At 44.1% G+C, this 227,805-nt stretch overlaps 14 protein-coding genes and 3 long non-coding RNA genes across 28 annotated transcripts in view; 5 read left to right on the top strand and 12 right to left on the bottom strand.

Moving 5' to 3' along the window:
* Positions 1–989, top strand: part of arhgef38 (Rho guanine nucleotide exchange factor (GEF) 38) — a 9,987-nt gene extending 8,998 nt beyond the window's left edge. For both annotated transcript variants that reach the window (XM_029160887.3, XM_029160877.3), the window contains exon 15: positions 355–989. In XM_029160887.3, coding sequence (XP_029016720.1) covers positions 355–537 — 183 coding nt within the window. In that variant the 3' untranslated portion in view covers positions 538–989. The remainder of the gene's footprint in view (positions 1–354) is intronic.
* On the bottom strand, positions 782–4,441 carry ints12 (integrator complex subunit 12). Of its 2 annotated transcripts, none has more exons than XM_029160899.3 (7): positions 4,285–4,441; positions 3,641–3,804; positions 3,371–3,535; positions 2,926–3,104; positions 2,616–2,775; positions 2,368–2,511; positions 782–1,870 (listed from the first exon to the last, which is right to left on the bottom strand). In XM_029160899.3, exons 2-7 carry the CDS (start codon positions 3,794–3,796, stop codon positions 1,307–1,309), a joined length of 1,368 nt encoding a protein of 455 aa, XP_029016732.1. In that variant the 5' UTR covers positions 3,797–3,804; positions 4,285–4,441; the 3' UTR covers positions 782–1,306. The 2 variants fall into 2 exon arrangements, with proteins under 2 accessions (XP_029016732.1, XP_029016738.1); XM_029160905.2 differs by having other exon boundaries at positions 4,155–4,291.
* Positions 4,442–4,590: 149 nt separating this feature from the next.
* gstcd (glutathione S-transferase, C-terminal domain containing) lies at positions 4,591–35,794 on the top strand. The gene is made up of 12 exons (XM_029159812.3): positions 4,591–4,684; positions 4,803–5,239; positions 5,785–6,243; positions 7,530–7,790; positions 9,917–10,010; positions 24,419–24,534; positions 24,792–24,836; positions 24,938–25,066; positions 29,478–29,611; positions 31,671–31,701; positions 33,659–33,728; positions 34,425–35,794. The coding sequence occupies exons 2-12, from the start codon at positions 4,820–4,822 to the stop codon at positions 34,568–34,570; spliced, it is 1,905 nt and encodes a 634-aa protein (XP_029015645.2). The 5' UTR covers positions 4,591–4,684; positions 4,803–4,819; the 3' UTR covers positions 34,571–35,794.
* A 1,113-nt stretch (positions 35,795–36,907) lies between these two features.
* On the top strand, positions 36,908–68,171 carry npnta (nephronectin a). Of its 4 annotated transcripts, XM_029148045.3 has the most exons (14): positions 36,908–37,497; positions 42,962–43,062; positions 46,129–46,179; positions 48,354–48,446; positions 51,828–51,923; positions 55,001–55,120; positions 56,382–56,501; positions 58,050–58,184; positions 59,151–59,273; positions 60,305–60,715; positions 64,160–64,249; positions 65,227–65,325; positions 66,548–66,807; positions 66,889–68,171. In XM_029148045.3, the coding sequence occupies exons 1-14, from the start codon at positions 37,427–37,429 to the stop codon at positions 66,997–66,999; spliced, it is 1,881 nt and encodes a 626-aa protein (XP_029003878.1). In that variant the 5' UTR covers positions 36,908–37,426; the 3' UTR covers positions 67,000–68,171. The 4 variants fall into 4 exon arrangements, with proteins under 4 accessions (XP_029003878.1, XP_029003888.1, XP_029003896.1 ...); XM_029148055.3 differs by lacking the exon at positions 46,129–46,179 and having other exon boundaries at positions 36,910–37,497; XM_029148063.3 differs by lacking the exon at positions 51,828–51,923 and having other exon boundaries at positions 36,911–37,497.
* A 5,715-nt stretch (positions 68,172–73,886) lies between these two features.
* LOC114863291 (hydroperoxide isomerase ALOXE3-like) lies at positions 73,887–86,968 on the bottom strand. Of its 3 annotated transcripts, none has more exons than XM_029164267.3 (16): positions 86,457–86,966; positions 79,516–85,978; positions 79,093–79,297; positions 78,386–78,467; positions 78,161–78,283; positions 77,901–78,055; positions 77,354–77,524; positions 77,081–77,247; positions 76,823–76,966; positions 76,521–76,724; positions 76,240–76,326; positions 75,982–76,151; positions 75,510–75,631; positions 75,048–75,148; positions 74,578–74,748; positions 73,887–74,438 (listed from the first exon to the last, which is right to left on the bottom strand). In XM_029164267.3, exons 2-16 carry the CDS (start codon positions 79,666–79,668, stop codon positions 74,259–74,261), a joined length of 2,235 nt encoding a protein of 744 aa, XP_029020100.1. In that variant the 5' UTR covers positions 79,669–85,978; positions 86,457–86,966; the 3' UTR covers positions 73,887–74,258. The 3 variants fall into 3 exon arrangements, 2 of the variants coding, with proteins under 2 accessions (XP_029020100.1, XP_029020092.1); XM_029164259.3 differs by having other exon boundaries at positions 79,516–85,790; XR_008695335.1 differs by lacking the exon at positions 73,887–74,438 and having other exon boundaries at positions 74,611–74,748; positions 75,968–76,151; positions 79,516–85,790; positions 86,457–86,968.
* A 479-nt stretch (positions 86,969–87,447) lies between these two features.
* Positions 87,448–92,405, bottom strand: LOC114863344 (polyunsaturated fatty acid lipoxygenase ALOX15B-like). Its single transcript, XM_029164289.3, has 13 exons — positions 92,253–92,405; positions 91,872–92,076; positions 91,264–91,468; positions 91,052–91,152; positions 90,529–90,695; positions 90,272–90,415; positions 89,970–90,173; positions 89,766–89,852; positions 89,502–89,671; positions 89,141–89,262; positions 88,842–88,942; positions 88,232–88,402; positions 87,448–88,069 (listed from the first exon to the last, which is right to left on the bottom strand). Exons 1-13 carry the CDS (start codon positions 92,403–92,405, stop codon positions 87,890–87,892), a joined length of 2,010 nt encoding a protein of 669 aa, XP_029020122.1. The 3' UTR covers positions 87,448–87,889.
* Positions 92,406–94,223: 1,818 nt separating this feature from the next.
* On the bottom strand, positions 94,224–101,943 carry LOC114863312 (hydroperoxide isomerase ALOXE3-like). The gene is made up of 15 exons (XM_029164287.3): positions 100,930–101,943; positions 100,576–100,753; positions 99,613–99,817; positions 98,746–98,827; positions 98,525–98,647; positions 98,313–98,416; positions 98,005–98,171; positions 97,723–97,866; positions 97,421–97,624; positions 97,217–97,303; positions 96,955–97,124; positions 96,723–96,844; positions 96,433–96,533; positions 95,848–96,018; positions 94,224–95,711 (listed from the first exon to the last, which is right to left on the bottom strand). The coding sequence occupies exons 1-15, from the start codon at positions 100,980–100,982 to the stop codon at positions 95,532–95,534; spliced, it is 2,091 nt and encodes a 696-aa protein (XP_029020120.1). The 5' UTR covers positions 100,983–101,943; the 3' UTR covers positions 94,224–95,531.
* Positions 101,944–102,092: 149 nt separating this feature from the next.
* Positions 102,093–117,401, bottom strand: LOC114863360 (polyunsaturated fatty acid lipoxygenase ALOX15B-like). The gene is made up of 15 exons (XM_029164292.3): positions 117,279–117,401; positions 115,576–115,788; positions 115,259–115,463; positions 114,883–114,964; positions 112,960–113,082; positions 112,744–112,847; positions 112,405–112,571; positions 112,147–112,290; positions 111,845–112,048; positions 111,641–111,727; positions 111,379–111,548; positions 110,801–110,922; positions 110,550–110,650; positions 102,689–102,859; positions 102,093–102,574 (listed from the first exon to the last, which is right to left on the bottom strand). The coding sequence occupies exons 1-15, from the start codon at positions 117,399–117,401 to the stop codon at positions 102,395–102,397; spliced, it is 2,196 nt and encodes a 731-aa protein (XP_029020125.2). The 3' UTR covers positions 102,093–102,394.
* On the bottom strand, positions 104,906–110,532 carry LOC129604423 (uncharacterized). The gene is made up of 2 exons (XR_008695266.1): positions 110,118–110,532; positions 104,906–105,257 (listed from the first exon to the last, which is right to left on the bottom strand). It is a non-coding gene; the product is annotated as an uncharacterized LOC129604423 (long non-coding RNA).
* Positions 117,402–119,018: 1,617 nt separating the features above from the next.
* Positions 119,019–123,714, bottom strand: LOC121202420 (hydroperoxide isomerase ALOXE3-like). Its single transcript, XM_055508172.1, has 6 exons — positions 123,562–123,714; positions 122,741–122,811; positions 121,915–122,036; positions 120,697–120,797; positions 120,139–120,309; positions 119,019–119,997 (listed from the first exon to the last, which is right to left on the bottom strand). Exons 1-6 carry the CDS (start codon positions 123,712–123,714, stop codon positions 119,818–119,820), a joined length of 798 nt encoding a protein of 265 aa, XP_055364147.1. The 3' UTR covers positions 119,019–119,817.
* A 2,031-nt stretch (positions 123,715–125,745) lies between these two features.
* Positions 125,746–132,014, bottom strand: LOC114863402 (hydroperoxide isomerase ALOXE3-like). Its single transcript, XM_029164294.2, has 15 exons — positions 131,913–132,014; positions 131,552–131,764; positions 131,230–131,434; positions 130,789–130,870; positions 129,387–129,509; positions 129,169–129,272; positions 128,831–128,997; positions 128,573–128,716; positions 128,271–128,474; positions 128,069–128,155; positions 127,811–127,980; positions 127,504–127,625; positions 127,245–127,345; positions 126,055–126,225; positions 125,746–125,940 (listed from the first exon to the last, which is right to left on the bottom strand). Exons 2-15 carry the CDS (start codon positions 131,702–131,704, stop codon positions 125,761–125,763), a joined length of 2,013 nt encoding a protein of 670 aa, XP_029020127.1. The 5' UTR covers positions 131,705–131,764; positions 131,913–132,014; the 3' UTR covers positions 125,746–125,760.
* Positions 132,015–137,749: 5,735 nt separating this feature from the next.
* Positions 137,750–144,757, bottom strand: LOC114863328 (hydroperoxide isomerase ALOXE3-like). Of its 2 annotated transcripts, XM_055509070.1 has the most exons (15): positions 144,620–144,757; positions 144,365–144,522; positions 143,420–143,624; positions 143,262–143,343; positions 143,002–143,124; positions 142,807–142,910; positions 142,466–142,632; positions 142,208–142,351; positions 141,909–142,109; positions 141,705–141,791; positions 141,447–141,616; positions 140,634–140,755; positions 139,422–139,522; positions 138,870–139,040; positions 137,750–138,728 (listed from the first exon to the last, which is right to left on the bottom strand). In XM_055509070.1, exons 2-15 carry the CDS (start codon positions 144,515–144,517, stop codon positions 138,549–138,551), a joined length of 2,010 nt encoding a protein of 669 aa, XP_055365045.1. In that variant the 5' UTR covers positions 144,518–144,522; positions 144,620–144,757; the 3' UTR covers positions 137,750–138,548. The 2 variants fall into 2 exon arrangements, with proteins under 2 accessions (XP_055365045.1, XP_029020121.1); XM_029164288.3 differs by having other exon boundaries at positions 144,365–144,663.
* Positions 144,758–144,918: 161 nt separating this feature from the next.
* On the bottom strand, positions 144,919–169,575 carry tbck (TBC1 domain containing kinase). 3 transcript variants are annotated; one of them, XM_029164239.3, is made up of 26 exons: positions 169,416–169,575; positions 168,686–168,898; positions 168,279–168,351; positions 167,899–168,013; positions 167,715–167,788; positions 167,041–167,182; positions 166,876–166,936; positions 166,740–166,801; positions 166,551–166,612; positions 166,297–166,445; positions 165,802–165,943; positions 165,619–165,718; positions 165,154–165,203; positions 164,907–165,036; positions 164,685–164,783; positions 164,538–164,600; positions 164,335–164,461; positions 164,073–164,123; positions 163,103–163,186; positions 162,276–162,361; positions 160,497–160,533; positions 158,164–158,325; positions 152,722–152,894; positions 148,989–149,152; positions 146,866–147,025; positions 144,919–145,295 (listed from the first exon to the last, which is right to left on the bottom strand). In XM_029164239.3, the coding sequence occupies exons 2-26, from the start codon at positions 168,876–168,878 to the stop codon at positions 145,185–145,187; spliced, it is 2,670 nt and encodes an 889-aa protein (XP_029020072.1). In that variant the 5' UTR covers positions 168,879–168,898; positions 169,416–169,575; the 3' UTR covers positions 144,919–145,184. The 3 variants fall into 3 exon arrangements, with proteins under 3 accessions (XP_029020072.1, XP_055365041.1, XP_029020080.1); XM_055509066.1 differs by having other exon boundaries at positions 169,468–169,538; XM_029164247.3 differs by lacking the exons at positions 144,919–145,295; positions 146,866–147,025; positions 148,989–149,152; positions 152,722–152,894 and adding exons at positions 153,151–153,849; positions 154,275–154,341.
* A 209-nt stretch (positions 169,576–169,784) lies between these two features.
* aimp1a (aminoacyl tRNA synthetase complex interacting multifunctional protein 1a) lies at positions 169,785–179,257 on the top strand. The gene is made up of 7 exons (XM_029164293.3): positions 169,785–169,944; positions 172,486–172,616; positions 173,207–173,320; positions 174,581–174,748; positions 176,386–176,594; positions 177,493–177,661; positions 178,963–179,257. Coding segments are annotated over exons 1-7 (960 nt in total). The 5' UTR covers positions 169,785–169,942; the 3' UTR covers positions 179,130–179,257.
* Positions 179,258–184,201: 4,944 nt separating this feature from the next.
* LOC129604262 (uncharacterized) lies at positions 184,202–185,710 on the top strand. Its single transcript, XR_008695003.1, has 2 exons — positions 184,202–185,209; positions 185,324–185,710. It is a non-coding gene; the product is annotated as an uncharacterized LOC129604262 (long non-coding RNA).
* Positions 185,711–194,785: 9,075 nt separating this feature from the next.
* dkk2 (dickkopf WNT signaling pathway inhibitor 2) lies at positions 194,786–205,700 on the bottom strand. Of its 2 annotated transcripts, none has more exons than XM_029159593.3 (4): positions 205,086–205,700; positions 198,433–198,583; positions 197,694–197,825; positions 194,786–196,730 (listed from the first exon to the last, which is right to left on the bottom strand). In XM_029159593.3, the coding sequence occupies exons 1-4, from the start codon at positions 205,287–205,289 to the stop codon at positions 196,480–196,482; spliced, it is 738 nt and encodes a 245-aa protein (XP_029015426.1). In that variant the 5' UTR covers positions 205,290–205,700; the 3' UTR covers positions 194,786–196,479. The 2 variants fall into 2 exon arrangements, with proteins under 2 accessions (XP_029015426.1, XP_029015417.1); XM_029159584.3 differs by having other exon boundaries at positions 198,433–198,586; positions 205,086–205,694.
* Positions 205,701–206,861: 1,161 nt separating this feature from the next.
* On the bottom strand, positions 206,862–208,973 carry LOC129604397 (uncharacterized). Its single transcript, XR_008695221.1, has 3 exons — positions 208,714–208,973; positions 208,559–208,634; positions 206,862–207,244 (listed from the first exon to the last, which is right to left on the bottom strand). It is a non-coding gene; the product is annotated as an uncharacterized LOC129604397 (long non-coding RNA).
* Positions 208,974–227,805: the final 18,832 nt, after the last annotated feature.

The raw sequence follows: 227,805 nt of genomic DNA, 5'->3' as shown, positions 1-227,805 counted from the left end.
ATTAGAGTGGCAGGAAAGGTGACGTATGCTCCTGCTCAACTGGATCAGAGATCACTAGAACTCACTGTGAAAGCATCCGGAAGCCTCCCACTGTCTCCAATATTAAACTGGATCAACTGGGTCAACATGACGTGATGACGCGCTGTCGCTGGGCCTGGCCCTCCTTGTCAGGGTCAGTAAGTTAGGCCTTAACAAACACTGCCACCTTGTGGATTTGGAGGGTGATGCACTTTAATCTAATTTCACGACGCCTGAACTGCTCATAAGTGTCAAACGTTTTACAGGAGCATTTGTTCAGCTTAAAGAATTGACTAAAGCGATGGTCTGTAAATTCCTCGTGTTTCCTTCCTGCAGTTTTACGCCGTGTACGCATTTCAAGCTCGCTGTGACCAGGAGCTGACGCTGCAGGAATCCCAGCACGTACGGATCCTCCAGTTTTGTGACCTGGGGGGCAACAAAGAGTGGTGGTTAGCAGAGGCCAACGGACAGCGGGGCTACGTCCCGGCCAACTACCTGGGCAGAATGTCCTACGCGTGAACATCAGCGGTGTGGACGCAGACAGCAGAGCCTCAAGCAGCCTGTGACGTTGGAAAAGTCTGAAGGATGTTCCATTTCTTTCATTAATGTCTATAGGTAGATATCAGATGTATCAGAAACAAGTGTTGATGCTGAATCTACTCGATCTTCAAAACATGAGCTCACCAATAACATTGGACCAAGGACCTGTGACGAACATGGATGTGCACAGTGGACGGTGCTAAGCACTTTTCATACTTCAGTGTTGTTTATTTTTGGTAATGAAGTGATTTATTAATGAAGTAAAACCGATATGTGAAGTGATTTGTAGATGAAGTAAATTTATAGATGAAGTAAATATTATATATATGAAATGATTTATATGTAGAGTATATATTTTATGTGAAGTTAAAGAAATCTGTCATTTATATTTGCAAAATTATGTCATAATTAAAAATGTCCTGTATAATAACTGTTGGGATCCATTCTCAGTTTGTTCTGTAGTAAAAAAAAAGATTCTCATTTACGGACAACAAATTAGTACAGATGGTTTTCCAGAAGAAAGATTTTTAATGATGTTTGTTGATAAAGATGTTTCAGTGGTTTGATCTGTTAGAACGGGACGAGGCAGCAGCATTGTCACAAAGTTAGATTCAAGTATTCGACTACATCGTGTTAGTCCAAGTACAGATGCTCCTGCAACACAGACGTCATTCTATTCTGGCAATAAAGTCACACTGTTTAGGTGCTACAGTAGCTCCTTTTTCTCGATGTTTCTTCTTGGTTCCATTTATTTTTTCAGTTTCTTTTGTGCTGCTTTCTTCTTCACGAGCTGTAAACGCTTTATTGCATTAAGCTGAGACTCTTGAGACGTCGGCGCTTTGTCTCCTGGCGCCACCTTTGACCCATTGCCATTGTTCCCATTACCTCCTCCATTATTGCCTCCGTTCCCACCTGCACTCCCCTGGGAACCACTTGGGGAGCTGGCCCCTGATGAACTGGAACCTTTCCCTTGAGCTTCACCACTCGATGTGCGGCTCACTGGCTGCTTACCCAGAGCCAGTGGTGGAGGAGGTTTCAGAGGTACCTGGCTGGAGCCATTCCCATTGTTGGCCCCGGGTACCTTGGCACTACCAATTCCTGACTTGGCTCCTGCTAGGCCAGACAGCCCGGGCGGCTTTTGGGCAGAGGACGCGGTTATGGTCTTGCTACTTCCACTTGGACCCGAGGAACCCAGTTTGGAGCTGGCAGGAAGAGAAGGGCTCGTCTTGGCGCCGAATGCTGCCCAGCCTGTAAGACCACTGCCTGCGGAGGTGGAGCTGCTGCTAGTGGGATTGGCTGATGTTGTGGATGCCTGCATAAAATAAGAAATGTCTGTCACACAAGTTACCTGCAACTAGACTATGTCTCCACTTGAGCAATACTCTCACTCCCACTGTGAGTAGGATTAACATAATCAAATCACTACAAAGAAAACATGTTTGCGGTTAAAATAACTTTATGGTGAACTCCATGAAGTAAAAGTACTCTGAAAAGTTTTATGCTCCTTTCCTCTGGGAGATGTGATACAGTACTGAAACCGTATCTGAGCAGTACGAGCAAGCTTTCTGCTCAGCTTCCTCAGGTGGGATTTATGCAGTCTACGTTTTTAAAACAGTTTTACACATCGTCAGTTCCTCATCTGCTCTAACCAACTATAAACAATAATTTGAGTCAGACTTATAATTTCTAATTACCTTAAACACTAGAGAACAAGACGCAACACATGAGTAACAGTTTTGCAAAAGGTGACTTAATCATTTATGACCTGCTCTGTTCTATTACTGGCATTAAAAACCACTATTGACACACCTTCACTTCTGTTCTTTTGAAGGCCTGGAAAGTGCTGGTTGTGTCTGGTTTGGATTTCAGCTCCGTCTTTTTCACCAGAATATCTTTTACAACGGGTACTGATGATGCAGATGCAGGAGATGGCTTCTGTGGAGGTTTCTGTGCCTAGAAGACAAAGACAAACCGTTCATTTTAGGAAGACACTATGTCCTATTTGTATGTAACCTTATGAATAAAGTTGATACAGAAATATATTCAGTATTTCTTACCATGCGCTTCATTTGCCTGGTGCAGCGGGCACAATACCATACAAGTCGCGGGTCGTTAACTTCTTTGTCTGTGACCTGAGGCTTGTGACAGTCCTGGTGGTACAGGTTATGACACTCCTGGCACTCCACCAGCTGGTTTCCCATGGTTACAGTCATTTGTCTTGGATAATAACAAAGCGTGTACACAACAACCCAACAAAAGTTACTGTGTGCAAGTCATACAATAAAGAATTATAATGGTCTGAGACATGCACCACTATCCTGAAGCACATTCATTATAAAAGGTTAGACTTAGTTTACTAACACGCACCTGCAAACCACACAAGCCAGCCCCATTTCCATGGCAAAAATATCAGCGTTAGTCTCATAGTCATTTATGTTTGGCAGAAGGTCTTTGCTTGTTTGAACTGTGATTGGAGAAGAGCGGTTCTCTTGTTTCTCCAAACGAGGCTTTTTTGGAGGGTCCACGTCAACAATGTCAACCCTGAACTGTAAGACAGAAATAAGAATGAGTTGTATAAATAACAAATGAAAAACAAAGAAACATGCATAAACAGGTCATAATACTTCACATGCAAAAGAGCATTATTGACAAAAGAAATGAGAATTAATAATCAAGGTAGCTGCAAATGGACTGATATCCCAGTGTGGATTTAAATTTAATTATCTGCATAGTGACACTAGCTATTTGTCACACTTTGCACATCACATAAACGGTTAGATGTGTACTTTTTAATCTCTTTCTAGACTTGTACCTTCTCAGCTGGTTTCTTCTCTGCCTCTTTCTTGCTCTTCTCTGAACTGGATTTGCTACTGCCACTGCTGCTGCTGCTGCTGCTGGAGGATGAGGAACTTGAAGATGACTTGGATTCCTGTTTTATGTTCAGCTTTGGCACAGAAACCTTGAATACGTCTACATCCTGAAAAGTTACAATATTTAAGCAGAAAACACGTCAGTGAAAACAAGAGAAACAACCCCCCCCAAGAAGCAGAATATATGAACAAACTTATGGTCATGAACGTACTTTTTGTGATGACCGGTAACTTGAGTCACTTCCTCTAGCGAGGGACTCATCTAGTAGAGCTTTGAGTTTGTCAGCGGAGTCTTTACTCTTGGAGTGCAGGTAACTCAGTCCCTTTAAAAAGATAGGATCCAACTCCAGACTGACAGGTCCAGCCATGGCCAACACTGGCATTCAGAAAATAATGTATTAATCGTACAGTAAATTGCAACTTTATCAGGTTGATTGCAGTTGTTCTAATAAAAACCACAGAAATAACAGCTTAACAGTTTATAATTAATTCCAGCCAACTATACAGTTTTCAGGGTTATTTCCAAATGCTTCTATTGTAATGTTCATTTTCCAAGCACATCACCGGAAACGTTCAGGAGGAATTAAACGCTGCAGTAAAGCCTGACTCCAGTTTGTAAAAGCACAATAGAGACATCTGGACCAGATGCTGTGGCGGTGCTTTTATAAGATGTGCTATAGTTTCAGAGGCTAAATACTCTGGGTGATGTTACACACAAGTACCTACGTTAACTCGTTCGTAGCCCGTACGACACCGAGTACTGGGATAACGGCTCAGTGGATAAACGTATGTTTCTCTACGCTGTCACTAACAAAAACCAGATAACATGGTACAACTTTGCGCTTAGTAACATTACCTCGCACACTCCGCCCGGTAAAAACTTATCTGTAAATGGATATATTCTTGTTTGATCCGCAACTGACGGGTAAACGACACTTCCTACAAAAGAGAAACAGCCGGGGAAGACGCTTTTTCCCTCGGTGCAACCGTTAAATCTGTCCGGACTCTACACATGCGGAACTCTCTTACAGGTTACTCAAAGTCTTTATTAGAACAATACATAAAATGTTTAAAATTAATAAAAATTGTCTTAAATTGTTGATTTTACGTTTTGCGGTGTATCTCAACGTTTTGAGCAGTAGTGGTCTGTTTTGTCAGGAGACATCTGGTGGCGCTGTGGAGCCATTTCGGCTTTGGCACAAGCAGAGAAGAAGCAGCAGCACCGGGGAAACAACAACGTGGTTTATTTCTAATCTGTGAGTATCTGACTGTCATGTATGACAATGAATCTTTTATTTGACGTCTCCACTAGCCATACTTCAAATGCCATAGACAAATCTAATAGCGTGTTGATATTCCTCTGCTTTTACTCAGGGTTCACTTTATTTACAATGAAGCACACGGAAGCAAGGCAGCAGCATCCTTCTCTCTATTTAGATGTTTGCTACCGGCGCGAGGAGCCGTGCCTGCCGCTCCACACCTCAGTCGCCCTGTTCCTCCTCTCCTACTGTAAGTGCAAGTCTTTCAACGTTTTCCTGGTCTCCAAACGACCTGGCAGCGCCCTGTCATCGCTCAGGAGCCACATCCCAGCGTCCGTGGACGCGTGTGAGCTCCAGGCGGAGCTTCTGCCGCGTCTGGTGAGATGCTGCCGTCTGCCCGCGGTTCTGGATGAGACGGGCCGCTCGTGCAGGGCAGGACTGGCAGTGGTTCTGAGACATGTCATCAGCCGGACCTTGGAGGAGGATCCTTCACGGAATGACGTGCGAGCACTGCTGGGCTTCAAGAAGACCTGCCTGAAGGCCTGTGCTGAGGTTGGTGGGGATCAAAACAGGAATTTACAGCATTTATGAAGAATTTAATGTAGTCTACAACTGCAAGAGGAAAAACTCTTAAAACTCTTCACTGACTTCATCCTAATTGTTCTGAATGGGCACTACATGATTTTCCTCCTTTAGTTATTTTCACAACGTGAAGCTTCAAAACAAAGCACCACTGTTTCTCGCTGATTATGGGTTAAAGCAGCTCTGCTCTGATTTTTCTTCTCGGCTGATGAGATTTCAACCCCTCGGTGCTCAGCCTGTTCTTGTTTCACACAGTCTTCAGAGGTTTCAAACTTGATTTTCAATTGACTGTAGTGACCACACAGCATGACCAGAGTCGATGGATTTTGTTCTTGCTACAGTAGGTTAACTGGGCCTCTGTCACGGTGTTAAAAGTATTTTATGTCTCTATGTCATTCAGTAACAGACCTCAGTAAATGGTTCAGTGATGCGTTTCAAATTTAAGCTTCATTTACTTGTAGTCTTTAGTACCTGTCATCTTTTCAAACCATTTTCTCGTCTTCACTCGCTTTCAGGTGAGCAAGTGGACCAGGCTGTGTGAAATTGGCATTCCTTCCGCCGTTGAAGAATACCTCCAAAGTCCCACAAATCAATATCCGCCGCCGCCGCTCCCCATCCTCACGCTAGAGCAACGGCTAGCGGAGCCTGTCAAAGTCCACAATGATGATAAAATACGGAGGCAGAAACTCCAAGAGCAGAGAAAGCATGAAAAGATTGAGTCTGCTGAGGGCCGGCGGGACGCGGAGCTCCACTCTAAGCCTGCACAGGCGCCTCAGGTCCCCGACGGACTTGAGCTCAGGGCTGCTTTGGCCAGGCTGTCTGTGGAGCCAGTTCCAGCTCCCACCACTAGAGAGAACTCCGAGATCAGGAAAGTGAGGACCACGGACCTGCCTCCGCTGGAGCATGTATTTGCTGAAGGGCTGTACTTCACTCTGACTGATGTAGTGCTACTGCCGTGCATCCATAAGTACCTGGTAAGAGGCCTTGGACTTGATGATTCTAATTGACAGTACTCTAGAATGAGCCCCTGTTACTAAGATCCCTGGTCTTAACATAACTGCAGTGTTACTGTCTGATTATCAATCACATGCCCCCTCTTGGCTGGGTGAGTATGCTGCATAGATATTGTATCCTATGCTTTATTTGCTTTTTTTGTGCTTTGCCTCTCAACATAATTGGCAGCACACATAACCTAGACGTCGTTTAAGAGCACAGCACTTACACCGCTGCGCGTATTCCTTTTGACTTATTAATGCATTTATTATGTCGGCCTGTCAAATTATGCGTGACTCGCGACTCTGACGCTACGCGGGGCGAGCAGACAGCGCACCCTGCTCCTTTCACATCCATCCAGGCAGAAACTTGAGTCAGAAGAATCCCTGCATCCAACCTGGCACAGCTTTTGCTCTCAAAGGTGGTCCAGAGCCACCTGGCACGGAGTGATAACAGTGTTTGGTGCCTTTCTATTCACATGCAGCAGGTCGAAATGCATTTCAATTACTTTACTTTGCGAGCGTTCTTTTCTCCGACAGATCAAGAGGATTGTTGTGTTTACCTTAAGACTCTTTGCTCCAAAAACACTTTAAAACTCGAGCAGTTGAGCGGTTTCTGAATATTCATTGCACATAACGCATATTTTACCCGTGAAGTTAAATAAATGAAACTGTAATTAGGGCCTGCAGAGGGTACCAGGGCTGTTTAGTTCCGTGGCATATTGTTATTGATCACTGTCAGGCAGTGAAGTGCGTCTCAACCTCCATTTCACCCTTCAGCCGCCTTCTAGCCATTCCTCGACTGTGGGAATGAACCGGAGTTCTCACAATGAGGCTTTTAGTAGTCAGCTGTGCTCCAGTGGTTTCCAGTTTCACACTCAGCCTAGCGTGTCTCCTTTTAACGGCCGCCGCTGTCTGCGACGCAAGCAGCCCCGACGGATCCTTTCCTCCCCGCCCTCTCGCCGCAGCGCAGAGTGCCCCTTCTCGCTCCGTGCCCGTGTCCCCGCGTTTCGCCTTTGTCTTCCACACACAGTCGCGCACAATGACACTGCGCCTCTGATCTCCCCGCTCTCCCACCCGCCTGACGCTGTTTTGATGTTTTCCTCGCCACCCCCTTGTGTACCCCCTGCCTGTCCACCAGTGTAATGAAGGGATTTCTGCTGGAACCTGACATCTCTCTGCACTGGAGACGACACATCATGAGTCACTTGGTCAATACATCCTTGTGTTTTTTTTTTTCTATTCTATTCTTCTCTTGTCTTTTATAGTGTTGCCTTCAAGCGCACAATGCGAGTGGCCTCCACCAGCTCCCCCACCTGCTGCGGTGGTACAGCCGTGTGCAGGAGGTACCTGGGGTCCTTGAGTCAGCCACGGCCTGTGGGATGACACTGTTCGCCCCCCACATTCCCACATCTGGCCCCCCAGAACCATCAGCAGGGAACAGTCCAACTAGTCCAGTGGAGCAGGAAGAAGCTAATGAGACGCTTCCCTTTGTCGGCGGCCCCAGACCCACAATGACCAAACTTAAGGTAACTCCATGCTTATTATTCGTCATCCTTTGCTTCTCTGCACATTTGTTTTAACACACACATACGGACGGCACATTTAAAGAGCTTTCTCTCTGTGGTCCTTCATAGCACAGATTGAGGGCTTCGGAGGCCTCAACTGGTTGTTAACCATTATCCCAGTAATTTTATGCACACATTTTCGGCTGATTGTGCCTTCAAGAGCGCAGCTAATTTAATGTTTTAATGTTTGGGCTTCTGGCAGACTTTCTTAATAGTTGAATATTTCATCTTTCTGTCAGTGCTTCGTTGGTAAGTGCTTTCACTCACAGGATTAACATTTTAAGTGGGCTGTTAAAGGTTTTAGGATTCGTGGTTTCTTTGTCACAGCTGTTTGTTAAACAGGATCAGTTCAGACAAACTAACAAAAGATTCTTTAGTAGTAAAAAAAATAATAGTCTGGTTGTAAGACTCGTATTTTACTGCCCTTGGTGGGTTATAAAACGCTCTCCTCCGTATTCTCAACAAGTCTTGTTGACACTTGTAATAGTGCAGACAACGCATGTTGAACTTTTCTCATTTCAGCAGCAATAAAAATAATGAATTCAGCCTAAAACAAAACTGTGTTTTATGGCCAGGGTAGGAAGTTTATAGCAGTGGCTGAAAGTCTTGTAAAGACAACAGATAGCACACAGTACTAGCATAATGTGTTCTAAACTGCAGCTCCCTCAGGACGCATCGATAGGACACACACACACGCTGACGCCACTTAGCTCTGTAACTGCTAATATTGCACCGGCAACATTCTTGGCCGAGCTTCTCCAGGAGATAAACAGGCCCGGCTGTTTAAAATGAGGCACAGCCCTGACTCACCTCACTGCTGAGCCTTCAGACTGTTCACTTGGCCTTGTCCTGCTCCTCTCAGCAGATACCGCAAAGATATTTCAGTGATTTCCTGCTGGCTCGGTGTCTCTAACAGTTTTATATTAAGAGACTGAAAGAGGGGAATGAAAGCGGAGGAGAAAGAGAAGACCTGTTGTGAGTGAGCTGGGTGGTCAGAGTAGCATCTGCCTTAAGCACCATGTTGCCGGATGAAATGTAGACAAATCTCACACACACACACACACACACACACACACACACACACACACACACACACACACACACACACACACACACACACACACACACACACACACAGTGGCCATCCTCTCTCTGTTTGCCCCTGGAGGGTTTGTAAGTATGGTTGCGTGTCTCCACGATCACGTCTGCACTGCAGCTGTTTAGTTGGCTTGTGAAATGTGTGTGTGTGTGTGTGTGTGTGTGTGTGTGTGTGTGTGTGTGTGTGTGTGTGTGTGTGTGTGTGTGTGTGTGTGTGTGTGTGTGTGTGTGTGTGTGTGTGTGCCCCTATACTTTTTGTGTCCCAAGGCAAGTACAGTGCGTATAGACAGAGACGGCTGCTGCTGACATGGTGACACGTGATCCCTCACCGCTGCTAATCAGGGGCACCAGGCTCATCTCCACTCTATAAACGGCTCATAAACTTTGTCTCTCTCTAACTTCCGTTAATACACACTGATGCGTTCCCAGTCAATGTGCCTGTGCAGTGAGCTGTAGACGCACAAGCTGCGCTTCAAATGAAAACAAACGGGTGACTCTTGCACTAAAATGCAACATTGAAACCTATCTGCTATTATTTGCTAATTGAGTGTGAAGCCCTTTTAAACCAGTCACTAACATCAGACTTAATCTAACTGTGGAGGCAGAATCAGTCCTGACCGAGGAACTCTTAGGTAGCAGACTTTGAATTGTTGAGACTGTTGAGGTTGTCATTATGTTTTTATAATGTGCCTGGTTGGAGGTTAAATATAAAGGGTCTATATCTGCCTTTAAGTGTCTTGGATGGGCAGTAGTTCATCTGTTACTGGTGCCGCATTTACTCCTTTGGAGAGTAATAAGTGCACTAGCCGTGGGTTTTCCTCAGGTGTAGCTTCAGATTAGAGTGGGAAAGGTAACAAAGGGCCTGTTCAAGAGCGGTTTTCTTAAAATCGCCTCATTACAAGCGTTTGGACCACGGAACCTGGAGGCTGTAGAGTGGTTTCTATGGTAACCCGTGTATTTGCGCGTGCTTGTGTGTTTTCCCCCCGTAGGAAAATGGCATCGAAGCAGTCTTCGCTCCTCATCCGCGCCCCGGCTGGACCCTCCCATGGGACAGCTTACCCGCAGCCATCAACCCCAATGAAGGTACAGACAAATGTCTTTCCTCTCGGCTCGCTCCATTTCCTCTTTTGCCCTTTTGCCTTTTCTCTCGGCGTGTTTTTCCTGGTTTCCTGCTACATTCCTCTTATCTACATCAGATTTATCTGTATGCCTTTACATCACTCCCTGCTCCCTTTTCTTTCACCTCATTACTTGGTCAAAGTCACCACACATATTATTGATACTGTATATAGAGCAAGAACAAGGAATGGGCATAAATATTTACATAGAACCCTCCCTCAGCGCTGTGGCCTGCTGAATTCCAACCTCCACTCGCCCCAAAATACATTTGCCACTGAGACACTGCATGGCTTTCTGTTCCACTTCAGATGGATGCGTCTCCCCATGAGCCCCCTAATGAATTCTAAAGTGTTTATTTGGATGCGTTATCCCTCTTACATTGTGGGGTGAGAGTGTGAAATAGGTCTGTGACAAAAACACACAAGCGTGCACACGGGGAAGGTGCAAACAACTAATGTGCAACGTTGAACGCGTGCGTGCGTGGAGAGCGACCGCAGTGAAGGCAGTGTTTAATAAGCAGTGGAAGGGTTGTTGATTGCTGCCTCAGGTGGCACTAGTGAAGCTGAGAGGAGACATTTCTTTATCTCCATTTCTCCTACCTGCAAAGAGTGTCTGTACGTTTTGGAGCTGCTGTAATGTAGTTGTTATTGTTATTGCTACTATATTATATATTAACCATAATTGTTAAAGTAAGTAAGAATATAAAACTCTAAATTGAGGCAGGGTATGTTTACCTGTGGATCTATGCTATAAGGCATAAACGCTGAAGGAGGTGACGCCAGGGCCACATTTTGACATGGATTTGTTGAAAGATGAAAAAAAATTAATCACTGTTTGTTGTTGTTGTTTGCGATGGAGTCAGAGCATCTCCAAACGTCAGGGCTTGGTTGGCACGGCGATGTCACTGTGTCTAGGCTTGTTGCCTAGACGCTTCTGTCACCCAGCTCTGCTATCAGTGTATTTATTTATCTATCCTTTTATCCAATTAACAAATGTTCCAGCTAAATAGTATGTGTGAATGTTACTTAATGACCTTAATTGAAACTGTCAGTTGGTGTATTTGCATCAAGTTTGACATACAAACAATTCAAACCAGTGTGGCGCTGGCTTCCACTAGCTACATCTTCTCTGTACAGATTTGTACAAGCTGTAATATCCGTAATACAATCTAAGATTTTAACAATCTAATATCCCTTTATCCCAAAATCCGCACATGACAAAAGTGCTCCCATTAACGCGGGCTAGTGTTTCTATTATGAGCGTGAGGCTCGCGGAGAGCTGTGCCACTCTGTGGGCACTCTACATGATAAACAGCGCCGCTGGTTTGGGCCGGTGCAGTATTAGTTCGGTGGGCAGGTAGCCCCTGCGCTTCAGCGCTGTGTAATTAAAGGGAAGCCGGGACGAAAGGCAGCCAATTTGTCCTGAGCCCCAGCGCGTGGGCTTTCCCATCCATCTGCTCCTACAGTATACACAAATGGCTGCACACACGCCTACTTGTACAGTACTACAGGGAAAATTGCAGCGCTTTCCCCTTACGCATGCATAAATATTTCCATACCTGCAAAACGAATAGAAGGCGCCGCCTTTGAAGGCTTATTTATGTGTGCTGGCTTATTTCTCTCTATTTGACCGGCTTTGTGCAACAGGAAGTTAAAGTGCTGACTTTTAGCTTTAACGTCGCGAGTTTCGCTGCACATTCAATTAATCGTGCTACAGATCTCAGCTGTTTATCTGCATCCCCGCGGAGTGGAAACGGTTACAATTTACATACTCGTAAGGATAAAAGCCTCTAAGGCAGAAAATCTCTTTAATTCTCCATTTGCCTTTTTTCTATTGTCTCGGCTGATTTGCATTTAATGGTAACAAATCCCACTCATGCGCTCAGGTGCGCACGATGTATGGAGGAACAAAGGGGCCTCTGTGAATGGGAGGTCCATGTGCTTGTCTAAGTGTGGTGAGGGCTGTCTGCACTCAGGTAAACAGAAACATGAACAGGGGCCTTTGTATGTTTTGTCTCCAGCCCTTAATGGAGAGAGAAGGGTTAACGGCGAGCGGGGAGAAGCGGGCTGGAATGATGGAGAGTGTGACAGTGGGAGATGGAGATAGGGGCAAGGCGGCGTGAGGAGAGACAAGGGTTATCAGGAGAAAACAAGGCAGGGGATAAAGGGTGAACGAGACAATGGGGCATAAAAAAAGGAGGCTCCGAGGAAAGCGCATAGTTGTCGTGCTTGAGACATGCTGCTATTAGATCCTCCGGGGTTGTTTTGGTACAAGGAGCGGAGATGAGCTCCCATGTTTCTGTCTTATGTTACAGGAGTGTGACAGTTGAAGCGCTGAAGTGAAAACTGCCACCGTTTTTCTCCGTCTTCCAGCTTTGAATGCGACAGGGATGTGATTGAGATTTCACACGGCGCTTGGCTGGAGGAATAACGTCCCAAAGTATAGGAGCTTTATATTAGTTTTATACATGTCGTTACCAGTGCGCGTCCATCTGCCTCCACCGTTTTGGGTTAATACTGTATGCATCATGGACTCCATAGGCGGCGGTAACTCAACATGGGAACTAGTTGGAGGTGGAATAGTTCGATTTCTCTTAAAATAGTCATCCTTGTCTTGTTTCTCTTGTAAATATCTTCAAAGAGTCTCCGACAGTCTCTGATCATCTGGGCTTGAATGCTTATTAACTCTCTTTCAATCCAATGGGAAATTCTTGGATTTAGAAACAAACGTCTTCATAAACCTGAAACCTTTTGCTGCTTGTGTGAAGATGAACTCGCTGATGACTCGCTTTTGAGCTGCTCATTGTCGGGTGCCACAGATGCCAAACGGCACCAGCAGCATTTATGTGGAGTTGTGTTTCTGGCGACTGGGTGCATTGAGCGTCGAGAAGCCCTCGGGGGAAGTATGCGGCTGGTTTAATTGCTGAGCAGCCAGCTAGTCGCTCACTTTGTGTGTGCCGTCACCAAAGCTGAGCACTTAGTGCATGAAGGCTCTTTAAAGCTTCCTGCCTAAAACAGCTGCCTGCTGCGTCTCAGAATGATTTTGATGAACGTGACTGAAAACAGTGAAGTCGAGGGCTGTTAAACTAAATCGCCGAGCCGAGTGGAGGGACGATTTCATACAGGTCCTTATGGAAGTTAGTGGCGGTATAAAAACCTGCCGTCTGATTGGAAAGGCTTCATCTGCGCAGCACCCAGCGCTCGTGTGGTGTCGAGTGCCTTCACGGCATCCTGAGGCGCCTGGAAGCAGGCTGTGAAGCGCGCTGGAACGTGCCGCCGTTTCCTCGACATCCGCCTCCGTCGCCGTCTTTGTAGCTGGAGTCCCTGCAGACGCGTTGGCTCGCAGACGCCGCGGCCCACGGCCTCCTGCTCCCGGTTTGTTTTCCCTCCTCTGTGCGTAGGTCTAACGAGGAGTTAAACATGTGTCATGTTTGTCTTCCGGAGAAGAGCCTCAGATGTTAAGAAAATTAGTTTGGGAAATTAGAGAGAGGCTCATTGTCAGTCAGACGCAGCAAAGATGAAATTCCAGTGTTTTCATTTGTAGGTAGATTTTTTTATTCTCTTTTGTTTTGGCTTAATGACATTAATATACAGATGGTTTATGCGTTTTGACGCTGTGCTGTTGAATTCATCATCATCTGGTTATTGTGAACTATTTTGGTGGAAGTAATTTCCCTCAGGCATTTCATTTTACTGTTATTGAACGGACAAAGATAATTAGCTCGACTTATAGTCCAGAACCAAATATTACTTGATTTCCTTTTAGACTTATGATGATGAATGGCATACATAACAATCCATTCATTAATTATTACTATAAATATTAATAATAATAATTAAAGCCATTTGAAGAAAGGACACTGATTACAAATCATGAATGTTCAAGGCGTCAGATTTTTATTTCTGCATCTAATTTTGGCAGGAATTCATGTCACATCATTTTACAGTCTAGTCACAGTTAACGCTGCCATGGTAAGTATCCTTATTTATATTAACAATGGCGCAAATGATGTGATCTGCAGTTTCCCTGGCTCCGTGGAGCATTTCAGTGTATGAACATGGACAATTTAGCAGCTTTATAGCCAGTTATTTCCCCCGGGCGCTCATGGAAACCCTATCAGGCCTAAAAGCAGAGTGAATATCGAACCTGCATTTGCAGCGTGGACAAATGCATGAGGTAAAATGAATGGTGTCTGCTGGCTGCGTGACTGGGCCTCGTTCTGGTGTATCAGGTCGTAATAGGGCTTGTAGCTTTGCTGCTAAGTAGATACAAAAATCAATTAACGCACTTGTGAAACCACTAACTACTGTTTGTGCCTTTTTGCTGGAAGATGAACTGAAAATCACTGCTCACGTTATTTACTGTGTTACTGTCGCTGTGATGAGGTTTGTGCTGGTTCTCTGGTCCTCAAAGGCCACAGGTCTCCACCACAACACACCCGGTTGTCTTTTCCTAAAACTCTTAAAGTGGTAAATGCTGCAGGCAGATCTGTATTCCATCCCTCCCCCACCGTTGGGTCACAAGCGTAGTCTTTCACCAAGTAATGGAATAATTAGAAAAGCTTTGATCTCGTACGTTTTATCGTTTTGAATTCAGTGTTAACCTCTCGTAAGATGTTTAATTAAAATGAATCCATTATCTCACTCTAGAATGAAACCCATCAGCTGCAATCAGATATGTAAATCCAACACAGTGAAGCAGTAACTCATCCTTGTACTCTACGCTTCCCTCGTGCAGCTGAATTGGAGTTTGTGGGTGTTTTTTTTTTTTTTTCGTCCAGCTGTCAGACTGAATAGAGCTCCGCTGAGAGATGCACAGCAGGCTTTGTCACAGATCTGTTTAACCGCTTAAAGCGCACCACATCAGCTTAGTCTGGAGCTTATGTTCACACATTCGCGCCACCTTTTTTATCGGCAAACGTGCGGAAGCTTTGTGGGTTCCTCTGAGCGCTAAAGTGTAGGTGACAAACGTCGAGTTGGCTTTTCCGCTTCTTTCTCCGCTCACCTGAATGCTAGTTATTTGGGGGCTGATTACTGGCTGAGCCAGCGGGGCACAGAACCCACGGGTCCTTCGAGCCGGAGCCACTATGAAGCCTGTGTTCCTAATTGTTGATGGAAAGTCATAAAGTGCCCTTAAAAAGTTTCAAAATGGCCACATATGCAAAGCTCCATGATCCACAACCACTGAACAGGCAGAAATAGACACAGGGCGAATTTGAACAATGTGAAGGTGTTTGTCTTGAGTTGCACAGGAAGCAGGGAACTGCAGCTGTTCCTCACTATGTGGACTTTCACCTCCATTTATATGTCCTTGTCTAGGTTTCTATAAAGAGACTAAATGTCTAAAAGGCAAAATAAACAGATAGGAGATTTGACCTTGATGAAAAGTCAAAGGATTCGACCCGTGATTGTAATTTGTTCTGAGTGAGGCGTCGGTGTTTGAAGAAACTTTTACCGCAGTTCTCACAGAAATGAAGCTGGAACCAGCGCTGTTTGTTTGCAGAGCTGTATAAATGAATTCAGTAAATATTTCACAGCATAATTAAAGACTTCGACCTGCAGGTCGTTGCTGCAACTGTACTGATTTTCTGTGCGAGTTTTGTTCATTGGTTGTGTAACTTAAGGTAAATTGCTTGTTATTAAAACTAAAGACCAGTGTTTTTGGAAGCATACGCTAATATAATAAAAAGCACATGGATCTAATTTCAAATGTTATTAGCGGGGATCTGTTTGCGTTGTGGGCAAACGCTGGGTTAACGCCTCATTCCCCTGAGCTTATAGCTGCAAACAGCACGCTGCGACTCAGAAATCACTCTACTCATTCTCAATTAATTGAAGTCATTAGAGCCTTTAAATTGGAGATTTAAAGATACGCCGTAAACATGGGAGCAAGCGCAACAGCCAACCAGCTTTGTTACATCCAATTAGAGGAATAATTGGCACTTTATTTCTACAATTCAAGTTCAAACACATCTCGACTCCCCCAAGGGTTGCTACAGAGTTTCACTGTTTGCACTGATGTTTGGGTTTTGCCCATTTCTGCGCGAAGCCACCGGCTGCATCCGTAATGAGCCCTGTGCAAATGACACCCCATGAATATTCATTCATTTCCTTCCATTTGCTTTGTTGATACATTTCGGTGAAGCATTGCAGCATGCGTATGAAGCCGGAGCCTCAGTCAGCTTCCACTGGGCTTTGGATTACGCTGTTTCTTACCAACCGTTTGACTTGACTTACAATTAATTACCGATGAGTGTTTTCTGCCCTGAGCAGAATGGGAAACCAAGAAACCATTTACTGCACTTTATCCACTTAAACCGTGTGTGTTTGTTCCTGTATTATTATTATTATTATTTGCTATGATAGCATATTTCAGCAAAATGTGTTCTGAAATGTGCAGAAGTCATGTTGTGTTAATGATAGTTGCATAAAATATGTATGAGAATGTTCTTAATTGAATCAGATGCATGGTCTGTTTTGGACTCCTACTAGTTCTTTAGAACATTGTAAAGTAAGTTGCAGAGTTGCACAAGTCAAACAGTAGAAAGGTAAACAAGGCAAACACAAGCACAGATCTGCACTTGCACAATAAAATAATGTAATAATTCAGGAACTCACTCTGATTTGATGATTAACGTTCTCCACCGTGTCTTGAACCAATTACAGTAACCCAAATTATCCACTCAAGCAGAGACATGATCCTTGATTTGAAAGAGGGCTCAGAACATCTGTCGGTTTCATTTGCACAATTTGTGTGTTGGTTCTCTCTTCTATATGTTCAGAGGCTGTTGATATCACAGGAGGTCTGACTTAAAGCGACATTCTTTTGTTTCTGCTTTTTCTCTTCCTCTCTTTCAGTTCTTCTGCCTGACTTGTATCCTCATTAAATTTCTAACCTCTTCACTTTTCTCTTTTACCCAGAACCTTAAGCCGTAAGCACCATTTTGACATGAAGGGCATATATACAATGTATTTTCTCAAACTTCTGACAACAACATTAAAGCATTTCCCTTTATGATATCTACATTTATGGCTTTTTCGTGTATTGGCTCCGGCGCCTGAGCAGAGTGCATTATTCTGGAAGCCCTCATTTATTCAGCAAAGACTCTTGGCTTGGTGTTGTGTTCTGTGTTTGTTGAACACAGTAATAGATGATGTGTCATATTTGGTTTCAGTATGTGCCCTGAGATGTGCTCCTATTGTATCAGAGACCTCCCCCAGTGCCCACATCTAATTTGACTCACAACAGGATCGTGTTTGACTCTGTTGTTTGTGTTCGGCATCTTGTTAGTGGACGTTTTTTCCCTCGTGGTGTGGTCTTACACTGCTGCAAGGGTGGGATGTCGTTTGTGTCATGGTGTGCGTGAAAGTCTGTGCACGTTTGCTCTGTGTCTGCATTAACAGAGCATTGAACAGCAGAATCACTTCATGTTCTGTGCTTTTACATTCTGGCCGGTAAAACTGCACTGTATGTGTCTGTTAAGATGTTATAAATATTTTATATTTTGTAAGAAATGAGAGAAGTAACAAATTAATGAGTAACCGGAGGAAAAACTAGAGAGTAACAATAGTTTGCATGAAGTGTTTTCTAATTTGCAGGTGGCTGAGCGAGACAGAATAATGATTAATCTAAATCTGGCTTTAATTATCCAAAGGGCACGTGTAGTGTTTGTGTCCAATCTGCGGTCCCCTGGTTCTCGTCCTACTTTCTTTAATAAGAATATCTGTGCAGCTCCAAGACATTTGCAGATGTAATAAGCAAAAGGATACATATTGAGGCTAATGTGTTCTTTTTATTACAAACTAATCTGCTTTACACAACATTAAAGGAATAATAATCTGTCCAGAAACACCAGGTTTTGAAACACCCTTTTTTTTATACTAGAGATAAATATGCAAAATCAAAAATGAGGTTTTTGAGTCCCCTGTTTAATATGGATTCACCTCATGGTCGTCAGGTTGCAGTTACAAATACCATCTAGAAAAACGGCTTCTCTGCTAAAACACTGGGATAATGGGGAGTCCCCTTGTTTCTCCCAGTAGAAGGACCCTGGCTTGACATGACCAAACCAGTAGGAGCGGCTGTGCCAGCTGGTCCCAGTCCAACCTTTAGTCTTCCTGGTGCTGGCGCTGCAGAGCTAGAGGTTAAAAGCCAAACTACCACAGCGTCCTGCACAGCAGGAGTACGTCTTACTCCTGACTTTGATAAGAGCCAGAGATGCAGAGGCTGCTCACTTTGAGAAGCTCATATGGTCATAGAGGGCTTTTCTAAAAGACACCGGACAAATGGCTCCCTTTTTAAATATTTCAGAAACCTATATTTCCCCATCCAGTTAATGTTGTACATTTTTGTAAGTCATATAATTTCCTTTTTTATTGTGACCACAGTTTCACAGGCAGGCATGATTGTCATTGAAGCTTCAAACAGAACTCGAGGTCGATTCTGGCATCACTTCTCATTCCCGTCAATGCTGCAGCATAAAGGGATTTTCATTACATTTGGCACAAACAAAAATTGCAAAGAACTGAAACAACTGTGATGCATTGTAGCATATCTCAAAATGTGCAGGACTCTCTGTGGTCTCGTGTTTTTTTTTTTTTTCATGCTGCGATTTCCAAAGGTTAAAGCCAGGATAGCAGGTACAGTAGAGGTCACTCAAGGTCGTTTCCACCAGACGTTCTTTGTCGATTGCAGCTGGGAGAGCAGTTGTCTTTTTGTCACAGGATGATAAATTGAAGCATGAAATGCGATTGCCTCGTGGACGTGGTTTACCATGTCGGCCCGTGATCAGCCCCGGGTCATTTGTTCCGCGCCTGAGCTCGGCTGCGAACGCGTCCGTCGCGATCGACGCAGTTCAATTATCCGAATCCTTTCTGAGAAGCCACAACTCTGCCCGCGGCAAATACAACTTCGCTGACAGGACGGATCAATTCCAAAGTCCTCGACTTTTAAAGCGGAGAAGTCGTTTTGCCACATCTGCGTCAAGCGGCGCCGGGGAGACGACAGGCTGCAAGTCAAGACTTTATCCTGCGTGGAGAAGAGAAGCTAAAGGAAGCGTGGCTGCGAGTCGCCTGTGACTGCTGCCCATGTGCTGCCGCTACCAGCTTCCTGATACTAGTACGAAACAGAAGTTGTGATGGCAGGAATCTTAAATGACATAAATGTCTATTTACTCTATTATGGACATTTTATATAAATGACTTTCTGCTAAAGAACAGACCTCAAAAGATATCTTGATCTTCATTTTCCGGCTCTTATTTGAAGCGACTCATTTGTATTCCTGCCCGTAGACAGGTTTAACATTTGTACCAGACATTCTATGCACCTTCAGTGTTACTACCTGGAATACATTTATTAAGTCCAGTAATTGGGAGCCGACTTCTTTTAATCAGAACAAAATCCTATGGTTCATTACAGGAGCCTTCTCTTTGTGCCATTATCATTTGCAGGAGCTTTGAATAACTACATTTGTCATTTAAATGAATTATAAAAGTGAGAATAATCAAGCAAAGTTTAAGAAGCTGTGATGAGCACGGTGAGATGTTTCCACCCCGCTAATAGAAGAGCACGTTTTCATTGTCACACTGGATGTAAAAGTGCTGCACAAGTGCTCTGTACAACAAAAGGTTAAAGGGGATGTTTCCCTTTTCTACCAAACAGCTACAGCAGTTTGTTTTTCTAAATGAATGACATAATGTTTTCTATTCTTTTTAGCCCTAATTACTATATAATATTAATAATATTATTAATATTAACCAGAATGTGGTTGGTTGCTGGAGGCCTTTTTAGGGCAGTTGTGTTTGTTCCTGCAAAACCCTTCTATGTAATTCACAGCAAAGCTGTTCCCTCCTCTCCAACGGCGGCTGCATTAGTCCAGCTTCTGTTGAGACGCGGCACATTTACGTCTTTATTCCACTGAGCAGTTGCAGCACTTGTGCTTAGCGGGATGTAGGTGTTAACAGGTTAGGTTTGTGCCTGAGTGTTATTTTAGCGTTTTCACTGTGCATTAATGTTTGACTTTCTAAGAGCTTCCTCCCGCAGCCGCTGACAGAACAAAAAAAAAACTAAAACCTTGTTATTGTTCCTCAGAAGGACTGAAGCTCTGAACCTGATCGCGTCTGGGCTGACACGAGGGAACATTCACGAGTAGCTGAGCAGGATCCAGACGTTTCAAACGTGATACAATCAGAGGAGCAGACGATAATGATCCACTGCACCTTCCTGTTTTTATTTCACTTATCGTTCTTGCATACTTGTATTCTATCCAAAATGCCTGTTTATACAGACTTTTTATATATTTTATATATATATATACGGTATATAAATGCATTAGATTTATACAAACTGTCCAACAAAGTTTATTTCTTCTGTGGAAGCTAAACATGAGCCGGCACCGCTCCTGTTAGATACTGGACAGTTTTGAGCTGAGTTAATCTGATGTATTCACTTCAGATGAACAAGTGGAAACTCTACCATCTAACATTGAGGCTGCAAAGAATATACAGCACTATATGCTGGTAAAATAACAGGCTTAGCCCTGGAGCCGCTACTTTCTTTTGCTAAAGATAACCTGAATTTGTCCTCAAACATAATTGAACCTCAATTTTTTCAAATGTATTTTTCATGAAGGCTCTTCTCCCGTAGTTTGGAGAGAGCAGCAATAAATATAGTTCTGACCAGAACCAAGAAAATTGAAGTCATGAATTCAAAACTCGATCTAAACCGAATCTCTGTCTTTATGTTTGCACTTTAAACCAGCATGTCCTCTGACAGATGGTGGCTGTTGGATCCTGCAGAGCCCAAACACAGGACCCCTGCACCATCGTGGCGTGTTTACATTCTAATCTAGACGATAAACCTGCTTGATAAGCCCGTGGGCAGTTTTGCAGCATCAGGGGAAAAAGGAATCGAGCAGGGCTCACTGCCAGAAGCAGCAGCAGCAGCAGCAGTGCTAGGTACCTTTTAGCTGTAGAGGACAAACAAGCTAATGGATGCTCAGTCTACATGATGATGCAGCCACAGCATGTTTTCCCTTCACCAAGCACTGGGAAATGTCAGGGAAGCAGAGGAAGCCTACTGGAAAAACAGACTTGTCTCTGCAGGACTGGCTCTCGGTGGCGCTGGAGCAGTCGTCGTCTATGTGGGAGAGTGTTTGTTGTGCTTATTCATTGGCACCATCAACATCACTTTATTCTGCTTTCAGTTCACGTTAACTTGTCGAGGGAGGTTAAACACACAGGTTTCTCAGAAGAAAACACCTGAGCCCCATCAGACTCCAGCCAGTGGAACATTTCAGTGGACTATTTCAGAGGTCAAGGAAGGAGGAAGTAACCACATTTTCTCCACCTACCAACACACTGAGTTGTGACTGGCCCGTGTGCAGAGAGGGAATAAATATTCTCTCCTCCACCCTCCAGCAAGCAAGTGAATATTGACATTATGTTACTGATGCAGGCGAAAACAAACTGTGCACAACATAAGACACGACAGCTGCTGGAAGTAATTGCAGATGAGCTGAAGCACTATTCAGCGAACGGCACCTGATTTTAGAAAAGCGCTAAAACCTGCATTAATGCTTGGATGGAAACAAGGTACAGTAGAGTTTCCCCGCGAGTCAACGCTCTTGCTTTTGCTTGTTGCATAAGATTTTAAACACGCTCTCTGTTTGTCTAATACAAACAGAATTATAGGTCATGGGCCAAATGACTCCAGCTTTTTATATAGTGTTTAATCTTCTTTGACGCAGTCTCACTTGAGCTCAAGCTTGACTGGATGTTGCCTCAGTTTTGCCTCTGCGGAGGTGACGAGTGCATGTTTATTTGCATTCCCCTGTACAGTGCACTGCACTCGACACCGCGCTAGGATAATAAAATGCCTGACTAATTGTTGAAACACTTGAGCCGATCCCCAGCCTTTCACACACAGGGTGATTAATGGCAGAGCAGCATAGCTGAGCTAATGTCCACCTGTCAGCGGCTCCTCTGTCTGGTGGATCATTTGGACCTGGCTGGATGACAGCTGCAGGCCGCTCCTGTCAAACCTGTGATTCCTGTGGCTGTTTATGAAGTGTCGTGAGCACGCAGATCGAGTCGGGATGCGTGAGGAGAAGAGGAGACCGGCCCGCCTCCTCCCGAGCTCTCGCTGAATCACGTGCCCCTGGGATTGCTTTTCTCTTGTGAACTGTGATAAACCTTTTGAGGTTCCCGTGTGAGTGCAGTTGTGTGTTATTTCCCCGGGCCTCATTCTCATGCATTTGTTGTATTTGTTGTCATTCATACCAATAGTAGTTTCCATATCGTCGCCTTTTCCTCACCTGGCATCCATTACAGCAGCTCTGCTAGAAATGTAACAAGGTTTTAATGTATCACTCTTAGTTTTCATTATTTAGCTGCTGGTGGGTGGTGGAGTCGTCCTGGTCTGCTTTATATTAGGGAGTGTTTCTGATGTTGCTGTCACCTCATGTATGTAAATTGTCCTACAGTAGTAAATACACTTCTTAGCAACGCTTCTGCATAGGAGCGTAGAGGTGTTCCTAATAAAGTGGGCAGTTAGTGAAAGTGGGGAAAGTGTGGAGTAAACTTGCACCATGGGAGCCTCATACATCTGCTGACCTGCGGGTCAAGGCTCTGCTGGCAGCCTCCAGTAGGAGCCATCCACAGCCGTAAACCAATCCTCACTCTGACCCCCCGGTGGTCACACCTGCGCCGGGTTGTAGTGAAATAATTGGGCGCTTTGCCATTGAGGCCATACCAACATGCTAACGGAGCGGGTGGAGCGGCTGCAGACTCCTACTCTTGTTTAATTACTCTCAGTATTCCTTAATTACGCGCAGTGTGATTGACCACAGCTGCAGTCTGGACTCTGACTTGCCGGTCGGTCTGGATGGTTTTGTGTCCGAGTGTTGGCCCAGTGATGGACTGCAGTCTGCCGCTCGTCCAGTGACAGCTGTGATTGGCTTCGGCGCTCCTGCGACCCCGTGGGGCGAAAGGCTCTCGGGATAACGGATGGATGAATTAATCCAGGGCCTCACAGAATCGTGCAGTATCAGCATTCTGCTGTTAAGTGGATTGGGGATTCAGTGCTAGGATTCTCCTGAGAGATGGAGCGTGTATCATGAAGACGCGGGCTGCAAGTCATTATGTGGGTGACCCAAAATAGCCTAGCGTTTAGCCTCCATCTTCCGGTGTGTTATAGTAAATTCTACTAAAAGTTACTGCTTACTACTGTGGGTAAAGACACTAAAAACCCATAAAAACCCTCATTCAGCTTTTATGGAGGTTCTCTGCTTTGTACTCTTCTGTTTTTTAGCCTGTTTGAAATAAAGTTGGATCCAGTTCCAGTGACCAAGGGCACAAACTTTAAAGACCTCTCTCACACTCATTATAGCAATATTTAAAAAAATAACTCTTGTGTCGAGCAGCTGATCGCCTTTCTTCTGCCACCCACTCTGTAGGTAGCTTCATTGAATAGAGAAGCTAAAAGCCATGAAGGTCAAACACACAAAGACTATGGAACTATATGAACAATTGCTCATTGTGTTCTTTTCTCTCACTACATATTAAGCGCTTGGAGGATGTGTCTGGTAAAGTACTGGCACTGCATCAAACAGATGTTAAATGTTATTTCTCATGTCCTGTCAATAACCTCCTGACGTTCCTTCGTAGATGTACATTTCTCCCAGTGCCTTTCTTGTGCTCATCCCACATCTGGGACCAGCTCAGTATCAACCAGTGTAAAAACCTGAAAATGTCCAGTTTGTGTCGCCACAGTGGGGACTCTCCGCCGCCTCTCCTTCCCAAATGCAAAGCAGTTTGAGGAGGGGCGTGCATTTTTCAGATACTCCAGCCGTGTGAATGCGAGCGTGTGACTCAGGCTAATGAAACACTCATCTGTCCAGATTTATGGAGCGGCGATGGCTTCGGGTCAGCACAGCACGCGGGCCTTGGCAGGTTCGGCGTCGGCAGAGGAGGATGCAGGGGAACGAAATGTGCTCTGAGTTGATGGGGGACACGTTGCTCCGACTGCAAGGGGGGAAGCAAGCGTCTGCCTCAGAGACTCGCTTTTGACGACGCTAAAAGATTGTTTGCCTCCCTAGTCGGCGGTTGGCTGGAAACATGCTGATGAGCGAGCGGAGGCCTTTTCGTCTCTGAGCCGCAGCCATTACATGAAATGGCCGGTTGTAAATCACAACTTGAGTAGTTGCTGTTTTTAGCCCACAAAAAAAGCAGACAGGAAGACATTAGAGTGATAGTGTGAGCTTTAACAAATGATCACATGCCTCTTTCACTGATTTAGAGTCGCCCTAATATTGACGGCAACCGGCCGAGATGCAAAGTTGCTGCGATTCAATGAGAACTTTTACTGTTTTGCAGGGAAAATGTCCGACGTGCGTGCAGACAGGAAGAGGCAACAGCTGAACAACCTGGTTGCCGCGGTTACGCAGCTAGCCAGGCCGGGCCACACCGTGGTGGATTTCTGCAGCGGAACGGTACGCGTGCGCATCCGTCAGCATGTATATTTATCAGGTTTCACCGGATCGTGGCTGCATGCGGCCGCGGCTCCATTAACAGAGCTCCCGCTTCCTCTTTAAATGCCTTCCGTCGACCACTGCACGCAGGCACGTCGGCAAATGCCCTCATGAAAATGCATGAGCAGAGGTGGCTGGAGGCTCAGCGCCTGGTTGGACGGGGCAGCGCTAATCACACCGCCTGTCGTGCATTTTCATTCTGATGCTTTTTATTTTAGGGCCACGTGGGGATCGTCCTGGCTCACGCGCTGCCCGATTGCCAGGTAACGCGCTTTGGTCCCGTTATGAACATATATTAGAAGGTGAATGTGTGTTTGAACATCAGAACTAGCAGTCGCACTCAGTTATTCTGTGTTTATTCCAGGTGATTCTCATAGAGAACAAAGAGGAGTCACTGGTCAGGGCACAGAGCCGCTGCACTGAGCTCGGCCTGGAGAACATCGGCTTCATCCAGGCCAACCTGGACTACTTCACCGGGCCGTTCCACGTCGGGGTGAGAAAGCAATGTTTGTTCCTGGCTCGGGGGCAGATTTCATTCAATCTCAGCTGAATGGTGATGAATTTGTCGATTAATAAACACTGACACGGAAGAAATGTGATAGAATTGAGAAAAACTCGCCTTTGCAACCACAGTCTGTATGTGTAGCATGAGCTGAGCCACTTCATCCAGTTACGTCCAGACTGAATGCGGGAGCTGATCGCATTGACTTCCTGCCTTGCACTGCTCCCTGTTACCAGAAATATATAACGAGACGTGGGGACGCTGGAAAAACTCCAAAATCAAAGTTCAGAAAAGCTTTCATTAATTATAATGCATTAAAAATCTAGAAAGGCGCTGACATCAGAGTGATTATCCTGTGCAGCTATAATTTATGTGGCAATAATTGCCAGTATTTTGCTTTTCCAGCAGTTTCCTTTCTGACATTGAGGCACGACGCCACCTTTAATTTAGAGTTCGTATTAATACGTATTAATAATTTAGCCAGTAAACCACAGCTTCCTCTGTGCATCAACACTGCGTCATTGTACTCAGCCACAACCACAACTTGTCGTACACTATTTATGTACTTCAGAGCGTGTCATTCCCTCATCCTCAAACTGAAAATGCCACGGTGCGATTATTTTTGTCAGAGCAGCTAAGAAGGCTTTTCATTTCCTGAAGTGGAGCTTTTAATCAGAACCCTTTTAGTGTTCTGCACTGCAAGTCAAGCAGTGTGTGTCACCGTCCCCTCGCTGATTACTGGAAAGCCAAAAGGTACTTATACTCACTCGGAGCGTGAAGGACAAATATAATGTCAGGGTTAAAGGATTTATTGAATGACGCTTAATAATGGGCCGCTTGCCTTCGTTTGCTCTCGTTTGCCGCTCATGTGTGTTGTCCACAGATGCCTTTAGTTCGCTTTCACAAACATTTTGACACGATCTCGAGAGCTCTGCTCATATTAGAGGCTCGGGATTCATCTTGGGTCTGTAACAGAAGTCAGAGTGACTGGCGGTTGTTGCAGGTTTCATGCAGGCAACTTGCCATGTCACCTTTTCACTTCTTCATTCATCGCGCACTTTCACGCCTACAGCTCTGCCAAGACTGCGGTTCTGCCTGTTTGCTCCTGCTTTGCAAATGGCTTTAATCCTGCTCCGTTATCTGCAACTAGGGAATAAATATTTAACTTTTTTTTTCCCAATTCAAGTAAGACAAGTAAAATATTCAGCACTGGGTGGCGTTTCCAATTACAAGGCTACCACCTTTATCTGATCTTTGCTCTAAGCTGATCGTAATTATAAGAGCAGCAAACGTGTCCTTAACTGCCGTTATTCACAGGCTCTTTGAATTCGGCAGAGTCGTACAAAAATCAGGGTTTGGGCTGAAAACAGGAACGCTCTACCTTCTGTAGTCTCTGGATTCCTGTTCCCACCCCGGAAACATTTTGCTTCCCCACAGAAACTTTCTCATCATCACTCTTGATCACTGTTGTTATTTATTTCTCTCGGGTGAGTGTCTTTCCTAGATCCGTCTTCGTGCCGTGTGTCACAGCCCAGTTCTGGAGCAGCCAGCTGTTCCAGTAGCTGCACTTTAATTCCCTATGGGACAAATAGGAGTATATATACCTTCTGTAATTGGACATAGCTATTGTTCCCGCATCATCACTCCACTGAGACCTGCTCCACTTGGCAAGAAACAAACAGTACAAATTATTCTTGTCTTCGATATGTGGGCGTTTTTTTCTTTTACCTTTAGTCTGGAAGTTTACACAGACACAGGTTTTCTCCCTTGAATGTTGAGTTGTACTGTACGTTTGAGACTGATGCTTAAGTTTGTCCTCTCCTACACCACGGTAGATTTCTCCACGGTTTTGCATCCGCAGCTGTTGCTTCATCGAAGCTTCTTCCTGCACCACACAGATCATTCTACCTGAGGACGCAGCCATCACACTGGTTTTAAGCCCGTTCTGTGTTGTACATGCTCATTTAATCTGGCTAATTGAGCTGTGGTGCCAGTTGCTGCCCTCCTTTTTTTGCTGGACCCAGGCACTGGTACCAGAACCAGTCTTTACATTTTTAATCTTAGTGACATTGAGCTAACAGACCGTGAAGCTCTGTGCGGCTTGAAGGTGATTTGGATTTTATCGTGTCCAGGTCCATTATTGTTTTTCCTTAAAAGGCTGATTGTTTGAAATTGATTCCTTTGGTTGAATTCCTGTAGGTGTGAGGAAAATTGTATTTGCCGGTGTTGCTTTAAGCCTTATGTAAAGTGAGTATTGATCGGTTGTAATAGGGTTTTATCAGGTGTAACTCCAATGATGGTTTCATTTAAAGGCATCAAGCTTGAATGTATTGCACCAACATGTCTATCTTAAAAAAACGATTATGTATTCTGATCAAAGTTCCACTAATCTGGTCTACTGTCTAATCTAATGTGTATGAAGTTGAGCTTCATACACATTAGATGAACCCCTGCAGAGCTTCTCAAACGTGTTGCATCCATTGCCTCTGCATTGAGCTCCATGGCTGGAGGGTGTTGATTAACTGGAGTATTAGGGCTGCAAGAACTCGATTTGTCTCGGGTCCAAACAGGACGGGATACAGATGTAATTACTTGAATTACAGTGAATAATGACACCTTATTAATACAGCCGTGCGATCATTGAAGGAAAGACACAGATAGAAAGCACAATGTTGCTTCTGTGAAGACAGATGAATAAAGAACACGTTCCCTTGGTCCTGTAGTTGTTGCATATCAATTCATGATATATTGTTCTGGTAAAATATATGCGACGAGGTTTAATTCAACAAGGCGTCCATAAAACACTGCACGTCTGTGAGATAGTTTAAAATATGCCTTGCATATGTTTTCACTCTAAATTATGCACTTTAATTAGTAACACCAGCCACATTGATTTGGGGTAATGCATTAGTAGTACTGCTTATAGTAGGAGAGATTATATTAACCAGAGATAAAGCTACTTTTTTTCCAAATGAAGAATTGGAAATTAATAATTAGCTATGAAAACACATCTGAATAGGTTTTAATTTAGTTTTATTCATTTCTATTGTTGAGTGGCTCTATGTTAGTGTTAAATTAAGGCTAAAGGTTATAAAATGTAATTAGGATTTACCACAGCATGACTAATGTACAACATTAAGCAGCTGGGGTAAGAGTGATGGCATTACTCTGCTAATTATTCCAGCTTGAGATGTAGAGGATGCAACATCATGCAACGTCTGATTCTGTCTCCTCCTCCAAATCAGCAGACTGCGACGCGCTGTCAAAGAAAAGTATGTCATGAATAAATGCGGGGTAGAAAACGAGGCGTCGCATACAGTAGTCGCACGCCCATGCAGGTAATAGATGCTAATCTCCCAGGTTCCACTCTATGCGTGTTCTTCCGTCAGCGCAGGCTCCTTGTGTAATTTTGTGTTTCAATCAGTGTATCTGACAAACAGGAATAAATTATTTTATGCTGATGAACAGACAAACACGCCAGCGCTCCTCACACAGACCTTAAAGCTCATTTGCAGCTACAAAAAGTCTGATTACGCGTGAGACGCCCGCCGGCTTCTAGCAAACACCTTTGGCTCCTGGCGCTGGAGAGTTAAGTGGGGTCTGTTCCGTAAGTGTTCCACGGAGAACAGGCTCTGGAACCTGAACCCCAGACACACGCGGCCTGGAGTGTTTGGCCACAGTCGCAGCGTCTGTATCTTCTCTCATCTCTGGCGCTGCGGCCGGCGTTGGCTCGGCTCGGCCCGGTCCGGACTGGCACCGAACCCCTGCGCTGCGGCGCCGCTGCCAAGGCGACGCTGCAGAAGACTCCGACTCGCGGGCGCCAAGCGTGAAACTCTTGCAAAGCGACAGTGGAAGGTCGAAGTGGCTGCTCGGGTCCGACGGGGTTCGTTTCCGCGAGCCGGGGCTGCTAATGTCACATCCAGTTTGGTGGTAATGCGTTTTATTTGGCCCATTAACAGAGAATCTATTTAGCTAATGTACGCATGAGAGAAACCCATCTATTTTACCACTGTACTTGGGATATTAAACTCATTGCTTCTGAGGAGTGTAATGCATTATAGGGGAGAGATGGCTTGAATACAGACGAGCTGTGATAGAAGGTCTTCCAGTTCTTCTCTGTCCTCCAATAACCACCCGATGACTAATTCATAGCTAGGTGTTCATCACCACGCACAGTTTACCCACTCAATAGGAATCCTGATGCGTCCGTGCCTTTTCTCCAAAAGCACAAATCCACACGGTTTGCTCCCTCTCACAAAGTCTGCACCACAGCGAGCATCGATTTATTTAATAGCAGCCGACATTATGAAGTAATCAATGAGATGAAGTGCAGGCTCTCCGGTGCGTTTGCCACAGGACAGAGAAGGTTTCTAAGAAAAGCTTTTGTGTGTTGTCGCCCCAGGTCGGGCTCCATGCATGCGGCGTGGCAACAGACATGGTGATGGAGCACTGCATCCAGGCCGGCGCCGCCTTCGTCGTCAGCCCTTGTTGCTACGGCTTCATTCAGAACGCGGTCAAGTTCACGTTCCCCAAGAGGTTGGTACCTGTTGGCATGACCTCTGCTCAGCATCACCTCTGCTCAGCATCACCTCTGCTCAGCATCTCCTCTGCTCAGCATCACCTCTCCAGACGTCGGCTTTGAAACAGCTGCATCTGACACTGTGCTTCTCTTGTTCTATCCCTGCATCATGTGTTCCTCCCTCCTCCCTCTGATTTTTTTTCACACCCGTTCTGACTCTTTCTCACACATCCACACAATCAACAGTTTATATTTTGTCACCACTTTTTGTTCACCTCCCGTCTCCCATCAACACCACTGACGTGATGTGTCACACCGCCTTCACAGCAGGGTCCGCCTCGCGCCTCGGAACCCTCAGCCTTGTTCTATTAGCAGCAGAGCAGATGATTGCCTTTGTAGAAGTTGTCATGGATATCGCAGAAATCTGAAGGTACTGACAAGAAAGGCTGCAGTGCTGGTTGTGTTACATTACCACACATTATGATATGGCGAATTAAACAACTAATTTACTGTCACGTGGGTGCTTTAGGGGAAAATATGCTTGAACAGACGTGGAAAAGACAAACATCAGAGGGAGAAGAGGAGAGAAAGGCTGTACTTTAATGGTGTTGATGTTGTTGCCATAGCAGCCGTCTGTTGACTGATGGTACAGTAATGACTTAAGAGTCGTTTCACGGTACATGGTCATTAAAACAACTTTTGGAGATTTAGGACGACAAAACAAAGCTGTTGTGTAGGATCGATGCCGTAGCAACTGAGAATCTGAACACTGGCAAAGAAAGGCAGCTGTAAGTCGTAATTATATCTATGGTTTTGGAGTCGAGGCTAATTTGGCTGCGTCTGGTTGTGTGTGGCCTGTTCAGAGGAGGCAGATAACACAGACAGCACAAAAAGTGTAAGTGATTTCCTACAATTAGAACCACTTAAAATTCTGCACCCAAGTGAAGGTAGGTAGGTAAGTACGTTGTACTTATAGTATTACAGTATATGCAGTGTATTTGGGTTTGATGTGACGAAGAGAAGAGACCTCACCACGCAATAGTAAACAAACGGCACAGCTGGTGGTCGACCGATTGACGGGGCTGATCTTTGACGTGTCTAATTAATCAGCATCAGGCCGACGTCTGCACCCGCGTCGGCCCAGTTAATTAAAAACGTCGTCCGTCGCTTCAGCAGCCCACCGCCCCCCCGGAGCATTTCATGCACACGCACGGCTGATAATCACAGCGTATGAATGTGATGAGTGATTTGGGTGCAGCAGTGTGCGAGTGACTCACAGGGACGCGTTCGGGTGTTTCTGCTGCAGCCCGTCGCCTCTGTTGTCTTAATTGGTTTCTTTGGTGCCCACAGATTAGATACAATTTCATGGCTATAGATATTTCCTCTGTACTTCTGGTCAGTGGGTACCACACGTAGCGTGAGGACCCGTCCCTGCAGCAGCAGCGCCGGTGAGGCGTTCAGGGACAGGTTGCAATCATTCAGCTGTAGCCACATGTAACTACTGCAACTCGCTTTCACAGTTCAAGATGCATTTTCCTTTAATGTTTTACTTCTTTTACTTCTTAATTGTCATCCTGCTAAATCAGGGCAGATCTCCTAATTCACAGTGCAAGGTCTGTGTTTTCACACGCTATGTTTCTGCTAACATTATTGCCGGTTCATCCCTCTTGCCTCCTTATAAAATATTAACAAAGATGGAAAAAGGACTTGGCAGCTGAAACACACAAGAAGAGGCTGCGTTTCTGCTGTGTAGCATGTGTGAGGGGCCTTCACACCTGACTGTCAGTCTTCGCCTTGCTACTTTTAGCGTTTTCCCCCCAGGTCATGTTCCAGGTACTGGTGTGTGTATTCTGCAGGTGTAGACATTCCAGGAGCTTCACAGGTTTTTATGAGCTGTGAAACCAAAGCGCCTGTTTGATTCTGAGTTAACCTTCCCTTCATAAAACCCCACTGTGGTCCTGGTTTGGCTGTTATTTGAATGTATAGCCCAGACCTGAGCTGGTAAACATATGATGTATGTGTAAACACACGTCTTTATTGCTACACTTTTAACATTGACTCTTTTTTGTTTTACAGCAAAAGGTTTCAGGAGACTCTGACTTACAAGGTATGATTTTAGCTTTTTACTACTTAACATCACTGACTACATCATTTGTTTGCATCTGAGTTTTGCTTTTTGTTTTTATAGATCTGTAAATCAATTTTAGAGATTACACATAAAGAGCTTCTTAAATGTTGAACGTCTTAAGTAGTAGAATAAATCAAGCGAGTATCGCTGTAAATGGCTCAAATGAAAACATACAGTATTTGGTGCATTATCATTATCAAGCTGCCTTTAAGTGCGCGGTGGCTCAGACTGGCCGTGGTTCATTATCATCCAGCCTCTTCTTGTTTAAGACTGTAAGATAAGATGAGTGTGATCGCTGGGCTCATCGCTGCCGTGGAGCAGAGCTTCCCCGTGCTGCAGGAGGGAGGCTCGCACCCTCCAGTCCCTCGCTGCCTTATCGCTCAGCGCAGGCACCGCGCTCTTCTCTGGGAGGGCCCGTCCTGCGATGATGTATGGGACCTGTCAGTGCCCCTGGGGATAATCTGTGCAAAAGTTGCTGCAGGTTCTAATCATAGCAACCCCGGGCGTTGACATGTCACGGCATCAGACCACCTAACTGCTGGTGGAGGCACAAATTATTTAGCAGACATTGGACAATTATGCCGTTCTGCGATAGTGAGCTGGGATTTTTCAGGGCATCCATATTTTCCTGCTGGGAGAATAAAACAGAGAACACGTAGCCACACAGCTGGAGAAATCAATATCCTGTTTAAACCTGCAAACGCATTATGCGCCACCTTAAAGCTCTTAATCTGCCCGTCTGGCCTTATTGTTTTGATTTCGACCGCCATGTTCGTATCTGTAAAGTCATTCAGGTCGACTTTCCAGAACCCAAGTGTGAGGTTCCCGACCCGCAGTCGGCTTCTGTTCCTCTGAAAGCTGCAAAGCAATGTTTTATAGCAGAATTGCGGTTGTCCTTGCTCAACTGAAGCAGTTAAACACAACGACAGCACATTCATAGCTGGTGTATTGCTATTAAAAGGGGCTAATGGTGTGGGATAAAAGGGGTCAGTGCTGACTCGGAGCGCCTGCTCCGTGGCCTTGCGTGGAGCATCGACCCTGCAGCGTGAGGAATGGGATCGGTTGGAGCAGAAGCGGGTCGGAGATGACGAGCCGCTCTCCTGAGACGCTCATTCCTTGAAACTCTTCGGGGTGAAACGTAACAACGAAGCGTTTCTGAACCTTGTACCCAACTAGAGATAAATAGTTTAAACTGCTTTGTATTGATTTTCCAGGAGCTGTTAGGTATGCGTTCACACACGTTCCGAGTCGGATCATGCTGTTAACAAATCCGTGCGTGCAATGGAAAGACAGCGGCATGCAAATCCTCCCAAATTAGCTCTGAACCCGCAGTAAGTTCCATCCAGCAGATGAGAAGTGGGGGAATCCCCATAGGCATCGCAGTTTATCCAGCAGGAGACTCGAATGCATGAATCAACTCACTTGGCACGGGGATAGTTGCCATCCAGCAACCACAGAACGTCAACTAGCGAAATTAAAAATCCGAAGATCAATATCATTAGGATTCGTCCTCAGGGGAGCGTGAATGTCTGCGCAAGCTTCCATATCAACCCGATCAATAGCTGATGAAGTATTGAGGTTTAGATCAAAGTGTTATTTTGACACTCCTCCCTGGAGCCATGCGGCTAGAGACATTAAACACTGTTTAGTTTGAGTCCCTACACAGAAGTTTGATCCATGTGATCAGCTGGTAATTTAATGAGAACATTTTCCAGCCTCTCTGCCAGTTCACGCTGGTCCCAGCAGTTGTCATGGGAAGAAAAGATCATGAATAACTAGAAGAACAAATTTGGGCTTGCACGTACCTGTTTGTGTTACATCCACCGAATGACTCTCAAATCTCTGACCCCATAGACTCGACTGTCAGACCTTTTCTTTTTTTCTTATTTGCTTTTGCATTGATGAAGTCGGTCATAAAGTGTTTGTCTTTTTCTAGGAACACATGGTCCTCTGCCGCTTCGCCGACCAAACCGCTGTCCAGCTCCCCCCCGAGAGGCGGCTCATAGGTACCCAACACCCCACCCGCTCTGTGACAGTGTTGTTCGGGGAGCGGCGCTCGAGAGAGGCAACTGTGGGAAATGTTAATGCCGGGATTTCATCATCGTGACACAGCAGCTGCAGTGAACAGCTGCCGCGCCGGCATCGTCAGATTGACGGGGGGGGACGTGTCCTCTCAGACAGAGACCTCCGGGCCGGCGTTTCATTATGCTACGGACTCCCTTCACCCTGATAGCGCGCCGGTTTATCAAAGGAGGTTCCCCGACGCCTCGTCAGTCTGAAGCTCTGTTAAACGTGCCCGACGCCACCTGTCACAGTGGTTCTCTGCTGCGTAACGGCTAACAGGGCTCAACCTCCCCTCGCTAGCAGTTTTTAAGCATGTTTGATCTGCTCTCTGCACAGTCGGCTGATGTCACTGGGGCACTTCAAATTAGCATTAGCCACCTGCTTCTTCTATACAATACAATACAAATATGCATGTGTAGAGTATGTGTAGATAATATGTAACTACAATGAGGAGAAGCTCAGTAGTTTCATTATGGTGGTGGGGTAAAGTTAACTTTAACACAATCATATATTTATAGTCTTCAAACTTTCTTGAAACAAATGGGTCATTTGATGGTAAATGTGATGCAGAGCCTATGTGACAGTAAGTGATGTTTGCATGGCTCATCGTCTTCCCTCCTCTGGTTGCATTGCTGCAGGTAAACAGTGCATGGGCCTGGTGGACCTGGACCGCTCGTGGGCAGCAGAGACTCACGGCTACTCGGTGCAGGTGACGACCATGGAGCCAGAAAGCTGTTCACCAAAGAACAACATGCTGGTGGGAAGGCCTGGAAGGCAACACTAGCAAAAAAACGCTCGCAAAGGCCTAAATAGGGCGACGACCACGTTGTGCAGCAAAGGGTTGGGAGCAGCGGGCCAGGTACCGACAGAAGGAGCGGGACTTCAAAGGCGGAACCCTGCCGGATGATCTGTGGATGAACGTGTGTGTTTGTGAGATGCTGCAAAAGCAAAATAACGCATCCGGTAGAGATGTGCCCGGGTTCTACAGAGAACCTGATTATTCCTCACAGGGTGCATGTGAATATGTTATGCATCCTGTAATACGTTGAGCAGCTATGAATATTTGATGCTGCTGGTGAAAAAGGTCAGCGTGCTTGATTAGGAGTGCGGCGTTCGCAGCCCGGCAGCTCGCAGTCGCACACTATGTTCTCCGTTTCCAATCCTGTGCCGCCGCAGACGCTCCGCAGCCCCTAAGCTTTCGGTCCATCAGCTGAAACTGGTCCGTTTCTCTGAATAATGCTTGAGGAATCGGGGGAGGCGTCGTTTCCCTGTTCACGCTCGGCGGAGAGGCGGCGGCGGCTCATCTGAATGCAGGCGGCGCAGTCAATCTGTCCCGGGGTGAATGGCCACAGACACAGCTCCCTCCAAGGACTGGAATTATTTCAAAAGGAGGCGTCTGAGTCGCTGTTCACGCTCGCGGCTCTGCACAAGTGCACATTACAGAAATGCATATAGGCAGAAAGGAGGGAGCGAGAGAGTGGGTGGCGAGTGTGAGTGTGGAGGTGAACAGTGGGTTGATTCAACTCCGACACCCGGGGCCGGAAGGTGACTTGACAAGACCCTTTGTTTAAGCATAGCTGTTAGACCCTTGAGCTTACTTCTATGCAAACAAAGCATTTCTTTGCTAATAATGAGCCTCGTGAAGCCTTGGTGACAGCGAGCCACTGAGCAAAATCTACTTTTAGAGTGAGTGATTTTTCAAATCTGTGAAAACTATTGTCTTTTGTGATCTTGGCAGTCGCTCTTAAGCAGACGCGTCTCGCCTCTGTGCGCTGGCCTGGAGATTCCTCTCCATTACTACAGTTCATTGATGCTCTCTATCCGTGGCCTCCTCCCTGATGCTATGAAACGCTGACCTTGTTTGTGTGTTCTGGGTTACTGTAACAGGCTCCGACGTAAAGGTGGGATGAAATGGGTACCGAAGGCCTGGCTGCTGCCCTTTGTGTTTTGCATACGTTGCTCCTGATGTGATCTCTGATTTTCTAATAAACATTGTTGATTATAATTACGTGGCTCCAGAATCACCAGTTCATTCTGCCTTCTACACAACGTCCCAGCTGCTGGCATTATGCTGCAGTCTATTCCTTGATGATCCGCTGCCGTCACCTCTAAATAACCTCCGCTGAGGAGACCCTTGCTTATTGTTTTATACTTTGCTTTGTTGTTTGGTTTCATAAATAATGACCCTTTTTTTGCTCTGGGGGAAATCACTATATCGCAACGTTTTCATCACAAATGCTTGACAGCGACACCAAGTTGTGTCCTTTTTGTCAGTCTCCGTTTTCCACGTGTCTGTTAGCAGGAGTTAGACCTAATTCATTATTTTGTGTAATAAGTCATAGACACGCTCATTGTTACAGTTTAGTCATGAAAAATATCGTGATTTATGGTGTAATTATGCACAAGCGGTGGCATATTTGTCCGAAGCCTCTTTGTACCGGTGTCAAGCTCCTGTTCCACCGTATAGATTTATGATGGGATCAGTGGCAGGGCCTTAACAAGGTGAACAGTGCCATGCATCACGGAATGGCGGCGAACAAGCCGCGGTAATCACGCCACGCCTCCATCTCATTCATCTCCCGCTCCATTACTGGAAATGACTCTGCCAATTATTTTCTCCTTCCCCGTCCGTTCCTACGCGCCCACTTCTTACAGGGGAATCATTTTATTGACTGACTTTGATTCTGGATGCTGTCACAGCCGAACAGGAGACGGGCCTTTGCAGGAAGTTTGATTCAGCGGTTTCTGAATGTGAAGTGTTGCCCGCGAGTCAAGCACGAGATGATCGCGCTGATAGGAACGGACGCAGCCTCCTGTCGACGGATGGGAATCACAAAAGCGCAGCGCATGCAGTGAAGGACGTAGGTCTCCAGACGTGCGAGGTGCAAAGCATGATGGGAATGTTGTTAAGAAATGGTTGTTTTCAGTTGAAACTGTTTAGCACACAAACATATTGATAGTGTTCCTTATCAAAACGCTCATTTGGTGTTTTGTCCTCCACCTCCGTAGCCCGATTCCCACTGCGCCGCCTTCACGAGCGCAGCGTCTACCTGGGTGGGCGACGCACCTGCGTGCCTCGGCAGGCCGCTCAATTAATTAAAGCATTCCCGAAGCACGCGGGGCGCGGAGCTGCACGCGACGCTTCTTCGAGGCTGCGCAGGTCATGACGCCGCAGCAAAAGGCGCCGCCGCCGCTTCCACATCTGCGCTGGCGCTCCCGCGTCGTCGTTCGGAGGAAGCGCGATAAGGTCTGACTGCAGTGGGAGCTGCCGCGTGGAGCTGCGCGTGGAGCTGCGAACGACTGAACTTGTGAGGGGAGGAGAGACGGAGAGCGGTGCGCTCTCCTCCCGCCAGAGTGCGTCCGGCTCCACACGCGTATACTCGCGCGCGCGCGCGCGCACGCACGCACGCGCGGGGGTCACTCCGCTCGCAGGCAGCGCGCTGGCTTCTCTCCCGCACCTCCTGAATTCCACAGACGAACAGCCGGAGACGCCAGCGGACCTTTCCCATCCGTGCAGCGTGAGCGCGCGCCACCGAAACTCCGCCGCGTCTACGTCTAATTGTTCCGTCGGCTGTTTCCGACGCGGAGCTCCCGCGTTACGAGGGACGACGAGCGGCGTGGCCGCGCAACTCGCCCGATCATGGATTTATGGATAAAGTTGATGCTGTTGTGCAGCTGCTGGTTGCGAGCGAGCGCGGACTTTGACGGCAGGTAAGGCCACATGCTTCACGGACCGCAGCCGATGCTTTTGTGTTATCGCGCTGGCTCGTGGAACCTGCTGCAGTGTGATTACCAGTTTTATGAATTAAAAAAACTCTAAAAGTGAAATCTGCTGCACTTCGCAGGCTTCGTAGCAAAATAGCGAGTCATTTTTTTTTCCAATTTCAACCGTGTAGTGAAAACGTGTTGCTGCTGCGCTGCACTCGAGTGCGCGGCGCGTGCTCCTCTCTGGCACCGCTACGGTCCAAACTTTCCTCTAATTAAAGTAGTGAGCCTAATTATCCGCGGGCACTTAAGTCGTGGGCTCGTGCGATCGGCGGCGCCGGGGCCGGTGCTCGCGTGACGGAAGCCACGCCAGCGGTTCCTCCCGCAGTTTTCGGGCTGATCACAAAGTGATTTGACAGCGCGTCGCCCGGTGCTTCGTGTTCGAACACGAATCCGCTCAGAATGTGGAGATAGAGGCGTGGAGTCGTGCCAGACCCCAAAGAATGCAAGTGTCCGAGATTTCCATCTGCCTATAGGTGCATCTGAGCTGAACATGGAGGATAATACGTGCTTTTCTCCTTCTCTTTTTTTTAACAACCGCGCACAATGAAGCCAAGCTGTAATTAGGTCTAACCTTTGGCATTTAAAAGCTTCTTTCTGCCGTGTTTGACATAATTGCACCGGGAGCATTTGTTCAGATGAGATTTTCCTTTAAGGAAAATAGGGGGAAAAAAAAAGCAACTATTCCCTCGCTTACTGTGTTTCATGTTGAGATGAAAAGAAAACAGCGAGCGGGCTACGCAAACACACACACTGCCAGACTTCCAGCATCCAAGAGAAAAGGCAGCCGAGGACTGTGCTTAATTTCCCCCCGTGAACCTTTGTCACACAGGCGGAGCCCCACAGCAGAATTCCTCCAGAAGAATGAGCATCTTTGTAGACGACGGGGGTAATTGTTATTGAAATGGTGGGCGTGCGGCTCAGAGCGCTGCGCGCTGCCTGCCATCCTACCTGCCTGTTGATAGATTGTGACCTCTGGAGGTATGCGGCGTGCACCCCCCCCCGCCGCACTTTAAATTCGTTTTTTTGAAGTTTTCCAAACAAAGCGATTTGGATTTCAAAGCTTCCGGGAAGGAGTGGAAGTGTTTATTGGAATAACTCAACCCACAGTCGTACAGTTGCGCTGCTTTGTGACCCTCCTCCATCTGACGGCACGCTGTCTACACACAAGGCTTGACTTTTATTGCGCTCTGTGCCTTTGTGTAACGACCATTTGCTTCAACCCAACAGCGGGACGCTGCACATCATTAACGTCCTCGCTGATGGAGCGGCCCGTCGCCGCAGCCGTAATTTGCCAATTTCTATGGGTACAAACTTGCCCGAGCACGCGTCTGCGTTTTAGTATTAATCCGTTGAGGGGGAATGTCCCCCGAGACGGAGCCCGGGCTAAGAAGCCATTTATTACCCAGTCACCCCCACGCGTGTCTTTTGGGCGAGTGTTGCTGAAGTTCTAGTCATCTCGCCCTTCGTGGGCCTCGTTTTTCCAGCCAAATCCGTGCCTGAGTGCTTTTACCTTCGGCTGCAGCCGCAGGCTCAAACGCAGCAAATTTGCTGTCATGTAGCACCAAACAAAAGGATATTCTTCCCTAGTGATGTCACTAAATTGTTAAGCCCAGCGCAGCCAAGCAGCGCATACCAGACCTCCACAGTAATAATCCAGAGCCGTGGAGCGCTGCCAGGTCGCGTTGCTGTAGTAATGTCAGGGCTCAGAGGTTGGGATGAGGCTTAAAAACACGGAGAGTTGCGTTTTCTGACTAACAGGCAGTACGAATAGGAAAATGTACCAATAGTTTTTAATGACATTCAGTGGATCAGTGAAATAACAGACAGCATCTTCATCAGAGGTCAGATGTTTGATTGATCGTCTGACCCTCAGTCTGAAATCGCCTCACTGTTGTTCTGCTCCTCACCGAACCAGACAGACTTGACCCACAACGCGTGTTAATGACGATTCCAGTGGGAAGCTGCATGAACAGAGCGTCTCTGTTCAAGTAACTTGATAAAAATACATATGCGAGCGGGAAGGTCGAGTTCAGGAGTGGCAGAAACCCACTTCCACTTGTGTCCAAGTGCTGCACAAACAAACTTAGACCAACAACAACCTCAGGCCTTCACAGTGAAGTCTATATGTATAATTAATGCGCGCAGGCAGCGAGACTGACGGCTGCTCATGTCCTCTATACAGAGAGGCAGCGTGAGGGAGCAGCAGCCGGCTCATTCAGTAGTATGAATATTAGCCGTTATCCGCTCTCTAATCATCTCACACCCTTTAAATGGTAGAAGCGCTTGTGAGGGGACGCTGCAGACGCGTCGTCATGGCGCCTCGCGTGCTCGAGTGCGGCTCCGTGCTTTAATGGCGGCCCGATTTAAATTAGCACGGCTCCGAGCGAGGGCTTCGCGCCTCCCATCGCGCCGCTGCTGTCGCTGATGGGCCCGCGGTCCGCAGACAACGGGACGAGGCCGGTGTCCCCGGTGAGGGTGCCGGGCTCTCGGGTTCTCCTGGAAGGCCCTTATCTGATCGTCTGTGGTGTCGCAGCATGCGCGAAGGGTAATAATTATCCGCCCCAGTTCCTCGGAGGCTCCGTGCGATCCACGGTTGTTATTCAGAGTCTGCAGGTAATAAATAGAGGGATTGTCCTCAAGTCCATTCGATATGTCAGCTTTGAAAATTGCTGGACGAGATACGTCTGATAGAATGTATTTCTCTCTCTCTCTCTCTCTTGCTCGCTCGCACTCCACATATATACTGTACAAACACAGCATCACTATTGACCAGGAGCTGATGTGATGCATCCACAAGCTCCTGCATTGTCTTAAAGCCTCGGCCGCGTGTCATGATGCGCGACTGCCTGGGGCTAAATGCAGCGTCAACGCGCACGGAGGGAGGACGTGAAACCCGAGTCCATACGCGGCCTGTGCGCGTATTTATACACAAGCGTGTAGGAGAGGGCCTCAGTGGCAGCGCTTGGACCTGTTGCATCTCGTGAAGTTCTGGTCTCGCTGCCGCGCCCGCCGCGCTGAGCGGACCTCGCCCACCTTCCGCTGGGAGCCCGTAGGCGTTCGCACTCTGCTCCGGTGCTTGTAGTTTTGGTAACATGGTTTAGTTGGAGTCAGATGTCGAGCCCTTTTGATCCCGATGCGCCGAGGAAGCTTGAATTGCATGTATATTTATTTTGGTTCACATCCTCTGGGCAAACAGAGAATCGGCTCTACAACATTATCATTTGTAGGAAAAAATCATAAACAAGTGAATGAGCAAGTTCATCATCTGGAAATATGTTAAATCCCCTGAATTAGGGCAAACGTGGAAAAGAGAGGGCGGCAGACAACCACCTCAGAAGTGACCGAAGGGATCAACGCAGCCACAACACTGACTGTCGATTGTTTGAGAGGAGCTCTGAGGCCATGACATCAGAGTGTAAAGACGAGCCCACCTGGATCCGTGGCTCTGACGGACGCTAAAGAGCCTCTGAGGTCCTTTTCAAACCTGACGTGATCCAGGAGATGCCTTCAGCTGCAGCCAGTAGCTGCGCTGCTAACGAGCGTCTGTAGCGCTACAGCAGCAGCAGCTCCTCCTCCAGGACGCCGCCGAACTCCAGCAGGAAAATTAGCCCGCACGTGAAATCGGCTCGAGGTCGGCAGATTTATACGTCAGCAAATGGAGTGAACTTCGCCTCTTCGTGTCTTGTTTGGTTTCATTTTGTTTTATGTGACACTCGTACAGTATGGAGGGACAGCGGCTGCCATCTTTGTGCCAGCAGGTGCTGTCATTGTGCGTGTGAGTGTGTGAGTGTGTGAGTGGGTGGGTGGTGCATGTCACCAGCAGGAATTGTTGCATCTAAACTTGGCAGCTATCCAGACCCTTCCTATGCAGTGACAAATCCAGTGCAGGGGGAGGGAAGGGAAGGGGAGGGAAGGGGGGAAGGGCCAGGTGGGGGAATGGGGCATTGGGAAGAAGGGCTGGAGGTGGGAGGAAATCGGTAGGGGCATGGGCGGGTCCCTTTTTAATGCACTTGGGCGTGTGCCTGCCGGCCGGCACTTTTTTTCCTTTACTGCTCCTGTTTCCGGTTTCCATGTAAGTTCATACTTTACTGTTGTTCACCTCATACCATTCCTTTCCTTTTTTCCTTTCCTCTCCTTTCCTTTTTTCCTTTCCTTTCCTTTCCTTTCTATTTCCTTACCTCCTCCTCTGTGCTCCGAGCTTCTCCCTGCCTGACAGTCTTCCTCCTTTCCAGTCAGCAGACAAACATTTTCCCTGGATCTGCCACTCTCACTTAGCATCCATCGGGGTTCTTTTCCACCGGGGTGATTGGCAGTGGGGGCAAGCATTAGCATTTCCTCATCTTGGCGTGGAGACACTAACAGGCAGGGATAGCAGCGAGGGATGTGCCTTGAATACTGATGAAGGACGACCTCACTCCATCGTCAGGGCACAGTAGAAGTGTATTAAGAGAGCACCTCTATTGTTTTGTAAGCAGATTGAGGTGTTCCCAGTGCAGCTTTAAATATCCGCAGCCAGCTTAGTTCATTCAGATTTGATTTGTTGAATTTATTCATTGATCTATGCAAACCTCTCAGGTGCTGGAGACAGTTTTCTTAAACTGGAGTGAAACTCGCCCAGCTTGATCCGTCCTTGCATCACATCCATTTCTTATTTGCTGGATTGCAGGAAACATCTCGGAGCCAGCCTCTCCAAGTACGCGGCTTGGATTTTCATCATACCCTTAAATGGGCTCATTCTTTCACCCTATTCTCTCCATAAATATGTGGTGAGCCTGGGTACAGATAAAAAGGTAATCCACATGCACTGCCTGCCAAGAAGATATTTCTTGCTTTGAGTTGAACAGAACACGGTGTAATAAAAATATCCAGCTGTAATTTTTCTTAGAGGAACTGTAGAGCTCAGGGAAAGAACCTATATCTGTATGAAAGCTAATAGCTGCCTGTTCCCTGTGAAGCAGGGCTGATATTATCCTGCAGTGTCCCTAGCTTGTCTGATAGGCTCCTTAAACACACAGTTCAGCCGTACACACTCCATTACTCATGCCGTAATGTAATAAATGACGATACAGTGGGAAGCATCCTGTGTTCTCAGAGGCGCCGAGCGGCTTCCGGCGCATTTCACGCGCCGCGTAATGAGCAGAGCAGCAGCGCGGCCTCTGACGGCTGCGTTCACGTCGGCTCTGGCAGGCGTTCAACACAGCTTTTCCCCCTTTGACGCCGCGTGAGCCGACAGGACGTGACGCGCTATCGGGTCTACTTTTCGGGCCGTGGTGCCGCGGGGAAGCGGCGCAGAGCGATGGTTCTGCTCCGCGACGTTCTGTGCGGTTCTGGAGCGGAGCGGTCGACGCGGGCCCCGCCCCCCATCCGTGCGGGCGCTTTAATTGACTCTTGTGTGCTCCCCTCGCAGGTGGCCGCGGCAGATGGCCTCGTCCAACGGCCTGTGCCGGTACGGGGCCAGGGTGGACTGCTGCTGGGGATGGACGCGCCGCTCCTGGGGTCACTGCCAGCGTGAGTGTCACCGTGCCTGCTGCCGCTGGGGGCCAATGGGGCTAACAAGGTTGCAGGGTTTCAAGCTGGGCTCCAAGATGCTAGAGTGCTAGACGCAGGCAGAGGAGGCGGTGTAGCGGTACCACAGTAACGAAACTCTGGGGAAGCGCACGCACGCACGCACGCACGCACACACAGATAATGGAGCTTCGCACCTGGACCAATCTGTGAGGACTGATTGATGGTCGCTGGCTGCTGGGACAGGAGGACCAGCTGACGTTCATGTTCTCACTGAGATGGAGACCGCAGCTGCTGCCGTAGACGTCGCATTACGGCACTGCGGGAAAAAAAAAAGGAAAACGCGGAACAACCTTGACCGCTTACTGTTCGGGCTTCAGCCGACCTGTCATTGCGTCCTATTGTACGGTTGAAGCATTATGACACACGCTTGCCGACGCCTCCCAGGGAGGTGTAAATATATATATATATATATATATATATATACATATATACATATACACACTAATGCCGCCTGATGCCGCACCCTGTGCATGGCTCGGTGCCGCGGTGGCACAGCTGCTGCTTTGGTGGTGATGCTTTAGAAGGGGACGGAACAGGAAGTTTCCACTGCGGGAACGTCGCAACCTGCAACTTAGGAATAGCTTCTGCAGTGAGACTATAAACTAGAGCCACAGCTGTAGAGCCTCAGTCTGTCCGGGTTAATGGAAGCTCCTGGTTGCAGGTTCTTACATTTCTGCAGTGAAAACAGCCTAAAACCAACCAAACCAAACGCTTGCACGTTGTCTCTGGTTTGGTTAATAACACACCACTGTAATGACTTGATTTGTTGGCTTTCATCATCACATGACCTCCCGTTTCATTTCCCGTGTTTTGTGTGTTTTGTGAGAAAACATGTCGCACACTGCTGTCGAGTCCGCACGTCATCAGGCGACAACTCCCCTCCTGAGCCGAAGGGCCGTGACTTTGCTGTTGGAACTCCGTCCTCTGTTGTCCTCCACTCTTGAACTCCCGGCGTTTTACAGCCACAGCTCAGCGGCGTCATTTGATCCTGTTTGTGGGAACGGTGCGCCAGCTCGGCAGCAGTCCTGGCACCGCTCAGCCTCCTCTCTGCCCGGCGCCTCCCAGTGCATCGCTGCTGGGCTCTCTGCCTTCGCACATTCCCACGTTCAGAAAATTCAATTAGGGAGGACAAAATAGACGACTCAGTCACCAGTCACTTTGTTACTGCGTGGTGTAAAATGCAGGACGTGACTGATATGATCCTGTTTTAATCCAGAGGGTTAAAGTTGGAGCGCTCCAGGACGAAGCCATCGCTGTTTTGCCTCTAGAAATCAAGTATGATACTAAATCACAGCTGACGTCAATTAAAAAGAGACACATGAAAATCTGCATCTCTTGTCGGATAAACTAAACAACAGTGTGTGAACATGTTTTCTTTGTTGTTCTGGAGTCGCGCACGCTTCACATTGAGCCAAAATTAACCTGCTGCTTTGAAGTTACGCCGCCATCTTGATTCCCCACCAGCGTTTCCCCGTCTAAAAACGCGTCTCTTAGTTAAATCGCCGGGTGAGTGCTCACTCCAGCGCCGCTAAACGCCTCCTGACAGGCGCTCTCCTCGAATCTATTCACTCAAGTCCACAATCAGGGCTTCACCGAGTCGGCGAGGTGCTGATTTGAACTGTGGTGAAAGGAGGCAGAGGGTTTGTGAAGGCGAAGGGTTGTAATCACGAGCGTGTGCGTGTTTACACCCGCTCGTGTGCGCGGACGCGGGCGCCACAGGTTTCAGGTCCCGGCAGAGTTTTGCGGCGATTGAGGTGATTAGATTGGAGCTACTGTACTGTACATGATCGCAGGTTCTTTATTTTAAAGCTTCCTGAGCCCAAAAGAGCGAAAGGGAGCGAGGGGAACAGGAGGTGACGGGCGTTTCAGGTGAGGCTCGGGTGATTGCTGTTGGAGCGGACGAGAGACGTCCGGCGAGAAATCAGACGGATGAAGAAGGAGAGCAGCCTCAGATGTGTGGCAGCCTGAAGCTCCGCTGACTGTACAGGGATCTGACAAGGCCCAGTCAAAGTAGGAGCGAGAGTCCAACCGGCTGCCGCTGCGAGCGAATCAGCGTTTAGTTGGACTTTGCTTCATGTGTAATGTAGCTACTCTAAATATACAGAAATACGACGTAACGTAAACAGATAAATATTAATTTTATCACGTCTTCCTTAGACTTAAATTGACTGAAGGTGTGAAAGCATCAGGTTTAACTTTAAATGCACGTGAAGGCAGAGTCAGGCAGGAACGTGGACCTGCTCCCAGTTAGATTTGACTTTCATTTTCTCTGCACTACAGAGGAAATGGACTGCATTACATTAAATAATTCAAACATTATAATACCTCCAGAGGTCCAGGTGGATTTCACAAATCCACTGAGCTTGATTGAGTGGATGTGGATTAGGGCCAAACCACTGAATTGGTAATGTGAGCTAACAAGTCGGTGATGAAAGCAGATCCGCTTTTCACTTCGCCCGCGCCACGCGGTCACTGCAAAAGTTTAGCTTTAATGAGGTAAATACTAAATAGATGCAAGTGAGAATAAATATGCAGGAACAAAAAGAACGCGGAGAAACACTTATTCTATGCTACTGTTGATTTAAAAACCAAATTCCTCCCGATAAAGGAAATGGTCACGGAGCTGATTCTACAGTGAAGGACTTCTGTGTTTAATATAAAGAATTATCACTCGACTGCGTCACAGTGTGAGGAAAAACTGGCTCATTCGCTTGATCGAAGACGTGAACGACGTAGTTAACATTTGCAGAAACGGGAACGGTCCCGCAGATGTTCACATCAGCCTGACACGGTCTGAATTATTAAACGGCGGCGGCACCTGCCGCCAGTCCGTGGCTGGTGAGCGCGTGCGACTCCAGAACCGGCGCGTTTCACTGCTTGTTATTTTCCAGGAGTGTTTGCTTGTCAAAGAGAACCAGAGCCGCCTCTAACGTCATGTTTGTTTTTGCCTCACAAAGACTAAACATCGCCTGCGACCTTTTGTTTGTCCGGCTGTTTGTTTTGCAGCTCTCTTCGCCTTAACTCACAGGGTAGCCGGGATAAGGTGCCGGCCCCAAGGTTAGCTCCACACGTTTTATGAAATAATCCTGTTGGACATGTATTGCTGGGGCCACATCCTCACTTATTTATAGAGCCAAGTGCCCCCCCCCCCCCCCCCCATCACCACTAACACCTCACACCACTTGGCAGTGTCCGACTTCTTCCCTCTGGCCTGAGATCTATGCAAACGGCTCAAACCCTGCAGACCCCACTTCACCTGGAGCCATGTCTTACATGAATAATGCTGCAGTTCCTCCATTGATATTCAGCCGCCCCTCTGGCCACGTCGTTGGAATACTGATGAAGCGCTCAAAGCTGAAATCCATAACGTTTTTTAATTATTATACCAGCGATGAAGCTGTGATTTACTGTGGTCTGAGCTGTTCTGTGTGACACCCCCACATACATTCTGTCTAGTTGTGAAGCTGTAAAAACAGTTAATTGAAGATGTCACATTTGATTCTGTAAACCTGAGCTTTTTCAGGCTGTTTCCATGCTTTCTAGGCCAAACTATGAATCGATTCATAATAAAATAGTCAGCAGCAGAAACTGAGCATAACATAATCATTAGAAACAGCTCTGGGTCATTGCTAGTTAATTGCAAGATGATGCAACTACATCATTAACTATGTAACGGTTTTCCATGTTGCTTTACAGTTATGTATTACGTCAGCATAAAAGTTCACACCAGTACAGATTAAAACACTAGTGTCACGCTTTATATATACTAAATCCAAGTCAACTGCATCAGCACCACCCCGCTGATGTAAACTGGAATCGGAACGTGTCCGCGGATCAAGGGTCGCATGCCATGTGTGCCCTTCAGCTGGGACGGCCATTTTTAGTGCTGGGCTGGCCTTTGCAGTGGTTAATGATCACTCTGCCAGGCCAGAGGTTCAAAAATAGCCTCAGAGGCGAAGCCGGGTTGATGACTGCCTCTGATCTCGCTAATCAAATGCGCCGCATGTAGGAGTGTGACAGGAACGCCGCACCTGAGTATCCTGTAACCAGCAGCATCAGGACCAGACGAGCTGTAATAAAGCTCCGCTTCCACCTAAGTGCCGCCCATTTCCTTTCCTCCAACAAATTGGGCCATATTTAATTTCTAATTGACTTTGACTCTTCAGTGTGTTAACACCCCGGCTCATAGCGGAGTCCTCTCCAGGTGGGCTAACAATGCCTTCTTGATTACACCGCCTAATGAAGTGGAATAAGTCGAGAGATGCTATCTACTCCAGTAAAAGGATTCATCTCATACCTTTGTGCCTTTTAATTCAGTGTGAACTGCGTCGCTGGCTGAAACCTGAGGATCTAAACTGCTCTTCCTGTATAATCCCTGCTGCTCCGCGAGACGGGCTCGTGTGAATGTGAAGTGTGTCTTTCAAAAATGAAGCCTAGTTTTCCCTCAGTTCTACCAGGTGTCCCCCAGGGAAGGTTACGGTAGTTCAACTTAATTTAGGATAAAAAAAAACTATTAAACACAGTAAAGTAATGTTTGGTAGATGGTGAAATGGAAGAATATTCACCATCTACAGTACCTGAAACTCTCTCGCTCTTTCTGCTGCGTATTAACATGAACGCTCCCTCTACCGTAGTGATAATAAAGTCCTTTGATTGCACTGTATTATGACAGAATTAATGAAGCTCTTAATGGAAATTAGTAACACTTGGCTGAGGCCCCGTGTATCAAACATGCTTAGCAGCAGGCAGCAGTAGGCGCAGTCAGATAAGCAGGGCAGAGCTCCAAACTCGAACGCAGAGACCCGCTGAAGTTGTGCAGCTCCTGCAACAAGCACGTCTCTGCACGCGCCTTAAATATCACCACTTCACGCAGCCGCTAATTATTCCCTACTATTTCGGTGCTCTAATTGTTTCAGATTCAGTCTACGGGGGGGAATAGTTTCAGGGCTCGGCATTTCAAAATAATTAAAATGTTGCATGTTTAAAGGTAAAAAAAAAGATTGTATGCAATGTGGTTGGCTGAAAATCACCTAATTATAATTAGAACATTTATTCTAAGAAAGAATAGCAAATCATGATGTCTTTTTTCCGCGATGTGGAATAAACAGATAATATATCACCAAGGGCTTGAGGAAGTCAGGAAGCAGTGGGATTAAGTGCTTTGTCGTTGTGATGTGGTGGAAGGAGCGTGCCAGGGCGCTGCACTAATCTGCCTCTTCCTCCATGAACAGCTGTGTGCCAGCCGGGCTGTAAGCACGGCGAGTGCGTGGGACCCAATAAGTGCAAGTGCCAACCCGGATTCACCGGCAAGACCTGCAATCAAGGTGAGTCCTCGCCTGCAGCCGGCAAAGACTTGGGAAACAGCTGGTAGCAGCTGGAGGTGGCCTTTTTGTTGATTTGCCATCGGAGACGGCACAAATGAAATAATAAACGGTTCTGCGAAGGTATCGTGACTCGTCCTGCAGATGGAGACCCCCGCCCCGGGCAGTAATGGCTGTTTAGTGTGCCCGCATCTCCCTTGCACACCGGCAGCATGATAAAGTTGCCACTTACTCATCGTTTTGCCACCGGCCAACGGTATCGAGGCGCTTTAATCACGAGAGAGAGAGAGAGAGCGAGAGATGATTCAGAGCAAATGGAAATGAATGGCGAGGCCACGTTGAATGATCCAGAGAGTGCGTCCTCTCCCGTGGAGATAACATCTCAATTACTGACCTCTTGGATAACTTGGCCTGGCTGAGTGTGTGTGTGTGTGTGTGCGTGCGTGCGTGCGTGCGTGTTTCACACTGTCGGGTCGGACATGTTGAAAAGCGCCAAAGCTTCCCAGTTAGCCGTGAGCTGACGTGCATCCAAGCAGCTTGAAAATACTCGCGTGGAATTCACGCCCTGAGACAGGAATAGAGTAGTGTGTAATTAAAAACAAGAGGGCGGGAGGCGGGGGAGGAGGAGGGGGAGGATGGGAGTTGGGGGCGGCGTTGCCGAAATCCTTCTCGGAATGTTCCCGATGACTCACGGCGCGTTTTAAGGCGATAGGTGGCTCCGTCTGCTCCGTCTTAATCCCGAACAAAGGAGGGGGTCCGTGTCACATATCCCACTACAATAGACGCTGCTGCCAACCGTTCAGACGGCCTTATCTGACAAATGGGAGCCCGGGACCTTTCAAGATGAAACTGTACTTTCAAGTGTGTATGGAAGCGGCGTCTGTCCAATAAGTCAGCGGCTCTGAAGCGTCTCCACTCATTCCACTCGTCCTACGCCCTCTCAGCCTGCGTAGCTGCAGAAAACCTCGGCTCGGCCGTGTGTCTAATTATTCAGCAGCCATAGATTGGAGGTTCTCATCTGCATGCAGCCCCCGTTAAGCATTGATTGGAGCTTTGCTATTGACATGTCAGGTGCCCATTGTTTTGATGCGTTCTAATATTGGGCCCCTCTGGAGCCGGCCTTTATCTTCAGGCCTCGACTGGAGGAGTGAAATAAATTGCCCAAAGCTGCTCCCTTGACCCCCGTAATGCTAAAGGTTGAGTATTTATCATAATGTTCTTACTTTTTATTCAGTTTTTCTGACCATTATGCAAATTATATTCATAAGAAGCCGTCAATCTGACGTTTGGAGTTTAAATGATCAGTAAAGCGAATGAACTACTGAGACTTGTCTTTTTTCTAGTCGTGTTTAATCTTAAGGCTGCATTAACTAATATTCTGCACTCCTTCCAAGTGTTTAAGTGAAAACGAGACAGAGAACTTGCTGACACCAGAGGCCACATCCCATCTATCAGTGGGAGGTGTGGACAGACGCCCGAGGCCTCAGGCGCTCATCTAACTGGAGGTTTAAAGCAACAGCAGGACAAAACGGACTGAACGCGAACGCTCGGCGCTGGTTTCATCACCCTCGGAATCAAAGCCGCATTCTCCTCGGCGGAACGTTAACGGCCTCGTGCTGTTATGAGCGATTCATCCTTCAAGGACTCGCGCGTCTGTTCTTTAGTGCCGGCTCTTTCACCTGCCAAGTAACTCAACTAAGTGTTTCTGGCTTTATTTGCTCAGGCCCCATAAAACAAAGCGAGACGCGGAGGAGAGACGCTCCGAAGCGGTTGGGTTGTTTTCAAGCTGCGCTTCGGCTTTGGTCGCTGATGACGAACCCGTCATAAACAAACTCACGGTGCTGATCCGTCGCATTAATAGGATGATTGTTCATTCGTGAGGAGCTCCACAGCTGCTCTGCCTCCAGACCAGGACTTTCACATCACCATCCAATTATTACTCTAAATAGACAGCCCAGTGCTGGAGCTGAAGCAAATTTGCTGTTTATTTCTGTTTCTATCTTTAGCGTCTGCCCAATATCTGGACCTTTCATTGCTTTACACTGGCAGAGTCTCTGAAGGTGCAGGCAGATACTTTACACTTCTTGGACCGAGGCCCTGAGCGTCTGACGCCGAAGTCCAAACAGCTGCACGCGTTTAGAAAAAACTGTATATTGTCCTGCAATTATGATCCTATTATGTCCAACACTTTTGTTTTACTTCGCTTTAGTGTTATAATAAAGTCGTTAACTGGTTATGACCTAATATTTAACCTGAACTTGTACAGCGTGTACAAGAAGTAGAACAAGAAGGAAATTAGCCAGAACTGGTCTCATTCTATTACTGAATGTTCACTGTGGGTTAGTAAGTTGGTACCAAACCTTTTAGATCTCAGCCTCCTGCACATTCTGTGGGGTTTAATCTGCTGTTTGGCCCGTTAGGTGGTCGAGTGAACACCTGATGCGTTAGATGTGCCTTCATAGTGAGCTGTGACTGCATCTTTCTCTGTTCCGGACGCGCTCTTTCCACTAACATTTATGAACTCCCGTGGGTGTGAGTCTCAGATAATCCATCAGATATTAATGTTCCAGCCCCGTTCTCACCTTTCATCTAATGAAGCTCAAGCGGAGCCTTTTGCCCAAAGTGGACATAAACATCTGCACTGTCCATCATGTGCATGGAAATGTGAACGGGCAGTGTTCAAAACAAGTCTCTGAAATCCAGACATCTAGGACCTGTGGCCTCAAAAAGAACTCACACCAAATGCTGAAATAAAGGCCTCTCGCACACGAGCACCCGTCAGTCAGCCCTTTGCCAACAAGCGTTTCAGTCTGTTGCACAGTTGGCAGTAACTTAGACGCCGTTGCCGCCGCTCCTCAGCGTCAGACGCTTGAGCGATGCGAAGCGTGAAAACCAGCGCTCTCATCTTCCTGTCACTCAACAATAGGTGATGCTAGCGTCCTGCCGGAAGAGCGGCTGCCGGACAGGCTCAATGGAAGCTCCCGTCCACCTTCGCAGCCCCGGATCCAAAGCGTGAATGTGGGAGACACCGTACGTGTCTCAGATACAGTTTCACCGCGTGACGCTGCAGGAATGCGGCGGAGAAGAAAGCGGAGAAGCGACGCTATCATTGTTTTCCACCTCGTGCCCTGGAGTCCCCCCCCCCCCTCCTCATTCTCAGCTTATGTCCCATTCCCACAAGTGTAATCCTCTTTGCTGCATAATGTTTCTCCTTCCTTTCCAGGAATGTGGTCAGAGGTGTTCTAATCCAAAGGTTGTTGCTTTTCATTCTCACTCCATCTCCCTCTGTCTCCCTCTGCTCTCCACCGTTTTACTACTTTGTCCCCACCGACCCCCCTCCGTCCCACCCCCTGTCTCCTCTAACCTTCTTCCTTTTGTCTGAAGACGAAGAGCTGGACTATTTAACCCCACCAGTGTGGGCCAGTCACCTCCCTGTCTTTCTTCCCGTGGACCACCATCCAGCGAGGGCTGTAATGGAGGGTGAGATTCGTCGATCGGCCTCTCCCCCAGCAGCCTCTCTCTCTCTCCCCCATCCCAGCAACGTGCATGGTGCTGCACTGTGCAAACTGAGGAGGAGCGAATGTCACTCTCCACTTGTTGTTTTTTGTGTGCTTTCTGTTCCCGCTGGCAGAAGAGACACCACCCGAGAGCAGCTTTTTAGCAGAAATGCCAGCATGGCTGCCGCGCATGTCGCACACCGTTCACCTCCTCTGCTCCGCGTCTGCCTCTCTGTTCGCTGCCTGTCTGTCCCTTTCTACTCAGAGGACCGTTCCCCTCGTCGCGTCCCCCGTTCTCCTCGACTCTCCCTTTAAGACCATCGCTGACACGGACGCCTCTGCTAAAAGCCGCGTGTCCCCAGGAAGGAGTTTCGCCGCTAATGTCTCTGTCAGCGCAGCTTTTACCTCAGCGGAGCCGACCCAATGAAGCACTGCAGATGTGTTTTAGCCGTTCGTTCAGTGGGGGGGGGGGCTCAGAGGAGCTCCTGTCTGTCTGTCTGTCTGTCTGTCTGTCTGTCTGTCTGTCTGTCTGTCTGTCTGTCTGTCTGTCTGTCTGTCTGTCTGTCTGTCTGTCTGTCTGTCTGTCAGGCCCTGGCTGTGTCTTGTGTCTGGCATGTGCCGATGCTCAGAGCGCTGCCTCCGTCTGAGAATGTGACCATTTCACTAATCCCTCATTTACATTTTTAAGCTGTTTTTCAGCACAACGGGCGAGTTGAAACCTGTTTCTGTACCGACACTGACATCGTCCAGTGTTGCTATGGGTCCCTGTAATCGCAGTAATGAGGCTGCCACTTGTTTACTGTGAAAACCAGGGAGGAAAACAGGGCTGACACCATTAATTAAAAAAAAGTGTGTGTGTGTGTGTGTGTGTGTGTGTGTGTGTGTGTGTGTGTGTGTGTGTGTGTGTGTGTGTGTGTGTGTGTGTGTGTGTGTGTGTGTGTGTGTGTGTGTGTGTGTGAGGGCAGCAGACATCTCTATGGAGGAGGGATTTCTCCTATTCAATTCATTATTTTTGTTTTGTTTTTGTAACAATTAAAAAACATAAATTTCCCTAAATAGTCTATAAATAATTTTTTTTTTTTTAAAACACAGCAGCATCCGAGTTCGCACACACACAACGCAACGGGAATGTCAGGCAGCCAGAGCTGCGTTGTGCGTGCAGGGCGATTGCACCGTTCACTTTGGGATGACATTGCACCTGCTTCCTCCTGCTTAGAGATCAAATCCACATAAAGAGTGTGACTTCCCCCTGAAGACACAAACACACACCTCATGTTTGCATTTCCACCAGGCGTCAGGAGAATCTGCTATTGTAGCATATTAAATCCAGCGCAGGCGACAGCTTTTCACATTTAATAGAACTCATTTCTGTCATATATCTGCTCCTCAGGTTCCAGTCACTGACCCCTGTTTACTCCTGAATCGCACCCACCGCTGTAAACACCACTGCGTTCAACAAGCACACGTCCATTTATCACCGATGGCTTCAGCAGAGCAGATGCTGCCGTTAACAGAAGCCGGGTCTGTGGACATACAAACTGGGCAACCGCTGCGTCATTGGTCTATATTCATCTGTGGCATCTGTTAAATGCAGGAGGCGTGTGACACGCAAAGAATGAGCCCAGATACGTCCGCATGTCTCTGCCCAGATGGAAATAGCTCCTCATGTGCTGCACAGTCAAATGCAGTCAATCCCGGAAACATGGGCCGATATTCGCAGGCTGTCTGTTTTTTTTCCTCTTGCTTTTCTTTTGTCGGAGCCTGTGTCATCATTCAGTCGTTTTTCCCCGTTGGGCCCAGTCCCAGCAGACCTCTCCGCATGCGAGCGGGAGGAAGCAGGAGGAATATTTTTGGTGATATATGGAAGAAATACGCAACCGTGGCCCGTCAGACATTCGCTTCTTCCATCACCCAGCGTCTCCTGCAGTTTTTTAAGTCGTTAAAACCCAGCGGCTCACGTTTTATCAGTAAACGACTACAGTCAAGTCAGTGCTGCCTTTAATGAAGTGACCAATGTTATTATATGTTACTAAAGGGAGAAGAAGCCAATCTACTCAAGAGATTCTGTCTGCAGGCGTGAAGCAGCTCATCTGGTAACCACAACCATAACCAGCTCTGCAGCAGCATCCGCCGCCTTTTCAATTTCAAGTAGTAGTGACAGGATTTCCTCAGTCTTAAAGAATCGCTTTAGGAGGAAGACGGAAGTTCGAAGCGAAGCGAAATGAAGGAATGTGGTGTGTGTCAGAGCAGCGTAACTCCAGGCTGCTCTTTAATCCTTCGCTCTGTACGAGTACGAGCGCAGGGGCTCTTATGTAAAGTATCGACGTGGATGTGCTCACGTTGTACAAATGCTCCACAGAGATGATCAATTACAGTAATGAGAGTAATTACTTACCTCTTAACGGCAGCATGATCGATGTTTTGTACCTGTGGATTTCCATTCAGCTGGTCAGTGCACAAACCTCTATTTAAACACATATGAACCAGTTTAATTCATGTTTGCTTCAAGCGCCTTAGCGATAAGACGGATTCACAGGACTCTGGCTCATTACTAATACTTTTACCTCCACCTGTGCTTGACGTGCCACAGCATCAGCTACGCTGTTTTGCCACAACTCAAATGTGGCCCACATTTCTTTCGTCGCTCCAGAGTCGAGCGGCATCGTTTTCTGATGAGATTTCCGTGGACGTCCGCGCGCGCACAAACCCTGGGTTCACGCGCGAGCGTCTGTCAGAGCTGGACGCCGCAGCCTCCACCTCGGGAGGGTGACGGCAGTGATAGCATCTTTTAGCACACGCGGGTAATTGGCAGGTTGACGGCTGACACTGGCTTCCTGTGAAATCAAAGGAGGGGGCGTCGCGGGGCCTGCTGAGACACGGTTCCCTGGACACTCCCACTCCTTCCAGGACTAACACACACATTAGCAGGCAGCCAGACTGGGAGGATGGGAGAGGTCTGACGTGGGTGACCCCGCGTCACCTTTGACCTCTGACTAATTTGCTCTCTATGGGAGGGCCCCTGTGTCCGTCAGCGCTGACGCCTCCTCTCTCTGTCTGCAGACCTGAACGAGTGTGGCCTGAAGCCGCGGCCCTGCAAGCACAGATGCATGAACACGTATGGGAGCTACAAGTGCTACTGCCTCAATGGATACATGCTGATGCCTGATGGGACCTGTGGAAGTGAGTCAGTTTCACACACACACACACACACACACACACACACCTCGGGCTATACAGTTTGTGTTGCTGCCAGTAATGTGCCTAATTTCGCTGCCGATAAACATTTTCCATCTGCCTTTTTGCTTTGTTTGCTGTGATACTGCAAATCTTTCTCCCTTCACCACAAATACATTCATCTGAATTTCCTGCACAGGGACGTGTGATCTGTATCATAACAAAGCATTTCGCCTCGACGCCGACCTCGCGTTCATGCCTTGGACTATGTTGATGATAATGATTTGCGTCCGTGCCGCAGCAGAACCGACTCGTGAGAGGCCTTGAATTGACAAAAATGTAAAAGACAGACGAGGCTTCGACACTTGAGAGCGTGTGCAGTTCCTGCTGGTTGCCCTGAGGTACTGAGAAGAATGGAAGCCGCTGTCTGTGCATGCCTCCTTGTGAATTCTGTTTCCCACCTGATAACCACTTTCTCCTCAGATTTCCACTTAAGGATAGCGTGACTCCCGGCGCCTCGTTTTAATTAGCCCTTTTTTTATCGGACCAAAATTCATTTTCCTCCCTTTAGAGTCTGAATTGCTCTCCACTTGAGGCGCTCCCATCTGTCGTAGGTGCTGTTGTGTGATGATAGCATGATAGCGTTAAACGCCGCGCCGCTCCTCTCCCCTGCTTCCGCTTTGATCAGTCGATGGCTGCAGCGTTAAATCAGCCCGGCCCGCCTCAGTCACCCGACCGTACCCCAGGGTGTCGGCCGCGGCTGAGGGAGCAGCGCCAGCAGCAGGAGCCTCGCTTTTAATTTCCTTTTCAGAATCTGATGTTATGGTGAGAGGCTGAACAAAATGCCACTCCATTATATGATTATTTTGGAGGGTCTTGATCTGCGCAGCGCGGCTCAACAACAGAGGCCCGGCGCATCGCATCGCATCGCATCGCGGCTGATAGGGCGGAGACGGATTATGAGTTTTTCCGAATGTAGGGAAGGATGAAAGATGATGAGGGGGGTTTGAGTGAAATAAAGTGAGCAGAGGGAGCCTGTGCGGCGCAGGAATCCAATAACGGCGGATTGTGGGCTGTTGTGTTGTCTGAAAGCCCGTGGGTCAACCCGGCTAATATCAGAAGAGACAGGTGAGCCGCCCGGCTTTGCGCATTGACTGGAGGATGATGATAGAGACCGAGCGCCGGTGAATGTGAGCGCGGGGGGAACCGTGCGCCGCGTGTCTCCAGCATGTGCTAATGTGTGTCATGTCTCCCTCGTGTCCATCAGATGCTCGCACCTGTGGCGTGGCCAACTGCCAGTACGGCTGCGAGGTGCTGAAAGGGGAGGTCCGGTGTCAGTGTCCGTCGCCGGGCCTGCAGCTGGCTCCGGATGGAAGAACCTGCGTCGGTAGGTGCCCAGGACTTCTGCGTTTCTGAAACCCCAGCCCGGAACCACCGAGGACGAGGCTCAGCTGTTCAATCCGCTCAGCGCTAACAATCGGAGCCGCGTGCGTTGGCAGCGCGCGACAGAAAACCCTGGCTGTGAAAATGCCATTCGGGCTCAAAACTGGAATCCGTCCAGAAGCGACGCCGCGGAGTTCCCTTGTTTCGACCGAGGGCCCCGGAAGCGTGAACGCGAACGGCCCCGACGCCTCGTCGCCGTCAGAGACCCGCGAGCGGCTCGGCCTTCGCAGGTTCACACACGGCTGCTCCCGTTACACTGCAGAACCGATAGAGGATTGTTCCCGCACTCCTTCGGTAGCGGATGTTTTATGAGGAGTTTTATGGCGGGTTTCCAGTCATATTTATGGAGGCGTATTACTTCTAGTAGGCAGAATGGAGCATGGGGGAGTTTGCAGCTATTAAGAGCTCTTGATACTAAAAACCTGCATGATCAAACAAAAAGATTCACCTGAAAGACCAAATGAAGCCGATTAGGACTCATTATGTAACATACGAGTACTAAAGTACCATGTAATATACACATTCATGGCAGCTTGAATGGGAATCTTTCTTCTTCTCCTTCTCTTCGCACCTGCTGCAGTGTTTGTTTACTAGCGATGGATTTTGGTGGGATCTCCTTAACAGCCAAGTCTTACGATCCGTTGCAAACAAGCATCGACTTGTTTTCGCTCGGTGTCAGAAAACAACAAGAGGCTCGGATTAATGACAAACAGTATTGACGTTTTTGCATCGCAGGAGAAGTCTCCAATACGATGGCTCCGTATCTGTCGCAGCAGCCGACGAACGAACGCGAGACGAGTCCGACTCCGCTGCAGAACCTCACGCTGACATTTAAACAGTTAAATGTCAGACGCGTGGTCTTTGCCAGGTGCACCTGTTAATTAGAAGGAGATAACGAAAGGCTGTCCAGCATCGCTACATGCTGTATGTAAAACACGCCCCCCCCCAACGTCCCGCCGGTGGGTGCACGATGCAGCTGCATCCTCCAACTGCTGTCCATTAAGCAGCTCCACTTGAGCGGTTCGGGATCCAGTGTCACGGCGTTAAGGGGACGAGGAAGCTCCGCTCGTTTCCTCCAGCTGCTCCAGGTGCCTCCGTCTTTTAAGGGTCCCTTTAAACCACAGGCCCTTCGGCGCAGCAGAGCCTCGATAAATTAATGAGTTTAAAGCAAGCGCTTTGAGCCTCTTGGCGTCTAAATATTAATGCCCACATGCCTGCAAAGGTGATCAACAAAGACACTGAGAATAGCTCTTTAAATAATGGAGAGCGTTGTGTTGTGCTCACTGAACGGCATGCATAATGCGCTTGCTTCATAAATGAATCCGGCAGAGGTGAGAAAGGTACGAATGCAAAGCTTTGTTTTGTTTTTCATTAAGTTGCACTGTTTAGTGTTGTTTTGAATGCAATGCATTCACTATGCAGGCAAATTATGACTGCATTATAGCTGGGAGGGCAATTCTGCTTTTGTCTAATGTTTTTTTCTGTCTCACAGATGTGGACGAGTGTGCAGCTGGACTCGCCGTGTGTCCCAGGTTCAGGAAATGCATCAACACCTTTGGCAGCTACATCTGCAAGTGCCACGAAGGCTTTGACCTCCAATACATCAACGGAAAATACCAGTGCATAGGTACCGTCGCCAGGCGCCTGCCAGCTCCACAGATAGAACTCACAAAGGTCACAGATGTTGTGTCTCTGCAGCGACGCAGGCGTTGTTGTAACACTGAGGGGAGAGAAGCTACAATAAGTTCACCTTGAAAAGAGAAGGATGCTGTTAGCGGTGGGAAGATATTTACAGCTACAATGTGAATCAAAAACATCCTTTGTTTATTAATACTTTGATTAATGTATTTCTGCTTAAATACAGTAAGAACTGAAAATGAGAAAAATTAGAAACTAAAATGCATTATGCTCATAAATATCTGCCATCAAGAGTTTGCTTTGTACTAGTTCTCACTAAACACTGCACTCGACCAACAGTGATGAAAACAAAAAGCAGAGAACCAGAGGACTAGACGCCCACATTCACTGTACTGTACACTGGTTCAATTCATGCGGCGCACAGAGAAATATACACATCCTCTGTGACTCGCTTTTAGAGGATACAGGTTGAACGATGCTGAAGAACTCATCCACATGAACGACTGTTTACTTCAGTCACCTGCTTTTTTGTGGGGGAGCAGAAGCGTGAGGCTTCCAGGTTCTGACTGCGACCCGCTGCCGGTGAAAAGTTGAAAGTCAGTCATGAACCTGACTGACACACAAAGACGACACAAAGACGGCCTGCGTCTTCTCCTGACGCGCGACATGAAAGGGAAACGTTTGCTTTATTTATCAAAATTAATATTCCGCTCGAATCCGCATTTCCTTGAACGTTAGCAGCATCAAAGACACATTGTGTTCGGTTTTTATCTCACTGTTCCTTGGAGAAACCTAATGAAAACATGCTGATCAGAAACGGTTGAAGGGTTTGCTCTCGTTCATTTAAACGATCTTCCCATCGCTGCGTATGAGGGTTCAGACCCTCCTTTCGCCGCTGTGTTTCCAGCCTTTTCACACAAAGCTGACCGACCGCCGTGTTCCCTCTGTCTTCCAGACGTGGACGAGTGCTCTTTAGGGCAGAGCCACTGCAGCAGCTTCGCCGCCTGCTACAACACGCCGGGCTCATACAAGTGCAAATGCAAGGACGGCTACAGGGGGATGGGCCACGACTGCGCACGTAAGACAAAACCCCGGCCCGATGCTCGCTTCAGCTCGGGGACGGGGGGGCTTTTTTAAAAAGGTACTAAAGCAAAAAAGAGGGAGGAATAACCGGCTGAAATTCCAGTCTTTGTATTGGCTGTCAATCATGTCCCCTTTAGTCCATGTGCTCAGTGAGCCTCCATCTCTGACATCTGGCCAGTTTAATCAGCCCAGAAAGCAGGGAGTCATCAGAGATGATGTCATCACAAGTCAAATGCTCCTCCGCGCAGCAGTTTGTCTCACTCTGCTTGCTGACACTGTGCGTCGGCGCTCACTCGTTTTCCCCAGTTGTTTAATGGGCGCGAGGGCCGCGCAGGAGGTGGCGTGCTGCTAATGCCTCACCCTGAAGCCGGCCTCAGGGCTGAGAGCCACAAGTGCCCCGGAGTCCGGTTGCAATATCCTATTTGTGTATCACCTATCAAAAGCGCCTGCAACCTGAGAAGGCAATAACCCAGTTCAAACCCCTCGCCTTTGTCCCCTCTCGTTCCTCACTCATGAACCTTCCTCATGAACCCCCCACCACAACCCGACCCCCCCATTGTCCGTCTATTCTGGAGGGGACAATGTGCAGGGGCGCAAAAGGCGACGGAGGTGTGACTGTGGTCGCATCTGCACCAGCAGCATCATTCCACACAGATAAAACCGCTTCAGACCGATCCACAAAGTGACGGACGGTGTCTGATTTGACAGGAACAGAAAGGTTGAACGCAGGTTTGCGTATCCATCCAGCGCCGGCTTTAAAACAGCCAGTGTGAACTAGTAGCATGCTGATTCGATGGGGTTCCCTCCAAAGTGTGAGCTTCCCCTTCACTAAGATTTGAGACGGCCAATTTGTTTTAGGATGATAACATTTAGTTAATAGAAACCAGGAGAAGCTTTAGTAGATGAAGGAAGGCACTCTGCTGCAGAAGTCAGAGCAATCATTGCAGTTAGTCTACAATTCTACGCCTCATTAACTCTTAATTGCCCATATTTCAGTGCTCTGTCTGCATTCTCTTATTATTTCAGCCATTCCAAAGGTGGTTATTGAGCCCCCGAGACCGGGAAGGCTGCCTCCAAATCACCACAACCACATCCCCGACCTGGACCAGAAGAGGCCCGCTACCACCGTCCGGCCGCCGGTGACTCCGAGGCGGGTCGTCCCCTTCATCCCCAAACCCACGCCTTCTGCCAGGACCGCGCCCGGCACCACCAGAGCGCCTCCGCCTCCGACGAGGGTCCCGCCGCCGCCGCCGCGCAAGCAGCCGCCGGTTCCCACCCGCAAGCCGCTCATCCCCACCAGGAAGCCGCCCGTAGCCACACGCAGGCCCTCCACCACGCCCGCACCCCCCACCCGACTGCCCCCGACCCCCCCGCCGGCCACCGCCGTGGACAACGCCATCCAGAAGGACGTCACCAAGCAGAGAGGCGACGTCCACAGTAAGACGCGTGCATTTGCAGTGGTTTATTTCCCTGGCATAGCTTCAGGTTCCACAGTTTCACTTTAGAGTTGGTAAATTATTATTATTTTTTTGCCCATCAGTGTGTTTTTGCTGGATGAATCCGTTGATCCGTTGTTCGCTGCCCCTTTTAGCCTAGTCTCAGTTTGAATCTGCTCTCTGGGTGCTTTTTCGCTCAGCACTGAGGTAGGTCATTAACGCAAAACAAGGACAAAAGACACCAACTAGCTGTGAGCCGCCGTGTAATGGCTTCAATCAATGCAAGCGGCACCTTTTATATTAAACAGACATATTGTTTGTGTGACTAAAGCTTTAATTTAGCGGTTTCTGATCTCTCTGTCGTGGTGTTTGTTGGTGCAGCAAACCTTTTGTTTACTCTCCTGTGTAACAGAATTTGACTTTAAAAGGCCCTTATTTGTCTCCACATTCATCTTCATCAGCTCGCTGGCAAGTCTCCGTGCACCAAATCACAGCAAATTTACACATTTCTTCATCGGAGTCCTCGCCGTGTTTACCGTGAAACGTGCCACGTTCCGGGGAATCGGGAGGGGCATTACCGGACAGATGACGCACATTATGGCACCCATTTACCCCGACACATGAACACGTCCTCCGTCGGAGCAGTTGGCACATGTGTGCTCAGTTTATCCAGCAACCAACAACGCGGCAGATGCGAGCAGGACACATTTGGCAAGAAAACGGGAATTTTGTCCAAAATCTGAACTGGGGAATGCTTGAAATCGACAGTCGCTGCTGGTATCGCGCAGCACTGGGGGAGCTGCATGCTGATGCCCACTAACAAGTTTATTAAATATGGAAATGAAGCTATAACCACCCTCAAATCAGCAGAATGCAAAGTTTTAAAATCTCCTGAGGTAATTATCTGTTTGGCTACACTTAAAATACACAACCTGTTGCTCAGCCAAACTGTTGTTTATCCCCGTCACACTGTGCTCTCTGCCAAGCGTGAATCTTTGACACCAATTACATTCAAAAGGCATCATTAGTCTTTGTTTTAGTTTGACGTTATAAAGGAGATTTCAGAACACTGTTGCAGTTACGGAGGTTGAGACTGTTCCATTTTATGCTTTAACAAAAACGATAATCACTGCAATCATCTGCTGCTTTCTCCTCACGGTGATAAGTGCATGTACCTGCTCAGAGATTCGGGATTATTAAACCTGAAACACTAATTTCAGGGCTCAGTTGTAAAGATTTCACAACAGGGGAGGTGGAAAGTAGGAGAAGGAGTTTGCTTGTTGTTCTTTGTTCTTCATCTTCAGTTCTGGGAACACGCACATCTAATTTATTCGGCTTCTGAGTTTAGCAAAGTCGCAGCTTGGCTGACTGGTCCCATTAACTTCATCCTTCTTTATTCCGTACAGTAAATACACATACACATATAGAGACAGACACCCGTTCTCACACCAATGGCAACTTAGCCTCCCTAATTAACTTGACTGGTGTCTTTGGTCTGTGAGAGATGCTGGAGCATGGAGAGAAGGTGCAAACATCACCACACTAGCGTCTCGCCCTCGAGATGGATTATAATTAGCTTAATTAAATGTGCTGGTTTTAGCAGCCATGCAGAGCCACGTGGAAACATCACAGGAGGCTCAGCGGATGTGTAAGCTGCACAATACATGCACTGATATCATGTAGACGTGTTCTATATGCAGCATGCATATGATAGCGTCATGCACAAAACCTCAGCGTTTTACCAAAATATGATGTAACACAGAAAAGCGTGTGGTGAGATGCATCAGCAAAGCAGGGGACGAGGGGTGAGACAGTGTAATTCCTGCTCGCTATGCCAGATGGCATCACATAATTAGAAAAAAAAGGGGAAGAGATGAGAAATTGCATTAACACCTGTCTGCGCTGCTAGAGGGAGACATCCATCCAATAGTTCGCACCGCTGCCAGCGCGGTCAGAAATCAGAGCTCTGAGGAGAAGCAGGGAGCGAAGGCGCCGCCGAGTGAGCGCTCACGGTTCCACAGAAACGGGAATCATTTGAATAAAAGTGTGGGGAAGAAGAAGAATCTGTACCTTCAGCCTGAACAGTCAATACCGTCGATGTAAATAAGCATATTTACATATTTCACTTATTCCACTACAGGAGAGATTTTGGACGTCAGACAATTTAACCCCTCGTGATGAAGGAAGGGAACCAGTCACAGCTGAAAGAGTGGATTGATGAAAGTTCTGTTTGTTTCTGGACTTTAGGGCGGAAAGCGTTTCATTGATTGGTGGGGGCTTTGTTTGCCCGACGTGTTGGCAGAATGTACCACATCAGTCTTGAGCAGACTTTTATTGACCTTGCAAGTATTTGGACAGAGTAAACCACACAAAGGGTCAAATGAAACAGTCAACCAGCGTAGCAGCGTGAAGGTGTTTCAGCAAGTGATACATTCTTCCTTTTAAACTACAAATGTTTGTTTACTTACACTTTCAGAACAAATTCAATTATCTACCCCTGCAGAGTTTGTTGGTATTTGAGATTTCAAGTTTTTAAGGTCAAAACATCCTGTTTAACTTCAAATATCTGTAGTATTATTACGGGTTAGACATAGTAGGATTGTTACTGTTCTTTCTTTATTGACATATCACAGTATATTCACTCTATGGCCTAATGTCTAGGATTGATGTAATGCCTGGTAAACACACACACACACACACACACACACACACACACACACACACTGAGACCTAGATGCCTTGGATTGCTGGAGATCTCGGTGTGCGTTAACCTCCCCAGCCTCAGATTCCTGTGACCGTCAGACTACATCCCAGTGTCGGGTTGAGTCCCTCGGGGTTAGTGGAGAGGCCACACGCTGTGGACCGACGGTTCAAGTCCAGGTTACAGGGCAAACGTGCAGTATGCCTGGCATGTGCTCTCAGAACAGTCCAGTGAAACGTCTGAAAGATATTTACAGCCGATGCGTCTCATTATTCTCTAGGCAGATGCCTATTTTAGAACCAGCTAACTCACCCGTCCTTATAAAAGCATCAAAGCATATTTTCTTTCAAAGTGTATCTAATCACGGTGGGCTGACCTTTAATGAGACAGTGTGGCAGCATTTCAGGCAGTGACAGTGCGTCGGAGGAAGCAGACCTTTTCTGTGTAGCTCCAGGCCGTGCGGCAGCAACATTTACCCTGATGCTGCATCAGATGAACCATGGCCCCGTCCCTCGCTGCGATTTGATTTCACGTTTGACTTCTGCGGGTTATCGCGGCCTCCCTGGTGTCTGCAGGTGGAGTGTTAGTAAATGTGCTGATATCCGGACAAGCGGCTCCAGCACAGAACTGTGACAGCGATTCGCCCGCGCGGACCTCACAGTCGCCTGGAGCGGAGACGGCAGAGAGGGAACGCTAACACGTGTGCTAATCCTTTATCTGAACCCGTGTTCCGTCTGTCCCCAGTTCCCCGGAACCACGGCCACAACACCGTCTTCGGCACCGACTTCGACATCGAGCTCGGCAACACGGCGGATGAAGCCAAGGACGACGCAGGTGAACGCGGCCACAGATCTCCGTCTCCATCGCAGCCCCTCAGGCCGATGGAGACGGACGAGGAGCGGCAGGCAACTCCTGCAGCAGCGACATTAGCGCGGCCAGATGTGTTTTGATAGGCCTTTCACCGGGAGCTGACACATGACATCTGGCTGCGCGGCTCCAGTGATGGCCCCGGTCCAGAGCGCGCAGCCAGGCTTCCCCACTTTTCTCATTACGTTTGCTCGGGTGATTAACCGATCGTCTGAAAGTGCGGCAGCGTGAGCTCGTGGTCGTGAGCTCTGCGTCACACCCACAACAACAGGACCCAGGACACACGAAGGGACAGGCTTTATCTATCAGCCGTCCTCGCGGTGATTTACCGACGTCACCGCGTCTGCACATTAAATTACCAACTGACTCAGCTGATGTTTATTTTGGTTCACAGTCCATCATTTGATACGTGTTTCCATTGGCTCAGAAAATAAACCAAGAAATGCTTTTAGAGACCGAAGGAAAAAATGATTAATGTTATTCTTATCTTCAAACCAATTTGTACATCAGTGCATGACAACACAGTCTGTGTTTGCTTCAGGTTATTTCCTACACAAAAGAAATCATCAGTCATTGAATTGACTTCCATTCCAGTGTAGGGGCCTGCGTGCGACAGGCTTTATGTTCAGACGCTTGTTCCTACACACCGTGATTTCACGAGGTCTTAGATGAATTCATTTCCTCACGGTGATGCATGCGGCTTCATTTCCACTTCCCCGGTGGCTCAGCTCCTCCAGAGATTACAATATTCTAACATTTGTTTATGCTTTTGTTGTCTCATCATGTTCGTGATAAGGAGCGCTGACAGTCCTCTTGCTCCTGTTGAAGTTAAATACAAACAGCAGGGCTCCGGTGAATTGCTGAAAAGAGCAAACTGAAGGTTTTTCACTGTGTGTGTGTGTGTGTGTCTTGTGTTTTCTGAAAATGTGGTTCGTTCTCCTCAGAGTCGGGCTACCTGAGCTGCTCCTTTGATGACGGCCTGTGTGGTTGGATCAGGGACAAGGATGGAGACCTGCACTGGGAGACGACACCCGATCCGTCAGGTAATGGAGGCGCCGGCCCCTCTCGCTTTCACTCGAATCCGCATAACTGCTTACTTTATAGCAAGTAAATGTGACACACACACACACACACACACACACACACACACACACACACACACACACACACACACACACACAAACACACACGCACACAGTCATACAGTCGACGCAGCCGAGTTTTGTTCTGCTCAATTGCAGGTCAAGATGCAGTTTCTCCTTTTCTGCAGATTAGCGCTTTGCTCTACAAAGTCATGCAAATGAGAAGTGGATTACACGAGCGTCTGTGATACCTGTGGCTCCCGTTAAATGGGAACACAGCACTGTTTTCCACGGGGCTTAGACGGGGAGGCATTATGTTGAGTGTGCTCAGCGGAGGCCGTGTGAAGAATAAACAGTGCCGCACAATGCTGCTGTTTCAGTGACACCGAGCACATCTGGCTCGCGCGCTGCCGAGCTGCCTTCGCTCTGTGCTTCCAGACATTCAGCCCGGCACAATCGCTCCCAGTAAATCACAAGCTGAGTCCTGAGGCAGCGTGTGGTGTACGCGTCCAATCGGGGCGCTTCTATAACGTTTATGGTTGTGTGTGCGTCCGCCTATACGCGGCCTTTACTACAGTTTAGCGTTTGGCTTCATGTCCAGGGTGGACAGCTGCTGGCAGACGCTGGAGCCTCTTAAAGGATTGGCACAGATTTGTAGGGGCTCATATTTTATGCAAAAAGCCTCTCAGGCCTGCAGATACTTATTGCACCCCTGTGGTTAACACCAGCCACGCACAGTTCTGCTACATAAGCAGAACACATAAACATTCATCAGCTTTGCCCAGGAGCACTTTCATCTTCAGTGTTTTAAAACTGTGTCTCACGTCTGCATTAATTTAACAAAAAAAAAAAAACGATTTGCCACCGGCAACTGGAGTTTAAGATGGAGTTACACGCATGTAAATGGGTCTTTTCTAATTGTCTGTGCGTTCATCAACAGCTGGATGCAAAGGATGAAACGCTGCATAGGCAAAATGTCTCAGACAAAAACTGGATGTTCTTATTAGCCAGTTTGGTCACAGATCCTATCAAGTAAATTTAGCTTTTAAAAAGCTCATGAGCCAAAACATACAAAAAAAGCTTCCCAGGACTTCCTCTAAACCTCCTCTCGGGTGGAAGTTCAGCATTCGTTCATACCCGTCTATGAGCTGTGAATAATTTCCATATTTTATGTTCTGTCCAGGCGGGCGCTACCTCACCATCCCCGAGGCAGGAAACAAGAGGAGCGGGCGCGGGGCGCGGCTCGTCCTCCCGCTCACGCCGCCCTGGAACGACGGCAACCTGTGCCTGTCGTTCCGGCACAAGCTGGCGGGCCACCACGTGGGCATGCTGCAGGTGTTCGTGAAGAAGGGGAAGCAGTACAGCCCGGCGGTGTGGGGCCGGACGGGGGGCAACGGCTGGAGGCACACCCAGATCACGCTATGGGGCACGGGCCTGGAGAGCGTGAGTAGATCAGCAGTAATCCTCTATGGCACCCGAGGCGGCACCCGACCAATCGGCCGTGCGCTGTGCTGCTGTTCACAGGTGATCCTGAAGGGGGAGCGCGGGCGAGGCCGGAGCGGAGAGATGGCCGTGGACGACATCACCCTGAAGAAAGGCTCCTGCACAGAGGAGCACAATCTGAGGAGACTCTGACTGACAGAACAAGAGTGAGGGGAAATCATCTCAAAGAGCAGTGACTCTGTGAAGCTTCCTTTGGCCCAACAGGGCCCTCGCTCGCCCCCGCCCAGTCCTCCCAGTCCTCCCAGTCATCCTGCCAACGCCAGCCGAAAAATTGTGCATCTGCAGCGCAGCGGGTTTTTCTCGTTCTCAACGGTCCTCGAATGAAAAGACTGGAACCCAGTCTCACGGGCGGCGCCCAGCAGCGCTCCCACAGCCTCCCGCCACCTCCATCACTTTGTAGTTCTGGAACCCGCATGCGCCCGCTAACCACGGAAGTGTCCCCCACCGGTGCCGAGAGACACCCACGTTGGCTTCATTTCTCCCCGGACACAGAATCGCCGCCTTGTTTTTTTTTTGCTGCTCTGCACCTTTAAACACAAACCATTGCTTTTTATTCGCTTAATGTTTGATCACGTGTTGAGGAGTCTTCGGCTGCAGAATAACAGAAGTGGTACACGTTTATTTTACACTGTGTGAACTGATTTCTTTCTAATCCAACTCTGGTCTCTAGTGTAAATCCAACCAAGGAGTCAGTCCAGCTCCTTTGTGCTTAGGTTAAGGAACATTGCACCTTTTTTACTGATGTGTTTCTGTATGTGGCCTCTTTTCTACCCCGATTGTTCACAGAAGTCGTGTACAGACGCCCTCGTGTTTGTCCGATACGTGAATCGTGTCAGACGCAATCGATCGCTGATTTTTGACTCTTAAACAGTAAAATCGTCCGTTACTTCCTATTACACCGCGTGATTTGTTATATTACGTGCAGTTTGACGATACCAACGACTTTTTAGGCTTTCGGAAATTGTATTATTGTAAAAGTAGGTGCGTGTACATACTCAAGATCAGCAGACCTGTTTGTTGTGTGGGTTATACATTATGTATATTCATATATGAATATTGATCGGCCTTTAATAAAGAGCGCATCCACACAGAGCTCTTGTGTAGTGCAGGGCTGTGCACAAAGCGTGTATGTTTGTGTGTTGTGCCAAAACGCTCTGTGTGTAACTCGCCGAGCACAAAACTGCTTAGCGTTCGCTGTGGTGATGAAGGGCATCGGCTGGAACTTAGAGGTCTCTGTATGCATGAGTGCATTCTGCGAATTTATCCACACCCGTATGTAAATAAAATGCATTTGGCTGACATGTTATGAGACACAGCATGATTGTTTCCTCCCAGTGGCCGGCGGCAAATGCTGCGCGGAGAAGAAACTCCTAAAGTAAAACTTCTTCTTAAAGGTGCCCCGCTGCGTTTTTGACTACTAAATATCTGAGAGAGAGGTAGAGATGCATTCATCATGTTTGTTAAAGCCTGCTGCAAACAGTGTATTCTGGTGAGGAGCAAACACAGCAGCAGATGTACAGGTCTATATAGCATCGAGACTCTGAAGGGTACTTTCACTTTAATGATGCCTTAAAACTGGGGCTGGGTAAAATGATCAAAGTATCGAACCGGAATCGTTCTATGTTTCTCTATGTCAGTATTATTATAGTAGAGCTGCATTGCACAGCTAGTTCCATAACAAAATCCAATTACTGCAGCGCTGCGCAAACATTCCTCTCCAGTCATTAGAGTCAACTCGGAGATTCAAGGTTTCTTTTAATGGAACGGGGAACATTTATTAATTCAGATAAAGAAAGAGCTGAAATCCTTATTTAAGCCCGTGATGAACCAGATGAATGTAGTGGAAATTAAAAGATTAAAGCGTAAGGTCTGAGTTCATTTGAAGATGTTGAACAATTTTGTGCATAATAAAATGTGGAATAATGCCACAAGGAGCCCAGTGGGCAGGCGGCGGACGCAGGAGTGCTAAGCACTTCTACGGGCTGGTAAAAGGCAGACGGACACATGCTTGGATTATTTTCCTAACAGACATTCAAAGATAGTTTTTTTTCTCTTATAATTGCCTGGAGGCTGGCAGGTAGCTTATAAAAATGAGCCTTTAATTCTATTAGAAACGAGAAGCTGCCACAATACTTTGTGTTGCTTCTAACATAAATGGGTCAAACTGACTAATGTACTGTGATATGAACGCAGCCTTCCTGTGTTTTCAATAGACACTGGCCTTGGTTCAAGACTAATAAAGCAACCAGTGGAGGAGTCTTTTCAAATTTTCTGAATTCAAAACACTTCATTTCGTATTATCACAGATCCCGAAACATTTAAATAAATGGATGAGCCTTAAGCTCCAAAGTCAACTTTCATTTTTATGTGCTGTTAGTTATCAGATATAAGTTTTTCTCTTTCTCTCTCTCTCTCTCTCCCTCTCTCTCTCTCACACACACACACACACACACACACACACACACACACACACACACACACACACACACACACAGAGTCTATATCACATACACATAAACAGCAAACACAAGTTAATCACATTTTTATTTGTTCTGCAGTTTTGTTATTAGTTCAGTCTCCAGAAAGATAATTCTCCAAAGTCCTGTCACTGACCTGGCATGAAATGCCAAAAAATCTTCATTTTGCCTCAGGGCAGCTTATTTGGGACAAAAAGGGCAAGCAAACAGCCCATTTATTAAGATAAAGCACCATAGCACCAACAAATCCGGAGGGCAGAAGTTCTATAAAACATAATGTGTGTGTGTGTGTGTGTGTGTGTGTGTGTGTGTGTGTGTGTGTGTGTGTGTGTGTGTGTGTGTGTGTGTGTGTGTGTGTGTGTGTGTGTGTGTGTACTTGTACTTGCATTTAAGTGAGAGAACCATAAAACCTATTTTCCTATCGAAGTGAGGACATTTTGTCCGGTTCTCACTTTTTTTGAAGGCCTGTTTGAGGATAAGGATGTGATTTTAGGGCTGAGGTTAGAATTGAGGTTTGGTTCGGATTAGAGCAAGGATTAGACGTCTGCCTAGTGGTTAGGAGTAGGGTTAGAGTATGGAAGGCATTATGTCATTATCTATGTGCGTGTGTGCAACCGTGCACGAGTGTGTGTTTGTGCATCCGTGCGTGTTTGTGTGTGTCCAATCAATTCTATAACTTACAGGATCAGCATCTCTGTGACAAAGGATCGTCAGACAATAGATTGTGTCTGACAATCAAACAGACATGGTGTAATTACATTTGCAAAGTTACTGTGATATTCGTCTCCATGATTTCAGTTTTTATTCCCAACTGGTGAAAGTTCTCTTGACATCCTTCCCCTTAAGATGCGACCAGAATCCCAATTAGTGGTGAGCTTCACTCACTGTCACGTTAATGCACGGGTCGTCCAGGTTAGCTGGGCTGACTCGCCAAAAGCGCTCTGCCAGGTCACAGCAGACGACCGCTGGACGCCCTCGAAGAGCCTGCATGCACAAATTAATTGGGGATAAAGCTGGAAGAAGCTGCGGAGCTTGTCAGACACACCCTCTGGATAGGAGTGGCTGACAGGGGTCGGGCTTCTCGTTAGCTCTTCAGTTACTGTGCTGCACTGTGTCGGGGAAGGATCTGAAAATAATGAACAGAACTTTAAGACTCTCGCCGTCGGCAAATGAGAGCCATTAACATTTGTTTCTTTGTCTGCATCCAGTAGCATGCAGATCACCAGCACAGATCCAACCAGGTGCTGGACATGTCAAAACAAACGGCAACAAGAGAGCAGCGCTGACTCATTACTAACAGAGCTGAGCTTTTTGTTTGTCCATTGGCAAAGTCGTAAGATTTAAAATGAGCTTTAGACAATCACAGTATGAGGGAAATCATCACTGGGGAACTGAAAGACTAATTAGGTTAATTAGGGATTCCATCTACAGGAAACCACCCAAGGGGGAAACTAGATGCTTAATCAGCAAACTATCAAACGCTTGAGTAAGGAAAGAGGTCAGATCTTCATTCACTGTAAATATATATTTAAATATTGAAATGCCCACGCTATTTTTATATTTCGTATTTTTGTTCAGCTGAAGGTCTGTGCAGACTTGAAGGATGTCCAGACTCCTGGTTTTGGTTTAATCACTGTACCTATGAATTGAAGTGCTTGATATTTTTTAAAGTGCGTAGTTACAGAGGTGCTTTAAACACCAGCATTGAGCATTACACAAAGCACAGACAAGGATTAATAGAAGAAAAAAAGCATCATGTATAAACCATGAGATGAAAATTTCATAAATATTACTTGTGATTTAAAGGTTAAGTGCAGTTCGCTATTCATCACTTCTCCAAATGAAATAAAAGACTTCCACCAAATAAGCAAAATTGATCTTTTTAAAATCTCTCGCGAGGGTCTCTACACCAGCTCTCTCGTGGAAAGCTATGAATTACATATAATGAGAAATCCAAAGCATAAAAACTTAAGAAACACACTATGGAGGCAAAAGGAAAAGCAAATAACTTAATTACATTAAAAATAAATGTGTAACCATGCAACAAAGTAAATATAGGAATTAATCTGCATCTAATTCAGGGGCCGTGCAGGTGGAAGACCACAGCTCCACTGGTTGGTGGAGACAAGCTAGGTCTTGACATGTTTGGGCTAAACAAGTAAAAATGATCATAATGACAAACATGACCAACCCAGAATGTGCCCATGCTTTGCTTAGGGCCCAATTATTAGTATTAGTCCATTATATTGACGAGCACCAGCCAATTGATACAAGGCTGGTTTCCCAGCAGAGCCGTGGGACCACAGGCGGCAAAAACCATAACACGAGGTGACAAGTGGTCAAGTGCAGAAGAATAAGTTTATTAGATGAAACATTGACAACCACGCTCACAGATAGGCGAGCAGCACGCAGGCGGGGAGCAGCCGCAGTGAAGCAAACTACTGCAACAGACGTGGTGACGGGAGAAGAGAAGTGAGTCGCACACAAAACTGACAGCCTACGGCAAGCCATACTGCTCTCATATGATGCGTTGCAAGACGTGTCAGAAAGAACGCCTTCAGATCAGGGAGCAAGGAGGAGTTGAGGACTATACAGAACTGTACTGTTCCCTCAGACAGAGGGAAACTGACAGTGGGCCAACGACCTAAATCTGCATTTCTCGGTATGCATATATATATATTTAAGAATGAAGAGAGACTCGTGTTGCTCCATATTTTCAATGCAGAGAAGTTATTATTAATTCCTCCCGTAAGACGCCTCAGCAGATGGTTTACACAACTAATGCTTCCTGGGTTCCTCTGTACAGGTGTAGCACTTAAAAGTGTCAGCCTTTATGGTGATCCGTTTCCATTTGCAGCGCGGTATCACCTTGTTTTTAAGGCATTGGAGCATGTGTTACGTCTTTTTGGCCTGTAGGTGGCAATCAGCACCCACACTAGCCCCTATGATGCTGTACCATGTTACATGTAGCCCATGTAGCATTACCTGACAAGCATTACCTGCCCATGTAGCATTACCTATCTTGGCGGTGTTATGGTTAGTGTATTCTTTAACAGTCTTGACCAATCATTTTTTTGTCCGGGGTTCGAATCTCGGTGGGAGCAGAAGTACTGAACAATCAGCGTTGTTATCTCATTTTTATGTTTTGGCCTACAAGATAATAACAAATGACTAATAGGGCTGGCTGCCTGTATTATTTAGCAGATGATTATAGTATTTAGCATAGTAGTATTTCCAAGTTATGACAGCTCAAAACCGAAATAAGCAGCTGTGTGGTTAGACAGACCGAGTGCGTGCTCCCACGTACAGCCTTCGATTTTATTATGATATTATTCCTGCGGGAAAATCAGATGTTGCAAATAAATCTGATTGACTCTGGATGCTGGGAACTGTGTAAAGACATCAACAGCTTCGGCAATTGACAACAAACACAGACGCATAATTATCTATAATATTTAAAAAATAAACTCTACATTTAATGATACAAAAATGTGGCCATTTTGTGTGCTTAACAATCACCACACAACGGATATTTATCTGTACAGACACAGTTGGACCTCACATCTTTGCACTACCTGGTGGTTAAAACGAGACCTGATATTTTTCAGCTTGCTGCAGGATTAAAAGTCCTTAGTTGGGGACGCACCCATTGCGCAGTGGCAACGCAACCATTCTGCAGCAAAAAAGGTGTTTGCTCTTAAGTGCTATGACTGTACCTGCCCCAGCAATGGTCAGACTGAGAGGGGGCGGAGCTAGGGGAGATCTGACCATGGGCAGTTTACAGGACCCGTGTGCAGCTTGTGGACTGGACCACACGCCAATGTGAACAACTGAATATCCTTGTGCTGAATTTCACCGTTACTGATCTCATTCGGATAAAGATGCGGATTCTATTGCTGACAACACACCATAAATTTTGGGCTACATGTGGACAGAGGAAACAGCTAGAAAGTAGCTTTAGGATACCGAGAAGAAACTGGAAAAACAGCCGGGACAGAATGGTCGAATTAACACAGAGTAAGTAATATATTCGACCGTTTATTGTTTTAGCTTGCGCTGTGAAGTTTAAGTAAAGTTACGAGCTGCTGCTTGTGTGTTTTTGACTGTCAGGAGGAACGTTAGCTTATGTTGCTAACACTAGCTTGTTAGCTCTGAGTGACTGCCAGCAAACAATTTAATATTACTACTTTGTTTTGTAGGCAATATTTAAACAGCTTCTTCGCTGCTGATTCGTCGTAACTCGTCGGCACTGTACTGTGGCTCATGCAACTAACCACAGACTGTGCATGCCAAAGTACTTGCTGTCTTCAAAATAACATACAGCTGGATAGTTGTATTCTGTGAGCCCAAGGCAAAAAGGCTTCTGAGATTTTTCAGAAGCTTTTTGCAGATGAATAAATGATCATTTCTTTGCATAGAAAATATGGAGGAATCTCAGTGTCCATTCATTCTTACATATTACACAAGGTCTTTTTGGTCAACCCCTATTGAGAATCTGTGAAGTTTTCTTTTAAGCCACCAAATGCAACAAAGACAAAAAAACATTATTCAATCTTTTTATTATTAATCTTAGTGTTACAGGTACCAGACTGCAGCACCTAGAGTACAGGTGAAATAAACGTAAAGAAAGCATGAGACATAGATTTTTCTAAATTTTTTTAATTAAAATATGACTTTATCCATCTACCTGATACCACAAGGTTCATATTCAGTTTCAGTAGTATTACTGCATATTTACTGTAGCTCTACACATATTCAGATTATGGAGTACACACAATAACATAATAAACCCAACATACTTTCATATATATATATATATATATATATATATATATATATATATAGTAACATCAAAACTAAATCTTTCCCCATGAGTCATGTATGGTTCATTTTAAAGGTCTGATGTCCCAACACTCAAATAGCCACACTGTTCTCTAGCTCTGCTGGATCCAAGTACGGATATGGGAGTTTCAAGGTGCTGTTTCTGGCTCTGATGTCAGAACTTAATTCTTTTAGCTCTGCTTGAAAAGCTTTTATCAGCTGACAGGGAATCCGCTCACTGAAATGTTCTTCTGGGTACTGGCCAAAAGGAACCTGATGAGATCAATCACACATTAAAAACTTAGTTTTATATCAAAGTTTAAAACAAAGAATGTTTTTAATTTAAAGCTGTAATGACATTATTACAATAGTCTATATATGATAACTATTACTGTAATCTGTGGTTACTTACAAAGTCAGAGGACTGTTTGCTGAGCAGCCACATTGTTGCCATGCCCTGAACTGTTGTGCTGATATCAGGAAGTGTCTGTAGCATCGTTTTCTCACTTGTTGTTCCCTTTCTGGTCGGTGGAGGAAGTTGCAGGGTGCTGGGAGCGTTGGGCATCCAGCCACCATAGTCGTACTACAGTAAACAGATTCATAGACAAATAAAATAAATAACAGCACTGTGATCCAGTAGATTAAATTACATTCATATTGTAAGTCTGCAGAGGATAGATTTCTAATGAGAAATAAACAAATGCTGACATGCTAAAAACCTAAGACCATAATTGTGACTGTGCATAGTACAATAATTGTAATTATCAGGTATTTAGCTCAGGCAGCAAACAATTACCTAATTTGGACTTAATTCATCTGTTCAGTTCTGATTAAACTTCACCAGCTCACCCACCCATTCACTGATCCTCCCAGTGGACTCACCTGTCCAGAGTTCACAGCTGCGTGCTGGCATGAGCCAGTGAAGATCACCATGGTGACAAACTTGTTCAACTTTGTCACGGTGGAGAATCTCTGCGGAATTCCTGAAAATAAAACAGAATAAAATAAATAAGATGCATTAACATACTGTATTTATAGACAATATAGACATGGTCTGCAAATGTATTAGACTGAGTCATGTTTAAGAATGGAATATTATTCATCTATCTGTCCATCTCTCTGTTGACTGATAACTACAGCAATGTCTATGTAAGGGTGAGCCTTAAACTCATTTCAGCCCTTTGTGTGAAGCATCTCGTCCTTTCAATCGTGACCCAAGGTGTTCAAACTAGTGCCAAAAACTCTCCCCCAACCTGGACAGTGCAAGCTGCATTTGCCACAAGCCAGCTTGTAACAAAGGGCTCCAGACTCCAGACTTCTGCAGCATCTTTTATTAACACCCACCTGTCTTTGTTTGAGAAAGGAAGCCATGTTCAAAAATGTCCCCAATCCACTTTTGCAGCTCAGAGTCATTCTGGACATCAGTGTCATCCTTGTAATAGTTGCCAATGACTGCTTCAACAAACCTACAGCATGACAAATGTGGACTATAATTCAAATATGACTTCATGACTGTACAGTTAGAGGCAATTAAAAAGGTGTTCCTTGAAAAACAGTGGAACCTTTACTCAATAGCGTAACTATTGAGTAAAGTTTAACTTAACTCAATATTGGTAGAGCATTAGTTGATTATTACATGTATATAAGTTTATATTTTAATTCATAAATTAATTAATATGTAATATACTGTACATACAATAATATTTAAATGCAAATTAATCTTATGGTCCATCTTCAGTAAACTCCTTCCATGACATCATTATTGCATAAACTAAAACAATGAAGCACACTGAAAACTTTACCAACAATACTGAACCTGTGGATGATTTTCCAGAGTCTGAGTCCATCATCCTTGTAGTAAAAGTTTGGCACAGCCTCCAGTCCTCGCTCAGCAATGTCCTCTGGTAAACAGAGGGAGCTGTAGGTCATCGAGGACAGAGATCTCTTCAGGATCGTGGTCATTCCCTCACCACCAGAAGCTGAAAACTAGACCATGCACAAATATTGTGTCTAGTATTAGGAAGAAATGCCTTTATTCAACAGTGATGTATTAAATGCGTTGATACATTTCTACCTTTGTGAAAACACCAGTCTCAGATATTAAAGACAGTCGAGCTAAGTAGTTGATCTGCAGAGTGTATCGAGTGTGAGGGATGAGGAGCTGAGGGAAAAGAGAACTCTGTTACAAACCATTCAGCTGTGTTATATATATATATATATATATATATATATATATATATATATATATATATATATATATATATATATATATATATATATATATATATATATATATATATATATATATATATATATATAGTTACATATAGAGGTAGTTGAGTGATTTGCAGGCACCTTGTACAGTGGATGCACCATCGGCAGGTTTCGCAGCAGCGACACTGCAAAGACTTCAGCCAGCAGGTGGGTTCGCAGCAGGTGAGTGTTGAGCTGATGCTCAGTGAAATCTGCACTCCTCACAAAGATCTTGGCCGTTAACCAGTCGTACTCAGAATCAGAAGGTAGAAAGACTGGGTTGTCGTCCGCTGGGGTCTGCTTCAGCTACAGGAGACAAGAGATTTGCTGCATTTTAATTTGCTCTAAAGACATTGAGTTCCTCCTACAGGTCAGAGCTGATCATTAGCTGGGGCTCATCTCACCTGTATAGCAAGTGGCATCATATTAGCATCAGGGGTTCTGTGGAGCAGGACCAGAGGAGCAGTCAGGTACTGCTGCTTCCCATTGATGGTGTTTGCTTTGACTCCATCCAGGTTCTTGTAGTCACACAGGAAGATGTTGCCTTTCTGTTGAAATATTAGGGAGCAGAAGAAATTCTTTGACTCATATATCTAGTGTGGATATTACATTTGACTCTGTAAGAGCAATCACAGGGTTATTTAGAAGTATGAGACAGTTACCTTCATCTCCTCTGCCAAGCTGTACTGACCACTGGGGAAGACCATGTCATCAGTGACAGACAAGTTACTGGGCAGAGCAGAGCAGCGTCGGATCAACATGGGGTTGACACCGTTCAGGAACTGGTAGCCAAAGAAAGCGTCCTCCTTCCAGTGTTTCATGACGTACTCTGCAATGTACGAGTTTAATGTTAAATTTTAAACTTTCATCTTATGAATTTTTTTTTTGTATGTCAGTGGGTTTGAGTACTGGATTAAAATAACTTCAGTGCCTACCGGGGATTGTCTTTGTCTCTAACAAAGGTCCCAAAAACCGTGATAGATGTGATATGGGTGCTAAAAACCCTGATAGATGCGACATGGGTCCCAGAAACCCAGATAGATGTGGCATGGGTCCCAAAAGACTTGATAGACGTGTTCTGCCATCTTGAATCGCAGATCTTAATACTGTAAGTGATATTAGTATAATTATGAACTGTATGTGAAACAGGAATCAATGTGTAAAAGACAAAAATTAGATGCTGGGTAAGCAGGGCCGGCCTGGGCCAAATTGGCGCCCTAGGCAATATCATGATTCTGCGCACTCTACTCTCGCGATTATGCCCCCCCGGCTCGCCTTCGTGACAACTATGCACCCCCCCTTGGTGCTCTAGGCGAGATTGTGATTTTCCGCCCGCTTCTCCTCCACTCCGGGCACATTGACATGTTTTTCTCTGATGGCTTGAAGCGGCGCCCACCCAAGCAGGTGGTCCCCTAGGCGACCGCCTAGTTCACCTATGCCCAGAGCCGGCCCAGTCAGTAAGTAAAGTAAATGTACTCTTACATTTACACGTTAACCAGCACATTTTCTTTAAAGAGCTGAGATAAGTAGGAGTAGGTAAAATGTCAGTTTTTTTCCAGAACACCCGATTGATAGATTCCAAATCAGGCCATGTCTTGTTGCAGTCAACATATCCTGTAAGCTTCAGCTCTGTCAGACTAGTAAAACAAAGAAAACACAGACGTTATGATCCATACAAAATGTGAGTAAAGTGAATTCATATGGACTTAAAGACATATCTGGCAGAAATTTAAAGGCTTTACGTTGTGGCTGCTGTGAGCTTAAACTCTGTATCCTTGGTGAAGGAGAACTGGACCTCAGCTGGCAGAGACAGATTGTCATCTGTCTTAATACAGTGAGGGAATCCTTCTTCGTAAACAGCCCAGCTGGAAAACAGGAAGAAGTATTACAATACCAAACTTGATGTGGATACATGTAATTTTTTGTGATGTGTAGAGCTAAATCGAATGCTTAGTCTAAACTCTTACTGATAGTCTGTCTCTCTCTTCTTCATCTCCTGCTGGCGAAAATAAGCTCCGAGGGGATGGGTGTCTTCAAACACTTTCATGGCTTACAAGACACAAAAAAAAATGTTTCAAATGAATGTTTTTGTTAAGGACATATCGTTTAGTAATGTTTTGCGATCTGTAAACACACAACACATTACACACATTATTATGATAAAATTATAAATTATAAATTATGTTTATCTGTCGAATTTTAATTTCGAATCAAACACAACTGCTAGTTTCTTGTGTGGGTTTACAATACACAGTTACTGTTAAACCTTAGGAGGTAAAAACAAGGGTAAAATATTTTAGATTTATTATTAGAAATATTAGATTTCCCTAAAAATAGATCCTAAAGGGGGTGTGCATAAGGAAAATAGTATGGGAAAAATGGACCCTTGAGGTATACCATTATGAATGGAAGCTAAAGATGATGAACATTCACCAAGAACTCAGTGACAGAATCCTTAAATTTGATTTGTTGTTACAGTATGTATCAGCACAATCACCAGCAGGAAATCTGGACTCAGTTTGAATGTGAAGTGACAATACTTTAAGATACTGGTTGAGCTAAAAAACAAGAATTTGTGATTTCTGCTTGTAGAATGATAAGATGTCTTGCAGTACTGTATCTCATGTTACAGTACTGTACATAAACAATGTCACTTAAGCAAATTCCCACAAACCTGTGGCTTCTCGGAAGTAATTAGTCTGATCATTATTGATCCAGCGGTAGATAGGGAACGTGCAGGTGTTTCCCTCAGGGCACAACACTTCTACCTTGGCAGGAAACCAATTGTCTTTTATTATGAATACAGAAGGCTTTTTGTCCAACTCTATAAGAACCAGGTTTCCAAGGGATTCAGGGCAGGAGACAGTAAACGTAGAAACCTGGAGTGATGACAAAAAAGTATGAGATGAAACATATTTAACAATCAAGACAGATGGTTGTGGTACAGTATTAGCTGTATATTTACAGTATCTAAAGGCAGTAGGGGACAATAAAAATTGTGATGTTCTTCTGGCAATCTCTCTTTCATTAAAGAACTGTTTATCTATCTACTAAACTGGACACATTTCCATTTAGGCAAGGCAGAATATGTACGTACTTGTCCTATCATAAAAGCTGTGGCGCCTTGTAAGCCCCTCAGCAGCTTGCGTTGGCTCTCTCCATCAGTGCCCACCAGCTTAATGTAGACATCACTCAAAGTTGTGGCATCAAGACGATCGCCAGTAGAGACAGTCACTTTGTAATGCACCATGCTGGACTGTGAAAGAAGTCTATTAGAGATTTAAAAGATATTTTAAGCAATGTGTTAGGTACTGTAATTTTTACAATGTTTACAAAGAATGAATAGGCAGTTTATATATCATTTAGAAATTATCTTTAGCTTTTACATTGGCTTATACCAGCACAATGAATGAAGTGCACAGTTGTATATTGTGAATCTTGAGAACAATCTATATTTGTTATAAATCGTCAATGCATGTGCTTTGTTAGTTTGCTTAGTTCAAAACAAAAAGAAAATTAAACCTTTAAATCTTTTTTGTAACCTTTCCAAGGCAGTGTACTATGTACACTGTTACGGTGTACTAGTTGAACTCACAAACATTATTATAGAAATATGTATGGAAAAATTACTTGACCTTTTACTTGGCATAGTCGCATAGTCGTTGCCCCTTACTTTTTGAAATGGATGAAAGTTGCGTCACACATTAGGTCATTAACAGTAACTTTAAATAATTAGATGCTTATGTACAGTACTTTTAAGACAAGTAGACAAGAAAACAAAAGAAAGAGTTATAAACATTATATGTAGATACACCAAAGCATTTGTAAATAGGTTATGAACTTAAACTTAAAAAGTAATGCCAGTTATTGTAGAAACAATTCATTGCACATTAAGTATTTACTATACTTAAGATTAAGTTACTGGAAAGTGTTTACTTTCCTTGAACTGTCAACTGAGATCATTCGGAAAAGCATATACCTGATTCTTACCTCTGAAAGATGTTCCTTTGATGTCTGAGATCGAAGTAGTTACGTTTATGCCTCCTCTTTTAATAAATACAACTTTGTAGGTGTGTCTAGGAAACTGATGACGATAAACATTCACAAAAAACCTGTTGTTGAAATCTTCTAGAGTTAGATTTCAAAACACATACCAGTACAAGCAATGTAAATAAGGACAACCAAAGTTTGAATCTAGAGTATCTGCTAAGAGACAATACTGTACAGTATGTACAAATTACAGTAATGACAGTCAATTGATACTGTAGATTATGATCTTAGCTTAATGCGGTTGACTTATCTTGGGGTTAAATAATGTAGTGGGACTGGTTCCAAGTTTCCTGAAGAGCTCTGTTGTGTGAAATCTCCTTGTAAATACTGTACAGTACATTTTGCAAGTGTGTTGCAAAAAGCAACTAAAGGAACTGTTCAGAAAAAAAGTCAATGCCTGGATCACAGTCAGTTGCAATGCAGGTATAACAATACAAAATTTGATAAAATAATATATTATCAATTCATAAGATAGTCACTAACCTAATATAAGATAGTATTCCAGTGCAAAGCAGTACTATATTCAACTGTTAGAACATAAACATATAGAGATCAGCTGTAAACACATGGCTCAGATCTGAGGACATGTAATCAGATTTTTTATATGTTGAATCATTTCAGTTAATAGGTTAGACAGTATATATTGTAGATGATAGCATTAACTGAATTTGAATGTATTTATCCCATCGTGATTTGATCATTATTATATTTCTCATATTTACTAGGACAGCAAAAAGAACTACTATATATTATAATTCAGTCAGTCACCAATAAAACATGTTTGTATTGGTGACTGACTGAGTTATTATGTATTTCTTGGGTGCTGTCCGAAAAGCCCTTTTTAACTATGGATTAAGACACACAGAATGCCCAACGGAGGGTGCATGGAAATGTTTTCCAGCCCTCTAAAACTTAGTGAAATTGTGAAACCTTTTAACAGTTCAAAGGCTGAGGCTATGAGGGGTAGAGAATAAGGGTTCTTGAAAGTTATTTCAAGAAACTTTGAAATAGTAGTTATTTCAAGAAGCCTGTTTTTAGAAAGTCATGATCTACAGTATGCATGCCCACAAAGAAAAACCCTACCCCAACCAAAGTGGTTGAGAAAACCTCCATAGAGAGTCTTGGTACAGTACATCTCCATGTCCAACCTCTGTGATGCCAACGAGTGTTTGCTACCAAATACTAGGTCATGTTTTGACACTGCTATCAAAATCTGTAGCCTTGGTGAAGGTGAACTGGACCTAGAGGGTTATCTATCTAATGGCACTGGGGAAGTTACTCTGCTGTATACAAACCAGGTGGAAAAGCAGGAAAAATTATCACACTGAACAACTTTGAAAGTTCTACACATTGTAGTGGTATATTTTTATAAACCTGCCAAGTGCACAGAAACTATAACATAAATGAATAGAGTGTATTCAGGAGAACAGTATGGGAAAGCGTTAAGGACCCTGCTGGAATACGAGAATGATAAAAATTACCCAAAAACTCATTGGTAGAATTTTCATGATATAACTCTAGCCACATAATCCATACAATCCCTGAATCGACAGTTGTATCACTTTACTGAGTTACGTCTCAGCACAAACAATGGTACAAGCAATGTAAATCAGGACTAACTGCAATTTGAATGTAAAGTACATAAGCCAACAGACTAATAAGTAAGTAAAAATAACCTAATACAAAAGACTTTCAGTATCTTAGTGTTAAATAATGTGGTGGGACTGGTTCCAAGGTTCCTTAGAATCTCTGCTGCATGAAAACTACTTGTAAATACTATACATTTTGCTGTGTGTTGCGAACAGGAAAGAAACTTAAAGGAACTACTGTCCAAACAGAAAGAATCAACGTCTGAATGTACAGCATTCCTGACATGGTCTGTTGTATTACAGGTAAAACAATAGCTTTGTACAGTCGATGATCTATAATACAATGAGCTACAATGAGCTTATGTATACTGTACAATCTACTGTACAGTATACATAAGCTATAGTCACTAAGATAGTAAGTAGTGGTACTGTAGGGCTAGAAAGTACAGTGAGTGGGTAACCTCCCAGAAGCTAGAAATAAAAGAGAATGGGATCAGTTCACTGGTAATATGGACTTTGTGTGATGATATTTGAATGTGTAGATTCTTTATCTAGCGATTAGCCAAGCGTTTTTCATTCTTTGGCTAATAACTCACCTCATGTGATGGCTAGCATGCTATATGATTCCTGCGAATTAGAGCTTTCATATGAGTCCTTGTTTATGTGTGTTGCATAAAGTATCACAGTGGTAGATCCATACGTGGGTCGCAAACTAGCCCAGGGCTAGCTGTAACGACATGCTAACGGTTTATTGTATCATATCTTTGTCTGTGTTTGAGGCACATGTACGCCACTTGTATAGTGTTGTAACACAACACTACAGCTTGGCCACAGCTTGGCCGCTACACCCCGCAACATGTGGCCGGCCATTGGTAAGGGTCGGCAGAAGAGACCACACAGGCAGCGGATCCACGTACCCCGAGTAAAAAACGGACCCCCCACACACCAACCGCACCACACGCACGCACACACAACCACAAACTCTCCCACAAACATCTACTCAATCATCAACAATTATTGTGCAGCCACACATCTGCAATTAGATGAGAAGATGTATAAATATGAGCAAAACAATGCAAACATATATTCAACAGCCCTGGTAGATGATCTGTTAGAGGATCTACAGTAATAGAGGATTTATGTCAGCAAGGCATCGAGTTCCCATTAAACGGTTGATCACAGCAACATTAAAGCAGTTTGCATTGAGAGCCGGTTCACCTAATGTGACCGGACCCATCGACTGGACACATGATTGGATGAAACATGATTCAACAGGAAACATCTTTACTTAATCAATGTACAAATAATCTGACGCACAAATGCAGTTACAGCAGCATACAGTCAGCAACATTGTAGCGAGGTGCCTGGTTTAACGAGGATCCAATAATTGTATCAGATTTGAACCACCAGATCGGTGGCTTCGTGGTCAGTAAATAATTTAACGGCCTTAATATTAATTCCTGTTGCGAATAGAATCTGTGCACCCCCTTTATGTCAGACTTTCGCTACTGTGTGGAACCTGCAGCATTAACACCTGCACACACGGTCCTGCTTGGCCTACTGCACAGAACCAGACTGCATTTAAATGAATTAACATATTTATATCGAGGCGTGCCACGGGAGGAGTCTGCTACTCAATCACCTGCATTTACTTCTATTCATACTCAAATGAATTCGATTCATACTCAAAAGAGGTTAATACATTTTTACTTACACAGTTTTCTGGATTTTGAACTTACACCAAGTTTAGTAGGAAAGTTTTTGTACATGAGGCCACTGGGGCCTATGCTTCGGAATTGAGGAACGTTTCTGCATTAAAATGATTAATTATTAAATTATGCATTATTAAAATTATTGATTTATATCCACTACAAGTGTATTTAAGAAAATAGTAAGGCAAATAGTATAGGACCCTGCTGGACACATGATAAACATTACACAAAACCTGAAAGTGAAACTGATGGAGTCTTTGTTGATCTCAGCACAAACAATGCAAGCAATGTAAATCAGGACTACCTGGAGTTTGAATTGAAAGTACATGAACCTAATACAACAGACTTACAGTATCTTGGTTTTAAAAAAAATGTAGTGGGACTAGTTCTAAGTTTCATAGCTCCGCTATGTAAAAAAACCCTTGTACATGTAAATACCGTACATTTTTACTAAACGTGTTGCAAACAGGGAAGAAACTTAAAGGAACTACTGTCCAAACAGAAAGAGTCAAAGCCTGAATGTACAGCATTCCTGTCATGCTCAGTTGCATTGCAGGTAAAACAATAACTTTATACAGTATGTCACAAACTGTCTCCACACTTGTGACAAAGAGGGGATGCAAGTCAGGTTTAATTAACTCAATCAATCAATTAATATAACAAGCAAATATAGTTATGGTGTGTAAGTAGGTTCAATGTCAGTAGTGTATGGAGTGTTTGAATGAGTGACTAGTAAGGTGTGTGTTAGTGTTGTATGCAGTCAAAACAAAAGAGAAACCAAACCACGCAAATGCTGTTAAGTGCAAGAGAGACCTGCAATCACTGAGGCAGAGGTATTTAAACTCAGCAACCTAAGCTTGTGCCACCACTCCGCTCTGATGTCCACTTCCTGTCTGCAGGCACCTGGTGAAACAAACAACAAAACCAAAACAGAAGGGGGCGTAACAAATACAATGATCTATAATCAATCTACTGTACGTAAGCTATAGTCACTAAGATAGTTTAAGCTAGTATTCCGATACTATATAATATATTCAATTGTCACACGATTACTTAGATTAGACATTAGATTTAGCCTTAAACATGGCTTAGGTCTGAGGACATATTCAGTAATAAGTTAAATTTTAAAATGTGTGAAATTATTTCAGTGAATAGTTTAGACTATAGGAGACATCAGTACATGAATTTATGCATTCAAATACCATCAGTAATAGGTCAATGTAATTCACTGTAAATATATATTTAAATAAAATAGCCACACTATTTTTATATTTCGTATTTTTGTTCAGCTGAAGGTCTGTGCAGACTTGAAGAATGTCCAGACTCCTGGTTTTGGTTTAATCACTGTACCTATGAATTCAAGTGCTTGATATTTTTTAAAGTGTGTAGTTATAGAGGTGCTTTAAACACCAGCATTGAGCATTACACAAAGCACAGACAAGGATTAATAGAAGAAAAAAAGCATCATGTATAAACCATGAGATGAAAATTTCATAAATATTACTTGTGATTTAAAGGTTAAGTGCAGTTCGCTATTCATCACTTCTCCAAATGAAATAAAAGACTTCGACCAAACAAGCAAAATTGATCTTTTATAATCTCTCACGAGTCTCTTTACATCAGCTCTCTCATGGAAAGCTATGAATTACATATAATGAGAAATCCAAAGCCTAAAAACATCAAAAACACATTATGGAGGCAAAAGGAAAAGCAAATAACCGATTTACATTAAAAATAAATGTGTAACCATGCAACAAAGTAAATATAGGAATTAATCTGCATCTAATTCAGGGGCCGTGCAGGTGACAGAAGATAGCTCCACTGGTTGGTGGAGACAAGCTAGTTCTTGACATGTTTAATTAATGTGGGGCTAAACAAGTAAAAATGATCCTAGTGACAAACATGAACAACCCAGACTGTGCCCATGCTTTGCCTGTGACTCCATTATAACGACGAGCACCAGTCAATTGGTACAGAGCAGGTTTCACAACAGGGCGCCGGGACCACAGGCGGCGAAGACCCTAACGAAAGCCGACAAGTGGCCAGGTGCAGAAGAATAAGTTTATTAGATGAAACAGTGACAGGCACGCTCGCAGACAGGCGAGCAGCACGCAGGCGGTGAAGCAAACTGCTGCTAGCAGGCGTGGGGACGGGAGGAGAAGCGAGTAGCAGCGAGCGCTGACAGCATGGCAGAGAGCAGGCAGGTTGGCTGGATGAAGACAGGAAGAAGGGGCCTAATGATGTGAAACCATGTCTGATGGGAACAGAGGGTCAGCCTTGGCAATATTAAATGAACCAGGACGGGAGCCATGAGGTAATAATGTAAATAAATGTGTATGCTGCATCACCTGTAGTGTCTGCTTTTACAACAACAACCACGACAAGAACCACCTGAGCATGAACCAACACATAATTGTGACTCAAAAAGAAAACATTAAGCTTAATAATTAATTAATTAACAGCTTAATTATATTACAATGTCCTGTATGTCCTGTATATTTTTGATGGAGTCAATAGAATGGACCTATAGTTCATTGGTAAAATATAAGTTTGACCTAAGGTCACACTGGTTGTAGCTCCTAAATGGTAAGGGCTGCGTTATTAAGCTTGGAGTCACTGGAGAGGAAACTCCTTCTTCTATAAAATCTGTTTTAGTTAAACTGAAGCAAAGTAACACAGACACAAACCTGGGAGCTCTAGTTCGACCTCCACAGCCTGCTCAAGCACCTGTCCTGTGTCCACGTCTGTTTCCAGCCCTAGCCCAGCTGGAGCAGTCAGACCCCACTTCTGTTGCTGCCCTGTCATGCCAAGCTCCAGCTCAGGCTCCAGCCCAGTCTTCAAGTTCATCCCTAGTCCCAGCTCTGCCCCGTCTCGCTCATGCTCCAGCCCAGCCTCAGTCAACGCACGCAACACTTCAGCCAGGTCTGGCCCCTGTTTTGGTTGCTGTCCGGCCAAGCCCAGCTTCTGCTCAGTCGAGCTCCACTGCCGCCCAGCCAAGCCAGGTCTCGTATCGGACCTTGTGTTGTGTTCCCTTTGTTATGGACTCTTTGTACTGACCCTGGCTCTTGTTTTTGACCGTGCCTTGCTTGCTCACTGTCTGTACTGTTTTGGACTCTGCCTTGTTGATTGACCCTTGCCTGGAGACTGACCGCCATTAGGTGTGGGCCGTCTGGTTCCACTGATGTTCAAAAGCTGTATACACTTGTAAAGCCCATTTTCTTGTCTAACATGTTGTTCTGGGTTTGTGGAGTTCGGTGCTCTCTGATTGGCTGTAGAGGAACTGGAAGATTGGGAGGGACTGCTGTCTGAGGGGGTTTCCGATGTTAGGCAGCCATGGCTTTTTTATGCTGTTATTTTGTTCCTTGGAGCCTTGCCGACAAAATGGAGCATTGCGTAAGTATGGATTTATTAATATTTGACTTGACTTTCATCAATTTAAAGGTAAGAAGCACCGATTCAACTTTAACTTTTCTATATTGTGTGTTATAGTGTTTCCAGTGTTAGTTGAACCTTAAATTGTTTAGGTTTGTCTAGGTTCTGTATCGACTAGGAGATGATTGCAAACGTTTCACTGTTCCACCGGCGGTCAGCAGGAGCGAACAGGTTGTTTGACTTCTGTGTCTATTTAGATATTTGCTTGTATTTATTGAGTAAAGGGATCAAGTGTCATCACAAATGGTGTAAGAGTCACACAGTAAAGTCTACAAAAATCACAGTGTAATCATGCAAGCCACAAACCCCCACATTTTATTCTTAAAAGAACATAGAAAACATTCCAACACATCTCCATCACATGATGAAACACAGGAAACCAGGTTTGGGAGAGAAATGTTTTCCTGTATACTATAAATTTTGTTTACATGGGACACATTACACATGACAAGGACACATTACCAGACTATCACGAAAATGTTTCTTTAAGATTCATGCTCATTAAGTTTAAGGCCCAAAGCAACAAGGACGAAAAAATCATTATTATCATTAATATCATTTTTTATTAATTGTTTATTACTGTTTCTTTATTTCTAATATGTGCATACATGCGTAAGATTCAAGCAGATGTGATTTAAAAGCTTGTCAGTCATGTATGGTTCATGTTGAAGGTCTGATGTCCCAACACTCAAATAGCCACACTGTTCTCTAGCTCTGCTGGATCCAAGTACGGGTATGGGAGTTTCAAGGGGCTGTTTCTGGCTTTGATGTCAGAACTTAAATTTTTCAGCTCTGCTTGAAAATCTTTTACCAGCTGACAGGGAATCTGCTCACTGAAGTGTTCTTCTGGGTACTGGCCAAAAGGAACCTGATGAAATAAATCGCACATTAAAAACTTATTATATCAGTGTTTAAAACAGAGCATGTTTCCAATGCTATGTAAAGCTGCAGTAAGTTCAGTGTTACATGTACATCATATAAGTTACATTTTAATTAGGTTGTACGTTTTGTAGGTGATTAGAGTACTTACAAAGTCAGTGGACTGTTTGCTGAGCAGCCACATTGTGGCCATGCCCTGAACTGTTGTGTTGACATCAGGAAACATCTGCAGCATCGTTTCCTCACTTGTTGTTCCTTTTCTAGTAGGTGGAGGAAGTTGCAAAGTGATGGGAGTGTTGGGCATCCAGCCACCATAGTCGTACTACAGTAAACAGAGTCATGGATGCTTCTTAATTACTGATGGAAATGTCAACAGCAAAGCCTAAAGAGATCTTATATCATTAGTAATTAGTACTTGAATATTTATATTTAAATTACTCTACTACTGTAAATGAACAATAATACTGTAAGTCTGCAGAAGACGTGAAATGCTTTAAGAAAATGCCAGCGTGCTGTAAAATGTTATGATTATATTTATTTAATATTAATTTTTGTACATACAAAATAGACAATTCACTTGGTGGATCATGACACTTTTTTTACTGTACTGTAAGTGAATACATCCTCACAGAGTTGTAATATCAATGTGAGTTAAAGGCAGCTAACAGTCACTCATTTTGGCCTGAATACGTTAATTCTTCTGCAGTTCTGGAACTGCACCAGCTCACCGACCCATTCACTGATCATCCCAGAGGACTCACCTGTCCAGAGTTCACAGCTGCGTGCTGGCATGAGCCAGAGAAGATCACCATGGTGATGAACTTGGTTAACTCCGTCATGGTGGAGAAACTCTGTGGAATTCCTTAAAAATTACACAGAATTAGCTGCATTACTAATTACATAAAAAAACAGATTAATATATTATATATGTATAATGTAAGTATACATAATTATAATATGTATAATATACTATAAAAGCTTAAATAAAAAAATATATATATTGGTACATGCATAAGTCATTCATCATCAAGGATGTGTGCAATTTGCCTTTAACACGAACCTGTGTCTGACTGGGAAAGGAAGCCATGTTCAAAGATTTCCCCAATCCATTTCTGCAGCTCAGAGTCTTTCTCAACATCGGTATCACACTTGTAGTAGTGGCCAATGATCCCTTCAACAAACCTACAATACGAGAAAGATTTACCATTAACAAGTTATGGTTGTTTTTAAACTGTACAGTTAGACAGTTAATAAAAAAAGCTACTCTTCCAGTAAGACAAAGTGGAAAATTATCCAAGTTTGAATAAAATTAATGCAACCATTGGCTGAGTGTCTAATCTGTCCTGTCCTCATCATCTTTCCTCTACTGATAAAATGGTATCTTACTATTAAGAGACTGGAAGCTTCTAACAATACTGAACCTGTGGATGATTTCCCACAGTCTGAGTCCATCATCCTTGTAGTAAAAGTTTGGCACAGCCTCCAGTCCTCGCTCAGCAATGTCCTCTGGTAAACAGAGGGAGCTGTAGGTCATCGAGGACAGAGATCTCTTCAGGATCGTGGTCATTCCCTCACCACCAGAAGCTGAAAACTAGAACATACACAAATATTGTTTAAGGTTTTAGGAAGGAAATGCATTTGTTCAACAATGATGTACTACAGTAAATGTGTTGATGATTTTCTACCTTTGTGAAAATTCCAGTCTCAGATATTAGGAACAGTCGAGCTAAGTAGTTGATCTGCAGAGTGTATCGAGTGTGAGGGATGAGGAGCTAAAGGAAAAGAGAACTCTGTTACAAACCATTCAGCTGTGTTATACAAGAACATTAATGCATTTTAGTGTGAAGGAACTATATTTAGTTTGACTTAGTTGAGTGATTTGCAGGCACCTTGTACAGTGGATGCACCATCGGCAGGTTGCGCAGCAGTGACACTGCAAAGACTTCAGCCAGCAGGTGGGTTCGCAGCAGGTGAGTGTTGAGCTGATGCTCAGTGAAATCTGCACTCCTCACAAAGATCTTGGCCGTTAACCAGTCGTACTCAGAATCAGAGGGTAGAAAGACTGGGTTGTCGTCTGCTGGGGTCTGCTTCAGCTACAGGAGACAAGAGATGTGCTGCATTTTAATTTGCTCTAAAGACACTGAGTCCCTCCTACAGGTCAGAGCTGATCATTAGCTGGGGCTCATCTCACCTGTATAGCAAGTGGCATCATATTAGCATCAGGGGTTCTGTGGAGCAGGACCAGAGGAGCAGTCAGGTACTGCTGCTTCCCATTGATGGTGTTTGCTTTGACTCCATCCAGGTTCTTGTAGTCACACAGGAAGATGTTGCCTTTCTGTTGAAATACTGGGGCGCATTAGAAATTCTTTGACTTATGTACATAGTGTGGATATTACATTTGACCCTGTGAGAGCAATCACAGGGTTTTTAGAAGCATGAGACAGTTACCTTAATTTCCTCTGCCAAGCTGTACTGACCACTAGGGAAGACCATGTCATCAGTGACAGACAAGTTACTGGGCAGAGCAGAGCAGCGTCGGATCAGTCTGGGGTTGACACCGTTCAGGAACTGGTAGCCAAAGAAAGCGTCCTCCTTCCAGTGTTCCTCAACATACTCTGGAAAGGAACAAGAGCTGAATGACAGGAACAGGAAAATGAAAACCAATGTGTAAAATGTGGGCTGGTGGCTCAATGGGTAAAGCGTTACACACTAGGTCCCGAGGGCCCTGCTCACTGCTACCCCCAGTGAGGGTATGGGTTAAATGCAGAGAGTATGATTTCCCCAATAGGATCAATAAAGTTTGTCTGATTTTATTATTCATCTTAAAAGACAAGATAAGACGCTGTTCTGCTGAATTCATGTCTTGATAATAACATTTACTGTTGTAAAAGTTGTTGTTATTTCTAAAACTCACAAATAGAATAGAGGCACATATTTCTATCTAAAAGAAAATCAGAAGTAGTCGCAATACCAGGAACTGTAGTTTTTCTCCAGAACACCCGATGGAAAGATTCCAAATCTGGCCACTTCTTGTCGCAATTAGCATATCCCTTAAGGTTCAGCTCTGCCAGACTAGTAAAAGAAAGAAAACACTAATGTTATGATACAGCAAACATGTTACAGAATGTGAGTGAAGTAGATTCATATGGACTTAAAACATATGACAGAACATTAAGGCTTTACCCTGTGGCTGCTGTGAACTTAAACTCTGCATCCTTGGTGAAGGAGAACTGGACCTCAGCCGGCAGAGATAGATGGTCATTTGCTTTAACACAATGAGGGATTCCCTCTGTATAAACAGCCCAGCGATAGTCTGTCTCTCTCTTCTTCATCTCCTGCTGGCGACTATAAGCTGCAAGGTGATGAGTGTCTTCAAACACTTTCATGGCTTACAAGACAAGAAAACAGAGTAAACACTTTTTTTAATTGAACGGCATGCAATGTATTGTAGCCTGTAGACGCACAAAAACTTTAACAATAAATAAAATAATGTAGAATTGTAATAATATGACATATACACTGTATTGTCTCTCAAATTTCAATTTACAATCAAAAACTGCAGTACTTCTTGAGTGGTGTTTAAAATATACAGCTGCTGTTGAACCTTAGGAGGTAAAAACAAGGCTAAAAGAAATATTAAATTTCTCATTAGAGATCTTAAATTTCCTATATACATCCTAAAAGTGGTGTGCGTAAGGAAAATAGTATGGCACCAACAATGGACTCTTGTGGAACAAGCTAAAGATAGATCTCAGAATAATCACCAGCAGTAAATCTTTTTTCTGACAAACCTGTGGCTTCTCGGAAGTAATGAGTCTGATCATTATTGATCCAGCGGTAGACAGGGAACTTGTAGGTGTTTCCCTCAGGGCTCTTCACTTCTACCTTGGCAGGAAACCAATTGTCTTCTATCATGAATAGAGAAGGCTGTTTGTCTAACTCTATCAGAACCAGGTTTCCAAGGGATGCAGGGCAGGAGACAGTAAAGGTAGAAACCTGGAGTGATGACAAAAAGGTATGAGATGTTTGAGATATTTATTTTTAAGAAGTCTGAGATATTTAACAATCAAGACAACAAGCAACAAATAATCTGAGATTACATCACAGGTGGTAATGGTAGAGTATTACATTAGTTGTACATTCAACCACAGAGAGGGTTGTTTTGAACTTACTGTTCCGCAGATGATAGCTGAGACCCCGTCCAAGCCCGTCAGCACCTCGCGATGGCTCTCTCCATCAGTGCCCACCAGCTTAATGTAGACGCTGTTCAAAGTTGTGGCACCAAGACAATCCTCGGTAGACACAGTCACTTCGTAATGCACCATGCTGGAGTGTAGAAGAATTCTAGTAGAGAAATAAAAAATATTCTAAGCAATGATCTGGGTGTACTGTAATAAGAACATGCACTGTTTCCATCCAATCATAATCAAAAAGAACATATAAAGCTTTTATTGTCTTTAGTGACTTTTCTTGCTCATTTATTTCATTATTTTTATACTTTTATATTGGTTTATTTTAGCATAAAAAGGTATATGAATGGTACAGTTTTATATTGTGAATCTTGAAATAAATATATATACCGTACATTATTGATCATACATTAGAAAGCACAAAAAACAAGCTTTCCTTTATCATTTAGAAATAATTCTTTGTACATGTACAAGTATTTAACTAAGTTTAAGATACTGTAAAGTGGTTACTTGCCTTATACTGTTGATTTACTGTAATACAAACCAACTACTAAAATCATTTAAAAAAGAGGATCTTACTGTACCTCTGAAAGATGTTCCTTTGATGAACTGGTCTGGGGTTGAATTGATTGAGTTCATGCCTCCTCTTTAAATATATGCAGTTTTGAAGGTGTGTCTAGTGATGATGATAAAAAAGTGCAAGACAGGTAATCTAATGTAATGATAACTAAACCTCATTAAGGTGGTACTAGTTCATTGAATTACTCAAATACAATAGGTTCTAATTACAGCGAATGTGTGTACCTGTGTAAGTGTGTGGTTTTATTATAAAATAAAGCCAAAAATCTGGAGCCCAAATAATGGACACGCACTCTGCAACTTTTATATATACTGTGACAAATAGAATGTGAATTAATAGTGAGGCACTGCAGCATTTTAAGGCAGGAAACAAAGTGCATTACTAAGATAGAATAAAACTATAATTAGGTTCAGTCAATAATTGAATTTAGGTAGTATCGATTTAATATTGTGGTGCCTCCACCAAAGCGGTTGAGGGGCGGATAACCTCTGTAGAGACTCTTGCATGTGCGTCTCCATGTCTGACCTCTGTGATATCCAGCAAGTATTTGCCATCAAATTCTATGTCATGTTCTGTGAAGGGGTCAAAAACTTCTTACTTGTTATCATCACGTGGTGAACTGGACCTCATCTCACAAGGTGAAGAAAGAGGGTTATCTACCTTATTGAAGTGGGGAAGTCCCTCTATGTAAACAACCCCGCCGGAAAAACAAAAAAAAAGTATCACATTGAGGAAGACTCTAGACCCTGTAGTGGTGTATTTTCATAAACCTGCCAGGGGTAACTATAAATGAATAGAGTGTATTCAGCCAAAGGTGTGGGCAATTTGGATAAATCATTTAATTTCGTGATGTGTAAAGCTGAAATCAAAAACAAATATATACTGTGAAAATTACAGTTAACATGTTTAACTTTATAAGTGTGTTCTTTTATTTGTTTTATTGTAAACAATTTTTCTGTCATTAACAGTACCTTTTAAATAATTAGCTGCATACAGTACAGTATGTACAATACATTTAGATTACAGTATGATAGAGCTCTGTTGATCCTAAACATCTTTATCTTTGTAAGTGTGTTGTTTTAGGTATTGTTTTACTCTAAACAACATGTGACAGACTTTGAAGGCGTTTTCCTGTGGCTGTTGTAAACGCTAAGTCTGTAGCCTTGATAAAAGAGAACTGGACCTCACAAGGCCAAGAATGCAGGTTACTGTATCTGACTTAATGCGGTGGGAAATTCCCTCTATGTAAACAAGCCAACCAGATAAAACAGGAAAAGTATCACATTGAGGAACTTGAACGCTGTCTAGACACTGTAGTGGTGTATTTTAATACACCTGACAGGTGTAACTACAAATCATGAATAGAGCGTATTCAGTCTAAGATGTGGCCAATTTGGATGCATGCAAATTTTTGTAATGTATAAGTCTAAAACCTGTGCCCTGTCTGAACTCTCACTATATAATATATATACTGTAAGATAGTGTTTCTCTGTCTGTTTCATCTCCTGTTGGTAACTTTTAGCTGAGAGGTGGAGGATGTCTTTGCACTTTCATGGCTTAAAAGACCAAAGTAGTTCAAAATAAACCTTTTTTTAAAAGTTTATGAATTGTTTCTTGTGTGGGTGTTTACAACACACAGCTAATGAGTCACAGAAGCTGATGTTGGCCCCCAGGGGGTAAAAACAAGGCTACAAACCCTAATGTCTTAAATGTCTCTTTTCATTGAGATGTAGGAAATTTAAGGCTTTGAAGGACACTATGCTTTAATGTTGTTCAATTATGACAGTCATAGGTTAATAGAATTTTTCACAGAATTACTTACTACAGTAGATTTGTGGATCATGAAATATGCTACAGTACATTTACTAAAACCAGATCCTAAAGGTAGTATGTGAAGTATAAGGAAGAGAAAATTGGAACATGTTGGGACACAAGATGATAAACATTCACCAAAAACTCAATGATGGAATCCTAGTTACATTTTAGAGTTAGATCTAAGCACAAACACCAACACAAACAATGTAAATCAGGACTACCTGAAGCTTAAATCTAGAGGTTACTGTACATGAGTCTAATGCAATAGACTTACTGTATTTCAGGGTTGGTTCCAAGTTTCATCAAGCGCTCTTGTGTAAAAAACCCTTTGTAAATATAATTATGATATATTATATAATATATATTATTATATTTTGCATTGTGTTGCAAACAGGGAAGAAACTTAAAGGAACTATTTTTCAAAGAGTTAACGCCGGGAGGTACCTGTCACGGTCACAATATTGTATCTTGGTACAATAATTTATAATCAGTCCTTGAGCTAGTATAAGATACAGTGGTATTTGGGAGCACATGTACTGTACTGTATGTACTGTAATCAATGTAAAATTGTAAAATTTAAGGTTACCGTGTTGAATCATTTCAGTGAATAGTTCAGAATGTAGAAAATATTATTACATGAATTTGCTTTATTCATTCAATTTTCCATCATTCAAGTGTACAAACACACACTTTTGTTCTTAAGATGACATTGTACCATTTTAAGGAAAAACAATGATGATACGAGGTGAAAGCACGTCTCAAGATGGAATTGACCCAAAGTGTAGCATCACTTCCTCTTAACATAAGTCTGTTAACACTGTAAATTCACTTTATTGTGGTTCTGATGATGTCTCATGTCCCAACACTCAAATAGCCACACTGTTCTCTAGCTCTGCTGGATCCAAGTACGGGTATGGGAGTTTCAAGGTGCTGTTTCTGGCTTTGATGTCAGAACTTAACTTTTTCAGCTCTGCTTGAAAATCTTTTATCAGCTCACAGGGAATCTGCTCACTGAAGTGTTCTTCTGGGTACTGGCCAAAAGGAACCTGATGAGATCAATCGCACATTAAAAACCTTGTTCCACAAACTTTCTAATCTTGTGTAAAGCTGCAGTAAGTTCTGTACACCAGTGTACTGTATATAAGGTGAATATTATTAATGTTAATGTAAGTAGTTACTTACAAAGTCAGAGGACTGTTTGCTGAGCAGCCACAGCGTGGCCATGATCTGAACTGTTGCATTGACATCAGGAAATGTCTGCAGCATCGTTTTCTCACTTGTTGTTCCCTTTCTGGTCGGTGGAGGAAGTTGCAGGGTGCTGGGAGTGTTGGGCATCCAGCCACCATAGTCGTACTACAGTAAACAGAGTCATGGTTGCTTCTCAATTACTGATGGAAAAGTCAACAGTAAAGCCTAACAAGATTTTATATCATTATCATAATTTCTATCATCAGTAATTATTACTTGAATATTTATATTTCAATTGTGTACTGTACTACTGTAAATGAATTGTTATACTGTAAGTCTGCAGAAGATGTGAAACGTTTTAAAAATGCCAGTGTGCTATAACATGTTATGATTATGATTACTTAATATTCATTCTTGTACAATTCTTGTAAACAGTGAATGCAACATCACAGTTTCAATGCATATGAAAGGCAGTTTCTTTAACAGTCACTCATTTGGGCCTGAATACATTTAATCTTCTGCAGCACTAAAACTGCAGCAGCTCACCAACCCATTCCCTGATCATCCCAGTGGACTCACCTGTCCAGAGTTCACAGCTGCGTGCTGGCATGAGCCAGAGAAGATCACCATGGTGACGAACTTGGTTAACTCCGTCACAGTGGAGAATCTCTGTGGAATTCCTAAAAATTACACAGAATCAGCTACATCATGTAAAATTTTGAAAAATAAAGAATTAATATGGTATATTATATATTTTCTTAATAATAAAATACTAAATGAACTACTAAAATACTACAGAAGAATATATACTGGTACTTGCAAAAGTCATTCGTCATGAAGGATGTGTGCAATTTTCCTTTAACACGAACCTGTGCCTGACTGGGAAAGGAAGCCATGTTCAAAGATTTCCCCAATCCATTTCTGCAGCTCAGAGTCTTTCTCAACATCTGTATCACTCTTGTAGTAGTGGCCAATGATCCCTTCAACAAACCTACAATACGAGAAAGATGTACCCTTAACAAGTTATGGTTGTTTTCATATCAATATCGTACAAACTACTAAAACAATGAAGCACACTGAAAACTTCCAACAATACTGAACCTGTGGATGATTTTCCAGAGTCTGAGTCCATCATCCTTGTAGTAAAAGTTTGGCACAGCCTCCAGTCCTCGCTCAGCAATGTCCTCTGGTAAACAGAGGGAGCTGTAGGTCATCGAGGACAGAGATCTCTTCAGGATCGTGGTCATTCCCTCACCACCAGAAGCTGAAAACTAGAACATACACATATTGTTTAAGGTTTTAGGAAGGAAATGCATTTGTTCAACAATGGTGTACTACGGTAAATGTGTTGATGCTGTTCTACCTTTGTGAAAACTCCAGTCTCAGATATTAAAGAAAGCCGACCTAAAAAGTTGATCTGCAGAGTGTATCGAGTGTGAGGGATGAGGAGCTGAGGGAAAAGAGTACTCTGTTACAAACCATTTAGCTGTGTTATACATGAATATTAAGGTATTTTAGTTTGAAGGAACTATAATTGGTTTGACTTAGTTGAGTGATTTGCAGGCACCTTGTACAGTGGATGCACCATCGGCAGGTTGCGCAGCAGCGACACTGCAAAGACTTCAGCCAGCAGGTGGGTTCGCAGCAGGTGAGTGTTGAGCTGATGCTCAATGAAATCTGCACTTCTCACAAAGATCTTGGCCGTTAACCAGTCGTACTCAGAATCAGATGGTAGAAAGACTGGGTTGTCGTCTGCTGGGGTCTGCTTCAGCTACAGGAGACAAGAGATGTGCTGGGTTTGAGTTTGCTTTAAAGACACTGAGTTCCTCCTACAGGTCAGAGCTGATCATTAGCTGGGGCTCATCTCACCTGTATAGCAAGTGGCATCATCTTAGCATCAGGGGTTCTGTGGAGCAGGACCAGAGGAGCAGTCAGGTACTGCTGCTTCCCATTGATGGTGTTTGCTTTGACTCCATCCAGGTTCTTGTAGTCACACAGGAAGATGTTGCCTTTCTGTTGAAATATTAGGGAGCAGAAGAAATTCTGTCACTTGTTACATTTGACCCTCTGAGAGCACAGGGAAGAACATACTCAAAAACTATGTGCTGTGGTTCTTTGGTCTATTTTATTACATGAGTACGAGACAGTTACCTTCATTTCCTCTGCCAAGCTGTACTGACCACTGGGGAAGACCATGTCATCAGTGACAGACAAGTTACTGGGCAGAGCAGAGCAGCGACGGATCAACATGGGGTTGACACCGTTCAGGAACTGGAAGCCAAAGAAAGCGTCCTCCTTCCAGTGTTCCTCAACATACTCTGGAAAGTAGGAGCTCAACGTTGAATTTTTAAACTTTCAGCTTGTAATTATAGATGTGTATTCTTACTGTACATGTGACCATTAAGCTCAGGACTTTAACGTATGAATACAGTTTAAGGAGTTCAGTGACTGTGCAATACCTGAAATTTCAGCCCGTTTGCGCCAGAACACACGACTAATAGATTCAAAGTCAGTCCACTGCTCCTTGCAATCATTCAGTCCCTTCAGTTTCAGCTCTACCAGACTAGTAAATAAAGGAAATACTACTGTTATGATGCATGTTATGTGAGTATGATAAACGGTAAAATCCATGCTTTTGTAAAACATGTTTGCCAGATTTTGAAGGCTTTACCCTGTGGCTGCTGTGAACCTAAACTCTGCATCCTTGGTGAAGGAAAACTGGACCTCAGCCGGCAGAGAAAGATAGTCATCTGCTTTAAGACAGTGAGGGATTCCCTCTGCGTAAACAGCCCAGCTGAAAAAAAAAGACACATGGAAAAGTCTAGAAAATGTTGTGGACACGTCACCCAAAGGTGTCAGCAGTTCAGTCTTGTGCTCACCCTGAACTCTCACCTATAGTCCTGCTCTCGCTCCTTCATCTCTCGTTGGCGACTATAAGCTCCCAGGTGATTGGTGTCCTCAAAGACTTTCAAGGCTTAAAAAAGAAATCTATGTTGACATCTGAATCATTATATTGTCCGAACTGAGCTGTTTGTTGGTGGCTCCAGTTGTGAACAGATTGGGCACGGTAAGAGTAGGTTACCGACGCTTACAGAGGAGCCAGCTTGGCTGCATCGCGCTAGCGGTGGCTGAGACACGGACTGCACATGGGCAGAAACGCTGCAGCAGCTTCGGAGTGGTGCGTTTTAGATGCGAGCACACACGCATGATGGAACTCGAGTGTGAACAAGGAACAGTGAGTAGCCATAAAAACGCACAGCAGCAAACCACGCAAGCTCCAGCATGCACGCCAACAATATGGTACCATAGACTGCTAGGTTGTCCCAGGTTGTGTTATTTGTTTCTTGTAAGAGGGGGAATATTGTTTAGAATAAACTGACTTGTATTCTCCTAACTGCTTCTGCAGACTACACACAATGTCACACATAGGATAACATACGCTTCATTCATGCCAAAAACAAATGAGGTTTTTAACAAGAGACACAACTACATCTCCATGTCTGTTTCTGTGGTATGCTAAAGGATAATATAAGCATACTACAGTATTTGGGTGCGAAACTAACACTAACTAAGAAATGTTGTAGTACCTGATTCATGTCTAATCAGAAATAAGAGTAACTTCTTAATTTTTAGGTTTCTGTAAGTTTTAAATAAACTATATTATATTGTCCATTTTGTTGCTGTTAGTGTCCTGTTTTGCATCTATCTGCTTGCTGCACTGAAGCAGTGTCTGGTACAGATAAGCAAATTGTTACAGACCTGTTGCTGCTCTGAAGTAACGCGTTTGATTGTCATCAATCCAGCGGTAGATGGGAAACTTGTAGAGATTTCCCTCAGGCGATTTCACCTCGATCTTGGCAGGGAACCAAGCGCTTTCTGGAATAAGTACCAGGCGCTGTTTGTCCAGCTCTATCAGAATCAGTTTCCCAAGGGATGCAGGACAGGTCAAAGTAAAGGTGGACACCTGGAGCAATGACAAAAATATGACAAAAATATGTGAAAACCGAGTCACAGAAGAAGAACCTGAGGTTACAGATTTTTGGTTAAGCTCCAGTCACACCACCAGGTGGTGTACTGACTCCTACTGACTTGGATGAATATGTATGTATATACATAGAGCAGCCTGAGACGCATTAATCTTGCATTAACTCAAGACTTTGTTAAAGGGAAACTTTTGGGGACTGACCAAAACAATATTGGCTAGTATTTAGGGAGGGACACTAAGATTCCTCCATATTTTCTGTGCAGAGAAATTATCATTTATTCCTCTTCCAAGATACCCTGGCGGATTGTTTGCCGTGGGCTTACAGGCTAAGACTAATGCTCCCTGGTTTTCTCTGTACCTGCCCCAGCTACATTCAGGCTGAGAGGGGGCGGGGCCAGGTTGTGAGAGGGCGGGGTCGTGTCGAGGGGGCGGAGCCCGACTGCCGGAGCAATACTGCTCTGTTCGCTGTTCTCTGTTTTTCCTAATATACTCCTACAGCACTAATATTAAATGGCTGAATGTCCTGCTGTAGATTATATAGACGACAGCAAGTTCTACAGCACAGTCTGATATTCGTGGTTAGTTAGTTAGTTAGTTAGTTAGTTAGTTAGTTAGTTAGTTAGTTAGTTAGTTAGTTAGTTAGTTAGTTAGTTAGTTAGTTAGTTAGTTAGAGAAGTGTTTGTCTGTCTGCCAAACTGAACAACTTGTCATTTAGGGAGGTCAGAATATGTACTTACTGCTCCTCTGATGAAAGTTGTGGCTCCTTTTAAGCCCATCAGCCATTTGCGTTGGCTCTCCCCATCAGTGCCCACCAGCTTAAGGTAGATGTTATTCAAAGTCGTGGCTTGAACACGATTGTCAGTAGACACTGTCACTTCATAGTCCACCATGTTCACTCTGGAAGGTAGAAGAGTCCTAGTAGAGAGGAGTGATTTGGTTACACTCAGAACCTGAGAGCATCATTATCTTACAGTAGATCATTTGTAGCAAAACGAAAACACATTCTGTTGATTCACAGATAACAAAACAATTATTGCTTTATGCTGTTTTTCATTTGTTTCTGAAATCATTTCAAAAAGAAAAGGTTTTACCTCTGAGAGATGCTCCCTTGATGAGTTGCTATTTGGATTGAGCAAACCCACATACAAATTTAGTTGTGACTGTAAGAACTCTTTATACTGTAGCGCCACCCTATAGCTACAGTGCTATCTGAATGTACAGAAGCTGACAGTGGAGGCTTGCCAAGTCAGTAACAAGGAAAACTGAAGCTTACTCGAATGAGAGTGACCCTCCCAGATCTGACAACACCCCTCAGCTTCACAGCTGATACCGAAATAAACAACAGGTGTTTTTCAAGATTTTGCATCTCAAGTTGTGTAGAATGTCAAGCCACCTTGACAACAAACCTGTGCAACTTATTGACGCTGGTAAATTTCCTAAAAACTCCAGAAAAACTGTTAGATTACATGAAGAAATGGTCATTGAATCTCAAAGACTGCATCACAGTTCATTAGGCAATGGTGATAAAAGGTTTATAAGGGTGTACATTCATACACATTCTTCACAAAGGTGTTTTCATGTGTACAGTTTTATTTCAACATCAGCCTGTGTTTGAACCGAACTTTAATGAATAGAACAGAATAAATATTTTCATACAACATTATTAAAGAAAATATTATATGGTTGGACCTCAGCTCCTTTGTATTGGGTTTATCTCCACACAAACATATAAGCAATGTATACGAACATTGCTTGTTATTGACTTGGCATCCACTGTCATATTTTATATTTCCAGATTAGACTATAGGGTGGAGCTGAATTCCTAATAGTTTCTTTATCTATATGATGCCTTTAGGTAAAATGTAAATAAGTTAGTAAAGACGATGATGAAGGCTGTTAAGTATTGGTTCCAAAAATCTTGGCAGAGTTACAATTCTGCACCTTCAGGGATCCTAGATAGTGAGCGCTCCCTCCGCTTTGTTTATTAGTGGATCTTTGATACATTTCTCCAAAGGCAAAGTAGTCTAATGTAGTCTAAATAAAAGGTACAAGAAAAGCAAGCTTTCTATTTTAATCTATTTTATTTCACTGGCTGTCTAGCGACACATGGGCATGGCTCTCCTGACAACATGGACATGTTGTCAGGAGAGCACAATAAACAATCCCCAAAAAGTCACTGATAGAATCTTTGTTAATTGTTGTTTAAGATGTTTTAAGATCTCAACAAAAACTCAATATTGAGAGTATTGAAGAATGTAGATATAATGAATGGAAATTTATTTAATAAAGTGTCATCATACTGTAGTTGCTGTCTGAAGTTCAGATTCCTCGCAATAATTTACAGATACATATTTTGTTTTTTAAAAAATAGATAAACAATAGATAAACAAAAATAGATAAACAACATTGGGCAACTTTAAGGGAAAACAATGATGATACAAGGTGGAAGCAAGTCTCAAGATGGGATTGACCCAAAGTGTAGTAACATTCCTGTTTTTGAGTCTTAGTCTGTAAACTCTGTTAATTCACTTCATGGCTTTTCTCATGTCCCAACACTCAAATAGCCACACTGTTCTCTAGCTCTGCTGGATCCAAGTACGGGTATGGGAGTTTCAAGGTGCTGTTTCTGGCTTTGATGTCAGAACTTAACTTTTTCAGCTCTGCTTGAAAAGCTTTTATCAGCTTCCAGGGAATCTGCTCACCGAAATGCTCTTCTGGGTACTGGCCAAGAGGAACCTGATGAGATCAATCGCACATTAAAAACCTTGTTCCACATGCTTAAGTTCAGTACACCAGTGTGTACAGTATATAAGGTGAATATTATTTATGTTAATGTAAGTAGTTACTTACAAAGTCAGAGGACTGTTTGCTGAGCAGCCACAGCGTGGCCATGCCCTGCACTGTGGCATTGACATCAGGAAATGTCCGCAGCATCGTTTTCTCACTTGTTGTTCCCTTTCTGGTCGGTGGAGGAAGTTGCAGGGTGATGGGAGTGTTGGGCATCCAGCCACCATAGTCGTACTACAGTAAACAGAGACATGATAACTGAATAAATCGCAGCATTGTGATGATGCTTATCAATTACTGATAGAAATAAAGGTTTTTCCTGTTTTCTGCACTAGAGATCTTATATGATTAGTAATTATTACTTGAACACTTCAACAGCTACTGTACTGTAAATGAATAGTAATACTGTAAGTCTGCAGAAGATGAGAAATGCTTTAGGAAAATGCCAGTGTGCTATAACATGTTATGATTATAATGACCTAATATGACTTTTTGTCAGGATCCTGTTTCTGTTTCTCCTCCTTCCTCACCATGCCACACCCCTGCTCTGGACCACACCTTCTCCCTCTTACCCTCAGTAAAGTCCCTCTGCAATCTGTTCAATTCCTCACACCTGTGCCTTCCCTCTGCTCCCTTCAAATACTCCCCCAGCCCACCAGTCTGTGCTGGGTCATTGTCAATTCATGCTGCTCATTCATTGCCATGGACTCTATTAGTTTATTATTAGTTAGTAGTTATTAGTTTAGTATTAGTTTTAGTTTTTTGTCCTCCTGGTTTATTTTTGTGTCTTTAGTTTTTGATATTTCCTGGTTTAGTCTATTAAAGTAACTTTAGTTATTGACTCCTTCTCTCCGTCCGTTTGACTTGGGTAATGGCCTTGTCACGATCGGGGTTTTGTGTCTAGTTGTTTCCTGTTTTATTTTGGTAGTCTCCTTGTTTCGCGCGCTGTTCAGTCCCCAGTCCAGCCGCGCGCTGTTCAGTCCCCAGTCCAGCCGCGCGCTGTTCAGTCCCCAGTCCAGCCGCGCGCTGTTCAGTCCCCAGTCCCGCGCAGGTCTTGTCCCAGCCAGAGGTCATCACCTGTAGAACAAGTGCTATGCACACCCGATCAGGCCCGACATCTGCTCCGTCGAGCTCGGCAGCGGCAAGTAGCCATGCCAGCTCCAGAGGAGACGCTGTTTCAGTCCCTGCCGGCTCCTGTGAGGAGCCGGAGGGCAGCGCCGCCGGCTCCTGTGAGGAGCCTGAGGGCAGCGCCGCCGGCTCCTGTGAGGAGCCTGAGGGCAGCGCCGCCGGCTCCTGTGAGGAGCCTGAGGGCAGCGCCGCCGGCTCCTGTGAGGAGCCTGAGGGCAGCGCCGCCGGCTCCTGTGAGGAGCCTGAGGGCAGCGCCGCCGGCTCCTGTGAGGAGCCTGAGAGCAGCGCTGCCGCTCCAGTCCCCGTTTCCGTCGGCCCGGTAGCGGCCGTTCTAGCCCCCGTTCCCGTCAGTCTCGGAGTGGCAGTCCCTGCGCACCTCCAGGAGGGGGTCGCGCCGGCTGCAGTCCCTGCGCACCTCCAGGAGGGGGTCGCGCCGGCTGCAGTCCCTGCGCACCTCCAGGAGGGGGTCGCTCCCGACGTAGTTCCTGCCGACCTCCAGGAGGGGGTCGCTCCCGACGTAGTTCCTGCCGACCTCCAGGAGGGGGTCGTTCCCGACGTAGTTCCTGCCGACCTCCAGGAGGGGGTCGATCCCGTCGTAGTTCCTGCCGACCTCCAGGAGGGGGTCGTGCCAGCCGCATCTGCATCGGTTCCTGGCGGCCCGGCCCCGGCCGCATCTGCATCGGTTCCTGGCGGCCCGGCCCCGGCCGCATCTGCATCGGTTCCTGGCGGCCCGGCCCCGGCCACGTTTCCACGTCTGTCTTCATCCCTGGTTCCTGCCTCGTCTCCGTCTCGGCTGCCGGACTGGTGGCCTCGCCCTCGGCGCCCCCTGCTGCCTGGATGGCGCTGCCTCCTGCGGCGACGTCCGCCTCGGCCCCGCAGTCTTCAGGATCGTTTTTCCTGAGTTTTCCTGGTCATGGACTTTGTTCCTGTCTCGTGGACATTCATGTTGTTTTCTGGTTTGAGGCTCGTCCTTGTTTTGTGTTTTTGGTGGGTCCTCTGGTCTGTGTGTTCGGGCGTGAATTTTGTTTGATGGGGGTTCCCGTTTTGCCCTCCCCCAGTCCGCCCTCCGCCCGCCCTGTCGGTGTTCCGTGCGGGTTGTTTTTGGTTCTGTCCCTCCGCCGGTCCTCCCTCCGCCCGCCCTGCTCGGGTTTGTTGTTTTTTTCTTTTGGTCATCTGGAATCCGCCCTTGGGAGGGGGGTACTGTCACGATCGGGGTTTTGTGTCTAGTTGTTTCCTGTTTTATTTTGGTAGTCTCCTGGTTTCTGTTTCTGCTCGAGCTTTACTTCCGGTTTTTGTCTTGTCACAGCTGTCCCTGCTTCACCTGGTCGTTATCCACACCTGCACTTTATCAATAATCAAGCCACTTTGTATTTAACCACCACCTGTGTCCTTAGTTCTCCGCCAGATCGTTGTTTGTGTGTACCCGTCATAGCTCCCAGTTTCTTTGATCCTGTCCGGCCGTGTTTTACGTACCTTGTTTCTGGACTGCTGATTCTGAGCCTGCCTTATGTCACGATCTGGGTTTTGTGTCTAGTTGTTCCTGTTTTATTTTGGTAATCTCCTGGTTTCTGTTCCTGTTTTAGCTTTACTTCCGGGTTTTGTTCTTGTCACAGCTGTCCCTGCTTCACCTGATCGTTATCCACACCTGCACTGTATCAGTAATCAAGTCACGTGTATTTAACCACCACCAGTGTCCTCAGTTCCCCGCCAGATCGTTGTTTGTGTGCTTACCGTTGTTCCCAGTTCGCTGTTCCTGTCCGTCCGTGTTTTGTGTACCCCGTTCTCTGCTCTGCACGTTACCGAACTCGTTCGCCTGCCTGACCACGATTCTCCGCCTGTCGAATTGGTACTGGATGCTGGATTTTGTGTATGAACCTTGCCTGTTCCTGACGCTGCCTCTGCCTAATACCTGGAATAAACCACCGTCTGATCACCGTCAACCTGTGTTTGCTGTGCATTTGGGTCCTCATCCGAGCGTTCCGTGACAGAACGATCTGGCCAGACTTGGACCCAGCCAGCACTCAGCCGTCGCCCAGGTCAGTGACTGTTTTGTTTCTTGGTTTTTTTTGGCGGCGAGTCTCCTTCACCTGCGAGGAAGTATGGAGTTCACCTGCGCCGAGCTACCCAGCGACCTACGCGTTTATTTTCAAATCCTCGCGGAGGATTACCGACGGGCGGTTAACCCGAGGAACCAGCGCAGCGCCGTGGAGGTGGCGATATTGACGCTGGAGGACGATGACAGCGTGTTGGAGCGTCCCAGTGTTCGTCGCCTCTATGAGCGACTGTGCGCTAGGTCTGATGAACTAAGCGACGCGCTCCGCACCACGCCAGCGCCGGTCGCACCGCCGAAGGTTTCGGTTTCCTTCTCCCCGCCCCGTCGGACCGTTGTGTCTGCATCAACCTGCCCAGCTCCATGTTTGTTCCGCTGGGAGGATTCCCTGCATTCATGCGGTCCCCCGTCTCCAGTTCAGTCGAGCCCAGTTCAGTCTCCAGCCCAGTCGAGCCCAGTTCAGTCTCCAGCCCAGTCGAGCCCAGTTCAGTCTCCAGCCCAGTCGAGCCCAGTTCAGTCTCCAGCCCAGCCGAGCCCAGTTCAGTCTCCGGTTCAGTCGAGCCCAGTTCAGTCTCCGGTTCAGTCGAGCCCAGTCCCGGTTCCGGTTCAGTCGAGCCCAGTCCCGGTTCCGGTTCAGTCGAGCCCAGTCCCGGTTCCAGTTCAGTCGAGCCCAGTCCCGGTCTCAGCCCAGTCGAGCCCAGTCCAGTCGAGCCCAGTTCAGGTTCCAGTCCAGTCGAGCCCAGTCCAGTCGAGCCCAGTCCAGTCGAGCCCAGTTCAGTCGAGCCCAGTCCCGGTTCCCGTTCAGTCGAGCCCAGTCCCGGTTCCAGTTCAGTCGAGCCCAGTCCTGGTTCCAGTTCAGTCGAGCCCAGTCCAGGTCTCAGTTCAGTCGAGCCCAGTTCAGTCGAGCCCAGTCCAGTCGAGCCCTGTCCAGTCGAGCCCTGTCCAGTCGAGCCCAGTACAGTCGAGCCCAGTACAGTCGAGCCCAGTACAGTCGAGCCCTGTCCCGGTTCAGTCCAGTCACGCGCAGGCCTTATCCCAGTCAGAGGACTCCATCTGTCGAACGGGTGCTGTGCACACCCGATCAGGCCCGACGTCTCCTCCGTCGAGCTCGGCAGCTGTAAGCAGTCATGCCGGCTCCGGAGGAGACGCCGTCCCAGTTCCTGTCGGCCATGTTGCGGCCGTTCCTGTCGGCCATGTTGAGGTCGTTCCTGTCCCCGTTCCTGTTCCTGTCGGCCAAGTAGAGGTCGTTCCTGTTCCTGTCGGCCAAGTAGAGGTCGTTCCTGTTCCTGTCGGCCCAGTAGAGGTCGTTCCTGTTCCTGTCGGCCAAGTAGAGGTCGTTCCTGATCCTGTCGGCCAAGTAGAGGTCGTTCCTGTTCCTGTCGGCCAAGTAGAGGTCGTTCCTGTTCCTGTCGGCCAAGTAGAGGTCGTTCCTGTTCCTGTCGGCCATGTTGCGGCCGTTCCTGTTCCTGTCGGCCATGTTGCGGCCGTTCCTGTCCCTGTCGGCCATGTTGCGGCCGTTCCAGTCTCTGTCGGCCATGTTGCGGCCGTTCCAGCCTCTGTCGGCCATGTTGCGGCCGTTCCAGCCTCTGTCGGCCATGTTGCGGCCGTTCCAGTCCCTGTTCCTGTCCCTGTCGGCCATGTTGCGGCCGTTCCAGTCCCTGTTCCTGTCCCTGTCGGCCATGTTGCGGCCGTTCCAGTTCCTGTCACCCTCGGAGCCGCAGCGCCCGCCGGCCTCCAGGAGGAGGCCGCGCCAGCTGCAGTTCCCGCGCACCTCCAGGAGGAGGTCGCGCCAGCTGCAGTTCCCGCGCACCTCCAGGAGGAGGTCGCGCCAGCTGCAGTTCCCGCGCACCTCCAGGAGGAGGTCGCGCCCGACGCAGTCCGGCGGACCTCCAGGGAGGGGGTCGCGGCCCGACGCAGTCCCGGCGGACCTCCAGGAGGGTGGTCGCGCCCCGCCGCAGTCCCGGCGGCCTCCAGGAGGGGGTCGCGCCCGCCGCAGTCCCGGCGGACCTCCAGGAGGGGGTCGCGCCCGCCGCAGTCCCGGCGGACCTCCAGGAGGGGGTCGCGCCCGCCGCAGTTCCCGGCGGACCTCCAGGAGGGGGTCGCGCCCGTCGCAGTCCCGGCGGACCTCCAGGAGGGGGTCGCGCCCGTCGCAGTCCCGGCGGACCCCCAGGAGGGGGTCGCGCCCGTCGTAGTTCCTGTCGACCCCCAGAAGGGGGTCGCGCCCGTCGCAGTCCCGGCGGACCTCCAGGAGGGGGTCGCGCCCGTCGTAGTTCCTGTCGACCTCCAGGAGGGGGTCGCACCAGCCGCAGTCCCGGCGGACCTCCAGGAGGGGGTCGCGCCAGCCGCAGTCCCGGCGGACCTCCAGGAGGGGGTCGTTCCCGTCGCAGTCCCGGCGGACCTCCAGGAGGGGGTCGCGCCCGCCGCAGTCCCGGCGGACCTCCAGGAGGGGGTCGCGCCCGCCGCAGTCCCGGCGGACCTCCAGGAGGGGGTCGCGCCAGCCGCAGTCCCGGCGGACCTCCAGGAGGGGGTCGTTCCCGTCGCAGTCCCGGCGGACCTCCAGGAGGGGGTCGCGCCCGCCGCAGTCCCGGCGGACCTCCAGGAGGGGGTCGCGCCACGCCGCAGTCCCGGCGGACCTCCAGGAGGGGGTCGCGCCCGCCGCTAGTCCCGGCGGGCCTCCAGGAGGGGGTCGCGGCCCGCCGCCCAGTTCCCGGCGGGCCTCCAGGAGGGGGTCGCGCCCGTCGCAGTCCCGGCGGACCTCCAGGAGGGGGTCGCGCCCGTCGTAGTTCCTGTCAACCCCCAGGAGGGGGTCGCGCCCGTCGCAGTCCCGGCGGACCTCCAGGAGGGGGTCGCGCCCGTCGTAGTTCCTGTCGACCTCCAGGAGGGGGTCGCGCCAGCCGCAGTCCCGGCGGACCTCCAGGAGGGGGTCGCGCCCGTCGTAGTTCCTGTCGACCCCAGGAGGGGGGTCGCGCCCGTCGCAGTCCCGGCGGACCTCCAGGAGGGGGTCGCGCCCGTCGTAGTTCCTGTCGACCTCCAGGAGGGGGTCGCGCCAGCCGCAGTACCGGCGGACCTCCAGGAGGGGGTCGCGCCCGTCGCAGTCCCGCTGCACCTGCATCTGTTCCTGGCGGCTCGGCTCCGGCCGCACCTGCATCTGTTCCTGGCGGCTCGGCTCCGGCCGCACCTGCATCGGTTCCTCGTCGCGGTGGTCCAAGGAGGACGCCGCTGGTTCCTGCCTCGTCCTGGTCTCGGCTGCCGGACTGGTGGCCTCGCCCTCGGCTTCTCCTGGTGATTGGATGGCGCTGCCTCCTCCGGCGCCGTCCGCCTCGACTCCGTCACCGCCACGGCCGTTCGCCTGGGGTACGGCCCCTCCTGCCGCGACGATGGCGCGGTCTCTGCCGTCGTCGTCCGCCGCGAAACTGGGATCCCCGGAGCATCTCCGTCGGGGAGGGGGCTGGGCTCAGCTCTGCTCTCCCGGACCTCGCCAGCCGTCGTGGTGGACTCTCCTGCCACCACCCTCGTGAGGGACTCCCTGGACTCTGTTGTTTTCCTGGTCATGGACTCTGTTCTTGTTTCATGGACATTCGTGTTGTCTTGATTTTGGGACTCGGTCTTGTTTTGTTTTTCTGTTAGGTTCTCTGGTTTGGCGTGTTTGGGCGTGAGTTTTGTTTTATGGGGGTTCCCGTTTTGCCCTCCCCCGGTCCGCCCTCCGCCCGCCCTGTCCGTGTTCTGTGCGGGTTGTCTTTGGTTCTGTCCCTCCGCCGGTCCTCCCTCCGCCCGCCCTGCTCGGGTTTGTTGTGTTTTTTTTTGGTCGTCTGGAATCCGCCTTGAGAGGGGGGTACTGTCACGATCTGGGTTTGTGTCTAGTTGTTCCTGTTTTATTTTGGTAATCTCCTGGTTTCTGTTCCTGTTTTAGCTTTACTTCCGGGTTTTGTTCTTGTCACAGCTGTCCCTGCTTCACCTGATCGTTATCCACACCTGCACTGTATCAGTAATCAAGTCACGTGTATTAACCACCACCAGTGTCCTCAGTTCCCCGCCAGATCGTTGTTTGTGTGCTTACCGTTGTTCCCAGTTCGCTGTTCCTGTCCGTCCGTGTTTTGTGTACCCCGTTCTCTGCTCTGCACGTTACCGAACTCGTTCGCCTGCCTGACCACGATTCTCCGCCTGTCGAATTGGTACTGGATGCTGGATTTTGTGTATGAACCTTGCCTGTTCCTGACGCTGCCTCTGCCTAATACCTGGAATAAACCACAGTCTGATCACCGTCAACCTGTGTTTGCTGTGCATTTGGGTCCTCATCCGAGCGTTCCGTGACACCTTATCCCTGCCTGTTCTGTCTGCCTTGGTGTTGTACCCGCCTGTTACCGACCTTGCCTGCCTGACCACGATCTGACGCTCGACGATTCTGGTATTGTATCTCTCTCATGTATGAACCTTGCCTGTCCCTGACGCCGTCTCTGCCTAACCGGAATAAACCACCTTTTGATCACCGTCAACCTGTGTACGCTGTGCATTTGGGTCCTCATCCGAGCGTTCCTGACAGGCCTCCTGCAGACAAGTCACTTGGTGGACCTTTTTTTTTTTTTTACATAAAACAGTAAGTGAATGTATCCTTACAGTGTTGTAATATCAATGTATGTGAAAGGCAGTTAACAGTCACTCTTTATGGCCTGAATAAATTAATTCTTCTGCAGTTCTGAAACTGCAGCAGCTCACCGACCCATTCCCTGATGGTCCCAGTGGACTCACCTGTCCAGAGTTCACAGCTGCGTGCTGGCATGAGCCAGTGAAGATCACCATGGTGACGAACTTGTTTAACTCAGTCATGGTGGAAAATCTCTGTGGAATTCCTAAAAATGACAGAATTAGCTGCATTACTTAGAAATCCTGAAAAAAATGACTTTATTAAAGATAAAATGCTAAAAAGCATAAATAGAAAAGGATATATACCAGTACTTGCACAAGTCATTCATCATCAAGAATTTGCCTTTAACACAAACCTGTGTCTGACTGGGAAAGGAAGCCATGTTCAAAGATTTCCCCAATCCATTTCTGCAGCTCAGAGTCTTTCTCAACATCGGTATCACTCTTGTAGTAGTGGCCAATCATCCCTTTAACAAACCTACAATACAAGAAAGATGTACAGTACCGTTAACAAGTTATGGTTGTTTTCAAACTGTACAGTTAGACAGTTAATAAAAAAGCTACTCTTCCAGTAAGACAAAGTGGAAAAGGATCTAAGTTTTAATAGAAATAATGCAACCTTTGGCTGAGTGTCTAATCTGTCCTGTCCTCATCATCATTCCTCTACTGATAAAATGGCATCTTAATTATAATAGACTGGAAATTTCTAACAATACTGAACCTGTGGATGATTTCCCACAGTCTGAGTCCATCATCCTTGTATTAAAGAACACGTATTAAGTCATGGTTGTTTTCAAACTATACGGTTAGACAGTTGATAAAAAAACAACTCTTTCAGTAAGACAAAGTGGAAAATGATCCAAGTTGTAATAGAATTAATACAACCATTGGCTGAAGTTAAAGAGAACTTGAGTGTGCATCTAATCTGTCCAACCTGTGGATGATTTCCCAGAGTCTGATTCCATCATCCTTGTAGTAAAAGTTTGGCACAGCCTCCAGTCCTCGCTCAGCAATGTCCTCTGGTAAACAGAGGGAGCTGTAGGTCATCGAGGACAGAGATCTCTTCAGGATCGTGGTCATTCCCTCACCACCAGAAGCTGAAAACTAGAACATACACATATTGTTTAAGGTTTTAGGAAGGAAATGCATTTGTTCAACAATGGTGTACTACGGTAAATGTGTTGATGCTGTTCTACCTTTGTGAAAACTCCAGTCTCAGATATTAAAGAAAGCCGAGCTAAAAAGTTGATCTGCAGAGTGTATCGAGTGTGAGGGATGAGGAGCTGAGGGAAAAGAGTACTCTGTTACAAACCATTTAGCTGTGTTATACATGAATATTAAGGTATTTTAGTTTAAAGGAACTATAATTGGTTTGACTTAGTTAAGTGATTTGCAGGCACCTTGTACAGTGGATGCACCATTGGCAGGTTGCGCAGCAGCGACACTGCAAAGACTTCAGCCAGCAGGTGGGTTCGCAGCAGGTGAGTGTTGAGCTGATGCTCAGTGAATTCTGCACTTCTCACAAAGATCTTGGCCGTTAACCAGTCGTACTCAGAATCAGAGGGTAGAAAGACTGGGTTGTCGTCCGCTGGGGTCTGCTTCAGCTACAGGAGATGAAAGATGTACTTCATTTTAATTTGCTCTAAAGACACTGAGTTCCTCCTACAGGTCAGAGCTGATCATTAGCTGGGGCTCATCTCACCTGTATAGCAAGTGGCATCATATTAGCATCAGGGGTTCTGTGGAGCAGGACCAGAGGAGCAGTCAGGTACTGCTGCTTCCCATTGATGGTGTTTGCTTTGACTCCATCCAGGTTCTTGTAGTCACACAGGAAGATGTTGCCTTTCTGTTGAAATTGGGGGCGCATTAGAAATTTCTTTGACTTATGTACATAGTGTGGATATTAAATTTGACCCTGTGAGAGCAATCACAGGGTTTTTTAGAAGTATGAGACAGTTACCTTCATTTCCTCTGCCAAGCTGTACTGACCACTAGGGAAGACCATGTCATCAGTGACAGACAAGTTACTGGGCAGAGCAGAGCAGCGTCGGATCAATCTGGGGTTGACACCGTTCAGGAACTGGTAGCCAAAGAAAGCGTCCTCCTTCCAGTGTTCCTCAACATACTCTGGAATGGAACAAGAGCTGAATGATGAATTTTAAATTTTCAGCTTTTGGATCTTTTCTGCAAGTGTTATTAATACAATTGTGACTCTTTATTCCCATGTGAACCCATGTATGAATACAGTCCTCTATCCTATCATGCAGACAATGCGAGAAGTTAAATAACTATGCACTACCTGAAATTTGGGTCTGTTTGCACCAGAACACACGACTGATAGACTCCATATCAGTCCACGGCTCCTTCGAGTCAATCAGTCCCTTCAGGTTAAGCTCTGCCAAACTAGAAAAGAAAAGCAAATACTGTCATAATGCATTTTATATGTCTGTATGTCAGACAGTAAAATTCATACGTATGTAAAAACATACAATAATTGACAGAAAGAAGCCTTTACCCTGTGGATGCTGTGAACTTGAACTCTGTAGCCTTAGTAAAGGAGAACTGGACCTCAGATGGCAGAGACATGGGGTTATCAGCCTTGATGCAGTGGGGAATTCCCTTCATGTAAACAGCCCAGCTGGAAAACAGGACAAGGCATCACAATAAGGAACGTTGTTTTGCTTGGGGTCTGCGGTTGGGTTCAAATGGCTGCCTATACTGTAGGCATGCTTAAATTTAACTTAAACAGCAGTGTGAGGGCTATAACTCTATATAAGTGTTGTTCATGTGCATCAAACACAGATAAAGATACGGTATCATACAATAAACCGTTAGCTTGTACAGTAGTTAGCATTATAGCTCAAACTGGGCTAGTTTCTACCGCTGTGATACTTTATACAACACACAAACAAAGAAAGCTCTAATCTAAAGGAGTCTGCGGAAAGGATATGCACCAAAGCATGCCAGCTATCACATGTGGTGAGTTATGAGCCAAGGAATGACATACGCTAAGCTACTCGCTAGCAAAAAAACAATGTACACATTCAAATATTGTCACACAAAGTCCATATTACTGGTGAACTGATCCCATTCTCTGTTATTTCTACTTTCTGGGAGGTTACTCACTCACTCTGTTACTCTATAGCCCTCCCATAGAGCTTGTTTGAAGTGATTTATAGGGGGCGCCATTTGGTGACATTTTTTATTGCACCAGGGCCATAAAACATGATCAGACATTTTTATTGGCTACAATCAGTTGTTGCTAGGCGGAGATATGGCTGCACAGACACCTGCCCTCCCTGGTGGCCTGTACAGCAACAGATCTGGACACAGTGGACACGAATGAACACTTTCATATATGTTTAGTTTTGTATAAGTAACTGGTATTTGGATATATTGATCACTTGTATTGCTGTTTAAGGTGGATAGTAGTGGAGAAAAATATAGAATATCCACACTGGGAAACTCCTAAGTTCATTTGACTGTTGTGCTATGACTTCATGGTGTCAGGTTCTGGCTCTGTGTTTCAGCTTTATTTTGAAAGGACTTCGGTCATCAGCCATATAATCATGTTTTGGGTTTCCATTTCCTGTTTTATTTTGGTAGTCTCCCGGTTTCTGTTCTTGCTTCACCCGGTCATTACACACACCTGTTTTAAATCAGTAATCACTTCTTGTATTTAACCACCACCTGTGTCCTTAGTTCTCTGCCAGATCGTCGTATGTATGCTAGTCATTACCATCCAGCGCTTATTTATCCCGTCTGCACGTATCTTGATCCTGTTCTGTTTCCTGAATCCTGACCCTCACCTGCTCCTCTACGGTACTGTAATCCTTGTCTTCCTGTTACCGAAACCCTGCATGCCTTTGGACCTGAATCTGCCTGCTCCACCTGTACCGACATCTGTGATTTCCTGTGTATGACCCGGACCGTCTGTAATTCGAGAACCGAATTAAACCCCTTAAACGCTACTATCTGTCTGAAATCTCTGTGCTGTGCATGTGGGTCCTTTCCCTGCCGATCCGTGACACATGGGGGTTCAAAGTTTCATTAGCCTCTGCTTTACTGAGATATTCATTCTAAAAGTGTATTTCTCTTTTTACTTAAAGTAAAAATTTTACTTTTCTATTATTTATAAACTTCGAATCAGTAACAGTAACACCAATTTTACACCTTATATTACATCTCAAAAGTGTCCCCTACATTATAACACTAGCAGTCAAATAGAAATTCATTTGAATGTAGCTATGCCATTTTTCTGAAAACCCTCAGAAAACAACCTTGGGGCTGAAGAGGCTAGCTTTTAATTTACAATTTACAAGTTCATGAATTTAATTCTTTTAAAGATAAACCTGCCAGGGGTAACTGTCATGAAGTAGCTAATTTCAAACTACAAATCATGATTACATTAAAGCGTGTGTTTTAAGCGTGTGCTCACTGATAGTCTTTCCCGCGTTGCTCCATCTCCTGTTGGCGACTGTAAGCTCCGAGGTGATGGGTGTCCTCAAAAACTTTCAGAGCTTAAAAAATAGAGAAAATATAAATAGTATGTTGACGTTTTAATGCTACAAACTACAGACACAACTATGTGTCTGTTTTTGGGGTATGATAATGAATATTATAAGAATCCTACAGTGTTTAGTGCCAAACCAACATTAATTATGTTACAGAACCTGCTTCCTGTCCAATTAAAAAGGTGCAATTCCTTAATTTCTTTATTTCTGTTGTTTTGTTGCTCTTACAGGTGAATTATTGTACTTATCAGCCCGCTGCACTGAAGCAGCATCAGAGACAGTAAGCAAATTGTGACAGACCTGTTCCTTCTCTGAAGTAATAAGTCTGACTGTCATCAATCCAGCGGTAGATGGGAAACTTGTATATGTTTCCCTCAGGGGATTTCACCTCTACCTTGGCAGGGAACCAAGAGTCTTCTGGGAAAAGTGGCAGACTCTGTTTGTCCAGCTGTATCAGAATCAGTTTCCCAAGGGATGCAGGACAGGTCAAAGTAAAGGTGGACACCTGGAGTAATGACAAGCATATAAGTGACAATCAAGTCACAGGTGAAGAACCTGAGGTTGCAGATGTTTGGTTGAGGTGTATGGTATACTGTATAAATATATATTAAACTTACTGCTCCTCTGATGAAGGCTGTGGCTCCTTTTAAGCCCACCAGCCATTTGCGTTGGCTCTCCCCTCCAGTGCCCACCAGCTTAATGAAGATGTTATTCAAAGTCGTGCCATTAACACGATTGTCAGTAGACACCTTTACTTCATAGTCCACCATGTTCACTCTGGAAGTTAGAAGAGTCCTAGTAGAGAGGAGTGATTTGGTTGCACTCAGAACCTGAGAACATAAGAATAAGAAAACCTTTATTAATAAATGTCTTAGATCACTTGTAGCAAAATAACAAATTCTACAGGTACACTGAATATCCATTTGTTTCTGAAATCATTTTAGGTTGTGAATTCATTTTAAAAAGCAAACATTTTACCTCTGAGAGATGCTCCCTTGATGAATTGCTCTAGTCAAGTCCACAGTTTCGTCCTTAAATACAGACCGTTTTGTAGGTGTGTCTGATGATGACAAAATACTGGGGGATGTAGTGTAATGTAATGCAAATCCGATGATGTAATGTGAAAGTTTTTGGTGAAGCCAAACCTGCTTCACCAGTGTGATGTGAAGAAATCACAGTCAGAGCTACGACCTTTCTGTAAATGTTTAGAAACAACTAAAAAAGCAGGCAAATGTCGACAACACACAAAATTAAATATAGACATGATTTATAGAAAAACATGGGAAATAAAAATATTAGTCAACACTTCAATCTACAACTTTCATTACTGACACAATACTGAACAGGTTCCTCCCCAAATATCTACTGCAACTGTGTTTCAGGTATGTGACAATACCTTGACAGCCTGTCAGCAATTAGCATTAGGAGAAGTACAGAAACACATTTAAACTGAAGACTTGTTTTAGATAATAAAGACTGAAAATGTCCTTAGAAACTTGCTTTTTGTCACAGTTTTTTAGTATTCATCTTTTGAACCATTATTACAATGTGCTAGTGCTACAGTCAAGTCAGTTGTCAGTTGTGGTTCAACCTGTTGAAAACTGTGTTGCAAACTGGGTAGAAAAAGGCCGTCATATGGATCCTCCGCTTTCATAACCTCATCACTTTTTCTCCCCAAAGCTACTCCAGTCATGGTGCAACACAGTTATGCAACAGGCGGTGATTAGAAACCAGAGTGATGTAATATGTGTGTTTGGCAGGTACGTCAGATCGAGGATGTCCATAACACAGTCAGTGTGCCTTTCAGGAAATTAATAAAATCAATGCAACACAAGGATATTTTGCAACAGAAGAAACCACCGTAACACACCTTTACAGTACGTTCAACACCTTGTGAGGCAGTGGCGAATTGTACCACTACAGCTCTCCATTTAATGAATATGAAACCAATTGTAGTGTAATTAAAACTAATTTATGACTTGTTGTGTGTAAGAAAACTGACACTGTGTGGGGAAAGACCCCCATCAGCACTGATACTCCTGTCGGAACAGCTTGAGTGTCTAGAAATGGGGGAGGGCAGGTCCCCTTAAACTCTCTACTGGTTATACAGGTAAAACATGAGTTCTACAATAAGAGCTGCCTTCCTAATTTACATTATCCCCTGTTATCTCCTAGGTTTCTTCTGATAGATGGACGACTGGAGTACAGCTGTTACAAATAGGCTCTCTCTTGGAATTGCAACAACGACATACAAACTTGGAAATACTTTAATATAGTAAAGAAGAAATGTAGATGAAAATAAATATACATTGCAACATACTGTAGTAACACGGTTACTGTCAGGATCCAGGGGCTTCTGTCCCTCTTGCTCGCATGCCTTAGCCACGCCCCCTGTTCTGTTCTGGACCACAACCATTTCCTCATTTCCCTCGTTCCCAGTCATCTGGTCATTGGCTCATTTCACATACTTGTGCTTTCCCCTCTGCTATTGCTCAAACCCTCACCCAGTCCTTCACTCTGTGCCGGGTCATTGTTCAGGGCCTGTTTGTTTAGTGACAGTTTCATGCCTCATGCTGTCTGTGAGTGTCTTTGCAGGAAACCGTTTCAGGTCGCGTAAGTCTTCCCATGTGATTTGTAGGTTCTTTTTGATCTGTGCCATGTCAAGTGTGAAGCTATGTGTTAAGCAATGATTACAGGCCAGGCCTGTTGCTGGACCATGTATGTTGTTGGTAAAGTCATTAACCCTGTTAGTCACGTATTTAAAGTAATGTAAGACCTGCATTGAGTTAAGTTTGTGAAAGCCAAACTTCTACTGTCGCTCCACAGCTCAAAGCCTCTCAGCTTTAAACCCCAACAGCTCTTGTGCCTAAGTTGAATCCCCATTACCATTTTCCCTTACATTTGTTATTTTCCATTTACTGTAGTTTTGATTAGTTGCTTTTGGCCTCCTGATTACTTGTTTTCAACATAGTTTAGAAGTGTTTTTAGTTTCCTCTGGTTCTTGTCTGATTGGTTTTATTAGAGTGACTTGGTTGCCCTACTCCCTGTGGTTCGTTCTGACTCAGTCCAAAAGGAACTATCCGTAGACTTGTTCTATGGCAGAACAACAAGACAGTTACTGGTATACTTTTATTTATTGTATTTTTCTTAATTCTCCCCTCTCACTCTCTGCACTCACATGCACTCATATTCACATGCATTTGGTCATTATAACTTTTTCTCTTTGCTGGTGCTTTTCATTCTGGTGATTAGATGAAGCTTCTGCCCCCTCCCAACAGATATTAAACTACAAAATAAATAAACTCTGACACTAAAGAAGTTAAACAAAAGAAGTTAATAATAAATAATATATCAAATTATGATGAATAATATAATATATAAAAATTATGATGAATAATATATCAAATTATGACATCAGTGCATGTATGGTGCATGATTTTTCTTTTTTTCCTTTTTTGCGTGTCCTGTCCGGCTATATATATATATATATATATATATATATATATATATATATATATATATATATATTATAGATATATATATATATATATATATATATATATATATATATATATTATATATATATATCTATATATATATATATATATATATATATATATATACACACATATCTTACACACTCATATACATACACTATATTATTATTATTAACATTATTCACTGCGGCCAGAATGGGCCACTGTGGGTCACGTTCTCCACCCCAGGAGAACCAGACACAAAACACTGCCCCAGTGGGAGAAAAGAGAATGGAGCTGGAGGACCCACGGTCTGTAGGGAGCCCACCAGGTGAAGCCCCCGTGCCAAGACAGGGGCCCACCCCAGGACGCCACCCCCAGCTGAGCGAAGCAGGGTCCACCCCATCAACCCAACCGTATCCCCCAGCGCTACGTCGAGCCTGTTATCCAAAATGTACTTTATTTACTGTACATTGTCACACACACACACACACACACACACACACACACACACACACACACACACACACACACACACACACACACACACACATAAAAACACATGTTTCTTTATGGATCACAACAACTGACAAAAAACAAGAATTTATTAATGCAGAAAAAGCATCAGTAGCAACTTATTCATAGATTAATTCCTGATACCATGTCTATTACAGCAGGGTAAAACAAAGCGATTTAAAATGTTCATTGGGATGTAATTTGTCACCACAGTTTAATGAAAGACTGTGCAAAGTAACTGATCAACAAAAAATCCTTCCACCGCAAGCATTTAAAAAAAGGAATTAAAAATAGCATTTTCTGAAAAAAGAAATGCTCTGAGAATGTTTAAATGCTTGTTGCTGGATACTGTTCAAATTTAGCTGAACCACAAGTAAAGCAAGCAAAATGTAGTCAATATCTGAAGCTAACTTAGGTTTATGATTTCAAGCAGATTGTTTTTTTTCAACATACCTAACAGTTGAGAGTGGAAAAATAACATTACAGTCAAAGGGGGAAATTTCAGGAACTGTTTAAATGTTGATAGAGAAGATGTAAAGTTGGCTTTAAAATATATGCGTGTAAAAATTGTGTCAGTGGCAACAGGTTAGAGAGTCTTTTTGATTTAAAGATTCATCCTCTGATATCAGTAACATTTTAAACCCCCACCATGGGATTTGTGGGGCTCTAAATACTCAAACCAATAACATTTACCAAAAATTGCCCCAAATTTCAATTTTCAAAAATCAAAAACTTAAAAAGGTATTAAAAACATTATACTATAAAAAAGCATTCATAGCGTCAAAAATAAAGAACAGGCAGTTCTTGCAATTATTGCTTTATTCATGAAGTTGAGTGAAGTGAAGTTGATGTCCCAACCTCTGACCCTCAAATAGCCACACTGTTCTCTAGCGCTGTTGGATCCAAGTACAGGTATGGGAGTTTCAAGGTGCTGTTTCTGGCTTTGATGTCAGAACTTAACTTTTTCAGCTCTGCTTGAAAATCTTTTATCAGCTCACAGGGAATCTCCTCGGTGAAATGCTCTTCTGGGTACTCACCAAAAGGAACCTGATGAGATCAATCACACGTTAAAAACTTATAGTAGTAATACAACTAATTCTTTCACTTTCAATGTCATGTAAAACCACAGTAGGTTTGGTACAACAATGTATATAAGTTAAATATTAAATGAAATGTGTGTTTACTTACAAAGTCAGAGGACTGTTTGCTGAGCAGCCACATTGTGGACATGCCCTGAACTGTTGTGTTGACATCAGGAAATGTCTGCAGCATCGTTTCCTCACTTGTTGTTCCTTTTCTAGTAGGTGGAGGAAGTTGCAGGGTGCTGGGAGTGTTGAGCATCCAGCCACCATAGTCATACTACAGTAAACAGAGTCATAAAACAGTTCTTAAAGAGAGGGTACGACGAAGATGACCCTTAAATTATTTATACTGTATAATTGTCATGCAGCAGTTTTGACCTACATGTAATATTTTTCATTTGCACTAGAGGCTTGATGTTGTCCATCAGTACTTTCATTAGCTATTACAGTAAATAGTTTTCCTTCAAACTTATTAGATTAATATGCCTATTGATGGATGCCTATTGTGATAGGCATTCTTAATGATATGAAATGCATTTAGCCCTGCTCATCCTAAAGGCATCAAACAGTCACTTATTATGGCCTGAATTCATTTATTCTACTGCAGTTCTCATGATACTGCACCATTCACCAACCCATTCCCTGATCATCCCAGTGGACTCACCTGTCCAGAGTTCACAGCTGCATGCTGGCATGAACCAGTGAAGATCACCATGGTGACGAACTTGTTCAACTCAGTCATGGTGGAAAATCCCTGTGGAATTCCTGAAAAATGAGTGAGAATCTGTTGCATTAAATACAGTAAATAAGTGGTTTTTGTATTTGAAAAACTGCGGTTACTTATGCAGTGCCCTCCTAATGCTTTACATGTCATAATGTTAAGAGTTCATGCTGTGAAAAGGGAATGTTTTAATTGTATTATTTTATACCAGTTTCATTTTTATTTGGGAATTAACATTGAGTTCTTTTGTAAGGGGAATGTCCTATGCTTAGAACGGTCATTAAAGGCCTCATCATCGTTTTTTCCTCTCCCTCTACAGCGCGAGACAGATGGGGAGAGAAGAAAGTGCGGGAGTTTGGGAAGAATAGAGAAGAGCAGAGACGAACTTTGGAGGGAAAATAAAGTATTATCGTGGTGTGATAGTGTTTACGGGTGTTAGCAACTGGTCGAACCGAGGCTGTTTTGGTTTGTTTTGCCCCAGTGGGGAACACATTGAGCGCGGTAGAGGTAAATTGCCGACTCTTTGCGCAGGAGCTAGCTTAGTTGCGTCGTGCTTAGCGGAGGCGAAGACGCGAAGTGCACGTGGGGAGAAAGGCTGCGCCATTTCACAGTGGTGCGCTTTGGATGCGACCACGCACGCCTCGTGGACTTCTCAGAACCTGCGCAGCTTGAGGAGTCGGATCCCACGACCGCTGGCCGGATTTCTTTATTGCATCGCTTTGGTACGACACCGGAACGAAGGGTTGAAAGCGAGGGTGGATGTTATTGGTAACAAGAAATTGTGAGTAATTATGACATCACACGGCAGAAAACCACGTGTGCCCCAGCGTGCGCGCCGACGGTATGTATTTATTAATTCTGCCATTTTGTCGAGAAATGTGTGACGTGTAATATAGAGAACCACAAGTTTTTAAGCAGGCCATGGCGAGGCATACCTTCTATTTGCTATTGTGTATTACTATTATTTATTGTTTATTAATATTTAGTAGAGGTCAACAGAGACCCCTTACTGTATAAATTGATGACCGAGTGAGTGGGGAGGGGGTTAAAATTAACTAACTATGATAAAATTATTCACATTTAAAAGGATTTACATTAATAGTCATTCATCATCATCATCATAATCATCAAGGAGTTTTCATGTGTGCCATTTACACAAACCTGTGCTAGCTTGAGAAAGGAAGCCATGTTCAAAGATGTCCCAGATCCACTTCTGCAGCTCAGAGTCCTTCTGGACATCGGTGTCACTCTTGTAGTAGTGGCCTAGGACTCTCTCAACAAACCTAGAGTATGAGAAAGAGAAAGCAGCTATGGTTCCTTTCAAACAGTTAGACCTCTGGCTGAAGTTGAACAGAACTTATTAACATTATCATAATAATGTTAATTATTAACTAATATGATCATTAACATCATCATAATAATGTTAATAGCAATATGGTTTGACCTCCTCTTCATATTAGATTAATCTAAATTACACTGCCTATACTGTAAAACACCATAACACAATTCCTGCTGCTCCTGTTTTTTTCAGAGCATTTCTTTGTGTCATAAATTCAGTATGAGTAAAACCATTGTTACATAAATAAGCAATGTATGCAACCATTGCTTGTTACTGACTTGGCGAGCATCCACTGTTGACCCCTGTACCTTCAGACAACACTAGCTACAGTATACAGCTATTACAGTCAAAATTTGTCACCAAGATACAGTAAAAAACTAAAAATATTTAATAAAAATGTAAAAGTTTAAAATGCAATCTAATCATATGGTTTGACCTCTGCTTCCTACTGGATCAGACTCCATTTCCACATCTATATGTAGCCTTATTATTTATTTAACCTGTCCTGTCATCATCTCCATCACCTCAGCTACGATCAAAAAAGCAGGTGAGTCAACTGTTTCCATACTGTACATTCATGACGTATCAATATTGTACTTTATAAACTAAAGCAAAAAAGCAGACTGGAAGCTTCTAACAATACTGAACCTGTGTATGATTTCCCAAAGTCTGAGTCCATCATCCTTGTAGTAAAAGTACCAGGCGCTGTTTGTCCAGCTCTATCAGAATCAGTTTCCCAAGGGATGCAGGACAGGTCAAAGTAAAGGTGGACACCTGGAGCAATGACAAAAATATGACAAAAATATGTGAAAACTGAGTCACAGAAAAAGAACCTGAGGTTACAGATTTTTGGTTAAGCTCCAGTCACACCACCAGGTTGTGTACTGACTCCTACTGACTTGGATGAATATGTATGTATGTACATAGAGCAGCCTGAGACGCATTAATCTTGCGTTAACTCAAGACTTTGTTAAAGGGAAACTTTTGGGGACTGACCAAAACAATATTGGCTAGTATTTAGGGAGTAAAGGGACACTAAGATTCCTCCATATTTTCTGTGCAGAAAAATTATCATTTATTCCTCTTCCAAGATACCCTGGCGGATTGTTTGCCGTGGGCCTACAGGCTAAGACTAATGCTCCCTGGTTTTCTCTGTACCTGCCCCAGCTACATTCAGGCTGAGAGGGGGCGGGGCCAGGTTGTGAGAGGGCGGGGTCGTGTCGAGGGGGCGGAGCCCGACTGCCGGAGCAATACTGCTCTGTTCGCTGTTCTCTGTTTTTCCAAATATACTCCTACAGCACTAATATTTAATGGCTGAATGTCCTGCTGTAGATTATATAGACGACAGCAAGTTCTACAGCAAAGTCTGATATTCGTGGTTAGTTAGTTAGTTAGTTAGTTAGAGAAGTGTTTGTCTGTCTGCCAAACTGAACACCTTGTCATTTAGGGAGGTCAGAATATGTACTTACTGCTCCTCTGATGAAGGCTGTGGCTCCTTTTAAGCCCATCAGCCATTTGCGTTGGCTCTCCCCATCAGTGCCCACCAGCTTAAGGTAGATGTTATTCAAAGTCGTGGCTTGAAGACGATTGTCAGTAGACACTGTCACTTCATAGTCCACCATGTTCACTCTGGAAGGTAGAAGAGTCCTAGTAGAGAGGAGTGATTTGGTTACACTCAGAACCTGAGAGCATCATTATCTTACAGTAGATCATTTGTAGCAAAACGAAAACACATTCTGTCGATTCACAGATAACAAGACAATTATTGCTTTATGCTGTTTTTCAATTGTTTCTGAAATCATTTCAAAAAGAAAAGGTTTTACCTCTGAGAGATGCTCCCTTGATGAGTTGCTATTTGGATTGAGCAAACCCACATACAAATTTAGTTGTGACTGTAAGAACTATTTATACTGTAGCGCCACCCTATAGCTACAGTGCTATCTGAATGTACAGAAGCTTACAGTGGAGGCTTGCCAAGTCAGTAACAAGGAAAACTGAAGCTTACTCGAATGAGAGTGACCCTTTGCCCCAGATCTGACAACACCCATCAGCTTCACAGCTTTTACCGAAATGAACAGCAGATGTTTTTCAAGATTTTGCATCTCAAGTTGTGTAGAATGTCAAGCCACCTTGACAACAAACCTGTGCAACTTAGTGACGCTGGTAAATTTCCTAAAAACTCCAGAAAATCTGTTAGATTACATGAAGAAATGGTCATTGAATCTCAAAGACTGCTTCACAGTTCTTTAGGCAATGGTGATAAAAGGTTTATAAGGGCGCACATTCATACACATTCATTACAAAGGTGTTTTCATGTGTACAGTTTTATTTCAACATCAGCCTGTGTTTGAACAGAACTTTAAGGAATAGAACAGAATAAATATTTAACATTATTAAAGGAAATGTTATATGGTTGGACCTCAGCTCCTTTGTATTGGGTTTATCTCCACACAAACATATAAGCAATTTATACGAACATTGCTTGTTATTGACTTGACATCCACTGTCATATTTATATTTCCAGATTACACTATAGGGTGGAGCTGAATTCCTAATAGTTTCTTTATCTTCTGTTGGCAACGATAAGCTCCAATGTGATTGGACATACTGTGGCGTGACGCGAAAGGGAAGTGCTACAAAATAAAACAGGAACCTGAAACCAAAACACGGGTGACAAACTAAGTCCTTTCAAAACAAAACTAACCTGGTGAACAGAAACCGGGAGAGTTACAAAATAAAACTGAAAACAGAACCGGAGCCTGACAGTGATGGGTCTGTTCCCCACCCTTTCATGGCCTAAAATTTTATTTTGAAGTTAAAAGTCCCTTGGGGGGAAAAAACATACATTTAAGCTCCTTTATTAATTATTTCCTTGTCATACCTATAACTGTAATAGGTCAATGGAATGTTTCGTAGAACCTACAGTAGCCTAAGGGCAAGAAAAGGTAGTCTGTACAGGTAAAGGAAAAAGTGATACTGTAAATGTGATGCCTTTAGGTAAAATATAAATACGTTAGTAAAGACGATGATGAAGGCTGTTAAGTACTGGTTCCAAAAATCTTGGCAGAGTTACAATTCTGCACTTTCAGGGATCCTAGAGAGTGAGCGCTCCCTCCGCTTTGTTTATTAGTGGATCTTTGATGCATTTCTCCAAAGGCAAAGTAGTCTAATGTAGTCTAAATAAAAGGTACAAGAAAAGCAAGTTTTCTATTGTATTTTATTTCACTGGCTGTCTAACGACACATTGGACATGTTTTCAGGACAGCACAATAAACAATCACCAAAAAGTCACTGATAGAATCTTTGTTAATTGTTGTTTAAGATGTTTTTAGATCTAAACAAAAACTCAATATTGAGAGTATTGAAGAATGTAGATATGATGAATGGAAATTTATTTAATAAAGTGTCATCATACTGTAGTTGCTGTCTGAAGTTCAGATTCCTCGCAATAATTTACAAACACATTTTGTTTTAAAAAAATAGATAAACAATAGATAAACTAAAATACATAAACAACATTGTGCAACTTTAAGGAAAAACAATGATGATACAAGGTGGAAGCAAGTCTCAAGATGGGATTGACCCAAAGTGTAGTAACATTCCTCTTTTAAGGTCTTAGTCTGTAAACACTGTTAATTCACTTCATGGCTCTTCTCATGTCCCAACACTCAAATAGCCACACTGTTCTCTAGCTCTGCTGGATCCAAGTACGGGTATGGGAGTTTCAAGGTGCTGTTTCTGGCTTTTATGTCAGAACTTAACTTTTTCAGCTCTGCTTGAAAAGCTTTTATCAGCTTCCAGGGAATCTGCTCACTGAAGTGTTCTTCTGGGTACTGGCCAAAAGGAACCTGATGAGATCAATCGCACATTAAAAACCTTGTTCCACATACTTAAGTTCAGTACACCAGTGTGTACAGTATATAAGGTGAATATTATTTATGTTAATGTAAGTAGTTACTTACAAAGTCAGAGGACTGTTTGCTGAGCAGCCACAGCGTGGCCATGATCTGAACTGTTGCATTGACATCAGGAAATGTCTGCAGCATCGTTTTCTCACTTGTTGTTCCCTTTCTGGTCGGTGGAGGAAGTTGCAGGGTGCTGGGAGTGTTGGGCATCCAGCCACCATAGTCGTACTACAGTAAACAGAGTCATGATAACTGAATAAATCGCAGCATTGTGATGATGCTTATCAATTACTGATAAAAATGAAGAATAATGTTTTTTCCTATTTTCTGCAGTACCGATCTTATTTGATTAGTAATTATTACTTGAACACTTCAACAGCTACTGTACTGTAAATGAATAGTAATACTGCAAGTCTGCAGAAGATGAGAAATGCTTTAGGAAAATGCCAGTGTGCTATAACATGTTATGATTATAATGACTTAATATGGCTTTTTGTCAGGATCCTGGGCTGGCAGAGCCCTGTTTCTCCTCCTTCCTCACCATGCCACACCCCTGCTCTGGACCACACCTTGTCCCTGTTACCCTCAGTAAAGTCCCTCTGCAATCTGTTCAATTCCTCACACCTGTGCCTTCCCTCTGCTCCCTTCAAATACTCCCCCAGCCCACCAGTCTGTTCTGGGTCATTGTCAATTCATGCTGCTTATTCATTTCCATGGACTCTATATACAGTATGCGGGAGGGTTTCTGGACTTTACATTGAGGTGAACTGCCATCATTATGCTGTGTTCATGCTCGTGTTCAGCCATGCCTAGCCCTTTGTTAAGCCCTCCCATGTTGCGCTGCATTTATGATGTGCACTCATGCTTCTCGTTAGCTCATTTTGTTGTGGGGTTTTTTTGCCTTTGGTTTTAGTTTTAGTAAAAATAAACCAGGAGGACCTGGTTTATTTTTGCGTCTTTAGTTATTGAAATTTGAAGTTTAGTCTATTAAAGTAACTTTAGTTATTGACTCCTTCTCTCCATCGCTCTGACTTGGGTATTGGCCTCCTGCAGACAAGTCACTTGGTGACTTGGTTTTTTTTTACATAAAACAGTAAGTGAATGCATCCTCACAGTGTTGTAATATCAATGTATGTGAAAGGTTAACAGTCACTCTTTATGGCCTGAATAAATTAATTCTTCTGCAGTTCTGAAACTGCACCAGCTCACCAACCCATTCACTGAACAACCTACAGTAATAGACTCACCTGTCCAGAGTTAACAGCTGCATGCTGGCATGAGCCAGTGAAGATCACCATGGTAACGAACTTGATCAACTCAGTCATGGTAGAAAATATCTGTGGAATTCCTAAAAATGACAGAATCAGCTGAATTACATAGAAATCCTGAAAAAATGTCTTTATTAAAAATAAAATGCTAAAAAGCGTAAATAGAAAAGGATATATACCAGTACTTGCACAAGTCATTCATCATCAAGAATGTGTGCAATTTGCCTTTAACACAAACCTGTGTCTGATTGGGAAAGGAAGCCATGTTCAAAGATTTCCCCAATCCATTTCTGCAGCTCAGAGTCTTTCTCAACATCTGTATCACTCTTGTAGTAGTGGCCAATGATCCCTTCAACAAACCTACAATACGAGAAAGATGTACCGTTAACAAGTTATGGTTGTTTTCAAACTGTACAGTTAGACAGTTAATAAAAAAGCTATTCTTTCAGTAAGACAAAGTGGGAAATGATCCAAGTTGTAATAGATTTAATACAACCATTGGCTGAAGTTAAAGAGAACTTGAGTGTGCATCTAATCTGTCCAACCTGTGGATGATTTCCCACAGTCTGAGTCCATCATCCTTGTAGTAAAAGTTTGGCACAGCCTCCAGTCCTCGCTCAGCAATGTCCTCTGGTAAACAGAGGGAGCTGTAGGTCATCGAGGACAGAGATCTCTTCAGGATCGTGGTCATTCCCTCACCACCAGAAGCTGAAAACTAGAACATACACATATTGTTTAAGGTTTAGGAAGGAAATGGATTTGTTCAACAATGATGTACAGTAAATGTGTTGATGCTTTTCTACCTTTGTGAAAACACCAGTCTCAGATATTAAAGAAAGCCGAGCTAAAAAGTTGATCTGCAGAGTGTATCGAGTGTGAGGGATGAGGAGCTGAGGGAAAAGAGAACTCTGTTACAAACCATTCAGCTGTGTTATACAAGAACATTAAGGTATTTTAGTGTGAAGGAACTAGTTAATTTGACTTAGTTGAGTGATTTGCAGGCACCTTGTACAGTGGATGCACCATTGGCAGGTTGCGCAGCAGCGACACTGCAAAGACTTCAGCCAGCAGGTGGGTTCGTAGCAGGTGAGTGTTGAGCTGATGCTCATTGAAATCTGCACTCCTCACAAAGATCTTGGCCGTTAACCAGTCGTACTCAGAATCAGAGGGTAGAAAGACTGGGTTGTCGTCTGCTGGGGTCTGCTTCAGCTACAGGAGACAAGAGATGTGCTGGGTTTGAGTTTGCTTTAAAGACACTGAGTTCCTCCTACAGGTCAGAGCTGATCATTAGCTGGGGCTCATCTCACCTGTATAGCAAGTGGCATCATCTTAGCATCAGGGGTTCTGTGGAGCAGGACCAGAGGAGCAGTCAGGTACTGCTGCTTCCCATTGATGGTGTTTGCTTTGACTCCATCCAGGTTCTTGTAGTCACACAGGAAGATGTTGCCTTTCTGTTGAAATATTGGGGCGCATTAGAAATTCTTTGACTTATGTACATAGTGTGGATATTAAATTTGACCCTGTGAGAGCAATCACAGGGTTTTTTAGAAGTATGAGACAGTTACCTTCATTTCCTCTGCCAAGCTGTACTGACCACTAGGGAAGACCATGTCATCAGTGACAGACAAGTTACTGGGCAGAGCAGAGCAGCGACGGATCAATCTGGGGTTGACACCGTTCAGGAACTGGTAGCCAAAGAAAGCGTCCTCCTTCCAGTGTTCCTCAACATACTCTGGAAAGGATCAAGAGCTGATGATGAATTTTAAATGTTCAGCTCTTGGGTCTTTTCTGCCAGTGTTATTAATATAATTGTAACTCTTTATTCCCATGTGAACCCATGTATGAATACAGTCCTCTATCCTATCATGCAGACAATGCGAGAAGTTCAATAACTATGCACTACCTGAAATTTGGGTCTGTTTGCACCAGAACACACGACTGATAGACTCCATATCAATCCACGGCTCCTTAGAGTCAGTCAGTCCTTTCAGGTTAAGCTCTGCCAAACTAGAAAAGAAAAGCAAATACTGTCATAATGCATTTTATATGTCTGTATGTCAGACAGTAAAATTCATACGTATGTAAAAACATACAATAATTGACAGAATTTGAAGCCTTTACCCAGTGGATGCTGTGAACTTGAACTCTGTAGCCTTTGTGAAGGAGAACTGGACCTCAGATGGCAGAGACATGGGGTTATCAGCCTTGATGCAGTGGGGAATTCCCTTCATGTAAACAGCCCAGCTGGAAAACAGGGCAAGGCATCACAATAAGGAATGTTGTTTTGCTTGGGGTCTGTGGTTGGGTTCAAATGGCTGCCTATACTGTAGGCATGCTTAAATTTAACTTAAACAGCAGTGTGAGGGCTATAACTCTATATAAGTGTCGTTCATGTGCATCAAACACAGACGAAGATACAGTATCATATCCGTTAGCTTGTACAGTAGTTAGCATTATAGCTCAAACTGGGCTAGTTTGCGACCCACTTATGGGTCTACCGCTGTGATACTTTATATAACACACAAACAAAGAAAGCTCTAATCTAAAGGAGTCTGCAGAAAGGATATGCACCAAAGCATGCCAGCTATCACATGTGGTGAGTTATGAGCCAAATAATGACATACGCTAAGCTACTCGCTAGCAAAAAAACAATGTACAATGTTCAAATATTGTCACACAAAGTCCATATTACTGGTGAACTGATCCCATTGTCTGTTATTTCTACTTTCTGGGAGGTTACTCACTCACTCTGTTACTCTATAGCCCTCCCATAGAGCTTGTTTGAAGTGATTTATAGGGGGCGCCATTTGGTGACATTTTTTATTGCACCAGGGCCATAAAACACGATCAGCCATTTTTATTGGCTACAATCAGTTGTTGCTAGGCGGAGATATGGCTGCACAGACACCTGCCCTCCCTGGTGGCCTGTACAGCAACAGATCTGGACACAGTGGACATGAATTAACACTTTCATATATGTTTAGTTTTGTTAGGTAACTGGTATTTGGATATATTGATCACTTGTATTGCTGTTTAAGGTGGATAGTAGTGGAGAAAAATATAGAATATCCACACTGGGAAACTCCTAAGTTCATTTGACTGTTGTGCTATGACTTCATTGGGTTCAAAGTTAGATTAGCCTCTGCTTTACTGAGATATTCATTCTAAAAGTGTATTTCTCTTTTTACTTAAAGTAAAAATTTTACTTTTCTATTATTTATAAACTTCGAATCAGTAACAGTAACACCAATTTTACACCTTATATTACATCTCAAAAGTGTCCCCTACATTATAACACTAGCAGTCAAATAGAAATTCATTTGAATGTAGCTATGCCATTTTTCTGAAAACCCTCAGAAAACAACCTTGGGGCTGAAGAGGCTAGCTTTTAATTTACAATTTACAAGTTCATGAATTTAATTCTTTTAAAGATAAACCTGCCAGGGGTAACTGTCATGAAGTAGCTAATTTCAAACTACAAATCATGATTACATTAAAGCGTGTGTTTTAAGCGTGTGCTCACTGATAGTCTTTCCCGCGTTGCTCCATCTCCTGTTGGCGACTGTAAGCTCCGAGGTGATGGGTGTCCTCAAAAACTTTCAGAGCTTAAAAAATAGAGAAAATATAAATAGTATTTTGACGTTTGAATCCTTATATTCAGAATATTTTTTGTCTTTAACATTCGAAATCAAATTGAGCATAAAACATTGTGTGCAGTAACTACAAACACAACTATGTGTCTGTTTTTGGGTTATAATAATGAATATTATAAGAATCCTACAGTGTTTAGTGCCAAACCAACATTAATTATGTTACAGAACCTGCTTCCTGTCCAATCAAAAACAGGTGCAATTCCTTAATTTCTTTTTTTCTGTTGTTTTGTTGCTCTTACAGGTGAATTATTGTACTTATCAGCCCGCTGCACTGAAGCAGCATCAGAGACAGTAAGCAAATTGTGACAGACCTGTTCCCTCTCTGAAGTAATACGTCTGACTGTCATCAATCCAGCGGTAGATGGGAAACTTGTATATGTTTCCCTCAGGGGATTTCACCTCTACCTTGGCAGGGAACCAAGAGTCTTCTGGGAAAAGTGGCAGACTCTGTTTGTCCAGCTCTATCAGAATCAGTTTCCCAAGGGATGCAGGACAGGTCAAAGTAAAGGTGGACACCTGGAGCAATGACAAGCATATAAGTGACAATCAAGTCACAGGTGAAGAACCTGAGGTTGCAGATGTTTGGTTAAAGTGTATGGTATACTGTATAAATATATACTGTATTATACTTACTGCTCCTCTGATGAAGGCTGTGGCTCCTTTTAAGCCCACCAGCCATTTGCGTTGGCTCTCCCCTGCAGTGCCCACCAGCTTAATGAAGATGTTATTCAAAGTCGTGGCATTAACACGATTGTCAGTAGACACTGTCACTTCATAGTCCACCATGTTCACTCTGGAAGTTAGAAGAGTCCTAGTAGAGAGGAGTGATTTGGTTGCACTCAGAACCTGAGAACATAAGAATAAGAAAACCTTTATTAATAAATGTCTTAGATCACTTGTAGCAAAATAACAAATTCTACAGGTACACTGAATATCCATTTGTTTCTGAAATCATTTTAGGTTGTGAATTCATTTTAAAAAGCAAACATTTTACCTCTGAGAGATGCTTCCTTGACGAATTGCTCTAGTCAAGTCCACAGTTTCGTCCTTAAATACAGACCGTTTTGTAGGTGTGTCTGATTATGACAAAATACTAGGGGATGTAGTGTAATGTAATGCAAATCCGATGATGTAACGTGAAAGTTTTTGGTGAAGCCAAACCTGCTTCACCAGTGTGATGTGAAGAAATCACAGTCAGAGCTACGACTTTACTGTAAATGTTTAGAAACTAAACTAGCTAAACTAACTCAAAAAGCAGGCAAATGTCGACAACACACAAAATTAAATATAGACATGATTTATAGAAAAACATGGGAAATAAAAATATTAGTCAACACTTCAATCTAAAACTTTCATTACTGACACAATACTGAACAGGTTCCTCCCCAAATATCTACTGCAACTGTGTTTCAGGTATGTGACAATACCTTGACAGCCTGTCAGCAATTAGCATTAGGAGAAGTACAGAAACACATTTAAACTGAAGACTTGTTTTAGATAATAAAGACTGAAAATGTCCTTAGAAACTTGCTTTTTGTCACAGTTTTTTAGTATTCATCTTTTGAACCATTATTACAATGTGCTAGTGCTACAGTCAAGTCAGTTGTCAGTTGTGGTTCAACCTGTTGAAAACTGTGTTGCAAACTGGGTAGAAAAAGGCCGTCATATGGATCCTCCGCTTTCATAACCTCATCACTTTTTCTCCCCAAAGCTACTCCAGTCATGGTGCAACACAGTTATGCAACAGGCGGTGATTAGAAACCAGAGTGATGTAATATGTGTGTTTGGCAGGTACGTCAGATCGAGGATGTCCATAACACAGTCAGTGTGCCTTTCAGGAAATTAATAAAATCAATGCAACACAAGGATATTTTGCAACAGAAGAAACCACCGTAACACACCTTTACAGTACGTTCAACACCTTGTGAGGCAGTGGCGAATTGTACCACTACAGCTCTCCATTTAATGAATATGAAACCAATTGTAGTGTAATTAAAACTAATTTATGACTTGTTGTGTGTAAGAAAACTGACACTGTGTGGGGAAAGACCCCCATCAGCACTGATACTCCTGTCGGAACAGCTTGAGTGTCTAGAAATGGGGGAGGGCAGGTCCCCTTAAACTCTCTACTGGTTATACAGGTAAAACATGAGTTCTACAATAAGAGCTGCCTTCCTAATTTACATTATCCCCTGTTATCTCCTAGGTTTCTTCTGATAGATGGACGACTGGAGTACAGCTGTTACAAATAGGCTCTCTCTTGGAATTGCAACAACGACATACAAACTTGGAAATACTTTAATATAGTAAAGAAGAAATGTAGATGAAAATAAATATACATTGCAACATACTGTAGTAACACGGTTACTGTCAGGATCCAGGGGCTTCTGTCCCTCTTGCTCGCATGCCTTAGCCACGCCCCCTGTTCTGTTCTGGACCACAACCATTTCCTCATTTCCCTCGTTCCCAGTCATCTGGTCATTGGCTCATTTCACATACTTGTGCTTTCCCCTCTGCTATTGCTCAAACCCTCACCCAGTCCTTCACTCTGTGCCGGGTCATTGTTCAGGGCCTGTTTGTTTAGTGACAGTTTCATGCCTCATGCTGTCTGTGAGTGTCTTTGCAGGAAACCGTTTCAGGTCGCGTAAGTCTTCCCATGTGATTTGTAGGTTCTTTTTGATCTGTGCCATGTCAAGTGTGAAGCTATGTGTTAAGCAATGATTACAGGCCAGGCCTGTTGCTGGACCATGTATGTTGTTGGTAAAGTCATTAACCCTGTTAGTCACGTATTTAAAGTAATGTAAGACCTGCACTGAGTTAAGTTTGTGAAAGCCAAACTTCTACTGTCGCTCCACAGCTCAAAGCCTCTCAGCTTTAAACCCCAACAGCTCTTGTGCCTTAGTTGAATCCCCATTACCATTTTCCCTTACATTTGTTATTTTCCATTTACTGTAGTTTTGATTAGTTGCTTTTGGCCTCCTGATTACTTGTTTTCAACATAGTTTAGAAGTGTTTTTAGTTTCCTCTGGTTCTTGTCTGATTGGTTTTATTAGAGTGACTTGGTTGCCCTACTCCCTGTGGTTCGTTCTGACTCAGTCCAAAAAGAACTATCCGTAGACTTGTTCTATGGCAGAACAACAAGACAGTTACTGGTATACTTTTATTTATTGTATTTTTCTTAATTCTCCCCTCTCACTCTCTGCACTCACATGCACTCATATTCACATGCATTTGGTCATTATAACTTTTTCTCTTTGCTGGTGCTTTTCATTCTGGTGATTAGATGAAGCTTCTGCCCCCTCCCAACAGATATTAAACTACAAAATAAATAAACTCTGACACTAAAGAAGTTAAACAAAAGAAGTTAATAATGAATAATATATCAAATTATGATGAATAATATAATATATAAAAATTATGATGAATAATATATCAAATTATGACATCAGTGCATGTATGGTGCATGATTTTTCTTTTTTTCCTTTTTTGCGTGTCCTGTCCGGCTATATATATATATATACACACACTCTATTCTCGGGTCCTCTACCAGAGGCCAGGGAGCTTGAGGGTTCTGCGCAGTATCCTTGCTGTTCCTAGGACTGCACTTTTCTGGACTGAGATTTCGGATGTTTTTCCAGGGATCTGTCGTAGCCACTCCTCCAGTTTGGGGGTCACAGCCCCTAGTGCTCCGATCACCACAGGCACCATTGTGGCCTTCACCTTCCAAGCCTTCTCCAGTTCTCTGAGCCCTTGGTATTTCTCTAGTTTCTCATGTTCCTTTTTCCTGATGTTGCCATCGCTTGGTATTGCCACATCCACCACTACGGCTTTCCTCTGCTCTTTATCCACCACCACAATGTCTGGTTGGTTCGCCATTACCATTCTGTCAGTCTGGATCTGGAAGTCCCACAGGATCTTGGCTCGCTCATTCTTTACCACCTTGGGAGGTGTTTCCCACTTTGACCTTGGGGTTTCCAGTCCATACTCCGCGCAGATGTTCCTGTATACTATGCCAGCCACTTGGTTATGGCGTTCCATGTATGTTTTGCCTGCCAGCATCTTACACCCTGCAGTTATGTGCTGGACCGTCTCTGGGGCCTCTTTGCACAGTCTACACCTTGGGTCTTGTCTGGTGTGGTAGATCTGGGCCTCTATGGCTCTGGTGCTCAGGGCCTGCTCCTGTGCGGCCAGGATGAGTGCCTCTGTGCTGTCCTTCAGCCCAGCCCTTTCAAGCCATTGGTAGGATTTGTTGAGATCAGCCACTTCAGTTATGTTCCGGTGGTACATCCCGTGCAAGGGCTCATCCTCTGTTCTCCACTGCCTGAGACATTCACTCAGCACGTCATCTGTCGGGGCCTTATCCTTGATGTACTTATGGGTCTTGGATGTTTCATCCTGGATAGTGGCTCTCACGCTCACTAGTCCACGGCCTCCTTCCTTGCGGCTAGCGTACAGTCTCAGGGTGCTGGATTTGGGGTGGAACCCTCCATGCATGGTGAGGAGCTTTCGTGTCTTAACATCTGTGGTCTGTATCTCTTCCTTTGGCCACCTTATTATTCCCGCAGGCTATCTGATCACTGGCAGAGCGTAGCTGTTTATTGCCCGGGATTTGTTCTTGCCATTGAGCTGGCTTCTTAGGACTTGCCTTACTCGTTGGAGGTATTTGGCTGTTGCCGCATTCCTTGTTGCCTGTTCAAGGTTGCCGTTCGCCTGTGGTATTCCAAGGTACTTGTAATTGTCCTCAATGTCTGCTATTGTTCCTTCTGGGAGTGAGACCCCTTCTGTGTGGATTACCTTGCCTCTCTTTGTCACCATCCTCCCACATTTCTCGAGTCCGAATGACATCCCGATGTCCGAGCTGTAGATCCTGGTGGTGTGGATCAGCGAGTCGATGTCTCGCTCACTCTTGGCGTACAGCTTGATGTCATCCATATAGAGGAGGTGACTTATGGTGGCCCCATTCCGGAGTCGGTATCCATAGCCAGTCTTGTTTATTATTTGGCTGAGGGGGTTCAGACCTATGCAGAACAGCAGTGGGGACAGTGCATCTCCTTGGTATATGCCACATTTGATGGATACTTGGGCAAGTGGCTTCCAATTGGCTTCAAGGGTGGTTCTCCACAACCTCATCGAGTTTGCAATGAAGGCCCTTAGAGTTCTGTTGATGTTGTACAGCTCCAAGCATTCAGTGATCCATGTGTGTGGCATTGAGTCATAGGCTTTCTTGTAGTCGATCCAGGCTGTGCACAGGTTGGTGTGTCGCATTCTGCAGTCTTGGGCGACTGTTCTGTCTACCAGGAGTTGGTGTTTGGCTCCTCTGGTATCCTTACCAATGCCCTTCTGTGCTTCGCTCATGTATTGACTCATGTGCCCACTTATCTTAGCTGCGATGATGCCTGACATGAGCTTCCATGTTGTGGAGAGACAGGTTATTGGCCGGTAGTTGGATGGGACTGTACCCTTTGAGGGATCCTTCATTATCAGGATCGTTCGCCCTTCGGTTAGCCATTCAGGGTGAGTCCCATCCCTTAGCAGCTGGTTCATTTGTGCTGCCAGGCGCTCATGGATTGCAGTGAGCTTCTTTAGCCAGTAGGCGTGGATCATGTCAGGGCCAGGTGCTGTCCAGTTTTTCATACCTGAGACTCTATGTTGGATGTCTGCCACTGTGATAGTCACTGGATTCTGTTCAGGGAGGTTGCTGTGGTCTTCCCTCAGATCCACTAGCCACTGTGCATCACTGTTGTGTGATGCCTCCCTTTCCCATATACCCTTCCAGTACTGTTCAGTTTCCAGCCTTGGTGGGTCTGCTCTGTTGTTATTACCCTGCCATTGAGAGTACACTTTCGCAGGTTGTGTTGCGAACAGCCGGTTTATTCGTCTGGCTTCGTTATCTCTGGTGTATCTCTTTAGGCGGCTGGCCAAGGCTTGTAGCCTTTGCTTGGCAGTTTCGAGTGCTTCAGGTATGGTCATCTGGCTGTACCTCTTGGGCATCGGTCTTTTCATTGCACCTCTCTGGGCCTCTGTCATTTGGCTCACTTCCCTCCGAGCTGCCTTGATTTTTGCCTCCAACCTTCGTTTCCATGGTGGGTATTGTTTCTCATGGCTCCCATGGTTGCTCTTATAGCCAAGCACCTCTAGGATCACTGATGCTGAAGCGTATATCAGCTCATTGGTTTCTGTGATTGTTGTGGTAGGGATCGCTCTCAATGCTGCATTCACATCTTCCATGAGACTTTCTGATGGTACTTCACTTAGCCGTTGTAGTGGGGTTCGGGGTTGCCTGTTCAGTCTCGCCATGATCTTATCTTTCAGGTCCGTCGCTGCCTCGCTCAGCGTATCTGTGCTTACTGGGGCTTCGTACATGTGTGACAATATAGGCATACAATATATATATATATATATATATACATAATCTTACACACTCATATACATACACCTATATTATTATTATTAACATTATTCACTGCGGCCAGAATGGGCCACTGTGGGTCAACGTTGTCCACCCCAGGAGAACCAGACACAAACACTGCCCCCAGTGGGAGAAAAGAGAATGGAGCTGGAGGACCCACGGTCTGTAGGGAGCCCACCAGGTGAAGCCCCCGTGCCAAGACAGGGGCCCACCCCAGGACGCCACCCCCAGCTGAGAGAAGCAGGGTCCACCCCATCAACCCAACCGTATCCCCCAGCGCTACGTCGAGCCTGTTATCCAAAATGTACTTTATTTACTGTACATTGTCACACACACACACACACACACACACACACACACACACACACACACACACACACACACACACACATAAAAACACATGTTTCTTTATGGATCACAACAACTGACAAAAAACAAGAATTTATTAATGCAGAAAAAGCATCAGTAGCAACTTATTCATAGATTAATTCCTGATACCATGTCTATTACAGCAGGGTAAAACAAAGCGATTTAAAATGTTCATTGGGATGTAATTTGTCACCACAGTTTAATGAAAGACTGTGCAAAGTAACTGATCAACAAAAAATCCTTCCACCGCAAGCATTTAAAAAAAGGAATTAAAAATAGCATTTTCTGAAAAAAGAAATGCTCCGGGAATGTTGAAATGCTTGTTGCTGGATACTGTTCAAATTTAGCTGAACCACAAGTAAAGCAAGCAAAATGTAGTCAATATCTGAAGCTAACTTAGGTTTATGATTTCAAGCAGATTGTTTTTTTTCAACATACCTAACAGTTGAGAGTGGAAAAATAACATTACAGTCAAAGGGGGAAATTTCAGGAACTGTTTAAATGTTGATAGAGAAGATGTAAAGTTGGCTTTAAAATATATGCGTGTAAAAATTGTGTCAGTGGCAACAGGTTAGAGAGTCTTTTTGATTTAAAGATTCATCCTCTGATATCAGTAACATTTTAAACCCCCACCATGGGATTTGTGGGGCTCTAAATACTCAAACCAATAACATTTACCAAAAATTGCCCCAAAGTTCAATTTTTAAAAATCAAAAACTTAAAAAGGTATTAAAAACATTATACTATAAAAAAGCATTCATAGCGTCAAAAATAAAGAACAGGCAGTTCTTGCAATTATTGCTTTATTCATGAAGTTGAGTGAAGTGAAGTTGATGTCCCAACCTCTGACCCTCAAATAGCCACACTGTTCTCTAGCGCTGTTGGATCCAAGTACGGGTATGGGAGTTTCAAGGTGCTGTTTCTGGCTTTGATGTCAGAACTTAACTTTTTCAGCTCTGCTTGAAAATCTTTTATCAGCTCACAGGGAATCTCCTCGGTGAAATGCTCTTCTGGGTACTCACCAAAAGGAACCTGAAGAGATCATTCACACGTTAAAAACTTATAGTAGTAATACAACTAATTCTTTCACTTTCAATGTCATGTAAAACCACAGTAGGTTTGGTACAACAATGTATATAAGTTAAATATTAAATGAAATGTGTGTTTACTTACAAAGTCAGAGGACTGTTTGCTGAGCAGCCACATTGTGGACATGCCCTGAACTGTTGTGTTGACATCAGGAAATGTCTGCAGCATCGTTTCCTCACTTGTTGTTCCTTTTCTAGTAGGTGGAGGAAGTTGCAAAGTGATGGGAGTGTTGGGCATCCAGCCACCATAGTCATACTACAGTAAACAGAGTCATAAAACAGTTCTTAAAGAGAGGGTACGACGAAGATGACCCTTAAATTATTTATACTGTATAATTGTCATGCAGCAGTTTTGACATAACATGTTTCATTTGCACTAGAGGCTTGATGTTGTCCATCAGTACTTTCATTAGCTATTACAGTAAATAGTTTTCCTTCAAACTTATTAGATTAATATGCCTATTGATGGATGCCTATTGTGATAGGCATTCTTAATGATATGAAATGCATTTAGCCCTGCTCATCCTAAAGGCATCAAACAGTCACTTATTATGGCCTGAATTCATTTATTCTACTGCAGTTCTCATGATACTGCACCATTCACCAATCCATTCCCTGATCATCCCAGTGGACTCACCTGTCCAGAGTTCACAGCTGCATGCTGGCATGAACCAGTGAAGATCACCATGGTGACGAACTTGTTCAACTCAGTCATGGTGGAAAATCCCTGTGGAATTCCTGAAAAATGAGTGAGAATCTGTTGCATTAAATACAGTAAATAAGTGGTTTTTGTATTTGAAAAACTGCGGTTACTTATGCAGTGCCCTCCTAATTCTTTACATGTCATAATGTTAAGAGTTCATGCTGTGAAAAGGGAATGTTTTAATTGTATTATTTTATACCAGTTTCATTTTTATTTGGGAATTAACATTGAGTTCTTTTGTAAGGGGAATGTCCTATGCTTAGAACGGTCATTAAAGGCCTCATCATCGTTTTTTTCCTCTCCCTCTACAGCGCGAGACAGATGGGGAGAAGAAAGTGCGGGAGTTTGGAAGAATAGAGAAGAGCAGAGACGAACTTTGGAGGGAAAAATAAAGTATTATCGTGGTGTGATAGTGTTACGGGTTTAGCAACTGGTCGAACGAGGCTGTTTTGTTTGTTTTGCCCCAGTGGGGAACACATTGAGCGCGGTAGAGGTAAATGGCCGACTCTTGCGCAGGAGCTAGCTTAGTTGCGTCGTGCTAGCGGAGGCGAAGACGCGAAGTGCACGTGGGGAGAAAGGCTGCGCCATTTTCACAGTGGTGCGCTTTGGATGCGACCACGCACGCCTCGTGGACTTCTCAGAACCTGCGCAGCTTGAGGAGTCGGATCCCACGACCGCTGGCCGGATTTCTTTATTGCATCGCTTTGGTACGACACCGGAACGAAGGGTTGAAAGCGAGGGTGGATGTTATTGGTAACAAGAAATTGTGAGTAATTATGACATCACACGGCAGAAAACCACGTGTGCCCCAGCGTGCGCGCCGACGGTATGTATTTATTACTTCTGCCATTTTGTCGAGTAATGTGTGACGTGTAATATAGAGAACCACAAGTTTTTAAGCAGGCCATGGCGAGGCATACCTTCTATTTGCTATTGTGTATTACTATTATTTATTGTTTATTAATATTTAGTAGAGGTCAACAGAGACCCCTTACTGTATAAATTGATGACCGAGTGAGTGGGGAGGGGGTTAAAATTAACTAACTATGATAAAATTATTCACATTTAAAAGGATTTACATTAATAGTCATTCATCATCATCATCATAATCATCAAGGAGTTTTCATGTGTGCGATTTACACAAACCTGTGCTAGCTTGAGAAAGGAAGCCATGTTCAAAGATGTCCCCAATCCACTTCTGCAGCTCAGAGTCCTTCTGGACATCGGTGTCACTCTTGTAGTAGTGGCCTAGGACTCTCTCAACAAACCTAGAGTATGAGAAAGAGAAAGCAGCTATGGTTCCTTTCAAACAGTTAGACCTCTGGCTGAAGTTGAACAGAACTTATTAACATTATCATAATAATGTTAATTATTAACTAATATGATAATTAACATCATCATAATAATGTTAATAGCAATATGGTTTGACCTCATCTTCATATTAGATTAATCTAAATTACACTGCCTATACTGTAAAACACCATAACACAATTCCTGCTGCTCCTGTTTTTTTCAGAGCATTTCTTTGTGTCATAAATTCAGTATGAGTAAAACCATTGTTACATAAATAAGCAATGTAAGCAAACAATGCTTGTTACTGACTTGGCGAGCATCCACTGTTGACCCCTTCAGACAACACTAGCTACAGTATACAGCTATTACAGTCAAAATTTGTCACCAAGATACAGTAAAAAATATTTAATAAAAATGTAAAAGTTTAAAATGCAATCTAATCATATGGTTTGACCTCTACTTCCTACTGGATCAGACTCCATTTCCACATCTATATGTAGCCTTATTATTTATTTAACCTGTCCTGTCATCATCTCCATCACCTCAGCTACGATCAAAAAAGCAGGTGAGTCAACTGTTTCCATACTGTACATTCATGACGTATCAATATTGTACTGTATAAACTAAAGCAAAAAAGCAGACTGGAAGCTTCTAACAATACTGAACCTGTGTATGATTTCCCAAAGTCTGAGTCCATCATCCTTGTAGTAAAAGTTTGGCACAGCCTCCAGTCCTCGCTCAGCAATGTCCTCTGGTAAACAGAGGGAGCTGTAGGTCATCGAGGACAGAGATCTCTTCAGGATCGTGGTCATTCCTTCCCCACCAGAGGCTGAAAACTAGACCATGCACAAATATTGTGTCTAGTATTAGGAAGAAATGCCTTTGTTCAACAGTGATGTATTAAATGCGTTGATGCATTTCTACCTTTGTGAAAACTCCAGTCTCCGATATTAGGAACAGTCGAGCTAAGTAGTTGATCTGCAGAGTGTATCGAGTGTGGGGGATGAGGAGCTGAGGGAAAAGAGAACTCTGTTACAAACCATTCAGCTGTGTTATACAAGAACATTAATGCATTTTAGTGTGAAGGAACTATATTTAGTTTGACTTAGTTGAGTGATTTGCAGGCACCTTGTACAGTGGATGCACCATCGGCAGGTTGCGCAGCAGCGACACTGCAAAGACTTCAGCCAGCAGGTGGGTTCGCAGCAGGTGAGTGTTGAGCTGATGCTCATTGAAATCTGCACTCCTCACAAAGATCTTGGCCGTTAACCAGTCGTACTCAGAATCAGAGGGTAGAAAGACTGGGTTGTCTGCTGGGGTCTGCTTCAGCTACAGGAGACAAGAGATGTGCTGCATTTTAATTTGCTCTAAAGACACTGAGTTCCTCCTACAGGTCAGAGCTGATCATTAGCTGGGGCTCATCTCACCTGTATAGCAAGTGGCATCATCTTAGCATCAGGGGTTCTGTGGAGCAGGACCAGAGGAGCAGTCAGGTACTGCTGCTTCCCATTGATGGTGTTTGCTTTGACTCCATCCAGGTTCCTGTAGTCACACAGGAAGATGTTGCCTTTCTGTTGAAATATTGGGGCGCATTAGAAATTCTTTGACTTATGTACATAGTGTGGATATTACATTTGACCCTGTGAGAGCAATCACAGGGTTTTTTAGAAGTATTAGACAGTTACCTTCATTTCCTCTGCCAAGCTGTACTGACCACTGGGGAAGACCATGTCATCAGTGACAGACAAGTTACTGGGCAGAGCAGAGCAGCGACGGATCAATCTGGGGTTGACACCGTTCAGGAACTGGTAGCCAAAGAAAGCGTCCTCCTTCCAGTGTTCCTCAACATACTCTGGAAAGGATCAAGAGCTGAATGATGAATTTCAAACTTTCACCTTGTGAATCTCTTTTGTAAGTAATATTATAAAGTTTTTTAAATGTACGCATTAACAAGAATTTAAGGTATAAATAAAGTACACTACACTCTTGTGCAGACAGTGTGAGGAGTTCAATGACTGTTCTCTACCTGAAATTTCAGTCTGTTTGCACCAGAACACACGACTGATAGAGTCAATATCAGTCCACGGCTTCTTGCAATCAGCCAGTCCCTTCAGTTTCAGCTCTACCAGACTAGCAGATAAAAGCCAATACTGGTGTTATGATGCATCTGACACACTACAGCATGTGAATAAGGTGGATACGGTCCAAATCAAGACTTTACCCTGTGGAAGCTGTGAACGCAAACTCTGAAGCCTTGGTGAAAGAGAACATGACCTCACAAGGCAGAGATAGAGGGTTATCAGCCTTGATGCAGTGGGGCATTCCCTCCATGTAAACAGCCCAGCTGGAAAACAGGACAAGGCATCACAATAAGGAACTAGTGTAAGTATAAATCATAATTCAAGTGTATTTAGCCAAAGGTGTGTGTGAGCGGTTTGGATGCAGATTTGGCTCAATCGTGTGCTCGCTCTGAAATCTCACTTATAGTCCTGCTCACGCTTCTTCATCTCCTGTAGGCGACTATAAGCTCCGAGGTGATGGGTGTCCTCAAAGACTTTAAGAGCTTCAGAGGACATGCATATTTGGTCAGGACTTGTTGAAATGTTATGTTTTTAGATTTGCTGCAAATTGCGACAGACCTGTTCCCTCTCTGAAGTAATGTGTATTGCTGTTATTGATCCAGCCGTGGATGGGAAACCTGTAGATGTTTCCCTCGGGGGATTTCACCTCTACCTTGGCGGGGAACCAAGAGTCTTCTGGGAAAAGTGGCAGGCGCTGTTTGTCCAGCTGTATCAGAACCAGTTCCCCAAGTGATGCAGGACAGCAGATGTTAAAGCTGGACACCTTGAGCGATGACAAAAATATCTCTTTAGAAGAGTTTGAAATTTGCTTGGGAGATTTTAAAAATGAGGGCATTAGATTTGCAGGTGCATGGACACATATTTACAAAATGTCTGTCTACTTTTGTCAGTAATGTGTGGCAATATTTTTAAACGTATAATTGTGGAACCGCTCGAAGTTCGTGACGCACAGTCAAGAATCACTGGAGACGCGCGGCAGGTTCGTCCCGTCGTGCTCAAATCAGACGCACTCCGCTAATTCGCGTAATGATATCATTTACGGGAGCGTCCTTAGCGCACGTGTTGATCAGTCGCTTCAGTCAGAGCTAAATGAACGGTCACTCCTTCACCTGAACACGGCTCCATCAATAGTAAGTGAGTTCATGTTACGTCAGTGTCGCTGCTTGTGTGGTTTCCTTCATCCGTGTGGTTCCGCGCACCGACTTTCACTTTTACGCACGCTCGGTCAAACGCCGCACTGAGCGCACGATGTGCGTCACAAAGGCTGCGTCGCGTGTGATCTGAGGATTAAACGATGCATCATCCGTTGCTCACAAATCTGAACGGCCCCAATGTTAAATGTGTAGTAACGTTGAAAAAGCGCATTTCACTGGAGCGCAGAGCGACATTTGCTCCAGCGCCTTCCACAAGTTTGAACTTGAATTCGTGACAAATGCGCGAGTGCGTGAGAGTTGGCAGCTCTGGATGCACATCTGGCCACAGAGCGGGATGTTCTGGACTTACTGCTCCTCTGATGAACGCCGAGGCCCCTTTTAAGCCCATCAGCCACTTGCGTTTGCTCTCCCCATCAGTGCCCACCAGCTTAATGAAGACATTATTCAAAGTTGTGGCCTCGGCGCGGTTTCCAGTAAAGACGGTCACTTCGTAATTCACCATGTTCCCTTTGGAAAGTAGAAGAATAATAACCAGTCTAAGCCGTGAAGAAGAGTGCATAAAAGCCGAATAAAAAGAAGTCTTATCTAAATGATGAGATCTTACCTCAAAGATGCTCCCTTGGTAAAAAGCAAAAAAACACAAGGGCTTCCTCTTTAAGTACACTTAGTGTGTAGGTGTGTCCAGTCAAGTAATGATTACAAAATATTGGCAGCAGCCAAGTCTAACGCAACTCGATTAACCTGAAGCCGTACGCTATATTAAATGATATATGACATGTTTCCTATGTATAATGGTAATGTATTGTTTAATTCTAAACTAACTAAAAAGCAGCTGAATGTTTGACAGTACAAATGTGGTCATTCAAAAGGTCAGACAAAATGGTAGTAAACTAAACAAATGCACAAATGTTAATTCTTTTATGGTTAGTACAGTACATTTTCATAGATCCAGTGGCTCTAAACAGACAACAGACAAGACAGCTTGTACAGCAGCAGTGTAAATGACTTAAAACACTTCATAAGGACCTGGCCTGTGAGCATCCTAATGAATGAAACAGGATTAAGAACAGTTATGTTAATGTATTTGGACATTTTACACAACTAGATCATGTCAAAAGATGAAAACAGTTGTGAACAGTTCCTCGTTGCTGTGAAGGTGAAAAGTGTCCTCAGATCTGGGGCGAGGGGACAGTCAGCAGTCCTGTGGGCTTCATCTTGTTGATTCCTCCATCCAGTACACAAACCCGAAGCAAATTTACTTTCACCAAGTGTGTTGCAAACTGGGGGGAAAAACAGACTAGTCAGCAATTGTCATCCATACATTACCAGCATTTGTGTGACAATGTGCATCCTCACAAATAAAATAAAAACATGCAACAATAAGCCTTGATTCACTGAACATGTCCAAATTTTATACAAAACGAACTGAAAAGTTATTGTGCATTAACAATTTTGATTCTCCTTCAACTTAGAAAGCAAGTCAGTGCTTTGCAAACCAAACAATAAATGAGGGAATCTGTGAGTCACTCTGGCTCATCAAAGCCTTTTACAACATCTGGAATTTGCTAACGCCTACGCTTGGATACGGTTTACTGATTTCTAAAATGTGATAACAAAAAATGTGTAGGTCAATCAACTTTAGCATGAAGCTTTGAGCAAGTTGAACACTGGAGTGTATCCGCTTGTTTTACGCCAGAGCTGGTGCACAGAGATGCAAATAACATTTACAGTAAGAGCAACTGAGGCCTTTTAATCCACCTTAAATTTCCTGGCTGACTCAAGCTTTGCAGTGAAACACCTATGTGGAATTTTAAATCTGGGTTTTGTCTAAGTGGTCAATGTGTTTGATAAGTAGTTATTATACTGAAGGCATTGTGTTAAAGTTTGCTTTGCTGATTCACATGCATGAGAAAACCAGCCTTTTTTCTTGATTTACAGGAAATTGGGAAAGTGTAAGGACTCAGGAATGCTTGAATGCTTGACAGCTGGCAGGTTTATCTGTAAAGACAAACATTAAACCAGTCTAGAACACACACTCAAATCAAACTGACAGGGAGGACTCTGAGCCTGAGCCAAGTTTGAGAAAAGGACAGAAGTTCAGCTACATACAGTTGATGTGGACCAAGCATTTAAAGAGGAATCTCTATCTTGGACGGGCTTTGCTGCTACGAGCCCTATTCTATCTGCATTATGCTGTTCCTGCCATTTTAACAGATGTATTAATAAATGCTTCCTGCACCCTCAGACTGTGAAAGTTACAGTAGCACCTGATTCGAAAATACAGTAGGACTTTACTTTCAAACATATGGAAGGAGGACATCATTTCTAAATTGTGAAGTTGCCTGAAGAAATATCCCTGCTGAGTTATTAAGTTTCAGCTTGGCTAATTTATTCTGAAGTGAGAACAAAAGGAGAATTTTTAATGATCAATCCAGTCCTCTGTTCTGTTAAAACTGATGCGAGAGTTATTTTTGTACAGTGAAATGTCAAAGACAGTGATTTATGTAAAATGCAGTCCCTCAGCCATCCCAGCATCTTTCAGACCACATAAAACACAAGAGAAAGCCATTTTATATTGTTGCCTTCGCTGTGCCTACACCACCTGAGATCACGTTGAGACAGTGACGCAAGCTAAAGCCGTAAAAAATGACCTTTTCCATGGTGCTTGGAAACATCTACCTGCCAAGTACCTTGAAATCTGTCTGCATGTGCACCTACAATGATTAGTGTGGTTCAAAGGCACAATAGGTTCATGTTTATTGTTTTAGAGCCACCCAGTCGCATTATAAAGTTGAATACAATCTGGTGGTACCATTGTTCTTTTGGGGTGGTGTGTGTGTGCTCGCTCACCATAGCGGCGCTCTTCATGGCATGGCTAATGACCACAATGACGCGTCCTCTGTAGTTCTGGAGGAGGCCCGTGGCAGGACACTGCAGCAGCTCCCCATCAGGGCTGAACGTTGTGTTGAAGGGAATGTTGATGCTGCCAGAAATATGGCCTCTGTTGAAGCTGGAGGCAGCCGGATTAAGGAGCACAGCTTTGAACGGATAGCGCTCCTCTCTGGAACCAAGGCCAATGAACGAGGAGGACCCTTTATCACACAGAGGCAGCTTAAATTTAACAGGAACCCAAAATGTCCTTGAACATTGTGGATAAAAAAGAAAAGCCAGCGAAGCCATTTTAACGATAACTTAAATACTTCACGACACTGCTTATTAAATGGAAACAAAAGAAATAAGCTGGTGTGGGAAGAATCTGCTCTCTCAACTTCACACAGGGAAGAACGAGGAAGAAGAAATAGAACGTAATAAGCCATTAGGATGAAAGAAGTGGAAGAATAAACAAATACAGGGAGACCTTAGTGAGGGATTTGCTTGGAAAAAGAGTATGGTGCAGCACAAACAGTGAACAAGCCCACACTGGCACGTAATTGAAAGATACTGGAGCCCTCAAGAAAACGTGCCATTTCTGGAAGCATTTGACAACATTTCTATATATTCTGGGCTCTTTGTTGGTCCCATCACCATATAGATACAGTAGAACATAATGCAGTGTCCATTAGTGGACTAGTGCTATTGTACTAAGTTTAACCCTAGTCTAGGAACAGGCACACGACAGTGGTTTCACAGCTACAGTAAGGTTTCCTACAGTGCTTCAAAGCTACATTCACAGATGTCTTAACTCAATCCACTTCTGTGACCACTGACACTCACAACAAACCTTTCACAGGATTTGGTAACCCTTGACTCCTGGCAAAGTCCCTTTTGTGCATGTGAGTTAGCCTGAGGAGATGGTGTTTATAACAAGACTGTAATGTAGGAATTTGGCTAGAGGTGCTGCCATTTTCTAAATCCTTACTTTACCCACTAATTCTTATTGATTAGTGCCTCCTTAACCCCTGTAGACAATTGCTATTCCCGAGGAGGAGAAAGGCCAAAGCTTAGTCCTTGTGGTGTTTCGGAATTTACACAGGCAGTATTTCCACTAGACTCGCCAAGGAAGTAATGAAAATGCCCATTTGCAAAGCTAAATTAATTTCTGCCTAATAATGTCATGGTGTCAGGTTCCTACTCAGCTATTTCACCAATATGAAGCCAATAAAAATGGAAGAATGTAAAACCAATACTGCAGTGATGCCAAATATCCAGAAGGAAGCATTTTGCTCACGTTGACAGGATGATCTCCACTGCTCTGTGAGTCGTTTTCTAAGGCTTCAGGATGAGGTGGCACAGCCGGGGTGGATATGAAGGGCCTAACTTATTGTTGCAGAATCTGGCATCACATAGATTGAGCCGATCACCCCTCCTGCATCTGCCTCTACTTGCCTTCTAGTCGGTGCTTATGGCATTTTCAAAAACCTGTAAAAGCGCAGGAAGTAGGTCAGAAGCTGCGAGCGAGATCAGAAGCCGTGTGGGATGAAGGGAGAGTCTCTACGTGCGTGCTTGCCTGCAGGTGTATCCAACCGAGGTTAATACAGTAAGAGGGCCTTGACTCCTTAACCTCTAACCAGCAAACAAAAACTCTGGCTTTCATTGGCAGCTTAAAACTGGCAGAATATTTCTGTGTCAAACAGGAGCTGATATGATTTAAAATAGGTGGCACCGTCATCAAACAGAGGAATGCCCAGCGGACAGTGAACCTGGGCACCTGCATATTTTTTTATTCTGTGTTATTTCATCTCCAGAATGTTGTGAATAGCAGCTGGCAGATGACTAGTTCAGAGTTTGGGGATATAGATCTCAGTGATGTCTATCAAAAGCAGAATCATCTGGTATATTAAACATAAAAGAATATGAAACTACAGCATGTACAGCTACTACATAATGCATCAAGAAAATACAATTACTTCTGTTACCTGACTACAGGAAGTACAGCGAGATGTTACTCAGCTGTAGCCAAAGACACTGAACTGACACTGTTGAACGTTTTCTGTACAACTCGTGCGACCACTGTTGACACAAGCGAAGGATACTCCTCTACACTGCGAATGTCGACGGCAACAATTTTGGGCCTGCCAGCTTTGGTCCTCTTGGTGGGCCCGGCCAGCGACAGCTCACAGAGGTCGATTAAATCCTCGGCTGAGATCCTGGGGGACACTTCTGCTTTCAGGTCACACAAAGCCAAAGGCTCCCGAGACTACGAGAGAGAAGAGGCACAGGGTATCAGATCAAGATGGGAAAAACTACACAACAGATATTCAGAGGAACTGTGAAAATTATTTAAAAAGGATGAAATTTGGATCATAATTAATGACAAAAAAAGAAATATCGTGCAGCGGGATGCCACTGGATGTCTGGTGGGACCCAATCTGTGTTAATGACATGTCAGCTCCTCACCACAGACGACCAGAGATGTTGTCTGGAAGATAACCTTTTCCCAGCATGTACCTGCATTGCTAAATATTTAAAGGACATGCTGCTATAGAATTTTGTATATTTAAACTATGGTAGTTTTTTTATTTTTACAATACTTTATTAAAATAGTTAATATTCAGAATTATAATATTTGCTTATATTACTTAAGTAAAAATAGAGTATTTTTTATTTTGTTTTGCATATAAGTTCTAAGAATACTTTATTGGATTTAACTACTGAATGTTGATCCAGTCATGCATTGGCCCTGTAATAAATCCTTTGCGTTACTTGACTGTTTGTTTAGTGAAGGCACTTTTAGGTGTGTCTAATTTTTTCCCAAAACTGTTCATTTCCTCTTGCAACCACTATGTCAATCTACACCAGGTCCACAGTGACAGGCAGCATTTAATGCTTCACTGACACAGGACAATGTGCGTTTCAATCTTGGATTTCAGCTTTGCAGAAGTCAATAAGCTGAACAAGCAGCTGTGACACTGATGGATAAGAAAATAGTGGCAGAGAGTTTATGAAAATCCCCTTGAATAAGACACAGTGGTGCATCCAGGTTCATGACTTATGGCTCAAAGGGCAAATGTTCTCATTCAGTAAAAACAATAAAGCACTGTGTAATGCGCAGGAAAACAGAAGCAGGGTGAGATTCCAAAAGTGCACAGTAGCAGGTAATGATAATATCTCCAGTATTTTCTCAGATAAAACACTGATCAGTGATGTAAACATGCTGCTGTGACACCGTTGAATAACATCAAAATAGCACCAGAGGACAGAGGAATTATGAAAATCATTAAGGAAACCCCTTTCACCGCATCGAATGATGTACATGGTTGATGTGGCAAGTTTTTACACCAGATGACCTTCCTGAACTTCTCTGTGGGGATTGAACCCGCGACCTGGGCCACAGGAGCGAGATGCATGAACCACTGCGCCAAACAGCCAGGGCAGTTTGTGCAAACAAAAACTGTAAATTACAGTAAAAGGTGTCATAAAAGATATAAAAGATGATATAAGACAAATCCTTATCAGCTTGCTGATACTGGACGCAAGAATCTATCACACACTGTGTTCTCCTGATCCAGTCTAGCTAAAACCCAACAATGCAGCATGCGAAGCTGAGAAACAACGGCCTCATTGCTGCTGTGAGTGGAGGTGGGAGAGTAGCTTCTCTTCAATTTACAACAGTAATCAAGAGAAATTACTCACTAATGGGGTCATTTGAAATCAATTTATTAGCAAAACTGTTCACTTAGTCTCCCTGACGAGTTTCATTATCATTTTCATCACACGTAATGGACTCCAGAGTCAGGTGTTTGTTTTCACAGTGAGTGAGGAGTGAACTTAAGCATTGAATCTAGTTAGTTGGGCCTTTGTGTATCGCTGTGTGAACGCTACAGGAACTGCGGAGATATGAGAGAGATGTACGAACCACGTGAAAACAGAATGAGAAACCATCACACTGCGTTTCAAAAAACACAAGAACAATAAAAAAAAACTCACGAGTGGAATTCAAAAACAAATGAATGTGCTGCATACCGAATTTAAAAGCTAATGTTGTGCAAGTGGTACTTGGCAAATAATAAACATTTAAATGAAAACTAAACTCTCAATGTCACACAGTGCAGTGTTATTTACACGCCGTCTCTACATAAACAGATCAAGTGGGATTCATAATTTCCTCCGTGCTGACGCCAGCAGCGAAAGGCCAACGCAACAGCGGCATTATGAGTCCTTAAACAGAACAAAAACAACACAACAGACGTGTTTAGGCTGTCGTAATGTGCCTTCGCTCAGACTGACGTGTTCCGCTGGTTTCAAGCTCCTGAATGTTGTAACCAGCTGAACTGAACTGTTTTTACTCTCACGTAGTGGCTGTTGAAGCGAACGGCCTCGTCAGCTCGCTCAGGCTCATACGTGCTGATCAGCGAAGACGAGCAGCGAAACATGCACATTTGCTTCACTTAAACTAAACAGTCTTCCTGTCTCTGCATATAAAACGTGTATAAATACATTCACACACACTGGCAGTCACCGTTAAAATATGCAGCCTGTCATAGCCTGAGGCTGGTGAGGCACAGTGTGGCGACTTAAATGTCACTGTGAGCACTGTGTGTCTGCGGAGAGTGACTTAATGACACTTTCACATTTCAGCGGCCTGACAGTGATGAGCCTAAACGAGAGCTGCTGAGAAGCGGACACAAATCCTCTGCAGTGGTTTGTGGGAGTCTGCTCACTAATGCTAGTGGTGCACGGCAGCCAATGAACCCGAACCACTTTGGATGTGGAACTGGGGGAAAAAAAAACTCCCTGATTTGAAACACTCCATCTGGACCAAGGCCGTCCTGTCCAAGTTTGATATCAGTATCAGTGTTCAAGCAGTCATGCTTCCAGAGTATCTGCTATCATTCTGCACAAGTGTTCAGGGGGTCGATCCCCTGAAGAACAAGCCAGTTGTTTTTGCCAAAACAGACTTCAGTACTGAACAGAAGATGGAATGAAAATGGTACTAACTAACAACCATTTTAATTATGATTATATACTGTTATTTTACTACACAAGCGAGATATAGCTTGTGGTACAGTTCTCTGACTGAAACTTCCATCTTCCTTAATCGCTGCAGTCACAACATTTCATTTTAGTCTTCTAAACGTCATCCTCTAACAGTGAGTGACCACCAAAGTCATCAGAAATCAGCTGTGTATTTCCTGGATTTCTCCCGTACTGTACATTTGGCACGGTGCGTTGTGTTTGTGCGTCGTTTTCTGAGGTGGGTCACAGAGAGGCAGTAGATCAATGCCGCCACACATACAAATGAGACTCCGCTGAATGAGAGCGATTACAGCAATCACTTGTGCACACAGCACATCGGGCTGACAGGAGTGTTTGTGAGCCTCCTGGACACGAGGCGTTCAGGTGTGAAAGGCAAACAAGGCTGCACCACAAAAACTAAACACAGACCGAGGACGTGTGTGAAAGACAAGACAGCATCTCATCCTGCAAACTAATTATTTACCCATCCCATGCATGTATACGGTCTGTGTGTTCATTACAAAGTATCGCTAGTGTTGCATCATGCATTAGAGCGGAAAGGCTTAATTATTTGCATTTCATTAAGCAAAATGTCAAGTGAGTCATAAATAAAGTGTAAAATGTAATGTATTTAGAAAAATCTATATTTGGCCGCTGCAGCACGTCTCTACAGGTCGAGGAAGTCAAGTGAGGAAATACATAAACAATTCCTTCCTGGCGACTGGACCTCAGCAGTCAAAGCTTAGCTGGCTTTAAATTTGACAGCAGTTTAAACGTGTGTGTGTGTGTGTGTGTGTGTGTGTGTCACACCAGGTCTGTCTTGGGCGTGTCCTGATAGTCAGATGAGTAGTACGTTGCCGTTTTCCCAAAACTACTATCCCCAGAACCCTTGGGCGGCTGCGCGTGCTGCCGGTACGTAGTGCTCTTCGGAGTCCAGCAGAAGAGGTTGATGGACTCATGGACACAGCGCTCGATGTCAATTTCTGTTTGAAAAGAAAAATAAAAAAAGGACACAAACATGAGAACATTTTTTTATACAAACAAACAAGATTCTGTAGCAGCTTCTAAAATGAACGGCTTAGCCTGTTTGTTTGTCACATGACAATAGTCCAATATATAACCAACGATAACAGTCAATAGCTGTCATGAAATTTCATGCAGACAAACACAGAATACACTGTTCTGCAAATAGCAATAAATGAACAGAAGAATGAAAAAAAACACAGTGAAGACGCAGCCTCCCTTTGGATTAGACATAAAGCACACTGGTTTGTGTGTGGGAGGTTTAGTCGCAGAAGAGGCAGACTGACCTCAGCATTATGTTGCCATTAATAGTCTTAAGTAGTCATCCAGCAGGTGCTCCTTATGATAATAAACAGCAATCATTTAGCTGCTGCTCGTCACCTGAGCTCTTGTTCTAAAATAAGTTTTTAGTGCGAAGCACTCTCTTCCCCCTAATGCCTCTATAGCAGCATTCATCCCTCTGCTTCTCACATTAGAATAGAGGGATTAGGGAACAGGGACTCACTGGATTAGCCGAGGATTTGAGTAAATTAGGAATTCTTTCCTTCACACTCTTTCACACGGACAGCCTCTCACTTTCAGGAGCCTTTTCTTGTGGATATAAGCGAAGCTGATTAACGAGCGCTGCTTGGTCCGACCAGCACCTCTGTGTGTGTGTGTATAAAAATATTAAATAATAAATAAAATAAAAAATGGATCTTTCCTCCACCCCCCCTCGCTGTCCCTCTGCGGCGTCAAGGTTACCGGGTTGTCAGATCTCATGTGCCAGGACCTCTCAGGCTCGGTTACAGGGTTCATTCCAGTGAGAAACACACCGGCGGTCTGAGATTTCTCACAGACACGCTCACAGGTAGCGTGGGGAAACACATTTCTCCTCCCTAGGGCGAGGGATGCTGTATGCAATCAGTTCTTCTGCTAAAAGAGGCAGGAATGAGGAAGAGGAGATTGATGGCAGCTTTAACAAGCCCTGGGCTCAGCTGGGCATTACACAGCAGCCAATTCTATTAAGGAGCAATTTTTCTCTTTCAGTCAGACAAAATTACATTTTAGTAATTATGTAGAGGGGCTGATTGTGGAGTGTAACTTGTTACCACAAATAGTCAAATAGGATGATTAGTTAAGAACAACTTGGGGGCTTTTTGGAATTGATGAGGCTGCAAAGAAACAGAGCTGACAATAAGGAAAATGAGCAAATTTATCAAGTTCAAATAACATCTCGAACTATAATGATCCATTTATAAGCAGGACATTAAAAAACATTGGACCCTGGTTTACACAGCGATGCCACTAATCAGCAACGTGCTCTTTTTTGTCTGTCTCTCACTAAAATGCACAATTACCTTCTAACTGACGCTGGTGTGTATTTAGCGTCAAATGGAGGCTTCAATGTAGAAGACTTGAAGAAAACTGTAGGAAAAAAAGGTGCGTAACATGTCGGACAGTAATGCAAAAACATAAATGCTCATTCCAGGAGCCTTGAACAGATGTGTAAACCCCAACAGCATTATTTTCGTAAACGAGCATGGTTCTCATTGCTTAGAACAGTAAAAGTTTCAAAACAACTAGTTTCAGTTTATCTCAGAAATAATTTGTTGATTTTGATCAGAAGCAGAGGAAAAAAAAGATGACATTGATTATTCTATTTTTCTCATGATAATATTTACTCCATTGCTCAAAGTGAGTACACGAGGCTCAGATTCTTTTGTCGTCGTTTAACTTTTAGCAAATAATTGGGCCAATGCTGTATAAACTGAACCACCATATTTAGTAATAGTGCATAAAATTATCCGTGTACGTGGACGCAAATGGGCCTAATTCATCATGTACTTCCAACAATAAACCTTCACCATTAATGTTCTGCTTCACCTTCTGCCTGAGACTCAAGGTGTCCCACGAGCACTTTCAGCAGCTCATTTGTTGTTTTTCTCAGAACTAAACGTCTCGACTGGAGCTCATCGGTTCTGTGCCCGGCGCTGCTTATCGAGACGGATGCTAATGTTCCGTGAAGGCAAATGTCGCTGCATCATCAGTAAACACGCGGCTGTTGTCAGCCAGGGAGCCTCTCCGCTCCATTGTGAATCAATGAAGACGCCACGTAAGAGAAAGTTATAGATTACCTGAGGCTACGGCGATAAACAAGTGGGGATCACTAGATGTGATTAATTGCTAACAAACGGCGGGCTGAGCCGTACGGCTGGCTCCGAGGCAAAACGCTGCAGCACAGGTCTAACCGAGCGTGATTTGGTTTCACTTCAGTCTCCAATATGTCTGATGGAATGGCTTCATTCACAAAACAGCATTTCAGCTTTTTGTGATTGTGGGGCTCGAGATGAAATCTCAAAGTGAGGAGTCCAGTCAGTGGTTGAATACGACCCGTGTCGTGACCCTCTCGCTTAAATCCCAACAGCTCCTCTTCCTCACAATATTGACAGCTATAGACTTCAGCGTTACGTGTGATGGGCCTGTCACTGGGAATTATTATCACGGGCCCCATTTACTGCCTCGAAGGGGAGTAAGAGAGGAGTGTGTCAGATTCTTTTAGGGCCACTGTCCTGTAACATTATCTTTACCGTTAACTTTTATTTCAGCAGTCGCACAGAAATAGTGAGACAGTGGATTCCTCTTTTTTTTACACAACCAAATGTCAAACTGACTTGCATGCAATTTTCAAAAGTTCACGCAATCCCCTAAACCTCAGATCAGGATCCTGTAAGGTCAAGTGCAGAATGCAGTCATTTGTATTATTTTAAGTTACAAATTCCTACATTCAGAAGAAATTGAAAGGAAAATAAAAAAAGTGCCTATCAGTATATAATTTAAATCTATTAGTAAATAAAACATTCATTTCTTTACTGTGGCGCTAAAACACCACATGCACATTTAACCTTACGTCCTGTATCACTGGCAAAAACCTCAAATGTGATAGGATTTTTTTTCCTCTCACATAAAACAGATTGAACTATTTTTCTTCTTTTATAATGTCCAGGCAGCATCAGGGTTCGTTTCTCCTGACTTCATCCTCGCGGTTGGTGTAGTTACAAGCACGCGGGGTATGTGGAGTCTGCTCTGAAACAAATGAACGGGGGCTCGGTTTGTATGAGGACATCAATTCTGCACGGCTGAGAGCAGATAGGAGCAGGTGCAGGCCACAAATCAAACAATATCTACCATAACTCACAGCCGATACACTGTGTGTGTGTGTGTGTGTGTGTGTGTGTGTGTGTGTGTGTGTGTGTGTGTGTGTGTGTGTGTAACCACATGCATGACGTGAGACGCAGCTTACATACATCGACCCCTGAAACACTGCTCCCAACAAAGCCCGACAGGCTCCATCATAAGCATCTAGAACTCACAAGGCCAAAGTTATATTAGGTCAGAGTCCTGTCAGGAACGGGAATGTAAAAATCATGATTCAGTCAAGAGCTGGAAGAAAAGTGCAACAACATGAGGAGAACTAACCTGTGCTACGATCGTCTACACCACGCACAACGGCAGCGAGTGAACTGTGTTAATACAGTACTGACTTGTTTGGTCTTGGTTCAGATTTAACACGCTCTGTCTCGAGCGTGGACCAGAACACTGCTGGAAACTAAAGTAAACAAACTATTGTTTGAGCCCAGAATTCAGTCCTAATATAGTTTAGAGGGGACTGCCAGACACTACAGTGTAACTACCCAGGTATATACAAGCTGCGATAATGAGGCTGGCAGTGATTTACAGAAACGAGCTGGCAGAAGCAGCCACTCTCAGGAAATCTTGCCAAAGAAGCTGACGGCAGCTCCAGGCCAACATATTTTACCTTTATAAGGAGAACTGGCTCTCCGTTTCCATTCTGCCTCAATCACATGAATCTGCTGGACCTGAGCAGTAAAACAGAGTGAAGTACGGCGGCGCTGAATTTAGGCGGAGGGGAAAAGGTGGATGGCCTTCGCTTACAGAATGGACCAGGATCACGTCTGGACAAATCGGCCCCGTCGTCCGGTTCCTGGAGCTGGATGTCACTCTGCCTCTCATCAAGAAGGAGAGGGCTAAGCAGCATTCGGAAACAGAGACTTAAAGGAAACTGTTTGAGCTGTTCCCCAGGCGAGAGGCACGCTCAGAAGACGTACATTATGAATGCTGCTCTCGGATTTTATGTCACCGGAGTGAAAAGGAGCAGTGAAGTGGGCACGTATTAAGACACTCTGTTAGGAGTCTTCACTCCGCGCGGCACGGTTGACAGGAACAGCTAAATCCCCGGGGCGACGTGCCAGTGTCTGCTTACCGTGTTAAAAAGCCTCTAGACTGGGACGCCACCTGTTAAAAGCACTTAACGAGTGCATGGAACTAACTGGGCACGGCTAATAACTATGCATTTCCATCAACCCCGTATCATTAGAATCAACCCACTGAATTCCCCCCTAATTTGTCGACACTCCTCCTTTGTCTTGTTTAACAAAAGGAGGCAGACTTGTCCCCCTATCTTATAATACACTGGGACCTGCAGGAATTAACAACCATAGTGCTGAGTATTCCAGAACGTGTCCCACACTTCATTTCTCCACCACGGTGACAGATCACTTAGCAGGTGGTTGAGGAAATGCAATCAGCTTCATTATTGGTAACGAGCGCGTGGGGAAGCACACGCAGGTGCTTCACACGTGATCTTCCTTTAGTGAATTGCAACCATTACAACCACGTTTTACTTATTTTCAACCATCATTATTCAATAGATGGTGGTGCAGAGTTTAACACAAACCTGAGTGTATTATTAGCGTTCATCAGGTAGATGCCTCGGGCAGCCTGTTAGTTCCCCACATTAAAGTGGCTTTATTTACAGTATTTGCCGTGATCCCCATTTGTAGGATGAGTAAATCTTTGTGGTTCAGAGTTTGAAAAGGAAAGAACCCAATAGCAATTAACTTTCCTGAACCCGAAGCGCATCCCTGATCTAAATACAGATTAGGAGTAAGTGATAGTAATGCTGAAGAACTGCAGAGGTTGAGATTCCTGTGTCAGACAAGTCCCAGGGTGCAGTGGTTGACTGTTTTACAGATGCAGAGCAGACAGTGGCATGCCTCGAGCACATCGAGAAGAAAGCATGACTGTGTAGGAGTGCAGCGCTGCGGGCTTTGATGATATCATTAGCTCAGGCACCTTAGCACACATTAGTACCCTGAGGAACAAAACAAAGCCTCCTGCAAAAGCCAGGAGCAGGAAGGCTCCTGAAAAATGCATACAGCTCCTCACCTGGCAGGTCAGAGAAGAGAAGGATGCACTCGTTGAAGCCATTAGCCAGAAGACGATCCCTGAGCTGCTGCAGAATGGCCACGCCGATGCAGAAGGGGAAGGACGAGTTACCCAGCAGCAGCGTGTCCCACAGGTGGAAGATCTTGTGAAGCGGAAACACATCTATATAGTGCGCACAGAAATAGACACAACAAAGGGGAGATCTTACAAAATGACTGAAAACAAGAGTCCTTGAAAAGACAATTGCCTCTAGGGATGCACAGAAGGATCATCCAAGTGGGACAATAGCATGCGGGCAACACGGGCACAGAGAAATGGGGAATCGGTACATAATGAGTATGATTTGCATGAGCGTAGCGCATTTGCTTAACGTAGGTTTATGGCCTTAAAATGGGAATCTCGCATGCAAAAAAGGGTATTGGCAAGGTTGCCTGGAGGGATATTTGATGTACGGGAGGCAGCTGGGAAAATGTTTTTAGGTGGGTGGTGTTGTGGGAAAATGACAGGAAGAACATCAGGGGGCTGAGAAGCCTTGGAGCTCAGAGCCTGCACGTTGTTTGGAGCCAGCTGAAACCACATCCTGATAGTGCAGTTAGCATTTTACTCTTATTACTTTCAGTATTGGAAAAGTTAATGTTTCCCTCCAGTTGAGATTTAGCCATAAAAAAAAACTAAAATAAAAATCACCCGGACCAACTGTTTATATCATTTAAGGATGATGCTAAGCAGGAGATGTGTGTGGGCAGAGAGTGAGGCTGTGGTAAGAAAGCGCCTCGGAGGGTCAGAGACACATTAGCAGTCAGCTGGGCAGACTGGTGCATGAGTGACAAGCCGTGTGTCTGAGTGTGAATGGAGAATGACCCCTCCAACCTTATCTCATATTGGATTGGGGACATTAGCAGTCAGAGGGGCACACCTCCTCAATACTGGACTCACACTGCCTCAGGGGAGGAAAGGGGTAAAAGGGTCAGACCTCGCACTCTGTACTGCAGGTGTGGTCTCTGGTGAGAGTGTGTGTGTGTGTGTGTGTGTGTGTGTGTGTGTGTGTGTGTGTGTGTGTGTGTGTGTGTGTGTGTGTGTGTGTGTGTGTGTGTGTGTGTGTGTGTGTTAAGCTGCAGAATAAAACATCCCAGTGTGAAGCAGGTAAAACCAATGGACAGAACAGGTTCAGCTCAATGTGGCTGGAATGGATAGAAATCACAGTTTACCTTAAGTTCCTTTGCAGACTTATATTATACATTTATTCAAACTAGTGCACTGAATAATGCCTACAAGACGCAGAGGTTAATCACATATTATTTAATTTGTAACATTGATCTGCGACCTCTGTTAATATGCTCATATTCCAGCTCCAACTGCGCTATGAAAATATAACCGCTGACAAACGGCCTGCTGAGACGCAGCCAAAACGGAACCTTCCTGCACTCCTCATGCAGCGCACACGCCGGCGAGGTTGTGATAATATTTCCTGTGGTAAACATGCAAGGTTTGCTTGTTAAAACCCCGATTCTGCTCAAATATAATCTGCGTGTAATAAGTTATAAAAAGCACATCTTGTTCTGCTCAAGGATGTTGAGGAAGACAAACGCAGAAGCACAGATGTTGTTTGTGTGTGACGGTAAATCCATGTTTATTATTTTATTTTTATTACGCTGAAATTAAAAGCCTGGATTGATTTTACATCCTGTCCACGGCGTGCGGCACTATTGATTTTTTTTTTTTTTACCATCACTTGAAAACATTTAATAGACTGAAGGTTACAATACAGTCAATTAATGGTGTTTGCTTTGAGTGACAGTGAAGTCATAACAACAGTAATCAATCGTTTCAAAATAGCTGTGTAATAACAGAGACGCTAATAATGAAAATGGCTTATTTACTGCTTTTCATGAAATATGCCGAGCATAACTGAATGTCTCACTTCTACAACGAGTCACTTTTTAGACCCAGAGAGTAGCACTTCATCATGACAGTACTTGAATAATGATGCATTTTTTCCTTCGGTTTCTTTGTCAAACTATTTGAGATCTTTGTCGTTAGAGGAGAACTTGTCTTAGTTTTATGTTGGATGCCTAATCTAAACTCAAACAGAAAGCGAAGATAAACAAGAAGATGAGGATGTAGGGTAGCAGAAGACTAAGCAATCAAGTCCTATCCCATCAGGACCAGAATTAATTAGTAACGGGAATAAAGGTCACACTGAACACACAAAACCCACTAACTTGTTCACACAGGAGCCACTGACCTTTTCATTCTGTTTTGCTGCTGCTCAGACTCACAATATCCTCTGAAAGTTTAAGATCATATTAAATCCACAAAGAGCAGCTACTTACGTGTGAACATAGTCAGGAACCATGGGATGGCGTAAAGCTGCATGGAAAAGAAGAAAAAGAGAGCAGAAATGCATGAGCACAAGTATGAGGAGATACGGCTTCTGTTCCTGGTCAAACTAAATGAAGGAACGTCTCTCTTACAGGAATGAGTCCTGTCTTTAGGAGCTGCACACATGGCTGCACATCTCCACAGACGCGCTAATAAAGAGGAAACTGCTGAGTTTGGCCATTAGTCAGTGGGGAGAAAGCTAACAATGAATGTCATTATACCAATCTTGTCATCCTTCCTTCTTTTGCCTCCACCTCTGCTGTACCCTTTACACAATTCCCCAGGTGGAAATGCATAAAATCGAAATTAAAGACAGACCTCACACTCGCGTGCCAGTGCGCACACACATTCGACCATTAACCACCTGTTCCAACACCTGCCAATCGCTGGGCACCGTTGCTAGGGCTCGGTAGCATTTGGAAGAAAATCTAGGTCTGGAACCGGTCTTTGCAGGAATACTGGCGCTTGCTGCCACCGGTTAATTAAAAGCTAATTGCAGGGGCCGCATGGAAGCGCGGACCACAGGGCGGAACCCCTGCATTCAGAGTCCCAGTTTCAATCGCACCCTGTCGGCAGCAGCGCAGCAAGTCCAGCCAGGCTGGATGAGGCAGACACAGGAAAGGAAATGCTGCCAAACACAACAACTGGCTGCATGCAATGTGACTCTATGCCTGTGGTATTGGAGCAGAGACCTTAAACGCCACAACATTTCTAAAGATTACTTGAGGTTTTGCAAGCTTGAACAAGATTAGTGTAGTGAACTGCACATTAAGCTAGCTATGATATGCATATGTGGAAAATACATCCATTTTATACAGCTGTGACATTTGGTATATGGATCCATTACCTCAGCCAAACAACAGCTGAGTATTCTCTGAAGTTCACAGCGGAAAAGGAGATTCAGGGTCTGTGGAGTCTAATTACTGGGACTGACATCAAACATGAGAGTTGTATCAACAAAGCTTCTTCCAACATCGCGCTGGCCTAACAGTAAGAACAGCATCTCCTTTGAACAGTGTTGTTGCTGGAAGTGCTGTACATGCAGTAAGCGTCAAGTCAGCATCAGGGGGCTCACAATTAGCCCAAAACACATCAACACCCACTGCACGAGCAGGGATTGTGCAACAAACCTTTGGCTTGTTCGACAACTTTCCTTTTTCCAGGGCACTTTCAATTGGCAATCAACAAACAGGTCGGCGCTTCACTCGCAGCGCTCGGTGAAAAGAGCTGCTGTTTCAGAAACTGCAAGGAGGAGACTCCTTTGTGATAAAGACCCCACTTTTCATCGGCTAATGTCCCAGAGGCCGGTCCACGGGTGACACGCATTCATCAGCACGCTAACTGAAGCCCTGGAGAGACAGCGCAGACTTTAACCTTGTCACTGTCTGAGCGCCGCTGTGAGGAGGAAGGAGAAGGGCAGAAAGTGGTGGTACTGAGAAAGAGAAATCAGCTACGCCTGGCAGAGGACATCAGTAAATGCGCCTGGCAGACATTAGACGCTGTATAAATCATCACCACTGGACTACAGGGAGAATTTGACCCTGGCCACAAATCCTGGAAAGGGGGGATGTGGAACAAAAATGTCAAAGATATATATGATGATATACGGATGGCTACTGGCTTTGACCTCGGTGTGGAGTTAGAAACAGGAAAACGTTACCTTTGACTTCATTAGTAGTGAAAAAACAAACGCAGCTTCTGTTTCAGACTACACAATGAGGGAAACTTACATCTGGGATGAAACCAATCTCATTTAGATGGTTGCTCAGTTCTGGGTCATGAAAGGCAATCATTTGGGAGAAGACAGTCAAGTATTCTGAAACACACAAAGACAAAAGGTTGATAAACAAGTCACTGTGCAACTCTGTACGAGAAAATCTGCCTACATTAGACTTTGGGTAATATTCATTAACTTATGACGGCAGCACTAAAAGAAGAGAGTCCAATAGCCCTCGTGTTGCACATGGACGTCTGCTCCACTTTTCACCCAAGGCAAATGGAAGCCTCGGTAGCGTAACGGACCACCGTTCTCCACTGTGTACGTCAACAACAGATAAACAGCAGCTCCTTCTCCAGGGTGTCTCGCAGTGGGAAGAAACGTTTGCCACGTGGTTCAGGAGGTGTGTGGCGTGGCTGTTTATCAGTCACGTAGGAGTTGCCTGTGACATTTCTCTGCAGGCTTTTTGTGGTTTCATTTGTTTCCCTATCTCCAAATGATGTGGCTCAGCTGCAAACTCCATTAAGATGGGTTGAAATTAGTTTTCGCAGCTTAGGAACAACATGGAGCCAAAATTTAATCAACACTGAGCTGACGGCCTGATGCTCGGCGCGGCCCAATGATAATTTGTTTTTGAACTCAGCTGAGTGCTCTGACCGTGTGTAATACATACTGTATTACTTAACTTGCAGTGACGGTTGACAACATTAGCTGGATGCTTGAAGTGGAAACGAGTAATACCATAAAATGGCAGAGTGTGTCATTGATATTCCAATTTGGAGAAACAAAAAAAAATGGGCCAAACTAAGCAAAGTGCAGAGAAGGTAGAAGTTCTCTTACCTTGGATGACATGGGAATTGTCCTTCAGGAAGAAGTTGTACAAGTATTTAGGGATGAAGGCAGACATGCAGGCGTAGGCCAGGGCTGGGAAACATACAATGCAGTCAGTGCAGTCAGTGTTTTTCTCTATGTGTGCTCTGTAAATTGCCTCATTACATTTAAAATCAAACACTTAGAAACCAAAGACTAGAATTTGATATTTGATTGAAGGTTTTTGGTAATTAACCGTTCAGGGATGACAGGGGGCCTCGTACAACAACAAAGCCAACTAACACAATTACAAACTGCAGAGGGTTTCACTGCCTTCGGGTTTGATACTCAAAGTCTACTCTGATCTTTTGTTTGTAAGTCTTGGTCCATTCCTAAAATATCTGACCATGACTCTCCTACGTCATCAAGACTCTTTAAATTGACTAGATGCTATTAAAGGGATACCATCTAGTCTGTGGTGACTCTTTATCCGTCACCACAGACTCGAGGACCATCCACTTTTGTTGTTATCAATGAACCTTTAGGCCTCTTGCAGTTGCTAAGCTGCTAGTTTATTCCTTGTTGTTGGGAACCTTTAAACCTGTTGTAATGGCCACCTTCAGTGTTTATAGTATTTTCTCGGCCTTCACATAGACACACACCTCTCTGGACCTCATGTTGAGAAACTCACTGAACAGGTGCTGAATGCAAAATAAAACTCCAACCACCACCTCCAAGGCTTTTATCTGCTTGAAACAGGCCACATTTGCCCAACTGCTAGTCAGTCATTTGTAATATTATTCGTGAAAATGTCTATAATTCCTGAATAATTATTGCCACACTGGCATTAATGGGTTGTATCCCTTGAAGCTATAAGCTGAAAAGCCAGACGTTGCCCAAACTTTGAATGTTTTGAAATTTTCATTGACTATTTATAAATGACATCCACTCTACAGCATAAAGGGGAAATATGAAGCTAATTCGGAACTAAAATATTTACCTTCATTGTTGAAATTCAAATAAAGGAATGGAGCACACAGTGAATCTAAACCTGAGAAAGAGAAGGAAATCCAAAATATTAATCACAGGACTGCTTACTTTTACACTGCAGTAGGATCACAGATGTACCTGAGGACAAGTGGGATGTTTACAAATGTGACACTACCGCCCTCTAGTGTTCTGTCAAGTTAGTGCACTAAGGAACATGACAATGTACGAGGAAAAGAGGAGGAGAATGTAAAGCCATAGGAGAAACCACTGACCCTGCCAGTAGACCAGGTCGGGGTGGGAAACCACCCAGGCTTTCAACACACGCCTGAACTTCACGTGGCCCTGAGGAGACGACAACAGCTCATCGTACTGATGGCAGCGCGGGATGTCCACCTCAATCTGAGAAGAGACACCAAAATAAATACTGTACCTAAAGAGAGACCAGAGGACAATCATATTTCATTTCAAAAGGTACCTGTCTGTCGGTCGGAATTGGAGTGTCCTTGTCTATACTCTCATATTTGGCTTGAATGTCTCCCTGTACAGAATTAAAAAAGGAAAGTTACAAGGCAAACCAAACACAAAGCTGCACATTTTTTTGCCAACAGTGTTTTCAGCGTACCTCAATGCCCAGCAGTGCAGCCCACGCCAATCCTCGAACAAGAGGAGGAATATCCACTCTGGCCTCTTTCCACACTAGGTTCTTCTTGTATGGATATGCCTGGAGTCACAAACAGGTTTAATTCTGACATTTAGGTATTTTAGCTATCCATGTCCTTGTTACGTCGGTGCGACTTAAAAGTGTGCATGCGTGTGTCTGTGTGAATTTGAATGGAGCCCAAACCTTGAGCAGCCTGTCAAAGAGGATGATGCGGATGAGTTGGTACTCGGTGTCTCTCTCGCGGATGATGAGTGGCAGCGTGACGGTGGATGACAGCTCATTGCTGCTGTTCGACTGGGGCAGACTTGACTGTCTGACGTGGGGAGAGGTAAAGGACATTATCCGAGCCAAAATAAATGTGATAAGGAAAAAAAAAAACATGAAGTGAAAAATTGTGACAGGGTGGTAGAGGACGATTTAGATTGCTTACTCGTCTTCCAGCAGAGGGTAATAGGCTTCTCCTGCTACATCCTTCAGCCTCTGGAAAAGGAGGCAAATATATTTAAAATAAATGAATAAATTCTGCCGCTTAGGTGCTACTGGTGCTGTACCCATTGTGCACTGCACAGAACTAATACATGAGTTCATCTTATTACTCATTTCTAATTTGTTTTTTAAAATCAGAAAATCGCATGATTAGTTTTTAGATACGCATTAAAAAACAGGATTTTTACACACATTGCATTTTTAAGGGGGCTACAGTACTAACATGTCCAGGGCCTGCATGACATAAGCAAATGATCTCATCTCACAGTTGAGAAGCTGTAACAATCCCATGGCCCAGTCCTTTGCTGAATTAACTGATTATTATAACAGACCAATACCAACATCCAGCCCTACACGCAATAGACATCATTTACCAAATACTACACACAAGGACTTTTTCTTGACGTACATTTCTGAGCTGGCACAATGATAGAGTCACTGTAGTGTCGTCTAGCAAGAAGCTCCGGTCCCTTCCCTGGCCAAATGACTCTCCATCTTCCAAAACAAAGCTGAAAATACAAAACAGAAATGTTTACGGCCCTAACTTTAAAATGTATCTGACCAAGATATATTTTTGTCTGTGTGTGTGTACTTTGACAAAGTGCAGACTGGAGGTTTTGACTGTATGATCTCCTTGTTGGTGAGCTCCTTCTCCAGGTCACCACCAGCCAGGCACCATAGATGATACACCTCATCAATAGCCCGCTCTGACAGGTAGTCATCATCACCATCATCTACAGGCGCGCACACACACACACACACACACACACACACACACACACACACACACACACACACACACACACACACACACACACACACACACACACACACAGTACCATATGTGGTTCTCCAATACACAGTATGTAGTTCTGAGTTTGGAAACTGTTTACTCCTACTGTAGCAATGGAAATACTAAAAAGTTTTAAAGAACAGAGGTTTTTGAAAACATTTTTGGAATTCTCAAAAGTAAATCTTTTCCAAATCTGAAAAAGAATTTTCACTGAAATAAGTAATTATAACAGATCTTTAGACAATATACCTCCACCTATACTGACACTGCCATACTTATGCAATCAGGGCACACCTTTGCAAAGGTCACTGATGTCCTCTGGGAGCTCCAGATGTGCACAGCGAAGGGAAGAGGAGAAAAGGCTAACGGGTTTCTGGAAGGAAGTATAAAAACAAGAGACGTCGCTGAACACGAGATCTCTCAGCAGCTCCGCAGGTGTTGGCCTGGGAAACACACACACAGACAGCTAAGGTATCACACTATAAAAAATGCTGAATATGAACTGAGATGTTGGGTATTGAATCGTGTTTCCAATAGAGTCAATTTACCGTTTGGATGGACGAAAGGTCAAGCATTTCCTTAATAACTCAAGCACATTCTCAGGCAGGTCCTGTTAACACAACACACAATCAGGAAAAAAAACTTTTTAGAGTTTAGACAGTCCTTTTCAAAATAATTAGCTATTAAAAAAATATTGATATACTGAAGATAAACACAGCCAATGAGTTTGAGTCAACCTTAATCAAATCCAGGCAACCATGTTCCTCAGCAAGGACAGTGACTATGTCATCCATACAACCTGCAAACATACAGAAGTATTAATCTTAGGAGCATGTTAATCAGTACTTAACATATTTTCTCCTTTTCACTTACCCAAGGTTAGAATAAATTTCAGTCTCTTGGCTATATCAATATTCTGTAGGAGTCGTCTACCCTGTAACAAAGTTAATGAGACAATAATCCAAAGACCAGGACAATTCACAGAATTAAATAATCTTGTTTTAGTTTTGTATGAAGAGGTTTATGAAACACTCTTACTGTACACAATTCAAAAAGCAACACCCCCAGTGACCAGACATCGGTCTTTGGTCCAGAAGGCAGAGGACCCTCATCATGGGCTGGGTCACTAGGGTGAAAAGAACCCTGTGCAATCACCTCTGGAGCAAGGTATGATGGGTACCTGAGGTCAAGACCACAGAGCACATTAGCACATTTTAAAACAGCTTAAACAACATGCCAAAAATAATATTTTATAATGAGTGTGGAATAAATTAACTCTAGTCTTTAAGTTAAAACAACAAACAACACAGTATAAAGTATTGGCTCTTTGACAACTTTACCTGACAGATGTTATGGTCAAATTGTGGGCATATGTGGCTTATCCTTCTTTCACTTTGGGAAGGATATTACAATGAGATGCTTGGTTAAAGACAAAGGCCTTTGGATTATGATAAAAGGGCAACGATCTGTCACAGTTCTTTGACCAGGAAACTAGTTGATGCTCTAAAACCTCCTTTTCATGAAGGAATGGGCTATTATGCATTACTATTATGGTAAATTGTCCATTTTATGGTCTGACTAACGGCAAACAGATACAAGAAAACCTTTGACCCTGAGAAGACAGCTCACATAGTTCAGTCCCAGAAGTTGAAATCTTCCAGAGTCACACTAATGGAACTTTCTCTGTGATGAATGAGGAGAAAAAGACGTACCCAATGGGAAAATCTACATCAGCTCCATGATCCGTCATATGATAAAGGCCAAACTTTGCCAGCTTGACATTCCCCTACAACAAAAAATGTCCATCTTAGGCAGACATTGAGGTTGTTTCATTTTATTTTTACATGCAAAGACATTTTGACAGACAGAAAAAAGTCCACTTCACAGAAATGATACCTTGCAGTCCATGAGCACATTGTGTGGGCTGAGGGCTCTGTGCACCATGCCATGTTTGTTCATAAACTCCAGACCTTCAAGGACCTCGTAGGCCAACTGCAGCACCTTCTGTGGGCTAACACAAACACAAACATCATGATAAGTTGGGTGGTGACTGATTTACAAAAAAAAGTTCAAAAGTTTTTTAAAGTTTTTGTGCAAATTTAACCTTTGCCAGTAGATGGCAAGGTTATCGCACATGATTTCTGTGTCTGTCAGACAAAGCATCATCAGTCGAAGCTTTAATTACTACCGATAACCAGTAAATGTTTAGGAACTTTTAGTTCATCACAAATATTACAATGAATAGAAAGATAATGAAGATTTTCAAATGATCTCACCTGGTGGTTTTCCCATGTTTTTGGAAATCACTTAAATTGCTTTCATAGTGTTCAGCAACAACAATCAGCCGTTCTATAAAACAAGAAAGCCAACATAAACAACTCAAACATTCATTGATGTGTGTTTATAATCAATAGTGGCCTATAATAAGAATGTATATGTTCACACATTAACACTCTTGACTGGTTGCAGTGCAGTTCAAAGACCAGCCATTAAATCAACATGCTTAAATTCAGAACCTTTGTGGTGAAGTGAAGTAGCAACAAGCAAGTATTAAACTAAATAGTAAATGGAGAGAGGTTATAATCATTAACACATTAACATTGTGTTAGTCTAGTCTTGTCCAATTCTAGGAAATAATGTGAATGTGTGAAATCAAAGTGAATTACTGCTGCAAAGGTCATACCATGCTTTCCTCTGGAAATGTCCACATACTGGCACAGTCTGGGGTGAGTGAGGGTCTTAAGGAGCTGGAAACGTCCCAGGATTTTGATGGAGTTTGGGGTGAGCGGGAGGCCATTGCTTCCACAGACATCATGTGGGAGAGCTGAGGCGAAGAAGGTGAAGGCCCCCAGCTGGGCATCTTTAAGGGGCTTCATACTGGCACTGGCTCAAAGAGCTGACAATAGATAAACATCTTCAGCACAACATATGATTGATGTTAACCTATAAAAATATTCATTCAAGTATTCATTTAATGCACGTGTCGAGCTCCAGTCGAGGGCCGGTGTTCCTGCTGGTTTTCCAGCTCTCTCTGCTGATCACCTTGATCAGGTGTCAGCTGGCTTTTCCAGCTTGTCATTGGCGGAACACACCTTGTCAAGGTGATCAGTAGGAGCTGGAGCAGGAAGAGGAGGAAAAGCAGCAGGACAGCAGCCCTCGTCGGCATCAGTCTGACACCCCTGATTTAATGCTAGCTAATACGTTAACTACAAAATCATAATTCTTATTATGACTGTAATTACAGCATAGTTTCACTCTACTGTTAACATCTACAGTACAGTAACTTAATTGCGAGTTATGTTGCCCTTAAACCCACTGTTTGTTAGCTAGGTTGTGGAAATACCTGTCTTAATAACCCGGGTGGGAAACCACTCGTTTAATTAGAATTCTCCCCCCGCAAGAAATCTACTTACTGTACGTCTAATGATAATGTTGCACCGTTGTAGTCATATCAACTCAATGAACCTGAAATTATGATGAAAAATATTTTTGCATGAATTCCGCTTCTTCCTCTGCGATTTGACGGTGCCAGCTGAGTGAACGTGATCACCTACGTCATTTTTGTGCGACAAGATAGAGCAAAACAAATAACTTCAGTAAAATTTAAACTATTAGAAAAATGTTTGTATGTATTGTCAATACAAATGCTGTCGAATTTCTTCTTTGTTTTTTGACGCCTTGCTTTTACTGTAGTTATTACATACAGGCAGTTGATCATGCGTCCTAAGAGAAGAGTGGCTGATCCAGATCATACAATATATGGCTAGTAGATATACATGTCTGCGTAGCATCCAGATATTATAAAGATCTATCCACAGGGGCCTGAATTCACCGGTTCCGGGCTAACTGCTAGCCGCCTGAATGTCAGCCAAGGCTAGCCGATCTTAGCATAGCAGCTGTTAAGCCCCGTGTGCCTGAAGCGTGTTGGGGTTGCTGCTTCATGTAAGAATCAACTTCTCTCTTTTATCTTTCTTCTCGAACTAATCACTGCTGTAGTCGAACTGTAAGCTGCCAGAAACGCACAGGGAATAGTCTACGTTAGCACTGCTAGCTACACGGTGGTTGGTGTGAAGTGTTATTTTGTTCTAGTGTAGTTGCTAAACTAGCTAATATCAGTGAACCGGTTAAGTTGTTTTGAATCAAGACATTCTCCACTTTATAAAGCTACTTCTGATTTAGTGATTAACACAATTGAAATGTAATTTAACTGTGATAGGATGGACTAATAATTCAGTTGCGTCATAAAGTTGTTAAAAATTACATTAAATAACAAAATCATTTATGAAGGTAATACGAAAAGCCAAAACGTTTTTAGGGTGGTTATATGGTAAACATAATAATAATGGAGTTATTAAAGCACAATATTCTAAAAAGAACATTTTTTAAACTGTTTAGTGTGAAAATTGTTCTTGTATGAAAGACAAATGGAAATTCTGCAATAATCATAGGGGTTTAACAATATCTGTTTGCCCTTTCATTTTTTGTACCCCAGTTGTTGGAATTAATGTATTTACATATAAAAGAAAAAACAGCAAATTTGCTGCAAAATCATCTTTTTGGTTTCTTTGATGTGTAAGATCCAGGCACCTTAGGGACCTATAACTACAACTGGTAATAGTGGTTAATCATTTATTTCAATTAAATGAAAATGTGTACGTCCATGTGATGCCTTCAGGTGGTGCTGACATTCTACACGCCTTTTGTTTCTTTCTAATGGTGTGGCTGGCTGACAGGTAGCAAGTATCCTGTGACAGAATATTTCTACTGTGGCAACGAAGCAATTGTATCCTGGTGGGCCTGTCTGAGCATACAGCACCACCATACGGGGGAAAGCTGGTGGTTAAATCTAGCAGATTCACAGATGGACAAGCCCTGCAGTTTATTCTCTGACATAATTCCTGAATGGATGTAGACACCAAGCCGAAGCATGGCCTGTTCACAACTGTCTGAGTGACTAAGAAAAGCAGCCATGTCTATATTTAGGAGATTGTTGGACAAGTAGCAGTCAGATGCCTTTGGACCACCTGCTTTTTCTATAGAGCACCGAACCAGATAAGAGCTTAGATAAATCAGAAATAGTTCAGTCCAGAAATGCCATTAAGCTGGTTAAGGGTGTGAAAGGCCACTGTTGTCAATGTCACTGTTGCAATGTTTACACATTTGACTCTTTCTGTCTGAAATTACCTTTTAATGCCTTTATGCTGTAGATCATACTTTAGCCCAGGGCCTATTTTGAGAGGTTATCCAAATGAGATCAGCCTTTTTGTGGCTCTTGTTATTACTCCACCACTGGTCCTGTTTCAATCAGTTCAGTTTTTCAAAAAACAATGCTTTGATCCTTGATTTTATCAACTCCAGCTCTTTTGTGTTTTTAATTTCCTCATCCCCCAACATTTTGTTTTCATCTTTGGCCAGCTGTTGTTTTCCAGCGCCTCCCTATAATATGTGTAAGAAGTTTTCTTCTCTATGCCTTGGCCTGTGAAATCCTTCTTTTCCTCTTTCTTTAAGAAGCAATTTGCTGAGCTTAATATCATAAAGACATATTACCCCAAACCTAAACTGTTGTTCATCCAGTGGCAGATGAATGGAATGCCCAATAAAGTTCATCTTTAGTGTGAAGTGGATGTATGGATGGGTTTACTGGGTAACGTGATGATACACTTGTTGTTACTGTCACAGACAACTATGGTGAGGAATCATTTAACTCATCAAAAGTTAACTTGGAACAGAAATGCTGCCACACACTTTCAAACTTAGTCAATTTCATATGAAATTTTGTGGATTTATTGTCGTGAAATGACAATCCCCACATATTGAATGCTTTTCTACGTGCCTTGTGGACAGAGGTCAAATATAGTCTCTTTGGGAACCAGCCAAAATATAAAAGTCATGAAAACCTCGTTAACACGTGGTTTCAAACATTCAGAGGCCGGGACTGCGTATAATGGAAAACATATCAGAATGCGATTGTTCACGCAGAAGAATTTGGCATCCGTAATACTCTGGTGCTGATCTGAGAGCAAACACTTTTTCTGATGAGGCTGTGGGAATGCTGCCACACTCATATGTTTGAATATTACATAAAAAAGGGGAGCAACTTGAAGAGTATAAAGCAACACATACAGCTTTTGTTGAAATTACTATGTTGAAATTTTGTTGAGACTGTCAGGAAGAAGCTGACTCTACTCTGTGGTCACTTTGTGGTGGAGTTGTACTGAAATGCAAACCTTCTAACTCCAGACCTGTATCTTTTGTAGATGTTCAGCTCCCAATTCCTTTTTTGCTGTTTTAATTTAAAAGCAAGTAACAGTTTAACCTATAAAATGTTTTACTATGCCAAAAAGAAAACAATTCCACATATAAATCCCTGGCATGTATTGAATTTCATAAAGCCTTTTTTTTCCTTCAAGTATATGCTTCAGGCTCTAAATCCACTTGTTTCATATAGCGTTGTGACCATGATGTGTTGTTTATGTCTTTCAGGCTGCTGGCCCGCGCTTTGATCAAGATGTCAAGTCTCAACCCTCTGTTAAGGCTGGAGCAGCGAGCAGCTGAGGCCGACCAGATCATAGAGTACCTCAAACAGCAAGTCCAGCTGCTGAAGGAGAAAGCCAGTAAGAGAGAGCGCACCACCGAATGAGCTCAGTGTCTACGCAAAGACACAAACACAGATACTAAGCATATTTACGCTCCTGAAGTTCTATGAGCGCTAAAGTGAGGTGGCTGTGACGTGGGAAGTGTTGCAGCTCGTACGCTGAGCTCTGAGGTAGTGAAGGTTTACATGCATACCATGTAACTGAGAGGCACATTGTAAAAGTGCCATTTACGGTAGGTGCCATAGGTTAATTTACATACAGCAAAATCTTCCTTTTGTCTAGACAGAGGTTTTAAAGAACTATTCCTGCAGCAACCTTACGAAGCCGCTCTTATTCACAAATTACCCTAAGGGAGCATAAAATAGTGAAGCATGCTTATGTTTAATTAATGCAGCAAGGTTCAAATTAACCAAATCTGTTAGTCTGAACGTTATTATTGTATTTCAAATAAAGTAAAAATGCTTCAAACTCATTTTACCAGAAAAGATGCATAATATTAATTCCAATGCTCGAGGTAATTTAGACGGTACATTAACTAAGCGGGTTCCTGTGGGGAGTTGAAATCTAACTCCTGCACTGAGCGGTAACAGGAATTTGCCCTTTCGCAGTCGTCCAGGCCAGTGTCAGAGAAGAGAAGAAACTGATGGTGGAGAATGCCAAACTGAAGAATGACATCGAGGAACTGAAAAAACAGCTGCTGGAAAAAGAGACGAAGAGGGGAGGTGAGCGGGGTTTGGGTTCCTGCAAAAGTTCCCGTCTCAGATGAGATATTTGTTTGTCTTCTTCAAAGACCTTCGTGTTCTTATCCTTTTTATCTACTTATAAGCATGTGTGTGTCTAACATTTGAAGTCAATTGTTCCTCATCACATTGTTTAGTTTGCACTATCGATGATAACATCTTGTGCCTTCTCGCCTCACTACATTATAATCAGAACTTTTGTTTGTGGTGTATTGTTTTTATTATAACCAAGTATAGTGCTTCAAAAACCCACCAGAGTGATGGGGACATCGTGTCTGTCAGCTATTGTGCATCTGACGGGCACCGACATTCAGCTCAGCTCATCAGCACACATTTTGCGGTTTCCCCAAAAAATAAGACATTTAACAACATTTAAATAACGTATCCAAGATGTTTTTGAAGCAGGAGGACCTTTTTATTGTGCTTTGTTTTTCAGTGAATGCAGGGAAGCATAAAATAGCTCAATGAAGGCACTGTGGAGTTGCTGGACGTGTACTATCCAAAGGTTTTAAGATCAGGGTGTAAGCTTTGTAGAGCATAGCAGGACCACACTCATTAAGAACTCTAGTCTTATTTAAAGAGTCCCGTCTCGCTTTATGATGAACATGACACAAGCATAAATCTACCTATGTCAATATGGAAATTGAGGGTTGAATAGTTCAGTGCTTTTAGAGTGTGGACTATTATTTCTTTAGATCTTTTTAAAACAATCAGAGAAACTATGGAGCGGTGTCAAGAGTTTAAGAGGTTATTGTCGTAATCCCAAGTTAAAGTGGTGCTGGAAGGTAGAATTAAGGTAATTAAAAGCATTATGGTGGTGGTGCGGTGCCTACAGACCAATGTTTGTCAGACGCAGGCACTGGGATTTGTAGGCGCTCAAACGTCAGGCGCCGTAAATGACGGGTTGTGTTTTGTCAGGAGAGTTATTGTAGCACAGTGTTGCCTGCTTTATGGCTCCATTTCCCTGTTTCCATCAATTTGGACACACTGTCATTTTCCCATCCAAACTGTTTGCATCAAGAGAAGCCGTCCTCCCACTGGGTGTGTAAATAAAGCTTCCTCTTTCTCATGGCATGGTAGCATGTTGATGCTCTGTGAACGAGGAAGCAGGGCACCCTGTGTGCTTTTAATGTAAACACTCTGTGTTTTTGTCTGTCCTTTCGTTCTGGAGACGTTCGGGAACACGTGTGTGCAGACCGATCCTAGAGAAAGCTCAACATTTTGCGTTTGTTTTCCATTCAGTGCGAGAGGTCAGCACGCCATCAGCTGCAGCCAGTGTCGAGTGCAGTTTGAAGCCCTCGCCTCCCAAAGGCTCTGATCCGGCACCGTCGTCCTCCCCCTCTGCTGCTGCTGCTGTTCAGAGCCCCGCTCCCAAAGATGAGAGCAAAAAGAAGAAGCCAGAGAAAAAAGGTAACAGCTGGAGGAAGTCATAACGCTCCACGTGGTTTCATAATCCACCCTTTGAAGTTTTCCACATCCAAAAACAGCAGGTTAAGGTTCACTTAAACCTGTTTAAACATGTAATTTCAAAACATTAATGTCATGTGTTTCACGTTCAGTTTGCTATCAGCACCATGTTAAAGCTGTATAAGCAGCCACTCGCGTTGCACTGCTGAAGGATTTCATCAATATCAGCATTCATTTGTTCAAGATTCCGTTTTTGTTTCAGCACTCACGCTTCACAAGTCGTTTGAACTCCTCTTCTGTTTCCATTTGGATTCCCAATGGCAGGTGATAGCGGATATAAGGCAGCAGTGTCTGGCTGGTAATGGGTCCAAGATGAGGTTCAGGATTCAGCATTCGAGCCTACAGTATGTAGATTTACAAGTTGCATTGGTGCGGCTGCTTCTTTGTACGTTGTCACTACAATGGCATAAAACTTAGTGGACGCGTCCGCTCGCTCTGATGTGTCGTCACATCAAAGCGTTTCAATGCAGCAAATCTAACGAGTTAAACAGTTTTGCATTTTATGATGAATTCAGAACACAGAACAGGAAACCACAGAATTTTAATTAATTAGTCCTGAGTCACTCCGATATATAATCCCTTTGCTGAAATCAAATAATCAGTGCTGGATGTATTTATGGGGTTATAATTTCAAGAGAGGAAGCAACAAACCCTAAGACCCTGACAGCTGCGTCGGTGTGTCTGGCATTTCTTACATCCAGATGTTAGAGAGCAATTAATGATAGTTTCTTCCTCCACTTGAAGCTGTTGTACGAGCTAAACCCTGTGTAAGTTTAATGTAGCCCTGTTCTCACCTCATCCAAACAGTCATCACTTGTTAGTCGACACACTCACGTGTAACCTTAGCGCGGACCTGGCGATTTCACCGTGGTCACGGCAGAGCAGAGGTTCCCCAGGGGGGCGGTGAATATCATATCAAAGGCCGGGTTGGAATTCATATTCGTCAGAGCTGGTGCGGGTTCCATGAATGATTAAAGACCCCGCCACCATTTGATCAGCACAGTCCACCGGTATGAATGTGTGGAAGCAAATCACGAGTCAGTGAAAGGTAGTTTGTCTCCAAGGGAGGAAGCATCTGTTATTCTCCTTTTGTCACTGGATCATGTGGCATTCACCTTTAGCCAAACATGGGTATTGGTATTGTCATTTAGTGTAGCCTGTACTTCTGGTAAGAGTGGAAAAGTAATTCTCCTTTCTTAATTATTTATTTACTTGTGAATCACATGAAACCCTCTCAACACTGAGGCCTGTCATTGGTGGGCTTTGTTTTTATTTAGGGGAGGAAATTAAATCCGATTCCAGACAGATGCCCAGCATTGTTTCAACTATAATTAGTTTTTTTTTTACATCCCTTGAAAACATGGCAGCTGGCCGACATATTCTTAAGCTTTCAGAAACATTTCCTATAATATTGCGCACATTGACTTGTGAAAGCGCTGTGACAGATGCGTCCAATCAGCAGATGTTTCCCTGACGCATGACAGACAGCTACTGTATGATCCAGCCCAGCAGCCACCTCCAGCATTCATCATCGTAAACCAAGTCAAATTAACCACTATTAATCTGCTCTTCGATGCCAGGAGGGGAGAAGGCTGAGAAGAAGCAGGCAGCTCCCAACCAGGACGATGCCAAGGTGGACGTGTCTCGCTTGGACCTGCGCGTCGGACGTATAGTCACAGCCGAGAAGCATCCCGATGCAGACAGTCTCTACGTGGAACAGGTCGACGTGGGGGAGGCTTCACCCAGGACGGTGGTCAGCGGTCTGGTCAAGCACATACCTCTGGAACAGGTACAGTTTTTAACATAATAGCAGATGTTTTAGCATCAAAAAGGGTCACTAAATATCTCACGGCCCCTCATTTTATAGCACAGTCTCACTGATGCTGTGATACTGTTACTGGCTGTGGCTGAAGTGACGGCAGCAGCAATACACCAATATCAAAGTCCTTTTCATTCATTTTCTTGTTTATGAGGTGTTTTCTGTTTTCTATCAATCAAGCAGTAGTGACATCGCAGAGGTGTTTAACTGAATGTGGATAAAGTAAAGGTCTGATTCAGAAATGGAAGTCTGAGACAGACTAATCATAAAATAAATGTTAGGATGTGTATCCAGTGCACATGAAATATTGCCCAAGTCTGACAGTCTAGTTTGTAAATACTGTTACAAAACATGCCCAGCCTACCAAAAGTGCCTAGAGATGAAAAATTAACTAGCACTGCTCCTCTGTCAAGGCCAAATCAGTCCATTTAGATTTATTCTGCATTTGTGTCCTTCAAAGAAGAAGGTGATTATTTAGTGAGATCTGGCATCCATCATCTCGTGAAAAGCTGGATGTATCTTCTTCCCAGTTTTTGGCAGAACTGCATCTGGTCGTCTTTTTAAATGTTGGTAAGCCACAGAGATCTCCAGGCTCAAAACTTTTCCTGTTTGCTCTCTCTGGTTTATGAAATGAGGCAAACAAACCATAAGCCCCTGGATACAGTAATTTTAAATTAAGAAATTATAATTGACAATCTGGTTTATATTACACGTTACATGACTACATTCTCTGTCCTGAACCCAAGTAGACCACATCTTTGAAGGTGTTTTTTCCACTCAAGAAAATTAGGTATAATTTGTTTTTATTCCCTATTGTTTAAGGCATGTGGGCTGTAACAATGTATTTAATCCTCTGTTTCCCATGCAGATGCAGAACCGCATGGCAGTGCTGCTGTGTAACCTGAAGCCAGCCAAGATGAGAGGAGTAGTGTCCCAGGCCATGGTGATGTGTGCCAGCTCGCCAGACAAGGTTGAAATCCTCGATCCTCCGAGTGGAGCCGTGCCAGGGGACAGAGTTACTTTCCAGGGATTTCCAGGTATCGTGGTTATTGTCACAGTACGAGCTGCCGCTGTAGTTAGGAAATAAAGGAACCCACTGCCAACAGCAACAAAGCAGTCACAATCTCACTTCCTCATGTTATTGTTTTCAGACCTCATATTAGCAGAAGTCGTGTGTGGTGTTGGCTAAATGGCCTGTGACAAACTAATCAACACAGTCCATAGGAATGTAGCTTATATTATTTATAGACACCTGATGGGTTGTTCAGCCGTGACATGAACGCTAACATGATTATTAGACCAAGTGAAAGTCTAGATTCTCAATGCGGCGATCTGGTCTCTAACGAATGTGGCCTGAAATTAAGAGAAAGCACCAAAGTTCATTTTGGTAAAGTCTTGTTTTTTTTTCTTTACCAAAAAACAATTTTGGATTTCTCTTTAACCTTTTAATTTCTGGTTAAAAAGGAGTCTGCAATGAAGGTGTGTGTGGTCCATGATCAGCCAAGGCTTTCATCCCATAGTACACAGCTCCAGGCTGTTTGACTCAAGGACCGTTTTATGCAAGAAGTCGGTTTATAAATGCACAAATTGTCAGTTTTGGGGTGAAAATATTAGAAAATAAGATGTTGTGGACGTTTTTCTTTATTGTCCCGCTGTCTCCAAAACCAAAGCCCCTCCCCCAGGTTCAATCACAGCCAATCCCCTGCTGGTATGAGCACAGTACATGTTTGTAATTGCCCAATTACCCCAACTAATGGGCCCCAGCACTTCTGCTTGAACTTAAGAATGTGCACAAGTTGCTCATCAAACCCTCTTTCACGCTTCTGATCAAAACTGATTGTTGCCACTCTTGGGTCGTAAACCAACAGAAATTGTAGCCTCGGGATATGAAACACATTTATATCCTCATACCCCGACCCCAGACGGAAGCCAGCCAACACCGACTATGAATTTTCGCAAATGCAAAGCAACGTCGGAAACAAAGGCTTCGTGAAACGAGAATCTCCCTTGATTACTTTCCCTGCTGGGTATTTTTTATTTAGCTGAGTTAAGTTCAGTTTAGATGTTTTGAATTACAACTAATGAAACAAATGGTGCTTTTAAGAGTCTGATGCTGTAATTGAACATGATAGAAAATTTGGTTTCATGTGGGGGAAATAAAATAAAATTGGCCTAAATTGTAAATATAATTGTTGGTCAGGTCACAATGTACTAGTTTAATGATGAAAGTCATCTATCAACCTGTTGTATCTTTCGAATCTTAAAACAGCGTTTGAGTAGGACACGTTGATGATGTGTAATCGGGTCCCTCACACACCAGTCTGGTGTCTGATTGCAGGTGAACCAGACAAAGAGCTGAACCCCAAGAAGAAGGTGTGGGAGCAGGTTCAGCCGGACCTACGCACGGACGCCCAGTGTGTCGCAACCTACAAGGGAGCTGCTTTTGAAGTCGCCGGCAAGGGAATGTGCAAAGCCCAAACCATGAGCAACAGTGGAATCAAATAAAAGCAGAGCCGGTCGAAATAGCTCCGTGTTTACTCGGCAATTATCATCAGCGATGACTGTGATGGTGTTGGGAAATAGATCGTGATAAAAGCTTTGAAGACGGTTCAATAAAGGAATTTGATAATATGGTTGAAGTATGTGCTGTGACAATCTGTTCTTCTTTGGTCTCAAAAACAGACTTGGTCATCAGCGTGGAAGTGGAGGTAATCAGCGTGTTTACGCTCTAAATGCCAGTTAGCGCCGTCTCGGCTGGTGAAGCCTTGTAGCTTGATTGTCCTTTTGATTTTCAACCTATGGATTCTGCCGTGGATTTGTGTGAGCATCGCTGCCTCCACTTCATCCCGTCTTGAGCGTTTTAATGAGCAGGAGATGAAACGGGGACGTTAAACTACAAAGCCCAGCACGAACAGAACCGGCTGTCAAAGCTCGGGCCCGCTGGGCCCGGGCGCGGGTTCTCCTGGGCCACTGTCATTATCCCGGCCCTGGCTGTCCGGTGCCAGCGCCGCGCTTTGTTTTATCGTCTACCCACCTCTGGAAGTATCAGACTACACAAGGAAATCAGACGGAGAGCTGCTCGCCAGAGCCTCTAATGTTACATCAACAGTAATTACGGCCGTTCACTCAGCAAAAACATCTGTCACGGGTCGGTGCTTCCCGTTGCGCAGAACTTGTGTTTACTGTTCGTCCTGTTTTTGTTTTTTGTTTTTTTTGCATTCACGCGCAATTGCACAATTTTCTAGATGTGTTTTGTCTCTGTGTTGTTTAAGGGTGAAACAATTTTAAAATCAGCGGAGTTTGGATGCAGAAGTGGAAGCTGTTCAGCGGAACGTAGCTCCGTGACGTCCAGTTGTTCGGCCTGAGGTTGGTCCAGTTGTGCCGATGGCGCCTCAGACTCCGTCCGTCGGGTACCGGGGATGTGGTCGTCACTGCAGCACCACTCAATACTGTAGCTGAGCTCCGGCTTTGCTGTGACTACAGGCGGTGCTGCAACATGAGAGACGGCTCGTGCCAAGATATTTTGACTCAGACGTTTGCCAAGCACATCATCTCTAATTGAATTTTCAGCTGCAACTGTTAAATATTTGTCATAATTACATTTTTATTAAAGCTGAGATGAATCCATTTGCTGGCAATTCCACTTCTTAACTGTATTGTTAAAACAACACTCCCGTCTGGCAACTGCAGCTATTGCTCTGTTTCCTGTGCTCCACCAACAGATAACATTGAAAAAACAGCAGGAGGTGTTGCTGTCATGTTGTTTCATGGTATTAACGCATCACTTATCACTGTCCCCAACTCGACCTGAGCAACGGAAAAGCAGTTCTAGCTGACGTTAGAGGTGAAAACGAGCACCATCAGCCACAACTGAATGTGGAGAGAAGACGGAGGAAAAGAATTCTGGAAAAATCCCCAAAACTCCTTTGATGTGATGGAGCATCTGCAGACAAGATTTGGTCTGTTGGTAACCAGGAGCAACATGCTAATTAAATATTAGTTTCATCTAAACGCTGGCTTCAGGCTTTGTCTCAACAGTGTCACAACGGTCGGAGCCTCATGATCAACAGGAGCCACGAGGAGGAGGTTCATCTCCCGTGAGGCGCCGAAGCTCAACCACGGCAGGTTTTCATGGAGCGACGCCACAGTCTGGGCTGAAGCCACGGGTCAGAACCGGACGCTGCCATTCGCGCTTCAGTTCTGTCAGACGTGATTTTGTGGGAATAAAGACGTCGCGGTTTTCGAATTCTTCGAGGCCCCCTGGATTTTTTCAGGCCTGTTGTCAAATTGATAAATGAGCTATTGTCTTCAAACAACCTTTGTCCCGACGTTACATCCCAGAATGATAAACTAGCTGTTGACTGACTGCTCAGTTTGTTGTGTAACAATAAAATCCCCCCACAAGCACGTTGACTTGAAGCGTTGGGGCAACACCAGCTTCATTTGGGTATCGTTGATGAAGTAAATAACAAAAGTTAAAAGTGTGGTAGGTGGTTCTTTGACCTTGTTAAATCCTTCTCGCCACAGTTGTGTCTCTGATGATTTATTGTGTGTTTTCTACCCGTGACAGACACCTTCCACACCCCTAATGTAAAGTTTGGTGAATGTGACCGGTTAAAATTTGAATCAGCTCACAGATAAACATACCAGCCACAAATTAATATAATCACCCGCTTTGTTCCAACATGGGCAAAACGTCGTTTAGCTGGAAAAAGACAAACCTCCGTGCAAACATGTTGGCTGCAGTTGAAAGAGCAGCTCTCGCAGGCTCCTCTGTGTGTGGTTTCATGCTTCGCCAGTGTTCGCAGTGATCAAAATTACCCAAGCTTCTCTTTCAACTGCAGGGGATCCATCAGCCATGACGCGGGTGATGTCGGACCCTTTGCAGCCTCGATGGAACAGGAGTCAACAGTTCTGCAGCGTGTCTGCGCGAAGTGGGATCCAGATGAGCCCGGCTCGTACTGTGGGTCAGTCCAACGGGCTCCTGCTCACGGTCCTCACATCTGTGACCTTTCCCTCGTGTCCCTTGAACTCATCGGGCAGCAATAATAAATCACTGGACGAATTCCTCGAGAGCTGCACAGACGCATGCGGCGCGTCCGTTCAAAGGAAACAGCTGTAGCCTCGCCTCGGCCGCTGTTATGTGATGTGACAGGTCCAACTTAAAGCAGGAAACTCGTACTAGGGACTCTATAAAAATAGCAAAAGCCACAGTGAGATGTTAATGGCGAAGCAGAACACGATACATCACAATCACATGGTATGAGAGCACGGCTGCCACCCAAAAATGTGACACATTAAAACAACACTCAGGTGTAAAACCTCATCTTGATGTGAGAGCGGGTTCGTCTGGAGCTTGAGGTCGTATCGTAAAAACCTCTGAGGAAACACACACGCCGGTCTATTTTTAGTCACTGTACACGCTTTCATGCAGACCTGAAGGTTGGACATGTGGCGTTTTATGCACAGGGTTCACACTGGAAACACCGTCGTTCTTTTTTCAGCGCACACTTTGTGAGTCGCTTCAGAAAAAGCACAGTTCCCATACGTCCGCACGCACAGCAGGACCCTGAACGCCACGCAGCCACGGCCCTAGAGGTCCGTGTGCTCAGGTTGCTGAGCCGACCACAGGAGGGCAGAGCCCCACCGCCGTACGGCTCTTTGTGCGTCTGTGGAGGAGCCGACCTCTGGTGCCGCGGGTCGCCTTTGTTTCCTCTGTTGACATTTAAGCCAATTTGAAGTGGCAGAAGGAAAGTGCTCATGCAGAATCCTTCGCGTAAGAGGATGCAGAGGAAGAGGAAGTATTGTATGACTGTATAATTATCCTTCTGAGCAAAATGCTTTGTTTGTGCTTATCTGATCTATTGGTGATACTGATCCACGCCGGGCTGGTACGTCGAGGCATCCGTTTCTTATCAAGGCGCTAAGTGATGAAAGGCTTTAAAGGGAGCAGAGTAAATAGGGATGCGGTGCGGCTGTCTGCTCACTGGACCGGTGCAAAGGCTGCTGACACGCGTGTTTCCAGCTGCACCCTCGGCTTTTACAGCCTCATTTGTCTCAACCGATGAATCGGTGGGACCCACGCGTCTGCTGAGGCCCCCGTCTGTCAGCGCCGATCGTGGATCCGAGTGGGGACCGCTGGATGGTCCGCGGGTCGGAGGAGACGCTCCGTGACGACATGCGGCGGGCGTCTTAATCCTCGCTGACGCTTGGTGAGTCAGCGTGAGTGTGCGTCTCGGCCCCCGCGGACGGGGGAGAGCGGGGAAGTTCCCAGAGGGAATCTTTACGGGTGAGGGCCATAATTAGAATCAGACAAGGACATCACTGTCCCCCGCGTCCGCAGGTGAAACCCAAGAGAACAAGGACGGCGAACGTGAATGGGAGCATTTTGAGCACATCGGGGCCCTTCTGCCTGCCGCGGTGCATGGCTCGGTGCCCATTCGGGCCGACTCAGAACCTCGTGACTGGTGTGTGGGCCACCGGTTACGGTGACGGGCCCGTGGCAGGCAGACGCGCAGCGCGAGGGTAACTTTATACCTCGCGAATCAGCGAGCACAACTATTTGATTTGCAAAGTGCGAGATAGACAAGGAGCTGTTGTTTGGCTGCGGTGGTTGTCTTGTAATGTATTATTATTCAGAGGATGAGATCGACTTACCTCTGGAAGTCCAAGTCGCATGAAAGCAGACGGAGTGTACATGCAGGCAGGCAATTACCCTATGCAGACAAGTGATATTGTGATATTAGCAAAAGGCACCATGTAATCCAGCTTTGTCTTGAATAACATATCCTGCACTCAGCAGAACAGCTGTTTTAGGTATAAACAACCAAGACAGGCATTAATGGTGCCCACAGTCCTTACTACAGTTGCCACATTGGATATAATTTCCCTGATCTAATGCTTGTTGATTTGGTTTACTTGCTCTTAGCATTCTGGGGAAATCCCCTCTTTCATGGACAGAAGGGGAAGTGCTGATGCAGGGGTTTGGATCCTGACACTAAGTGACTAAATAACCACATATGCACACAATCTAGCTTTAAACTCGGCCGAGACCAGGCTTACGGGTCACAGTGTGTTCTACAGTAGATGCACATGAATGATTAATAGGTTTTTAAATGATTGGCACATGTACTGTATGATTAATTAGTTAACATGAATGAATCAGTCATCTGTACAGATGTGTAGCAGGTCATGTCATTTTAAGTATTAGTGATGTGTGTGACTAATATAAACAAGCTCTGCTGAAGTATTTGGGACTATTTGACTGTTCATAGAAACTCTTAATCACACAGACAGTGGAAAATGTGGAAACACTGAGTGTGAGGACGGCAGCGTCTCCCACGAGTCAGACAAAGGGCTGAACCCTGAAAACACACCTGAGCTCTGCGCTGACTCACCAGTGTGTGTGCGTGTGTGTGTGTGTGTGTGTGTGTGTGTGTGTGTGTGTGTGTGTGTGTGTGTGTGTGTGCGTGCGTGCGCGCGTGTGTGTGTGTGTGTGTGTGTGTGTGTGTGTGTGTGTGCGTGCGTGCGTGCGCGCGCGTGTGTGTGTGCGTGTGTGTGTGCGTGTGCGTGTGTGTGTGCCTCTGATGACACCCCTGAGTGGAAACGCACACATACCGTGACGCTGCCTCACAGATCTGATGAAGCAGCCCAGTGAAAGAATGAGCTCATCACCATTTCATCATTTCACCACGACTGCTGAGTTGAGATGGCAGCGTGCAGGTTTCATGGTAGCTGCATTAATTCCACCGGCCAGTGGTTCGCTGTGTTTACACGGCAGTAATTGAGTGACTGCGACCTGATCGGACATGGAGCTGAGTAAGTGTGGGAAGTCCTCCTCTCTTCTAGGACTGTGACCCTCAGCTCAACCCTGTCAGTCACGTCTGCCTTATCATCCAGTGGTTGATTGAGAGATATCCTCAGCGCCACGTAGGGGCATAAAGTCATCCCTTCCACCGATCTTATCACTCAGGAGCCTCGGATTATGTTACACGGGTAAACAAGAAAGGGCAGCGACAGATGGAGCTCAGCACCGTCTCAGGCTCCACCTAATGATGAAGACAGCGAACCGCTCCTCGTCCATGAACACAGTACATGCGTCGGCGAAGCTTTGTCTTTAAAATCATTTTTAGCTTTTGTGACTCATGGTGCAATGGCTGCATCTGTACCTCTTAAACCCAGTATTCTATTTATTTTAGTCCGTGTGGGTGTGAACAAATGTCCGAGATCATCTGTGGAGTCAAACTGGGCCCTGAGACCTGAGCTGTCCAATGTGCTGAACCGGTAAAATGTAAAACACGCCTTCAGAACCATTTATTACAACGTTACTAATCACTTGGTTTTGTTTTAAACTGACTTGTGTCTTTTTCACAGACTAGTGAGTACATTTGTCTTCTGTCACCACTCCTCCGGTTTTCATATACGTGTGTAACTGTTGCTGGCTGCACAGAGAATCCTGCTTCTCTCTCATTGTAGAGCAGTGAAAAGCCGTCCACTAAAGGATCACATCAGCCGGTCCCATGGAGACACTTGGATAAATACGCAGTTAAAATAGAGGGGGAGTCAAGTTGCACCATGAGGTTTTGGTAAGAGAAAGGCAAAGGAAAACGCATTGTGAAAGCATTGTGGTCGCTCTATTTTCTAGCCCAGGTAATTTTCTCTCTCTCTCTCTCTCTCTCTCTCTCTCTCTGTCTTTGCAGACGGGACACCCATAATTTCCCCAACAAACACAAAACAACATTTTTCAAAGCCTCAAAACAAAAGCCAGGAGACCTGATATAATAATTAGAGGCGGGTGAGTGTCGGTCTCGGGAGTCGCTCGCGGCCCGAGGTCGAAGGTCAACGAGGTCACGGCTTGAAGTCGCTCGGCGCTGCCCGTTTCACCTGAGGACGCGCGGTGACGCGACGACTGAATCACAGCGACGCGACGCAGCTGCTTCTTCAGCCGCACAGGCTTTGAATCACCCACAACTGAGCCATTGTTTTTGTATTGTTCAGCATGGAGAAAAAAGTGTACACAAAAAGAGACTAAATGGTTTTGATTAGGCTCCACCTTTTAAATTATTATAAAGGCTTTTTGAAAACAACCAGTCTTCAAGTGAAATTCCCCCTGTGAATCACTCGCAGAGGCAGGCTACCGCCAGAGCAACGGGCCTGGTGGAGATGTACATTATATCCCTTTGAATTTAAAAACTATTCAGCCATAGTAATTCATATTTTCATTTTCTCTGAATAGAGAACTGATATATAATATAATCAGGTCATTGTTGTATGTGGCAGTGGAATGTGCTTCATTACAATTTAAACTCAACTGTTTGGAGCTGGTGGTCCTGGTCCTGGTCCTGGTCCTGGTCCTGGTCCTGGTCCTGGTCCTGGTCCTGGCTCTGGTGGAGGTTTCTTCCTCTCCAGTGGAATCCAGTGCTTGTTGGGTTTCAGTTTAATATGTGAAGTGAATTATGCTAATACGTTGACCCCAATTAGAGGAAATACACGAACGTTCAATATATCATAGATTTAATGTCATCCAGGTGAGTAAAGACTAAAATGTGATCATAACAGCTAACGGTTATAAGAAGAACCAATCGTGACGAATGCAGCCTCCACGCATCCTGTCGGTCGCACTGTGATTCGTCAGGGCAGCAACAAGAGCCAAGGCATTCGCTGCTCACTGACGAGAAGTAACTGCGCTCAGCAGGAGTTCAGGAATTATGAAGGTTGACTTTTATTCCCCTATGGGCCTTTATCAAGACGATGTGAAACAGATATCTGTAAACATGCACTGTATAGAATTACAGCATGTGAGTCCAGACTAACCAAGTTTGTCAGATCTACTGAGCCAAAGGAAAATAGAGCAGTCATTCAGAGATGTTATGCAAGTGTTCTGTCACTAGACCAAAACACCAAAGACTATTAATAATGTAAGAATATTTGTCAAAGAAGGACTAAATCATGCAGAGGATTTCTGGTCTCATTAGTCTTTGCCTGTGGATAAGTGTTAATCTGAGAATGTCACGTATGAAGTGTTTCTAATGACCCAGCGGAGCTCCACATACGTCCAGCAGGTCGTATTTAGTCTCCGTGGATCCTGGACCGGCTCTCCTGCCAAAGACAGCATCATTCCCACATCAGGACGTGCAGACAAATGGTGTTATTCCTGGTGCCGTACCACAGGGTGTCAGTGAAACCTCTACACGGATTTATTGTGAAGCTGAAAAGTTCGATTTCAAAAGGAAACTAAATGGCCCATAGAATCTCAAGAGTCATAATCAGCCCACTTAGCATCTCTCAGTTTTTCCAAGAAAAAAGCATGTCTCGCTCTAACTGAAGCCTGAACTCAAGCCTGTACGTTAGCATCCAGGCGCGACAGGCGACGAGCGGCTCCAACGCGGTGAGACCGTACGACAGAACGAAGGACCACAAAGCTCACAGAGAGGAGCGATGAAACACACAGGACCCTAAACGCACCACGGGGCCTGCGGTGCGGTCCCATGAGCAGGGCATCAATCTTCGCCCCGTATCACCTTCAGCGCTGGAACCCTATTGGCCGAAACAAAAACCCAATGGGACCTCAGCTTTTCCACAGGACCTCAACTCCTATCGGCTCCGCTCTGGGCGGCAGCAGTTAATCGAGAAGCGCGCGCCGTCACCTTTTAAGTTTAAGCGAGGGGGGAACGGTGGCCGGACGCACGGGGGCATTTGTGCCGCAGGAAATTAGAAGCTAACGCAAAGCTGCGGGTGCAGCCAGAGGTCCAGTGTGTGCAGGGAGCGGGGGGGAAGGACGTCTCCAGCCCTCGCTCTGGCGTCTCTTTGTTGTCCCTCGAAACACAACAGAAAGGGAGGGGGCGAGAGGGGGGGGGGGGGGGGGGGGGGGGGGGGGCGAGGGAGCGGGACGTTACAGCCTGTCACAGACAACAATGCCGTCTGCTCTGTGACAGAGACATGATGTCACAGCAATGGAGCCCCTGGCGTGGGGGGGGGGGGGGGGGGGGCTGGGTGGGGCCATACCCCTGTCCTCCCTGCTCCCCTCCCTCCCTCCCTTTTTTTTTTGTGAATGAACCTCTGAGAGCATAATGGGCCCGGCCCGCAGCTCCACTTCCGTTCGGCCGTCATGTGAAACAGTGAGATTTCCAGGTCGCTCATTCATGCGCCGGTCCCCGCTGGGAAGCTGCTGAGAGTGGAGCCTGGAAGAGGATCGCCCTCAGGGGGGAGAGAGAGAGAGAGAGAGAGAGAGACAGGATGACTGAACGTGGGGAGTGAAGGGAGGGCACACATATGGTTTGTGAGGGATCACTATGATGTGGACGGTCCTGACGGTCAGCGTGCACATGGTTCCTGCTTCTGTCTGGACTTTGAGTCTCAATCACTGTTAGATCAGCAGATAAAAAGAAGCAGAGTCGAGCTACTCACCTGCAGCTACCACTAAAAGACGTTCACCCCGTTTTATTCGTTGGGTTGCGTTATATCTTGCTTTGTTTTGTGCATTTTTCCAGACTTTACAAACCACAGCTTCCAGTTAGTGTATTTCGTTCACACCCGGGTGGCACTGAGTGTCATTATTATTAATGTTGTTGTGTGGTACATGACGTTACATGATGATGTCGGGCTTCTTTAATGAAGAATGGGGGAGAAGGGGAAACAAGCAACCTGTCCCAGTCCAAACCACCCGTCTGTAAATCTAGTGCAGCCTTGAGCCGCTGGACCAACTGCAGAGGAAGGAGTCGACTCAAAAACAATTTCGCTAACATTCACCATTGTTCTCATCTGCCTCGTCCAATTAGTTCAACAGAAAAGACCCCGAGGGACGCTTTTAGCACTGAAAGCTCGTGGAGCGCAGGGTCAAGACGGCGTTGAGCAAAGGCCACGGCGTGGGATGGGCTAAATAAAAACAGGTATGATGACTTTGCATCTCTGCATGTGTTCGTCTCGCCTTGATTGCCTGCAGAGCCCGTTGGCTGGAACATTCCCGCATGCTCACCACGGCGGGGACCAAAGACTGATCGCCACAGGTTTGGAAAAACAGAAAGACAGATGGACAGTGAAGCCGGAGATCAAGCACAGACGCACGGGCTAATGGGGAGAGGATCCGCATCCACCATGGGAAGCTTCCCATGGTTGTTGGAGTTTATTATCTCGCCAGAGGAAATCGTAGCCTTTGCCACCCACAAACACTCAATGGCGACTATCAAGTTAAACTGTCAAAGTGAGACGCTGTGACAAAGCCTCCTTTTACACATGAGGGATGACGGTGAGATGGGGACGGGGTGGGGGCTCCAGCTGCTCCCCTGGGAGTGGGAGGGGCAGTGTCACCGTTCGGGGCTGTTGAAAGGCGCACAATGACGCCCGGTATCAGGTTTGGCCGTTTGACAAATGGATCTCCTGCTTTGACTGTGGCGAGTGCAAGGGCCCAACGCGGGGCGCGGGTTAAACGCGAAGCATCTACTGAGGGTTCACAGGATGACGGCCGGCGCGGCCGAAAACGCTGCCACACACGCCAGAACCACACACGCCAACGCCAACGCCACAGCGACTGCAGCTCCTGCCCCCAAACCAAAACCCCAATCACTCCCAACGTCCAGAATCAACCCAGGGTCAGGTTGGAGGAGCTCAGACCCCTCGTCCCCGAAGGAACATGTCTATGGGGTTTGAGACACTGCAGGTAGAATGTGTTTAAAGCTGGAGGTTAAAGGTGGAGACACACTGAGCTGTGCGACTTTGTTACAGGTGACGGGTGTGAAGGTAAAGCTTTGACCTGCAGCCTGTCCAAAATGTAGGACGTGAGAATCTGGCAACGCTGTGGCCCAGTGATGAGGAACACACGCTGAGGAGCGATGGAAGGAGGTCGACACCAACAAGCAGGACTCCACCACACGGGTACACGCCTGATTCAACCTCAGCCGCGTCACAACTCCAGTCCAGGTACTGGAGATCAGTCTGCCAGAAACCAGTCCAGGTACTGGACATCAGTGTGTTTGAAACCAGTCCAGGTACTGGAGATCAGTCTGCCAGAAACCAGTCCAGGTACTGGGGGTCAGTCAGCCAGAAACCAGTCCAGGTACTGGAAATCAGCCTACCAGAAACCAGTCCAGGTACTGGACATCAGTGTGTTTGAAACCAGTCCAGGTACTGGAGATCAGTCAGCCAGAAACCAGTCCAGGTACTGGAAATCAGCCTGCCAGAAACCAGTCCAGGTACTGGACATCAGTGTGTTTGAAACCAGTCCAGGTACTGGACATCAGTGTGTTTGAAACCAGTCCAGGTACTGGAGATCAGTCTGCCAGAAACCAGTCCAGGTACTGGACATCAGTGTGTTTGAAACCAGTCCAGGTACTGGAGATCAGTCTGCCAGAAACCAGTCCAGGTACTGGGGGTCAGTCAGCCAGAAACCAGTCCAGGTACTGGAAATCAGCCTGCCAGAAACCAGTCCAGGTACTGGACATGAGTGTGTTTGAAACCAGTCCAGGTACTGGAGATCAGTCTGCCAGAAACCAGTCCAGGTACTGGGGGTCAGTCAGCCAGAAACCAGTCCAGGTACTGGAAATCAGCCTGCCAGAAACCAGTCCAGGTACTGGACATGAGTGTGTTTGAAACCAGTCCAGGTACTGGAGATCAGTCTGCCAGAAACCAGTCCAGGTACTGGGGGTCAGTCAGCCAGAAACCAGTCCAGGTACTGGAAATCAGCCTGCCAGAAACCAGTCCAGGTACTGGACATGAGTGTGTTTGAAACCAGTCCAGGTACTGGAGATCAGTGTGTTTGAAACCAGTCCAGGTCCTGGAGATCAGTGAGTGCTGCTCAAAGCCGTGGGGGGAATCTGACACTAAACGTGTTCGCATGCTACATTACAAAGCCCTTGGTTGTTGAAGCGCCGAGCGCTTCAGTTGATCCAAACTGGTCCCTGCGTTTTAGCAGCCTGTGCTCACCTTCCAACCCCCAGTCACGTCCTCTCGCAGGCGAATCAGCTCCTCCACACGTTGATCTCATCCCATGTTGTGCGTTTTGGTCTTGTACGTTCTTGAAAACATTTAAGCTTGGAAGCTGCACCGCTACGAATCACATAACAAATTCTATATCATTCATTTGAGAATATCAAACGTATCGCGTGCCTGGAGTTTAGGACGCGAGGAAGTGACCCCAGCGTGACCGCGTACGAGCTTGTCAGCTCCTAAACGTCTGCCGCGCTTTGCTGCAAAATCCAACAGAAACCCCAATTGGTCACATATAAACACAAGTCTGGCGTAAAATTTAAACGTGATTACTAAGTAACAGCAGGTTTCAGGCTAATCAGAACATTCTTACGTTCGCTTAGTTGCACCTAAATTAAACAGACCTGTTTTCCCTCCGTGTTCAGGGTGGCCTTTCCTTCGTTCCGCTTGGCTCCGGGCCGCGTGCTGTTTCCTGCAGGGAAAATCAACGTGTGTACCAACAAACCAGCGGCTCCCTCTGGGGTTCTCATAACTTTGAACACCCCGTATTCTGGCAAAAGCGGCGCTCCGGGGAAGCCGGAACAGATGTTCCACGATTGAGAAAGTGAGAAAAGAGTCGTGACCCCCAGAGCGTGTTGGAGATCGGCCCCGGGCAGGTGTAAATGGCTTTGTTTTCATGATGGAGGGGCTGTGACGGGCCCACGCACACAGGTGTTACAGAAGAAGAACAAGCCAGCGGAGGCTGTTGTGAAACCTGAGGTCAGGTCCTTAAATCATAAGTAAATACGTATACGTTTATATCCGGTATGTCGCCCGCCAATATATGCAGGCTGTTATGCAGATGTGAGGCCTCGCAGGACAGATTCATAACGTGTTCATGAGCTCAGAGGAGAAGTTTGGACAACCCTACCTGGCCGCGTTCCCTTATTTTGGACCATCATCTGATGTCTCCCCGCCTGTTATATATAAAAAGAGAGTCCATTCGATCTGAATGAACTAATCTCACACGCATGAAAACATAAATCACTATATACAAATACATGGAATAAAAGGGGAAATGCTCGAGGTTTGGAATGTCGTCTGGCGTTCCCCTCGCGCTGCATCTCAACCTGCCAGTGACAGGAAGCCCTTCTTTCTCCCCAGACGTTGGCCGGGATCCACCATGTTTCCCCAAACAGCCACCGGTGGAGGCGACGCCTGTGAACCGCGGCCGTCGCTGCGTGAAGCTCGGCAAAACAACGCGCTTCAGAGACTCGATGGAAGGAAAGACACTGTGACGCTGTCAATACAGAAGAATGAGGGAACGTGTGGTGGATTTTAACATATAAACACTGTCTCCATGCGATGGTATCGTATCTCGGCGCTGCTGTTCATCAACTATTGTATTTCCATTAAGTGCTGCTGCAAGCGTTTAATAAGAGTGGGGCAGAGATGCTGAGACCTGACTGAACGCTCCAGGCAGGAGTCCAGTGACTCAGAGCTGGCAGAGACGTGTCATCCATTCCAATAACCTCTGATGTAAAAACGCTTCTTTCCTTGGACCATGTGCTGCGAACAGAGGCCATGGAAAGTAATAACGCTGAACGTTGCTGTAATGATAAAACCTAACGGCTGCCAGTTCTAATCACGGCATCGATCCGAGCAGGCTGCTGCTTCAGATGGAGAAGATAAGGAGCCAACGGGGCGCATCGGTTCTAGCTTCGCCTTCAGAGATCCACAAACAGCCCTTAATACTCACAGAACCACAACGTGGGTCACGATCCATCATCAGGACTGGAATCAATCCCTTTTATTGTTTTTGCAGAGACGAGTTTTATTAAATGATTTCTGCATTTGTTCTGAGGTTTTATTTAATAATATTTAAGTCTACAGAAACCAGTTATTAATTGGTTTGAATTTTTATCATTTCTGCATTTTTCCAATTACTTTTATACTCATCTACATTATTTGATAAATATAAATAGTTGTTATTTTACAGAAAACATTTTTAAACAATACAATAAATAGATAAAGAGTCTTACAGAAACAATATTTTAATGTGCTTTTCTGTCATTTTAATTGTGATTAGTGGAATACATTGAATACCTGTCAATCAGACTCATCAATACACTGTTTACCAGTGTTTTCATTGAGTCGCTTCGTGACACTGTATGAAATGTTTTCCCACAGGAAGAAAAAGCTGAGAAGGACCAAGCGTTTGTGTGACAGCTGGGATTTGCCAACTCTCAACCACGTCTTCTGCGGTCAAGTTTTTCAATATGTCAGAGAACTTTCCCTGTTAAATTAATCTGGCTTTGCTCAGGAAGTTTTTTTTTTCTTTTATTAAACATCATGTAAACCGCAATATAATTAAATTTAGAAAAACAAATAGATTTTTCCATATTTGAAGTTTAACAGAGAAGCCAACTGTGGCACTGATGATGCTAGCGTCACATCTCCGTGGCCTGAACTAAATCATCTTGCAGCCATTGTTCCCAGCAGGACTTTACTTAATAAGCAACACTCTGGTTGTGGGAAACATCACAGCTGAACAAGGACAGTGGACGTCCAAATGTTTTTATAGGCAGAGAGGCGTCAAATTACGGCATGACTGAAGGTTTTAGGAGGCGGCGACTGCTCATTTGATGGTTTATTGAGAGAGATGAGGTGTTTAGTGATGGCAACTGACATAATTCATCAAACTGGCCCCTGCATTTTTATAGTTTAGTTGTTGTCCCTTAGTGCAACTGTTTGTCTGACCGTATATAAATTCATACTGTTGATGCTCTTCTTATTCATGTAGACCGCTTCTGTGCGTTTTTTGGGTTCCCCTCTCTGCCACAGTGAATGATATGAGCCGTACAAACTGAAATTACATTTATGACCTACCCTGTGCCAACGCGGGCACAAAATAAAAGCCTTCCACTGAATCGTTTAGCATATTTATTTAGCTGGCAGCCTCAAAGCGGCCTGCGCGAACGCCTTCATTTGTGCTTTCTGCTGACACACGCTGGAAAAGCGGGGCCAGTGACAGTCACTCTCTCATTAGCAGGTTTCTGGTGCAGACGGCAGAGTCCGTGGGTGGGCTGCAGCCGGAGAGAAGTGTTTGCTTTCTGTATCTGCCTCTTCTTTCCATGGAGACCCGAAGGCTCCAGTCACCGTCAACGTATCCTTTCTAGTGTCCGTGGAGATAAAAAGGCATTCAATATTTCAACAAACCGAAACCCTATCCAAACAAAGGTAGGGCAGAGTCATTACTTTCAATCAAGAGCATATGTGAAAAAAGAAAAAGCCACTGGACACTTGCTGGATTGAAAACGCAGCCATGCAAAGTGCAGAGCAGTTGGTGCTGAATAATTATTTCATGTTCTACTCTTTATTTTGAAGGAATGTGAGAAAATGATTTATGACGTCTCTCGGCACCTTCAATTGAAAATAGTAATGAAATATCAGAATTCAGCGGAATAGCTCTTGGTTTAGTTCTAGTTTCGTGAGAAAAAGACAAATGGGGAAAACAGGAAACGGTGATGTTGTAAATGAGTATACCTTTTGGAGAATGTGTAATTTTTTCATACCTTTTATTAAATGAAAATATTCAACATCTGCTAAACACATTTACATAAATGGCCACTCCCAGAGATTTCCAGTAAAGTGAAATGACGCAAGACAAACCGAAGAGGCACATTTTATACTTCAACTCACAGAGAAGAAAACAAATAAGGTTTTATCTCCTGCAGAATTTTCAAAAGCCACATTATATTTTATATCCTATAAAGAGTCTTTACAACACCATATGTTGAAGATAAAAAGATTTACCTAACGTGCTGTAACGTAAATGTGTACTGACAGTAAGTCTGGAGAGTTAACGCACAACGCTCGTTATGAAAAAATGAGATTGCAGTCAAGAAAATGAGGTACGGTTGCAAGAACCCAACATCTGCTTCAGACTGACTTTACAAGAACCTGAAAAAAAAGCTTCAAAGTCAATGACGAGTTAAGTTCCTCAAACAATAAATACAAATGATAATGAACATGAAGCAGGCTGCGCAGAAGCAGAGCAGCTCCACATTTTCTGCTGCACACGATTCTGTACCATCGATATGGTCAATAACGGTGTGAGAGCTGAGAGTTTTGACCTATGATTTATTCCTGATCCTGAATAATTACTAAACACTTGGATTAAGTTGTACCTTCTTCTGCATTTATCTCATTTACTACATTCTACAAGTCAACAGATGAGGCAATAACAAGTCACGCAAAGCCAGTCGTACAAAATACATTCTTTTATTTTTCCATCCATGAGAAGTATTCACACAAACAATATTTAGTGGCATATCTCGTCACCATTTACACACCATTTACACAAAGTGTTGTGGAAAGTCGAATGCTTTTCTTAGCGTCGCTGCATCCAGGTTGTCACCTCAGTCAGCTCCTCTCTCCTCTGTACACTTTCTATCATCGCTATATGCTTTAAGTCTATCCACCCCAAGTCCCGTCTCGTCCCTTCGCTCTTCTCACCTAGATCACTTTTGCTTTCGCTTTTAAGCATCATATTTTTACTTTATGTACATGATATACATGGATTCTTAAATACATTTCATTGTTTCAAATCTATTTACAATATAAGAGCTTATTGAAATGTTTAAATGGTTACAAAATATGTGTACGTAGTGCTCTAGGACCTGGAAGCAGAAGGAGCAAAATTGACTATGAAGGTAACGACTGGTTGTTTGAAGGAGCTGTAATGTAAAAGGATCGCTTCACCTCCAGTGGAGAAATAAACAGAACTTTGTGTCGTCCACAAAATGCTGATTAAAACGACAACTCTCTCTAACATCAGGTTTGTGGAGCGTTTTTGTAATTACAATCAATCTTCTCACGTCTCCAGTCCCACTGGCTTTGTAAACGGAAAAAATTGCACTTTCATCGTATCCTTGAATCCTGTTGATTGGAAAAGCAGAAACATTCTCAGTCTGGTATCGGGACCACTGAGTCTAAGCCTGCAGCCGAGGGTAGAAGCGCTTTAACCCGTGCAGCTGGAGCTCAGTCCATCGTCCGGGTTCCCACAACAGAACCGATGCTTTCGCTCGCTTCTCGCGGCCCGAGGCCTCAGATGAAAGCCATCGCTCTAATGCAAAAGCTCTTTCATTCTGAGCTTTGCAAAGCATTATGCCTCACGTGAAGCCTCGGTTGCTACTCAAGTTCTGGCCTCAGTTGTGTATGACTCTATTAATGGGCTAAAGACGCTGGTCGGGTCGAACGTCTCACCTAAACTGGAAGAAGGAAGTTAGTGAAGCAAAAACAGACAACACAGTGCAGCTAAATCAGATCCAGTAGTGAAAGGCAGAGTATGAACATGACAAGTGGACTTTGGGCTTTGGTAAATAGTGTGCTGTGCAGTAAGAATATGGCTTCTATGTAAATAATCTGTGCTCTAATTATGAGGAACGCCTGCTGCAGCACGCAGAACGGGTCCACACCTATCGCAGCATCTGCTGGCGCGTGGCTCCCTGAATGGCGTGAGAACGTAAAGGGTTTGTTGTAGTTGGGAGCAAACACATCATGAGCTCACTGGTCTCATGAGGTGTGGTTTCGTGAGGTGTGTGTGTGTGTGTGTGCGTGCGTGCGTGCGTGCGTGCGTGCGTGCGTGCGTGTGTGCGTGCGTGCGTGCGTGCGTGCGTGTGTGTGTGTGTGTGTGTGTGCGTGTGCGTGTGTGTGTGTGTGAGGGAGCATAGACCACTCGCTGCAAACACCACAAAGCGCTCTCATTTGCTTTCTGCTGTGCCGGATAGCGAGCTCCGACCCACACAGCCTGTTCTGTCTCTTGTTAGTCTCTTTTTACTTCTTTTAATACAGCCACAACCCAACTTTTTCTTTTTCTTTTTTTCTTTTTTTTTAATCGTTCCCTGGCAGATGGAGACACAGGCCCCAATGCCGACAACAGCTGCCTCCGCTTTCAGATCTTCTGGCACATGTGCAGCCTGGACTTGGACGAGGAGGTGGCATCTTTCCACACCTTGCAGGAGAGGCCCTTGGCGCAGTCGCAGCGCTGGAAGATCTCCAAGCCGTGAGAGCCTTTCTTCCTCTGCTTGGTGCACACCTCTCCCTGCCTCAGCACCGGCTTGCAGATTTTGGTCCAGAAGTGGCGAGCGCAGCAGGAGCCCTCGGAGCAGTCGGACGAGCGCAGGCAGGGGTCGCCGTCGTGGCCTGAAAGAGGGAAACGAGGAAGGATGAGAAGCGCATGGCAACGTGTAACAACCGCTTTATTACACACATGAAAGCCCAAAGCCTTCGCTGTACACGATGCGATTCAGTTGAATAAAGCAACGGAAATGTATAATCACCGTTCATTAGGCTGTTATGTTTTCCATACGAGCCTTTCCTCACATTTCAGTTCAGATTGCATTACGTGTGGCCACAAAGGCAACAAACGGCATGAAGCTTGCAGCATAAATCAAGCAAACAATTAGCTTTTCCTGCAGATTATCCATATCCTGCCTCACGTGGCCTGAGTCTGTCGTTCTTGGCCGGACGTCAGCGTTTAGCACAAGTTAAGCCTTTAAAACCTTATTCCTTCGCACTACTTTATTCTCTGGACTTTAGTAAAACGCTTTATGTGACTCCGCTCCACTACAAACTAGAGTGCGACAGACTGCTGAGCCTGAATTCTTGTTCACCGCTTTAACACCACTGATTGCCTGGTTTTACAAGATCATTATAATGTAGTAATGTTTAAGAGATGGAAAGATTAAATCACAAATAAACTTAAATGTCCCTATTTATAGAAGCTCTAAGTGGCGCTGTTATTTTGAAAGGCTGGAGTGAGCGTTTCTCGTGGCGCTAGAGGCCTTTACATGGACTTAAATCAGACGACATGAACACTAAGCAGGGGCTCAGCGACTTGTTAGCTACGATCGTGCCAGACCTGCATTCTGCGGTTTGCTTTTGTGTATCACACAATGGTCGCTGTCGATGAAAGCGTCTGTGTGGCTTTAAGTAGGTGGAGAAACAGCAGGCACATTGTGGGTCCTTCTGGGCTCCCGTGCTACGGGTTCAGTGACGGTGACGTACAGGCGGGGGGTCATTATCAGCACGGTTGGACAATCGACAACAGTGATAGAGAGTGAGTGATCCAGCGCTGGTCGCGTGAGGAGGTGAGAGGAAGCTGACCTTTCAGAGAGTGCTTGGCGTGGCCTTTGCTGCTCTTCCTCCAGTTATGGTCTTTGCTGGAGAGCTTGTTGGGCTCGTCCAACGCTGAGATGTGAGGCGAGAGCACACTCTCAGAGATCGGCACACAAATGTCTGCAGACGGAGAAAGGTTGGTTTAACATCACGTTCACGTAGAATGGAAGTTCATAACTCGAACTCGACTTGAAAAGAACGACCCAGCTGATTGACTTGCTTCAGTTCAATTTGGTTTAAGGTCACTTTAAGTATAAGATCCTACAGAATATAACAATACAAGAGTTCAGACACAGTTCAGGATTCTTTCTGAAAGCATGTGTTCACCATTATTTAAATGCATTTCTCTGGGCTAGATGCTGTGGTATTGTTTGTTCGCTGACCTAGAACATGTCACTTTTTCCACAACATTTGCATGAGACAAGAAATCGAAAATCTGAATCACAGCCTGCAGTCACGAAATAACGGAAACCGACACTGTGTGTGTGTGTGTGTGTGTTTCTATGTGTGCGTGTGTATGCGCGTATGTGTGTGTATGTGTGTGTGTAAGTGGGTGCGTGTGTGTTTCTGTGTGTGTGTGTGTGCGTATGTGTGTATGTGTGTGTGTGTGTGTGTGTGTGTGTGTGTGTGTGTGTGTGTGTGTGTGTGTGTGTGTGTGTGTGTGTGTGTGTGTTTGCGTGTGTGCGTGCATGAGTAAACTAGTGCGTGCATGCGTGCGCACACGTACAGTTGCTGCAGCCGTTCCCAGGGCAGCACATGGCATCTCGGTGGCAGCGCTTCTTCCTCCTGCGGCAGGGGAGGCAGCGGGACGGCGTCTGCTGAGGACTGTGGCAGTAGCTGCCCACGCTGCACTCCTTGTCGTTGCTGCACGGGTACACCTGCTGAGGAGACGGGTCACATTTATCAGACCAACGGCTCTCGCATAGCTCTGTGTTTAGTTGTGATGTTTGTGTATCGTGCATTGTGTCCGCTGAAGCAGGCCACCTGCCTCATTTACGTGACTCTAACTCTGTTAGAGTTTCCATAGCTTTACGGTGCCAAGCCTGTTCTTGGCGCTGCACTACAGCAAAGGTTGCCTGCTGCGCTGCTGTAAAAGGAAATAAACACCGTTGATTTTATTGGGCACAGCCCAGCAAACACCTACTTCCACAAACCCAAAGCCGTCAAGCAGTCCCTTCTAATTACTGCCCCACACTTGCACAATGCACCTCAGGCCCCAAACCAGTTAACAAGACAAATGAAATCCACTGCATGATCTGGTTATTATGGGGCTTTGCGGAGACTGCGTCCTCAGAAAGAGTGTGGTGGATTCATTGCTTATGGTTTGAAATTGATGAATAAATTGCTTAGCAAAATTTTGGTTGGACCAGAAAGAAGCAGTGGATTTCTTCATGTTAAGCTGCACATGTAACTTTAGCTGTGTTTCATTTCCATCCATAATTAATTAAAAACAATATTGCATATGACTGAAAGGTTTCAGATTTTTTTGCTGAGGAAACTACACAGTGAAATAGATCCAGTTTCCCAACTGGTGGTTTTAAAGCCTCTACTGGATCTGGAAGCGTTGGATACTCATTGTCTTTAAACCCTGCTCGTAGTCGGAGCTGCAGAAATGTAAAAACCTGGGGAAACAAACCTGGAGCTGTCTGCATATCTAGATAAGTGGCGGTAAGTGGTGAAGTATGTTGGTTGTTTGTTTTGGGTGAACTGACCACCGGCTTTTAGCTGACAGCAGGCTGCAGGGCTTCACCTCGTTCACTGGTCTGCTCGTTTAGGCCCCAGACAATGAGACCATTAGTGTTTCCCACCCAACCTTCAATTTCCCTCAAAGTTTTCAGACTTAATGAGGCTACACGCGTAATTGTGCGGGTATTATTGTACCTAATAATAGTCCTTTATAGTCAATTTGACCTAATTTTTTCTTTAGAATTTCAGATTTTTATACTAAATGTTCAGATTCTGAAGTCGAGCGAAGCCCCTCTGCTCCCTGCACTGTTCTAGACAAACCACTAGGCTGCAAACTGACGCGGAGCTCACTCCTTCTTCACAGCAGTGTGAGGTTTCCCATGTCTTCGTCTAATTCCTTGCATATGTTCATCCTGTCACTGTTGGACGTTGAGCAGGAGCAAAGCTTACAAATCGAGTGAACTCTTCAGACAAGTGAAATAATGTTGGGGATTTGCACTGAATTTGTCGAGGGTTTTAAACAAGTGCGAGGAACCAGCAAAGCCCTGACTATTGCCCACATCCGCTTGACGAGACACAGTAAAGGCAAGGCAGCGGTTGCTTGATCTCACTGTAGGACTTTTAGGGGGTTGATCCTACAGCGGATGGAGTGAGTTGTGAGGCATTGCTAGTCAGACACTCTTTAAATATGCAGATTGGTAAAAATCAGACGGCCACGGATCGTGATTGAATAAATTCTGTCCAGTGTAGACTGACATTAGAACAACATGTTCGGCTGGCACACCACAACCGCATTCTGCTGGCACCGCGCTGACAGATTTGATTCATTGTGGTTTACCGCTCCAAAACATGAGCAAACAAACATGTACAGTAAATGAACATGAAAGGGGAGCAAAATCATTACAGCCTCAATAAAGAGCAAATATCCATACGGGGTACGAAGGTTGGCCGCGCTGGGAGCACATGCCCAAAACAAAACAAGGCAGGACACGAACGTACACCACATGTTTCATAAACGCCCTATAATATCCATACGTCAGCACATTACATGTTGACGTCCGTCAACTTTAAAAAGTCAACATTGAATTTGCTGGACTGCTGCCATTTCTCAGGCTGCAAACACATGGAGGCATCGACACAGCTGCAGGACCATCGAGCTGGATGCTCATCCATCATTATCTCAGACGCTCGACGTGTTAATGATAGCAACAAAGCCGTGATGTTCGACAGGTTCCAAATGTTTCTGCATTACTCTTACTTCCACTAACCCAATAGCTTAAATCCCAGGATCAATCCACCTTTACAAGGTAGTCATAGGCCAAGTCTTCTGCAGGCCATGCTCTGTTCTGGAGCCTCGGTGGCTCCATGGGTAGAGGCCATGTGGGACACCCAGGTTCAAATATTACTAGCTGATGTTAGCATAGCGGCAGCTGACAGAGGTAATGGGGGAACACACTAATCACCAAAGTACTGTTATAAATATCATCATGTTTAGACCAGGCTATCAACGTCTGGATTTATGTTTGTGTATTAATTAGGAAACACGATGCATTAACATTGTAGTGATTAGCGTAGTGGTAGCGATTCTGAGCTGATGTTTGGCAGCAGTATTAGCGCAAAATTTACTCTTGTGCTCTCCTTTTCAAGGTCAAGACTGGATTGTCATGCAAACTTAACAGTCACGCGTCAGTTTTACTTGCTCATTCACTCACAGCTAAGGTAGAAACATAGAAAGCAGAAAGCATTGCCTAAAGGTTTTTTCCCTGGCATGAAGACATGCAGACGAACAGGCCCAGCCCACGTCCAGTAGCCCTTCATTCTACCTGCTCTGTTTCCTGTCCATCGCTTTGGCTCGCAGCCTTGGATTGATTACTGTGCAATGTAAGAGTGGGAGCAGAGCCAAAGAAGAAGAATGGGTCTCACCTCTTCCATCAGAGCTGGAAGCGCATGACAAGTCTTTGAAAGGCAGCGATACAAGCCGGACTCCCAAATCACGCCTGACAATCCCATCTTATCTTGTCATGTCTTAAAATGCCTTCGTTTGGATGCATCTCATTCATCTCACATCTTTTTCTTTTTTTCCTATCGCTCCCTTATTTTGCTTCACACATAAAAGCCCAGCCTTAGATTCTGCACAGGAAGTGGGCTGAGTGGTGTGTGCTCTGCAGCCTCTTTGGTTCTTCGGTATGCTGGTGGGACGATAACGGCAGGGACAGACATAAGGGAAGCCCCCGGGCCTTGTCTCGTGCTGTTCTCGTGCTGGTAAAACACTGTGGCTTTAAACAGACAACTGTTGCGAGAGCAACAATCTTTAAGGGATTAAATGCAGGATGCGGGGATTTGAAACCCCAGAGTCCCTTATTTACCTCTGTCATTCCAGAGCACCGATGTAACTCATAGGAAGTGTCCTTTAATGTGTAAATAGGACTCAGGGAACTGTCTCTTAAACTGAGTTTCAGTGTAAAAATGTACTGGAGGGAGAGTGTGAAGTCTTTATACCCCATTTTTACAACAGTGTCAGATCAAGTGCTTCAAATCTACAGATGCTCATGTTGACAAACTCTTCAAGAGGCTGTACAAAGTACAGTATCAGATGATGTCACTGTTGAGCATCACAGCTGATTCTCTAAAATACATAAGTAAAGCCTAAGACACAGGTGTAGATTGAGAGTCGTGAATCATCAGGCGCAAAAGAAGCTCGTCACTGGCAGCAAAAGACCATCAACATCTAACATGTTCTCTGCAGTGAATATAACGTGGCCACAGAAGACAAAAGTCAGTTGTTTTTACATTTGTGTGAAAGAATGCTACTTCATTTAAATGTGCGCCTCCGAATCAAAATGAGTGTACGGATAAAGTTCTTACTTATAGTACTATGCATCAACGCTCGTGCCGTCACTGCACTTGACCTTCAGAGATCAAGCTTGTAACTTGAAGCTGTGAATGGTGTGAATGAGTGGCAGGGACCTTACGAAGTCAAATAAACAACGCGACTGAATAAACAAACTCCGTTTGCCCTGAAAGCACAGAGAGCTGGTATCGGATAACATGGGGATGGCTGCACACAAGTCACTCAGGCAAACCATGTCTTCAAACATGGCTTGGTGTCTTTCATCACTCAAAGCACATGTGTTTACGGGCATGTTCCTTCGAGGGAGTCTGGAGTCTCCAAAAAACTACCCCTCCTTAAGTTAAGTATACATCCAGAGTTGATCTCATTCATCTGACATGAAAAAAGGCGCACAGTTGGTGAACATGACGTCGCCCTTCAAAGGATAGAGGGGAAAGCGCCTGATGGTAATCTAGAAGGGGTGCTGCTCTAAAAGGTGTAATTCTGTAGAAGGGGAGGTACGTGGGTCTCCTCTCTCATTAACAGCCTAATGGCTCCGGTTCAGGGCCCTCACGGCACCCAAGGGACCCATAGACTCGAAAGGCCGCAGGACTGGAGTCAGAAGCGCAAACTGGACCCGACGCTAACAAGCGTCACACCTTCTCTGTCTCCTTCTCAGCTCATTACGGTCATGAAACATTCACGTCAGGGGAGGGGGGGGGGGGGGCGAGGATGCTCGGTTTTCCTGGCAGAGCCCACTTGTTGAGTAACGCTTGAAATGACATAGCGCTAATGAGGTTTAACAGAGCCGTGCCACGCGGACGCCGCCAGCGTCGGCTCCCTCGTGGGTTCAGAGGTCACGGCGGTGAGCGCCGGCTGCCAGTGCCGTCTGTGTCTGTGGGTTCCTGTCCAGGGAATCAACAGTGCCACCCACGGGCGCTGCCGGTCGGCCTCTTCGAGCTTTTGGTCTCGTCGGTTTTGCTCCAGCCGCGGTGAGACGAGGAGAAAACGCTGCGCACTTCGACCCGGCCGCACGCGAGCGCTGGCCGCGACCAGACGCCGGTTCGTGTGTGATTATTGTAACCTTTATCGCCGAACGCTGTAAGCAGCTCCAGGAAACGAAAGCACATTAAGCTGTCAAACGCTTCCTACGGCTGAAAGTCTCCACCGGCTTTTCTAATCTGATGGACAAAACCCGTTTCCTGCTACAGCGCCGTCTCTGCGGGGTGACTACACTTCACTGGTGAAGCTAATGAGGGCACTTTATTGGCGGCGTTTTTTTTGGTTCACATTTTCTGTTCATTTCATAGTCGAATAATAAACAGGACTATTGCTCCAAATGCGCACAACGACTTCATCCACACTTATTCACCTAATAACATGAATGCGTTTGAGGAACCGCTTTGTGTTATTGAACCTGTTTCGGTGCAGTGGCTGCAGCCGTGTATGTATTTATGGGACTGACCGATGTCCTTGTGACTCTTATAACCAAATCTGTGCCACACTTTGCCTTTACAGTCTCATGGCGAGGTCAGACTTGTTGTCTTTAATTTATTCTGCTTATAAATGGCCACTGTATGATTAGATGCAGAAGGTCAGTGTCGTTTTCCTGCCAGCATCAAGCCACACATTTGGCGGTGGCTGCGCTGTGGCTGTTACTTTACAATGCTGAAAACCCTCCTGGCAATGAGAAAACACACTTGTTAAATACTACTTGAGAACTGTTTGCCATACATCAGGGCACGGGCGTGATCGCACATTACTCGCGTGGTGGTCTCTGCTGACGCGTTTTGTTTCTCCACAGTTCACCCTTAAAAACTGGTTCAGATTATGACAGTGTGAGTTGGCCTTAAGTCTGAGGTCTGGCGGGGCGGACTGAGCTGGGATCTCCACAGCTTTCCTTCGGCCGTAGCTGAATGTCAGAGCGCTCGACTAGCGCTAGGTCCTGTAGACACGTGTCAAACCCAGCAAACCTTAATAGAATGGAGTAATCAGCCGTCTGACCGAGGAGGACGCACAGAGGTGTGGCAGTGCCATCTGCTGCTCGGAAAGATGATGCGAGCGCCTACGCGCTGAGCTGAGTACAGTGAGACAGAGTGGGAGCTGGAGTGGACTAGATGATGGACCGTTCTCTTACAAACCGTTAAACGCCCATTCCCCTCTGAAGTTATTTGACATTTGCAAAAATGGAAAAATGCTTGGTAAAAACAGTAAAGTTCACAGTCTCCTTGGTTGTTTAATGAAACATTTCTCTTTATAGAAATATGTACTTTGTTGAAACAGCAGGAATTGATTGATTTGAGTGGGTATTAACTGGTGTGTAAGAGTATCCCTCAGAGGCCCCACAGTAAGAATCTCATAATCCCAGCAAGCGTCTGGGCCACTTTAATGGTTGTAGGAACCAGACAGAAAATTACCCAAGTGTTAACTTTTTCTCACATTTCTGTTGGCATTAATGATTTAGTGTGGAAGTGCGCTGCAAACCAACTGTGGCGTCAGGTCTGAGAGGCAATTAGGGTTTATGAGGGGTTCAAGCCCTGCAATTTCCAATAACGATCCACACATGAGGGTTCTCCTTAATGGCACGGAGCTCCCTCACCTAAAGACGCTCCACAGGCTCCGCGAGGTGCAGGGTGCAATTACGCACTCCCTGCGGCACAGCCCTTTTTTGTGATATTAACATTAGGAAGCGTATCATTCGAAGACCATTTACTATTTTTTGCAGTCTAGAACTTTTACAACTTATGAAATAATTAACTATATCTTACAGGCTCTAGTTCGTCTAGCACAATTCGCGTGGTGCGTAAAACCGGATTTGGCCTAATGATTAAAAAGGAGCCGGAAAAGTAAATAACAACAGTTACCTGGTTAAGGGTGTTGTGTTTCTTGGTGATCCCACTGTGTGCAGTGGCGGAGCGGTTTGTGGTCGGTGTAGGAGAGCCTTCCAACAGCGCTGGCTTGATAGCGTTTGCCTTCGGACGCGCCTCCGACACCTGGCACGTCCCCGTCCTCAGTGCGGCGACGAAAACCATCACAACACAGCATCTATTCCATGCAGAGACGACCATCCTTATACCAAACACCGAGGAGTTGCCCAAAACTGAACTTAGTGCTGCAAAAAACTCGGTCACTCAATGGGAAGCGTGCGCCCTGGAAGTGTCCATGCGTCACGCTCGCCCGATGGAAGTGGAGGGAGGAGAAGTGATGAGGGCACGTTTTTGTTCCTGGGGATCAGAAGTTCGGAGAAATGACTGCCATCAAGTCCGGTAACTGAAAACGCAGAAAGCCCGACGTGTGAGTGGAAACACTGAGGAAGCGAATGTGCCGAAACGCCGAAGCTCTACTAGAACCAGACACTTGGCAAGATGCGTCCACTGCGCCTCAGCCTGTAAGTGAGCGCCGCGTCCTCCAGGCGGCTGTTTTATGATCTCGGACACTTTCTTTTTTTAGGATTCTAATGAGTCTGCTTCCTCCGCCCCTATTCACAAGTGACAAAGACTGAAACTGATCCGTGTGCTGCACCGCCACTTGCGCACTGTCGTCTCCACACCGGCACCAGGAGCCCAATGGGGGGAAAAGCTATAAAATTATACAGTGTGTATTTTAACTGGGCGCTTGACCCTTTTACTGCCAGACGGTTAAAGAGCGTATGGGAAATTGGCAAAGAAGTCTGAGTCTGAGTGCTCTGAAGAGGGTTTGTACGTAGAATGGGACGTTTTTTAATATTATAAGAATGAATCTGGGGTTTTTGGAAATCGTAAGAATTTTAATCTACGACCTAAAAATGCATAAGTGGGATTACGTTGGACACTTAAGTGATATTCAGATCACATATACAATAGACTGTTCAGCTGCATATCTGATAACTATTGTTTTCCATCTGTGGGAAAACCATCCCTCATGCTGCAAAGAATTCCAGTAGTGATAAAGTTAGTGGTACATGTATTATAGTGGCTTCTCTGTTTTATTCTTAGACATTAGTGTCAGGAGAAGTCACGTTAGTTCCATGCAAATGGAAATACGTCAAGGAAAACTGTAGATTAGCATTTTGGCATAAATGTTATGTTAAGATATGCATTTACAAGCATTTTAATGTTTGTATTACTTACTTCAATTCACCATGTGTATTAACAATAAATATTTTTTGTCACTAAAAAAGAAAACCATGATGCTCAAAAAGACACCACATGTGAATGTACATCCAGCACAAAAGGCAGATTATTGGTGTAAAAAGTAAAGTAGGAAGCTAGTCATCAAAACCACCTTTCCCACAATGGACGCCTAATAGGCCCAATGCTTTATGCTTCACACAAGTCGGAATTATCTATTCAAGCCTGGAAGCTTGGATGGGCTGGGGTGAAACCAGTATACTGGTAAGTTTTCTGACCTCAAAAGCGATCCATCAGAGGCTCCAATTCAAAGTGTCAAGTTCTTTTGTTAGAGACAATGGACGACCAACTGAACTGGGGAGTGAGAGGAAGTATTGGACTTGTTTTATGTAACTGTAGATGCTTAGAGGTGGTACTGTTTTAGCCACCTTTGTCACCCGAGTGCATGGTGATTTACCATGAAAGGCTGCCAGCAGACAGTTGCTCTTTGGAGAAATCCATTTTTAAAGAGGTTAATAGGTCCGACAACACTTGTACTACAGTGTGTACGCACAATACAGTTGTTCAGTTGTGGACTGAAGGTGTTGCCCTCCTGTGACAGATTATGCAAATCGTTGACTCATAAAAACTAGCTAAAACATTTTATTCAATGAGGAGAAATGGTGTCTGCTTTCATCGTTTCTGACTAAACAGCTGAAAACATCCCTGGAGAGAGGGTGAGGGGCTGATTTGACAGTTGAAACACATTTATCACTTTAATACATACAGAGAAAGGAGGCACTTAAAATAGCAACTGTTGAAATACTGAAGCGCAAAACAAGCATGTTAAAGCTTTGGTGCTGATAAGTGCAGAGATGTCCAGAGGAACAACAGCAGATGGGCTCCGACAGGCTTGGGAAACAGATGAAAGTGTCCTGATGGAGAGGGAGGAAGGGAGGTGGATGGTGAGAATGTTGCACATGTGGAACTGTAATTCTATTCAGGTGACTTTAGGTATTGCAAAATGAGCACGCCCCTGGTGCTTTGTCACTATTTTCAACACCGTGGACCAACAAAGCTCTCTGAGGATGTCATCAATTAGTGTCAAAATGTGATCTTTAAATAACTAAGAGGAAAAAGGATCAGTTGCTTCACAGCTTGGCTCCACAGAAATACAGAGAAGAGCATCTGGACCACGATCTGTGAACGTTTTCCTGACTTCCTCACTTGGAAAGAAAGACTGGACTGACATGCGATCTCCACCCTGGTCTCAACGTCTATTTTGTAGTAGTGTAGTGCTGTCATGATACAGCCATTGGTGTCTCACATATTAAAATGTTCAAATCTGCAAAATGATACATCAGTTGACCTGGCCTGAGAAGAAAATAGAACTAAAACAACTAAACATTCTGTTTGGAAGGTTAATGTTGGGCATGGCAGTTATTGCATATTCCTTTGATACCACACTGAACTAGTCTGACATCACTTTCAAATTAAAAAAGGTGTCCACTGTTGGAATGGTGCAGTATTCGCACATTGATACAGAGCAGACATGTGGCTGGGGTTAGAAGCACAGCTCATTTTTAGGCTGGCTAAGTCTTTAAAATAGTCTGAGGGGAAGAATAGAGCATTCATGGGGTGGTATTAAATATTTAGTTAATTAGTTAGAAAAAAATGAGCTAACAGTCCATGAAATTATTCAGTCTCACTACTGTCATTGTCTGCTTGCTACAATCCCAAACGCAAAGCAAAGCGACAGTAGCTGTACTGAAAGAAGCTGAGAGACCAAATGGGGCTAAAAGGCAAGGAAAATCTGACTTACATTCTTCAGGTGAACATAAACACAACTCCAAATGAAGGCTAATGTTTCTCAGTCTCTGTTGGGTGTATATAAACAGATGATTATTGTGTCAATTTAGAGCTTTAAGGTTGGTACAGTGCTCCCAAGTGGCCAAGAAATAATACAAGTCTAGTGCTGCAGACATAGGGGACATACACCGTAACATGTTCTGTACCCATGAAGGTACATAAAAAGAAAAACACAATCAGAATAATAAACAACAGCAGCACACGAAATTGTTAGTTCATTTTGTTAATCATGCATAAATACCTATATATTATAAATACAGTATAAATACCTGTATAAATACCTAGAACACCTTTCTGGTTAAACTCGGACTCGAAACTCAGACTGTCATACATACTAACATTTCATTGGCCATCTACTTGTCAATCATTTATAACGTTACCTGATAAGATATAGGCGATGAGGAGGCGGGAGATGTAAGAGATCTCGCAGTAAATCTAAGTAACACGATGTTGAAACTGTAAAAAACCATAAAGAAACCAGTGAAATTAAAATGCGTTTGACTAAACGGAAGTAGTAGTGTGAGTAGGTTCATACCGTACACAGGCACAAATGCGTGTACGAACAAAAGTCTATCAAGTTACTAAAACAGTGTGGCCATTTGCCGATACGCTAGCAGGCGAAAGTTTGCTAGCTAATGCTTAGCCATGATGCGCTAACTATCGTTCAGTAGCGTTAGCCTGTTAGCAACGCGTGTAAGTCCTTTGACGAAGACACGCGATGGACGGTACAAGGTCAGAAGTCTCACTTACTGCACGCAGCGCGTCTAAACCAAGCCATCCATCCAGAATGGATATAAAACTGTAAGTTTACTATGTCTTTAATGTAAGAATGTAGGAAAATAATTTTAAAAAAGTTGTCACAGTTTTATTATAACATTTCAATCTGCATTCACTTATGTATATATGACCTGGGTGCATGATAAGGGTGTGTGGATGCTGTGAATACATTATTTAATTACCAAAATGTACTTTTAAAACAAGGAAACAACATCAACAACATCTACTGTATTGTTAAATGTATTCAATTCACCCACTCGTTGACAGCCCCACTCATGAACTCACACACAGACCAGGTAGTCTCCTAGAGTGAGGTAAGTCTCAGAGGTCCCATTCACACATGTATCTCACCCGTTTAATGTCCTGACATGTTCGAGACTCCAGTGCGTATGTGAAAGGGGCTTTTGTGTAATTATATATGCTTCTGAGCTCCTATTATGCACTAAGGCACTTTTAAATCACTGGGAATGAGTGTATAAAACCACGTAATAAGACATTCATGGTAGCAGTAGTCTGTGGACATCACGTTGTACGGTACATGCTGTTTGAAGTTTTAGCTTCTTGGATTGGGATTAAAGTCACTGTGGCATGATTCTTTCATGTAACTAAAGACGGTGTGAAGCAGTTTTACTGTGACACAGTGAAACTGGTTCTTATTAATGGACCACACAGCCCAGGACTGGTTTTACCCTCCTGGGTGACCACCGGCAGCCACGCATCAGCACAACACATCAGTCGGCTCGCCCTGAGTCTGCCTTTGATTCAGCGTTGCTCTGAAATGTGGGTGTTTATGTTCTGTGTCGAATATGGTGTTCCCCACAGTTGAGACATAGCAACATGTCTGTAAATCACGCTTCCTCTGTGCGGCAGAGCACATTGACTTTGTAGTGACTCACACAGAGCATGCATATGGACTACACCCACACTAGATGATAAACAAATCATTCAATAATCACATGTAGTAGATCACAGTGTGAGCTGGCCTGGTGACACAAGCCATACAGCAGGTGTCTAACTAGTAGAGCTCGCAGCCAAGAGGAAACAAGTCTGGTTTCAGAAAATTTATGTTTTCTCTCTCAAGAAAAACAGTTGTTGGGAAATGGGGCTGGGATGGCTGTTTTTATTTTTATTGCTGGAATTTTTCAAGATGACATTAATGATGGATCGTCTGGAAATGCCTTCGTCTTCTAGACATAATTTTGGTTTGCTTATTTTATTAGTGAATCATTTTGTCCAACAAAATCAGTTGTGGATTATCAGTTATAGAGATCAGGACAAAGCAGAACATAGAAACCATAAAAACCTTGCAATCATCATGAGATATGTATGCATCATTATATTAGCAAAAGAAATAATGTTTTTTTGAATTTGGAAAAGTTTTATAAACTAACATTAACATCATTTGTTAACCAGTCATTTGGCGTTGATATTATAAACCCATTAAGACTAATATCTTGATCTAAAACTGACTTTAGTTTATTTTATTTTGATTTTTGTGTTACAAATTCCTAAATTCCTTCCTAATGCTTCGAATGTAAGTGATGTGGGTTTTCCTGGTAAAAAATCTCTTTAAGTTTTAGTAAAGCCAATATAAGGCTTTGATGGTCTTATTTGTTCAAATTAGGAAGGTCCTTTGTAGTTGTTTTGTTCCCACATACTGCAGCTCAGCAGCAGAACAGTAATTCACATTGGGGGAATATCATACAAAACAGTACAACTCTGGAATCTAAACAAGTGAAATTGGTATCATTATGTTAAATCAGCTTTTTTATATGCTACATTTCTTCAAGCAAATATCCAAACACATTCAAAAGAACCCAATACTGTATGTTAAGAGCAATATAGAATTTTACATGCATACAAATATAAACCGACATGTCTTAAACCTTTATAAACAAAAAAAACCTCACACATACTGTGGCACACACATACCTACAGTACAAGTTTGTTTGTTGTTAACGCATTTTCTGCACTTTAAAATGATCACCACATATAGAAAACCCCAAATTGCTGGTCGGAGAGGTCTGAGTAGATTATGGTCAGTGGGCAGGTTAAAAATGTACCGGTGAAATAAACCCATTAAAGCTTTAAGGTCTATTAGTCGAGTACGATACATTAAACATAACATATGATTGTTTTCCTTACAGTTGTGGTCTGAATGACACAAGAAAACATTCAGAGTGCTTAATTATATCAGTGGTAGTTAGGGAGAGGTAATTATTTTGTCATTAGTGTACTATAAATTCTGATTAGGTAATCTCTGCCACATGTGCATGTTCATTAGTCAATGAATGAACATTATAAGTAAGACCTTGCCCAACATACAGCAGCTCACCATGTCTAGATGTTCACTCCTATGACTGTAGTGCAATGAAATTCAAGCCACTGTGGATGTTTTACTCAAAATGCAATGATTAACTTTCCAGTGTGATTCGTCTACATAAAAGTGACGTCCTGCCTCTCTGATCTGGGTCGTTAGTAAAATCACTTTAATCAAAAGTCCAACACTGCTTTCATAACTTCTTTCAACTGCACATTCCAGGAAGATGAACTGGATGCTTGACTGAGCAGTGGGCACGACGCCGTTCAAAAGAGGACATGTTGCTTGGGAGATAATTATTCCTCTCCTCTCATTTCCTAGGAAGATGGATTAGGCCATTTCCGAAGGGTCTGGACTTCAGTTGAGAACATGAATGCCCCCTGTCAATGCCTATAACTGACTCAGATTATTTAATCGATAACAGTGACCCTTCTCTGGCAGAATGCTGACCACATGAAAGCATGCAGGGTTGTGGTAATCAAGGGCTGAGGAGGCCATTCCTGCCTCGAAATCAAACGATGCCCTTCTTGCCTTGGGCTGTGGGAAGTGGTGACACACAGAGCCACACTGTCACTGCTGTCATTTTTAAAGTCTTCTTTTAAGATGCTGCTGCCTGTGCTCCTGAAGTTTCACTATAGACAATTGATATGAGGAAAAAAGACAGCTTTGGCATTCCACGATTATGCCTCATGGGCAAACTCAAAGTATTACAAAGACCAAAAAACACGAGAGCACAGGTACCACACGGGACAATAGTGTGCATACATACAAGGGTTTTGTTCAGTTTTTAACACTAAGGCCATAGTGATATTACAGGGGAAGAGTGAGGAGTAAATACAGTTGTCTGTGCTGAGGTTGACATATTTAAAAAAAATCATTTCAGCCTGTGGTCCACACTAGCATAAACCACGGATAACAGACACAAGGTAGACATTCAGCAGTATGTACTGGGACCAGAGTCTGGCAGCTTGTGGCCAATGTCCAAATGAGATTTATGATGTGCCTGACCAACATAAGCTATAAATACCATGTTCTCATGATAAACTGTGATTTTCCAAATATTCCATCGAATCAATATGGTAAACCAGAAAATTAGATAATACCATCTGTGGGATTTTAATAGCACACTTAGAGGCCGGTAGTGCATGGACAGCACAGATAAATGTATGCTTAATTATTGCCGCTGAGATCCCCATGAGGAGTGTCGATTAGGTTTGACAGTAATAGTGTTTTAATTGAAGCCAGCCCCAGCCACATGCATGTGAGCCTGGTGCTATACATGCTACGTCTGGCTCACGCATGGAGCTGGCAGCTTAACCTGAAGTACTGCCTTAAAAGGTCTGCCGTAATTACAATTGCATGTGATTTTCAGTCTGAACATCCACACAATTGCAGTCTTCTCACATTTTATAGGCAGTGTAGCCTGTACTATCACACACTTGAAAACTATGATGTTATTTTCTGGAAAATATTTCATAGCTTAAACTAAATCATTATATTCAGTAACAAACTTGCAAATGTTTTAAATTTTTGATGAGCTGATATAAAAGTTTTGAAAATCTTTCTGAACCTTGACCAGGGTAAAGTTTACCCAGTAGTGTCATGTATTCAACGCTGATGTTTCTGCCTGTTATTTTGGGGCTTGTCAGACTGAGTTTTCTTAAAGCTTTAATCTTTAGATCTGATCTGTCCATCGTAAAAGGTACTGCTTTGTTGTACCTGCGAGCAATTGTGGTGACATCATATTTCTGTGATCTCTCCCTATCAGTGTTACTGCACTGTAGTGTATTAAATGACAGCCCCATAATGCTCCATTGTCCCCAAACCTATGATGTTGGTGCACAGGAAAGTTACAGGGGTGGATCCCTTTTGTGTTTTTCAAGTGTATGCTTCCATCAATTTTTCCTTTTTTTTAATTCCTACAAATTTGTCAAAGTTCAGTCTTGTTCTCTGTAACTATGAAAATCAGGTTTGTTTTAAATACCAAACTATAATTAAACCTTTTTGCACCACTTGTACAAAAGCACATTAAGCTGCTATGCGGATTCTGTTTTCATTTCTAATGTTAAACCGTTTTATTTGGCAAATGAGACTGTTGCTAAAGGTAGTGTCCTATGTTTGTTTTATCTGGTTTCAGATGTGTAGTGTTTTAGTGTGTATAATAGAATTGCCAGACTGACTCTTTGGCTTAATCTATGGTGTATGTACTGTATACCTCACCTTGAACGCCCCCTGAGATCTTACTTACAGCAGTAAACTCCATGTCCCTCGTTTGTTGTGACTGACAAAGACAGTTTTATAGGAACACTTTAAACTCTGTGATGGAAAGACAAAACCTCAGCACCAAATCAAACATGTGACAGTGGCATACAGAGGGGGCATAACTGGCAAGGAAAGAAATTGAGTATTTGAGAGACACAAAAACATCATTACCTTATACAGTACTAGCATCTGCAGTTAAACATTGCCCATGTTGGCTACTTCAGTTTCTTCACAGATCTGTTTCTGAAGATTCCTTCATTTTATTTGTAAAAAAAAAAACATAGTCATTGCTACTGACTCTCTTTCGGCCTGACTTTAATCATCTGCTTTTGTAAAATTCTTTGATTGTTTTTGCCTTCTAGTTGGGCAGCAGTATTGAGTATCATGCACATGATGATGCACATTACTGGTCGACCGCAAAACGTGATTTCTCTTTTTAAATTTATACGTTTAGTTCATTCTAAGGTCACTCAGACGTGTTTGTCAGAATGATTTTGGTTTGGGCAAGTGTGAAGATATTGTTAAGTCAAAGCCCAAACTGCCTTTCCCATCGTAAAGAGATCACTCATCTCTGGACATCCAGGATTCTTGGTCAGTGATGAACAAACTGCGCACTCAGTGAACACCAACAAACCACTCATTAAAAGTGTAAAATAGTTTCACATGCATTTATTCAAACCGCAGCATCCTGCTGTCTTGGTGACACACATGTTTTAGGTGCACAAGTCTTAAATTACTGAAGTCCTGACATGCTATGGACCTCAAAAATGCTGTTATTCCCATAACTCAGGCAAACAGGAGGATGTACTTGTTTTACAGACCTGTTACCGAGCTGTTTTGAACTGGTTGTGTTTAATTATCTCTAGTTTTTATGTCTTTGAGTAAAGTTTAAGATGGGAGCTTTTACTCCATTTTCAGAAGTAGTGAAGAACTTGCAAGTGAGACAGCGATCAATGATAAGACAATGATGTTTGAGCTTGAGTGGTTCTGCATATATGCAGTGGCGTAACTATGAATTATGGGTCCTTTTGAAGGCCTGTTATCTCTCTGGAAAACCATTTCCCTTGATAAAATAATCCTACTAGCATTTTACTCCCATAGTTGGCCTCTTAAATTGTCACAACCTTTCACCCATGTAGTTAGTAACATCCCAGAGCACAATCCCTGATCCCCAGGACAAGCTACACGCCTTCTGCAATGCAACGGCACCTCAAATATCCATATTTCCATATAAGTGATGAGTGTCTTTTTTTTCTCCTATGTCTGTTTTTATCTGTTTGATGTGAATGGACCAGATGTCTCAAGGTGCTAACTTTGACCGGATAAAAAGAAAAGTGGTATGTTTTCAATTTTGCAGCAACAAGATGAAACTCAAGCAGGCTCTCTCCTGTGCCCTCAGCTGATTACTGTACACTAAGCCATAAATGGCATTTACAGTACAACCATTTTCCAAACTTTGCGTCAGTTAACTGAGACTATTAGTGATGTGTCATTCGTGAAGGGTTCGTTCAATATGAACTAATCTTTTATATGACTTGGGAGGAACGTGTGAACGACTCATTCAGTTCCATGCAGTACCTTCTCTCGCCACATGGCAGCAGCTGCTTAAGCTCAGTCAGCAGGACAGGAAACTGAAATGATTCTGTGCGTCTGTCCTCAGGAATTTGTTCTTTGGTCACGTGACTGCCAGGCTCCTCAGGCTCTGGCGAGCAGCAAGTGCTCCAGTTCGTTTGTGATTCGTTCATACGGATCCTTACGGATCGTTCTTTCATTCTTTTGTCACGTGATAGCTGTAGATCAGCTACAGGGGTGTGTGCACTGAGAAACAAGGAAATGAATGATGTCTGATATCTAAAGTTCATATTTGTCACCTGACGCCCGACATACATTATTTATTCATGGATTCATAATTAATTAGTGGTCTGTGATTCTTGTCTATGTGTGTAGTGTTATTGTGTATATAATGTAAAGTGTGTTTGTAAATCAGTACTTCACGTGACAGCCAGGCTGCGCAGGCTCTGTAGTGAGAAGCATCACTCCAGTTCGTTCGTTTCCATCTCTAGACTGTGTGGTTGGGTGTCCCCTCCTATCATATACCATCACAGGCTCCTTTGTGCTCAACTGACTAATTATGTTTATAGTTCATCTTGAATAACTGGCTTCCTCTGTTCTTTTCCCTACCAGTATGTTGGCTTTTTAACCGCAAGCGTTAGCTATATCATATATATTTAATTAAACAACATTCACAGACATTTGGATTTGTTTAACTACTTGTCTGCTAGTATGAATAGAAATTACAGGCTTTCATAATTTAATTCATTTCATAATAATATGATTTGGGCATTTTTGTCGGCGGTTGAGGTTTTACACTGATCGTTGCATTTAGTATTATTTTTTGTACATTGTCCTTTTTTGACTCTGTTTGAGCAGAGTGATTTGTAGGACCACCGTTGCTGTTGCTATAAAAAATTACACAACTGGGACACTGGCTGTTTTAAAAAAAGTATGTTTTTGTACATAGGACATCAAATAAGTAATTTCTAACAGCTAATGAGTTGGAAACACGGTACACACAGGACACAGACAGGTCATAATAGGGTCACATTCATCAGTGTACTGGCAACTCAATCTTGGTCACTTGTCACAAACACATTATTTAAACTGGATAACAGACCTCTGTTGTTCAAGGAATTTCTTGACAATATAGGAAAACATTATCTTGTTTCAAACTACTCTGTCTTCACACGTAAAACACTGTGGTCAGCCAACAAGTTACTGCTGACACTAGTTTAACCATGGGACTAATCTCTGTGTCAACGTTTATGTGTTTTAAACGATTTATGTAAAATAGAAGTTTATTCACTGTATAAGCTTGTAGACGCGTCACGCGGCTTGCCGCAATGTTTCTCTTCCTTTGTTTGACAGACTCTGTTTCATGTAAGTAGATACAGCATTTTTTTCCAGGCACTGGAAGATCTGGTAAAAGGGCAAGATCTGTAGCATGGCTACAGAGACCCTGGCTAGAAAATACAATAATGTTGTTTCCTTCTGTGTATAAACTCTGCAGCAAGGTTTCTGTTTTCACTTGTGAAAGTCAAAGCACTTGTTGCTTCCTGAAATGCCCCTGATTTCAAACAAAGTGTCACTGGCAAAACAGCCAAAGGGAAGGAATTAAGAATTAAAAAATTTAAAAGGCCTGTTGCCTACAGCTATACAAATGAAGTCCACATGCAAGGAAGGAAGTTATGACTGCACCCGATCTGTGATTCAGTTTATCTGTAGGTGTGTGACTCCAGTAGGGGCCATAATAAATATAATAGATGCCACAGCCTGATGGTTATCCTGGGCGATGTGATGGAGCAATTTTAAAAGCCTATGTCAGTATATGAGATGAACGAGTGATGTGGAGTGTAGGGCAGGCATATTCACATAACAGACATTGGACTTCGTGGAGGTCTGCTAGCAGTGATTTTACCCTGACTGTCTCAAAGCCATTAGAACCTAAAAAACATTAAAGTTAAATGGCAATGGTTGGATTAGGAGTCAGAGCAGCGCACACACCCATCAAAGAGAATTAATTCAAATTTTCATTTTTACAGGATATGTCATCAGTGCACTTTTGTCTTCTGCAATATTTGGTCACAGCTCAGTTAACCTAATTGTAGTGGAGACCCACATTTGTCATGGTGGTTTGGACACTCGAATGCTAAAGGGGTCTTGGAAGTTTCTGAGAAGCATGCTGACCCATTGACTCCCCAGGGAGCTGTTGAAGCAGATGTGCAACATTTTGAACATGTTTTGTTTGTTAGTGACTGTGTCGATGCCGTGGACATCGGTTGGAATTCAGCCTTGAGAAAGTGAACAAAGTGTCTGTGGTCAAATGGGAAAACCGCAGCACGGCAGTAGAAGAGCCATTCCTCAGGCGACAAAGATGTCGCCTGAGGAATGATGAACAAAACAAAGATGTACGAAATGTCCTGCATTAAAATTCAAAACATTTCCCAGAATTTTGTTTTATAACATAATAGTTTATGTGAATCTAGACACCTTCACTTATTGCTAACTATCAGGCAAAATCAATATTAAATAGCACTTTATGGCCTTTGTTCATCACTAGAACTGAAACTGCAGCACAAAGCTTAGCAGTTAAAGTGGATAGAAGACTGCTGTAAACGAACACAAAACTGTCCCTTGCTGAAGTCAAAACAATTAATAATGCTAAACAGAGATTAACCAAAATAATCAACTTTTGTCCAATTAATGAATAAAACAATTTACTGAAAAACAACTGGAATTCAAGATCTGCAAAATCAATAAGCAAGGAACAACGAATATATTTTTAAATGAAGGTCACAAGGAAATCACAAGGAATCGCAAGGAAATCACAAGCAATGAACAACAAATATAGTTTTAAATGAAGGTCACAAGGAAGTCACAATAATTTGGCCAAATAATGGAGGATTAGAAACCCGTAAACAACTTCTGCTTTTTGGAGAAAGTTGAAGTTTGTATTTAAATAGTGCTTTATAGTACTAATAAATAGTTCTAAACATTAGTCAGTTCCTTCCTAGAACTGGGGTTTACTCATCTCCAATACAAAAGAATGGGAATTTAAAAAAATAACGAAAAAATCTCTGGATCAAGATAAAAGGGCAGAGTTCTGACAAACAGCTTTTTCTTTTTGTGTCTTATACTGCATTTCGCTTGGTCATGCCAAAACCCTACAACTCATCTTGTTTCCCCAATATTTTTGAGGTTTGTACATCTGGATAGGACAAATGTTCCAGAATCCTCTAAGCCATGTTCTTGCTATTAGTCTTCATTTATGGAAGGCTTTTCATAAAATGTTTCATCCCCAGTCTTTGGTCAATACAGTACTTAGGGTTTGTAGTACTGTCTCTATATAGTAGTTTTACTTACTATTCCATTACCTTTTCCATAGACAAAACAACTTCAAAATGTAGTTTAGGTCCCAAGAAAAAGACAAGGTTAATAAGGTTTAAGGTTTTCATGACGATGCTTCCTTATGTATACAATAAATCATTTTGCAGTAAGTATCACTTGGCTGTGTGTGTGTGTGGGGGGGTGGAATATGAAAGGCATAAAAGCAAGAGAAAGTGTTGGTGAAGCTGAGATTTTGCTGGAGAAAATGCTGGACAGATTTCTATTGCAGACAACTGGACATCTAAGACACCTGGATATGCAGAATGACGTGTTCAATTTGATATATTTCATACTTTTTACAGTATTAACATTTTAAAGCCTATCCACTTAAAACCAAATGCCACTTGTTTGCTCTGTGTTGATTTAGCTATACTGTACGTTAATTGTATTAACTTATTATGTAATAATATGATATTCAACACTGAATCTGTGACAAGGCTGAACATGGCCTTAACCAGATTTGTATTATGAAGTCAGACAAACTACAACGATATTGGTGATATAACAAGTCTTTGGAAACAGCTGCTAGACACGATAATAAACCATGCTCCTAAGAAATAATCTGATATTTTTTTAATCTTTTTTTTCATCTTGTATGATGTTTCAGCTCGTGTATTTACAGTATACGCTCATCAGCAAACTGTTACCGTCTACTGGTGGTCTTTATCCCCAAGCTAATGCAGGGTAACTTTATAATGTTGAGGTTTTTGTGACAGAATCGAGCAAACTGAGCCTCAGGCAAAATACTTCAACCGCACAGATGGAGAAACATCTGACTTGACTGGAAACTTTGAAGAAAAAGTTAGAGAGCAATTTTAAATAAAATAAAAACATTTTTAGTAAAATGTTTAAAAAATAGACCTGAGACCAAGGTAGGATGTTGTGCAAATCAACTTAAAAAGCTTCACTTAAACATATTCCTTTGTTAATTCTCAGTTAATTCCCAGTACTGTAATATATACTGTGTGTTCGTAGTTTTATATTTATAGTAATATCTTCAATTTTGTACATTGTACACACAGTTGTAACACTACTTTTGTTTGAGTACGATTGACTTGGAGAGCAGAAGGTCCCTGGTTCAAAGCCCACCAGAGCACAAAGTGTGTCATTGTATAAGAAACTGCACTAGCTCCCCTCAGGGGATGGGTTAAAATGCAGAGAATAACTTCCCCAATGTGGGATCAATAAAGTTCAATTATTATTATTATTATTTATTGAGACTGATTCTCTTTCAGCCTATACCGTTCTATAATTAGAAAAGTTTCTGTGTATATACTGCTCTGTTTGTGTTTGTGTGTTTCAATAATGAAGTCACAGGACAGAACCCATTCAGCACAACAGTAAAATGGGAACATGATTTTTCCCCTAAGCCCTCACATGTTAACAGGCAACTGCACAATTGATCTGTGTGAACAACATGAAATCTGGGTCCATGATATGTCAACAATATTTATGATGAACAGCAGTGTTCACTTGCAGAAGACGGTGAACATCCTGAGGTGGATCATTACACGTTGGCATCTGAACATACCACATCATTCAGTAATGACCTCCCTCAGGATACACATTTGATACTGTTGCTGGATGCATATTTCCTCACTGTGCTGAGGATGTTTTCCAGTAAGAAATGTTGTGGATGTCAACAGAGCCCTGCCATCGTGTAACTTGCTGAGGTTTCGGCTGATCTTGAAATAACGACTAGTTTTGTCCAATTCCATTGTTATACTAGTACTGACATATGCGCATAATTTATAACTTTCCAAATGTGCCGTTCGTTCCTAACTGATGAAGTATTGTAGGTGAAAGGTGAAATGGGCTCATGAACTAAAAGTCCTTTTGCCATTAAACAGCACATTTGTGATAAACATGATCTGGGTGAATCATCACAGAAATAATAAATAACATTTATTTATGGTTGTTTAGTTCTAAATAAACATTGGACATTGTATCTCAAACTATCAAATTTGGTTTTGCATTCCAGGAAGTATGACATTCCCTAGATTACATTCCCAAATTTGGCTCACATCTTAAAGATTAAACAGTCCCAGCCAGTCATATTCTTGTCATTAAATCAGCATGTGTCTCAGTCTGTGGCTTTGTGGTGACTAAACAAGTCCTTGGCTAGAAAAACACCCACCTTCCTGGTTGGGATCACATGCATCCCATGAACATCTAGTGCTTTCATGGCACCCATGAACCTGAGTCGACTCATTCACAAAAGAAATGGAAACTTTTATTGTTGTTGTTATTTTAAACGGCATTTTTTGTGATGCAACAAATTTCACTGTTTAAAGGCTGTTTTAATGACTATATCCCATTATCCAATGTTGACCCATATTAAGGCTTTTCAGAAAGTGTGTTCCTAGACAAGACCCTGAAGCCCAGATGGCTTCTCTGCTTGTGAACAAGTTGATCACAGACTTTGACACTTGAGTGAAAAAGCAGTTTGTAAATCCAGCAATTATACTGTTGATAAAGCTTTTTGAGTCAATCACATAATACATAATATTTGTAGAGGTTAAGTTCCTTTTTTTTGTTCAAACAGTGCCTAGTTTCAGTGAGAGTGCTGCACATCCTGGAACAAAAGGCTGAGGTAACTTGGAATAAGGTTCACAACATTATTGGTAGACAACCAAACACAGTTAAGACTGAAGTACCTGCCTGGATGGATTAATGGTTGGTTTATTTCTATGATCTATGATTATTGGTCTCACTTGGACCCATTTCTGTGACACTGCTGATACTTGCTGACACCAAGTCAAATCTTTTCATCGCTTCCCGCTGAAAATTGCAGATGAGGAAACTGTCTAAAATTGCGAGGTTATTGGAGAAAGAATCTTAATCACTGAACTGCATTTTGTTTCACACTAGTGAACAACTCTGGCTACATTTTGAACAAGGTGAGAAGTTGGCCTTTACCAGAGAGATGTTGTGGACAGACAGATCTACCTCGATAAGAATAGTGTAGCGAGGAAGAGCTTGAAATCCCATTATAATTTCTTTGATTCATTTCAGTGGAATGGAATTGTCTGACTTGTACATTGGCCATTCATGGATAAAAGCCAAACACACTTTTGTATTCCTCTTCAAACGACTGGTGCTGGACAGTGTAGAAACTCACAAAGCTGGATGTGGCCAGGAGGAACTAGACTTTGACCCACTGACTGTGCAGTACAGTTGTAAATGCAACGGAGCCTTGAACGTGTTTAGCTGAGGATGATCGGCTCTCTCTCAACCTCACCCAGCTCCTGAAATGCTCAACTGGAAGTTTTAGATCTCCTGTCATTAAAGGTTTCATGGTTATAAATAGAGAATTTTTGGAATTTCTGTCACCATATTTTGGATAACCACAGTGAGGTCCCACTGCGGTCTGATGTTTAATTCCCAGAGACGGAGGATCTTCCAGGAAGTTACAGCGTAGTATGACAGGAATTCTAATTACAAAAGTTTATCACGGTATGCGCACAGCACATGAAAGCTAAACATGTTTGTTTCCTGCTGAGGAAAAGCTGCAGAAGATACCATTTTTGTGTGAACTAGATGAAAGGCCATGTGGCAAGTGGGGGGTTAATTGTGTGGCCCCTGTACTATTTGGGGACAAAATGGGCCACACAGCTTGTTGTTACTTCTGATTGTGGCTGTTTTCCAGAGTCCATAATGAACTATTCCCTGTAGTCATGTCTCAGGTTCTCCTGATTTATTTATTTGAATCAGAGGATAGTTAAAAGCAAAGCGAAGGCAAAGGAGGAGGCAAGAGAGATCTGGTTCTATTACAGAGCGCTTTGTTTTGTTTGCACACACAGATTAAAGTGAGCCTGTTATGCGGCTGCACACTGATCGCTAAACTGCAAAGTACATTTTGGTTATAGAACATAAAGGCTGCATTTAATCAGGCTATTTATCTTCTCACCAATGCTTATACACTGTAGGCCACTGTGCATGTGCTTGTGAACACAGTCTTCTCCTGTTCCACGTATTGTTTCCAGAGGGAGGGATAAGGCCCAGAGTAATTACTGCGATTTATGATCAAAGCTAGAACAATGTCCAAGACAATGCCAAATACAATCGTGGCATTAGATAGCAGCACATCTGATGATATGGGAGAACCTGAGATTGCATGAGCGAGCAGTGCCAGGGGGCGGCTGAAACCACACCACCCCACACTTGTTTATGGGCAAGGTGGCTGCAAGTCAATCACAGGTGCTCATTATGTCTTCAATGTATGAGTCGACCTCCACCTGAACTCAAGCTGAACTGCAGCACGGATACAGTTCATAATAGGTGGCAGCAGCATATTCACTCTGGATTGTTTAAACCATCTGCCACCACATTAATTGAGAGTTAAATTATTAATAAATAATCGGGAAATAAGTAACTGTACTTTTGTGTTTTTTAATATATCACGATCAATCTGGGGCACTCTACACCTGCAGAGTATTACTCAGTAAAGCGATAAAACGAAATGAGGAGAGAGACGGTTAATGACAACACACGTCCTTTGCCAGACTTGAACTGGGGGTGTTGCAGTGCAGTGCATGACTAAAACCCTCAAACCTAGTTGTCACATGTCTGTACTTTCCCATCATGTCACCTGAGCCCTACACCCAGCTGCCTCGTAATAATCCCCCATCACTTAATTCATCACTCTCACTCTTTGTTCAGTGCTCTATTAATACACAGGCTGAGACATTAAGTGTCAGCAGCACATTATCAGAAAACAACTCGAAGTGATAAAAAAACAGTTTGCTTGGTGACTGCTAGTGATCCCAAAGAGCACAGCTGACCAACAGAATAAAAAAGTCCAGCTGTACAATCAAACCAAATCATATTAGCATCTGTGGAGAATCATCTGGCCACTTGGGTGGTCCTCAGCCATAAAGTAAAAAATTGACTTCAATTTAATGCTCTGCAGCTGCCTGCACCTTTACCCAATAATCAATAGCATATAAACACAGTATGACAGTATCTTAATAGGGGCAGTTTCAAAATTTCAAATTAAAAATCCCAACTCAGTGAATTTATTTTGCATCTGCCGGTAGATGAATGTTTAGAATATTCTAGGTTTCTGTTCTTTAAGGTTAAAAGGTTCAAACAATACACCATCATAAACAAGGCACATAGCACATGTAAATCAAGAAATAAACACAAGCTAAGGCTTATGCATTTGAGGAAAACGAAAGCAGCCAGAGGCTTGGGTGGAAGGTATTTCTGCCAGCAACAAGCAAACTATGCCAAAAGCCCGTGCTGTGAGATGTAGTGGGCAGATTGTCAGCTGACTGTGCACAGTGTGAACCTCTACTAACTTATTTAGTGCTGATTTATATAACGCAGCGTGATAAATGTAGACGATATGAATGACTCATTCTATGGTATACAATTGAACATACAACGTTATATTAAAGGCACCACATATTTAATTTACGTAGTGGTGTGACCATGGTATGCATGCCTGCCTTATTACTAGAATCATGTCTGAACAAACGAGTCTACTTATCCTTTGGGCTGGTCTTTGTCATTTAGTTAACCCTTAATTAATTACACCCATCCATAAATAAAATAAATAATTTAATTGTTTAACTCTCTTACTCCATGTTGCTGTAGATGTTAAAGTAGTCAGCCAGTACTCTGTAAATCATACTAGGTACTGTACTGTAGGAGGTGCAGACCTCCCTGCAACCCTTTGGGAAATAACACACATGTCCAGATGTCAGCTTAGCTATAGAGAAATACATTTTAATAACACTGGGCTTCTGCTCAGCAGCTCAGTCTCCTTTGTTCCATTCTTGTCCTCCTCATTTTTCCGGACAAACAACTTTGCTCCAAATTTTATCTGCTCTCTCCCAAAATAGGGGGCCCACATCAATGACATAAAATAATTATCTCAACTTTGTAATTAAGCTTTCTTTACTCTTTACCCATGTGCTATATACGGCTGTTTTGTACAGTTGAACAAAATCAAAACAAAAGTGACAGAAAACAGAACAACAAGGGCACATTTAGTGCTTCCTAAAACTTCCTAAATTTTTAACATATGCTGGAACCTGTATACAATAACAATTTAAATCAGTGTTCTCAGTTGCCTTGTTGATATTGTTATTATTGTTAGTAGCAGTACTAGTAGTAATATAAAAGTAATTAAATATGCAGTCTATACAAACTTATACAACTTTGAGCTCACTTTTATTTGCTGGGAGGAAAAGTGAAAATTGATTCACTTACACACAGCATTTAAACTTTTTCCCAAAACAATTGACTCTGACATATTACAGGCTTGTGGCACTTCTTGCACACCCTCTCTGCCAGCACAAAGTCTTGATATGTGCTAAACCTGTGGTTTGGTTCTCCAAGGTTTACCTCCAGTGGGTGGGTGGGTGGGGTTCATCCTGGCAACATGTCAGGACTTTTCTGTGTCAAATCAAAATGCTCTGCTGGAATCATGCTGGCAGTGCTGTCATTGATTCTCTGAACTGCACATGTGAATACACTGCACACTATTGTATCGATGTTAAAAATGTCAAATTCTTTACATAATGAAAACATTTGGTTTAAATTGTTTTTTACATATAAATAGTAAATGGTTTGAATATTGTAATAGCCCCCCTCCCCAATCTGATTAAATTTAATCTAATGTCTGTTAAACTAGCCATGTGATGATTTTTTATGTTGTTCATGTTTAATTGCCATCATCAACTTTAAAACCAATTCCAACATGCTATTCCCTTGAATTAAGGCTTTGTTATGCTAAAATGCATAAAATGTAAATTACTTGAACAGAGTTAGATTATTTTTTTTCAGAGACTATAATTCAATCTTGTACCAGTGGAGCTCCAGCATATTATAAACTAAATAGAAGTTGTTAAGTCAAAGGTAAAATATGATGTATGTGTCTTCAGTCCATTACAGTTAGGGGCCAGTTTGTCACAGAAAATGGTCACTCTGGACACTTATTCATACAGTCACTTAGTCATACATAACTTAGCACAGCTCTTTTATGCACCTTACTATAGTTGCTACTTTCAGACAGAGTAAAGGCAGCGAATTAACTAAAAATTAAGTTTGCCCAATTAGAATAGTATTTTTCTCCCTTTATGAACCCAAACAAACCCCACTTTTAATTACTAAATGCTAATTGACTGCCTTTCTACATAATCTTCTTTCCCTTGATCCCAGACATCCAAACAGGGCCTTCCTAGCCTAAAGCAGTAAAGCATCCCCTCAGCATTATGCTCCCACCACCATGGTTAATGTTGGGAAATGAATTTTTAGCTGAGGGTCTCTCTTTTCCTTCCTGAACAAAAGCAACATTCTTCTGCCCCAAAAATCTCAAGTTGAGTCCAAAAACTCATCCTCATGATTCAGTTGTTCAGAGGCAGGTCTCTTTGGCTTTGATGAGCCACTGTGTGAACAAAGTGGTTGTTTCGGGCAATGACCTTGAAGCCCTCATTAATGAATTAAACATTCAGTGCTGATTCATTTCTCAGGCATTGTTTAAAAGACACTGTCTCACACTACAGTGAAGTTACTTTACTATTAACTATATACATTTTGTGGAAAAGGGGAAAAACAAGTTCACAACAAAAATAAAGTTTGATTCCATGATGTGGTTGTTTTAAAGAATGTCTAGTAAATACTAGTGAACAGTCCAAAGTCATTTTCATTTTAGATTTGCTTTAACTTATGACTCTCTGTGCTGTGTCTGTCCAGACAGCATATCTGCTAACAAGCTATCTGTGTGTGAAGAGCAAAGGTGCACTGTTTTGTCTTTGTTAGCTCTCAAATCTATTTGTTGTATGAGAATTAAGTTTTCAAATGTAGTGAGAAATAAGGATTGCTTTTCATCTTTTAATGTTTGGTCCCTCTCCCCTGGTGTAAATTCTCTATTTTGACCCCATGGCTTTTAAGAGAATGTTCTTGGAAACGTCTAGTCTGATATAGAAGTGGTGCATTGATTAGAGAATGATAAGGATATAAAATCATAAGGATGTAACATGCTCTGGTAATCTTGCTGTAATAAGTGTTCTCTGGATATCAGCAACATGTGTGAGCATGTGAAGGAGGACAACATATATGATGGCCACATGACTGATGGTTTGTGGATATTTTCCAGATACAATGATTTACTTTGTATTCGAGGTTTGCTGTTTGAAATTAGTTTGAATGAAAAAATTACATTCTTAAAATAGTCACAGTTCCAATCCTTGCACTGAAGACTCAAATTAGTCTTGGATAAATTTACCATTATTTATAATAAAACATTTGCCTAGTCTAATCTTTCTCCCCTTAACTTACTCATAGACTGATTTTATACTGTATACACCAGTAACACACATCAGCGTACCCCAGGATCAGGCTACCTTCTCAGTCCAGAACAACTAAGTATGTTAGCCATATGTCAGCAGCTTTTCACTGGATTCTATGAAACGGCATTTTAAAGAGCTCTTTTGACTGTCATCATGAAAGTCCCGATGATCACACAAAATCATTACAACTCAAGAGCACTGACTCCGCTCCACACACACCTCCGAGCCATGACTCGGAGGAGAACAGCTTGCCTTGAATTTTAACCATGTCGTGTATAACTATTGAGGTTTCCAAGTAAAGCCTGCTTTTATCATAACTGGCTTTTGACTGGAACTCAAACCAGATGGAAGGAAATTGGAGATAAATGCAGCTGGGGTCTATGTAGGAACAGGACCTTTTGGTGGTATGGATTTACGCATAGGTGATGTCATTACATGAACTACGTTGCATGCAAGTATTTACTCTGTTTGTATTCCTGATTGATTTGTCTATTATTAAAGTCTGTAAACAAATAATTTCAAAATTTATTTTATTATTATAGTTTACAAAAGTGGTGTGTGTGCTGCTGGGGCACCCCATACGTACCATACTATATCCTATTATAACAAACTAATGTGACAACACTGGCTAATGTTATCTTATATTTTTATAATAATTTCATAATAAATTAGTTAAATTTACTAAAGTGGTAATCTTCCAGTTATTTATAATAGATAAAATGAGGAAACGATGACCTTTTGTGAGATACACAATACTTTTAGTCTGCACTGTTTTCACCAGATGATTTCAAAAAGACAGTGGAGTCATAATAAACCCTAGTGATTAATGGAAGTGATAAAATGTACAAGAAAAGAGCCTTGTACTTGTTATATTACAATTATACAGTATTAGTGAAATATTAATCATGTAGTCCCACATAAATAAAGGCCTTTGAAACTCTTTGGCTGTAAACTATAACGTCTGACCTCAAACACTGCGCTAAAACATTCTTCACTTTAATTGCCAGTGATGAATGTTGTTTAT

The sequence above is a fragment of the Betta splendens genome, chromosome 1 (assembly GCF_900634795.4).
Source record: "Betta splendens chromosome 1, fBetSpl5.4, whole genome shotgun sequence".
NCBI classification, from domain to species: domain Eukaryota; kingdom Metazoa; phylum Chordata; class Actinopteri; order Anabantiformes; family Osphronemidae; genus Betta; species Betta splendens.
The sequence above is the reverse complement of the archived record's forward strand: the minus strand, read 5'-3'. Positions and strand labels throughout refer to the sequence as shown.

Excerpts from the sequence above, each read along its gene's own strand:
- ints12 (XM_029160899.3), bottom strand. The coding sequence starts at position 3,796 with ATGGCTGGACCTGTCAGTCTGGAGTTGGATCCTATCTTTTTAAAGGGA. Across the intron at positions 3,536-3,640 it reads GTTACCGGTCATCACAAAAA|GATGTAGACGTATTCAAGGT; the intron begins GTACGTTCATGA and ends GTAACTTTTCAG. Across the intron at positions 1,871-2,367 it reads TCAAAAGAACAGAAGTGAAG|GCATCCACAACATCAGCCAA; the intron begins GTGTGTCAATAG and ends TATTTTATGCAG.
- gstcd (XM_029159812.3), top strand. The coding sequence starts at position 4,820 with ATGAAGCACACGGAAGCAAGGCAGCAGCATCCTTCTCTCTATTTAGAT. Across the intron at positions 24,535-24,791 it reads TGGATTTCTGCAGCGGAACG|GGCCACGTGGGGATCGTCCT; the intron begins GTACGCGTGCGC and ends TTTTTATTTTAG. Across the intron at positions 33,729-34,424 it reads CCCCGAGAGGCGGCTCATAG|GTAAACAGTGCATGGGCCTG; the intron begins GTACCCAACACC and ends GCATTGCTGCAG.
- npnta (XM_029148045.3), top strand. The coding sequence starts at position 37,427 with ATGGATTTATGGATAAAGTTGATGCTGTTGTGCAGCTGCTGGTTGCGA. Across the intron at positions 46,180-48,353 it reads GATAAGGTGCCGGCCCCAAG|CTGTGTGCCAGCCGGGCTGT; the intron begins GTTAGCTCCACA and ends CTCCATGAACAG. Across the intron at positions 66,808-66,888 it reads GGGGCACGGGCCTGGAGAGC|GTGATCCTGAAGGGGGAGCG; the intron begins GTGAGTAGATCA and ends TGCTGTTCACAG.
- LOC114863291 (XM_029164267.3), bottom strand. The coding sequence starts at position 79,668 with ATGGTGCATTACAAAGTGACTGTCTCTACTGGCGATCGTCTTGATGCC. Across the intron at positions 79,298-79,515 it reads CAGCTTTTATGATAGGACAA|GTTTCTACGTTTACTGTCTC; the intron begins GTACGTACATAT and ends TCATCACTCCAG. Across the intron at positions 74,749-75,047 it reads CAGCTGTGAACTCTGGACAG|TACGACTATGGTGGCTGGAT; the intron begins GTGAGTCCACTG and ends TGTTTACTGTAG.
- LOC114863344 (XM_029164289.3), bottom strand. The coding sequence starts at position 92,405 with ATGGTGCATTACGAAGTGACTGTGTCTACCGAGGATTGTCTTGGTGCC. Across the intron at positions 91,153-91,263 it reads AAGTTCACAGCAGCCACAGG|TCTGGCAGAGCTGAACCTTA; the intron begins GTAAAGCCTTAA and ends TTCTTTTACTAG. Across the intron at positions 90,174-90,271 it reads TGATGCCACTTGCTATACAG|CTGAAGCAGACCCCAGCAGA; the intron begins GTGAGATGAGCC and ends TGTCTCCTGTAG.
- LOC114863312 (XM_029164287.3), bottom strand. The coding sequence starts at position 100,982 with ATGTGGGTTTGCTCAATCCAAATAGCAACTCATCAAGGGAGCATCTCT. Across the intron at positions 98,172-98,312 it reads CAAACGGGCTGAAATTTCAG|AGTATGTTGAGGAACACTGG; the intron begins GTATTGCACAGT and ends CCTACTTTCCAG. Across the intron at positions 97,867-98,004 it reads GCTTGGCAGAGGAAATGAAG|AAAGGCAACATCTTCCTGTG; the intron begins GTAACTGTCTCG and ends ATATTTCAACAG.
- LOC114863360 (XM_029164292.3), bottom strand. The coding sequence starts at position 117,401 with ATGACTGGGAACGAGGGAAATGAGGAAATGGTTGTGGTCCAGAACAGA. Across the intron at positions 111,549-111,640 it reads AGACTGGAGTTTTCACAAAG|TTTTCAGCTTCTGGTGGTGA; the intron begins GTAGAACAGCAT and ends TGTATGTTCTAG. Across the intron at positions 110,651-110,800 it reads CCTTTCCCAGTCAGACACAG|GAATTCCACAGAGATTTTCC; the intron begins GTTTGTGTTAAA and ends TGTCATTTTTAG.
- LOC121202420 (XM_055508172.1), bottom strand. The coding sequence starts at position 123,714 with ATGGTGGACTATGAAGTGACAGTGTCTACTGACAATCGTCTTCAAGCC. Across the intron at positions 122,812-123,561 it reads CAGCCTTCATCAGAGGAGCA|AGCTGGACAAACAGCGCCTG; the intron begins GTAAGTACATAT and ends TGATTCTGATAG. Across the intron at positions 120,310-120,696 it reads CAGCTGTGAACTCTGGACAG|TATGACTATGGTGGCTGGAT; the intron begins GTGAGTCCACTG and ends TGTTTACTGTAG.
- LOC114863402 (XM_029164294.2), bottom strand. The coding sequence starts at position 131,704 with ATGGTGGACTATGAAGTGACAGTGTCTACTGACAATCGTGTTAATGCC. Across the intron at positions 130,871-131,229 it reads TTACTTCAGAGAGGGAACAG|CTCTGAAAGTTTTTGAGGAC; the intron begins GTCTGTCACAAT and ends CTATTTTTTAAG. Across the intron at positions 127,626-127,810 it reads CTGTGGGAAATCATCCACAG|GTTTGTTGAAGGGATCATTG; the intron begins GTTGGACAGATT and ends CTCGTATTGTAG.
- LOC114863328 (XM_029164288.3), bottom strand. The coding sequence starts at position 144,574 with ATGCACTCTTCTTCACGGCTTAGACTGGTTATTATTCTTCTACTTTCC. Across the intron at positions 143,625-144,364 it reads CGGCGTTCATCAGAGGAGCA|GTGTCCAGCTTTAACATCTG; the intron begins GTAAGTCCAGAA and ends TCATCGCTCAAG. Across the intron at positions 139,523-140,633 it reads CCTTTCTCAAGCTAGCACAG|GAATTCCACAGGGATTTTCC; the intron begins GTTTGTGTAAAT and ends CTCATTTTTCAG.
- tbck (XM_029164239.3), bottom strand. The coding sequence starts at position 168,878 with ATGAAGCCCCTTAAAGATGCCCAGCTGGGGGCCTTCACCTTCTTCGCC. Across the intron at positions 164,462-164,537 it reads CAATTCCGACCGACAGACAG|ATTGAGGTGGACATCCCGCG; the intron begins GTACCTTTTGAA and ends GTCTCTTCTCAG. Across the intron at positions 158,326-160,496 it reads GTTCCTGACTATGTTCACAC|ATGTGTTTCCGCTTCACAAG; the intron begins GTAAGTAGCTGC and ends CGCACTATATAG.
- aimp1a (XM_029164293.3), top strand. Across the intron at positions 174,749-176,385 it reads GAAGAAGCCAGAGAAAAAAG|GAGGGGAGAAGGCTGAGAAG; the intron begins GTAACAGCTGGA and ends CTTCGATGCCAG. Across the intron at positions 177,662-178,962 it reads TACTTTCCAGGGATTTCCAG|GTGAACCAGACAAAGAGCTG; the intron begins GTATCGTGGTTA and ends GTCTGATTGCAG.
- dkk2 (XM_029159584.3), bottom strand. The coding sequence starts at position 205,289 with ATGGTCGTCTCTGCATGGAATAGATGCTGTGTTGTGATGGTTTTCGTC. Across the intron at positions 198,587-205,085 it reads AACACAACACCCTTAACCAG|CAGGTGTACCCGTGCAGCAA; the intron begins GTAACTGTTGTT and ends CCGTCTCCTCAG. Across the intron at positions 197,826-198,432 it reads TGGGAACGGCTGCAGCAACT|ACATTTGTGTGCCGATCTCT; the intron begins GTACGTGTGCGC and ends CTCCGTCTGCAG.